The 287504-nt window shown below is 36.7% G+C and overlaps 3 protein-coding genes and 1 pseudogene across 6 annotated transcripts; all 4 read right to left on the minus strand.

Moving 5' to 3' along the window:
- Positions 1 to 32883: 32883 nt before the first annotated feature.
- Positions 32884 to 36157, minus strand: LOC150110232 (ATP-dependent RNA helicase DDX19A-like). Its single transcript, XM_090392256.1, has one exon. It carries the CDS (start codon positions 36038 to 36040, stop codon positions 34574 to 34576), a length of 1467 nt encoding a protein of 488 aa, XP_090248382.1. The 5' UTR covers positions 36041 to 36157; the 3' UTR covers positions 32884 to 34573.
- Positions 36158 to 66478: 30321 nt separating this feature from the next.
- LOC150110233 (purine nucleoside phosphorylase-like) lies at positions 66479 to 191902 on the minus strand. 3 transcript variants are annotated; one of them, XM_090398479.1, is made up of 7 exons: positions 191688 to 191902; positions 156800 to 156823; positions 142468 to 142637; positions 121093 to 121196; positions 101319 to 101494; positions 77311 to 77501; positions 66479 to 72302 (listed from the first exon to the last, which is right to left on the minus strand). In XM_090398479.1, exons 1-7 carry the CDS (start codon positions 191732 to 191734, stop codon positions 72106 to 72108), a joined length of 909 nt encoding a protein of 302 aa, XP_090254605.1. In that variant the 5' UTR covers positions 191735 to 191902; the 3' UTR covers positions 66479 to 72105. The 3 variants fall into 3 exon arrangements, with proteins under 3 accessions (XP_090254605.1, XP_090254612.1, XP_090254619.1); XM_090398486.1 differs by lacking the exon at positions 191688 to 191902 and adding an exon at positions 165868 to 165935; XM_090398493.1 differs by lacking the exons at positions 156800 to 156823; positions 191688 to 191902 and adding an exon at positions 165868 to 165930.
- A 46191-nt stretch (positions 191903 to 238093) lies between these two features.
- Positions 238094 to 272938, minus strand: LOC150110234 (aminoacyl tRNA synthase complex-interacting multifunctional protein 1 pseudogene; annotated as a pseudogene). The gene is made up of 2 exons (XR_016548295.1): positions 272884 to 272938; positions 238094 to 239159 (listed from the first exon to the last, which is right to left on the minus strand). The product of XR_016548295.1 is annotated as an aminoacyl tRNA synthase complex-interacting multifunctional protein 1 pseudogene (transcript).
- Positions 254484 to 272989, minus strand: AIMP1 (aaRS-interacting multifunctional protein 1). The gene is made up of 2 exons (XM_090392267.1): positions 272884 to 272989; positions 254484 to 255519 (listed from the first exon to the last, which is right to left on the minus strand). The coding sequence occupies exon 2, from the start codon at positions 255475 to 255477 to the stop codon at positions 254557 to 254559; it is 921 nt and encodes a 306-aa protein (XP_090248393.1). The 5' UTR covers positions 255478 to 255519; positions 272884 to 272989; the 3' UTR covers positions 254484 to 254556.
- Positions 272990 to 287504: the final 14515 nt, after the last annotated feature.

The following is a 287504-nucleotide window of genomic DNA, read 5'->3' on the forward strand; positions in this document are numbered from 1 at the left end:
ACATTATTGCAGTGTTGGGTTGGCTTTTTTGAATGGTGGGGCCAGTGTCCTTGGTGAATGTGGCAGTCTTGTTTAGTTAGGCTAGAAAATGTGTTTTTAAATTTAAATATAGTGTGGCTTTTTGTCTCAAATTGTGCTGCAGTTGTGCATTGGTTAGATACAAGTGTCCTTCGGTGGTGTTATTGTTTGGAACTGTGTTGTATATATTGTGTTTTCGCTGCCATTTGTTTCACTACTTCAACGTGTAAAGATGGCGCCCAACAAGAAATGTACGTCAGCAGTGCGCAGGACGTCTACTTCTACACGAAAGGCTGGCTCAGCGTTAGATTTTTCGCAGTGGATGCATTGCGGAAACTGCTACATGTATGCGCCGAAGAATGTGAAGGATCTGTGGTCGGTCTGACTAAATGAGAAGAACAAAAATGTCAACGTGTGTGAGAAGTGTCGGGATAGGCTGGAGCGTTTAGGAATGGAAGCTGACATTGGGATTGTAGCGGAAGAACTTCGGCGGGAGTTCATGAAAATGAAAAATGACCTTCTTCTGCATGAGGAATTGGAAGTGCTCAGTAAGGAGATACTGGAAGTTAAAACTGAGTTTAATGTGTTAAACAGAGAAATTAGGACTATAGAGATTACTTTAGCTGAAGTAACTAGAACAGGATTACATATGGGTGAGTTAGTGAATGATGCAGTAATAAATAGTATGGGAGTGATTGGGTGTCAACAAAATAAAATCACAAGAGACTAGAAGAAACGAGATGTCGTGAGAGTGGGGGGAAAGTAAAAGAGCGTTGAGTAATGAAACTGGGATAGTCATGCTGAATAGCATTGAAAATGAGTCCATGAGTGACGCTTGTGTGGACTTGAATGAAGTTAAGAGTGGTAAGATATATGGTGATTCTATGATTATGGGTATGGAGAGTGGTATGCATAAGGAGTGCTTGGCTGGTGGGACAATAGAAAGAGTAGCTTTAGCAATAAAGAGAGGGCATGAAGCAGACAAGATGATAGTTATGGTGGGTACAAATGACCTGAGTGGTGGTATAAATCGGGTAGGAAAAGATTTAAGAACATTGTTAGATATTGTGAAGAGGAAAAGTGTCAATGGGAGGATAGTGTGTGTTTGTGTGTGTGTGTGCTGCCTCGTTTTGACAATTATGAGTTACGTAGACAAGCGATGATAATGAATGATATGATTGCAAGAATGTGCAAAAAAAGAGGTCTGGAATTTGTTGATGTTTGGAGTGTGTTTGAAGGAAAAGACAGTTGTATGCTAGAGATGGGCTGCATCTGAACATGGAAGGACATAAGCGATTGAAGAAGTTACTGTTTTCTGAACAAGTTGAAGTAATTGGGCAGGGAAACTAATATTGAAAAGGTTGAGTGTAAGAGAGAGAAACTTTAGCACTGATTGTATATTTATTGATCCTTATTCGCAGAATAAATTGCAGAAGAGAGGTGATAAAAATCAGCATGGGACTACTGAAATTAGTGACTTATATATTAGTTCTAAAGCCGGTACAAGATCTAGAGGGAATCTGCAATTTTTGTATGCCAATGCAAGAAGCATTCGAAATAAGAGAGAATTTTTGGCATTAGTGCAATCTCACCAAAAGTTGTAGGCATTAGTGAAACTTTGCTGTCAGTAGAAGATGTGGTCACTGGAATTGAATGTGATGAGTACAGTATTTTCATATAGATGAGTACAAAGCTCAAGCTAGGAAGGTTACCAGCATATGAAGAAAAGCTAAATCAGATTATGAGAAGACCTTAGCCAAAGAGATCAAGGGTAATCCCAAAGAGTTCTTCCACTATGTGGCAAGTAAAAGGAAATGACTTCGGAAGGATAACTTTAGTGGGTGCTGATGGTATTGAGGTGACAAAATCAGATGTAATAGTCGAGTTACTGAGTGATCACTTTTCAAAAGTCTATCACCCAAGCGAGGATATCTCTGTACCTGTAGCAATAACTAATGTGAGAATTGAAGCTAAGAAATCAGAGGTATTGAATATATTGCAAAATTTAAATGCAAACACTGCTGTAGGCTTAGATGGAATATCAGCCCGGGTGTTGCGTGAATGTGCAAATGAATTGTCAAACCCTCTTACTTGGATATTTAATTTAAGTTTGAACTCTGGTATGGTGCCTAGGGAATGGAAGTTAGACAAAGTGGTTCCTTTGCATAAGGGTGGATCTAAAACTGTGGTAGTTAATTACAGACCAATCGCCATCTCAGGAGTAGTGGTAAAAGTATTGGAAAAGTTGGTTAAAGACAAAATTCAAGAATGGGTGGATCAAGATGGTGATCAAGGAGGTTGCTAAAGGGAGGTCGCTAAAGGGAGGTCGTGTTTTAGTAATCTACTTACTTATTACAATAAAGTGACTGCTTCCTTGGACAGAGGAGAAGGATACACAGTAATATACTTGGATTTCGCAAAAGCTTTTGATAGAGTGCCTCATGATAAGTTGACAGTCAAACTAGAGCAGATGGGGTTGGATATTAGATTAGTGCATTGGATTGGAGACTGGCTATCTGATAGGTATCAACAAGTTGTGTATGGGGGTGCAATATCCAGGAAAAGGAAAGTCACTAGTGGAGTGCCTCAGGGATCTGTTTTAGGGCCATTACTATTTAACTTGTATATTAATGATATTGGCGAAGATTTGGATGGAGATATTCAGTTGTTTGCAGATGATGCAAAGTTGGGACGAACCATAAAGAGTAGTGAAGATGTTGTGGCCTTGCAAGAAGACTTGAATAAATTGATTGATTGGGCAAGCAAATGGGGATGTGAGTTCAATGTTGCAAAATGTAAGGTTTTAAAATTTGGAAAACAAAGATGGGATGCAGAATTTATGCTTGGTAAGAATATATTGTTGGAAGTAGAGGAAATAAGAGATCTGGGAGTGATAGTGGATAAGGATCTAAAATTTAGGGGTCACATCGCCAAAATTGTGAAGACAACACAAAGACTTCTGGGAATGATGAGGAGGACACTGACGTGTAGAAGTAGGGAGATTCTTGTTCCATTGTATAAGGCTTTGATTAGGCCACACATGGACTATTGTGCCCAGATTTGGTCACCTGGTTTTCAGAAGGATGAAGAGATGTTGGAAAGGGTCCAAAGGCGACTGACTAAGGTAGTTTCTGACCTCTGGAATGTCGAGTATGAGGAAAGATTGAAAAGATGTAATTTGCAGAGACTAGTGGAGAGAAGGAAGAGGGGAGATATGATAGAGACCTACAAGTTGGTAAGGGGTTGCTATAGGATCAATGGTGGAGAAGTTCTACAGCGAATAGTGGGAGATCAGGGGAGAACCAGAGGTCATCCCTGGAAACTGTATAAAGAGGGTGTGAGTAGGGGAGTGAGAGGCAGGTTTTTTTTGTGCAGAGTTGTGAATGATTGGAATGCCTTGCCTGAGAGTGTGGTGTCTGCAAGGAGTTTGAATGTGTTTAAGACCCGGTATGATGAGATGTGTGTGAGATAAAAGGACCTCCTAGATGAGTCTTTGACTCCATGAGGTCTTGTTTAATAATAATAATAATAATAAGATATGATACTCTATAGAGGCCAACATGGTTTTGTTCAAGGTAGATCCTGCCTTAGCAATCTATTAACTTTTCATAATAGAATGACATCTGAGTTGGACAAAGGAACTGGCTACACAGCGGTACTTCTGGATTTTGCTAAGGCTTTTGACAGGATACCCCATGGAACATTGTTACGCAGATGGGAATGGATACTAAATTGGTGATATGGATAGGAGAATGGCTCAGGGAGAGATACCAGAAGGTAGTGTATGGAGGAGCTGAGTCCAGGATGAGGAAGGTGACCAGTGGTATGCCTCAGGGCTCTGTGATTGGGCCATTGTTGTTTAATTTGTATATAAATGATATAGAAAATGGCTTACGGGGAGATATTCAGTTGTTTGCTAATGATGCAAAGTTGGGTAGCACAATAAAAAATCAAGCTGATGTTGAAAGTTTGCAGGATCACTTAAATAAGCTGGTAGAATGGGCAAAAGGTAATGGATGTCAATTCAATGTGGAAAAGTGTAAAGGCATGCATTTTAAGATTAAAAGATTACCAGCTGTGTACTACATTGATGGAACAGTACTCCAAGAGATATGAAGCTAGGGACTTAGGGTTATTGGTAGATAGGGAGATGAAGTTCAGAGGACACATTGCTAAGGTGTCCAAGATTGCACATGGGATTACTTGGTTGTTGAGGAACACGCTGACATCCAGAGATAAAGAGGTTATTATTCCCCTTTATAAAGCATTGATACTTCCACATTTGGATTACTGTGCTCAGGTCTGGTCACCTGGATTCCTTGTAGATGAGGTGGCTGTGGAGAGGGTTCAGAGAAGAGTGACTAAGTTGGTGATGTAAAAAATGCTCCCTACATTGATAGATTGAGAGCTTGTGGATTGCAGAGGTTGGTTGATAGGCGGAGAAGAGGGGATATGATAGAAACATTTAAATTACTGAAAGGTTTTTATAGGATTGATGCAGGGGGAATGTTTCAGCTGTGTGATAGTAATGGAAGAACAAGAGGTCATCCCCTGGAAATTAAAGAAGAGTGTGGTTAACAAGGGTGTCAGAACAAGGTTTTTCGCCTGGAGGGTGGTGAATGAGTGGAATTCATTGCCTGACTTAGTTGTGAACTCTTCGTCTGTAAATGAATTCAAGAAGAGATATGACAGATATTGTTTTGCTAGTTTGGGTCTCCCGCGATGATCTACTCTCCATGGAGATACCCGTAATAATAATAAAAAAAAGTCATTGGCTTCTATATACGAGTTGCCCAGTCGTGACGTTACTTCATACACAAACTTTCCTTGCTGCTTACCCTGGATAATAGATTAAATCAAGAATATAATTTCTTGGCATCTAATTTATAATAAAATATAATTTATAGTATAACCAAGTGGAAGAATTTTCAACATCCATCACTAATCCAGAGTATTTTAGCAACATGTTGACACCTTTTGGCTACTTATGTATGGAAATATGACTTCTGCATTGAAAGTTTTTCCTCTTAATCATATTATAATTAAGAGAAGTAATACCTTGGTATTACTTCTGGGTCTGGCTTCCACTGATGCAGCTTTGTGCAGAAGTGGCTCTGAGATAGCAGTGGCTCCGCTCAGGGGTGGATTTCTGCCTGTCTCTGAGTGGGACCACTGCTGAGATTATGGCTCTGCTTGATGGTGGGGGTGAGCCTACCATTGGGCAGAGCCACTGCTGAGAGTTCCTCTCTATGGCAGGATGGGCCTGTCACTGAGTGGAACCACTGCTGAGTAACATTATCCTTCAGGTTGCTTGCACTTGCTGAGTTTAGAGTGATGGGGGGGGGGGGGGGGGGAACTGCCTGAGTGTTTGGAGATTTCCCTTCACTTATATAATGAAACCAGTCTGGGTAGTGACCCTTCCCATAATGCATAGTATTAAGGGAAGTATCATTCAGTGAAGAAATGAAGGCCATGGTTGCAGCTAATTAAATGGTATGTCATTTTTTTCAAGGGACACATGGTTAACATATGTGAACAGTATTGTTAAGGTAATTCCGATTTATGAAGTCATGTACAGATGGGGGGGGGGTTGTAAGTGCATATGAGATGTTGTTACTGACATCAGGATTGCTTGCATTAATAACTCATATTTGAGGATTGCATTCTGTTTCAAATTCTTAATGCTATCAATAGTTTTCCACCAAATTAATCTTTTTTTTTTTATCAGATCTTACGTTTTGATCTTTTAAGACATTACAAACTATTCATTTTGGTTAAAATTACTATATGTTAGAGTAAAATATAAATAGTGGTATAATCTTATACCCAAGCATAGGTATACTAAGGCAGTTGATGTGAAGTCAACAAACTATATTCAAGTAGACTAGTGGTGAAGTTACTTATAGTTATACCTGGGTATAGAATTAAAACAAGCACATAATTTCTTTAAGTTAAAGATACCAAGAAATTATATACTTCGTTTAATCCTTTATCCTATAATGCAAAGCACACCTCCATTGCGGACATGTATAACGCTGTGCATTATGGGAAAGGTCACTATCCAGACCGGTTTCTGTTTAAGTGCAGAATTACCTCTCCAAAAACTTGTACAATCACTCAGATCACCCAACAATGAGCGACCTGATTGATCATTTAACTCAGCGTTTCTGGCAGGCTCACCCCACCATCGAACAGAGCCATGATCTCAGCAGCGGCCCCACTCAGAGACAGGCAAAACCCTATTCCCAAGCAGAGCCGCTCATGTCCAGGGAAAGTACCGCCCCTTCTGTGCAAAAGCACATCCGTGAGAGTCAGACCCGGAAAAGCAATAGCCGAGCCTCAGTTAAGACTTCATTGGCTACAGCCTTGCCACAGTCAGTTCTACACAAAAGCACATCAGTGGGAGACAGACCCAGAGGTGATACCAAGGTTGAAGTAATGTAGTCAAATTTTTCTGAGTTGCCAAAAGGTGTCACACCTTATTATAATACTTTGGATTAGAGATAGATAGTTGTTGAAAGTTTTTCACTTTGTTATACTATAAATTAAAGATACCAAGAAATTACGTACTTGGTTTAATACTTTAGCCAAGTGTAAGCAAACAAAATTTGCACCTGAAGTATGTTCAGGATTGGGGCAACTTGTGATAAAGGTGGTATGACTTCACATCACTTGTCTTAGTATCTCATAATGCAAAGCACACCTCCATTGTGGACATGTATAATGCTATGTATTATGGGAAGGGTCACTATCCAGATAGGTTTCAACCTCTGACTTCCACTGAAGAGACCTCAATAAGGGGCGAAACCAGTCTGGGTAGTGACCCTTCCCATAATGCATAGCATTATACATGTCTGCAGTGGAGGTGTGCTTTGCATTATGGGATACTAAGGCAAATGATCTGAAGTCATACCACCTTTACCACGAGTTGTCCCAGTCCTGAAAATACTTCTGGAGCAAACTTTGTTTGCTTACACTTGGATAAAGGTTTAAACCAACTATATAATTTCTTGGTATCTTTAATTTATAGTATAACCAAGTGAAAAACTTTCAACAAAATTTCTTGTCAGATAATACATTTTAGCCAAGCAAAAAAATAAAAATAAAAATTTCCATAACTATCTCTGTCATCCAGAGTATTTAATAATGAGGTGATCTACTTTTTTTTTTCTACTTGAATGTGTATATATATGGAAAATATATTTCTTCTGCATTTATTTAATTCAGATATTGGTATCTTCCTAGGTCTGGCTCTTGATGACATTTTTATAAAGTTTATAGGGAAAGCTATCCTGGGGGGGGGAGTCTCTCCTGTTCTTTGGACAGAGCTGTAGGCCTTTGTGCACTGGCAGCTTTGTTTGGTGGTTGTGTATGTTCTGGGTTTCTGTTTGCTGCTGCATAGAGCTAAAGTTTGTGGCTGTACAGGACTGATGTTGAGCACGGTGTTTTGGATAGAGCTGAGATCAATTACATCTGATTTATACCCTTTTTTGTTGTTGTTGTTTGGATTAGGCATTTAGAAATCTGACTCCATGGAGTCAGAAGACTCTTTGCAGGTGGATCTGTTATTCACAAAATATCTATAACACCTCTCCTTAAACTCATTCACTGATGAAGTATTCTATCCATTACCACCTTCCAAGCAAAAAATATAATCTTAACACCTGAATGTAACATGCAATTAATCCCATATTGTTTTGCAAGAGGATATGGGTAGGAATTCAGAAGCAGTATGCAATTAAAAAATATGCATTTAACTCTAAATGCCTATACCTATCCCCCTTGTAAAAAAAAAAAATAATTAAAAAAAATGGAACTAATCACATGCTCCACATTACCTTTACCTACTCCTTTTTAACTGAATAAAAAACTTCAAGAAATTTGTGGTTTTTCTCTCCATTTAGAGGAAGCTGGAATTGTAAAGTTATATCCATGTTGTTTTTTTCTTGAAACTTTTGTTTCAGATTTAGTGTGTGCACGCGTGCATATACACAGTCTTGTCATACTGTTATAACTCCTGCTCATCCATGTTCTGTCCACAGAATTGCACGAGTCCATTTCTGTTAGTGGCACTGTGTGCAGCCAACATTTGCATGTTTAATTGTCGAGAGTTGTCTAACTGTAATAGCACTTCACAAAGCTGGAATGCAGATACCTGTTATTTTCAGCACACCAAAAACACTTCAGATCAGTAAAATGTTTGTGTATCAGACTATTAACCATTATAACGATACAGAAGATGTATCTGACCACCACAGAACAGGTCAACCATGCTGTGTTAGGATGCAACAGCTTGTGAGGGCTGTGAAAGCACTTCTTCACTATAATCTTGTGAGAATGCAGAAAGTGATGTCTTGAGAGGTGAACATTTTGCAGAGAATGATGACACATGTACTAACTGATCTCCTGGGGATGGGAGCCTATCGTCATTCTACTGGACACTGCCTAATACCACAACTCATGCAGCAGAAGATGATAAAATCAAAGGCACTTCTCTAGTGGTATGCGAACATATCTAGAAATATACCACAACTCATGCAGCAGAGGATGATAAAATCAAAGGCACTTCTCTAGTGGTATGCGAACATATCTAGAAATATCCTCTTTCCAGATGAGATTTTTACCATTGAAGAGTCATTTAACTGCCAAAGCAATCGAGTATATTCCCACACTCAGAGAGATCACCACCTCAGGTCAGTGATGGTTTGGTGGGAGTGATGTATCGAGGTATCCAAATAGCATTTCCTGCAGGAAAGAGGTCAAAACCTCTGCCAAAGTGTATCAAGATACCATGCTGGAACCTGTGGTATGGTCCCTGAACAATACATCGTTCCACTGTAGGCAGTGGCCCCACCAACAGGCTCAGTCCCTACCCACAAGGTGAGGAATATGCACAACCACATATCACCATTTGATTGGCTGTCTGAAAGTTCTGATTTGAATCGGACTTCAAAAGTGGAATGGAGTAGAGTGCCCTCCTGTGATGAGTCCTTGGAGGTGTTATGTAATAGTAAATTGTAGTTAGAGCTTTAAAGAGTAGCCTGCACAAAATGACACCCTACTATTGCCAGCCTGAAGGTGGATTTGGAGCAAGTAGTGGCAGTGTTTCCATTGGATGTGCATGCCACCATCAGTATGGGACTTTAGAGACTTAGGGCACCAGTGAAGGCAAAAAGGGGGGGACGTATCGAACATTGAATGCTGCTTATGCACATTACATTATACATGGGATTCGTATGTGCTAGAAAGCTGTTAATGATTTACTGATAGATTAAAGGTTTATGTGCCATTCAAGTTAAAGTTATAACAGTATTTATGGTTAGACTAGGTACACACACACACACACACTGATTTTATCTAGGTAGCTTTCACTAAGGAAATTTCCATTAAAAAAATCAATATGTGGTCTGGTTAGTGACCATTTCCTTAATGCAATGTACATGTCGAGAGAAGTATGCTTTGCATTATGGAATACTAAGGAAATTGATGTGAAACCAACAGCATCTATATATAAGTAAACTATTCACAGAGATACTTCACTTGCAAGCTTGGATTGCTTGCACTTAGTATAAGGTTAAAATAAAAATATAATTTAATGGCTGTTATTTCACATTCTGTTTTTTTATTATTATTATTATTATTACATGACACCTCCAGGGAGTCCAAAGACTCATCAAGGGAGGGCATCTACTCTACAACTGTTTCTCCACCACCCACTCAATCCACGAACTACAATGAACTGCAACTACACCAATGCCATCCACCGCCAACCACCACCACTAGTATTTTCCCAGACAATCACTAACATCCATGCCCATGGTGAGGTTCAAACCCACAGCCTTTTGGCTGGAGAGCGGATACACTAACCACTCAGCCAACCAGGTCGGCATTTCTTAACTAAAACTTTCAAATGCAGTAATTTTTCAGGATTTATAAATATTTCAGAAATACTACCTCCTAACTTGCTATTGAACTTGAGGGAAATGGACATTTAAGAACAGAAAGCTATAGAAATGGTTAGCTGATACCAATGAGTTGTATGTATTACAAAGAGGTTATGTATTACAAGGAGGTTATATCGTAGTGTGTAGTGTTCGTACAAGCTTCTGATAAGATAAGTATTATTTTCAGTTATTGTTGATAAAATTACTTAATATTGCGTAGTTTTGTTTGCCTTGCGTATTTTAGTGCGTCTGTTTGTGTGTTTTTGGTGTGTTATAACTTATAATTTGATAAAACACGTTGCAAATAAGTATGGCATCTGTACGAAGGAAAATGGCGGCCAGTAATGATGGTTCGCCATCTTTATCAAAGAACGGTAGTATACAAGAAATGAGTCAATGTACTAGCTGTGAAATGTACGCTTTGCGGAGTGCGGTCGGAGTGTGGATAGATGATAATAAAGGATTGAATGTGTGTAGAAAATGTAGGGAGAATGAGGAATTGAAGTGTATTTCGGATCATGAGTGTGATATTTTTGTCAAACTTCAGAATGAAGAAAATAGGGATATGACAAGAAACGGCAAGGTTGTACATGAGAATTGTGAGAGTGTGAATGTAGAAAGTGTGAATGATAGTATTAATGGTTTCTCAGAGAATAAAAAAGATGAGATAGATGCTTTGAGTGAGATCGCATTGTTGAATGGCACGATAGAAAGGGCAAAACAGCAGCTAGAGTGCATGAACAAAAGTCGACTGAATGAACCAACCAATAATAAAAGGTATGACAGGAAAAATAGACGTATGAATGTGAACATGAACAAAATGAAGGATAGAGTGCTGTATGGAGACTCGTTAGTACGAGGTGTGTTAGTAGAGGATTTGACAAAATCGTACCAACCTGGTGCGACCATAAAGGATGTAACTGAGTCTATTAGAGAGCAAAAGGAAAGGGTGAAAGAAATGATTGTTGTGGCAGGTACGAATGATTTGAAAGGAGATAAAATGATAATAAAATAATAGACCTGAATGAATTGTTTGAGGTAGCAAAAGAAAAGAGTGAGAGAGTTAGAATGATTAGTCTTTTGCCATGGTATGACAGTGAAATGTTTAAAAGGAGGGCCATAATTGCGAATGACTATGCGTGGGTTATGTATGACGAGTGGTGTGGAATTTGTGGACGTGTGGAGTGAGTTTGATGGGCGAAAGGATCTATATAAGATGGATGGCTTGCATTTGAATGGTTACGGTGTAAGAAGACTTGAGAAAGTGTTGCTGAATGTAGTGGATGTGCAAATTCAGGGAAACTAGATTTGTTAAGGGGGGGGGGGAGTAGATATACAGTCCTTAGGGAGGCAGTTGAATGTAAGAATGAATATAATATGCCAAAGCAAATAAGGACAACAAATCAGAGTGGGATAGTTAATATAAGGCATCAAGGTAGGGTTGGGGCTAATGGGGATCTTAAATTCATGTACACTAATACTAGGAGTATTAGGAACAAGAAGGAAGAGTTTTTGGCCATGGTTGGCACTTCCAGACCACAGGTTATTGGTATTAGTGAAACATGGCTGACTGTAGATGATATAGCTAGTGGGATTGAATGTGATGGGTATAGTGTGTTCAGGAATGACAGAGAGAATAAAATAGGGGGGAGGAGTATTGTTGATGATAGCTGATGAGCTACAGCCAAGGAGAATAGAAGTTGAATTGCAGGATAGAGAAAAGAGCACATTTGAGGCCATTTGGTGTGAGATTGTGGCTAGCAAAACTAAATATACAATTGGGTGCTGCTATAGACCAGGTGATGGAAAAGATGGTGGTGACAGTATGCACAAGCAAATAGAAGAAATGAGTGGAAGAAGGGTGATTATTATGGGAGATTTCAACTATGGTCGCATTGATTGGAGTGAGGAGAGGACACAAAGGAGGAAGGAATTGGATTTTATATGGTTATTAAGGGATAACTATCTGCGACAGCATGTAATGGAAAATACTAGGGGTCAGAGAGTGCTTGACCTAGTAATTACATCTGAGGATTTGGCTGTAACAAATATGACCACATTGCCACCAGTCGGTGAGAGTGATCATAGGGTTTTGACTTGGGAGGTAGCTAAAGGTGTAGAATTTTCAATTAAGACAGGGTACATGTGGAATTATCGGGCTGGAAAGTATGACAAGCTTAGGAGTTTGATTGGTTCAGTGCCATGGCATGTACAACTGCAAGGACTAGAAGTTGATAGTGCATGGGAGGTAGTTAAGAAGTGCTTGCATGAAGCAATGGCTGACTGTATACCTAGAGTCCGAATAATAAATCATGTAGGGGTTAAATGGATGAATAACACCATTAAGCTTGAGCTGCAAAAAAAGAAACAACTATGGAGGGAATTTAAGGAGAAAGGTGACTGGCAGGCACATGAACGGTATAAAGCGCAGGCCAGAAGGGTGACGAGTGTGGTAAGAAAAGCAAAAAAGGATTACGAAAGAACATTGGCCATGCAGGCTAAAGAGAATCCTAAACAGTTTTTTAGATATGTAGCAAGTAAAAGGAAAAATGTACATGGCAGAATGATTTTAAAGAATGCCAATGGTAGGGAAGTAACTGAATCAGTTGAGATAGTTGAGTTACTGAGTGAGCACTTTGCAAGAATATATCATCCAGGTGGTGACATTGCAGAAACGAATAAACCAGTAGATTATATGGGAATTGTGGTGAAAGAAGTGGAGGTGAGTAGTCATAACCTCAATGTCAATACATCTGTGGGATTGGATGGTATACCAGCTCGTGTTGTACGAGAAGCAGCTAAAGAATTGTCAGTACCATTGACCATTTTGTTTAATTTGAGTCTCGGGTCTGGGTTAGTCCCGAGCGGGTGGAAAGAGGGGAAAATAGTTCCACTGCATAAAGGTGGTTCCAAGACTGCTGTTGTAAATTACCGACCGATTAGCATATCAGGAATCATTGTCAAGGTCTTAGAGAAATTAGTCAAGAAAAGAATACAGGATTGGATAGATGAAAATGGGATATTGTATGGGGGACAACATGGTTTTGTGAAGGGTAGATCATGCCTCAGTAACTTGCTCACGTTTTATAACACAGTGATGGCTGAACTTGATAGGGGTAATGGGTTTTCAGTGATACTACTGGACCTTGCCAAGGCCTTTGACAGGATACCACATGGAACTCTAATCAGTAAACTGGAGCAGATGGGGATAGATATAGGGTTGGTGAAATGGATAGGAGGGTGGTTGAAGGAGAGATACCAGAGAGTGGTTTATTCAGGAGTGGAGTCTAAAAGACGTCTTGTGACTAGTGGAGTGCCGCAGGGCTCTGTTCTTGGACCACTGCTTTTCAATTTGTTCATCAATGATATTGGAAAGGATTTGAGAGGAAGTGTTCACTTGTTTGCTGATGATGCAAAGTTGGGTAGAGCAATTGTGAGTGCACAGGATGATTTGGATAGTTTGGAGGACTGGGCTAGGAAAAATGGATGTCAGTTTAATGTGGCAAAGTGTAAGGTTATGCACTTTGGGGTGAAAAGAATAGCAGCAGTATATCGCATTGGTGGAACCGTACTCCAGGAGATTGATGAGGCCAGGGATTTGAGAGTGTTGGTGGATAGGGAGTTGAAGTTTAGGGGGCACATTGCAAAAGTGACTAAAACAGCTCACCAAATCACTTGGCTTCTGAAAAATACTTTAACATGCAGAGACAAACAAGTTGTTGTTCCTCTGTATCGAGCCTTGATAAGACCCCATCTGGACTTCTGTGCCCAGTTATGGGCACCAGGGTTTCTTCGTGATGGGGAGGAAGTGGAGAGGGTCCAGAGACGAGTGAGCAAGATGATAGCAGGTCTGTGGAATGAACCTTATGAGAATAGGTTGAAGATTTGTGAGTTGCAGAAATTGGACGATAGGCAAAGGAGGGGTGATATGATTGAGACATTCAAATTACTGAAGGGTTTTTATAAGATTGATCCAGAAGATATTTTTGAAAATATGACTGGTGGTGGGAGGACTAGGGGCCATGCATGGAAGCTGGGCAAGAGCGTGGTTGACAAGGGTGTTAGAGCTAGGTTTTTTACTTGGAGAGTGGTGAATGAGTGGAATAAGCTTCCAGAGTCTGTTGTGGGTGCTACGACCATGAATGAGTTCAAGGCAAGGTATGATAGATACTGTGTGAATGTTGAATAGTTGTTCTTGACATGATGTTAGGTCCTCCCTCGATGAGTCTGTCGACTCCTTGGAGTTTCCCAGAACAATAATAATAATAATAAAGAATAGGAGAGGGAGGAAACTAAGTAGGGTACTGTATAGTTCTTGGACAACTGTGGAAAAATGTTGCAGGTATGCAGATAATGCAACATTGAGATGTAATAAGCAAAGTGTTCTGCTGTTGACATGAGTGGGATAACAAATCGATGCACTAAGTTTTGCATTCATGCAGAAGGAAATAATTGCATTTTATTATATTAGTGAACCCACACTATAACCTGTTAGGTACCAAGAGATGGAAGCACTTGTTTACCAGTCTCTTCATTGGTTCCTACTTATAATTAGTGATAGTCTTGTGCCCTATCTCTGATTGTAAGTTTCCAAAAGCTAGATAGGGTTAAAATGGCCTCGTCTACTCCCCTATAAGGTAATAAAAGATGTTAGCTGATTATAATACACATCATTGGGCAGTCAAAATTAAAGTATTGCTGTTTAACGCCTTGTGGATAGCCACACCAGTGAACCAATGAAACTGTAGAAATACATTGCATTCAAGAAATTCATGAAGATCGGACAATGAGGCATTCCATATAGCAAACGCATTATCCACATATCTGTATCAAATCGATGGTTTAAGTGTAAAAACGTCCACAACATGTTGTTAGAAATAGTCCATAAAGTTTATTTTATTTATTTCGTATGGTGATTCAATGGCTGTGAGCCCCCTTTACGGGGAGGTACAGCACCACTTCAATTCCCCCCCCCCCCCCATTTTTATCCGGGCTCAGGACTGGCATTTTTCTAAAAAAGTAATTTTAAAAACAAGTAATTCAGTTAGTGCTGTAGCATTCTTGTACATATTCAAATGCAACAATTAAATACTGTACAAACAGTAATGGAACTGGACTACAGAAAATGGATGAATTTCCTGTTTGTCAAAAATATACACCTGTTTGTCAATGTGTTGAAAACACACTTATGTTTTTCAACATTGTTATTTTTCCTCTTTATAAGGATTTAATAAGGCCACATCTGGATTATTGTCACCCTTGGAATGTTCCCTAAGAGGATAGTATAAATCTAATATTATACAACATCTATTCCTTCCCCTCTCTCTCTCTCTCTATATATATATACATATATATACATTCCCCCCCCCCCAAGCTCCTGTTTGATGCTATTCATTCATTTAACACCCACCTGACTTTTCTTCTAGACTCTGGGTATACATCTGATACTGTTTTTTCTCCAAAAAAAAATATATATATATATATATATTTTCTCAAGCTCCTTTTTGATGCTATTCATTCATTTAACACCCACCTAACTTTTCTTCTAGACTCTGGGTACGTATCTGATAGTGTTTTTTCTCAAAATACTTCTTGAGCATCTTCCATTGCTAGTGTCATCCCTTGGATTTTCTGATGCCATGGTACTACTCCAAAGAGATGCTGAAGTTTCTCATAATCACTTGCTCTGTAGTCCCAAGTATACTTTCCAAATAACTATATTATTATTATTATTATTATTATTATTATTATTATTATTATTATTATTATTTCCCAAGAACTCATGGAGTCAAAGACTCATCTGGGAGGTCCTTTTATCACACACACATCTCATCACACCGTGTCTTAAACACACTCAAACTCCTTGCAGACACCACACTCTCAGGCAAGGCATTCCAATCATTCACAACTCTGCATGAAAAAAACCTGCCTCTCACTCATCTACTCACACCCTCTTTATACAGTTTCCAGGGATGACCTCTGGTTCTTCCCTGATCTCCCACTATTCTCTGTAGAACTTCTCCACCATTGATCTTATAACAACTCCTTACCAATTTGTAGGTCTCTATCATATCCCCCCTCTTCCTTCTCTTCACCAGACTCTGCAAATTACATCTTCTCAATCTTTCCTCATACTCAACATTCCAGAGGTCAGAAACTACCTTAGTCAGTCGCCTTTGGACCCTTTCCAACATCTCTTCATCCTTCTGAAAACCCGGTGACCAAATCTGGGCACAATAGTCCATGTGTGGCCTAATCAAAGCCTTATACAATGGAACAAGAATCTCCCTACTTCTACACGTCAGTGTCCTCCGCATCATTCCCAGAAGTCTTTGTGTTGTCTTCACAATTTTGGCGATGTGTCCCCTAAATTTTAGATCCTTATCCACTTATCCACTATATATTTGTGCATTTTCCAAGTCAAGTCTAAATGACTCTTCTTTTCAGTCAGAGGCAAAGTGGCTGTCTCCTGGTTCTGAAGAAATAATCTCATGTTATCACCAGATCCAGCAATGCCAAAATCTGGGTCCCTCATCACAATCTGTTTTGAATAATTATCTTTCAATAGGTGCATAAATTCCATTTCCTGCCTAAACCATATGTTCTTTCCTCCTTTGAGTCCATGTCATTATATTTAATGCAGAAGAAACAGTGGAGTTGTTCAATGAACGCTTCATTGGAGTATTTCAACCTGGAGAAGTAAGTTTTAATGCTGGAGGGATAGAGCAGGTTCGAGGTTTAGAGGTGCTAGAGGAGAGTGCGTTCCAAATACTGAGTACTCTGGATGTCAGTAAAGCTGTCAGATTGGATGGTATTTTACCACAGGTATTGAGAGGATGTGCTAGAGCAGTGCTTCCCAAACTTCTGGATGTCAGGCCCCCCTTTGCAAAAATTAAAATATTTCACGGCCCCCCTCAAAAAAAAATCGTAATAGAGAGATATATTATTATAATATTTATTGTATTTATATTCAATACAAAACATGCACAGCGAATATTGCAAAAATCAAATGCAAATATTACATTTTTTGCCTCTTACCATTTGGTTCTGAAGATGATGCGGGCTGTTCTGGTAAAATATGAAATACTGTCCTTTTTTTTTTTTTTTGAGTCTGTTTCTGCTTCTTCTGATTGTTCATGGGAATTTTTTTTAATTTTTTATCAGCCACTTATCCATCTCAGGGTTAAATTTTTTAACGTAGAATCGATCAAATAATATCACCACTTACCGATACTGGCACACCACAGACTGATAACATGAAATTAGTGAATATTACCTGAACAAGGGAATCACCGGACCAGGAACATTTTTCCCTTTTGTGACTTTTCTCCCTTTACGGTAATTAAGCCTAACGTGAAACAGCAAAGGCAGGTTATTAAAACATGCATATGATTGGTGTGGCATTAACAAAAGATCGTGCAACCGAAAGATAAAAGCATAGCTGACAATTGAGTTGAAATGCTAACTCTCTTCAACCGAATTCCATATGTGAAACTGCCATAACATTCATTATATATATATATATTACTTAGTTTTAACACTTTTAGAAATTTTAACACGTTCGGTTGAATTTTATTGCTGCCTTGGGAAATCGAACTCATGCACATCTAATTAATAACAATAGCTTTTAGTTAGACTGTGTTTGTCCATGCAACATTTGGTTTTGTTTCAGTCTATATAGCATAGTTTCTGTATGAGGGGACATGTGATTCATTAATTAGTGTGTTTTTATCCCAGTTGTCTCTAATTGCACTATTTGTTGAGAAATATATTACACAGACTGCTCATACCTTATTCACTGGCATAATAAAAGTACTTGTTTTTATTGCCTCTGCAGTATAGTGCCTGTTAAGGAGGGTGTGTTGTTTACCACCGCAAGGGAGTTACTATCTCCCAACATGAACTTGTTTAAGCTTTTTTTCATGTGTGAAGTATATGCGAAACTTTTATTGGTAACAGAAAACTAGCTCGGATGACAGTGATAATATAAAACGAGTTTTGATATGTATATAATGTCAATATCAACAGTCCCTGATTACAAACGCGTGATGAAAGGGACAGGAAGATTTGGAGCTTCCTTGGAGAGCATTCGAAGTAAATACAATTAACCACTGCTTTGAAATGAAACATATGAATAAGCAATATTTACTAATATTCATTAAGCACCGAAATACGCAGGAAGCAAAGTTTGTGAACCAACACCAATGTGTGCATTTTTCCATTAAAATATAAAAAATAACAAAAAAGAAATAATAAAAGGTAAATACGTTTCTTTTAAAATAAAAAAATCTACTTAGTCTTAAAACATTTTAAATTTGTTTTCATTATTTCACGGCCCCCCCCTCAACAAAACCTACGGCCCCCAAGGGGGCCACGGCCCACAGTTTGGGAAGCGCTGTGCTAGAGAACTTGCAGCTCCGTTGTCCTGGCTTTTCAATGAAAGTCTGGCTATGGGAAAGGTACCCAAGGAATGGAAGGAAGGTAAGATAGTGCCACTGCATAAGGGCAGTAGCAGACTGGAAGTGTCTAATTACAGGCCAGTTTATGTTTCATCAGTAGCTGTTAAGATCTTGAAGAAATTAGTGAGGGGACCATATACAGCATTGAGCAGATGAGGGTAATGTTATCTGTGAGAGTCAACATGGATTTGTTAAGGGGCACTCTTGCTTTAGTAATATGATTGCCTTTTATAACAAAGTGACAAGAACAGTTGATGAAGGAATGTCATATACTGCTATTTTTTTTGGATTTTGCAAAGGCATTTGACAGGATGCCACATGATAAGCTGATATTTAAGTTGCAGCACATGGGTTTCGATGTCAGGTTACTCAACTGGATTCAGGATTGGCTGTCTGATAGGTATCAGAGAGTTGTGTATGGTGAGGCAATATCAAGGAGGCACAAGGTTACAAGTGGGGTCCCACAGGGTTCAGTACTGGGACCTGTATTGTTTAAACTTTATATCAATGACATTGTCAGTGTATTTCAGGGGGATATTCAGTTGTTTGCAGATGATGAGAAGCTGGGAAGGGCTATTAGTAATAGTACAGATGTGGCATCCTTGCAAGAGGATTTGAATAAACTAGACAGATGGGCAAATGAATGGGGGTATTCAATGCAGCAAAATGTAAAGTCTTGAGGTTTGGGATCCATCGATGGGAGGATGCATACTTGATTGGAGGAGGTAGGGGAGAGAGGAGATCTGGGGATGATGATTTATAGAAAACTGAAATTCAGAGAACACATTGCAAAGGTGGTGAAGGTAACCCAGAGGATTGCTGCAATACTGAGAAGGATGCTGACCTGCAGAGATAAAACAGTTATTGTTCCATTGTATACTAGACTACACTTAGACTATTGTTCTCAAATTTGGTCCCTAGGATTTGAAGGGGATAAATTAACTGTAGAAAGGGTATAGAGGCAGATAACAAAGATGGTTTCAGGACTGTATAATGCTAGTTATGAGGATTGGCTGAGGGAATGTTGACTGCTGAGTTTGGTAGATCTGGGGTGATCCACAGATGCTTATTGACTTGATGCATTTACAGATGTATAGCAGCAACCAATGATATATTTTGTGCTGTTGACCCCCATTTTACCCACTTTTACATTTTACATAACTTTATGCAAGACCATAAATTAGAGGTAAGACCTCATCCACACAAAGTTATGTTTCTATATATTTTTACAGATTGAGACTTTTATAAAAATGTCTGAAGGAATGAAAATGGAGATGTGATAGGGCATAAAATTGGTGAAGTGGTCTTTTGAGACAAGATATAGTATGGAAGATTTTTCAGTACATGTGGGATGGGAGGAGGGGGGGAGAGAGAGAGAGAGAGAGAGAGAGAGCAACAGTTGAGGAAGAGCAGACTGTTGAGAGGTAACTACCTCTCAGCAAACTGTTGAGAGGTAGTTACAGGGTTGACTCTGGGGAGTTCTTTCGCTTGGTGGTACAGCAGGAAGGAGCAATGACAAGGGGGCCATCCCTAGAAGTTATGAAAGGAAGCTGTGAGCAAGAGGGTGAGGAGCGATTTCTTTGCATGGAGGGTGGTTGAACTGTGGAATGCTTTCCCTGATAGAGTGGTGAGAGCAAAAACTGTCAGAGTTCAAGGATATGATAGACTTTGTGTTTCCTAGGAAGGACCACCCATGATGAGTCTTTTGACTCCATGGAGGCCTGCATAATAATAATAATAATTCTAGTCAATCCACAGATGCTTATTGACTTGATGCATTTACAGGCTTATAGCAGAAACCAATGATATATTTTGTCCTATTGACCCCCATTTTACCCACTTTTACATTTTACATCACTTTATGAAAGACCATAAATTGGAAGTAAGACCTCATCCACACAAAGCTGTGTTTCTATATATTTTTACAGATCCTGCTTAATAATGCTACTTATCATTTAAATCAGCTGGAATTTAAAACATCACCTGACCACTTTTCATGCACTGCTAATATCTTTCCCTTGCAGTTTCTGATTCATGAAAGCTCTCCTAACTGTTTATCATGTGAAAAGTGCATGATCACTCTCCTAATCAGAAGCAGAGCTACTACTCTTGCTCCTGTCATCAGATATTTTTATTATTATCATTAAACAAAGTATCTTCATGGAATCAGAAAACTTATCAAGGGGAACCTCTAATTATTCACATAATAGCTATTATACCTCTCCTTAAACTCATTCACTGTCAGGACACTCAAAATTTCCCCAGGCAATCCATTGCACATGTTCAACATTCTCTATACAAAAAATCTAGTCCACACTCCCTTACTAAACATACTCTTACACAACTTCCAGAGGTGATTCCTAGCTCTCTCTCTCTCTCTCTCTCTCTCTACTTGTCATATATTGGAAAATTACTTTTGTGTCAATCAAGAAACCCTTCAAGCATAGTAATATATAAGTTTTTATCATGTCCCTCTTTTCCACCTGTCAACTTGGTGATAATGCTATGGAATGTTTACTCATCTCTGGATCTTCTTTGCCACTTCCTGATCCCTAAGAAACTCTCAGGTGACTAAATCTGTTCACAGTAGCAAGATGCAGACATATGATAACATTTTAAAGAAGGATAATAACTTCTCTATTTTTACTTATCAATGTAATACATAGTGTGTAATCTTTTTGTCCCAAAGTGCAAAAATTCACATTTTGCAATATTATGTTGACAACCACTATCTCCTTTGCCCACAATGCTAATTTATTTAAGTCATTTACCTGCAGGATGTCTACATCACCTTTATCAACTATTTATTGCCCTCCCCACTTTTGCATCATCATCAGCTGACAACTGAATATATCACCTTAAATCATTCCCTATATCATTAATAATTGAACAGTAACGACTCCAGTACAGAGCAAGGCAATCTATTAGTCAGTGTAAGGTTACTTCAGTTGAATTTTCATGTCAGTAGTATTGTGAACAAGTAGAAAGGCACTGGTTTTAGCTATTATTCATATTGTAACTTATTTCATAGCATTAACTCACAATATCATATAAAAATAAAATAAACTAGGTAATTTATTAAGCTGCTGCTATTTTGCCAGATTTCAAACCAACATCATTGGTGCATAAAGGCATTTCTCACATACTATTACCATTTCTCAGGCATATCTGTGGAGTCGAAAGACACAGAAGGCATATAAAATGGTTGTATTCCCTTCCATTAGAGTTTGAATTGGTTTCACAATTACTTACTTGATTGTAGTACCTTGGGATTCTGTGATGTTTTATTATTTTTTATGCTCTGAGGATGTTGGTTTGGAATCCAATAAAATATTAGCAGTTTAATAAGTTACCTAATTTATTTTGTTCTTAATATGTTGTCAGATAATATTGTGAAACAGATTATAGCATGAATATCATGGATGGTTTGATGGAGATATAGTAACATGCTAGTAATGCAGTATAAGAAACAGTAAGAGATGTGAAGCTAGGAAGGGTTATTAGTAATAGTGCAAATGTGGCAGCCCTGCAAGAGGATTTGAATAAACTGGACAAATGGGCAAATGAATTGAGCATCAGTTTAATGCAGCAAAATGTAAAGTCTTGAAGTTTGGGATACATCGATCGGAGGCAGCATAATCTGTTGGAGGAGCTGTATTGAAGGAAATAGGGGAGACAAGAGATCTGGTGGTGATGATTGATAGAAACCTGAAATTCAGGGAACATATTGCAAAGGTGGTGAAGGTAACCCAGAGGATTGCTGCACTACTGAGGAGGATGCTGACTTGCAGAGATAAAAGAGTTGTCATTCCATTGTATAAAGCCCTGATCAAACCACACTTGGACTATTGTTCTCAAATTTGATCCACAGGATTTGAAGGGGCTAAATTAACTGTGGAAAGGGTACAGAGGTGGATAACAAAGATGGTTTCAGGACTATACAATGTTGGTTATGAGGATCAGCTGAGGGAATGTCGACTGCAGAGTTTGGTAGACAGAAGAAGGAGAGGTGATATGATTGAGACTTAAACTGTTGAGAGGTAGTTACAGGGTTGACACTGGGGATTCCTTTCGCTTGATGGAACAAGTGGAAGGAGTGAGGACAAGGGGGGTGCATCCCTGGAAGTTACAAAAGGAAGCTGTGAGCAAGAGGGTGAGGAGTGGTTTCTTTGTATGGAGGGTAGTTGAACTGTGGAATGCATTGCCTGATAGAGTGGTGAGAGCATGAACAGTCAATGAGTGGTATATGATAGACTATGTGTTTTCTGGGAAGGATCTCCCACGATGAGTCTTTTGACTCCATGGAGGCCTGACAAGATATTAAAGGCACTTTAGGAATATTTCCCAAGAGAAGGCAATGGTGGACAGAAAGTTGAGATTTGGGAGGGCTAGCAGGCCATGTTATAAAGCTTTGTTCCAAATCACATCTGAACTATTACACTCATCTAATCATCTGTTTTTATGAATGCATGGTGAGAGGATGACAAACAACTGATATCAGAAGTAGAATTTTAACTATGAGGACAGATTAGAGACGAGTTGCATTTTGTCAAACGTACTGAAAATGGAAATGTGATAGGGCATAAAATTGGTGAAGAGGTCTTTTGGGACAAGATATAGTACGGAAGATTTTTCAGAACATGTGGGATGGGAGGGGGGAGAGAGAGAGAGCAACAGTTGAGGAAGAGCAGATCAGCAAGTTCATGAGCAGTAGGAGTTACTCATGGCTAGTGAATGGAATGCCAGGGGGAGATGGTGAGTGCATCATCAGTGAATGAGTTTAAGGAGAGGTATGTGGATTGGTATTGACCTCCCAGAGTCAATCGGTACTCCAGGGAGTATCCAAATAATAATATTTTATCATTTTCTCACTATTAAAAAGTATTTCTCTCAATAATATATATTAAACAAAACACACATTTTTTCCTATTTATCATCTTTGGCAGAATTCCATAAACCTATTCTCATTCTGTATATTACTTCAATTAGCCATTTTTGGATCATTCTATCTCCTTATGAATCCCAAAATCCATGTAAGCAGATACACTGCTCAGAAGAAGTCAAGGACACCATAGTATAAGGAAGAAACAGCCTTTGTGCCTACCTTAATAAGATGTAAGACCTCCTATCACTGCAGTGACTGAGCAGGAAATGCCACTAAGTAGGAAACATTGCATTGTCAGGAATGTTCAAATACCTCTTGAAGTCCAATGTTCATAGCGCCACAAAAAGAGATCTGAGGCCAAAGTGGAAAAAAACGACTATACCATCACATTGCCACCTCTGAATTTCATAGTTGAGGTTATGCATTCTGTCTGGTAAGAGACGTTCAGAGGGCATCTGCCACACTCACATCCATCCACCTATTTATTAGAAGATGTAGCGTGATTCATTGCTCTATAGCACAGTTTTCCAAGCTTCCATATCCCACTGTACACACTCTTTGCACCACTGAAGATGACTCTACATCAGGGGTCTACAACCTTTCAGACAGTATGGGCCACATTAAAAATTTCAATGAAGCCTGGGGATGCAGTATTCAGAATTGTAAGATGCTTTCCAGATTCACAAGGAACGCTGTGCATTTGATACATTACATAAAATCCTATAAAAATAAACAAGCTCAGCTTTAAGAGTGTAGATAGGAGTCGGGTTCATGATAAGGAAATACAATCAATACTTGATAAATGATAATTTAATGAAGAAAAGATTAATTTTTTACAATGCCAATGGGCAACTTTGCAATGTTTTTCCTTGACCAGCTTGTCGATGTTGGCATCAATATTGGAAGTCGCTACGCACAGAGTATTCTCAAGATGTTGGTCCGTAATCTGAGTTTTTGTCATGAACTTCGCATGCTTCATTCTGGAGAAGAACTGCTCACATAAGTATGTGCTTCCAAACAAAGTGCACATCTTCAAAGTATGTTGGCAAAGATTAGGGAATGCATCATCAGAAATGTAGTCTTTGTAAAATGTAAGCAAGGGCACATTGAATAATTTTTCTCTCAAAGAAGAGTTGTTTTGGAGTTCAAGCAGCTCCATTTCTTCAACCTCACTTCGCAACATGGCTAATTTTGTAGCGTATTCATCAAGTGACAAGCTGTTGGACTCAGCGAGAAGCTGAAAATGAGTTGTCTTTATTTGTGAGTTGTGCCTCCCAAAGTTTGAGCTTGTCCACAAAAGCTTTGATGTGATCAAACAGAGTTTGCACCAGTTGATCTTTGGATTGTAGCCACGTATTTAGGTCATTCATATGCAACAAGATGTCGGTCACAAAGGCAAAGTCTGTCATCCACTTCGGATCGTTAAATTCCGCAATTGGATTCTCCTTGGTTTGCATGAACTGCTGCATTTTGCTCCTTAAGTCAAAGACTCTTTTAAGAACCTTCCCTCTGCTCAACCAACGCACATCACTATAATAAACCACACTGCCGTGATCTGCTTCGCGCTCTTTGGTCAAAAACTCTTGGAATTAATGATGATTCAATCCTCTTGCCCTAATAATGTTGACGACAAACACAATAGCTTTCACGACATTCTCAAATCCAATAGTTTTTGTGCACAAATTCTCCTGGTGAATTAAACAATGGTAATGGACAAAATCTTTTCTTTCTAGTTCCGGTTCTTTCCGTAGCAGCACAACAAACCCTTCGTTATTTCCTACCATAGCAGGGGCACCATCAGTTACCACACCCTCGAGGTTGGATAAGCTGAGGTCAAAACACTGGAGCGTTTTCTTGGCAGCTTCAGGAATATCAGTGCCTTTCATCGTTCCCTTCATAGGTACGAGTGCTAGTAGTTCTTCTGTCACAATGAACTGTTGATCAATGCCACGGACAAAGATAGCCAGTTGTGCTATCTTTGAATATGACATAAATTCGGACGGCCATTTTTTTAAAGTTCCTTCAATGTCATTGGCAAGTTCTTTGACATGTCGTGCTACAGTTACCCAGACAAACTCGGATTTTTAAACACCTTCTTATTATTTGGGCATAGAATATCTCCAGTAGCGATGAGACACTCTTTCACAAAACTCGCCATCCAAGAAGGCTTCTGATTTTTTAGCAATTTTTTCAGCTATTACATAACTTACTTTGACGCATGCTTCGCTCTCTTCCCTCCACCTTTTAAATGTACCCTGCTGGCATTTTAAATCAATTTGGAGACGGTTCCCTTTGTCCACACGAAGGTGCCCTTGAAGATGATCGAAATTGGAAGATGAACCCAAAAAATTATCCAAAATGGCCGTATAAGTTATTATCCATTGAATATGTTTCACACTAATGAAAAAAACCTGGCAATATAAAACCACAATAGGCTATGGCTGACACGACGAACCTGTGTGTGCTTATACACAAATATCACATTGTTCAGGATGAGATCCTCTTTGTATTTATATAAAAATAACGAAGTGTCAAGAACCTCGAGATGTATCTGGAAAGCACTAGACAGTGCACTCGAACGAACTACTGCTTCAGCCATCTACCTGCGACGTTAGTACTAGTACTTAAGTACCGCTTGGCACTGGTACATGACTGAAGAAGAAGCATGTCTATTTAATATTTATTTTTATAGAATTTTATGTAAAGTATCAAATGCACAGCATTCCTTGTGAATCTGGAAAGCATCTTACAATTCTAAATACCACAATATAGCTTAGTGGCCCACGGGCTTCATTGAAATTATTTTTTATTTAATTGCATTTTAATGTTAAGTAGTTATTTTTTCAAAATGGCCGGCAAGCCATGGGAAAGAGCTCTGCGGGCCACAGGTGGTCCATGGGCCATGCGTTGAAGACCCCTGCTCTACATGTTGGTTGAGGTAATGTGGGACTTGCATATTGCAGTATCAGCCTAGACACCCATGTTGTGAGCATCAGTTCTGAATGTTTTGTGCAGATTTGTGTTCCAGTCAATGTCCAGAACTCCACATTCGACGTGTTGGCTAACAAATGGCAGTTTTCACATATTATCCTGAATCACCCTATAGTCATGTTTGGAGAGTATCTTAGGTTGTCCACTGCAGGTAGCACTTGCAGTTGAACTCTATGCACTTCCATCTCAGTAACTGTTGAACTGATATGGCCCCAGGGGTGAATTCTCCGTGCTTGCTGCACAAGCTCATTAATTGTGAAAGAAGTAATATTTATTTGTTAATAAATGCAAACATTTATAAGCATTCAATTTAGGCTTTTATTTTTGTAGACAGAAGACATCTTAAGCTTGCGAGGCAATAATTGAGCTTTGCATTGTGTATCGAAGGCCGATGCTTGCTCGTCTAGTCTAAAGCTACCTTGGCTTGCTGAGTTGTAGGAGCTTTCAGGTTCTCGCAGCAGCACTGTGATTTCATGCGCGTCTCATGCTTAAACACAGGCCATTCACAGTTAACGTAGCTCTAGCCAGCCTTTACAAGTGTGCATGTTGCTTGGGAAAATTAAGTTAGAACCAACTTTTTATGACGATGTTATTGACCAGTTCATAAAGAAGAACCGTACGGTAGAATTTGTATTCAAGTAGCTAAATTGAAAAAGATAGAATATCATTTGTAAAATAAATGTTGTATTTGTATGATTAAATGTATATAAATTTCTAAATATATAGTTTTAAATGGTCAGTAATTCATTATTCTACTAATTGGACTTCAATCACACCTCTCACTCCCTGAATGATAACAAGAGCAAGCGTGAATTTTCAAGACCAGCATTCGCTAGATGGCCCAATGTGTCAACAATTTGCTGAACAGATAGGCCTGCAACATAGCATTCTATCACAACTCATCTTTCAAACTCTGTCAGGTCCATTCAGGGACTAAATATTTTGTGGCCTCCCATGTATGATTCTGTATCATATTCTGTCAATTTATGCAGCTACAAACACGAGACTCGTTACATGATACGATGCACCTTGCTCATGGGGGGGGGGGGGTCTATTGACTTCTTTCCAAGCAGTGTATATGCATAATATGTGTCCAGATGTGGTCCGATCAAGGCCTTATAAAAAAAAAAATACTTCATTATTCTTGTCAGTGTCCTCATTATTACAGTAATCTTCCATGCTGCCTTTACAAATTTGTGATGTGTAACTGAATTCACTAGCTGTTAATTCAGGAGTCAGTAGGTTCTTTTTATGCTTACGCCCTAGCCTATACATGGGGCTAAATGTTTTTTGGCTTCCTGTGTATGATTCTGATATTAACTCCTCTACTGATTTGTCCATGTTCCAGTCTGTTTAAATTTGCTCTCAAAGAGATTGCATAACTTGCCATATTTGTGACCAACCGTATCTCTCACTACAAACTATTTACATATGAGTTAAACAATAGTGGTCCAAAAAAAATATATATGTGTGTGTGTGTGTGCACAGACACTAACACAAAGCAAATGAGGCTGAATAAAGGAAACTGAAGTCAGTCCTAGAGTCCTAAACATGCTCCCCCCCGTGGGCTAAATTGGGTTGTCTTGGCTGTTGGGCTAATGTTCTTACAAATGCAAACTTCCCAAATTTGTTGAAATTTGGGAAGTTTTTCAGAGCTGAGGCTGATTCCTGGAATAATCTTTCATACTCGTACTTGCTGCAGTATAATATAATAAAGTGGCCTTCTTCCAGCATATTCTGTGCTGGCTGTCCACCGGTAAGCATGCAGGTGAACAGTACAAAGCACAGCCAGAAGTATAACCAGTGTAGTAAGAAAGGCAAAAGCAGAATATGAAAGGAAGTTAGCAGTACAGGCCAAAGATAATCCCAGAATTCTTTCAGTATGCTGCAAGCAAAAGGAAGAATGTTTATGGCAGAATGATTTTAATGAATGCCGATGGTAGGGAAGTAACTGAATCAGACGAAATAGTAGAATTACTAAGTGAACACTTTGCAAGAGTATATCATCCAGGTGGAGATATTGCGGTAACGAGAGAGGTAAAGGCTTATGTGAAACTGTGGTAAATGAACTAGAGGTGCACAGCATTATTACAGAACCTTGATATGAATACAGCTATGGGATTAGATGGTATTCCAGCTCAAGCTTTACAATATGCTAAGGAACTGGCAGTTCCTTCGACCACATTGTTTATCTAAGTTTTGGCTTTAGGTTAGTCCCCAAGGGGGTGGAAAGATGGAAAAATAGTTCCATTACATAAAGGAGGCTCCAAGACTGATGCAACAAATTACCAACTGATCAGCATATCAGGAGTCGTAATCAAGGTACTGGAGAAGTTGGTTGAGAGCAAACTACAGAAATGGATAGGCAGAAAGAGGATACTATATGGTGACAACATAGTTTGGTGAAGGGTTGGTCATGTCTCAGTAACTTGCTCACGTTTTTTAATACAGTGATAGCTGAGTTGGATAAAGGTAATGGGTTTACAATGATACTGTTGGACTTTGCAAAGGCATTTGACAGGATACCACATGGAATTTTAATTAATAAATTAAAATTCCATGTGGTATTTTATTTAATTAATTTAGTGAAGTGGATAAGGGGCAGTTGATGGAGAGATATCAGAGAGTGGTTTATTCAGGAGTAGAGTCCAATAGAAAGCCTGTGACTAGTGGTGTGCAAGAGGGCTCTGTTCTTTGGCTGCTACTATTTAATTTGTACATTAATGATATAGGCAAAGATCTGAGAGGAACTATTCAGTTGTTTGCTGATGATGCAAAATTGGGTTGAGTAATAGTTAATAAAGATGGTGTTAAAATTCTGCAGTTAATAAAGATGGTGTTAAAAATATGATGCTGCATGAATATTGGATAGTGTTTGGCATGATGTTTAAGGCCTCCCTTGATGAGTCTTAAGGACCCCATAATAATAATAATAATGTGGCCTGACTAATGCCTTACACAGTAGCAATAACCATCTCCTTATCCCTACTTGTCGGTGCTCCTTACATGGAAAGCTAATCTACAATCCACCTAACCGATCTGTTATCCATTCCCATCCTCTGCAATATGTACACTAACCTATCATGAGGTAATCTTATCAAATGCATTTGCAACATCCAAGTATCACTGTATATATGAATCTCACTTATCCAGTACATTCATTCAAGACCTCACTTTTATCCATGTTGACATTATTGAAGAAGCCTATTTGATTGTTAATACTAATGCTAATAAAACTCAATTGTAAGACACACAATTAACTGCCTATGAAATAAAGATTTAACATAGCTCACTAATATTTTGTGATGAGTATCACATCATCAGAGTGAAACATACAACTAGCTACTGAAGTTACATGAAGCAAGAAAGATATGAACCATGTTTACAAAGTTTTTTGTTCTGCCATTCTCTGGCAAGTCACGTAGGCACTATTAGGACCATGGGACGCAAGTCCATGCTTTATGCTTTTTATCCTCGGGTATTGATATGTATGTATATATATATATACAGGGTGTTCGGGATAAATTTGACAGTTTCGTAAGGAAAAAGAAAATCTTCTTTGTATCTATTAAATTTAATGAATTGACAAAAAAACATTACAGGCAGAGTTAATTACAATACTATCAACAAGATTTACTCAAAATAACCACCATTAGCATCGATCACAGCTTCAATTCTGCTTCGGAACCTCGAACAAGCTGATGCTACAGTCTCCCTGGGAAGGGCCGCAAAAACTGTTTTAATTTTATCCATTAACTGGGCTTTTGTATTACTGGAAGTGCGATTGGTGTCTTTTTCAACTGCGCCCCATACAAAATAATCCATGGGGTTAAGGTCTGGGGAGTTTGGAGGCCAAACATTTGGACTGGTGAAGTCGTAGAAATTTTCAGACAACCATTTTTGACTTTTCCCAGAGGTGTGGCAAGGGGCCGAATCCTGCTGCCATACATACGGCCTACCATTGGCTACCCTTGTTATCCAGGGCTTGACTACAGTTAGCAACTCCACGAACAAAGCCCGAATTCCAATGCCAGGGTTCTTCAACACCTGTTCCTGCAGATTTGCGAGGAATTCTGCTGTACGAACGCAATCAGATCGTCTGCTAGGGATCTTTCTTCTTGCTACATCCTCGTAGTCACCATTGCAAGTCTCTAGTTCATGCCTGATTGTTTTTACTGTATTCAGGGAGCATTGGGCAGCAGTCGTAATATCCTTATTTTGATGGCGGGCACGAATCATCATGATACAAGTTATTCTCTTCCACGATTCAGGTGGGTTCCAGCTATCCATCCTTTCTGACATCTTGTATATGAATGAAGAAGGGTCCAAACTTTTAAATGAAGAGAAGTGTGTGTTAATACATGTAACTTACGGAAAAATATAATTAATTATAAATATGTCAAATTTATCCCGAACACCCTGTATATATATATATGCTTATGCTTTTTATCCTCGAGTATTGATATGTATATATATATATTTATCCTCCAACACACACATTCTTGATTGCATTTCTCTCAAATCTTTCTACTACTATTCTGTCACTGATTACTCATTTGACAATGGTTTAAATTATTCCTGACATGTCGAACCTCTTTATCTTCAGCTTTTAAATTTGCCAACATTGTTGCTCTAATTGAAACTTCATTTCATTCAAGTTTATATCTTATTTAATGTTGAATACTTCATCCTTTCCCTAGCCTAAATATATTGCAGTTTTTCAGAAATATCTACTTTAGTTTTCTTCCTCAGAGTTATACTAACTTATGTTGATATTGTTCTAGTAACTGATCTTTGGTAAGGTTTCTCCTGAAAATAGCAAAAGCTTTAATTGATTTGTCACTTTACCTGCCATGACATTTTATCATGTTGTACTACCACTACACTTTTATCGCTTTAACCAAATTGTCCAGCCAATCCGAAATTGTGCGTGCGTCTTTTAGTATTCATGTTGTTACCTGGTCTCTATTAGTATTACCATTTTTGAAGTAATGTATTAGAAATCCACAGATTTATTAAACTGGAGAGAAGACACAAAAAAATATTCATTACTAATAATTTTCATCTCTCTCTTATTCTGAGCTCCACCAGAGCAAATATGACATAATGACCATTTAGAACAAAAATTACTCTTGCTTGTGCAAAACACCTGTTGTGATCATTAAATATTTCCATTATCTGCTGTGACTACTTTGCCACCATCTACTCAAGCCAATCTTCCATAATCATTTATTCTCTTATTGTCTAATGATCTCATGATGACAGAATTTTCAATTTTTTTTTTTATACCTTTGCTTGTTTTCCAATTTTTCCTTCATTGTCTACCATTCTTTTGGCTCCCTATTCAAAAAATCACTCCTTTTTTTTATCACCATAAAACAATCTCTCTTATACAAGTTTTTCTTCTGTCTGATTAATATATATTCAGTAAGAAAGGATAGAACAGGGAAATTTATTCTGAAATAAAAATTGATTGGTTTTCTGAAAAAACAGTTGCTTTGAGTTTATCCTTAAGGTAATTTTTCTTTTTCACAGTTTATAGTCAAGGTCTGATATTCTGAAATAAAGAGGACTAAGTTTAAAATCTGAAGAACTATACAGAGTTACAGACTAGTATAAAAATAGTGATCAGCAAATCAGTAAGCAATACTCTCTGATAACTTGATCTTGGTGGTGCCACAGATTCTGGTCTCATGCCAGCAGCTGCTGATCATTCATTATAATAGCATAGAAAGAGAAGGAATGCCTTCTGTATGCAATCAAAAAAAAAAAAAAAAAAATCATGCAATATGAAATTTTCAACATTCACTGAAATTTTCTCATGAAAAATCAAAAATTAAATGCTAAATAGAAAAGAGATGGAGATATAAAATGGAATTGGATTATACAAAAGTGGATGAACAAGACATGGCTATCACTGAATTTTATAGGTTTAAGGTACAACATAAGATGTTTGGTCTCCATAAATTCTTCACAATGAATACTGACCACCATGTAACCTTAAAAGAAAAAGTTCTTATTGAGTGATACTGCCCATGATGTCTTATTGATTCATGAAATGTCTTTTAACATGCATTAGAAAGCTCATTTAAATTATTTGAATAGCATATCAGTATTAGGTTATCATTTACCGATTCAGTTTGATTTTTAGTGATTTCACTTATTCATTTCATTTAGTGATAGTGAAATCAATACCATCTTTCATCCTTGATTTCAAAATGTCATTTTGGAGGCATCATATAATAGTAATAATAATATATAATATAATAATCACATGCAACTTTAATCCATGTGTGTGTGTGTCCAAACTGGCTATGTGGTTCAACAGATAATTATTTTATGGATAGCTTTTATTTAATCTCTTGTGGCCCCCCCCGAGTTTTCTCACACTTTTTCCAAAGTTTCATTATTCTGAATTTTTTTTTAAATTACTCTTACCACTTTTAATTTTTAAAATGGCTGTTTAAAAAAAAAATTTTTTTTCTGTTCTTATCTCACATGATCATTCTCCAGAATGATTTTTAGACACCTCCCAAGTTTCTGAATAATGTTTTACAATGCAGTTTCAGATAAAAAGCAAACAAGAGTAATAAAATATCATAATTTATTGGCATCAGATTACAATGAAAGCAATATTAAAACAATATTAAAATCATACCATTTGCAAAAAAAAAAAAAATCTTTAAATCCAAATATTTTTAATAACTGAGTATATGTCTTAAATAATACAAGTTAGATAATTTCAATTATACATAATTAGGCTTTAAATTATAAAATTTATTATATCTATGGAAAATATCACAAAACCGGTTTAATTCTTAATTTCTTCATGGTCTGTGAAAGAATATTTATATGACAAGCCATTAAGACTGATTAACAATGAAATCTCATATTACAAAGGGAATAATTTTATACTTAAAAAAATGCTTCAAGTATTAAAACTTGCATTTAGAATTACCTATCTCTAAACAAAAGAGATTTAATACACTATATATTTTTTGAAAGATAATATTTTAATATTTTATATATATATAATATTTTAATATTTTATATATATATACATATATATGCTGCTGCTGGCATGCCATATATTTCGGTAGCATAGCATCACTGTAGAGCAGTCAGAAGGTGACATGTGCTTTTGGTTGGAATGACAAATTTATATCCTCTGCATCTGAGGGAACCTTTGTATGAGCTTTTCAAATGAAGGCAAATAAACCAGTCTCAAATAGAGACAAAATCCTACAATACAGCTCACAGTACAAACAGCATGTCATTTTATAATAACAGCATGTTATTTAGCATGTCATAACAGCTTCTCAGAATATGAAAAAAAACATTAAGCCAGAAATTCAATGTGGTGAAATCCACATTTCTGTCAGTGAAATAAATAATAAAGTGGAGTTACTGCCTATATACCATTTATTTATTTTTTTGGAATATTATCAAAATATTACACTAAAGATGATACAGCATCAGTAGAATTAGTTTTCAAGATTCTTCTTAACTAATGTAAAAAAAAAAAAAAAATGAAGCTCAGTGTGCAGTACGTACATAACTATTTAACATGATATTCTTGGAATTACCTGTCTCTCTCAAAACTTCAAATCAGTAGCAGTTTTCATATACACATGCTATCACACCACTATGACCATTAGCATGTTTTTCAATTATTTTGCATTAGTGTTTGTAAAGCCTTGAACACTATGTACTGGCTAATAAAAAAAATATAAAACACATACAAATAATTTCTCACAGATTGTTTCCACTGAAAATTTTAAGAGATAAAAATATTAATGCATAGAGAAAACAAGATTATTATTTATTTTTTGAAATTGCAGTCCTGATTTACCATGATGTATGTTTTTTTTTTATCTCTATCAAATACACTTCAGTATTAAAACAGACCAGTTGTCAAATATATAAATTATTACATGTTTTTAATGAAATATTTCACTGTAACTCTATTTTGAACTCCCATAAAATATTTGTCAATGTTCACTTTGGAAATGAATAAAACATCTGGGCAGATCTAAATAGAGGCCATCTCAAAGTATTCAAAGGAATAATAAATGAAAATGATATAGTGGGAAAAGGCTCAAAACCAATGATTGTATTCTTTTAACTCACATTAGTGAGAAATCACTCTTCCCTCCCCCCAAAAAGTTTTTTATTATTATTAATTTCTGTTTTTTTACTAACAGAAACTGAATTGTACATATATTTACACCTAATAAAACTGCCAATTTCAATTTCATTTACAGTAAGAAAACATATTATTCTTGATTTATTTTCTCTATTTCATCAACATCTTCAGCATCTAGTCTATGAATTTTTCTTCCAAAATGGTCTTCAATTTCTTTCAGAATGCCATAGCTTCTGTTATCAACCATGTTGATGGCTATGCCACATTTTCCAAAACGGCCAGTACGACCAATTCGGTGTAAATAAGTTTCACAATCTGCTCGTCCATTTAAGTCTATTGGAAGGTCAAAATTAATTACAAGTGTTACTTGCTCAACATCAATACCTCTAGATAATACATTGGTAGTAATGAGAACCTTTTCTTTCCCATCTCTAAATCTATTTAAAACACAAATTCGTTGTTCTACAGTTAATTCTCCAGACAACATTGCCACAGCATGACCTTCCCTTGTCATCTTATCTGACAACCAAGATGCAGTTTTTCGTGTATGGCAAAAGATTATGGCTTGTCCTATAGATATCACACCATATATATTACACAAAGCACTGAATTTTTCATCCACATTACGGCATATAACATAATACTGTTTAATATTATCTAAACTTTCTTCTTCTCTTTTCAATCGAAAAATTACAGGGTTTGGGACAATTGCTTCTGCAAATTCCATCACCTCAGTGGTGTAGGTAGCAGAAAATAACAGAACAGTACAGCTTTTTGATAGCTGCTTGTGTATACGGATTGACTGATCCCTATGACCCTGAGTTGCAATCATTACGTCTGCTTCATCTAAAACAAACACCTTAATTTTTTTCACATCAAAAAAGCGAAAGCGTACAGCCCAATCGAAAACTTTACCTGGAGTGCCAATTATTACTTGTTCATGAATCCGCTCGCCCCTCGGAATTTCTTCTCCCCTCACGGCAAACTTGAAACCAATTTCAGGGTTGTACTGTGCCATCAGTTTTGCTACGCATCCAGTCTGTTGTGCTAATTCAAAGGTTGGGGATAATATCAAAACTTGTGGAAACTTTTGGGCGGTATCAACTCTACTAAGGCCACCCAAAAGGAAAGCTGCTGTCTTTCCTGTTCCACTCTGTGACTGGGCAATAACATTAGTAGGTGGATCAGCAAGAAGAGATGGTAGCACAGTTTCCTGTATTTTGGATGGAGAGTTAAATCCCATGGCATAAAGGCCTTTCAATAGCTCCGGGGGCAAATTAAGTTCTTCAAATGTTTTGACTGAATACAAGGGTGAATTCGGATCCTTTCTTTGAACCTCCACAGAGTGATTCGTATGGACAAGATTTGACCTCAAAATTTTTCTCATTAAAGATATTTCAGCTGGATTAACATCTGGTTCACTTTCTCCTGTTTCTTCTGAAGGTGATGAAACAACATCATTAGTAGCGCTTTCAGGGACAACTGTAGCATTATCAGGAACTGTAGCATTTTCATTGCTCTCTATTTTTAAGTTTACTACCTTACTTGCAAGAGACTTTTCTTGTTCATCAGCAGAAATTCCCCAATCACCAGACATCGCTGTTATTGTTAATTAAATGTTTTCACGATCAACAAATTTTAACAAAAAGAAATTCACATTTGCCAAACTTATCAACGATGACACAACGTGTGACTTACGCTTGCAGTAAAAAGAAACGCCTGATTGTTCGACTGGAGCGACACCCACCGTGTGAACAAAAATTTTTATTTAACCCGATGGTAAATTAGCGCAGCAAAATATTAATATAAAATTAAATTATTTTTAAAAATAGCGAGTTAACACCAGATTATCAGTTTAAAATGATTTATCAGAGCAGAATTCCAATGGATGATTCCACCATTCACACAATACATACTGGGATTTATAATGGATATATCCGATGTCAGCAGAATTATATGCTCCTGTCTATGAATAAATATTGTAGAGACCTAGATTCGATTTTCGTCGTTACGAGAGGAATTTTTATATGGGCTTTTCATTTGAAGGCGAGTATAGAGACAGTAGGGTTTTTTCCTCCCTGAAACTTGGTTTTTTCATCACGAGCACAAGAAAATCTGCCTTCGGGAACACACGCAATTTAGAGACAAAAAACTAGTTGGATGGTGATGATGGGCAATAGGTGGCGTTGATGATAGTTGTGTGTAAAAGTAGATTTAAGAAGTAGGGGAGACGTGAGATGTGTGGCGGAGTGAAGTCGAGTACCGTCTCGATGAGTCCTTGGACTAGTTGTATCGATTTTTGAACTGTTATAATAGTTAAAGTTTAAGCTTCAGTTCTAGTAAAGTTCCAATAGAGTGGAAAGAGGGGGACATAATTCCACTGCATAAGGGGGACTCCAAGAGAGAATAGCAAAATTATGGAGGCTCATCAGATCTGTTTAAGAAGGAATAATCACCATGTCAATGTACTAATACTTTTGATGAATTACTTTTTACTGAAACTTTTGTAGATGTGACTTTAGTATGAGAAAGTAAAAGACTTAAAGCACATAAAATAGTGTTGTCTGCCTGCAGTTCTTTCTTTTATGGCATATTTCACGAAACTCTTGTAAACATCCAGTTGTTATTCTCAGATATAAAATACATGGATTTAAAAATGATAATAGATTTTATGTACAAGGGTGAAGTGATCATTTCGCAGAACCAACTTTCTATGCTGCTTAGTGCTGCTAAATGTTGAGATCTGTACAGAAGTTGCACAGCAGGATACTTCCAGTATTGATATTTAGGAGAAGAGTGAACATAGCTCAAGTAACCAGGCCTTGTTACTTGCTGAGGTGCAACCAAAAAAACACACCACAGAATTGCCACCGGTAATTAAGAAGAAAAGAGGAAGACCTCGGAGATATCTTCGTGGTTCTGACAGTAAAGACATGAAGACCAATATGCCATCAAAAGTAAATGAATTAGATAAACCAGAAGATACCAACAGGTCAATAAAGTCGTTCACAAGTGAAGGAAGGTTGGAAGTGTCAGGAACTGATTATCCATTAAATGAGATTTCTGTTTCTAAATCAAATATATATCCCGGCTCAACTCAGAACTCATTTCCATCTATACAGAGTTCAGTGTTGGTAAAAGGATCACTACAAAGTGAAGATATAATAATAGAAATTAAAGAATCACAGGCGGTTACAACATCTTTTGAAAGTTTGCTTTAAGATCCAATACTAACCCCAGTAATGAATATGATGCCTGTTATTATTACTGTTGAGTTAATTGAAACTCACTCAAATAACATAGAATCAGGGCCAAGTACAGATAGCCAAGTATTAGTTCAATGTTCTGTATCACCTGAATTATCTACTTCTTCTCAGGTTGCACAAAGTATGATAAAAGATATCGAACCTGGTGTATCACTCCAATTACTTGGAGCTGCAGTTTCACCTTTTGCCAGTTCTTCACATCAAGACAGTAGTTCCATGAGGATGATGATCATGGGCGCACCCAGGGAGGGGGCCAAGGGATCCTGCAACCCCACAAAAAAGAAAAAAAAACTAGAAAATTTTCCAAAAATCTTTTCCGAATTAAATTTTATTATTATTATTTTATTTATGTTGTGCCGTGTCTTTTATTTCTATACTATTTATGAATTAGCGGTCACTTGAGGTGAGAATACCCTCTGGCTCTCGGGAATCATGGCCATTTTGAACGAAAGGCAAACGATACTTCGAATGAAGTATTGCCCGAGCCGGGCCAGAGATCACGGATATCATGTATTGGTGATCACTGCAGATTCTCAGTCTTAGGTCGTATGCACTACGTAGTGTGTATTCTTAAATCATCTACTCCACTCGCCTCCCCTAAGATTAAATCATGAGTGCTCGCTCCCCCAACTCTAAGATTAAATCAAGAGTACTCGACCCCCTCCAAGATTAAATCCTGAGTGCGCCACTGTTGATGATGATGATGTCTTGGGATACATCCAGGCCTACTGCTGTTATGCAAAACATTCATAAAATACATGATCAGTAGCTTCCGCTACAAGATCAGATTATCACTCAGGAGAAGAAAATGAGTCAATTAATTATCCTTGGATATCCTCGTCAGAACATCAGTGTGAGGTCTGCTGTAAGATGCTGCACAACCAAAAATATCCAAAGACATAATATGAAGCTACATGAAAATGTCAGATAGGAATATATATTGAATGCGAATGTGAAAGCAGAGATGATGATGATGATGATGATGAGGCAAGAGATGAACGGCATGCGAAATGAAATGAAAAGAATTACAGACATACATGGAAGAGTAAAAAAGAGTAGAAGGAAAGATGGCCATGCGAGAGATATATCAATTGATTCGAGAGTGGTTCTCTATGGAGATTCCATTATTAGAGGCGGTGAACGAGAAGATGCATAAGGTTTGTTTTCCTGGTGGTAGAATGGAAAGGGTAATTGAAGCGTTGGACATGAGGAATAAAAGAGCACAACAGTTGGTGGTTGTAGCAGGAACAAATGATTTGGATGAGAACAAGGAAAATGCCAGATTGGATATAAGGAAATTATTAAGGAGAGTAAAAGTTAACAGTGTGGTAGGAAAGGTAGTCAGAGTGTTACCAACGTATTCATTGCATAACGTTTTCATGACTATGTTGCATAACGTAGTCATGAATTGAGGAGGCGGGCAAAGATTATGAATCATATGTTAGCGCGGTTATGTGAGGAGAATGGAGTACATTTTGTGAATGTGTGGAAGGAATTTGAGGGATGGATGGAATTGTATAAAGAAGATGGGCTACATATAAATGGTTTTGGTGTGAGTCGGCTGGAAAGATTGTTGCTGGCAGGAGAGGTGACTGTAGTGAATTGATCTGAGGTGGTGCTAGTTGATATGAAAGAGCAAAAAAGCAGGGTAGGGAGAGGTATTTGCTCACTTGCAAATGGGGAGGTGAATATTATGAATGAAGTAAATGAGAGAGTGGAGGTACAACACAAACAGGGAAACAAGGGGGGGGGGGGTCAGGGGACAGGGAGACACTTTATGAAACATGCGGATGCTGAATTCAGAGGTGAATTCATGAGCGGGAAAGCACAAATCGAGATGGCCGGGGATGGGTGGGGAGAGTTTAGGTGTGAAGAAAGTTGTAGAATTAGTGGTAATATAGAGGAAGTGAGGGGAAGGTACTGAAGAGTCACATCGTAGGAGTGACGTTCATAGAACGTTTAGAACCACTAATGATTTCTTATGTTTATTCGCTAATGCTAGAAGTATTTGAAATAAGGGGAACGAAATTGTTGCTTTGCTTGAGTCTATTCGCCCCTAGAATTGTTGATATAAGTTAGACGTGGTTAGATGATGATGACATCCTGACATGAATAGAGATGAACAGATATGATATTTTTCGTGAAGATATACAGAGAAGAAAGGAAGAAGGAGTACTGTTAATGGTAACAGATGAGTTGTGCCCATCTAAGGTGGATTTGCAAGGTGCAAATAGTGGCCACGGTTTTGAGGCACTATGGTGTGAGGTAGAAGTAAACAGGTTGAAATATTTAGTTGGTGTTGCTATAGACCTGGTAATATGAAGAGTAATGAGAAGGAAATGTATTGTCAAATTGGCCTAGCTAGAAAGAAACGAGTGATCATTATGAGTGACTTTAATAATGGTAATATAGATTGGAAGCAAGAGACTGCATCTGGGGTTAAAGAAAATTAATTTTTATTGTTTTTGAAAGACAATTACCTTAGGCAGCACGTAAAGGAGGGTACACGAGGATCAATCACAGGCGGTGACAACATCTTTTGACAGTTTGCTTTAAGATCCAATGTTAACCCCAGTAATGAATATGATGCCTGTTATTATTACTGTTGAGTTAATTGAAACTCATTCAAATGACATAGAATCAGGGCCAAGTACAGATAGCCAAGTATTAGTTCAATGTTCTGTATCACCTGAATTATCTACTTCTTCTCAAGTTGCACAAAGTATGATAAAAGATATCGAACCTGGTGTCTCACTCCAATTACTTGGAGCTGCAGTTTCACCTTTTGCCAGTTCTTCACATCAAGACAGTAGTTCCATGATGATGATGATCATGGGCGCACCCAGGGAGGGGGCCAAGGGATCCTGCAACCCCACAAAAAAGAAAAAAAACTAGAAAATTTTCCAAAAATCTTTTCCGAATTAAATTTTATTATTATTATTTTATTTATATTGTGCTGTGTCTTCTATTTCTATACTACTTATGAATTAGCGGTCACATGAGGTGGGAACACCCTCTAGCTCTCGGGAATCATGGCCATTTTTGAACGAAAGGCAACGATACTTCGAATGAAGTATTGCCCGAGCCGGGCCAGAGATCATGGATATCATGTATTGGTGATCACTGCATATTCTCAGTCTTAGGTCGTATGCACTACGTAGTGTGTATTCTTAAATCGTCTACTCAACTCGCCTACCCTAAGATTAAATCCCCTGAGATTAAATGAGATGATCAAATCCAAGAGTATTGGATTTGATCATCTCATCAGATGATGTTATTAAAAATGAGGTGTCAAATCTTCCATCAGTTGGTGAGAGTGACCACGAGGTGATAACTTGCAGGGTGACCAGTCATTCCAGGACGTCTGTTAGAAAGGGAAAAATATGGAATTATAAGACTGGTAATTCTGAAAATCTCAGGAAACAGCTTGCGATAATAAATTGGAAAGAGAAACTGGATAGAAAGGCTATCAATGCCGCTCGAGCCATACTCAAGAACTATTTGTTGGAGGCAATATCAGAGCGTATTCCAAAGGTTAATAGGGTAAATAAAATAGGTGTAAAATGGATGAATCAAGAAATATGATATGCAATCTGGAAGAAAAAGGTATTATGGAAGAAAAACAAAATAAGTATTTATAACAACCAGTTGCATGAAAGGTACAAAGAGCAGGCAAGAAAGGTGACTAGCTTGATAAGGGTACCAAAAATGCAGTATCAGCAGCAGTTAGCTAAAGAGGCCAAAAAAGTCCTAAGGAGTTTTTTTCGATATGTGGCCAGTAGAAGAAAGAATGGTTATGGTAGGATGGGATGGATTGATGAAAATGGAGGAATGATAACTGCAGTGGAGGATATAGTTGAGATATTTAGTGAGCAATTTCTAAAGGTATTTCATTCTTGTGAATGTGACATCATGGAAAACTTGAAAGCAGTATGAAAGTAGTAGGAGGAGGAACTGTTATTAAATGAACAGGAGGTATATGAGGAACTGAATAGACTTGATGTAAATAAAGCTGTGGGACTTGATGCTATTCCACCACGTTGCTCAGGGAATGTACCAGAGAGTTAACAACAGCTTTTGCATATCTTTTCAACGTGAGTCTCTCACTTTTGGTTCAAGTTCCAAAAGAGTGGAAAGAGGGTAAAATTGTTCCAATTCATAAGGGAAAGTGATAAGAGTAAGGCCTTGAATTATAGACCAGTCTGTGTGTCTAGAGTTCTCGTTAAGGTATTAGAGATGTTAGGACTAAGATTCAGAATTGGGTTTTATTATTATTATTATTATTATTATTATTATTATTTGACACCTCCAGGGAGTCCAAAGACTCATCGAGGGAGAGTGTGCCAACAGCATCGAACGATTGAACCCCTTCTAACTACTATCCGCGCTCAAACTTGCTTACATGAGCCATTAATAGCAGAGGCTCTACCAATCGACCAACCTTTGCTGGCTGACAACAGGAAAATACTCTTCGGCGGTCAGCATGGATTTACTAAAGGAAGATCGTGCTTTAGCAATCTGCTTACTTTTTTATAATAAAGTGACAAGTGCGTTGGATAAGGGTGTTGCATATACAGTGGTATATTCAGATTTTGCAAAGACGTTTGATAAAATGCCACACGACAAGCTTGTAATTTAATTGGAATGGATGGGGCTGAACAATAGATTAGTTTGCTGGATTGGAGATTGGTTGTCTGATAGGTATCAGCGAGTTGTCTATGGAAGAGTGATATCCCAGAAGAGGAAAGTTATTAGTGGTATACTTCAAGGGTCTGTTTTGGGTCCATTGCTGCTTAATTTGTATGCAAATGATATATGAAGAGGTCTGAATGGTGATATGCAGTTGTTTGCAGATGTTGCAAAGTTGGAGAGAGCTATTAGGAGTAGAGCGAATGCTGTAGTTTTCCAAGAGTACTTGAATACACTGGCTGAATGGTGAAATGAGTGGGGATATCAATTCAATGTTTCAAATTGTAAGGTTTTGAAATTTGGGAAGCAGAGATGGGATGTAAAGTACACAATCGATGGAAATATCTCGGAAGAGGTAGAGGAGATGAGAGATCTTGGTGTGATTTTAGACAAGGACCTCAAATTTCAGGGACATGTTATTAAAATTGTGAAGTCCACACAGCGCATAATGGGAATGATGCCGAGGACACTGACTTGTAGAAGTAAGGATGTTATGGTTCTTTTGTATAAGGCTTTGATCAGGCCATATATGGATTACTGTGCACAGATCTGGTCACCTGGTTTTTAAAAAGATGAAGATACGTTGGAAAAAGTTCGAGGCGATTGACTAAGATGGTTTCTGGTCTCTGGAATGTAGAATATGAAGACAGAGTGACAAAATGCAATTTGCAGAAATTGGTGGATAGAAGGAGGAGGGAGGATATGATCGAGACATGTAAGCTGATAAGAGGTTATTACTAGATAAATGTCGAAGAGATTTTGCACAGAATGGGTGAGGAGGGTGTGAGCAAGGGAGTGAGGAGCAGGGTTTTTTTTGCATGGAGAGTGGTGAGTGATTGGAATGCATTGCCCGAGAGTGTCGTGAGCGCAGAGACAGTGAATATATTTATGGCGCAGTATGATAAACTGTGCATATAACAGTGTGGACCTCCCACGATGAGCCGACTCCATGGAGGTTTTTTATAATAATAATAATAATCATAATAATAAATTATAGGACAATCAGTATATCTGGAGTGTTGGTGATTAAGGTTTTGGAGAAATTGATAAAAATTACAATTCATGTCTGGATGGAGAGAAATAATACTCTACAAGGAGCAACATGGTTTTGTGAAGGGTATGTCTTGTCTTAGTAACTTACTCGCTATAATAGGCTTGCCAGATGTCCCGTATATACGGGACTGTCCCGTATTCTACGTCGAATTTTATCCCCATTGGCTTGTATGGACAGCCTAATGTCCCGTATTTTAATGAAAAGATAAAATTATAAATATTATGTTAAGCAATTATAATGTTCAATATTCTTTTGGAGTAATCCAACTTAAATTGATTTGTAACCCATAAAAAGCTGACAATTCGAGGAAATTAATTGTTTACAGTTTATTGCGGCGAGGAACCCTTTCGTCGGTCTCTTTTTATATACAATAAGCATTTTATCTCTCGGGGGACCCTGTAACCCCTAGAGAGCCCGTCCCCTGGGTGGCGGATAGGGGAGTCCACCATGTGTGTGTGTGTGCGCGCGCGTGCGTGCGTGTGTGTATATATGGTGGGATGGTCCGAATATACTGAATGAGGACTCGTGGACCAACAGGGCCATAAAGGACAATCATCTTGACTGTAAGAGAAGCAGCACTCCCATGGACCCCTAGCTGGATCTATCCTCTCCTTCTACTTGAGGAAGATATCCACTTACTTTAATCTTTCCTATAAGGCATTATCAGCAAACTCTTCTTATTTTATGACCCCTATGCTATTAGAGTACTCGAGGGCCATGGGATCTTTTCATTTCTGGCCTTACAACTATGCCCTCTCTATAAATCTTACTATAATTTCTCTATAACCTACTCTTTCCCTCTTCAATATACACTATTCCTCCTATGAGTTTAAATTCGGAAGAAGGCTAGTTCAGAAGCCTTAAGGTAGCAGCCCTACCACTGAACTATTCCATCTTCAGGCTAGTCCCCTGACATGGAGAACATAATTCTACTAGTAAGCTGACAGAAAAAGATAATCGGATTGAATCTATAGGAAACGACCCTGGAATAAAAAAGGTAAAACAAAAATGGAAACGACAAAATATAATACACATAGCAAACTGGAATATAAGAGGAATAGCATATACAGAAATAGAATTAGACCAATTATTAAATGAAAGAAATTTTAAAATAGCAGTAATCACTGAAACAAAAAAGAAATTAAAAAGAACCATGAGAACTGAAAATTTTAATGTGATATACAGTGGAATTGACAGAGACCAAAGAGCACAAGCAGGAGTCATGATTTAGATTCATAACTCCCTTTCAAAACAGATAAAACATTATAAATTATGGAATGAAAGAATAATAGAAGCTAGAATAAAAATAGATAGAGGATATTTAACAATAATTGGTTTATATGCCCCAGAAGAGGGAAGAGAACAAGATAATATTGATTTTTATAATCAGCTACAAAGCATACATAATAAAATAAATAAAAATTATTACATAATTTTAGCAGGAGACTTAAATGCAAGAATTGGAAACACGAAAATTAATAATAATATAGGAATGCATGGAGAACATACTGTGAACAGGAATGGTAAAAAATTGATTGACTTTGTAGTTTATAATACCCTAAAAATAATGAATTCCTTCTATAAACATAAAGACATACATAAATATACTTGGGCAGCAAGAGGATGGAAATCAATATCAGATTACTTTATACTAAATGAAAAGACACATCAAAATTTTCACTAGATGTTAGAGTTCAAAGAGGATATGAAATAAGCAGTGACCACTTCCTTGTTAAAATAAAATTAAGATTACCACCTAAATGACTACTAGTAACAAGAACAGAAAAAAAAATTGAAACATTTGTTTATAAAACTAGACTATTGAATGACACAAATGTACAATGGCTATATGAACAAAGAATTAACCAATATCTAGATAAAATAAAACAAAATGAAGAAATAGAAAGAGAATGGCTTAATATAAAAACGATACTAAATGCTGCAGCAAATGAAAGCTTAGGAAAGACCAAAAAATTCAATAAAAGGAAAAAACGGATGATCTGGGATGATACAATGAAAGAAATAATCAAAAAGAAAAAAGAAGCCTATCACAAATGGTTAAGCAGTAAAAGATTAGAAGATGAAATAGAACATAAAAGAATAAGAGCCATAGCTAAAAGAGAAGTCAGAAAAAGACATACAGAATCATGGAACAAATTTGTTTCTAATTTAGAACATGATTTATATAAAATAAGACCCAATGTATATAAAATTTTAAAACACTTAAAGGCAGATACCAAAGAAAACATAAAATTAAACACTGAATTGAAATTAGAAGAATTTCTAAATTACTACACAGAATTGTGGACAGACAAATATTTTAAAAAAGACAATTGGCAAACAATTAACGAAGATGAAAAGAAAATAAATAAAGAACAATTAGAAATCAGCCTGAAAGAAACAAGAAACGGAAAATCACCTGGAGAAGATAAACTAGGTTCAGAACTATATAAATATGCAGGAACTAGATTCAAAGAAAGACTCTTATTATTTTTAAATAAAATTTATTCAACTGGTACCCCCTCCCATCCTAATAGAATGGAAAAAAGGAATTGTGATTCCTATCTTTAAAAAAGGTAATAGAGATCACCCTAAAAACTATAGAGGTATCAGTATACTAAATTCCCGTTACAAAATATATAGCATAATCTTAAATAACAAACTAATGAAATATTCCGAAAACTTTATTCTAGAAGTACAGAATAGATTTAGAAAAGGACGATCATGTATAGACCCGGCCTTTTGCCTAAAATTAATAATAGAGAAAAGAAGAGAATACAATTTAGAAACACATTGCATTTATTGACTTTGAAAAAGCATTTGACAAAGTTAAAAGAAACATATTATTTAACATATTAAAAGAAAGATAAATACCAAATAATATCCTAAAAGCTATCACAAGTATATATGAAAATAATCAAATACAAATAAGATTAAATCACGAGCTATCATATACGAGAGAAATAAACCAAGGAGTCCAACAGGGATGTCCCCTCTCAGCAACTCTTTTTAATATCTATTTAAATGAAATAATAATAAAATGGAATAAAAATTTACATCAAGGAATTAAACCTTCTCCTACAGTAAACTTAAACACACTCCTCTTTGCCGACGAACGAATAATAATTTTGAAGATAAACTACCTATTTTAGATCTTAATGAGATATCCAAAGATTATCTTATGATAATATCAACAGAAAAATCAAAAACTATGGCCTTTAAAGGACAAGATCCAGCAAGAACAAAAATAGTAATGGATAACAAGATCTTAGAACAGGTGAATTCATTTAACTACCTAGGATGTACGATCACATATAAAAATGAAAAAGATATAAACCTAAAAATTGCAAAATATTTAAAAATAACAGGTGTAATTAACTCTATATTTAAACCAAACCTAGTTCAAAAACAAACCAGACTAAAAGTATACAATAAATTAGCCCTACCAGTCTTATTGTATGAAAGTGAAATCTGGACAATAAAACAAAAAGACAAACAAAGATTAACAACAGCAGAAATGAAGTTTATGAGAAAAACTGCAAAGTATACCCTATTTGATCACAAAAGAAACGAAGAAATTATGAAAGAATTAAACCAAGAACCAGTAATAGAAAAAATTAAAAAATATAAACATAAATGGATGGAACACGTTCAAAGAATGAAAAATGAAAGATTACCAAAACAAGCCTTAAAGTACAAGCCATTAGGAAAAAGAAAACTAGGACGTCCTCTTAAACGAATCAACGATGACTTCTAAGGCCGGAACAGGCCACGCTAGGCCTAAATCCTTGATATGCATAATGATGATAAGCATTTTTTCATAATGATGATTAGCGCCTCCGTAGCGCAATTGGAAGAACGACGGTACATTGCGCCCTTCGATTGGAATAGGCCTAAGTTCGATTCTCGTCGCGACGGGAGGAATCTTTATCTGGTCGATTTCAATCGATGGTGAGTTAGCCGATCTCATACGGAGGTAGCAGGGTTTTTTCTCCCGGAAACTCGGGTTTTTCATCCCGCATACATACAAATTGGCCCTTCAGAACACACGCAATTTACAGACAAAAATTACTAGTTGTGGTGGTGTTGGAGGTGGGCGGTAGATGGCGTTGATTCGTAGTAGAGGTAAGGTGTAGAGACAGTTGAAGATGTCCTCCCGCGATGAGTCTTCGGACTCCTTGGAGGTATCAGGAATAATAATAATAATAATAATAATTTTATTTATAATTCTGTATAGATATGCAGGACGCAGGACATATATGGCGCAGAGGGTGAAGCCTGACGCTTTTCATATTCCCTGTTGTCTGTTTCGGGAGCAGTGATGGGAGAGATTTGTGAGCTATTTTAGCTCGCCCTGAGTGGGCAGAAGTGGTTATTCGTCGTTGGGTGTTAGGATGGCTTTCGGTCTTTTATGTTTCCAGTAGTCATTACCGTCATAGTTTCCGGCTTGTTGTATCAGTTGGTTTGGATGGATAGATGTCTTCATAAAGAATTTTTCTGCTAGGGAGCGTAGTAGTGGAGAGATATAGGGGATATTTATGTCCCAGTGGATCTGGGCGTTCCTGATGAATCATTCGCAGGCATTTGTTCTGTAGTCTTTGTAGCTTGAGGATGTTTGTCTTGGAGGTATGGCTCCAGGCTGGGGAGGCGTATATGACTGTGGGACGGATCACTGTCTTGTACAGTAGTATTTTATTTGTTGAGCTTAGTTTGCTGTGTCTGTTGATCAAGGGGTATAGCTGGGCGATAACTTTTGAAGCTTTGGTGCATATGCTCTTGATGTGGCTGTTGAACCATAATCGCTTATCGAGAAGTATTCCTAGGTATTTTGCTTCAGTTTTCCAGGGAATTTTAGAGTTGAACAGGGTGATGTCTCCTTTGGGGGGTGCTCGTCTTCTTGTGAAGAGTATCGTTGTACTTTTCTGGGGGTTTAATTGTAGTCGCCAGTCTTTAAACCATTTTTCTAGATTCAGGATGGTGTCTTGTAGTTTTTTGGTGACGAGAAGTGGTTGACAAGATCTGGCTAGAATAGCCATGTCATCAGCATAAAGGGCGATGGTGGATGTGAGAGGATTTTGAGGGAGGTCTGCCATATAGATGTTGAACAGGATCGGGGCTAGCAGTGATCCTTGAGGAACTCCAGCGAGGATTTTCCGTTGGGTTGAGACTGATTCATTGATTTTGACTTGCATCCTCCTGTTGGAGAGGTATGATTTGATCAGGTGTATCATGTTTAGTGGAAGGTTAGCAATGATAAGTTTGTAGAGGAGGCCTTGGTGCCAGATCTTATCGAAGGCCTTTGAGATGTCTAGGAAGACAGCTCCAGTGTGTTGATTCCAATTGAATCCTGTGGTGATGTATTCTACCAGTCTATGGATTTGATGGGTGGTGCTGTGATTTTGATGGAAGCCGAATTGTTCTTCTGGAATGCTATTTAATTGGTTGACATGATCTTGGAGTCTGATGAGGATGATTTTCTCAGCTATTTTCCCTAAATTGGATAGCAGGCTGATGGGACGGTAATTTTCAGGTAGGTGTGGTTCTTTGCCTGGTTTGTGAATTGGGATGATATCAGCTATTTTCCATGACTGGGGGAAGTGCTGCCATTTGAGGATGGAGTTTATGATGTTTGCCAGATGTGCTATGGCTTTGCATGGTAGTGCCTTGATGACTTGGTTAGTGATGCCATCCGGACCTGGGGCTTTTTTGATCTTGAGATGGTTGATGATTCCGATTATTTCGGTAGGTGAGGTAGGCATTATAGGACTTGGATTGACATCGGGACGATTTACTGTGAACCTGACTTTACGATGGATCTTGTATACGTGGCTGTTTAGGTTATCATATGCAGTACTGCATTGTTTCTCTAGATTTCTTGCTATGGCTTCGGCTTTGTCAGCATCTGTGTATGCAAGGTGCTGTTCTGCTTGCAGAGGGGGAGGGATTTGCGCTTGATCCTGAGGTTGTTTAGGAATTTCCATATAGAATGATCTGCTGTGGAGATGGAGGTGAGCTTGTTGTCCCATTGTTGGTTCCTGTGGTTCTGAAGAGCTTCTCAGACAGATTTGTTTAATCTGTTGTGGGCTGTTTTGTCCTGGGGAGCATGAGTGTTGTGATATCTTTTTCTTTGTCTGTTTTCTTCCCTTATTAAGTCCATGATTTCTTCCGGGAGACGATTTTGTTTGTGGGTAATCGTGGATACTGTGGCTGCTGTTATGGCTTTATTGATTTGATTGGTGAGGTTCTTTATTGCCGTGTCTATTTCTTCCTTGGCTTTTATATGGGGAACCGGACCAATGTGTTCTGGTAGCACTTTCTTGAGTTTCTCCCAGATAATGGAGGTTTGGGGGGGGAGGTGACTGATCTTTGTTCCCTAAGTGAAGTAGGATTGGGTTGTGGTCTGATGATAATTCGTTCAGTGCTTGAATGCTGTGCTGGTATTTGATGTTGTGTAGAATGGCGATGTCTAGGATGTCGGCTGTGCCAGTTGGGCTGTGGTGGGTTGGTTCACTGGGTCCTGTCACGACAGTGTTGTTTAATCCTGTGTAGCTGAAGAGTATACGGCCATTTTTATTTGTGGTTCTGCTGTTCCAGGAGGGATGTTTGGAGTTTAAGTCCCCAGCGACGATGATGGATTCATTTGTGCCTAGTACAGCATCCAAGTCAGAAAATAGCAGGGTCTTAGCAGGGGAGTTGTAGGCGGCGTAGATTTTAAGTCTTCCAGTTGAATTTGTGTGGACTTTGACACTGGTGAGTTCTAGGTTGAAGGTTGGGGGGGGGTGAGTAATCCCTTGTGCCTGATGCAGTTCCTGATAAATATGGCTGTACCACCACCTCTGTAGTCCAGTCGGTCGTTTCTGTATAGTGTGTAGCCTCTCAGTTTTGGATTGTCTGCAGGTCTTAGATGAGTTTCATTAATTAGGATAACGTCAGGGTTGTATCTGTGAGAGAATTCTTGAAGTTCCAGAGTCTTGTTTTTTAGGCCATTGGCGTTCCAAGCGGCGATCTGTAGTGAGTCTAGCATTAATCTAGTTTTATTCATTAACAAGCATTGGTAATATGGTTTGAGTTTCTTTTAGAAATCTTTTTGTGGAGTTTGGTGAAGGGTTTGACTTACTGAAGTCTTGAAGCATGTTTGCCAATGAGGCTGTGATGACTGTTGTCATGTTTGGAAGAATTTGGTCCTGATGGATATATTTGGATGAGCGGGCTACTTCGGCATATGTCCTTCTTCGACGGTGGCTTTCCAGACTGTTGGTATTTTCCACTTGTGAGAGCTGGTATTTTGTTGTCTTTTGTTGCGTGTCAGGCAACTGGGGAGCAGTCAACTCAGGTGCCTGTGGGCAGGGTTCAGATATCTGTTTCCTTTTGTTGTCTGTTTTATTCTTGGGGTAGTGACAGCAGCCTCTGTAGTTTGTCGGGTGGGGGCCCCCGCAGTTCGCGCATTTGGCTGGTGAGGTCCTGGGTTTTGAGCAGGTTGCTGTGGGGTGGTTTTGCCCACATTTGAGGCATTTGTAGTCTGCTCTGCAGAGTTTCTGTGCGTGTCCGTACTTCTGACATCTGTAGCACTGGCTTGACGAGGCTCTTTTTCTTAGTGGTTCTGTTGTGATTTTCAGGCCACAGATCGTTGTTAAGTTGTATATGTTCTTGTGTGTGTTAGGTATCTCAACGAGTACTAGGGGCATTGGACTCTTGTCAGCCCGTAGCATTCTGCTAACTTTGACAGGTGGGAGATCGTGGAGGCAGAGGTCTTCAGTAATTTCATCTGTGCAGATGTTTTCTGTTACTCCCCTGAGTACAACTTTTAGGTTTTTCTCCGACTTCAGTGAGTAAGTATGATATTTAATATTTGACTCGTCCATAGTTTTTGTGAGGAGTCTGTAGTCGCTTACTGTGGTAGGCTGGATTTTAACTCCGTCGTCTACGTTTTTTGCCCAAGAATAGGCAATTTGGTGGTTTTGCATAATAGGCCTAAGGGCCGTCCAACGTTCTTTTTCCCGTAGAACAATTGGGGGAACTTTTTCGTTGTTGGGCGTGAGGAGGTCAGTGTTGGGGGCATCTTCTTCCATCCCCTCGTTTATCTGAGTCTCCGCTGTTTTACGTTTTTTCCGTGCATTGGTTTCTGTATCATGTTTGGAGTGGGAGCAGAGATTATCAGGTTCGTCTTCCCTTCTTCCCCTGATGTTGAGTTGTCCCCTTCTGTGGAGTCGTCTGTCGCTGAATATAGGTTTAGAAACCGTGTCCACTCTACCTCAAATTTCTTCAACAGTTTTTTGAGGAGGTCGAGCGCTAGCTTCTTATCCAACGATTGGATAAAGTCATCGGGACTTAAACTGGTCATGTTTGAAATATTCAAATATATGCTTATATGCTTACCTGAGCTGGATCTCAAGGATTTCCGTATAGCGTATAAACACAAAATATAACACACTAAAGGACTATCGCGAGACCGCAATCACTAATTAACAACACAATCATCAGCTACTTGATTACCTTCGCTTTCCGCTTATATCAAAAATCTGAATCAACACTCCGAATTATTCATAACAACTATTTAAATCACTGATCACATATATAAACACTTGGCACCAGCGCCCCCAGCCATCTCCTAGCTGATTTCACCTTTTTCTACCAACAATTTGTACTCCTGTAGTCCTTATACTTATAAGGACTGGCTTAAAGGGGCGAAGCAAGAATGCTTTTCATATTCCCCGTTATCTGTAGAGGACAGTGTAGGATAAGGTGTTATTGAGCAATTAAAGCTCTGATCATGGCAGGAGGGTAACAGCAATAGCCGAGCCTCAGTTAGAACTTCATTGGCTACAGCATTGCCATCCATTACCCTCCAAGGGTAATGAATGAATCTCAATCACCGCATCTCACGGTCGATTGATTCCTTCCCTCATTCGTACTCCTGTATATTGCATTTGCTTATTTTTAAACATTTCTTATTTGGGCATTTAGCGGTGCAGTATCGGTACAGTGCGTGGGTATTATTTCAATAATTATTAAAAAATAATATCTTGCCTTTTTCGAATGCGATATTTGGTTAATACATAAATATATAATTAAAGGTAAATTAATTTTTTTTATTAATTATACAAAGGCAAATTAAATTTTGTTTCTTTCCTTAAGCCCTTAACAATGCCAAAACAAAAGTGTCTTTTTAATTATGATTATTCAAAAGAATGGAATTTAATTGCAAAAGGAAAACATAACGATGAAGTTGAATGCAAAACCTGTAGACGAACGTTTAGTATTGCACATGGGGGAACGAATGGATATTACACACACTTAGAAACACAAACTGAGCATTTCGAGTTTTAGTTCCAAAAGTATTTATACTTATTTTGTAAAACCAAATACCAGATTTATATTTTATATTTTTTATAGATCACACGCTGTGTACTATATTAATGGAACTGAATTGCAAGAAGTTGACGAGGCCACGGAACTTAAGAATCATTGTGGACAGAGAAATTAATTTCAGAGAGTATATTGCAAAGGTTGCCAAAACATCATTATCAAATTACATGGATGTTGTTGTTGTTGTTGAAGAACACACTGACAAGAAGAGATAGGGAGTGATTGTTCCACTTTATAAGGCATTAATAAGACCGCATTTGGATTACTGCGCACAGATCTGGTCAGCTGGATTTCTTGGTGATGAAGAAATGGTTGAGAGAATCCAGAGGCAAGTTACAAAGATGGTTGCAGGTCTGTGGAATGTTTCATACAAGGAATGATTGAAGGTATGTTGGCTCCAAAAAATAGCTGATAGACGTAGGAGAGGAGTATGATACAGGCATATAAATTATTAAAGGAATTTTATAGGATTGATAGGGATGACTTGTTTCTGAACAGTGCAGGAAAAGAGATAACGAGGGTCATCCCTGTTGTGTAAGAGTGTGGTTAACAAGGGTGTTAGACCCAGAATTTTTGCATGGAAGGTGGTGACTGTGTGGAATGTGCTATTACCAGAGGTGGTTGTAAATACTTCGTCTGTTAATAAATTTAAAGAGAAGTATGATAGGTATTGTATGAATAATGGTTAGTGTGTCAATATAGGGTCTCCCGTGATGAGTCTTCTGACTCCATGGGGAAAGACACAACAACAACAACAACAACAACAACAACAACAATAATAATAATAATAATAATAATAATAATAATAATTGATAATAATACTGCTAAGCATCATCCAGAGAGCACTTTCTACACTAGTTTGCTCCTCCATCTACACAATACCACTATTTAATATTAATATAAATACCACTATCCAACAGTGCACCTGTGTAGTTCAGTATAAGTCTCATTTGCCGTCCAAGGCACTAGATCGCCCGATGGAAGAGCGTCGCAAGTTCTATTCAAGTCTATCTAGTCTACAAGAACTTTTACTAAGACTTTTTCGATCAGTTCCAGAGTTCGACGATCTCTGACACGAACAAGTGGGTTTTTTCTCCCGGTAACTTGAGTTTTTCGTCTGTAAACACAACAAACTCTATTATAACCCATACTGTTTTCAGACACTAAAACATGGTATTAAAATTAATACTCGGGACCAAGAGATAGGGCTGTTGTCCACGTGATTGGCTACCTGTGGAGATTGAACTGCTCACCCTCTGTCTCCAAAAGTTGGATAAGGCTAAACAGCCTCGCCTACTCTGTATAGAGGAATAAAGACATTAGCTGATTTTTCACCACTATGCAATCCAACATCTACATACTAAGCCATCCACTGTATAATAATAGTATTTTGGTCATTTGTGTGGATGAAAAATCAGAGTTTCAGGGGAAACTTTGATATTTTATCCTCAGAATGACACACTGCTATTCTAGTGCAAGATAGGATTACACACTCTGAATTGAAAAAGCCCATATAATGATTCCTCTCGTTTAGAATAAAAATTATAATTGTTACCATGACATTTAAATTCGAGTTAACATTGTATAATTTACACTGGATATAATATAAGACTATAGATCTTATAATAAATAAATATATAGAAAGAATTATTCGAAAGCATTTAACCACTAAAGTGAGTAGGCAGAGCTATTTTTACCCCTAAGTAATTTTTGGTAATTGTGGGAAAGCTGATCTCCAGTTCTACTCGTTACAAGGAACTAGCCATTATAGTCAATAATATTCAAGACAGAGAGAATATGGTAGCTAATGTTGCAATCTAATGATCTTAAATCATGGTACTTTTTACTATTTCAGATAGTATGAAATCTACTGTTGAATTTTCTAAGCTGATGGATTAAAAACCTGAGTTTTTGGCAAGTAAAAAACTTACCTGAGCTAGAGGTGGTCTAATTAAGAAAAAGCATGATTCATAGCCATATAGTCAATATCAATGATATAGTTTTTGATGGAATTCTTATATCTACTGTAATATAATAATAATAAGCTAATGCCTTTTGTTACCTTAAAGCGAGTAGGTGAAGCCTTTAAACTCTATCCAGCTTTTGGAGACTGAGTTGGTAGTTCAATCTCCACCTGTAGCTAATCAGAGATAGCTGGCTCATGTCTATCACTAATTATAGGCCACTGATGAAGAGACCAATAGATAAGTGCTGCTATCTTTGGAATCTAGCCCTAACAGGATATGTCACTGTCTGAAATAATGCGGATTCAACGGTCGATTTCCTTGAGTTTACAGGACGAAAAACCCAAGTTTCCTGGAGAAAAAAGTCACTTGCCAGTGCCAGAGAACGACTATCTCTGGAACCGGTCGAAGAAATGCTTAGAGAAAGTTCCTCCAGTCGGAAACTAGACTTGAACTACAAGTTTATCTTCGGGCAGCCTAGCTCATAGGATGCAACTTCCACTGAGCTACACAGGCCTGCAAGAAGATATTTATAAGCTTGTTTCAAGTCGCCGACTACAACCAAATTTATATTTATAACGGTCATCATAGCACGGTATTACAAAAGCGTATTTTTTTTTAAATATCACTCACATATGACAGACCATAAGGTCAGTAGAAAATAAATGTCATGTTTGGTTCGAGGAGGAACAGCAAAGTAATTTGTTGATATACTTCTTGAAGAACTGGAGGACATGGTTCATTCTCCATGGAGAAGGCTGTTCCACAGAACTCAGGTAGACGAATAAAAGGCGATTGGGAGTAAAATGTTTGGTGACTCTGCAGATCAACTGTGAAAGGATAATGGTTAGCTGTCCATAACCCTGCAGGTTTGGCAGAAATTGGGAAAATAATGAATGTTATTTGTTAGTTCTGCTGAACGCTGACCCAAAGAAAAAGGTATATGTACAGGTATCTATGAGAGAGACAAAGAGAGAGAGAGAGAGAGAGAGAGAGAGAGAGAGAGAGAGGCGAATAGAATATGTAAAAGATGGGTCATCAATCAACCAAACCGCTCTTCTTCTGGACTGCATCAAGAATTTTTAAAGAGTTAAGAGTAGGCTGACCATACGTATCGTTTTGAACGGAGAATTCCGTTTTTTTTTTCAAATTTCCCAACCGACCCGTCGTTTTAATAAAAATGTCAATTTTGTCCCGTTTTTAATAAAACCTATAAATATACTTTAATATTGGTGAATTATAAATTATTATTCATAACCTATAATCGTATATCGATATCATGGATACCAGTAATTAGTATAACCATGGAGTCGCATTGTTCGATACTAAATATCGTTATCTGCAGTGATTTGTTCAGAGAAAATAATAAAATACATGTTGGCCACACTTGCGCGTCTCAGACGCGGCGTCTGTTCTGCGGTAGCGTTAGTTTTTGTTTTGCCCGTATGCTAACCGGTGGCTTTGTTATTCAATGATGGTGATTTAAATTTCGTACTTTTTAAAGTTTTAAGATTTATTTTTTAAAGCTTTAAGTCTATCCTTGCAATGTCAAAGAGGCGAAACTGTAGTTTTAATTATGATCTCCAGAAAGAATTCAAATTTATTAAACTGGACAAATTGTGTAGTGATGGAACAAAAGTGGTATGCAAACATTGTAATGTTCATTTTTCAGTTGCTCATGGAGACAGAAGCGACATCAACATCTACATAGTCAGAAACATAAGGATGCCGAAAACACTCCGGCTTGAGTTTGAAAAAAAAAAAAAAAACACTAGCTCGTTTGTGGTGAGACGTGATGGTGATAGCGAAAGTGATAAAATTGCGGCAAGTGAAGTACTTGTTGCTTATCATTCTGTGGGTCACGGCCAAACTTTTCGCACAAATGACAGCTTGTCGACATTGATAAATAAAATTTATGAATCAAAATTTTCTTCAGCATGTACCAAATCAGAAGCAATAATAACCAAATTTTTATCACCAAACATATTGGGCAAAGTAAAACTTTTTTTAAAGTCTTACTTTTTCATGAATACCGAATATTACATAACCCCCGTCCCGTTTTTGCCATCCCAATGTCCGGTTGTTGTCTCAAGAAATATGGTGAGCCTAGATAAGAGCAACAATGTTATGTAACTAATAATAATGAGGATGGGCATTATCAAGGAATGATTATAAGAAGAGAACGATTTCGACTGTGTGTTCGTTCAATTTTGGCTATCAAGCATGTACAAAGATGTCTACATAAATAATACACTATATAAGAAAAGTGACCTGCAATTTGTCCAGTTGTGCTACACAGTCTACAGCAAGAGTATACAACAAACATGAAGATACTTTATCATATACCTGTACACAAATATTAGGAATATCAGAAAAAAACAGGTGGAGTTTGCTGCTTTTGTCAATACCTTGGAGCCTCAGATTGGGAAGTCGCTGAGTTTATAAATATTCCATTCAGAAAAGGTTACATTCTGACCTACAAAGCAGGAAATTATATCCAACTAAGGAGTATGTTGATTCTATGCCATAGTAGTATAAGCTCTTGGATGGGAAGGATATAAGGATCAGTCCTTGGTCCACTGTTATTAAATCTGTACAATAATGATATTAGGAAGGATATGACAGGACACATACATCTATTTACTGATAATGCCAAAATAATCAGGATAATCAGAAATGCAGCATATGCATAGGTTGGAATTGTGGGTATGTCAAATTTGCTGTCAGTTCAAAGTAAAGTCATACACTTTGGTGTGATTAGATATCCAATGTCATATTATATTGGTGGGATTATATTAGAAGAAACTGTTTATGCTATGGAGCTTAGAGATTTAGGGGATAGGAAGTTGAGGTTCAAGCAGTGGCGTAGCTAGGGGGATGCGGAAGAGGCAGTCTGCCCCAGCCGGCACTTTGAACCTTTTTGAACTTTTGCGGTTAATTCTAAAATACAGTCTCGAGAACTCATTTCCAAATATTGTAATACTACTGAGAATTTTCCTCACAATTGCTGTAAGTGTTGCTTGTTGTGAGACGATTTTTTATAAATAAAATTGATTAAGAATTACCTACATTACTATGAAACAGACTTCGCCAATGTGATCGACGATTTTGCTAACAGAAAATCAAGAAAAATAACATTTTAGAATGTTGAAATTAAAGTTTTACTTCAAAAAGAAACATAGTGTTTTAATTTATTTCCCTATACGTCGCTTTGACTTTTCGTAGTATTTTTGATGTGTATTGAGGGGGGTGACAAACTCAGGGACCGCCCAGGGCGACAACTGCTCTAGCTACGCCACTGAGTTCAAGGACCATATTGCAAAGACTGCAAATAACTCTTAGTATAATTGCAATGCCAAAACGAAACTTGACATATAAAGATAAAATTTTCATTTTTACCGCTTTATAAAGTCTTGACAAGACCTCACTTGCACTATCATTTACAGGATCTGGTCTCTTGGTGATTTTAAATGGTGAAGAAAGTGCAAATGAGAGCGATAAAATGATATCAGGACTGTGGAATACTGATTATCAAGACAGAATGAAAATTTGTAGACTGCAGACACTACCAAACAGGAGTTAAATGGAGTGATATGATTGACTTAGACACTTATGAAAGGTCATACAGGATTTCAATTGATGGATTTTTTTCATATTATAGAGGGCAAACAAAGGACGAGAGTGCATCTTCGGAAACTGAAATGGATGTAGTCAACTAAGTTTTAAGATCTTGATTTTTCTCTCATAGATTGGTGTGCGATTGGATTGCCATTAGATGTTGCTTACAGTTCGTGTGAATGAATTCAAACATGTATGACACCTAGTGCGTGTAGTATGCGGCCACCTTCGATAAGTTTCTGACACCCTGGAGATCTCTCATAACAATTATTATTTTGCAGAGTACTTAATTCTTTATAAATATAATTATCCATTTTTGACTATATTTATCCATCTTATTTAGATAGGAATTGACATGAATGTGCATACGATTCACTATGCAATGCAGTGATACAACTAACACTTCACCAGTAATAATAATTGCTTAGCTGAGTGATTAGCGTATCCGCTCTCCAGCCAAAAGCTGGGGTTTCGAATTCCGCCATGGGCATGGATGTTTGTGATTGTCTGTGAAAATACATAGTAGTGTAGATAATGGTGGTTGCGGTTCAGTGTAGTTGGTGGATTAAGGGGAGAAGGAGAGTTGTAGAGTAGCTGACCTCCCTCGACGAGTCTTTGGATTCCTTGGAGATGTGACGACGTAATAAAACTTTTTCTGCATTTTGTCTTTTACGTTTTTCTTTCAATATATATATATATATATATATATATATATATATATATTGTTTTTATAGATTCTGTATTTCATACAGATATTTTACTTCTATACAAAAATTCAGTATACAAGTTACTGAGTATAATCTTTTTGAATTACTTCTTTGGGTGGCATTTCTGCTTTCTTCCTCGAAGCTTCTGTTGAGTTCATCTGAGGAAGATAATAGATTACGTGGTTTCGTTTCAGTACCCGTCGTGAGCCAGGTGTAGATTTAACTGTTTATATGTATGTGCTTGGAAATTTATATATATATATATATATATATATATATGTTGAAAGTTTTTTACCATAGGTTAATTATACGTTAAAGATACCAAGAAATGGTTTTAATCATTCCTCGATGAGTCTTTGGACTCCCTGGAGGTGTCTAATAATAATAATAATAATAATCATTTTCTCAAGGAAGCAAAACAATTATCTACTCTATATATTATTATTATGTAACACCTCAGGGAGTCCAAAGACTCGTCGAGGGAGAGTGTGCCAACAGCATCGAACGATTGTTCCCTTCCAACTACTAACCGCGCTCAAACTTGCGTAAGCCATTAGTAGCAGAGGCTCTATCAATCGACCAACTTTTATACAGTATATAAAAAACTAAGCCGAAATTTGAAACGTTTTTATGTCACGTTTTTTGTCTTACCGGCTTACCAGGGGGGGCGTAGGCGCCACATATATATATATTCTAGGGGTTGACCCCCTATTGTTCCTCTGTATCGAGCCTTGAGAAAACCCCATCTAGACTACCGTGCCCAGATATGGGCGCCAGAGTTTCTTCTCGATGGGGAGGAGGTGGAGAAGATCCAGAGATGAGTGACCTAGATAATAGCAGTACTATGGAATGAACCTTATGAGAACAGGTTGAAGATTTGTGGGCTGCAGAAATTGGTTGATAGGCGGAAAAGGGGTGATACGATTCAGACATTCAAATTACTGAAGGGTTTCTATAAGATTAATTCAGAAGATATTTTTGAGAATAGGACTGGTAGTGGGAGGACTAGGGGCCATCCATGAAAGCTTGGTAAGAGTGTAGTTAGCAAGAGTGGTAGAGCTAGGTTTTTTACTTGGAGAGTGGTAAATGAGTGGAATAAGCTGCCAGAGTCTGTTGTGGGTGCCATGCCTGTAAATGAGTTCAAGGTGAAGTATGATAGATACTAGATACTGTGTGAATGTTGAATAGTTGTTCTTGACATGATGTTGGGCCTCCCTCGATCAGTCTAAGGACTCCTTGCAGCTGCCCGTAATAATAATAATATATATGTATATGCATTTTTTCCGGTGTAAGAAATGAGTACAGACGCCCACGGACTACCACTATATGAGCAAGATTTAACTACTTTTTAGAAGCGGAGGGGTTGGATTTGTCTTTGTAATGGTGTTTGAGAGGAATTCGTTATAGATTTGTGTGTAATTTCCATCTAATTTTCAGTCTCGCTATAATAACTGTATAGTACCTGTCAGTACCAGTCATATTGCGGTAGGCGCCATCAGTACGCTAGCAATTCCTGTTATCGTAGCAAGTGCGAAAGATTTTCCAAGCTTAAACTGGTTAAAAATTATTCGCGAACAGCAATGGCCCAAGAAAGATTGCTTGGTCTAGCAATAATATCGACAGAGGCGGACATAGCTTATAATTTAAATGCAGAAGAACTTATAAACAGTTTGATTGTGCGGTATCCCCCGTAGAGCAAACATTTTATTAATATTACTGCATTATGTAATCGCTAACTACTCGGCCGGCCTGACTGGCCGAGTGATTATGCTAATATTTTGTGTATAACAAGTGTGTCGACAAGTGTCCTCAGTGTAGAGGAAAATTGTTCAAGACTTAATAAAGGACTTTGTACAATGGATCTAGCACTTAAGTCTGTTGTGCAAATTGTAGAGTATGACGTTTCAAAACTGTGTAATATAGAGGTGAATATTCAATTTAATTTATTTCCAACCAGTACAGTTTTGGACATTGATGATCACTTACTCCCATTGTTGTACAGTAAAATGCTGTATTCCTAGTCTCCGATATTCTGTGCATGTTAAATTCACAGAGTTGAGAGGAGAGAAAATACATTTTACACAAATGCCGTTTCAGAAAAGTTGTGTATTTAATTTTGTACATTCTAAAATATACGAATGACATTCTAGTTGATATTGTCATGGAGAATGATGCTATCATTGTAATTTTTTTTATATGCTGTATTTATTACAATTTCTCCTGTTCAATATTATTTTACTAGTTTACTTATTCTATTTTATTCCCCAGCCCAAATTGCATTAACTAATTTCCTTTTCATATGTATATATTTATTGGGATATTTCTTTCCATTAATTGTTTAGTGGTGGCTTTCCATTCAAATGTCCTGGACAACAGTTCTTGGATATCTATTACAGGAATAAATATCTAAAGTTTTCAAGAAAAAAAAAAAAAAACTGGCCGAGTGGTCAGCATATTCACTTCCCAGCCAACAGGCTGTGGGTTTGAATCCCATGTAGGCATGGATGTTTATTATGTCCTCTCCCAATATGGACTGGCTCACCATGCGAGTAGTAGACCCAAAACCTCCCATAATGGGAGAGGCCTTCACCCGGTAGTGGGTAGAAAAAATAGGCTAAAATTTATTTTATATAATCGTTTTGCATTAATGTTTCTCTTGTATAATGGTGGTGGGCGGTAGATGGCGTTGATTGGTAGTAGAGGTTCGGTGTAGTGATGGAGACAGTTGTATAGTAGTTGCGTTCCCGCGATGAATTTTCGGACTCCTTGGAGGTGCCACGAATAATAACAACAAAAATAAAATAGCATATTGGAGATTTTCTTATATTTTTGTCTTATCATCCACCAGGGGCGATATTTGTTTGCCTCAGGGGGAGATCTAATCTGTTTCAGCTTAAACTGAAACAGGTATCCGTTTCAGCTCTGTATGTTCCTGGGTTTCTGTCGTTGAATGGCATTTTGTTGATCATGTCAGATATGTAGAAGCTTCGGGTGGTTTTTTTCATTTGGTCTTATCTGATATGTTTTGGTAACTCTGTAGGTTGAACTGAAGTAATGTTTTTAGCATGTCTGCGTAGCAGGATTTAATCTTTGGGAGGGGGGGGGATGAGTTGAGTAGACGATTTGAGAATACACTCTACGCATCGCATACAACCTATGACTGAGCATCTGCAATGATCGCTAATTCATTCATAAGTAGTATAGAAATAGACACGACATAACAAATAAAAAAAAGTGAATTTTAATTAGGAAAATATTTTTGGAAAATTTTCTACTTTTGTAGCCGGTCTGGATGGCCGAGTGGTTAGCGTATCCGCTCTCCAGCCAAAAGGTTGCGGCTTCGAATCCCGCCATAAGGCATGGATGTTTGATTGTCTGTGAAAATACTAGTGGTGGTGGTGGTGGTCGGCGGTAGATGGCGTTGGTGTAGATGAGGGTAGTTGCGGTTGGTGAAGTGGTGAAGACAGAGCTGTAGAGTAGGCATCCTCCCTGGAGGTGTTATGTAATAATAATTTCCCTTCCCCCCTTCCCAGAAAGAAATTTCTGGCAGACCGCCAGGACCACAGGTTGAAGAACACTGCTTTATAAATTAGTATTTTTATGTGTGTTGGGGCAATGTCTTTTAATTGATATGGTTTGCTTGCTATTATCCTGAGTTTGTTGTGTAGATAATTTGTATGGCTATTCTAACTTTAATCAGCATTGAAATGAAGTCCAAGATATGTGTTATTTTCACCTGTGTGATGCTTGTGGTTTTAGGATCTGTGCTTTGTGTATAGGAGAATGGATATTGCATAGTGAGATATTTAGTTTCTGTGGGGTAGAGTTTGGGAGTTTTTGAATATCATTAGTTTTGTTTTTTCAGTGTTTGTGTGTGTATATATATATATATATATATATATATATATATATATATACATATGCTGTTTTCAGTTCGTGATCAGATGATTGATGTCGTGTTACATATTTGGAAGATTTTATTTTTATGATGTGTGTATATGTTAAACAGGATGGGAGATAGAACAGCTCCTCGTGGTACTCCACAGGTTACCGATACCTCTTTGCACTGATCCTGTAACAATAATAATGTATGGGCCTCATAGCTGTAGATACTTCTGTTGTAAATCCAGAACCACCAACCAACTGTAAAATTAGGCTTTAATTTTTCAATGAGAATTAATGAGTATCCTCATTATTTGATGCCTAGTTGGCCAAAAGGTGTACTTTATAGCAAGTTCACAATGATCAAGAGCCCATGATAATACAAACCTTCATTATGAGTTGGCACATGGCTCTACATTTGTTTAAAGACATGAGCTATGCTTAGGGGCCTGTATCTTATTTTTATTAGTGCCGTTTTAGGATTTCACTGGAGAGAGAGAGAGAGAGGGTTATTTCAGATTCCCTTTTCTCTTTAAAAATTCATATAGGATGTGAATCTTTAATAAGTCTTTTCTCATGAAAAGGTGAAAGTTTTCCTCCCACAAAAACAGGAAAACTCGCCAGAGTATACATGCCACCTACACGCATAATGCACTGGTCTCAGAGCCTTAGTTGCCCTAACTTCAAAAATCCAGAATATATATATAGTCTTCTGGATTGAGTTCATATCTTTTAAGTCCCATTCTGGCGTCGCATGAACAAAATAAAATGGATAGAAAAAAAAATCAAACCAACAAGTCCTGAGAGAGATAAACGAAACAAGAACTCTAATAAAATCGATCAAAATTAGAAGGGATAGGTGGTTTGGACATATACTTCGACATGATGGACTTGTAAAAAGAATAACTGAAGGCAAAACAGAGGGAAAAGAAGAAGAGGCAGACCAAGGAAAAGCTTTCTTGACCAGGTCAAAGACCACAGGTTTGGGGAGTTACCAGGAGGTTAAGAAGAAAGCCAATGACAGAGCAGAATGGAGGAAATTGCTGCTGAGCTACCAGTCCCAAGACTGATGCAACTGATGATGAAACCCCATTATATTTATGGATGCTCATACTAGAGATCAGAGGAATTTTTGCAAACTTTCTATCATTTTGAAACTATTATTATTTTTGTTTATTTTTACAAAGAGATGTAACTCTGCATTTGAATCGATAGCACTAGGTTGCTCAAAAAGGACCTTTCTAATTTTGATTCAAATCCCAATTAGAATTTAGACCTTTTTCTAAGCATTTCTTCAACCATTTCCTGAGCTAGTCATCCTCCCCTTGCATAATTAAGTGGATTTTTTTTACCTGAATTTTCTTGAAGTTGCAGGTTATTCATCCCATCAACTCATGAAAATCAACTGTAGAATTCTCACTATTTCATACTATAATATATAGTGTTAGAATTAGGGACTACAAGATGGCAACAGGTGTTTGCCATACTCTTTTCCCCAGAAGAAAATTACTGGACAAACATGGTTGTAATAATAGAATTAGACGATCACAGATTGACTGGAAATGCCAAAGTTTAGAATATGCAATCTAAGGAGAAGCTTTAGACTGAAAGAGAAGCTTTTACTTTGTGATTGAAAACCAAGAAAGAATAAGCAAATTATTATCACTATTGTATGGGCACTGCCATAGAGTCCAATGACTCATTGTGGGAGACCCAAACTATCCACACAATCTATTATACCTCTCTTTGAACCCATTAACAAACAAAACACTCACAGTTGACTTTGGCAACCCATTGCACTCATTCACAACTCTCCAAGCAAAAAATCTAGTCCTCAAACTAGTCCTACCAACTACACCTTTATTCAACTTCCAGGGATGTTCTCTTGTTGTGGTCCCTCTCACCAAGTGCTGAAATATTTCCCCTACATCAATCCTATAAATCCCTTTAAGTAACTTAAATGTTTCTATATATCTCCTCTTTTTCTCCTATCAACAAACTTCTGCACTCTACTCATCTTCAATCTATCCTCATAGGCAACATTCCACAGAACACTTACCATCTTGGTTGCTCACTTCTGAATCTTCTCCAGCAGTTCCTATGCTATCTATATGCTCTCTTAAAACCATTCGAATTCCTTCTCCTCAAGGATCAAAACTGTCTACAATTCAGAGTTAGAAATATCTAGTTTTAAGATTATAGGAGTCAGTTTTTCTAAACTACAGTATACGATTTTATTTAAATGAGCTTCATTTTAAAGAAATGTAAATACTTTTAAATAAGAAGATATTTTTGAATACATATTTTTCAAATGATTATAGAAAAATGTTTCCTCAAACAAAGAATCTTTCAAATGAACAAAGTTAAATTCGATGGCATTACTCTGAGAAACTAACAAATATCACAAAATCATTATAATCTAATTAAGAAGAAACTAGCCAAACAGGCCAAAAGAAAATCAAAAAGAGTTCTTTTGTTAGATAGCAAGTAAGAGGAAGAATAACTTTAAATTAGTGCTGAAGATGACGAGGTGACAGAAGCAGATAAAATAATTGTGTTAATGAGTGACCACTTGGCAAGATTATATCATCCAAGGGAGGTTACTGTTGTAGCATACATAACAGACTAATGTGGGAACAGAGGTGGATGAATTGGAAGTTCTTAGTACATTGCAGAATCTCGAAGTAAATACGGATGTGGGACTGAATGGGATATCAACTTGAGTTTTACGAGAAGGTGCAAGGAACTGGCAGTACCTCTGACTAGGCTCTAAGTCTCAGCTTTGCTATAGTTCCAAGGGAATGGGAGGAGGACAAAATAATCCCTTGCATAAGGAATGTCATCAGATTATAGACCAATCACTATCACAGGAGTAGTGGTAAAAGTGCTGGAAAAATTGATCAAAAAGAGAATTCAAGAATGGATGGATAGGAATATGATGCTAAGGGTAGCATGGCTTTGTCATGAGTCAGTCATTCCTTAGTAATTTACTAACTTTTTATAATAGACCGATGCTACAAAATCTTTTAGGATACTGTGAAAACTGTAATCCTTAAATGGTGGTGAGCCAGGCGATAACTTATCAGTAAACTGACTTACAGCAGCTTATTTTTGCTGCCACCTTGCTCATGTGAACTTTTATATTCAACTAATTATGGGTAATTTAACACACATACTTGAACCCAAACATATTACACAATCTTATTGAAAATAGCCCAACTACTCTGTGAAATTTTTATTTAATGCTGGATTCTGATAGTTAACCTGAAATGCTGAATAAGCAAGTAATCAAGAATATATTGTTGCTATGAAGTTCTGGCTTTGTTAAGATGTAGAACAAAAACTTGATCCATTATTTAACTGTATTTTTTTCTCTTCCAATTTTATTTTACAGAAAGCTTTGCAAAAAAAACTAAATTTTTACAAACATAAGTACACACACACACACACACACACACACACAATCTGATATTAACACATTAGCAGATATGTGATATAGCATTAATATTTTATTAATTCTTGAATAATTATTGCTGAACAATTAACAACAAAAGCAAAATCTCTAACAAATAACAATGTGCTATCTTTTGCATCAATGCCAGCAACAAGAAAATACATTTTTAAAAACTTTTTTTTAACAACATTTGTACTTTTCATTCCACTTTGGTATTTATGAAAATTTAAATAGCATGACCATTACCTTTACTGACTATCACAAAATGGGATAAAGAGTTTCATTATCTTAATTGAGATAGTTCTATGAGACTAAGAGTGGCATCACTTCCTAAGTAGTATATGCAGAGTAGTGTCTAAATGTATACTAAATGCCTTGAACAGCAGCTCTTAGAAAATAAATCCCATGTATTAATAACAAATGCCTCGAATTACATATAAACTGTTAATAAAATTTTATTCATGAATATCTAATAACAACAACTACCTATTTTAAGCAATATCTTTTAGAGCAAGAGATATCAATATGCAATTAATTAAAATAAACTCTTCATTAATTGATAGATTCTGAACATATGATACAATGTAAATCAATGATCAAATTAAAAACCAAACTACAAAGAACATGCCAAGAGAATTACACAGAATATTTTAAACAATATATGCCAAATTTCCAACAAAAGCAGAATTATGTTAAAAATTATAAATACTTTGTAATGAGATTCTTATTTTCGCTTTAACTGATCACTTTTGCTATTTCTTGTCATATAGTAAAATATGCTTTGTTTCATGAATGGTAACCAGTCATGATTAAAACTTTTTTTTTTTTTTTTTTACACATTAATATCTTTTGTTTATTGTTTATGACTATCATTGCAATTTAAAAACTGATAGGCATATTAAATCATATTACATTCAACTACAGGACTGAAAAATTTTACTCTGAGTAGCATGCCTTATCTACTTTATAAAATGTGGAAAAGCATTACTAACTACATTCAGTTTACTGTATGTATGTGTGTATTAATAATCACAAACTTTTAATTAGGATTATTCTTATGAAAAAGAAAGTAAGAAAATTTTTCTAAAATGGTTGAATAGCAATACGAAATGAGTAGGTATTTGGTTGTTATTATAGACATCTGCAGACATGTCTTATGTATAATAAAAGGATAATTAATATTTAATGAAAAACTCATTAAAATATTTATCAAAATGTTCAAACATGTTTTGTTAATCAACAAGGTTGTTTTTAATATGATATGTAAAGGACTTTATAACCAACATGACATGCACTATAAAATCAAATGGAATTAAATGAAACTCAATATTATGCAAAAATATATTCCTTTATCTCTTATATTTATAATTGAGAGACAACATTCTTGTGAATGCAATTACTATGCATAGTCACAAAACATATATTTAGAGTATATGTTCTTTGTATCATATAATCTAAATGCAGCATTACTGTTCATAAACTTTTAAATTTAATTAATTGATTAATTAATTAAGTGATTATTTTTCTGATATTTATTATTTCAGTAGGAATTTTTTACATATTCAGATATGTAAAAAATTCAAACGTCTATGGATAACAAAAAATCACAAAATAGTCCATGAATAATTCAAAGTTACTTCATAGCTTTTGATAATTATTAGAAGTATGTGTTTTTTCACTTAACATATTAATACTATACACAGAAAATATCACATTTTTAGATAACGATCTAAAGATGGCACCGAGGGACAAAGAAGACAATGAAGCACTTGCATGAGTTTTGCATATGCTAGTCCATTAAATAGTTATTTTTGAAATAATTAAGTTATTTAATGCTGCAAAGTTGAGTTTTCGGAACTTAATCAAAATACAGGCGAAAAAATTTCTAGGCGAAATTTTTTATTGCCATTAAATAACGATGACATGCTGCCATTATTATCTAATGATTTGTTAAACATTTAGAAGTTTATGAAGAGATCACTCTTCATAAACTTCTAAATGTTTTTCTCATATAATCTAAATGCATTTAGATAATATGAAACAAAGAACATGTACTCTAAATATATGTTTTTTGACTATGCATAGTAATTGCACTCACAAGAATGTTCTTCCTCAAACTTATAAGAGACAAAGAAGTATATTTTTGCATAAGGAGTGCAATACAGCCATAAAGTAGGTAGTAAATATATCACAGGGTGCCCACTCTATCACAGTATTTGTTTAAACTCATTTTCTGTTAATGTAGTTTGTGACATTATGAAGACCCATTACTAATTTATATTGCTTAAGGTGAAATATTTTTCCTCTATTCAGTTTTCTGTCAGTGCTATTGGTTTATGCTAATGTTTTGAGTGATGCTTTGCTTTAATGTTATTTTTGCATTATAATCAGTGCAAGTCAAAATCTCTAAAAAAATTAGCATAAAATGTACTAGAGGTGATGCTGGAGTGTAGAATGTATAGTAGAGAAGGAACTGATGGTGATTAAGCATGAAGTATATGAGAAATTAAGTAAACTTGATGTTAATAAGGCAGTAGGATTTAACAGTATATCACCATGTGTCTTGAGAGAATGCCTTATGGAATTAATGGCACCTCTGGTGCAACTATTTAACACGAATCTTGCAACAATGCAAGTCCCAAAGGAATGGAAAGTAGGAAAAATTATTCCACTTCACAAGGGGGGGGGCGGATAAGACTAAGGCTACAAATAATAGGCCAATCTTCTGTGGTTGTTAACTTATTAGAGAAGATGGTGGGGACCAGGTTTCAAAAGTGGGTTGATAATAGCAGTATTCTTTATGATGGTCGGTATGGCTCTGTTAAGGGGAAGGTCATGTTTCAGCAATCTGCTTACGTATTACAACAAGGTGACAAATACACTTGATAAAGGAGATGCACATACAATGGTATACTTGAATTTTTCAGAGCTTTAATAGACTGCCACATGACAAGCTGGTAGCTAAACTGAAACAGATGGGATTAGATAAGACTAGTAAGTTGGATAGCTGATTGGCTGTCTGATAGGTATCAGCAGGTTGCATATGGAGGAGTAATATTCCAAAAGAGAAAGGTAATATTCCAAAAGAGAAAAGAACAAATCCCTGTGGCACTCCTAGTGGAGTGCCACAGGGATTTGTTTTGGGACCATTATTGTTTAACTCTTACATTAATGACATTGGGACTGCTTAACTGGAAATGTGCAGCTGTTTTCTGATGATACAAAGTTGGGAAGGGCAACAAGAAGTAGAGCAGACATTGTGACCCTGCAAGAGGATCTGAATAGACTGTGAGTGGGCAAATGATTGTAGCTATCAGTTTGCAAAGGTGCAAGGTCTTGAAATTTAGTAGGCAAGGCTGAGATGCAAAGTATACAATTAATGGAGAAATTTTGAAGGAGATGAGAGATCTAGGAGTGATGGTGAAGAAAGACCTGCAGTTTAAGAAACATTGCTAAAACTATAAGAACATCCCAAGAGATTATGGCGATAATGAAGAGGATATTGACATTCAGAAGCAAGAGGCCATGGTTCCCTTGATAAGGCTTTGATCAGGCCACATATGGACTACTGTATACAGATACCTGGTTTTTAGGGAGATGTATTGGAGAAGGTTTATTAAGTTAGTGTCAGGTATATGGGATGTTGGATATGAGAAGAGATTGATGGAATGCAAATTACAGAGTCTTGTGAATAGAAGAAGAGAGAGGATATAATTGAGACATAAGATGGTGAGGATTGGTATCAAATTAATGTGGAGAAGATATTTCATAGTGTAAAGAGTGCCAGGGTAGAAAGCTAGAGGCTATCCACAGATGCTGTATAAGGAGAGAAACAAGCATGTCTTTACATGGAGACTGATTGATGAGTGGAATGCATTGCCTGAAAGTGTGGTGAGTGCAGAAACTTGTGAATGGGTTCAAGGCATGGTTCAATGATCTTTTAGCATGAGAGAATATAGACCTCCCACAATGAGTCTTCGACTCCATGGAGGTAAGATGATAATAATAATAATGTGTTAAATGCTTCCTAAAATTTAAAAACACCTTCCTTTTGTATTTTCCCCTCTTTTTTAACAGTATGTTTGTGGCCAGCATAAGTAGTAGCATGTGTTACTAATAGAAACCATGATGTTATTGATTGAGCTGTAATTCTGTGATCAAGAATTTCTTCACACGTTGACAAATAACACAATATTTCAACTACAGTTAGAAATTTAATATGCTAAATAATCTGATAAAACTAGAGATTCTGCAGGATAATTTAAATAAACTGGCAGTGTGAACAAAAGATAATGGTGGTCAGTTTAACAGTGCAAAATTATTTGTGCTTTGGCTTGATTATGATAATGCACTAATCAGGCCACATCTGGATTTCCATGCATAGATTTAGTTGCCTGGATATCTAGATATAAGAAAACATTTGAAGAGTGAGTGAGTCAGGACTCCATAATGTCTTATATTGAGATATAAAAGCATTAAGAAAAAGCATATCAGATAGGAGATACTGCATAGAGTAATAGCTGTGGGAGAATGACATGCCATCTTTGGAAACTGTATAAATATCATGTAAATAAGGACATGAAAAGGAGATTTTCACTTCCTTACTCACATGATGAGTGATTAATAAGTGGAATGTGTTGCCAAAGTGGGGAGTGACAGCTATAATATAACGTTTTCAAACTAGGTATGATGCATATTGTGGTTGGTGAAAGTTTGGTCTTTCATGATGAGTTTTCTGACTTCATGGAAACTAAGAAGTAATACTATACATTTAACTCAAAGATTTACTGATTAAAATTTGTTACTGAACAAGGTGAAATCAAATGGATATCCAGCAAGGAGAGAAGGATGTCAGATAGTAGATTAATTATTGCAGATGTTTTAAATGGCAGGTTAAATGGCTTCAAAATTAAAAATGTGGAACAAAATTATATTTAACTGAAAAAACAAACAGTAATGAACGTGATTTTTAATAAAGCACACAACAGATTTAAAGAAGTTTACATTACATAAGACATGATGCTTTATAAAATACACTGTCATTAAATGATTTCCCAAATGTCATGTCCTATAAATTATGAAACACTGCTGCAAACAGGGTGTTTGAGTTTCAATGAACACTAAAAGTCAAAATATATATGTAAAGGTCTTCTTATGAGTATCCCACATGCAGTGTCATTGTTTATTTTTAAAATTCTGAAGTTATAAATGTTTTCATAAAATAAGTTTTAAGTACTTTAGAATGTTTTTAAAATTTCTTTCTTTTTTTTCTTTTAAAAAAAAACTAGACTGATGGCAAAATCTTAAAACTGTCCACTCTGAATAAAATTAACTGCTTTATGCAACTGACTGTATATATAAATCAATCTTCACAATATGCATACATGACTATCAAAATATATCACTGGAATGTTGATTTATGACTTCCAAGTACTAAAATACACCAAGTTCCCTTGCTGTATTTAACAACGAAATTCGATATTATTTTTATAAATATTTTATAACTCAGTGCAATATTCCAACTTATTGATAAATAATTAAATCTTCAAGAATTAAGCTTTGAATAACTGATTTATATTACACACATAACGATTTTCAGATATAAAATACATTTATTGTTTAACTCAAGTAAACATAACTACCAATTTCATCCACACACATGCTAAAAATGCTTCACTAAACATGTAACTAGTTTTTCCATGTCATGTTTTCGCTGCTCACCAACTTTAAGCACTTCTTCATGATTGGCTTCATCTTTACAGTCATATTCCATGATACAGAGATTGGTAATTAAGGAAAGACCAAAGACTTTAAGACCACAGTGTGCAGCAGCAATTACTTCATGAGCAGTACTCATGCCTAAGGGGGGGGGAAGAAAAAAAAAACATTACAGTTGCTGACTATTAGAAAAAAAAAATGATATGAACCACATTAAGTAAATTATAACTAGGCATTTAAATCTAGAAAAAAAATCTCTGTCTTTATACGCACACACATACATACATACGTGTGCATGTGTATGCACATAAAAATTAGGTCTGATTTTTTAGATGATAGAATTTGATATATGTGATGTAATCCTGTTATGAAATCTACAAGTAAATGATATCATTTCCCTTTGCTTGATCATGTCTTGTTAGCTTCTTTGTATTGTAATGGTCATGGATGTAAAGAAAAAAACACTAGAAAATTTTCCGAAAATCTTTTCGAAATTAAAAATCCTTTTTTTATTTATGTTGTGTCTCATGTGTTCTATTTCTATACTTATGAATTAGTGATCATTGCAGTTGCTCAGTCTTAGGTCATATGTGATGCATAGTGTGTATTCTCAAATCGTCTACTCAGCACCCCCCCCCCCCAAGATTAAATCCTGAGTGCGCTACTGGTGGTAGTAGTAGTAGTAATGGAGAGAGGGGAGGGGAGTAGGAAGGAAAAAGGGGTTAACTCCATCTGAATTCTAGATCATTTGAATAACATGCAGGAAATCAAGGGCTGTAGGATTATTTTAAGAAAAGAAGTATGAAAGGTTATGAACAATGGAAAGCAGCTAGATATATACAATACAAAACAAGCAGAGCTCTTAGTAAATTATAATTAACTAGATCTAGTCATAGCATCAAAGAACTTAGCAGTAGCCAAGGCAGTCAAAGCATTTTCCCCAAGCAAAGTCGTACTGACTTTGCTTGGAGAAAATGACCATGTGTGCTCAATCTGGAAAATTTCTAGACAAACAGAATTTTCAGTTAAGGGGAATATGTAGAATTACAAAGCTGATTGTGACAAATTTAGGAGTTAGCTTAGAGAATGCAATGATATATAAGAATCTGGAGACCACAGATGTATACAGGGAATGGGAGATGGTCAAGGGATGTATGAAGAAAGCAGTATGAAGCTGTACATCTCGAGTCAAGAGAATAAATCAGGTAGAAGTTAGATGGATGAGCCACATCATTTTGCAGGAGTTTCAGAATAAGAAAACATTATGGAGGGTATATATAGCTGACTTTAAGCTAGTAATGCTTTAAGCTGACTTGTAATGCTCATGGCATTACCTTGTAATGACATGAGCATTACAAGGTACAGGCTAGAAGAATGAACTGATAGTAAGGAAAACAAATTTTTTTTTTTTTTACATTTAATGTCCGTAGACAACACCATATGGCCACTGCCATACCTCACATGGTTTTGACAATGATGTCTTCTGCTAGAATAATTCTACACAAAGTTTGTAGAACAATCACAAACATCCATGCCCATGGCCTCTTGGCTGGAGAGCGGACACGCTAACCACTTGGCCAACTAGACTGGCGATAGTAAGGAAGGCAAAAAGGTAATTATGAGAGGAAATTAGCTGATGAGGCCAAAAGAAATCCCAGAGTTTTTCAGTGAATGTGAAAATATCCAAATTGTTGCATGTAACACCTGACAAGAGTACGGGAGATGAGTGATTCCACATTTGCCCTTGATTAATGAAACTTTGAGAGTATCGTTCGATTTGCTAGAAAATCACTTCTTAAGATCTAATGTGTTGGGGGAGGGGGAGGATGATGAACAAACTCTCTCTTGGCTTATCAGAAAATTTGAATCTTTAAGAGTATAGTGATGAAATGGTTTTGAAATCTATGGATTTTTTTTTTTTTTTTTTTAAACACAGGAAGGAGAATAGGCAATGAAAATAATAAATAACTATTTAGTATTTTGTATGTGGGGAGGAGAATATCTTGAGGAGAGAACATTCCACAGACCACTCATCATCTTGGTCATGCCTCTGAATTTTCTCCACCACTTTCTCATACTCAAGAAACCTGGGAGATGAGACCTGAGCAAACTTCCTTATCTCTACTTGTTAATGTATTCTTCAATAGCCAAGTAATCTTATGGTCTACCTTAGCAATATGTTCCCTAAACTTTAACTATCTGTCTACCACCATTCCTATATCTCTAGCTTTATCTATTTCCTGGAGTACAGTTCCATCGATGTTATACACAAAATCGATGGTATAAACAAACAGCTTGTTTGTTTATACCATCGCATAACTTTATATTTCTCCACATAGAACTGATACCCATTATCTTTTGCCCACACTGACAGTCTATTTAAATCATCCTGACAGCTCTCCACATTGCCTTGATTAACTATTACTCTACCTAATTTTGTATTTTCAGCAAACAAATGAATATTTCCTTTTGGGTTATCTCCTATATCATTTATGTACAAAAACTTCTGTTGTATAAGGCTTTGATTAGGCCACACATGGACTATTGTGCCCAGATTTGGTCACCTGGTTTTTAGAAGGATGAAGAAATGTTGGAAAGGGCCCAAAGGCGACTGACTAAGGTAGTTTCTGACCTCTGGAATGTCGAGTACGAGGAAAGATTGAGAAGATGTAATTTGCAGAGTCTGGTGGACAGGAGGAAGAGGGGAGATATGATAGAGACCTACAAGTTAGTAAGGGGTTGTTATAGGGATCAATGCTGGAGAAGTTCTAAAGAAAATAGTGGAAGATCAGGAGAGAACCAGAGGTCATCCCTGGAAACTGTATAAAGAGGGTGTGAGAGGCAGGTTTTTTTCGTGCAGAGTTATAAATGATTGGAATGCCTTGCCTGAGAGTGTGGTGTCTGCAAGGAGTTTGAGTGTGTTTAAGACATGGTATGATGAGCTGTGTGTGTGTGATAAAAGGACTTCCCAGATGAGTCTTTGACTCCATGAGGTCTTAGGGTAATAATAATAATAATATTAAACAGTAGTGGTCCTAGCACTGAACCTTGTGGCACACCACTAGTCACCTGTTTTTTCCTTGATTCTGCCTCTCCATATACCACTTTTTGATATCTGTCTAGCAGCCATCCTCTTATCCATATAATGAGGATCATATCCATCTCCACTTATTCTGATTTGCATAGCAGAGTTCCATGTGGTATTCAGTCAAATGTCTTTGCAAAATACAGCAGCATCATCGTGTAACCATTTCATTTATCCAATTCAGTTATTACTCCATTATAAAAAGTTAGTAAATTACTAAGGTATAGTGAGCCTTCACAAAGCCATGTTATCCCTCATACAGTATCATATTTTTATCCATCCATCCATTCTTGAATTCTCTTTTTGACCAATTTTTCCAGTAATTTTACGACCATGCCCGAGATACTGATTGGTCTATAATTTGCTATACTGCACTCTTAGAACCAAAAGCAAAGTAGTCATTCAATAATAAATTTAGTTTAATCCTTTATCCAAGTGTGAGCAAACATTGTTTGCTCACACTTGAATAAAGGATTAAACTAAATTTATTATAGTCTAACCAAGTGAAAAATAAACTTTCAACATCTTTTGGTCATTCAATAACTGAATTATTTTATCTGTCATCTTGTCAGATAAAATAGTTCAATCTTCAATAGTCATTCTTCCTCTTACTTGCCACATAAAAAAAAAAGAACTTTTTGGAATTTCCTTTGGCTGGCTCGACAAGATTCTTCTGGTATTTTGATTTTGCCTTCCTTGTCATGCTGGTCACCTTTCTTGCCTGAGCTTTGTATGAGGCTGGTTACCTTTCTTCTTATATATACCCTCCACAGCATTTTCTTATGCAAGGGAATTATTTTGTCCTCTTTCCACTTCCTTGAAACTCTACCAGAGATGAGACTTAATGAGCCTAGTCAGAGGCATTGCCAGTTCCCTTGTACAAAACCTGTGCTGATATTCCATTTAATTCCATAATATCGTAAGAACCTCATATTCATCCATCTCTGTTCCCACATCTGTCACAACAGTAACCTTTAGGATGATATACCCTTGCATAGTGGCCACTTAATAACTCAACTGCTTTATCTGCTTCTGTCACCTCATCACCATCATCATCACTCATTGAGGTTAATCTTCCATTGTCATTCTTCCTCTTATTTGCCATGTAACAAAAGAACTCTTTGGGATTTCCTTTGGCCTGCTTGACAAGATTCTTCTAGTAATCTGATTTTGCCTTCGTTATCAGGCTGGTCACCTTCTTGCCTGAGCCTTGTACTCTTTATGAGTTTGCTGAGCACCTTTCTCCTTATATACCCTCCACAGCATTTTCTTCTTCTGAAGTTCATACTTAATGATATTACTCATCCATCTAACCCCTACCTGATAACCCTCCTTACCTTTCAGTTTAATATTGCTTCTTCTAGATGACCCTTAATTATCTCCCATGCACTACTAACATCCTTCCCTTGCAGTGTTTTATGACATACCACAAATTTAAGCTTCCTCCTAAGCTTGTCATAATCACTCCAATATATACCCTTTCTTGACAGAATATTCCTCATGTTTTACAATCTCCCAGGTCAAGATTGCATAGTCACTTTTGTCAATCGGACAATGTGGCCACCTTGGTTATGGATACTATTCTGATCCTATGATCAGGTCCAATACTTTCACACTTCCTAGTCCTTCCATCACATGCTGCTGCCTCAAGTAATTATCTCTCAGTAGGTGTATAAATTCCATTTCCTTCCTGCCACGTCAGAGATTAAGCATATCTTTAATATGCTGCACCACAAAAACAGGGGAAAAACGTGGAAACCAAAATAATATATTTTGGCATTCAACTAAATCTTATTTTTGAGGTTCAGGCACATTAACTAGAAAAAGGCATGCCATCACTGATACTGATTTGATTTTTTTTATTAACTTTTATTTATTTTATTATTTGTATTCATTATTTTATATACTTTATTTCTTAGATCTTATAGCACAGTAATACAGCCTAAGAATCCAAATTTTGAAGACATGATTTAAATTTGAGATCTGCAGCTAACAAAATAAATACAGTTATACTACATTACTGCATAACAATATTACAATAATTAACGTTAATGAAATTCTTACCTACAGCATCTGCTCCAAGTATTCTAAGTGCCCTCAACTCTGCAACTGTTTCGTAAGATGGGCCTCCTACCATAACATAAACTCCTTCTTTAACGTATTGGTCAATTCCAATCTTCACAGCCACTTTTTTAGCTATATCACGTAGTTCTACATCATATGCCTTATTTACAGCTGGAAAACGAGGTCCAAACCTGCCAAATAATTTTCCAAGGTAAACTGGAGCATATTTGAGAGTCTTATTTATAAAGTAAGAACTTCAACATGCTAAAAGAAATTAACATAAAGGCCAAAACAAAAATGGAGTTATGATCAAATCATTGCTGGCCTGGTTGGCAGTGGTTAGCATATCTACTCTCCAGCCAGAAGGCCGTGGGTTTGAATCCTGCCATAGGCATGGATGTTTGTGATTTTCTCTGAAAATACTACTGGTAGTGGTGGGCAGTGGATGGCATTGGTGTAGTTGTGGTTTGTAGTAATTGGTGGACTGAGTGGTAGAGACAAAGTTGTAGAGTAGGTGCCCTCCCTCGATGAGTCTTTGGACTCCCTGGAGGTCACGTAATAATAATAATAGTAATAAATCCATCTCCTACTATACATTTGGTTCCAAGAAATGAATTGCTTGTCTTTCTACCTCATGGGAATGAGTTTAAAGTAGAATACACTCAATGTTCATAGAAACTGCATCACCTGCTGTAACCATGTTTTTTTTTTGGAATTAAATTTGAATGCCTATTTTAGAAGGGATAATAACACAATATTTGTCACAAATAATGAAGAAAGTAACATTTTTATTTTTGATTAATATTTGGCTTTTTTTAGCACTAGATGTGACATCATTAGGAAATGACAACAAACTTTACAAATATTTCAATATGCAGTGGACCATGATATTTTCACTGGAAAAACAAATATCAGTATCAAAATTTAATTCAACTACACAGTTTTATTAACATTCAAAGCTAAAAATTCACTTTTTGCTCTTTAGTACTTTGTGGGACCTCCTCCTCCTCTTGCCTTTCTTACAGCTTAGTATTTGAAAGGAATTGACAAAATCAGGGGTGCTTAAGGGTCAAAGCTGTATAACTGAGAGGAGACCTCCACATAGAATTTGAAGGAATGCAGGGAACCGACCAGGGCTTCTGACCTAATGTCCAATCCTCACTTTCTCATGGTGCACCCCAATAGGTATCTACCTGGATACTGAACAAACGAGGATGGGCTGGCAATTTGGAATTTAGCCAACCAAATTGTATTCTTATTGGCTTAACCTCCTTACCGACTGAGGTGGATGAAATAGTGAGACCAAATTGCACTTCTTATGCACGTTATTCAATAGGTGTTACAGAATTGTATCCAGATTTAGCTGGACATCTATAGACATCATGGCCGGTTGGGAGGGGGGGGGGTAAACTACAAATAAAATTATGGTACAACATGACAGAATTTTATGCCAGCTGGGGTGTCACCAGGACGAAGAGAAAAGTCAGCTACTGGAACAAAACCTGAAACACACACTGACTCAACATCACCAGATGTTCGTGATCGGTACCATGAACATAAGAAGCATGAATGGCAAAGAAATGGAGCCAGCTGAGGAACTGGATAAGTACCATATTGACATAACAGGATTGACAAACAAAAAAGAAAAACTGGCGAGATCTTTCTGAGCAATAAATACAAAATGTTATATTCAGGCAATGACAATCAAGGAATAGCTATAGTATTCAACACTAAATACTAGGCTAATCTTCTTGAATGGCAGACAATATCAAGAGTGATGTGGGCAAATATCAGAATGGGGAACTGGACAATGAGACTTATTTGTGCCTATGGTCCCACAGAAGGTTCTACTAAAGTAGAAGTGGGGGATTTTTTTTTTTTTGAGGCTTTAGAGAAAGCAACTGACTCAATGAAAAATGAAAAGTTGGTTCTTGTTGGGATCTAAATAGCAGAGTAGGAAATGACTGTCAGACATACAAAAATATTTTGGAAAAATTTGGAGAAAAGAGCAAAGCAAATAATTGGCAAATACCTGTTGGATTCCAGCTCAGGATATGGACTGGTTATTACTGACACAATGTTCCAACATAAAAATGTGCACAAATTCACATGGAGAGAAGAGGCAAGGAATAAGAAAAGTCTCATTGACTATGTTATTGTTGATAGTGATGTTTTCTCCCTGGTGCAGGACACCAGAGTGTACAGAGGATTTGAAATTGGAAGTGATCACTATTTAGTCTTGAGCAGAATAAAATTGAATGTCATTTTGAAAAGAATAACATGTAAGAAAGTTTTAAAGAGAATAAAAGTTGAGCAGCTCTCAGATGTGAACTGTAGACTAAAATACACAAATATTAATCAAGAAAAAATGAAAGAGTTTCATAACAAGAACCAAACCTTGGAGATTCAGTGGCAAATCCTGAAGAAATCATTGATTGATTCAGCCAGAGAGGCATGTGGTGATGCAAGGATAGAAAAATCAGAACTCCATGGTGGACACAGGAAGTTAAAGAGGCAATGAAGGAAAAGAAAAAAGCATATCAAAAGTTCCTGGCAAATAAGTCAGCTTGTGCTCTTAGAGAATATAGAGACAAATGTAAGAAAGCTAAACACTGCGTAAAACTAGCTAAACAAAAGTCATGGGAAGACTTTAGCAAGAACATAGAAGATAAAATCAAGAAGATGGCAAGATATTTTGGAGGTTGTTTGGAAAAAAGCTCAGAAATAGAGGAAAGAGTGCTGTAAAAGGCATTAGAGTTGATAAAGATGACATGAAAAGTGGTGAAAAAGATAAACTTGATGTATGGAGTAATTACTTCGAAAAATTGCTAAATGAAACAAACAGTGATGACAGCACAGTAGTAAAAAACACTCAACAGACATGCAATTAGGAATAGATATCCATACTTGAAGTAGAAAAAATAATCAAAAGCCTGAAATGTGGAAAGGCAGCAGGAGTAGATGATATTTGATCAGAAATGCTCAAGTATGGAGGTATAAAAGTCTTACAGTGGCTGTACTGCATAGTTCAGAAGGCCTGGACAGAGTGACAAATTCCAGATGATTGGAGTAGAGCTCTCATAGTACCCATATATAAAAAGGAAAATAAAACTGCATGTGAGAATTACAGAGGTATTTCCCTACTGAGTGTTCCTAGTAAGATCTATGCAAGTATACTTGAGAATCAGTTGAGAAGGATTGTGGAAGAGAAGCTTGTTGAAGAACAAGCTGGATTCAGGCCAAATAGAGGCTGTCATGATCAGATTTTCACTTTACGAGAGACAGTTGAGAAATCATGGGAATATAAAAACATCCGTATTTAAGTTTTGTAGATCTGGAAAAGGCATATGACAAGATGCCAAGAAAGAAGCTATTCAAAACGCTAGAGTTGTATGATATAATGCCAATGGGGCATTATATCAAGCAATACTTAGTCTTTATTTGAATTGTAAGGCAGCAGTTAGAATTGAAATATAGGATTATACTTTATAGGTTTAATGTTAAATCTGGTGTCAGCCAAAGATGTTCATTATCTATATGGATCACATTATGAAGGAAAGTGGTATTAAACCTGATATCAAAATTGCAGATGTTAATCTCAGCCTCTTTACTTTATGCAGATGTTATATTTCTAAATAAATCCAATACAAGTCTGCAAGATTCCCTAACCAAATTGAATAACTGTTGTAATAAATTTGGTATGAAAATCAGCAATAACAAGACAAAGACAATGAAAATCAGCAGAAACATTGAAATTATCAACTGCAATGGAGAACCTATAGAACAAGTAAAACATTTCAGCTACTTAGGCACGATTTTTAGTGAAGATGGTAAATTAAATATGGAAATAGACAACAGAATCAACAAAGTTGATACGGTTTGAAGTCAACTGAATAAATTTATATGGAACAAGAGAGAAATTAGTCAAAACACTAAATTAGCTGTATACAAGACAGTGTTCAAGCCAATTTTAACTTATGGATCTGAGAGCTGGATTAGAAATAGACCAAAGACTAGAGACGACAGATATGAGAGTCCTGAGAAAGATTAAAGGGATGAACATATGACATCAATGGCAATATCATATTAAAAATGAGAATATTAGAAAAGAAGTTAACATTCTCGTAGACAGGCTTATACATTGGTTATGCATTACTAAATCACTTAAGGAATTGACAACGTAGATACGAATATAAATTAAATTACACTTTAATAAATATTTCCGATATTTTGGCAACGTCATGTTGCCATTTTCAAAAGGAACTTACAAAAAAGGTACGTGCATGTAGGCACTACAGCACAGTAACTGAGAATGAAGTGATGAAGCTATTGTTCTCCTAAAAGTCCTGATGGTGTCCCCTTAGCGGGCTAAGTAGGTGTTCTTGGCCGTTGGGTTGAAGGTCTGCTGATGTAAGCCTCCCAAATTTGGGGCAGTCTCATACAACCAAATTTGTTGAGGTTTGGAGAGTTTCTTAGGGCTGAGGCTGATTCCATAAACAGTCTTTCGAATTTGTATTTGCTACGGTGTATTATTGTAGCTTTCTTCCACCGTATTCTATGGCATGTATCCAGAGCATGGTCTGCAAGACCAGAATGGCTGTACTTGTGAAAACGGATGTAGTCCTTGTGTTTCGAAATTCTGATATTTGCTGTCCTGCCTGTTTGGCCAAAGTAAGACAGTTTACAGCTGCAAGAGACCTGGTATACACCAGGTAGGACTAGGGGAAGTGGTTAGTCTTTAGTGGAGCGGATAAGGGATGCCAATTTTCTGTATGGTCTGTAACAGGAGGTCGTCATGTTATTTTAAGATTTTGGTAATTTTTTCCGAGGTGCCTCAGATGTAGGGAATGGTGATGGATTTAGAGGTGTTGTGGAGGGGGGGGGGGGGCGGGTTGTAGGTTTCAATATATTTTGGAATTTTTTGGGGGAGTAGCCATTGGCTGAGAAAGTGTTAAGGATGTGATTTAGTTCAGTGTTTAGGGCCATGTCGTTAGAACAGATTGGTTTAGCCCTGTTGTATAGTGTTTTCACCACTCCATATTGTTGTGAGGTGGGGGAAGATTGTTGGTGAATGTACCTGTCTGTATGGGTGGGTTTTCTATAATCTGAGAAAACCAAGGTTCCATCAGGCTGGCTGGTGACTAGCGTGTCTTGGAAAGAGAGGCTGTTGTTTTCCTCTTTTTCCAGAGTGAACTTGATTCTGGGGTGTTGGTTGTTTAAGTGTGTTAAGAAGGAGTGCATCAGAGCCATGTGGCCAAATAGCGAACACATCATCAACGTAGCGAAGCCATATGGTTGGTTTTTGTGGAGCAGAGGCTAAGGCTTTTTCTTCAAAGGTCTCCATAAAGAAATTGGCCAAGGGTGGGGAGAGTGGTGAACCCATGGCTGTCCCCTCTATTTGTTTGTAGAATTTTCCCTGCCAAACGAAATAGCCTGAGTTCATTGTGAACTGAAATAGGGCTGAGATATCGGGAGAAAATTTAGCTTGGATTAGCTCTAAAGTTTCCTTTAGAGCTGTACGGTCTGTAACCTCCTGTTTACAGACCATACAGAAAATTGGCATCCCTTATCCGCTCCACTAAAGACCAACCACTTCCCCTAGACCTACCTGGTGTATACCAGGTCCCTTGCAGCTGTAAACTGTTTTACTTTGGCCAAACAGGCAGGACAGTGAATATCAGAATTTTGGAACACAAGGACTACATCCGTTTTCACAAGTACAGCCATTCTGGTCTTGCAGACCATGCTCTGATACACGCCACAGAATATGGTGGAAGAAAGCTACAGTAATACATGGTAGCAAATACAAATTTGAAAGACTATTTATGGAATCAGCCTCAGCTGATTCCGTAAATAGTTTCTTAGGGTTTCGAATAAGAAACCCTAAGAAACTCTCGAAACCTCAACAAATTTGGTTGTATGAGACCGCCCCAAATTTGGGAGGCTTACATCAGCAGACCTTCAGCCTAACGGCCAAGAACACCTACTTAGCCCGCTAGGGGGCACCATCGGGACTTTTAGGAGATCAATAGCTTCATCACTTCATTCTCAGTTACTGTGCTGTAGTGCCTACGTGCACGTGCCTATTTTGTAAGTTCCTTTTGAAGATGGTAACGTGACGTTGCCGAAATATCGGAAATATTTATTAAAGTGTAATTTAATTTATATTCGTATCTACGTTGTCAATTCCTTAAGTGATTTATTAGAACTTAACATTGTTAGCATCCATGAATGTGTTAGCAGAGCTAATCTCAGGTGGTATGGTTACTTAAACAGAATAGCAGAGGAAAGATTAACAAAACAAGTGTTCTCTGCCAGATTGGCAGGAAAAAGAGCCAGAGGAAGACCAAGATATAGGTAGATTGATACAGTAAGTGCCTTAGAAAACAGAAATATAAGCTATCATATCTTGTACACTCCCTACACCCCCTTGAAGGTACATGTCAAGAATGTGATGATGATAATGATGATTGACAAAATCAATTTCCTGATGGATGCAACTGTCAATTCATGGTTCCATACACTAATAATGCTTTTTTGGAGCTCCTGAAGTGTTTTCAGCTACTTCTTGTTTATTTCAGTCTCCATTTGGTATCGCAAATTCTCAAAGGGATTGAGATCTGGACTATTACCTGGCCATGGTAGTTGCTGAATCGAGTGTTCATTAAGCCACTTATTAACCTGCAACAAAAACTAAAGTTTTTTTTTAAGTACTACACTCAATTTGTATGGTACATTTTTGTGTTATAATAGCATCACTTACACCAATGACAAAAGGCAGAGTCATCTGAAAGATGCAGTTTGTCGTTACAGTACTCTTATAGTAGGCAGCAATTCTTCTTCTAAAATTTTCTGGCACACTTGTGCATTCAAACCTTTTGTGAAATGCAAGCGACCAACACCATGATATGACATGCAGCCCCAAATCATCTGACTGGCTGAGAATTTGACTGTTGACACCAGACAGTCATGGGTGAATTTTTCTCCTGATCGTCTATGAACTGCCTGCCTGTCATCTGCACCCTACAGGTTAAACTTTTTCTCATCAGAAAAAATTACTCTTTTCCACTGATCAGTGGTCAATTTGGCATGTTCTTTACCCATGACTGACAAGTATGGGTAAAGAACATGCCAAATTGGATCATCCATGATGAGACTGCTCATTTCGTGAATATCTGTTAATAATTATAAGAATCTTCAATTCTTATGGCTGTGGACGTGGAATTGTGCTAACTTTTGAACTGGTCAGGTTTTGAGAGTTACTTGCATAACCATCAACCTGATAATTGGATATCATGCATATTCACCAATACCCAGAACTACCAGAGAGAAAGGCAAAGAGTTCTTAGCAGGGATATCTTTACAGGAAGATGTGAAAGTAGGGGAGTATTGCTAATGATTGTAGAGGAATTAAATCCAACCAGAGTAGAAATCAGAAATGAATTTGAGGTCATCTAGTGTGTGTGTGTGTGAGATAAAGATTAACTGGACAAAATATATAGGAATTTACCACTATAAGACAAATACTTCAGTGTTCTGCAATATGTGGTAAAACAAAAAATGACTGATTGATATTAACTACTAAACTGGCCTTGACATGATATACATCAATAATTAATTGATGTAATTACATGCAAAATGTCCATCAGGGTTAATATAACATTTAGATACTATTGTAATAAAAAAGTATACAAACTTATAATTTTGATATATTTTATTGATTTTTTTTTTATCCATGCGGCTGTTTGGTTGGTTAATTATTGGCAATTTATTATAAACTCAAGTGTAAATTTTAGCTGCATTGACTGTGATGTTTTTGCATTTGGAAGTTTTTGAATGAAGTACTTTCCAATATATTGCTTTGTGTACTGTACCCTTTCCTTCTATTATGTTGGCCACCAAATACCAAGTTTGGCATTTAAAGATTATTAAGTATAATAATAGAAGATTTTGTAGCATACTCAGCCTGCAACATGCATCCTTCCCATCATTTAGAAATGTGACATGTAAGAGATGCAGGAGTGTACATTTGCAGGGAATGTAGACAATGAGAGGAGTTGAGTGATTTCAACATCAGTATCTCAGGCTTCAGTGGTAGTGACAGTGATGCTACAGAAATAAGCATTTGCTGAGAGAGTTATGAGTAGCATGATTTAGGAAGGGGAAGATGGCAAGCATGAGTGGCGATGGAGTTGACATTAGGTAGTGGGACTGAAGATATCGAAGACCTAAAGGATGGTGATGACTGTCAGTGAATCTTAAGTGATGGTAGGATACTTGGAGAGATAGAGGTGCTGAAAGAAGAAGTGGAAAGTATGAAAAATAATTTAACTTATGCGAAGAAAGAGAGAGATTCGAAGACTAGAAAGGTTGACTGATATGAGTTGAATAAGAAGTACTAAAGAAACTTATAAGAATGAGAAAAGGAGAGAGATAATACAAATCAGGGAAAGAGGGAATAAGAGAAAGGAGAGAGTACAGGGAAAGAGACAAGAGGAAGGCAATTAAGTGAGAGAAAGGAAGGAATGTTATGCATGTGAGCAAGGAATGAATGGATTTGTGAGGAGAGTAATGAATGGAGATGCAATGATTTGTGGTGCATAGAACAGATTGTTAGAGGAGTGCATGCCTGTAGTATGGACAGAGAATGTGTATGGCAATAAAGAGATGAGAATGTAGATGAGATAATAGTGATGTTTACATTAGGAACAGCAGAAAGTGTGTAAAGGAAGATAATGAGTTTATTGTCCAGATATGATATGAGTAATACAGAACTGAGGACAGCAGCAATAATGGATGGCATGATAGTGACAATATCAAAAAACAGGTCTGGAATATGTGGATGTTTGGAGGGTATTTGAAGAAAGAAGAGAACCAGCTGTATACTAGAGATCATATGCTGAGAGTATTTGGACAGGGAAACCGGTATTGTCAGGGCGGATGGTAGCAGGGGTAATCTCTTCTCGAGATAGTCACTTGTGAAATGGGAGAATGTATGGCAGACTGCAGAGTTAAAAGGAATCTGGAGGAAATAACATTAGGTATTAAAATGAAGACAAAGCACCGATGTTTCTTTATACAAATTCTAGGAGAATCAGAAATAAAGAAAGTGAAATGGTAATACTGATAGCCTCAGCCTGCTCCAAGATTATTGGAATCAGTGAAACATAGTCGACAGAAGGTGATATATGGACAGGAATAAAAGTATAAAGGTATAGCATATTTGAGCAGAAGAGGAAGGGCAAATGCGTAATGTTATGATAAGTCAAGAATTGTGTTCTTTCAGAGTAGAGAATTTGGAAGGAAATGGCATTAATGGTTTTGAAAGTGCATGCTGTGAGGTGAAGGTGGGCAGGAAGGATATTTAGTGGGAATGCTGCTATAGGCTAGGGAACATGGAAGATGATGAGTAGGAATTGGATTTGGTCTTTGCATAAGAGGAATTGATCATAACTGAGATGTCAGGCTTGACCTTTCACTGGTGAAGGTGACCATGAAGTGTTAATTTGGAGGCCATCTCGGATAAGATGATACATGGTGCCTGGGAATAAGTTACTCTAAACTTGTGCTCTCATATTTTATTGTTATTGCAAATGTTTCTCCCCAAGATTATCCAAGAAATGGAAATCACAACAGTGAGTACTGAGGAGACGATTACCTCTGCACAACCCATAAGTATTTGGAGTGCATCAAGTCAATTATTTATTCAACTAAATATCAGCCATGTCAGTGCTCACTATGCCTACCATGCAAAGTAAAGATGGTGGCAACAAAGACCAATGATGGCAGAGCACTTTGGGTCTCACCCCACAGCACTATCGATCACTGTTAAACTGAATGATAATACCAAGTCTGCTGCAGTTGCCAAATTGATATTACTAATAAGGAAAAAAAAAAGGTCTAATGTGTGATCTCTGTTGCCACTGGCTACATACTTCCTCCCAAAAAATAGAGGAATCAGCACACAAATTACTCATTGACCTCAACCATCCTTTCTTCTGTTTGCTATGCTTCTCTTCAGAAAAGCAGCTTCTGTTTAAAAAAAAAAAGGGGGGGGGGCAGTGAAAAGCCTCGAACAGTACCTTAAAAATACGAACAAAACTTTCTCCTCCAAATCTAAATGCTGGAAACCAAGATTAAATTGCTCGATTATCAGCACTGCAATGCAAGTATATCTTCCTCAGACAATGCTAACAAACTCTCCAAACTAATCACATCAATGGTACACAACTTGATCGAGGCTAAAAAAACAGGAAATTCAACACTGTCGTTCTGACCTTTCCAATGGAAACTGGCAAATTGCTAAAAGTTGACATCAGTAAGTCAGCAGGAAAATGCAACTCTGATCCTAGAAATATTGTCACTCGATAAAAATTTGAACTTTAGGAGACATAGAAAGGTCAGTGTGTTTAATGCTTTTGTTGAAATTTTGTTCTTTTGTTGCTTTTGTTCATAAATAGATTTATGAATTTTATTGTTATTTTCTTTCAAAATAATTAGTTTTTATAGCAATATTACGGCTGATTTTTGTGTCATTGCAGTATTTATATATTTCCTAATATTTTGTTAGAATATCGTTAATATTAAAGTAAAAATAAAATATTATTATTAGACACCTCCAGGAAGTCCTAAGACTCATCAAGATTTTATTGTTATTTTCTTTCAAAATAATTAGTTTTTATAGCAATATTATGGCTGATTTTTGTGTCATTGCAGTATTTATATATTTCCTAATATTTTGTTAGAATATCGTTAATATTAAAGTAAAAATAAAATATTATTATTAGACACCTCCAGGAAGTCCTAAGACTCATCAAGGGAGGGCACCTACTCTACAACTCTCTGTCTCCACCACTCAACCCCATCCACAAACTGCCTCATCTACACCAACACCATCTACTGTCCACCATCACCACTATTATTTTCACAGACAATCACAAATATCCATGTCCACGGCGGGATTCGAACCCACAGCCTTTTGGATGGAGAGCAGATACACTAACCACTCAGCCAACCAGGCCAACTAAAATATATGGTGCTAAAACTGCAAAAGAACAATAGAGTAGCAGCAAAGAGTAATGCTAGTGAAATTGTTAATGAGGTGGATTTCCCAGTGAACAGAACTGTGCCATTTCAAACTAGAGAGAACATTGAGTATGAATTAATTTTGGAAATATCTAGACCAGGGGTCGCCAAACTTCTTTGACCATCGACCCCTTCAAGAGTTTGACGTTTTATCGATCCCCTCTATTTTACTATTACGTAATTATAGTAGGATAAGCAAAAAAGACGCTTATGTGAGTTTTTAGACTGTTTATTTTATAGTTACAGAGTTTATTGTATGTATAATATAGTATATATTATTATATTACTATCACTAGTAATATCACTGGTATTACTAGTTTTTCAATTGGTATTACTAGTTATTTCAAGATATTTATATAATTTATTAATATTAATAAACTACTGGTATTACTACCAGCCCTGCTCAACTTTTTAACATAGAGAAGTTTAGTTTGTGAATGAATAACGATTGAATTATAATATGCACGTTGATGAATTTTAGAACATTAATGCTCACTTGTATATTGATGCGCAAAAATGAGACTGGGATTGAATATGTGTAAGTATAAGTAAATAAGCAACCGCACATGTGTTGCCATCTCGCTCCTGCTGCACCAGCCGGGCAGGAACCACAACATCCATTTATTGGTAAATACGTCATTTTGGCCTACTTGATTGGCCTCCGTAACTATTTTCATGACCTTGCTCCATCTTACAGGTCATATTCTTGTCACTGTTCCTGCAATTCACTCTTAATTGCATTGTCATTCAGGATTGAGGTAATCCAAGTTAACCGAATTAAATATTACCCGTACAATGATGTATTATATTTTTCTATCGACCCCTAACAATGTTATATCTACCCCTGGGGATCGATATCGACCACTGATCTAGACCAAAGCAAACAGGTTTCGATGTTAATTGTTAGCAACATATAACTTCAGTGTAATTTTAGCATAATTTTAGTCAGGTTTAGTTGTGACTGAGTATGGTGTGTGTTTGTATTTCATAGTTAATCAATTTGAAGCATTTTTTTCAGAATAACATTAATGGTGGCAAATGTTGAGTGTGTTGAGTAGTGTGGCACAAAAATTGAGTGTGCTGAGTAGTGTGGATTTTACCAAGATAGTTTTTACTGGGAATGTAAGATGTATGCATGGGCAAATGTGGCAGATATGTTTGTTGAGAGATTAAACAAGAGAAGTGAGGCTCTGTAGAAAGTGTGATATGTTAATGGACTGTGGTGATTTGAATGATAGTAGGAAGCTGTAAGTGAAGAATACCAGCAAAAAAGGTGAACGACAATGAAGGATATAAGACTAAGAATGATAGCAAGATGAGAATATGAGTATAGAGAATGTAACTGTGAATAGGGAAATTATTAAAAAAGGAAAAACAAGTGTAATTAAGGAAGCAGAAGTGCGGCTGACTAATGAAGTAAGAGCTGGCATGGAAATGAAAGAAAGTCTGGCTGACAGAGCAAAGTGGGAACAATTTCTGGAATGCAAGAGTTGAAAAAATGATATGATTAAGATGAAGAATGAAATGAGGCATGTGCAAAATGAAATTAAATGTATGGTGGATATGAACTGAAGAGTGCAAAAGAAAAAAAAAAGATAGCAGAGAGAAAGAAGTAGCAAATGATCAAGAATAGCACAATAAGCACTATATTGAGATTCTATCATAAAAGTTGTGGTGGATGAGAGGAGGCACAAGATATATTTTTCAGGAGAGAGAATGAACAGGATGAAAGAGGAACTGGATATGAGAAGTAAGCATGCGAGGGAGTTAGTGATTGTAGTTGGGACAAATGATTTGGTTGGGCATAGGGAGAATGTGAGATTGGATATCAGAAGATTATTGAGGAGAGTGAAAGACAACAGTGTGGTAGGAACAGTGGTTTGCGTGTTGCCAAGGTATGACAATGAGTTGCTGTGGAGAGCAAAGATCTTGAATGGAATTTTAGCAGAAATGTATGAAGAAAAAAGAGTGCAGTTTGTGAACATATGGAATGACTGTATAAGAGTAATGAACTGCATCTGAATGGTTTGGGAGCGAGTTATTTGGAAATGCTGCTACTGCTGCTGGAAAGAAGTGTAGTGAATAATGCAGAAGTCAAAGATGATGTAAATAAGCAGGAGAGTGAATCAGGTGAAACTGGGGTGGTTGTGAATGGAGAAGAGAATATGAGAACAAATGCAAGTTGGACAGGAAAATGGGGTGGGCCAGGGAGATCAGGAAGACACAGAGTAACAAGAGTGGATTCTAAAAGTGGTAATGAATGCACATATGTGGATGGTCAAGCATAGGAATGCAATGGTCAGGAATACATGGGGTGGGGATTGTATCTGAGGGTTATGTGGGAGAGAAGATCAGGAGACACCACAAATGGGGGATAGCATGAGTAGGACTGGTTATAGACCAAGAAATGAATTATGTTTATTTATGAATATGAATGCCAGGAGTATCAGAAATAAAGGAAATTAAACTGTGCATTAATTAAGTGTATGCTTGAAAAAAGTGGGAATAAGTGAAACATGGTTGGATGAGAATGACATCTTGACAGGAATAAGAAAACAAAAAAGGAAAACAGTTAGATTTGAAGAGGGTTCTCGAACAAGTAAGGAGAAAAAGAAACTGCTCAAGGAAAGTATGTAGAAGTCACATCAAAATGCAATAATAAATAAATCAAATCAGCTAAAACCTTTAATTCCCTTATAGGGAGTTGGTGAGGCCTTTATACCCTATCTAGCTTTTGGAGTCTGAGTGGGCAGTTCAGTCTCTGCCAGTAGTCAATCAGAGATAGCTGGCCCATGTCTATCACTAATTATAGGCAGCCACTGACGAAGAGACCAACAAGCAAGTGCTGCGATCTCTTGGTACCTAACCCTAACAGGATATGCAGTGCCAGTGCTAGGGTCTTTGTCGCCCGCATGCAATTTCTATCTAAGCACCCCTGTAACTATCCGGACGTGTGTGGTTCTTTTACAATAATAAAAATTTAAATTATTCGAAATTTCTTAAATAAATTTAGACAGAACAGCCACACGTTGGTTCGCTAAATGTAATGAACAAGGGGGTGTTGACTAGGCAGGATCATCGTTAAAAATCCGATTATTCAAAAAATTCTCAAAATTTAAAGCAAATTTTGATAAAGCCACTTCACTTTAATCGTTGAATATAATGATACAAGGATTATAGCCTTCTCACTGACCCGAATCATTAACAAAATTAAAATGAATTTTAATTAAAGTTAAAATTTATTTGAACTAAAGTTTAAAAAATTTTTGCATTTTACAAGTTACTAAATTCTTAGTAACTTATAAAAATTATTAAAAACTTTTTACAAGTGGAACTATCTTTTAGGAATATAAAAGAAACTCAAGATAGATGAGAAAATAAGAAAAGAATTCAGAAATAATTAGAACATTTAATATAAGTATTCGAAAAATAAAATCTTCACAGAATAACAGAAAATAAATTAAATTACATAAATATACTTGAAATTTTTTAAATTAAAATTTTAGTGTTTTTGATTTCATATTCACAAAATTAGGAATAATGGTCTTAACGTCTAATTCTGCACATGTCATTTTCAATACCTATTAACGCCAAACTAACAAGCCTATTTTTTGACATACTTGTTCTTAAGTAGGTTTTAATTAATTTCAACTTGGAAAAGGAACGTTCTCTGCTCACTACACTAATAGGTAAGGTTAATAGTATTCTTAAAGCAATTGAAAAGTTAGGGAAAGATAAATTATTGGACGCAATAAAATTAAGAATATTGAAAGAGTTTTGAATATTTAAATTATCCTTCCGAAAAATATCCCAGAAAGCACATAACTCGTCATATAGTTCTATCGCATTTACATCTTTATTGTCACCATCCTTCAAGAGAATCTCTGAATCTTCATAATTTTATTATTATTACTCGTGACACCTCCAAGGAGTCCGAAGACTCATCACGGGAGGAACACCTACTGTACAACTCTCCGTCTCCACTACTACACAGAACCTCTACTACCAATCACCTACATCAATGTCATCTACTGCCCACAACCACCAGAGCTAGTATTTTTTTGTCTGTAAATTGCGTGTGTTCTGAAGGGCTGATTTGTCTGTACGCAGGATGAAAAACCAGAGTTTCCAGGAGAAAAAATCCTGCTACCTCCATATGAGATCGGCTAACTCACTTTCGATTGAAAAAGTCCATATAAAGATATCCTTCCATCATGACGAGAATCGAACTTAGGCCTTTTCTAATCGAAGGGTGCAACATACTGTCATTCTTCCAATTGCGCTATGGAGGCACTGATTTTTTCGTAAATCTTCGTTGTTAATTTGTAGTAATCTATACAAGAAATTGAAATTATCATAATCTGTTTTTAGTTGTTCAAAACGTTCTATTAACAAACACGTTGCAACGTCTAGAAGTGTATAAAACACATCCACTCTAATTTATCTTCTGGCAATTGTGGCATTTTGTAATGATACTCGTAGTCAAATTGTCATGTCTTCTTTCATCGTCGAACTTCTGTACCAGTTTTAAATTCTTGTTCTCCATCTACCTCTTCACTCAGTTCTTTTGCCGTTTTTAGAACTTCTTTAAAATTTGTATCTGATCTATACTCTTGTAAGAATATTTTTAAGTTTTAGATAGATTCTAAAGCAAGTGTAATGTTCATATTTTTGTCTTGAAGCATTTTACTCACAGGGTTTATTCTGTTAAATCATGCCAAGTTATAAGAGAGCAAATAAATTTGTAGTTCTTTATTTTAGCACATAATGTTTGTGCTCCATGCTGAGTTTATTAAAATTTTCATTATTTAAAATTTCAAAAAGTGCATCGTAAATTTCTCCTAACTGATATCGTAGAGGGTGGGTTGCATTAATTTTACTTTCCCATCCCATTTCTGATGGCTGTTTCAATGTTAAATTTTTTACGAACTTTAAGATTGCCCAACGTTTGTAAGAGAATGAAAAGAAATTGTATATTTCTTGAATAATTGCAAAGAAACTAATTGTACTGCATTCACTTTGGCTGCATCGTTAATGATTAAATTTAGAGTATGAGCAGCACATGGCACGTAAAGAGCTTGAGAATTTTTGTTCAAAAGCAAATTTTGGATCCCATATCTTTTCCCTTTCATATTTTCCCCATTGTCACACTCTTGACCTCGCCTGTCTTCAATGGGAATGTTCCATTTTTCCATTATTGTTGCACATAAACCACGTCCTGTGGAATCTGATATATCTGCAAAATCTAAAAGTTTTCTCTGATCTTGACAATTCCATTGTCACAGGAAACAAAGCGAATAATAATGGTCATTTGTTTTGTTTTACTTGCATCATATGTGCAGTCTAAAATTATGGAATAATATTTAGATTTTCGAATTGATACTAAAATTGTATCCCTGATTACGTTACTTAAAGTTTCCAATATTTCATTTTGATTGTCTTTACTCAAATAGTGTACTCTATTGTTTCGTTTAAGGGCCCTTTCAACATGATTTTCCATAACAGGATCAAACTTCACAAACAGTTCGACTAATTATAGAATATTGCCATTATTCCTTTCATATAATTTATCAGATGATCCACAAAAAGCTAAATTTTGGCTACCAAGGAATTTTATAATTTCAATCAAGCATTCTAAAACACTCGTCCAATGTTTCTTTTCCATTTCATACATGCTTTCAGTCTGGCAATCAATTGTAGTTTTGTTTTTTAAATTTTTATCAAGTTCCTTCCATTTTAAGAAATTTTTCATGTGAGTTAAACTAGTCTCATGTCTATGCAAAGTTGTACTTACATTTCTCCAATTGTTATAACCTTCTACAAGACTACTTGATTCAGTAGGTGTGAAAAGTTTGCAACAAAAGCAAAAAACAGAATCTAAAGTTTCGGAATAAACGAGCCATGTTCTTGGCACCAGCTACCCGCGTTCCATTGTTCTATTATAATACGTGTCGCCAAATTTACGACCATATGTATCTCTGGGATATATTATATTTTTCTTTTGAACAGGCCCCATTTCAATTAAAACAAATCTTAATTTTTCATCAATATTTCCCCATTCACCTGGATCTTCTAAATTTACAGAGACTAACAATGTGTTAGTTTCGTGGTCAACTACAACTAAATCTTCTCCTAACTGTTTTTCACTTAAATCATGCATCTTATTATCTTTTTCAATAGTAGCAATAGTACTTTCATGAAAACTGGATTATGTGCACGGTTCGTCAACTCTAATTTCTGATGTATAGAGTTGGTTACAATCTGCATCAGAATATTTTAATAAATTTATTAAGAGCCCCAGTTTGTTTCTTAATATCTGCTTCTTTCGCAGCATGACGCTTACGATTTTGTGCATCAGATAACTTTTTTTTAAATTTTTGATTCCATTTCTATTTTATACCCACAAGAAATTATTACACAACACGACACAGAGACGAAATAATAGTCCATATTGCGCTACTGTCAGTAGCCTACTGAGATGCATACCATATGACTGGTTTACCTAGCAACAAATGTTTTGTACGAAAATTCATTTCTGCGCATGTTCACCGTTTCACTTTAGATAGACTGCAGTAGACACAACATTCTGCAGGCAAGCGTCTGCTCTCGCTGCAAAATTGTAAACAGCTGGCTGAAAGAGGTGGCAATATACAATTTTTAAAAATTTTTATTCGGTGTATCTGGCCTTATTTATTTTAATATTGATCATTCTAAGAATTTTTTGTTTTTATGATAAAAATTTTGTTTCTTAAAAATGAACTTATGAACTGTCCCCGGCGGCGGTGCCCCTTCGTAGCAGCACCCGCATGCTCTGCATGCCCGCTTCCACCAGCCCTGAGGATATGTTACTGTCTGAAAATAATGTGAGGTACTATGGTCAATTTTCTTGAGTTTATGGGATGAAAAACCCGAGTTTCCAGGAGAAAAAACCACCTGTTTACCCATGCTAGAGATCGACTAACTCGGGAACCAGTCAAAGATGGGCTTAGAAAAAGTTCCTCCAGTAGGCGACTAGACTTGAACCTGAGTCTAACTTCGAGTGATCAAGTGCAGAGGATGCAAGCGCCACTTCCACTGAGCTACACAGGCCTTCAAATACAATAATAATAGTGGTATCAGTGAAACTTGTTATAAATCCAAGAATGAGTTATGTTTGTATATGATTGCCAGACATATCAGAAACAAGGGAAATGAAATTATTATTATTGTGTGTCTACATTCACAACATGTTCAAGCAATGCATTCCACTCACCATGCAAAGAACCTGCTCCTCACTCCTCTGCTCACACCCTCCTTATACAATTTCCAGAAATGGCCTGTTGTTCTATGCTCTCTCTACCATTCTATTCAAAATCTATTCTATGCCCCCCCTTCCTCCTATTCACAAGGCTTTGCGATTGACATTCCCTCAATCTGTTCTTGTACTCCAAAGACCACTGACCACCTTTGTGAATCTTCTCTGCACCCTTTCTAACATATCCTCTTCATCATGAAACCTAGCAACCAAATCTGTGCACAATAATCAATATAAGAGGCCTGATCAAGGTCTTATATTGGCATCATAACCTCTTTATTTCTGCACGTCAGGATCCTCCACATCATTGCCATTATCCGATAACATCTTCACAACTTGTGCAATTTGGCCCCTGAATTTCAGATCGGCCTCCTCCACCACCACCACCACTCAGAAGTCCCTCATCTCCTCTATCTCGTTTAAAGTTTCCCCACTAAGTGTATACTTTACATCCCATCGTTGCTTACCAAATTTTAAAACCTTACACTCTGCAACATTCAAGTCCTCCTGTAAAGCCATAACATCTGCTTGGCTCTGCTCTGCATTGCTCTCCCCAGTTTTGCATCATCTGCATATTCACTAGTTAAACCAATCCTAATATCGTTAATATGCAAATTGAACAACAATGGTCCCAAAATTGACCCCTGCGGTACACCACTAGTGACCCTCCTCTTTTGGGATACTGCACTCCCATATAGAACTTTCTTATACCTATTTGACAGCCAGTCACTAATCCAACTCAGAAGTCCATTTGGTTTTCAATTATTTAAGAGCTTGTTATGTGACAATCTATCAAAATAAAATATCAAAATGGCTGCATTGATTGAGTTTGTTCACCCAAAAAGTGTTGGAATAAGTGAGACATGGTTGGATGAAGATGACATCCTGACAATTATTTCATGAAGACAGAAAGGGTAAAAAGGGAGGAAAGTGTTACTGATGATAGACAGAGTTATTTACATACAATCTAGAGATGCAAGAGGAAATAGTGATAATGGTTTTGAGGCAGTATGGTGTGAGATAGAGGTGAATAGAATGAAATACATTGTTGAATGTTGCTATTGACCTGGTAATAGTGGAGGGGTAGTGACCAGGAAATGTATAAGCAAATTAGCTAAGCAAGTAGAAAAGAGGGCGATCATTATGGGTGATATTAATATGGCAATATAGATTGGGATGACAAGATAGCAACCAGAAGTAAAGAAAAAGAGTGAGTTTTTGAGGGACAACTACCTAAGAGAGCATGTAACAGAGGGAACACAAGAACTGAGGGTCTTGGATTTGATCATCTCATCAAAGGATGTTATAATAAATAAGGCATCAAAATCTCCTCCATTTGGGTGAGAATGACCATGAAGTGATTACTGGGTGGTTGCCAGCCATGTGAGGAAAGGGTATACATGGAACTATAAGGCTCGTGATTATGAGAAGCTCAGGAGACAGCTTGCAGCTGTAGCATGAAATGAAGAGTTGGGTGGAAAGGAGAGCAGTGCTGCTCGGGTGATATTCAAGAACTATCTAGTAGAAGCAATGTCTAAATGTATTTCAAAGGTCAGAAGATTAAATAAGATAGGTGAGAAATGGATCAATGAAGAGATTAAGCACGCAATAGAGAAAAAAGGCATTATGGAGGCAACATAAGAGGAGTGGTAATAATCAATTCCATGAGGAATACAAAGAACAGGCGAGGAGGGCGACTCAGTAATGGTAGCAAAAGTTCAGTATGAGCAGCAGTTAGCTAATGAAGCAAAAAAAAAAAAATCTCAGGGAGTTCTTTCAATATGTAACCACAGCAAAAATAAGAATGATTATGGTAGGATGGCATTGATTAGACAAATTGATAAAAGGACAACTACCAGAGGATATAGTTGAGATATTTAATGAGCAGTTCATAAAAGGTATTTCATCCTTATGAATGTGACATCATGGAGAGTTTGAGAGCAGTGAATGAGGAGGAGGAGAAGAGATTAACTGTGAGCGAGGAAGAGGTATATGGGGAATTAAGCAAACTTGATATTAATAATGCTGCGAGACTTGATGTTATATCACCATGTATTTTGAAGGAATGTGACAGGGAGTTGACATCTGCCTTGCCATTTGTTTATTATGTCTTACACTGAGTCATGTTCCAAAGAAAGTTGAAGATAAAATGACGGAATTCAAGTATCAAATTATTGGCCAATCTCTGTCAGTTATTGTGGTTTTTAATCACACCTGACAAAGTGTTGGAAAGATTCATGAGAATCAGGATCCAGAATTGGATTGACAATAAGGGTATTATCTTTAATGGACAGCATGGATTTGTAAAAGGGAGGTCATATTTTAGTAATCTACTAACTTATACAACAAGGTGACAGCAGCATTGGATGTGAGAGATGGATATACACAATAGACTTTGCAAAGGCTTTTGGATTACTGTATGATAAACTGATAGTCAAACCAGAGTGGATGGGGTTGGATATTAAACTAGTTAGGTTACAGATTGGCTGCCTGATAGGTATCAACAAGTTATGTATGGGGGAGCAGTATCACAGAAGAGGAAAGTCACTAGTGGTGTGCCTCAGGGGTCTGTTTTAGGACCATTGCTAATGTTTAACCTGTATGTTAATGATATTGGGGAAGATTTGAATGGAATATACAGCTGTTTGCAGATGATGTAAAGTTGGGGTGAATATGATAAGCAGAGCAGATGTTCTGGCATTACAAGAAGATTTGAATAGATTGAATGAATGAATGCAGGAATAGGGATCCAGTTCAATGTTGCAAAATATAAGGTTTTAAATATTTTGAAAAAAAAGATGGGATGTAGAATTTACTCTTGGTCTGGATATATTTTTGAAGGTGGAGAAAATAAGAGATCTCTGACTAATAGTGGATGTGAAATTTAGAGGAGATGTGGCCAAAATTGAGAGGTCAACCCACAAATTCTGGCAATGGAGCAGAGGACACCAACTTGTAGAAGTAAGGAGATTCTGTTCTATTGTATAAGGTCTGATACCACATATCAACTACTGTGCAGAGATTTGGTCACCTGGTTTTCAAGGATGAAGAGGGTCCAGAGGCAATTAACCAAAATAGTTTCTGATCTCTTGAATGTTGAATATGAGGAAAGGTTGTGACGATAAAATTTGCTACTGATAGAGTCTAGTGGATAGGAAGGGGGGGGGGGTGATATGATAGAGATGCACAAGTTAGTAAGGGGTTGTTATAGGCTTCAGATTGAAGACATTTTTTCATAAAATGGTGGGAGAATAAGAGGTCATCACTAGAAGCTATATAAGGAGGTTGTGAGCAAGGAAGTGAGAAGCAAGTTTTTTTTTTACATGGAGAGTTGTGAATGATTGGAATGCATTACCTGAGAGTGTGGTGTTTGCAGAGAATTTAAGGCACAGTATGATGAGCTGTGTGTATGACAAAAGGGGCCTCCTAGATGAGTCTGACTCCACGAGGTCTTAGGATAATAATAATAATAATAATAATAATAGGTGTCATGTGCATAATGGTTAGTGTGAGCCTATAGTGATATTACCTAGGTAATAATAATTCAACAGATAACGGATATGATGCGCAAAATTGGCTTGAGAAATCGAACAGAAACTGAAGCATTGGAGGTGGTAAGTGAAGGACGATAACAGTAGTGTTATTTCAGTGTTTTATATTTGAATCACTGCTGCTGAATTTATATATTATATTTATTAGATAAAAAAAGCCTATGACAAAGTCATTAGGAACAAACTATAGATCATACTCTAAGTTAAATATTCTGACTCAATTGCTCTTACCAACAACTCACATATCAAAATCAGTTGTAAGAATCAGTGAAGATATTACTTAATGGAAACCAATCAGAGGAATCTGTTAAGGATGCACAGTATCACTTATTTAATATCCATGTAGATGAAATAGTAAAGAAATGGAAAAAAATATTTTAAAAAAATCAGTATTTTGATACGCTACTGTTTGTAGATGACTACATAATCATAATTACTAAAAAATTTAGAATAGAAATATTAACAGAATAAGATAATTATTTCTTCTAAACAAGATTTCCAATCTAAAATAAAACCATGACTGAAAATCAAATTTTAGAACAAATTAACTGCTTCAAATCCTTCGATGCTCTACATCACATATAAAATAAGTTGACAGTGATACCAAAATTTCAAACTTCCTAAAGATAACAGGCATGAATCAGTAATATTTTCAAACCTAATCAAAGTAAAAAAAAGAAAAAAAAAAGAATAATAGTTTATGCAGTTCTGGCAAGAAAAACAAGATGTAGGAAATGAAGGCAGAGGATGAGAAGTTGGTTTGATGAGTTTGGAGTTGAACCGTAATTGGGCATTGACCATCAGCTGCTCATGTTTGTATATGAGTAAAGTGGAGAGATGGTAATAGCAGCCAGTTTAGAGGAGAAGTGTTTATGGAAATACATATAGAAGAGAAATAATGCGGCATCAGAATGGCTAATCAAGTATTCGTGTCAAAGTAAAATATGAACCATAAAAACTGCATAAAAAAGGGGAAAAATTAATGGTTCAAACATACTGAAAGGAAGGACAATTTAAGACTATCAAAAAGATATTCATATATATCACTAAGGACACAGAAGTCAAGAACAACCAAGGAAAAGATGGAATAAAATTATAAGACCATTGGCCCATTCTTGCCCCTTAGCCTATAATTTCATTCCATCTTTTTCTTGGGATATGAACCCATGTCTTTCCAACCAAAGTGAATTGTCAAAACTATCTGAGCTACGAGGGCTATATAACACTGTGTACAGAGATTAATAATATTGGACCAGATAGCTGCAAAATGTTTAAAAGAACACTAACTTATAAGAATGATAAAGTTATTTTTTCTTTTACAAAGCTTGATAAAGCCATACCTGAAATATATCATGCAGATATATGGTGACTTAGGCTCTATGGGGGATGGAGAAGCAAGTTGAAAAGATCCAGTAAAGAGTGATCCAAATGATATTTAACCTATGGAATTGTGCATATCAGGCCATAGTGAAGATATGTTTCCAACTTTTAAAAATACACGAATGAGAAGAAATAAGATAGAAACATAGAAGTTTACAACATTTTGCAAATCATGGTAGAGAGTGTGTGTGTAGAGCGAGAGAGAGAGAGAATAAACATGTATGGGAACAAAACAAAATGTAAACAATCTCATTAAACATATGGAAGCTAAACTACATTAGTGGTGAATTTTGTAATACATGTATCAATTCAGTGACAGTGACAATTACTTACTGTTTTGGTTCACTTGCTGTCATTATTATTATTATTATTATTAGTGTTTTGTTTGTTTTTTCCAGCATTGTCAGTGTCAGACTGGGGCTTTGGGGTTAGCTTTTTTTTTCTGGGTGGTCTAGTTTTCTCCTCACAAATATAAAATCAACTTCAAACAGATTTGATAGTAACTATATAAAGATCAAGCATAAACATGAATTTGAGTAATTTGCAGAGTTCATGCTGTTGCTACTCTTGATGAAGACACTTAAAGTTTTCCTTTCCATTTTTCTAAAGATGCACTTTCAACTGATTGTTCAGGTGACAGAACATCTTTGGGAGAGAAAAAAAAAATTATATCAGAGATTAAAAACTACTGAATATACCTCTCATCATTCCTTCCTCTCAAAGGATTGTCACCTGCAAATCCAGGCAAATTAATGTGATCTTTTATAATCATGATATCTCCTATTGAAAACTGAGGATTAAGGCCTCCAGCAGCATTAGTCACAATCAAAGTTTTGACACCCATGAGCTTCATCACTCTTACTGGCATTGAACACTAGAGAATGAAGAAAATAAAGAATCAATGTTGATCAACTCTTAACAAGAGCTTTTTTTAGTTGTCTTTCATTTGTATATCATTAAATTATTTGTTTTATAGTCTGAACTATAGTGTAGGCATTTGTATCATAATGGCAAATGTTTAACTGGATTTTAGCTTGTAAACCAATTCAACAAATAAAAAACTCATTGGCATCATCATATTTAATTTTTTTTTAAAGTTTGTGGAGTTAATTGTAATCTAGTAACTGTTTAATTTGAAACTTGCTGAGGCTTATATGTATAGGGACCCTTGGTTTCAAATGCTTCTATTTACGCCACTTCAAAATGACAGTGGTTTGACTGTAATGGGCAAAAATTTAAGTAATTTTTTTTTAAATAACAAAAGAAATTTTTTTAGGGAAATAAAAATGTAAACTCTGTATGCATTGAGAATTTAAGAAATTATTTCTGCCAGTTGTAATTCACCATGCAATCAATTTGAAGTATGAGAGATAGCATTGTTACAACTATAATTTATTTCTATTATTTTCTCCCTTCTACATGTTAGGCCTACTGGTCTGTTACAGGGCTATTTAGCTATCTACCTATAAGCCCTTCTAGGTCATATCCATTCCAAGGGTAAGGTGACACTAGCCCTATGCCTTCCATTATATCCTATGGCTGTAGCTGCGTGTGTTCACAGGGCCAGTTTGCCTGCTTGTGGGAGGAAGCACCCCCCCAGATAAACTGGAGAGAAAAACCCTGCTATCCACGCCCAAGACCAGCTAACTTGGCTATGTCTGACAAAGATCCTTAAACTCCTCATATTGGCAACAGGAATCAAACCCAGGACACTCACTCATTTTTCAGGCATATGGTTGCAAAGTGCAGAGCCACTAGGCTAACCACGCAAGCTTATTTCTATTATTATATGTGAATTAAACCTTAGCATACAGTTTTGCTATAATTATTAATAAGTAGCCCTTTATGCTCCTTAATGATTATAACAAAAAAATTCAATTTGTGAAATTTATAAAGTAAAACAAGAAAAAACATGGCCAGTATTACTAGTAAACCCAATCAAACAAAATAAAAATTATGAGAAGAATGGAGATTGGTAAAGGAGGTTCTAGTGTTGTGTGTAGAGTTCTGAACTTGTCTGTTTAACTGCTACAACCTAATGAAGAAATCGAGAAAATCAAAAATTCCTTTGAATCATCAGTTCATGTTAGATTTCCAAGATGATGTATTTGCCAATCCATTATGTTATGGGTTGATATGAATCAATGCTATGTCCCTGTGACACAGGCATTACTTATGAATGAGGTCAGGAGTTGTTCAATCATTACTATTACACAAGCATCTCGACAGAGTACAGTGACTTATCAATGGGATGCCCACACAAACCATTTTTGATATAATGAATATCATATCTCTCCTCAGTCATTCACTAACAAAGCACTTAACTGTGTGACAAAGTATTCCTCTTATTTACCACTTTCCATGCAAAAAAAAAAAAATCTATGCCTTATATTCTTGTTAACCACACTCTTATGCAACTTCCACAAGTGACCACTTTCTTTCCCATAGTCATCTACTGGAAAATTCCATTAGCATCTACTAAAAAAAATCTCTTTAATAACTCATGTTTCTATTATCCTCTTCTTTCTGCTTATTAGATAAGCTTTGTAATCCACAAACCAGTCACTATTTTGCACTATGGAGTCTAGATGTGTAATAAACCTCCTTATCCCTGCTTTTCAGTGTGTTCCTTAAAGATCCACACGATCCTTTGAGATATTTTTTCCATATCTGCAATATGTCCTCTGAACTTAATTCCCTGTCCACCCTAATCTGTACATTCAATTTCTTATAGTGAAGTTCCATTTATAAAATAAATATGCAATCTGTAGTTTTTTTTTCATCCCAAAGAGAATAGCTTTACACACCAACACAGTGAACCAGCAGTAATTTTTCTTTGCACAAGCAGCCTCTACTTAGATCATCCTTAATAATAAATCATCTTTATTATTAACTATTGCTCTCCTCAGTTTTTAGCATCAACAAACAAATGATTATTCCACTTCAGTAATTCCTAATATCAAATTGAAAAGAAGCACTCTCAGTACAGTCCTCTGACATGCATGAACTCAGCTGTCACTTTATTGTAGAAGGTGAGTAAATTAAAACAAAGCCCTTCCCATCACAAAGCTATGCTATCCTCTATACATTATTCCTATCCACCCATTCTGCTCCTGAGATATTAATTGGACTAGAATTGAAACCTCAGTCCAGGAGCTGCCTTTGTGTAACTATTATAGTCCAATTAATATCTCAGGAGTAGAATGGGTGGATAGGAATAATGTGCACTTTGAGAGGAAAATATTTAAACAAAAGACTGTTTAATTTACGTTTAACTGGACGGTTTATGTCTCAGCACTGGTAGAGTGCTGAGACATAAATTAAATAATCCAATTAAAGGCACTACAATTTCTGTTGAATTTTCATGTAACACATGGGCTAATATCTCATGCAATCTCATAGGGTTGTATTAATTGAGATTTAATGTCTGAAACACCTCTGTTCACTTCTCAATTCCAGTCACCTTAGTCACTGCATTATCTCTACCTGGATGAAACAAACTTGCAAAATGATCATTCAATGATTCATTAATTTTTCTGCTTCTATCAACTCCTTGTCATCAGCATTTGCAAGAATTAATGCTCAAAACTCTGAAATCAATGCACGATTTTTTCAAGTGTGTATGCATGCGTGCGTGCATGCACGCACACACACACACACAAATAAACTGAAAGAAAAATAATAAAAATTTAATTCCAATTTTGGATTGTGATACAGTTTATGTAAATGCAAGATAACAGTCTACTTATGCTTCCACACAATGTCATTACTTTCATCAATCTAAACATATACATAAGATTTGGTCTGGTATTTTGTTCATAGAGATCATAAGATTATAAGGACAGGAAATATAAACAATGAGAGGCCTCAGAGGAAAGGAGAGGGCATGTTGGAGACTTAATGGAATGTATACAGCACTCAGAAAGGATTAACATAAGTTTAGTACTTCCTATATTTCGTCCTAGTCACTAGGACATCTTCAGGGATTACAAAAACAACTAATGTAACATGAACACAAATAACATACAATACCAAGCCCAACCACTTGGGTGACACTAAAGTCCTATCTAGGTGGAGCGCCCTCTAAGGGCAGTTGTAGGTGGCCTGGAATGTAAGGTGGGACCTCTGGTGATGAGTGTTTCCCAAATCTTTGGAAGCTTAATGCAACTGTATTTATTAAGATTTGGTTGATTTTTGAGAGCTGCTGCTGCTTCTAAGAATAGTCAATAAGAGTTTAAAAATGCCATCACCATACCTTGCATCCGTGGCACATCTGAAAAAATATCCAAGATTCTAAAAAAGTACAACCTACACACACAGCATATAAGCCCCACCACAAACTTGCTACCCTTATCCATTCTACTAAAGATCAGCTCCCTCCTCTCTCTCTCTCTCTGCCTAGAGTTTACAAAGTACCATGTTCCTGTAAGCTGGCATACTTTGGACAGACAGACAGGCAGATCAGCATCCATCTGCCTGGAGGAACACAAGTCTTACATCTGTAAACACAACTATGGTCAGTCAGGCTTGGCTGACCATGTCTTGGACACCACCCACAGGGTCTCTTGGAAGAAAACCACCATGCTCCACCACAGCAACTTCAAGAAAGAGAGACTATTCTTAGAAGCAGCAGCAGCTCTCAAATATCAACCAAATCTTAATAAATACGGTTGCATTAAGCTTCCGAAGATTTGGGAAACATTCATCACCAGAGGTCCCACCTTACATTCCAGGCCACCTACAACCGCCCTTAGAGGGCGCTCCACCTAGATAGGACTTTAGTGTCACCCAAGTGGTTGGGCTTAGTATTGCATGTTATTTGTGATCATGTTACATTAGTTGTTTTTGTAATCCCTGAAGATGTCCTAGTGACTAGGACGAAATATAGGAAGTATTAAACCTATGTTAATCCTTTCTGAGTGCTGTATACATTCCATTAAGCCTCCAACATGATGTCCTCACAGCACTTAAGCCTCTACACACGAGTAAAGGAGAGGAAAGAAAGGAATGGAGAGTATAAGCTGACAGAAGCATCTATTGCTGAAGACAAAAGGGAAGAGTAGAAGATTTAAAAAAAAAATAAAGCAACAGTTTAATAACACAAGAGTAGAAGCAAAAGAGAAGAAATAAAGAACAACTATACAATAGACTACTGCATGAAATGAATGGAGCCACAGTCGAGCAAGACAGATGCAAATAATCAGCAAGTGTCCTTGCACATTCTACAGTATGCAGCTTAGGGTAACTAAGCAGATAATAAAATGCAAAGAAAATAATCCTTAGTAAAATCCTTTAAACAGTTATGCAATTTCTTTTGGCTTATGTCTGATGTCTTCTTAACAGTAGTAAGATCTGAAAGAATGTTCATGTGCAGGAAACTCAAGCCATGAATGATTATTCTCATAATAAACAAAGATAGATGGCATGTTTGAATTGAGAAATTAAACTCGTGTTAACTGGAATATATATAAGATACCGAATGAATTATTAAAATATGAAAGGAAATAATTAGCAAAAGAACTGTGCTATTCTAAATATAGTATTTAAAGAAACAAAAATACAGAATGATTGACAAAAGGAGTAACCATACAGATTTCCAAGAAAGGTGACAGGGTAAATCCAAAGAACTAGAAGTAACTTTCTAAACAATATATATTTGTAACTTTAAGAATATGTGTAATATAAAAGACCATTCTAGTAACAAAATTTAATGCAATCAATTATATTTTTCAAAAAAAAAAAAAAAAAATCTATGTTTTTACTGTTCTTCCTATTCTTATTCTTTAATGGCTTCTTCTTGGAATGGTTCTCACACAAAGGAAATGTTCTTCAACAATACAGCACCACCAATCACTTTATGGAAACTTTTGACTTATTGAGATGTCATTGAAAAATGGAAGTAGCTTGGACAAGTACATTTTTTTCATGGCAAGCAGGATTTTGCATAGTTTACTGAGCCCTGATAATCACCACATTAAAACCTTTCCAACATCATCTTTAGTATAACAAAAGAAATTTCAGAACTAATTAACATATGCTCAGGTAAGTTCTATAATAAATACAGAAAAAGGACAAAATAAAGAAAAGGATTAGGCAAGGTGGCTCTTTAATGTTGGATACAATAAATAAAAGAGGTAAACAAAATGGAAAAGTGTGGAATACAAATTAAGAATAATTGGATATTAGATTCAGCATTATTTCAAAGCCGAATGTAGTAACTATGCAACTTGCAGGAATACATTCCTCTGCATTCACGAGTTGTCTTAGTGCGAAATGTATTTTTTGTAAGTGAACTCTCGGTTCAGTACGTAAAAGTAATTACTTGGTAATTCAAAATAAAGAGCCAAAAAGGCTTCAGTTCAGTGATGCAAAATTATAAGCAAAGTGGATATTAGATGCAGCATTATTTCACTGAGAGTTCACTTATGTAAAATACATTTTAAGTTGCTTAGTACTGAATGAAAGTTTTTGCTCTCTTAAGGTTTCTGCTTGGTCTCTGAAGAGAATCAACTAGTTCGAAACAACTGTCAGGCCAGTGAAACTTTATCAAAATGGACTAATAAAAGGCGAATATACAGACGCTTGGGCATCACCTATGTCTTTTAAGTAGTTCACACTAAGGCAACTCGTGAATGACAAGGAATGTATTCCCGCAAGCTGTCTAGTCAACTTACGAAACGCATAGTTTCTACAATCGGCTTTGAAATAATGCTGCATCTAATATCCACTTTGCTTATGTAATTTTGCATCGCTAAACTAAAGCCTTTTGGCTCTTTATTTTAGTGATAACTGGATATGCTGATATAATATTACTCGCAGAAAATGATCTACAAAGATTACCAAACATATTCAGTAATGTAACAGAAAAAAAATATGAAGGTATTAGAGTAAACCAAAACTGCAACAGTTGCTAGGGAACTCATAAAATGTAGAAATCACAGGGAAAATAATTGAACAAGTAAGTTAGTAAGATGAAATATTTAGGAATTGAAATAATTATGACATCACAAAATGAAGTACAAGGACAAATAAAAAAAAAAAAAAAGGTAGTAGAATATCAGGATATCTCAACAGTCTCATCTGGAAGAAACAGAAGATAAGTGAAAGATCAGAAGAGTAGAATGGGCAAAAAGTGCTGGAAATAGTAGTAGTGTGATAGAGATGAGAGAACAAGAGTGCAAGATGGACAGGGGAAATGGAGAAGTCAGGGCAGACGGGGAGACATAGCATAAGGAGAACGGATGTTTGAACCAGCAATGAATGTTTATATGGAGATGGTCAGCACATGAATGGGACAGCCTGAGATGTTAGGAGTGGTCATAAACAACAGGTGGCATGGCTGGACTGATTAGAAACCTAAAAGGGACTGCTATGTATATTTACAAATACCAGGAGCATCAAAAATAAGAGATTAAATTACTTTACTGAGCGAGTTTATTCATTCAAAAATTGTTAGAATAAGTGAAACATGGATGAGGATGATAATATCCTGATGGGAATAACTGTGGAAGAGTACAATGTTTTTTGTGAGGAGAGAAAAGACAGAAAGGGAGGGATCGGCTGCTGATGATAAGAGGGGAATTGTGTCTGCATAAGGTAGAGAACAAATTAGAGTCAAGTAGATGTTATGACCTTACAGGAGGACTCTAATAGATTGTGTGAATGGGCAGTAAGTGGAACTATCAGTTCAATGTTGCAAAGTGTGAGGTTTTGAGATTTGGTAAGCAATGATAGTATACCCTTGGTGGGGAAACTTTAAAAGGAGGGTATGAGAGATCTAGGAGTGATGGTAGACAAGGACTTGAAATCCAGGGGACCACAATGCACAAGTTTTGAAGACGTCGCATCGAATAGTACCAATGATGCAAAGGACTCTGACTTGCAGAAATAGAGAGGTTATGATGCAGTGTATAAGGCCTCGATCAGGCCACGTATGGATTAATGTGCACAAATTTGGTTGCAGGTTTTCATGGTGATGAAGATATGTTGGAAAGAGCCCAGGAAGATTCACGAAGGTGATCACTGGTCTTTGGAATACGAAGACAGATTGAGAGAATGTAAGTTGCAAAGCCTCATTAATAGGAGGGGGGGGGGGGATATGATTGAGACATATAAGCTAGTCAGGTGTTATCAGGTTGACATGGAAAAGATTTTTCATAGAATGGGAGAGAAGGGGTAGAACAACAGCTATCACTGAAAACTGTATAAGGAGGATGTCAGCAGAGTGAGGAGCAAGTTCTTTGCATGGAGAAGGTTGTGAGTGGAATGCATTGCCTGAGTGTGTGTGTGTGTGTGTTGTTGTGAATGTAGACACATTGAATCAGTTTAAGGCAGAGTTGGATGAGCATTGTGTGCAATAGTGTGTACCTTCCACAATGAGTCTCAGACTCCATGGAGGTAAGATAATAATAATAAATGCGAGAGAGAGAAATGGCAATGGTTTTGAGGTACTATGGCATGAGGCAGTGGTTGACAGGAAAAGAGATTTGGCTGTATGTTGCTATAGGTCAGGGAATGGGGAAGAGATGATGAAGAAATTATATGCAACATAGGTTAGTGAACAAAGGAAGGGCAATTATTACAGGTGATTTTAATTATAGTAATATAGATTTGTATGAAGAGACAGCATCTGGGAATAAGAAAAATGAATTTCTTGAGTTTTTTAAAACTATCTTAGGTAAAAAGTATGTAAAGAAGAGCATGTGAGAATCGAGTCTTAGATCTTATCATTTTAGAAGATGTGATTGTGAGTGGGGGTGTTGCATTTTTCTCCGCATGGTGAGAGTGATTATGAAGTGATGATCTGGTTAGTGGTCAGCCACATGAAACTGCTGTGAGGAAAGGTTGTATGTCGAACTACAAGGAAATTTTTCACGAGATGGAATGGAATAGAATAAGAGGCTATCCCTGGAAAACTGTATAAGGAGATTTCGAGTAAGGGAATGAGGCACAAGTTCTTTGCATGGAGACTGCAGATACATTGAATGAATTTAAAGCACAGCTTGATGAGTTTTGTGTGTGTGAGAGAGACAGTGCATGTATCTTCTGCAATGAGTCTCTTCACTCCATGCAGATCTAATGTTAATAATAATCTGATACTTATTTCAGGAAAAATCTTTGAACATCTTAAAAGACAAGACAAGTTCCTGTGCACCGTTGATCTCTTGCTTACAATTTTTCATTCCAGAGAACTTTTCCAAGCTGATTTCTAAGATTAAGGGAGGTCAGGTTTTAGTAATCTACTTACTTATTACAATAAAGTGACAGCAGCATAGGAAGTGGGAGACGGATACAAAGTAGTCAAATCAAATAATGGTGTCAAATCTCCCTACAGTTAATGAGAGTGACCATGAAGTGATTATGTAGGTGGATGCCAACCATGTGAGGACTTCTGTAAGGAAAGGATATATATGTGTGAAACTACAAGGCTGGTGATTATGAGAAGCTCAGGAGACAGCTTGTGGCTGTAGCATGGAATGAGGAGTTTGATGCAGAGGAGATAAATGCTGCTTGGCTGACATTCAAGAACTATCTAGTAGAAGCAATGTCTAAATGTATTCCAAAGGTCAAAAGGTTAAATAAGGTAGGTGTGAAACAGATGAAGAGATTAAGAGAAATCAATTCCATGAGGAATACAAAGAGCAGGCATGGAAGGTGACTCAGTAAGGATAGCAAAAATGCAGTACGAGCAGCAGTTAGCTTATGAAGGGGGGAAAAAAAAAAAAAAAAAAAAAAAAACCCTACAGAGTTGTTTCAATATATAGCCAGTAAAAAAAAAGTTACGGTAGGATGGTGATGATTGGGGAAAATGGTATAAGGACAACTGCTGCGAAGGATATAGTTGAGATATTTAATTAGCAGTTCATAAAGGTCTTTAATCCTTATGAATATGATATCATGGAGAGTTTGAGGGCAGTGGATGATGAGGAGGACAGACTGACTGCAAGTGAGGAAGAGGTATATGTGGAATTAAGCAAACTTCATATTAATAAGGCTAATAATATTAATAATAATAATAATGATAATAATAATATTAATAAGGTGAGCCGTGGACATTCGGAAAGGGGGGATCCTGGTAGTCTTGCCCTAATTTGGTCCCTGCTTCGGCAAGACTGTGGTCCTGGATGGCCCAGCCAGGATCAATTGGCTAGTGGGCTTGCCTGCAAGGGTCAACGGTGTTGCAGTAAGTCTCTCACCCCATGGTCCGGGGTTGGGATCCACCTGCTGTAGTGCCTGTATAGTGTCTGGGGTAGCCCTGGCGTTCTACTCCTGAGGGCAGTCTTTGCTTGCAGGGTAGTGGGCGTCCATGTGTGGCTCCATGGTGGGTGGGGAGCTCTGGTGCTGAATTAAAAACTCCTTAAGCATGAATCCTTCATCCTCAAATGTTTCAGAGAACCCTAACAAAGTTCCAACCAAGTATTGATACCACAGATTAAAGATCAAGGAGTGGAAACAGAAGCAAGAAACAAAAGATATCGAATACTAACATAAATGTACCAACCTTTTTAATCATCCATGCAACAGGTGAAAAACCAATTGGGAAAATGTCACCCTTCTTTATTCAAAAAAAAGGTTTAGAAGAACTGGCAGGACCTCCCAAAACTGTTAAGAAATTGCGTTCTGGTGATATCCTTGTGGAAACACTGTGTCAGCAACATTCCGAGAAACTACTGAGAGCAACAACAACAGGTGGAATACAAATCACATCTCATAGAACACTCAATTCCAGTAGAGGAGTAATATCAGAATGGGATCTCCTTGATGTTCCTGATGAGGAGATATGTTCAGAGCTTAAAGATCAAGGAGTGACGTGTGTGAGGTGCATCCTGATACATAGGGATGGTCACCTGGTTTCAACCAAGAACATCATCCTTACTTTTAATACACCTAGGCCTCCAACATCTGTAAAAGCAGAGTATCTCAGCTGTCCTATTAAAATGTATATCCCTAACCCGTTGAGATGCTTTAAATGTCAGAGATATGGACAGATATGGCCCAAACTGCCTGTCGTGGTTCTACTACCTGTGCCCAATATGGTAGTAAAGAACATGATAACAAATCCTGCTGTACTAAAAAAACTAAATGTGTCAAATGTCAGGGAGATAATTCAGCTTACTCTCGTGCATGTCAGAATTGGAAAGATAAAAAGAGATACAAAACATAACATATCAAGATGCAAAAAGAAAGCTGGCCATCATCACACCTGTTCTGAGATCCTCTTATGCTGAAAAAGTAACAATTAAAAAAAGTGCCAACAGCAAGTCAAACATGTATGTCTGTTCCACCATCTGATAATTTCACCATACCTGAACTTTATGATCGCAAGTGCTTCTCTGTTGAGTGCATTAATCACAAGACCTATGGCCTTACTCCAGAGACAACTTCAAAAATGCCCCCAGTCGATAAAACTCACCTGTCAAAAAAATTATGGTAGAGATATCACTCAAAGATAAACCACCAGACACTCGCACAGAAAAAATGGATACCTCGGTACCGACTGAAAGTAAACTAAACCTACCAACTGACCCTAACACAGTTGATGTTTTGAACACTCTACCAGAGGAAGAGATGGACACTGGCCGTCCATACTTCCCTAAAACAATGGATAAATATAAATCTGACAAAGGTAAGTTCTCAACCTCCTGAAAACCAGACAAGTCAATAAAATCAAGACAATAGGAAAATTTTTACAATGGAACTGTCGTGGGATTTGCCAGAATATTGATGATATCAAGACATTGTTGCAGAAACACAAACCTTTCTGTTTCTGTCTACAGGAAACGTACTTAAGACCCTCCGTCATGAGGACCGTATCTTTAGGAATTTCACTGTTGTACGTAAGGACAGAACTGGAGGTGCTCCTGCTCATGGAGGAGTAGCTATCCTAGTGGGCAGTCATATTCCTTTCCATCCTGTCCAGCTTAATACTACTCTTGAAGCAGTAACGATTCGGCTCTCTGTGGGATTTCTTGTTACAGTATGGTCAATTTATTTAGCACTGAGTGCTGAGTTAAATGAAATTGATCTTGAAAATCTTATCTTGCAACTGCCTGAACCCATACTTTTGATGGGTGACTTTAATGGTCACAATACTCTGTGGGGTACTGCCAACACTAAGAGACAAGATCGAATCATTGAAAGAGTCCTTGATAATAATAACCTCCGCTCCCTTTTAAATAATAAAGTTAATACTTTCTTTCATATGCATACCTGTTTATATTCTGCAATTGATCTTACAATTTGTTCCCCCTCCATTCTTCCATTGCTCACATGGAACGTTGAAGAGAACATATATGGAAGCGATCACTTCCCTGTTCTATGTACAATGTCTTCACAAGAACCACATTTACTCACACGAATACCTATATGGAAAATGGACCAGGCTGACTGGAATAGTTTTTCTCATCTTGCAAAATTTAATGTTGATACTATCAGTCAAACACCTATCAATGAAGAGGTAAAGTATATAACAGAGTGCATTGTCCATGCAGCAGCAGCCTCCATCCTGAAAACATCATCTCGGTTTACATTCCATCCAAGGCTTTGGCGGAAACCAGAATGTCAGACAGCCAAAAAAAGATCAACACAGAGCATGGGGCATATTTCGTAGATACCCCCACCACATCAAACTTAATTGCTTTCAAGCGTGCTCAAGTCAAAGCACGTTATGCGAGATGTCAGAGTCAAAAACAATCATGGATCCAATTTACAACATCAATTAATCAAATGACCAGTCCAAAAATTGTATGGGATAAAATCCGGAAAATGAAAGGCAGATATAGTACACATTGTTTGTCTACCTTAGACCATAATGGAAGTATTATTGCTGATCCCAAAAAAGAGCTCTCCTACAATCTCACCCTAGTGCAGTAGGGACTGATGACATCCATTATGAAATGATAAAACATCTACCATCATCTTCTCTTAATACACAATAGAATACTTGCAGAGAAAGTATTCTATTGTGTAAGTATATTTACCCAATAGAATACTTGCAGAGGAAGAGTTTCCAAATTCTCGGCATAAGTCAATTGTCATTGCTATCCCCAAAACCAGGAAAAGATCCAACACAAGCAAATAATTATCCACCCATTGCTCTGATCAGCTGTCTTTGTAAGATACTAGAGAAAATGGTTAATGCCAGACTATTTAGAAAGCAACAGTCTTCTCTCCAGTACACAGTGTGGTTTCCGTCGACATCGTTCAACTTTAGACCATTTGGTTCATTTAGAAACTTGTATAAGAGATGCATTTCTGAAGCAAGAACATCTCGTTTCAGTTTTCTTTGACATGGAAAAAGCTTATGACACAGCCTGGAAATATGGCATATTAAAAGACTTCTATATGCCTAGGTCTCAAAGGACACCTCCCTGTATTTATTAAAAACTTTCTGTCCAGGTGACCTTTCCAAGTCAGAGTGAGAAGTACGCTATCTCAACCATATCATCAAGAATAGGGTGTTTCCCAAGGCTCTGTCTTAAGTGTGACCCTTTTTGCTATTAAAATTAACTCAATCATTGAACAGCTTCCTCCCACTGTAGACAATGCTCTATATGTTGATGACTTCACAATTTACTGTCACTCACGTAACATGAGGGTAATTGAAAGACAACTTCAGCAAGCAATTGATCATGTCTCTCTGTGGGCTCTTAATAATGGGTTTAGATTTTCAACAGAAAAAAGTGTCTATGTACACTTCTGTCGAAAATGCACTCATCACCCAGATCCTGAATTAAGAATAGGACATACTGTTATTCCATTAGCTACAGAAACCAAGTTCTTGGGACTCGTCTTTGACAGAAAACTTACATTTCTAGTACACATTCGTCAACTAAGAAAAAAGTGCAAAAAAAAAAAAAAACTTGGAACCTCCTTCGCACTCTAACCTCTACTGAGTGGGGTGCTGATCGAGCTTCATTGCTCCATCTTTATCATGCACTTATATGTTCAAAGCTGGAATATGGGTCCCAAGCCTATGGTTCTGCAAGACAGAGTAACCTACGATGGTTGGATTCCATCCATCATCAGGGTATATGGATAGCTACTGGTGCCTTTCGCACATCACCCACTAAAAGTCTTTATGTTGAAGCAAATCAACTGGCTCTATCACTTCAACAGAAACAGTTCTCTTAATTATGCTCTAAAATTAAAATCTCTCCCAGATCATCCTACATGGACTAGTATCTTCTCTCTGCATTGGGAAGCTCAATATCACACACGTCAAACTGTTATACATCCTTTTGGTATGCGTGTTAAAGAAACTGTGCAAGCTGTTGGTATAAATGTTGACAACATCAGCTACACTAAAAATAACAGCATCCTTCCATGGCAGGTTTGCACACCATCCTGCAACCTCTCACTTTGTCAGCTACAGAAATCTTATACTCCATCATCCATCTACCTGCAATTGTTTAATGCACAGAAAGCAGCACACACTGATTTCTTACCCATCTATACTGATGGTTCAAGAACTAATACCTCTGTTGGCTATGGTGCTGTGTTTCCTGACATTATTATTATCTCAAATCAGATCCCACCAGACTGCAGTAATTATACAGCAGAGTTACATGCCATTCAGCTTGCACTTGTGCATATAAAAGAAAACTGCTACCAAAAGTGTATAATTTACACAGACTCATTGAGCTCTTTACAGGCTATCACCTCTCCTATGTATAATCCACATCCAGAACTTTGTGAGGTGCTACACCTGTTTCACAAAATGAAAATCCTTAATTTTGATATTCAGTTCTGCTGGATTCCCAGCACATCGTAATTAAGGGAAATGAGGCTGCAGATGCAACTGCTAAATCAGCTCATACCTTCTCCACATACTGTTTGACAGTTCCATATATAGACAGCTTATAAGATCAAAACTAATTGCTCAGTGGGAGTCAACATAGCAGGAAACATTGACAAACAAATTATATTATATTAAACTGAAATTAAGCACTGACATTCTAGTCAATGTACAAAGAGAAGGGAGGAGGTTGTTCTTGCTAGGCTCTGCATAGGTCACAGTCACCTTAAGCATTCTTATTTACTGAGAGATGATGACTCTCCCATATGTGAAAAATGCAATACACATCTCACTATTTATCATATTCTGGTAGAGTGTCAACAATTTACACGAGAGAGGAATGAAATTTTCACCTATCTAACCAAGCCATATACACTCAGGGAAATGCTAGCAGACTCAGGTAGATTGAATGATGTTTTTAATTTTTTAGAAAGAATTAATTTGTACAAACACACTTGACTGTAAATTTGTTTACATGTAAATTCTGTATTGCTTAACTTAACTTTTATACATACATATTATTCGTTAGTTTAAATTTTGACCAATTATGTATTACCGTAGGTCTTGTTCTTGTATATTTGTGTCACCCTGTTGCAATTTTGTTAATATGTAAATACCACAATGCTAACTTAATTTTTATGCATATATGCTGTATAATTCCTTTCTGATTCTTTATGTATTAGTATAATAACATTTGTTGTAATCTTACTATATGTAGATACTGCTTTCTTTCACTTGTTTTGTATATGCATATGTTAACCTGTACTGTTATCTATTTATGTACTGCTGAAACCTCTGCAGTAATTTTGTTTATATGTTGATTACTGCATTGTTTAACTTAAAGTTTGTATATGCATTTTATTTACTAGTTTATTTTTCGACTAATCATGTATTGCTGTAGGACACCTTGTCTATTTGTGTACCTTCTATTAATTCTGTTTATACGTATTGCTAAATTCTGTTTATACTGCATTGTTAAATTTAATTTTCATCCATGCATATTGTATAATAATCCCTGTTTGTCTATTTTCCTACTACTGTAAAAGCATCTGTTATAATTTTACACATATGGATACCATTCCTTGGCTTGGTGTTGCGTATTTTGTGTATTAACTTATATTGTTAAGTATTTTTGTACTACCGTAATAACCTCTGACCCTGTGTGTTGCTGTGCCCTCTGCAGCAGTTCTGTTTATCTGTAGATGCTGCTTTGTGGAACTAGATTTTTGTACAGACATATTGTTTACAATTTTCTGTAACTGCTTATGTATAGTTGTAACCTTTAGTATGGCACAGTATGATCTGTTTTGTCTTTGTGCCAAATAAACTATAAACCAAACTAAGCAGATTTGCTAAAGGGAGGTCATATTTTAGTAATCTACTTATTACAATAAGGTGACAGCACATTGTACATGAGAGATGCACACAGAGTAGTATACATAGACTTTGCAAAGGCTTTTGATAGATTACCTCATGATAAATTGATAGTCAAACTAGATCAGATGAAGCTGAATATTAGACTAGTCATTGTATTGGAGACTGGCTGTCTGATAGGTATCAATAAGTTGTGTAATGGGGAGCAGTATCTTCGAAGAGGAAAGTCACTAGATGTGCCTCAGGGATCTGTTTTAAGGCCATTGCTGTTTAACCTGTATGTTAATGATATTGGAGAAAATTTGAATGGGAATATACAGCTGGTTGAAGATGATGCAAAGTTGGGATGAACTACTACTACAGTAGATGTTGTGGCTTTACAAGACTTACAAGACTTGAATAGACCGAGTGAATGGCCACAGGAGTGGGGATGCCTGTTCAATGTTCGAAATGTAAAGTTTTAAAATTTCAAAAACAAAGATGGGATGTAGAATTTACTCTTTGTGGGGATATATTGTTGGAAGGTGAAGGAAATAAGAGATCTTGGGGTGATGATGGAGAAGAATCTAAAATTTAGAGGACATATTGCAAAAACTGAGGACAACACACCAATTCTTGAAAAGATGCAGAGGATACTGACTTGTAGACGTAAGGAGGTTCTGGTTCCATTATATAAGATTCTGTTAGGCCACATATGAGCTACTGTGCACACATTTGGTCACCTTGTATTCCAAAGGACAAAGAGATGTTGGGGGGAGGGGGGGTTCTGATTTCTGGAATGTTGAATATGAAGAAAGGTCAAGATGATGCAATTTGCATAATCTAGTAGACAGGAGAAAGAGGAGTGATATGTTAGAGCCATAAAAGTTGGTAAGGAGTTATTATAGGATTAATGTTAAAGAGGTTTCTTCATAAAATGGTGGGGGGGGGGATTGGGAGAAAACAAGAGGTCATCTATGGAAGCAGTAAGCAATATAAGGGAGCGAGAGGCACGTTTTTGCATGGAGAATTGTGAATGATTAGAATGCATTGCTTGAGAGCATGGCATCTGCAGAATTTGAATGTGTTTAAGACGTGGTATGATGATTTGTGTGTGTGTGTATATCTGTGTATCACAGACTCATCTAGGGCCCAAAGATGAGTCTGTGACTCCATGGGGTCTTAAAATAATAATGATTATCATAATCACCTGCTGTATAATTCCTTTCTCAATGATACTTTTGCATGTCCATTCACTCTCTCTCTCTTCAATCCAACTGGAGGCACATGTGATATCTTGAATTAGATCCTATGATACTATGACTAATGGACATGATGTGCTATATCCATTCAAAACTCTTGAACCTTGTGGTCCTTCGACAAAATGATCACTCATTTGGCACTTGCTAAACTCAGCTGCCTGAACATTGCCTACTTTTCACCCACTCTGTTCCCTAGCTTATAGCAACATCCCAGTAAACATTCTATCCTACTCACCTCCACCTAATAGCATATGCTATCAAAATATTAGTGTAATTTCCATCCAAATCCTCAACTGTGAGAGGATACAACTCATTGTTTATAATAAGTAAAACTCCACCACTGCATTTGCCCTTCCTATCCTGCAGAAATATAATATACTCTTCTTCTTCTATTCCTGTCAATATATCATCTTTGGCAACGACGTTTCACTGGTTCCAAGCTGAGGCTACTTCTATACATATATTATTCCTTCCAGATTTGCTCCCCCAATCTCCCAAGTGACTATTTCCTCAAGCAACTATCCCTGCTACCATCCACCATGGCAACACTAGTTTCCCTGCTTTAACACTCTCAATTGTCTAAAAAACAACAATCCCCTAGATGCATATTCCTTCCTTGGTCAAATTCCAATGTAGTCCATCTCTCTCTCTCTCACACATAACTCTCTTCTAATCTCAAATGCACTCCACGCATCCATATAATCCAAGCCTCTCTTTTGACACATTCTCACTCATGTTCTCATCATTCATTATTGATGCACCTCATTTCTGTATTATCATATCTGGATAACATACTCGCTATTTTTTCTCTCACACTTTTCCCATGTACAACCTCAAGCATTAACCTCAGATCTCTCCCTACGGTACCTCTTAGGTCATTTTGTACACCATCACTATTGTCTCATCTGAACTTCCACCTTGGTTAATTGCCATAGTCACATTATCATTCCTACAGGCAAGCACTCCTCTAGAATTCTATTTTGCACTCCATGACTCCTTATACACTGCTCCATTCATTCCCCTATTCCTTGCTCATCTGCATCCCTCACTTTCTCCCTTACTTCTGCGCTATCTCACCTTCCTCTCATTCCCTCTCTTCCTCTAGTTCTTTTATTCTCTTTCCTTCTATCTCTCCCCCCACAATAATTCTCGCTCTCATTCCTACTCTTGTTTGCTTCATGTTAGTTAGCCATCCCAGTCCCATCATTTTTCTTCCTTCCTGCTTCTGAACTAATTTTTAATATATTCCTCTTTTCTCTCACACTGAACATTGACCCTCCAAATTTACTATAGTCCCTAATGTTATATCCATCTCCTTATCATGCTCTTCTTCACCTCCATCACATTATTCATCTGTCAGCATTCATTTGTTTCTGACACACTAATACTGCAGCTACTGAAATTGGTCATATTGATATTTAAGTTGCCAAGCCCTTCCCATTTCTACATTTTATGCACACACTCTGATCGCTTACATTTTTAACTGTGACATGCATTTCTGTTCTGCATTTATCCTGATTTCACTTTTCATTCATAAAATCTTGTAGTACTCAAATGATTAAAGCTTAACAAGATCTATAACCAACAATCTCCTTGCCAATCTCAAGGGTGTTCAGATAATCTAGTGAATTTCAATGCTATCAACAAAATACAGTCCTCTCTTGTTTCTCAGAAGAAAAAGCTTTCTTCATTCTCCATCACTTTTGACAATATTCTGATTACCAACAGAGATCAATTTCCTCTTCTTGAGTTGACTCTTTCATATGTAGCCTTTTCTGGCAGGCTACATATGAAAGAGTCAACTCAAGTCAACTGTTTATCTGTAGATGCTGCTTTGTGGAACTAGATTTTTGTACAGATATATTGGGTTTTTTTTTTGGTATTTTTTTTTTTTTTTTTTTTAGAAAATTCCAAATGCTACTTCTCTTCTGTACAAATCCTAATTACTTTTAAATCCCAAATCCATCTGACCTCAGAATACTGTTCTCACATTTGGGTTGGTACACTGAAAACCTCTTTCAGAATTCTTGATCATATTCAAAAGAATCATATTTAAACCCACTTAACAGGTTTTTCAATGACTCTCTCCAAATGTTTTCTTGCAGACACCCTTTCTGAATTTCTTTTTTTTTTTTTTTTATAGGTATTTCAACAGTCACTATTTCACAAACCTGGCTACCATCATTCCTCTAATCATGGAATGGTATGGAGAAGACCATGGAGCATAGTCTTCTCCATACCATTTCCCCGTCATAAATATAATCCCGAATTCAAGAAACACATTTAAGTCTTTCTTTCTCTCTAACTATTTGTCTTCACTTGTTGTATTTTAGGTCTAGTGGCCTCTTTTGTGTGCAGCTGACAGAAAAACATATCATAGGTACCTGAAAAATCTGTAAAAATAATACTGTCAACATTGTCTTCAAAGAATCCTCAAGATTCAATGGAAAGCCAGATACTCTAATATTAGTGTTTTGACTGAAGCCAATTGCATGAGTATTGAGGCACTGATTTTCCTTCATCAACTTCAGTTGATCACTCTTGTCATCCATATGCAAAACACTCACCTTACAAAACATATCTCAGAACTTCAGGAAGTCAAAAAAACAACAACAAAAAAAAAGCACTTCAAGGATAACCCCAATGCAAATATGAAGAAACAAATGGCCCTTTATTAATTTGAACCTAAAAAGACTGAGAAGAATAAAAAAAAGGAAGGAGTATCAGAATGCACAGGCAAATGATTTTTGCTCATCAGTGCCTTCTTAAATACAATCATGTAGTGGCCTAATCAGCCATCTTTGAACTCACTGTAGTTTTTTTGGAAGGCAGTCACTCATATGTGAATGACTGCCAATACTATCAAATCAAGAGAAAAATCTTCGTTGGCCCATGTGGCCTAATGACAGCTTATTTGTTATACTGCTTGGGATGATGCCCAGGAAAAATTTCCCCTGTTATATTATATGCATGTTATTAAAATAATTGTGATGTTCATCATAATGAAAGGGTGAGAAATCTGAAGGTGCCCAGCCAAAAGATACTGAAAGAGAGACATACCTTCCACAATGAATAACCTTCATAGACATGAAATCTGCCCTGCATGCAGACTATAGACACTCCTTCCAGTGTTCCAAAAATAAGTCTTCCTTTGTGACCAGCCACTATGAAAAAAATAAACAAAATAAATAAATAAAACTAAATAAAAAAATAATAAAAGTACAAAAATTATAGCCATATCCACACATGATCAAGAAGAAGAATACTGGAGTAAAAAAAGTGGCAATGAGGTCTTTCTTCCCTCCACATACTTACACAGCTTGTATTCTTTCAACATACAGTCAATTAAGTATAACAAACCATTAAAACAAATTTGCTAATTCTAACAAACCATCAAAAAGTCCCATAAGCATAATGTTATTCTAAAAGGAGATTTACCATGGCAACTATCCACTATAAAAAAACTATTTCTGTGGTCCTATAAGTTTGCTACATAGTTAGCTGATTGCAATCACTAGCTATCTGTATAATCTTTTTCCACATGTGTGATGATCATAAAATTTCATATGAAAAACAGTATATCAATCTCTGTGAAGGGAGAAGGATAATTACTTTTCATTCCATGTATGCCTGTCAATTATTTAAAATGACTTTTGCCTAACATGCAATGATTTCACTATGACAATGCTTCCACTCTGCAGGCTTCACATACATGAAACAGACATCCAACAGCATTTTGACCCTGTAGGATCAAGTCTTGATGTATGGACTCCTTGTGAACTGTTCTTGACTAATGAATAGCAACTGTCTTCACTTAAACATAGACTCTATCAGTCATAAATGTTGCTATGCAACATGCTGATGCAAACATTATCACTGCTACTATCTATACATCACAATCTTAAATATTCAGCACTAATGATCTATGTTGGTATGGTATGGCCTCTGATTTTTCCTTCAACCATTACAGAGGTTATCTTTAAACAGAGAAAAACTAAATTACAAACTTCAAATGTTTGCTATGAGCAATAATACAAGGTTACACTTAAGAGTTTTTTTGTGGATAATATGAAACTAGTACAGGTACAAAATTCAAAATTAAAAATCTTAAGTCATCTACTATCAGATTTTCTGATAATGGATGACTCCTTAAATATGAACAGATTCAGATATGTTTGTTACTTGCAATGTTATATTATACAGTCAACTTTTACTATAGCAAACTTGTAGGGATCTCCATGGATACAGTTTGTTATAGTGATTAGTTACCTATAGTGAATTTCTTTTAGAATAGCATTATACCTACAGACTTTTCTGTAGTTTGCAATACCAGTATTTGTTATAATGAGGTTCAACTACTATGACTATGAATGTGTTGAGAGAAACTCTTATACTAGACAAATTATTCTGTGTGTGTGTGTGTGTGTGTGTGTGTGCGTGCGCGCGTGCACATGTGTTTTATTTATTTCTTTTTTTAATTTTTTTATAGGCTAACAATTGCTATATTCTCAGAGATGCTGGCTACAACAGATTATATCATCCTGAAAACAGAGGGGTTACATTCTTTTTAGTGGTTCCTTAAGCTTCTGCCAAAATATAAAATTAACTCCTGAAGGATATAATCAGATTTAACTATCCTACTGACTATGAGTTAACACATCAATAAAACATTGATGCAAAGTGTTTATTTAAATTATATTCAGATACCAATGAAATAATATGGCTATGGAAGCATAAAATGGTTGATATATTTCATTCATAAGGATGGATTGGTGCTTAATGAAATAATGTGTTAATCTGGGACTATCTTCTGAGAATATAGCAACTGATGAACTACTGTTACAAATAAAACTTTACAGAGATCATAAATAACAAATTAAATTCTATTAAAACTAAGCAGGTTGTTGATTAAAACTACCATCCTCGATTTCCTGATACAGGTTATAATGACAGTACCACATGATTAAGTTGACATTATTACTAATCTCCTATCCACAATTTTCCACCAAATTAGGGTATTACTTGTCAGCACTACAATACTGTTGTAGCAAACATTTTGTTCTTCTAAGAGGCACTGCTAAATGAATCAATCAACTTAGACCTTGGTCTTCCCATGGGTCTTTTCCCTGCCATCTTGGCATCAAATACCTGTTTTGCTCACTTTTCCTCTCCCATTCTGTTTAAGTGACCATACTGCCTTAGATGAGCCCTGGTCACACATTATTGAATGCTAACAATGCAAATTCCTTCCTAATATCTTCAATTTTAATATGATTCTACCACTGATGTCATCTGTTCAGGGCCCCTATTTTTTCTTAGGACTATCACATCTATGGTCTCTAATCTTTGATCATGTGTTTATTTCTAACCCACCTCTCAAATGCACAACTTGAAACTGGTTTGAACACTGTCTTGTATTCTGTAATTTAGTGTTTTGGCTAATTTCTCTCTTATTCCATATAAATTTATTCAACTGGCTCTTGACCATACCAGCTTTGCTTATTTCATTGCCATCATCATCATCAGATTCCTGACATGAACCTTCAGGGGGGTATACAGGATATGATAGTACTAGATGAAAATTTACATCATTACTAATTTCCTATCTACAATTTTCCTCAAAATCAAATCAGTTACTTGTCAAGACTCCAACATTATCAGATCTTATATTTCTATCTTCTAAGGCACTTTTCACTGTATCAATCCACCTATATATCTTGGTCTTCCTCTGGGTCTTTTTCCTGCCAACCTGGCAGAGAACACTTGTTTTACTAATCTTTCCTTTCCCATTCTGATTAAGTGACCATACCACCTGAGATTAGCTCTGCTAACACATTCCTGGATGATAACAATGGCTTATTATTTCATTGTATTTCCATATTTAGTTTTGCCATCTTCACTCAAAACTATGCCTAAATAGCTGAAATATTTTACATATTCAAATTGTTCTTCATTGAGAATGCAGCCAAAATTTTCTTCCTGCCTATTTTTGTAGTATTGGTCTTTGTTGCCGATTTTCATGCCAAAATTTCTAAATTTCAATTCTAAAATCTTATTCTATAATGAATAAGAGTAGAAATAGTGTGTACCCTTGACTTATACCTGATTTTACATCAAACCATCTTCCTGGAGGTGCTTAAGGGTCAAAGCTGTATAACTGAGAGGAGATCTCCATAGCCTTTAAAGCAATGTGGAGAACCGACCAGGGCTTCTGATGTAATGTCCATTCCTCTCTTTCTCGTGGTGCACCCTGTTGGGTATCTACCTGGATACAGAACGAATGAGGATGAGCTAGCAATTTGGGATTTAGACAACCAAATTGTATTCTTATTGGCTTAAACCAATATACAAAATGATGGTACAACGTCACAAAATTTCATGCTGGCTGGGGCGTCGCCCAGTTAAACAAGGCCCCCCATTGTTTTCGCCAGGGAACCAGGGCAAACAGCGAAAAGTCAGCTACTGGAACAAATCTGAAAGCACATCCCAACTCAACATCACCAGAGTTAAAGATCGGTACTATCAACACAAGAAGCCTGAATGGCAAAGAAATGGAGCTAGGTGAGGAATTAGATAAGTACCAGATCGACATACATAATAGGAGTGACTGAAACAAAAAAGACAAAAACTGGAGAGATCTTTTTGAGCAATAAATACAAAATGTTATATTCAGGCAATGACAATCAAGGAAAAGAAGGAGTAGCCATGGTATTCAACACAAAATACAAGGCTAATCTTCTTGAATGGCAGGCAGTGTCAAGTAGAGTGATGTGGGCAAATATGAGAATGGGGAACTGGATAATGAGACTTATTTGTGCCTATGATCCCACAGAAGGCTCTACTAAGTAGAAGTGGAGGAATTTTTTGAGGCTTTAGAGAAAACTACTGACACAATGAAAAAAAAGAAAAGTTGGGCCTTGTTGGGGATTTAAATAGCAGAGTAGGAAGTGATTGTCAGACATACAAAAATGTTTTGGGAAAATTCGGAGAAAAGAGCAAAGCTAATAATAATGGCAAATATCTGTTGGATTTCTGCTCAGGACATGAACTGGTTATTACTAACACCATGTTCCAACATAATGTGCACAAATTCACATGGAGAAAAGAGGCAAGGAATAAGAGAAGTCTCATTGACTATGTTATTGTTGATGCTGTTTTCTCCCTGGTGCAGGACATCAGAATGTGCAGAGGATTTGAAATTGGAAGTGATCACTATTTAGTCTTGAGCAGGATAAAATTGAATTTCATATTGAAAAGAATGACATGTAAGAAAGTTTTAAAGCAAATAAAAGTTGAGCAGCTCTCAGATGGGAACTGTAGACTAAAATACACAAAGATTATTCAAGAAAAAATGAAAGAGTTTGAGAACAGGAATGAAACCTTGGGGATTCAGTGGCAAGCTCTGAAGTAAACATTGATTGATTCAGTCAGAGAGGCATGTGGTGATGCAAGGATAAAAAAATCAGAACTCCAAAGGTGGACACAGGAAGTTAAAGAGGCAGTGAAGGAAAAGAAAAAAAGCATATCAAAAGTTCCTGGCAAATAAGTCAGCTTGTGCTCTTAGAGAATACAGAGACGAATGTAAGAAAGCTAAATGCTGTGTAAAATTAGCTAAACAAAAGTCATGGGAGGACTTTGGCAAGAATATAGAAAATAAATATCAAGAAGGTGGTAAGATATTCTGGAAGTTGTTGAAGAAGCTTAGAAATGGAGGAAAAAGTGCTGTAAAAGGAGTTAGAGATGATAAAGGTGACATGAAAATGGGAGAAAAAGATATCCTTGAAGTATGGAGTAATTACTTCGAAAAATTGCTAAATGAAACAAAAAGTGATAGCACAGTGGTAAAAAACATTCAACAAGCATACAGTCAGGAATACATATCCATACTTGAAGTAGAAAAAAGCCATCAAAGGCTTGAAATGTGGAAAGGCAGCAGGAGCTGATGATATTCAACCAGAAATGCTGAAGTATGGTGGTATAAAAGTCTTACAGTGGCTGCACTGCATAATTCAGAAAGCCTGGACAGAGGGATGCATTCCTGATGATTGGAGTAGAGCTCTAATAGTACCCATATATAAAAAGGAAAATAAAACTGAATGTGAGAATTACAGAGGTATTTCCCTACTGAGTGTTCCTGGCAAGATCTATGCAAGTATACTTGAGAAACAGCTGAGAAGAATTCTGGAAGAAAAGCTTGGTGAAGAACAAGCTGGATTCAGGCCAAATAGAGGCTGTCAGGACAGATCTTAACTTTACGACAAATAGTTGAGAAAGAATGGGAATATAACAAAGATCTATATTTAAGTTTTGTCGATCTGGAAAAGGCATATGACAAGGTGCCAAGAGAGAAGTTATTCAATACGCTACAGTTATATGGTGTCAATGGGGTATTATATCAAGCAATACTTAGTCTTTATTTTTGTTGTAAGTCAGCAATTAGAATTGAAGGAAGTACAGGAAGATGGTTTAATGTTAAATCTGTTATTCATTATCTATATGAATCACATTATGAAGGAAAGTGGTATTAAACATGATATTAAAATTGGAGATGTTAATGTCAGCTCTTTGCTTTATGCAGATGATGTTATACTTCTAAATAAATCCACTATAAGTCTGCAAGATTCCTTGACTAAATTGAATAACTGTTGTAATAGATATGGTATGAAAGTCAGCAATAAAAAGACAAAGACAATGAAAATATGCAGAATCATTGAAAATGTCAACTGTGTTGTGAACGGAGGACCTGTGGAACAAGTAAAACATTTCAGCTACTTAGGCACGAATTTTAGTGAAGATGGTAAATTAAATATGGAAATAGACAATAGAATCAACAAAGATGGTATGGTAGGAAGTCAGTTCAATAAATTCATATGGAATAAGAGAGAAATTAGTCAGAACACTAAATTAGCTGTATACAAGACAGTATTCAAACCAATTTTAACTTATGGATCTGAGAGCTGTGTCAGAAGTAAAACACTTGACCAAAGATTAGAGACTGCAGATATGAGAGTACTAAGGAAGATTAGAGGTGTGAACAGATGGTATCAATGGGAATATCATATTAAAAATTAGGATATTAGGAAAGCACTTGACATTGTCAGCATCCAGGAATGTGTTAGCAGAGGTAATCTAAGGAGGTATGGTCACTTAAACAGAATGGGTGAGGAAAGATTAACAAAACAAGTGTTCTCTGCCAGGTTGGCAGGAAAACGACTCAGAGGAAGAACAAGATATATAGGTGGATTGATACTGTACAAAGTTACTTAGATGATAGAAATATAAGATCTGATAATGTGAAAGTCTTGACAAGTAACAGACTAATTTGGAGGAATATTGTAGATAGGAAGCTAGTAATGATGTAAATTTTTCATGTAGTACTATCATATCCTCTACACCCCCCCCCCCCTTGAGGGTACATGGCAGGAATTTTATGATGATGGATGACAAAAGGAATAACAGGGGAATTGCAGAACAAAAAGAGATTATCAAAGGTATATAAAGAGAGGTAGAGAACAGTTGCATGAGAAATGCAAGGTTCAGGCTGAGAAAGTGACTAGTATTGTAAGGTGAGAAAAATTTAGAATATGATACTGCAATCCAAGGAGTTTTTTCGCTATGTGGTGAGTAGGAGGTAAAATGATAGTGGATGGATTATCTTGCTTAATGGAGATGGGAATCGGGTGACCAAGGCAGATGACAAAGTTGAGCTATTTTAATGATCACTCTATTAGAGGGTTCCATCCTAGTACTATAGGCTTTATTCCTAGAAGGATAATGAGTGGTGAAGTGTTAAAAGTGAATGAAGAGGATATATTCCAAATACAGACTAGCTAAATGTCAATAAGGCAAGGGACTAGATGGAATTTCCCAACATATTAAGGATATGTGCTATGGAACTGGCTTCACCATTGACTTGGCTGTTTAATGAAAATCATGCAATGGGACAGGTCCCTAGAGAGTGGAAGAAGGATAAGATGGTACAGTGCATAAGGGTGGTATAGAATGGAGGTATCAAACTATAGGCCTGTTTGAATTTCTTCTATAGTTGTTAAGATTTTGGAGAAATTTGTAAGAACTCATAATACAGAATTGGGCAGCGAGGGTAATATTATTTATGCAGGCCAGTACAGATTTGTTGAAGGGTGCTCTTGTTTTAGTAATCTGGTTACCTTATACAGTAGAGTAAAAAGAGCAGTAGATAAAGATAAGGCAAACATTCATTTTTTTGGATTTTTCTAACACATTTGAACAGGGCACCACATGACAAGTTGATTTTTAAGTTGCATCATATGGGTTTGAATATCAGCTTAGTGGATTGAATTGGTTACTGCTCTCTGGTATATATATATATATATATATATATATATATATATATATATATATATATATATATATCAGAGAGTTGTATATGGGGAAGCAGTATCAGGGAGTAGGAAGGTTACAAGTGGAGTTCCACATGGTTCAGTCCTGGGACCACTGTTGTTATGTCAATGATAATGTCACAGGACTACAAGGAGATGTTCAGTTGTTTTGCAGATGATGTGAAGCATGGGAGAGTCATTAGAACAGTTTATTAAAATTAATAGACCCGGTTATTAATAGCACTGATGTTTTGGCTCTTCAAGAGGATTTGAAGGGTGGAAGGGTGGGCAAACTGGAAGAAATGGGGAAAGCTAAGGATCATAAGGTGATTGTTAATAGAGATTTAAAGTTTCAGGTATACATTGCAAAGGTTATGAAGACATCTCAGAGAACTGCTGCAATGTTGAGGAGAACACTGACCACAAAAGATAAAAGTGTGCTGGTCCCATTGTATAAAGCTTTGATCAGGACCACATCAGGATTTCTGTGCTCAGATCTGGTCACCAGGGTTTGGAGGGGATGACGTAACCTTGAGAAGGTGCAGAGACAGATACCAAAAATCATGTCAGGACTGTACAACATCAATTATGAAGACAGAATGAAGGCATGCAGACTGCAGAGTTTGGTGAATAGAAAGCAAAGGAAGGATATGACTGAGACATTTAAGCTGTTGAAAGGTTATCATATTAACACTGAGGAGATTTCTCATGTTAGTACAAGGGAAAGAAACAAGGATAAGAGTCCATCCCTGGAAGATGCAAAAGGAGGTGGTGAGCAAAAAAAAAAGGAAAATGCAAGTTTTTTTTGCACGTAGAGTGGTAGCATGGAATGCATTACCTGAAAGGGTGGTGAACATGCAGATTGTGGATGATTAAGGAGTTGTATGATAGACTGTTCACTAGTGTTGACCTCCCACAATGACTCATGTGACTTCGTGGGGGGGGGGAATAATAATTCTTATCAAGTCTTCCCATGATGCTTGTTTAGTTACTTTTACACATAGCTTAGTTCTTTTATATTTTTCTCTGTAGTCTTTCAGGGCATCTGCTGACTTATTTGCTAGGAACTTTTGTTTCTTCTTTTCCATGACTGCTTCCATAACTTCTTGTGCTCACAATGGTGTTCTTATTTTTCTCTCCTTGCAAACAACTTCACCACAGGCCTTCCTGGCTCACTCAACCAGTGTTTTCTTCAGAGTTTGCCACTGAGCCTCCAATGTTTGATTCTTCTTTTCAAACCAGTTTAATTTTTTCCAGAATAATGTTTGTATAGTTGAGTTCTATAGGTAATAAAAGTTGCTCAAATCTACTTTTTTTAAAAGCTTTTTTACATATGGATGTCACTAGTATTGAAAGTGAAAGTAGCTCTGTGTTTGTGAACTGTACTAAGGAAAGTGTTTTTAAATAGTGTGACTGTTTATTGTATAAAATTGTGCTTCATTTTTTCATGCTGGATACAACTGTCCTCCAGTAGTGTTTGTTGTTGGAATTTTGTTTAACTGTATTTTCTACTTGTTTGTTCCTACTGCTTTAGCTTTCTGAAAATGGTGTCCATAAAAAAAGCACATGTTGGCAGCATGGAAAGCTCCAGCATGAAGAACAAGTTCTGCTCTAGATTTTTCCCAGTAGATGTTGTGTGAAAATTGCTTCATGTATGTGCCAAAAAATGTGACAATTTCTGGACTGTTAGAGCGAACGAAAAGAAGGAAAGCATTAATGTATGCAAAAAGTGTATTGATAAGTTAAAGCATTTAGAAATGGGAGCTGGAGTTGGAGCCATAATAAGAGCTTAGGTGAGAGTTGGTAAAAATGAAAAGTGAAATCAGGCATTTGGAAGATGAAATTAAATAACTAAAGAAGAGATAGGTTGATGTAAATAAGGAGGAGAAAGTTAATATTACTAAAGAAGAGTCAAAGGGATAATGTATATCATTGTATAGGGACTCAATCATTAGAGGTGTGATGATAAAGTACACAAAACATGATTTCCTGGTGGAACAATGAAACAAATATAATTGATGCTTTGCAGAGAAGCAAAGGAGACAGGCATCAGAATTATTGTTATTAACATTTGACCTCCATGGAGTCAGAGACTCATCATGGGAGGTACACACAATGCTCATTCAACTGTACTTTAAACTGATTCAATGTGTCTACACCCCACAACACACTCCGGCAATGCATTCCACTCACCAACCACTCTCCGTGCAAAGAGCTTACTCCTCACTCCTTTGCTCACACCCTCCTTATACAGTTTCCAGTGATGGTCTTTTGTTCTACTCCCTCCCCTCCTCCCATTCTATGAAAAATCTCTTCCATGTCAACTCAATAACAACCCCTGACTAGCTTATGTCTCATGTCTCAAATCATATCATCCCCACTTCCTCATCACATGAAAACCAGGTGATCAAATCTGTGCAGAATAATCCATATGAGGCCTGATCAAGGCCTTATATGGCATCATAATTCAGGGTCCTCCACATCATTGCCATTATCTGATGTGACATCTTCACAACTTGTGCAATGTGTCCCCTGAATTTTGGGTCCTTCTCCACCACCACCACCACTCCGATTTCTCATCTCCTCTACCTCCTTTAAAGTTTTCCTGCCAAGTGTATACTTTGCATCCCATCACTGCTTACCAAATCTCAAACTTTACACTTTTGTAACATTGAACTGATGATTCCACTTACCTGCCAATTCATGCAATCTATTCAAGTCCTGTTGTAAGGACCTAACATCTGCTTGACTCTGCATTGCTCTCCCCAGTTTTGCATCATCTGCAAACAGCTGTATATCACTAGTTAAACCCATCCCAATATCATAACACAAAAATTGGCCATCACTAGATGACTGTATAAGGAGGGCATGAGCAACAAGAATGGCCCCAAAACTGACCTCTGTAGTATACCACTAGTGACTTTTCTCTTTCAGGATATCGCATCCCACATATACAACTTTCTGATACCTATCCGACAGCCAGTCACTGATCCAACTGAAAAGTCTGTTATCCAATCCCATACGTTTTAATTTATTTAAGAGCTTGTCATGTGGCAATCTATCAAAAGCCTTTGCAAAATCTAAGTACAATCATTGGTAGTGTGGTAGGTTGTGATTTTTTAATTAGTGGTAGTTGTTTCACCAACTTATTTGGTGAAAAAAAAAAAAAAAGGAATGTTGATAAAGACTTCACAGAGCTGTTGGAGCAAGTAAAGGATAATAGTGTGGTTGGAAAAGTTGTAATGTGTTGCCCAGATATGGGAATAGTGAATTGAGAAGGAGAGCAGGATTAATGAATAGCAAGATGGCCGAGTTGTGTAAAGCAAAGGAAGTTCTGTTTACGAATCTGTGAATTAAAGTTGATGGATTGCATTTGAATGGATTTGGTGTTGGGCATTTATAAAGGCAATTGTCTGCTGAGAAGGCACAGAATCAAGAAGTTAATGTAATTAATGATCAAAGGGTACTTATGAAATAGGATAGCACAGCTAAATGGGTTGTACGACAGGAGGAAAATGGATATGAGGTTAAAGATGTAAGATGTGGTTGTACAACGTGATAGAAAGCATGAGATAGGTATGAATAGTAATCAGTTAGGATCAGGGAAACAGGAGTAGTTAAACTAAAGAGAGAGGGGGGGGGAGTGTAGTATAGCAGCTAGAATAGAGAATGCTGGTGCTGGTAGAATGGCCTCAAAAACACAGGGACTGTTATGTTTGTATGCAAATGTAAGGAGAATTTGGAATAAGATAGGTGAGTTTGTTGCACTGATTAAATCAGCATGCACAAAGATAATTAGTATAAGTGAAACTTGATTGTCTGAGGATAATGTGACGTTGGGAATAGAAATGGAAGGATATATACAGGTTTCTGAAAGGATAGGAAGGTAAAAAGAGGAGAGGGAGGGGGTTGTTAATGATTGCAGAGGAAATGTGTCCACAAAGTATGGAAGTTGATAGTACATGTGCAGATTTTGAATGCATAGTATGAAGTTGAAATTAAATGATTAGGACAGGAAATGTAGAGAACACTGATTGTGAAATTTTTAGGCAAATTGGTTGTGTATATAAAAAGAAGATTGTCCTGATGTGAGACTTTAATTACAGGAACATAGAATGGAATGAGAAGATAGTATATGGGAGCAGAGAGAGCGAGTTTCTTGAATGTCTGAGAAATAAATAGGTCTGAAACTATGAAAGTGACTAGTATTGTAAAGAGAGGAAAATTAGAATATGAGAGGAGACTACTGCTGCAATCCAAGAATTCCAAGGAGTTTTTTTTGCTATGTGGCAAGTAGGAGAAAAAATTATAGTGAACAGTTATCTTGCTAGGTAGAGAAGAGAATCAGATGACCAAAGCAGATGACAAAGTTGAGCTATTTAATGATCACTTTATTGTGTACCATCGTGGTACTATAGGCTTTACTCCTAGAAGGATAATGGGTGGTGAAATATTAGAAGTGAATGAAGAGGATGTATTCCGAATAATACTGAGTACACTAAATGTGAATAAGGAGTGGAATGCAATTTCACCATGTATTTTATGGGAATGTGCTATGGAACTGACTGTGCCATTAGCTTAGCTGTTAAATGAAAGTCTTGCAATGGGACAGGTCCCTGGAGAGTGGAAGAAGGATAAGATGGTACATTGCATGAGAGTAGCAAAAGAATGGAGACAAATTATAGACCTGTTTGTATTTCTTATGTAGTTGTTAAGATTTTGGAAAAATTGGTAAGAGCTTGTATACAGAATTGAGAAAATGAGGGCAAGATTTATGCAGGTCGGCATGGATTTGTTAAAGGGTGCTTTTGTGTTAGTAATTTCATAACCTTTCACAAACACAATAAATTAAGAGCAATAGATGAGGCTAAGGCATACTTTTTTTTTGTGCAAAAGACACTAGACGGTTTCGTTTTTAAGTTGCAACAGATAGGTTTTTGGATATCATCCTAGTGGATTGAATTGGTGACCAGCTCTCTAGTAGATATCAGAGAGTTGTATATGGGGAAGCAGTATCAGGGAGTAGCAAGTTACAAGTGGAGTTCCACGGAGTTTAGTACTGAGACCACTGCTGCTGCTCAATCTTCAGGTCAGTGATATTATCACAGGACTATAGGAAGATATTCAGTTATTTCCAGATGATGTAAAGCTTGGGAGGATTATTAGTAATAGTTTTGATGTTATGGCTCTTCGAGAGGATTTGAATAGGTTGGAAAGGTAGCCAAATGAACGATATCAGTTTAATGAAACTAAATCAACTGAGTACACTAAATGACAAGAGGAAGAATGAGTATGGTAGATTGGCATTGGTGGATAGTCATGGCATCAGAGTAACTGTTGCAAAGGATATAGTGGAATTATTGAATGTGCACATTATCAGTATAAATGATACCATACTCACTTGGTGGGGATTATACTGGAAGAAGTGGAGGAAGCAAGGTATCTCGGATGCTTGAGGATAAAGATTTAAGGTTCAGAGGACAGACTGAAAAGGTTGAAGAAATCTTAGAATTAATGCAATGTTCAGGAGGGCATTGACCGAGAGATAATCTGGTCACCAGAATTTGAAGGGAAATGAAGTAACCTTCGAGAGGGTGCAGAGACGGATAACAAAAAAATGACATCAGGACTATACAACATCAATTATGATGTTGTACAGTCAGATAGAATGTCTGCAATCAGCATAGAATAGGTCATGGTGATTGCAGTTTAGTGAATAGAAGGCAAAGAGGGGGGTATGATCGAGATATTTAAGTTGTTGAAAGGTTGTTATCATGTTAACACCGAGGAGATTTTTTATATGGTAGAACAAAAGGAAAAGATCAAACAATGGCCATCCCTCCATGTTGCAAAATGGAGTTGTGAGCAAAAAAAAAGGAAAGTTTTTTTTTTTTTTGCATGGAGAGTAGTAGGAGCATGAAATGCATTGCCTGAGAGAGAGTTGTGAATGTGCAGACAGTGGATGAGTTTAAGGAGTGGTGTGATAGACTGTGCTGACCTACAATGAGTCTTATGACTCCATGGAGGCCAGGAAAACAATAAAAATAAATATCTTAAGTAGCATGTGACTAAAGCAACTAGAGGCTTCAGTGTTTTTGGATTTGGTGATAACTTAACAAGATGTAGCTGTTAATGAGGTATTGACACTGCTGCCAGTTGGTGATCATGATGTACTTTGGGAAGTGGTGAAACAAGAAAAGGTTACTATCATAAAGGGATATTATGTGGAATTATAAGGTGGGTGATTATGGGAAAATACATTGGGTAGATTAGCTGTGCAGAAAAGATGTTGACAGTACATGGAAATTCATAAGGCAGTATCTGACATATACAATGCTTAACTGCATACCAAGGTTAAGCAAGTAAATAGAGTAAGAGTGAAATGGATGAACAGTGAAACCAAGCATGCTGTGATGGAAAAGAAAATGCTATAGAGGAAGTACAAGACAGTTGGTGGCGATTGGATTTATGAAGAGTATAAAGTGCGGGCTAGGAAGAGGATAAGCATGGTAAAGAAAGAAAAGGTGCAGTATGAGAAGAGATTGCTGGTCAGGCCAAGTTTAATTCAAGTTTACTTTCACTATATGGCAAGCAAGAGGAAGAATGACTATGGTAGATTGTCATTGGTGGATAGTCATGGCACCAGAGTAACTGTTGCAAAGGATACAGTGGAATTATTGAATGACCACTTCATCAGCATATATCACACTGGTGTAAACGATACCATGCAATATATAGAAGGGAGAAAAGTATTAGGAGAATTGGAAGTGAAAGAATCAGAAGGATTCTCAGGTGTTGATTGAGTTAGTCAATAAGGCTGTGGGAAATGGATGGCATATCACCATGTATTCTTAAGGAATATGGAAAACAGTTAGCTATGTCCTTAACCTAGTTATTTAATGACAGTCTTGAAGTAGGTAAGCAGTGGAAAGAAGGACAAAATAGTACCACTCTACAAGAATGGATCTAGGACATAAGTTTCCAATTATAGACCAGTCTGTATAACTGCAGTTATAGTCAAGGTGTTGGAGAGATTGGTTAGGAATTGAATACAAGAATGGGTTGATGGACCGTATTCTTCATGATGATCAGCTTGTTTTAGGTTGTGCCACTGCATAAAGCATGGTGAGACTACACTTTGACTACTGTGCTCAGATTTGTTTACCTGGTTTTTAGTGTGATGTGGAAACATTGGAACTTTGTCACTCATCTCTGGATGAATGACTAAAGGCAATATCAGGATTCTGGAATGCTGACTATGGAGAAAAGTTGAAGAAATAATAATAATAATAATATTTTTAATGTGATATTCAGTTTTATACTACTTAAAACTAAGTGATGATCATTTCCAGTTTCAAATCCACTGTATACTCTTGAATCCTAACAACAATGAGAATACCACTATTAATGATAGCATAATGATGCTTTAAGGGGATAAGAAATCCCTCATTATTTCAAAGCCGAATACGAAACTTGAAGATCAAAATCTAAGAGCTTCATGCCGAAGAACTTCCGGCGAGTCCAAGTGTATGTCAACACCTGGTAGTATAACACTAGGGCAACTCAAAGCAAAGGTGGGGCAAGTTTCGATCACTGTTCCTTAATATTTTCTCATAATGTAAAACGCAGCTCCTAGGAGATGTATTACTGTTTTACATTATGAGGGAAGATCACTACCCAGATCAGTTTCGACCTTTATTGAGGTCTCATCAGTGAGTAGGTAGACCTGGATAATACCAAGGTTTAAGTGAACCGAACTTACATACTTTACTATACGAATTGCCAGAAAGGTGTACCCATATATTATTACTATAATAAAGAGCCAAGAGGCTATTTTTTTTGGCAACATAAACCTCAATAAAGATCGAAACCGGTCTGGGTAGTGATCTTCCCTCATAATGTAAAACAGTAATACATCTCCTAAGAGCTGCATTTTACATTATGAGAAAATATTAAGGACAGTGATCAAAACTTGCTCCACCTTTGCTTCGAGTTGCCCTAGTGTTGTTATTGCCTGAATATAAAATCCTATACTTAATATTTAGTAGGATCTCACACACTTGTTTTAGTCTTTTTTTTGTCTTCAGTAATAATGCTAATTATGTCCACATGATATGTTTCCAGTTCTCCTGCATGTTCAATTTCCTTTCCATTGATATTCCTTATGTTGATGGTTTCTATTTTCAATTCTTCTAACATTGGATTTGTTCTCCTTCTAGATGTCAAGCTGGAGTATGTTCCAGTAGCTGACTTTGCACTGTTCACCTTGGTTCCCCTGACAAGAACAGCATGAGCTTTGTTTAACCAGGTGATATCTTAGCCTGCATGAAATCTCATCATGTTTATTTTTGGTTTAAGACAATAGAGAGAGTATAATTTGGTTGGCTGAGTCCCAATTGCCAGCCCATTCCTCATTCGTTCAGTACCCATACCCAGTGGATACCTATTAATGGGATGCAGCATGTGAAAGTGAGGATTAGACATTATGTCAGAAGCTCCATTTGGTTCTCGGCATTCCTTAAAGGCAATGTGGAGGCCTACTCCTGGTTATCTGGCTTAGACCCTTAAGCGACCTCAACTCCAAAAACTACTCATTTCAAAAAATGTTTTTTTCTTTAAGACTGCACAAGTATTTGAATTATTTTAAATATAAATAAGCATGCTAAATTGTTATTATAAATCATCATCATTATTATGTTGTAATTAATACCTCACATTATTCCATATTAATTAAAATGTTATACCAGATGAGAACTGGTGTTCTCATCTGGTATAACAAACCAAACTGATCTGGAATACAGTTGACAGATGTAATAAATTAGATAAGATTAACAACCCCAATTGTATTGTACTATTAATTAGGTTTACTTTAATTAGGTTTCTACAAGGCCAAGTTACTTCAGCTGTGAACAGCATTGAGTTTAACATGCCAGAGGAAGGTGAGATAAGATGTTACTCATTGTGGGCTTTTAGTTTTAAGAATTTTAAAATTTCAACACCATTTCAATCATAATAATCTTAGAAATCAGCTTGTGGATGTTTCATCATGGATGGAAGAATTATTGGTTAGACAGATTACACCAGTGCATGAGAGCTAATTATTATGTGACACCTCCAGGGAGTCCAAAGACTCATCGAGGGAGAGTGCGCTAACAGCATTGAATGATTGATCCCTTCCAACTACTAACCATGCTCGAACTTGCTTAACTTTTTGCATGAGCCATTAGTAGCAGAGGTTCTAAAAATCGACCAACCTTCAGCAAGAATGGAAATTTGATTACCTCAAGTGAAAAAAGACAACATATTCTGGCATAAAGTGGATGACTAATGAAATCAAACAGGAGCTGCAGTTGAAAAAAATGTTATGGAAAAAGTGGGGGGGAGAGAAAGTTGCATGAAGAAATATGGGACTCCAGAAGGAAAGTGACTAGTGTAGGAAATAAGATAAATCTGGAATAAGAAGAGATTAGCCTTGCGATCTAAGGAAAATCATAAGGACTTCTTTGTCATATGACTGGGGAAGAATGGTGATTACCTTGATGGACCAGTGTTTCGCTCAGAATTTCTCCATGAGTGCAGGTCACAAAGATGCCTCCAACGATCTCAATCTTGAGCCTCTCTCTTCCATGTTATACCAATAGATTTCAATAGCGGATCTTCTCATCTTGTAGGTGGTCTTCCTGGTTTTCTCTTTATTCTTGGTTGCCAGTTGAGTATTCTATATGTCCATCTGTTATCGTTGAGTCTGGCTATGTGACCTGCCCATCTCATCTTGCTTTCATATACTGCAGTTACCACATCTTTTATGCCTGATCTCTTTCTTAGTTGCGTGTTTCTAACATGTTCCATTCTGCTGATTTACAAATCCTGTGTTCTATTGCACGCTGAGTTATTCCGAGAGTCTCTTCTTTTCTTGTTGTTTTCCATGGTTCTGATCCATATGTGAGTGATGGTAGAATATCACTATTAAATAGTTTTGCCTTCAGAGAGATGTCAAGATTTGGATTAGTAAGTGTTTCTTTTAGTCTGTTGAATGATAGCCATGCAGCTTTCTTTTTGCTAGTTCTTCAGATAGGTCGTTATTCATTTTTATTGTTTGTCCTAAGTACTTGTATGAGTCAACTTGTTCTATAGGAATGTCAACATAGGTGACTGTCACTTGTGTAGATGTTTTTAATCCATTTTGTTTTTTCTGGATTCATTTCTAAGCCTATCTTACTGCTGTTTGTGTATACTTTTTCATCCATTTCTTCTAAGTCTTTTGGGTTGTGTGATATCAGTACTAGATCATCAGTAAACATAAGAATTTGTAGCTTTTCACCATCTATGCTTATTCTTCTGTTTAGGTCTTTTTTTTCAGAATATATTCTAAAGTGCTAGTAAATAGATTTGGGGAGATCACATCACCTTGGTGGACCCTCTCTTTATATCTATAGGTTGATCAAATAGGGTTATTTGTGTGGTCTGATTTTTGTTAATTTCTTTTATCATGTGGATATAAATAGGGTCCACATTTATTTCCAGTAAGGCACTGATGACTGCATTGTGTTCTATGGTATCAAATGCTTTTTTAAAATCAATAAAGAGGAGATATAGAGGGATTCGGTATTCTCTGCATTTTTCTGTTAGTTGTGAAATGACCTGGATATGATCTATTGTGGAGAAGCCTCTTCTAAATCCTGCCTGCTCTCTGCTGGAGTTGTCTTCTAGAGTGTTTTGGATTATGTTCAGTATTACTCTGTTCATGATCTTATATATGTGAGAGTAGACAGATTGGATGATAGTTTTTTTGTCTTCCTTGTTCCCATTTTTTGAATAGAAGTATGGTTTTTGAGGTTTTCCATTCCTCTGGAATCTTTCTTTCTTTGAAGTACCATGTGAATCTGGCAGCCAAGGCTTTGAAAATAATTGGTCCACCTTGTTGGATTTCTTCAGCCTTAACATGATCAAGTCCTGAGACTTTACCTTTACTCATTTTCTTAAGGGCATATTCTATTTCTTCTGGAAGTAGATCTGGTATATTGCTTGGTTTGGAAGGATAGGTTCTGAAATTTGGCACTTAGTTGCATAGAGATCATTATAAAAATTCTGCACACTTTCTTCTATCCTTTTTCTATTAGTATGTTTTTCTCCATTTTGATCTTGTAAAGTAGATGGAATTGACTGTTTAAAATTTAAGTCTTTCTCTATTTTTTTCAGGCTGGGTTTCTGTCTGCACTGCTTCTCTTAATTTTGTATCCTGAAAGCTTTGTAGTCTTCTGGAATTCTTTTCCTTAGTAACTTACAGATAATTTTGTATTCTAGAAAATTTCCATCAGATTTTTTCAGTTCTTTTCTCTTTTTCAGTAGTTTCATAGTTTGAGGTGAGAGTCGTTCTCCTTTCTTTTGTTTCACAGGAATTTCTGATTTTTTCTTGCACTCGTTGAATTTATTAATAAAGTCAATATAGTCATCATTTATGTAACAGTTTTTAATAGTCCATTCGGTCTCTTCTATGTACTTCCTGAACTTGGGGTAGTCTATTTGTTTGGGTTGTCTTTTATGGTTTGATGTTGCCCTGATATGTTGTTCTTTATTGTGGTCTATTCTTATAATGGACCTGAGGAGTCTGTGGTCAGGATCTATGTTGAAGCATGTTTCGCCTATTGTACCAGTCTTTACAGTCTGTTAAAATGTAGTCAATTTCATTTTTTGTGTCTCCATTCGGTCATTGCCAAGTCAATCTTCTTCCTAGGCATTTGTTGAAAAAAGTGTTCATGATAAAGAGTTGTTCAGCTGCAGCAAATTCAGCTAATCTCTCTCCTCTTCTATTTCTTTCTCTTAAGCCATGTGGTCCTATAAACTTTTCATCTTTTTTTCCACATCCTATTTTGGCATTAAAGTCAACACCAATGAATGTGTATGTTGACTTGTAATTTAATGCCCGTTCAAGATTCATGTAAAAATTTTCTCTTTCTTGATTATCAGCTACAGACATTGGAGCATAGCAGGATATTAATTTTATTGTTATATTGTTCTCTATTCCAATTACGAGTATACCTATTCTTTCAGATATGATGTTACAAGAAAGGATCAACTTGGTGAGCTTAGATTTAACAATGAAGCCCACTCCGCCTTGTTTGCCATTGTTTGAGGATGCTCCAAGGAGTATCTGTGAACCACTGTACCATCTTGCTGTCAGTTCTTTCAATCTTTTTGTTTCATTCACTAGCATGATATCCAAGTTGATATTGGTTAGTTCTTTGATTAATAAATCTATTCTGTAGTCTCTTGCCAAAGTTTGAGTACTGAGGGTACCAATTGCCATGTTAATAGATTTAAAAGGTGGCCTGTTTTCATCTGTGGGACTCTTAGCACCCCTGGCCACACTCGGTGCCTTACTGCCGCTGTAGAAAGGCGAGTGTGGGCCATGCAGGACTCGGGACCATTTCTGTTGTTGTTGTTGTAGTGACATCTTTGCTGTAGTCACATATACACTTCTCCTGACCAGGGTTCTGAAGTGTTTGCCCGAGCTCTGTTAGTGATATTGGGTCGAGGTCCGATAGTGGTTAGGATTCCCAACACCCCAGGGAGGGAGGGGGGGGGAGTTGGACTTTGCACCCCTTTAGATGAAAATGGATCAAGTGATCAATGCAGATGACATAGTTGAGTTGTATAATGATATTTCATTGGGTATTTCATTCTGAAGAAGCAGGTTGTAGAGGGATAGGAAGTATTCAAGGTTTAAAAGTATGAGAAGAATGTGTTTTGAATATAAAGTACTGTGTAAGTCAATACAGCAGCAGCAGGACTGGATAGGATTTCACCATGTGTTTTTAGACAATATGCCAAGGAACTGAAAGTTTCATTAACTTGGCTGTTCAATGAATCTAGTGGAAATGATGGTTCAAGGAGTGTAAGATAGTGACATTACATAAGAGTGATGGTGGTAGAGGAACTGAACTATAGACAAAAGCAGATATACGAATGAAAGGGATATCAGTTTAATGCAACTAAATTTGAGATCTTGAATAAGTCTTGAAATCTGGGATCTACTGAGGGAAGGTGGATCTACTGCAATGGGTCATGTGACTGGAGCTCCAGAATAGTAATGATAAGCGACATATCAGCCAAAAGACCAGCTTACTAATGTCTAAGCTAAGGATATCATTATTACTGATGTCAATTGGTTGGAACTGGGTTCAAATCCTGTCTAGAAAGCACAGAACCTTTATAAGTGCTTTTCAATTGATGGCGAATTTCCTGATCTGATTTTCCTTTTTAGTAGTTTCCAACCATAGGTGATAGGCGTTGCCCACAAAGTATTCCTGGTGAAATTTTTACAGGGTAGTTCACCATTGCTTTCCCCAACCCCCCCAATTTTATCTGGGCTCAGGACCAACATATGGCTGGGACGTATTCATGACTGTAATCCATGTGTGTTCACGGGGCTGGTTTGTCTGTTCTTGGGGGACGAAAAAAACAAGTTTCCGGATAACCCCCCCACCTCCATACGAGACTGGCTAACTCACCTTTAATCGAAAGAGACCAGATAAAGGTTCCTCACATCGCTGACAGGAATCTAACCCAGGTCTTTCCGACCAAAAGGCTTCGTCTATACAGACTGAGCTACAGAGGCTCTGATGGTGAGTTAGCTAGCCTCCTATGGTTTGGCCAGTTTTTGATTTTTTTTTTTTTTTTAAATCTTGAGTTTATCACACGAAAACATGGAAATAGACCAGGACAACACAATGCATTAGCAGACATAACGCACTGGCTTTACAGCCTTAGTTATTTAGCCAAAATTCAAAACAATCCAATCCACCCCCAAAAGGCTATGGCTGAGTGAGAGAGAACCTCCTGACATGAGTCTCTTGATTCTATGGAGGTCTGATGATAATAATAACAAACTTCTCCTGAATTGGTATGTATCATTGTGGTAGGCAGGAGCAGAGAAAATCACTTGACAATTCTCATGTGGCCTGCAGATTGTCTTTTCCTGTGTAATAGCTTCTTAAAATTTATCAAAATATGGCATATGGTAGTATCATTTCATTTCAATAAAATTAAAAAAATGAATTGTTATATCACTTACCTGTGCTAACAGGAAAATTAGGAATATCTGTGTAAGGAAATGACTCCTTTTCATGCAATATATCTCCAAGACCACCCATTCCAGTTCCACATATAATTCCAATATGTGGCCTGTGCTTTGTTCTCTCCAAAAGGAACTTGGAGATACTTTCAATAGATTCATAAGAATATCTACAAGAATGAAAGAAGAATTTTATCCGCTCAAAAAACTGCAAAGAAATATAGTCAACAAGTACCTTCAAAAATAGCATGTTACACTGTTTTAAAACAACACCATTCGCTATTAGTAACTAACAATGTATACTGCATTATTAACTCCAGTAGATCTGAGCACTGCTTAGAAAACTGTTTCTTCCTTATGTTTATAAATCAATGTAAAATATCTATCAGGGTCAGCAGCTGATCAGATTGCTAAGCAGTAATCTCATAACATTAATATTATTACTTGTTTTTCTGTATTTGTGAGGGATGATAAACCAGAGTTATAAAAACATTCTACCTCTGTATGAGATCAACTAATTCACCTTTAATTGAAAATATCCATATAAAAATTACTTCCATCAAGATCAGAATCAAAATGTCTTTTCTGATCAAGAGACACAATGTTTCATTGTTCTTCCAACTGCATTATTCATTAATATTATTATTATGGGTATCTCTACAGAGTCTGTAGACTCATCATGGGAGACCCATACTGACTTATACACACAAACCTTATCACACCTCTGCTTCAACTCATTCACTGTCAGGGCACTCACAACTAATTCTAAAACTCTATTGTATTCATTCATCACTGCACACAAAAATTAGCCCCCCCCACACACACACATCCTTAACTAATCACGCTCTTACACAACTTCCACAGATAACAGCTAGTTCTCTCATTATTTGTTATGTATTGAAAAATTTCCTTTGGTCAGTTTTATAAAACCCTTTCAATATCTTATGTTCTACCACGTCTCCTCTTTTCTGCCTATCAAAGAAACTATGCAACCTACACAGCTTCAACTTATCCTCATAGAGAGCATTCCACAATATTCATGTTCATTCATCCTTGTTCATCCCGAGTCCGAAACACAACGTTTTCAACCCGAAATGCATAACCTTACATTTTGCAACATTAAATTGATAATCATTATCCTTTGCCAGCAATGCCAATTTATTTAAATCATTCTGCAGGATATCTACATCACCTTTATCAACTATTTACCTCCAACCATTTTGCATCAAACAAACAACTGAACATCTCCCTTAAATCTTTTCCTATATTATTAATATGCAACTTAAACAGTAGTTGCCCTAGTATAGAACCCTAAGATACTCCACTAGTCACCAATATTCTTCTAGATTCCATTGAACCATATACTGCATTTACTTGAATATAACTCATCTTCACGTATAACCCGCACCCCTGATTTTACTTTATGAAAAAGAAATCAAAAAGTTTCGCATATACCTCGCACACACAAAAAAAAGTTTAAACACATTCATATCAAGGTGATAGTAACTCGCTTCCCCCCCCACAGTAAACAACATGCCCTTCTCAGCAGCCACTATACTGCAGATGCAATAAAAACAAGTAGTTCTATTGTATCACTGAATAAGGTACAGAGACAATTTGTAGTCTGTGTAATATATTTCTCAATAAATAGTGAAATTAGAGACAACTTTGATAAAAACGGCACAAAATAATGAATCATATGTCCCCTCCCACAGAAACTATACTGTACAGACTCAAAAAAAAAAACCATATGTTGTGCTGGCAAACACGGTATCTAACTAAAAACTATTGTTCAATTTTTCAATTACATGAAATAAGTCTTTGTTTGATTGCATTTGAAATTTTTGATGTCATTAAGACAGATCAAAAAGGCTAACTTCAAATAAAATTCTACCATGAATTGAAACATGTCATATAATGTGTGTGTGTGTGAGATTCCACCCACCAGCTCAACGAGGAAGCAGCAAGCGAAAGCAGCAATAAAATTCAACTGAAATGTTGAAACTTTGTACAAGTTGAGCCTGCCCGCCCATGCAATGTAGAGTGGCACAAATGATAATGAAAAGTTCCACTGGAATGATAAACAGGCAAAATAGCACCCCATCATGAACATGTTAAAACTAAGAAATATATAGTGAATGTTTATGGCAGTTTCATATATTATATAATTCAGTTGCAGAGAATTAGCATTTCAAGTCAAAAATTGTTGGCTTGCTTTAATCGTTGGGTCGCACGATGTTTTGTTAATACTGCACCAATCATATGCCTGTCTTCATAGTTGCTCTATCTCTACTGGCCTATCAATGCTGCCTGTTTCGTGCTCTGCTTTCACTTCTCATTAGTCATTCATGAAGGATTGTTCATTAGGTATCTCAAGTCTTGTAAATTACTGGTAATTTTTGCTTGAAAGAATGAGAAAGAAGATGCTATTTGGATAGATGACTTTGATGATGCACACAAGGAAACCACTCTCGAGGCAGGAAGTAGCAATAGTGAATAGGAGATTCACTATTGTTTGGGAAAGAAGATGCTATTTGGATAGATGACTTTGATGATGCACACAAGGAAACCACTCTCGAGGCAGGAAGTAGCAATAGTGAATAGGAGATTCTTGGTAAGTCATACCCATTTTCAGTTTTTTCCTGAAAACTTTAGTTTCCGAAAATCCCTGCATATATTATTATTATTATTATTATTCAGGCCTCCATGGAGTCAAAAGACTCATCGTGGGAGGTCCTTCCTAAGAACATAAAGTCTGTCAAGCCTTATTGAGGGGAGGTCCCCCCTAAGAAACAAATCTTGCACCACAATTTTTTAGCTTTCATTTCGGGGGAAAAAAGTGCGAGTTACATTTGAGTAAATACAGTACCACACTCTGGTGTCTGTCAGCCACCTGCTTATTCATGTTAGTACCAATTTCACATCCATTCCCCATTTGCTCCAACTTTCGTAATAGTTTTCTATGTGGTATGCTGTCAAATGCCTTTGCAAAGTCCAGCAGTATCGTGGCATAACCATTTTCCACTATAAAATTCTGCTGACACTATTATAAAAAAATAAATAAATTACTAAGACAGGACCTACCTTTTACAAAACTGTGCTGCCCACTATAGAATATTGTATCTCTACCCACTCACTGTTGAATTTTGCCTTTAACCAACTTTTCCAATACTTAACAACCATTACTGAGATATTATTGTTAATTTTGATATTGTATTATTATAGATATTATTATTGAGATATTATTGCCAGCTTGTTTGGCCGAGTGATTAGCAAATCCACTCTCCAGCCAAAATGCTACGGGTTTGAATCCTGCCATGGGCATGGATGTTTGTGATTGTCTGTGAAAATATTAATGGTGGTGGGCAGTACATGGCATTGGTGTAGATCAGGTGTGGGCAAGTTTTTCGGTAATAAGAGTCATATATAATACATTTGAATGTTCAAGAGCCGCAGAAAATATTTCAGATTCAGTTCTGATTCAGATGCAAACTTTTTATGATTACATTCATGGTGACACTTTACATTACTGGCTTTAAAGTGGCTGATGTTGTATGACATAAGACACAGAGCCCCTTCACCCTTAACAGTAAAAACAAAATCGTCCTCCCATTTTTGGTTAAACACTCATTTCTTGTTCGTATTTCTGTTTTATACTCTTCTGTTGCTCGGTCATTTTAAACAAGGGTTTTATAACTTTCACTAAAATCAATCTTAATTATTTATTAATCAGAAAAGTACTTATCTACACAAAAATTCACTAGTTATGTTCTGCTACTACCACAAGCATGTAACTTGTGTGAACTGCATGAAGAATGATGACACAGAGTCCAGGCAACAGAGGCAGTGGGTAATGCAGCGATCATAGTAGTCACTTTTGGAAATAATTTTGGTGGGAGCGACACAGGCCATAAAATGTCGAAATACTTTTTACCAACCAAATACAATAATAAAAACCATGTTAACAACCCTTTTGGCCAGTACCATTTAAAAGCTAAATATGTAAAGTTTCAAATTATATGTTTATGAAATAAAATATTCTAATATTGGTACACACTATACTACTATAGATTATTAATATAAAAAAGTTTAGAAAAAATGGCAATGAAAGCCAATATTGTCTTGGCAGCTGCACAGAGTAGCTTTGGAAGTGAGCCGCCGTTTGCCCACTCCTGGTGTAGAGGATACAATTTGCTGTAGTTGGTGGATTGAGTGGTGAAGACAGTTGTAGAGTAGGTATCCTCCCTCGATGAGTTTTTGGACTCCTTGGAGGTGTCGCGTAATAATAATAATAATATTAACCGGATTGTCTGGAACTATCTTCTCCTCTTGATCTATACTACTATAGATTATTAATATAAAAAAGTTTAGAAAAAATGGCAATGAAAGCCAATATTGTCTTGGCAGCTGCACAGAGTAGCTTTGGAAGTGAGCCGCCGTTTGCCCACTCCTGGTGTAGAGGATACAATTTGCTGTAGTTGGTGGATTGAGTGGTGAAGACAGTTGTAGAGTAGGTGTCCTCCCTCGATGAGTTTTTGGACTCCTTGGAGGTGTCGCGTAATAATAATAATAATATTAACCGGATTGTCTGGAACTATCTTCTCCTCTTGCCACTCCCTTGGAACCATGACAGAGCTAAGACTTAGACTGAACAACTTCAGAGGTGATGCCAATTCTCTTGCACATTCACGTAGTACATGGACTGACATGTCATCCAGTCCCACAGTTGTATTCACATTGATATATTTTACAATATGCTGAGCACATCCTGTTTATCTACCTCAGTTTTGACATGCATCTCTATCACATCAGCAACTGCAAAATATCCACCTGGATAATACAAATTTGCAAAATGATCACTCAGCAATGCAACTATTTTTGCCTCTGTCATCTTCCTACCATCAAAATTGATTCAAGTCATCCTTCCATAGTCAATTTTCCTCTTACTCCATATATAATGAAAAAACTCTTTTGGATTTACTTTGGCCTGCTTAGCTAATTTTCTTCCATAATCAGATTTGGCCTTTCTTACCATACTATTCATTTTTTTTTACTTGCACTTTGTCTTCCTGCTTATGAATATGCTAATCATGTATTTCTTCATATTCCCTCTACAATGTTTTTTTTTGTAGATCTTGCTCTCTATCTCTACTTATCCACTTAATCCCCACTTCGTTTGTTTTCTGACCATGGGTATTCAGTCTGATGCTGCTGTTTCACTCAAACAATCCCCGACTACTTTCTATACACTACTCGCATTCTTTTCTTGTAGCTTCTCAAGCCATGGCACTGCTCCAAGATAACTCCTAAGTTTCTTGATAAAGAATTCTGCATGTTTAGCTACTTCTCAGCACAAGACTGCATGGTCATGCTCCCCAGTTAGAGACTGTGTGTGTGTGTATGGATATATCTTCTGATGCCATTACCAGATCCAGAATCTCTAAGCAACTGTATAAATTCTATTTCCATCTTACTATATCCCCTTTCCTCCCTCCAATCCATGCCCTGCATTCACTGTGCTAATATGCCGATGCATGGCATACGCTGACCATATACCACTTTGAACGAAACTGTACCGTTTTGTTTTTCATATTTCCCGGCCGTCCAGTTGTTTTAATAAAAATGTCAATTTTGGTCCGTTTTTACTAAAAACTATAAATATACTTTAATATTGTTCATAAATTATTATTCATAACCTATAATCGTATATCAATATCATGGATACCAGTAATTTGTATGCCCATGGAATCACATTGTTTGATACTAAATATCAATATCTGCAGTGATTCATTCAGAGAAAATAAAAAATACATGTTGGCAACACTTGCGCATCTCAGACACGGTGTATGTTCTGCTGCACAGTGCTTTTGCTTTTGATTTGCCTGTGTGCTAACCAGGAGCTTTGTTATTCAATGACGGTGGTTTCAATTTCATATTTTTTAAAGTTTTAAGTCTTAATTTTTAAAGCTTTAAGTCTATCCTTGCAATGTCAAAGAGGCAAAACTGCAGTTTAAATGACGATTTCCAGAAAGAATTCAAATTTATTAAAATGGACAAGCTGTGTGGTGATGAAACAAAAGTGGTATGCCAACATTGTAATGTCCATTTTTCTGTTGCTCATGGAGCAACAGAAGTGACATCAACCAACATCTACATGGCCAGAAACATAAGGATGTTCAGAAAACTCTGGCTTTAGTTATAAACATCAGCTCGTTTATGGTGAGGAGTGGTGATAGTGAAAGCTATAAAATTGCAGCAAGTGAAGCTCTTGTTGCTTATCATCCTGTGCATCATGGACAAAGTTTTCGCGCACATGACTGCTTGTCGACATTAAAAAAGAAAAAATCAGCTAATGCCTTTTTGTTCCCATATAGGGAATAGGCGAGACCGTTTAAGCCCTATCTAAGTTTTGGAGACTGAGTATGGCGTTCAATCTCCACTGGTAGTCAGTCAGAGATAGTTGGCTCAAGGCTATCACTAATATTAATCGGCACGCAGTGAAGAAGATGGCTAATAAGTGTCACCATCTCGTGGTCCCTAACCCTAACACAATATTTTTAATATCTGAAAATAGTGTGGGTTCGACGGCAGATTTTTTTGAGTTTACGGGACAAAACCCCCACTTGCCTATACCAGAGATTGACCAACTTGGGAACTGGTTGGAAAAAGGGCTTAGAAAATGTTCCTGCAGCCAGCAACTAGACTCGATCTTATAAGTGTTTTTTCGTGCAGTCAAGTGCTGTAGAGTGGAAAAGCCACTTATGAGCTACACAGGCTCCTTGCTTGCCAACAATGATAAATAAAATTTATGAATGAAAATTTTCTTCATCACGTACCAAATCAGAAGGCAAGAATTACTAACATTTTGTCACCATACATATTGGGCGAAGTAACAGAGGATTTGAATAAAACAAAAAGCATTACATTCAATTTAGATGCATAAAACAAAAAAGACATCAAACTTTTTCCAATCATTTTGCAGTACTTTTTGCCAAATTGTGGTGTTCAAGACTATTTCCTTACCTGGTGAAACATCCGACCTACACTGTGCTATGTTGAAGGAAGGAAGTGACAAATTTTCCTTACAAAACAAAATTGTTGCGTTGTGTGCAGATAACACAAACACTAATTTTGATGGTTGCAAAAGACTTGGCAAAAATAATGTGTTAATATAATAAAACTTTTTTTTTATCTCTTACTTTTTCATGAATACAGAATACTCATGAAAATATTTTCATAGGAAAGAAAACAAGGAAATATTGTCAGCCTACATCTTCCTGTGGAGCACTCTACAGCAGCAATGAACATATATATTTTGTCTTATTGGCCTATCTCACAAAGAGCCTCAAATTCTCTCTTCTAATTTTGCTGGTTATAGTTCTTCAGCTAACATCAACAAAAAACAGAAGACCCTTTGTATTCTATCCCTGCAACTAAAATCATTTTCTGTCAACCAGGTCTCACTGACACCTATTAATTTTTGGCTAAATTAAGGTGCCAAGAACTCATCTCCCTTATTTCTGATACTTCTAGCATTCGTGTACATACATTTCAATATCCCATTGAACCCACAGTTACTCTTACATATTGTAATTACAACCCATTCGAATCTGAAACCTGTGAAATTGCATCTATAAACTGCATAGCATTCCTTCTGCACAATCTTTTCATTGGCTCATTAGCAATGATGGCCCTTCTCAATTCTCTCCTGTCATACAGAGGCAGCAGATTCACAATATTTACCATATTTACTCGAATATAACTCGCACCTCTGATTTTACTTTATGAAACTCCATGGAGGCCTGGATAATAATAATAATAATAAAAGTTTTGCATATACCTCGCACACAAAAAAAAGTTAAAAACTTTAAGAAATAGATGGTGAATGTTGTTATGGCAGTTTCAGATATTTTGGAATTTGGCTGAAGAGAATCAGCATTTCAACTCAACAATCGTAGGCTTGCCTTTTTCTTTGAGTCGTGTGATCTTTTGTTATACCGCACCAATCATATACACAGAGATGGAAGCAACCAGTAGAGGATAGGAGTGAGAGCATTAACTTCTACTCGATCTTGGATTGCACAGAGGTGGAGCAGTTAATGAGGCGAGGTTTAGGTTTTACATGGAGTGGATGGCAGCCGGCAGCTTCCACCAGATTCTAGCATGGAAGATTAAGAGACCATCATTAGAACTGTTGTGCAACTGAATTTTTTAACTGGAAGATTCAAATATATTGCGTGATGAAAAGGGTCATGGGTGCTTAAGGGTCAAAGCTGTATAACTGAGAGGAGACCTCCACATAGCCTTTAAAGGAATGCGGAGAACCAACCAGGGCTTCTGACCTAATGTCCATTCCTCACCTTCTCGTGGTGCACCCTGTTGGGTATCTACTTTGATACTGAACGAACGAGGATGGGCTGGCAATTTGGGATTTAGCCGACCAAATTGTATTCTTATTGGTTAAACCAAAATAAAAAATGATGGTACAACATGACAAAATTTCATGCCGGCTGGGGCATCGCCTGGTTAAACAAGGCCCCCGTTGTTTTCGCCAGGGAACCAGGGCGAACAGCGAAAAGTCAGCTACTGGAACAAATCTGAAAACAAACCCCAACTCAACATCACCAGAGTTAAAGATTGGTACTATCAAAGTAAGAAGCCTGAATGGCAAAGAAATGGAGCTAGCTGACGAATTAGATAAGTACCAGATCGACATAATAGGGGTGACTGAAACAAAAAAAGGCCAAAACTGGTGAGATCTTTCTGAGCAATAAATACAAAATGTTATATTCAGGCAATGACAATCAAGGAAAAGAAGGAGTAGCCATAGAATTCAACACAAAATACGAGGCTAATCTTCTAGAATGGCAGTCAGTCTCAAGTAGAGTAATGTGGGCAAATATGAGAATGGGGAACTGGACAATGAGACTTATTTGTGCCTATGGTCCCACAGAAGGTTCTACTAAGGTAGAAGTGGAGGAATTTTTTGACGCTTTAGAAAAAGCAACTGACACAATGAAAAAGGAAAAGTTGGTCCTTGTTGGGGATTTAAATAGCAGAGTAGGAAATGATTGCGAGACATACAAAAATATTTTGGGAAAATTTGGAGAAAAGAGCAAAGCTAATAATAATGGCAAATATCTGTTGGATTTCTGCTCAGGACATGGACTGGTTATTACTAACACCATGTTCCAACATAAAAATGTGCACAAATTCACATGGAGAGAAGAGGCAAGGAATAAGAAAAGTCTCATTGACTATGTTATTGTTGATAGTGATGTTTTCTCCCTGGTGCAGGACACCAGAGTGTACAGAGGATTTGAAATTGGAAGTGATCACTATTTAGTCTTGAGCAGGATAAAATTGAATTTCATATTGAAAAGAATAACATGTAAGAAAGTTTTAAAGCGAATAAAAGTTGAGCAGCTCTCAGATGGGAACTGTAGACTAAAATACAGAAAGATTATTGAAAAGAAAATGAAATAGTTTGGGAACAGGAATCAAACCTTGGAGATTCAGTGGCAAACTCTGAAGAAAACATTGATTCTGCCAGAGAGGCATGTGGTGAGGTAGTGTGCAAGGATAAAAAAATCAGAACTCCCTGGTGGACACAGGAAGTTAAAGAGGCAGTGAAGGAAAAGAAGAAAGCATATCAAAAGTTCCTGGCAAATAAGTTAGCTTTTACTCTTACAGAATACAGAGACAAATGTAAGAATGCTAAACACTGTGTAAAACTAGCTAAACAAAAGTCATGGGAGGACTTTGGCAAGAATATAGAAAATAAATATCAAGAAGGTGGCAAAATATTCTGGAGGTGGTTGAAGAAGCTTAGGAATGGAGGAAAGAGTGCTGTAAAAGGAGTTAGAGATGATAAAGGTGACATGAAAACGGTAGAAAAAGATATCCTTGAAGTATGGAGTAATTACTTTGAAAAACTGCTAAATGAAACAAGCAGTGATGACAGCACACTGATAAAAAACACTGACCAGGCATGCAGTCAGGAATACATATCCATACTTGAAGTAGAAAAAGCCATCAAAGGCTTGAAATGTGGAAAGGCAGCAGGAGTAGATGATATTCGACCAGAAATGCTGAAGTATGGTGGTATAAAAGTCTTACAGTGGCTGCACTGCATAGTTCAGAAAGCCTGGACAGAGGGACGAATTCCCAATGATTGGAGTAGAGCTCTCATAGTACCCATATATAAAAAGGGAAATAAAACTGAATGTGAGAATTACAGAGGTATTTCCCTACTGAGTGTTCCTGGCAAGATCTATGCAAGTATACTTGAGAAACGGTTGAGAAGAATTGTGGAAGAAAAGCTTGGTGAAGAACAAGCTGGATTCAGGCCAAATAGAGGCTGTCAGGATCAGATCTTCACTTTACGACAAATAGTCGAGAAAGCATGGGAATATAAAAAAGATCTGTATTTAAGTTTTGTCGATTTGGAAAAGGCATATGACAAGGTGCCAAGAGAGAAGCTATTCAATACGCTGCAGTTATATGGTGTCAATGGGGTATTATATCAAGCAATACTTAGTCTTTATTTGAGTTGTAAGTCAGCAGTTAGAATTGAAGGAAGTAGAGGAAGATGGTTTAATGTTAAATCTGGTGTGAGACAAGGATGTACATTATCCCCTCTGTTATTCATTATCTATATGGATCACATTATGAAGGAAAGTAGTATTAAACATGATATCAGAATTGGAGATGTTAATGTCAGCTCTTTGCTTTATGCGGATGATGTTATACTTCTAAATCCGCTACAAGTCTGCAAGATTCTCTGACTAAATTCAATTGCTGTTGTAATAGATATGGTATGAAGGTCAGCAATAAAAAGACAAAGACAATGAAAATAGGCAGAATCATTGAAAATGTCAACTGTGTTGTGAATGGAGAACCTGTGGAACAAGTAAAACATTTCAGCTATTTAGGCACGATTTTTACTGAAGATGGTAAATTAAATATAGAAATAGACAACAGAATCAGCAAAGCTGGTATGGTGGGAAGTCAATTGAATAAATTCATATGGAATAAGAGAGAAATTAGTCGGAACACTAAATTAGCTGTATACAAGACAGTGTTCAAACCAGTTTTAACTTATGGATCTGAGAGCTGGGTCAGAAGTAAAACGCTTGACCAAAGACTAGAGACCGCAGATATGAGAGTCCTGAGAAAGATTAGAGGCATGAACAGATGGCATCAATGGCAATATCATATTAAAAATGAGGATATTAGGAAAGAACTTGATATTGTCAGCATCCAGGAATGCATTAGCAGAGCTAATCTCAGGTGGTATGGTTACTTAAATAGAATGGGAGAGGAAAGATTAGCAAAACAAGTGTTCTCTGCCAGGTTGGCAGGAAAACGACCCAGAGGAAGACCAAGATATAGGTGGATTGATACGGTACAAAGTGCCTTAGACGATAGAAATATAAGATCTGATAATGTTGGAGTCTTGACAAGTAACAGACTGATTTGGAGGAAAATTGTAGATAGGAAGTTAGTAATGATGTAATTTTTTCATGTAGTACTGTCATATCCTGTACACCCCTTGAGGGTACATGGCAGGAATTTGATGATGATGATGCTTGATGAAGGTGAGTCGTTGCTTAAATAATGTTAATAATTAAAATTTAAATTCATTCATTTTATAAATGTGAGTAATTACAAATTATAATGAATATTGAGGATTTAATTATAAACGTCTATTTAGTTTTTTCCTGAAAAACTTTAGTTTCTGAAAATCCCCTCATGTATCTCGCACCACGATTTTTTTTTTAAGTTTAATTTTTGGGAAAAAAGTGCAAGTTATATTTGAGTAAATATGGTACTTTCATACTCTTCATTTTCACATATTTCAACAACTCTCCCATATCCTCTCTCATTGCATATTTCTCACCTTTCAAAATCATTTGTTTCTGCCAAAACAATCAACTCTTTTACTTCTTTCTTCTGCAAACTGACATCCTCGATCTTCACAACTGGGAAAAATGCTTTCATCACTTTCTCATTAAGTATATTTTATCACTGAACCTCCATCAATTTCTTCTTATTCACATTTTCTCACACTTTCATACTTTTCCCATTCAGTTTTTCTTTCATTCTTCCTCCTGCTGTACCCCACAACCATCTTTTCTCACGTTGCTCTAGCTCCTGCTTCTTTCAATGCTCTCATTCATATTTCGTCACTATCATTCATTTCTTCCACATTCTCCAAAACACTTTTGTTATCTTTCCCCACATCATTAATATTAGTCACTTCATTCTTCTGCTTTCCCATACAACTGTGCGCACACAAAACATTTAGGATGCTCTCTCTCTCTCTCTCTGTGTGTGTATATATATATATATATATATATATTAGGATAACCAAGCAATTTTATATGCTTGGTTATTTTAGCTCCTAATCCCAAGTGTGCAAACAATTAAGTTTGCGCCTGAAACAAAGTTCAAGTCTAAAGATGGACTTTGTTTCAGGCGCAAACTTAATTGTTTGCACACTTGGGATTAGGAGCTAAAATAACCAAGCATATAAAATTGCTTGGTTATCCTAATATACAATATACCCAAGTTAAAATTTATTCCCATATATATATATATATATATATATATATATATATATACACACTCTTGCTTTTGTACCATAAATTATTCACTCTTGGTAATGAATACATAGAACATACATTACATCATGCAAAATCCCTCATGCTAAACTCAGTAAACAAGGATGCTTTGGCTACCATTTTCCTTGCACATATTGTTGCCATGAAAAACAAACACTTTTTAAACAATATTACGTATTAATTATCACACACACACAACTTTGCAGTCTAAAGTAAGATATTACCAAAAATAATTATTAAAATAATTAATATTCATTAAAATAAAAAACATCTGTGGGCCACTTGCAGCACCACTTCTAATATGTGCTATGGCTATTACACATCCTCCTCCTAGGAAGTACTATAATAGACATTGTCTCTCTTCATGTATGCTTACACTACTCTTGCTATTGATTGTATAGACAAAGCATGTTTCTTACAACTGTTTTTTCTGATAAAGAAGCAGCGGTATACCAATTACTTCAGTAGTCTGAATACTGTTTGAAATTTGGGTATAGATGGGATGCTTCATACCCACTTAGTGGAGTTATGCTGGAAGAAGTGGAGGAAGCAAAGGATCTTGGGGTAATTGTAGACAGAAATTTAAAGTTTTGAGAGCATATCGCAAAGAACTGTTATGAAAATATCTCAGAGAATTGTTGGAATTGAGGAAGACATTGACCACACAAGATAAAAGGGTGGTGGTCCCACTGTATAAAAGATCAGACCAATTGCAGATTTCTGTGCTCAGGTCTGGTCACTGGGATTTGAAAGGGATGAAGTAACTTTGGATAGGGTGCAGATTTTTCATATGGTAACATGATGAGAAGGAACAAGAACAATGGGGCATTCCTGGAAGTTACAAAAGTAGTGAGTACAATAGTAAAAAGTTTTTTTTCCCATGGAGAATGGTAGAAGCATGGAATGCATGAGAGGGTGGTGAAAGTGCAAACAGTGGATGAGTTTAATTAAGGAATGGTACAACAGACTTTCTATTGGCTAGTGTTAATCTCCATGATGAATGACTCCATGGAAATCAAGAAAATATGATTCAAAGCATTATGTGAGATAGCATTATGAGAAGGCTCACTACTTAGCCTGCTTTCAACCATTATTAAGGTCATCACTGGGTGCTAGACTAAGGAAGATACTTGTAGAAAAAGTTTTTCCATGGTTATCAAGTAAATTATAATGCAAAGTGGCGAGTTTCGGGAAGACTAGTGTAAGAATGCTGAGAATTTAGATAATTTTTTTTTATTCTTAACTAATTAACTGCAACTATATGTGTGCATCTCACAATGCACACATACAGATAGCTTACTACAACCATTTTAAACATTTAAAATCTGGTAGTAATTTAAAAATATAACCACCACCAAGTAAACAAAATACTCACATGATGTAAATGACAGAACAGCAGACTTAAAAAAAAGATTGGTATCACAGAGGTAAAAGGTGTACAACTGATATGGCATGATTTGGTTGCAATAAGCTATCTGTTATAAAACAGCAAAGTATGACTTATGTATCAGAAGAACTAGACATGCTAGCAATAATGAAACTATGTTTCATTTTCAACAATCAGTTTTGTAACAGGAATGTAAATAATTTAAGAAATTATTGTAACTATATTGTAATTATAAAATCTTAGGGATTCTATAATAAAAACCTGTACATATAAGAACTACCCATGCACTGGAATAGACAATAATATAAGTATTACTCACTTGCTTCCATCTTCTCGAACGGTCCTAATTGAAGACAAAATTGAACAGTATTTTATTAGTATAACCTACTATATATTCACTAATTAAAAAAACAGGCATTACATTTCATAAAAGCTAATGCTAATGAAAAAAAAAAAAAAAGAAAAGAAACTTAATGCAAAAATTCCTTCAAAATGGTTATCCCAAAAGTTTTATTTCTTCCTCTTAAGAAACCTTCACATACTGCCAATGAAATCATATAAAGGTTCCATTGCAGTGTCATACACTAGAGGAATCTCCAAATAGCTCATTTAAAAAAAAAAAAAAAAGTTAATACCAGAATTGTTAGGATTATTTGCAGTTTTTAAAACAAATGTTCCTTTTCTAAAACACTCTGGTGTATGTTACATCTCTTGCTCAAATGGCAAAGCATTCGATATTTCCAAGGCATGTGATCAGTTTTAGAATATGCTTTCTAAGCAAAATACCATCCCATGATCATACATCCATCCTCTATAAATTGGGTGGCCAATTTTCTCTGGATGCTAATTACATGTCATGGTGGATGGTTTCCATCTCAACCCTTTTTTTTTTTTTTTTTTTTTTTTTTTAAAGAATAACATGAAACTTGAGTCTCTGTAGCTCAGTCAGTATAGACGAAACCCTTTGGTTCAAATTATTCCCGTTTTTAACATGAGGAACCTTTATCTGGTCTCTTTCAACTAAAGGTGAGTTAGCCGGTCTCATATGGAGGTAGAGGGTTTTCACCCGGAAACTCTGGTTTTTCGTCCCTCAAAACAGGCAAACTGGCCCCGTGAACATACACTGATCACAGTCATGAATACTTATGACAATATGTGGAAGAGATAGGGTCCTCACCACATGTCGTTACACCCGTAGTTAACCATGAGTCACATCATGGTAGTCAACCTCCTAGATAGGAGACAACACATGAATGGGAATATGCAATTTATGTCTGCTTTGAGAGAAAAATTTACACTTCAGTATGAAATTGTGTTCCTGCCAGGATTCAAAACTACGTTTCCATTCAAAGGGCAAATGTCACATTGCCCTCATGATGCAATATACTATGGAAGCACTCTCTATCCCTTGGAACAGATTTTCCTCATTATCAAAGATCAACAAATTATACAAATCTCTACTCTCCATGAGAAAAATTGGGACATAGTATGAAAAAAGTATTTTCATACTATGTCCCAATTAAATTAATAGGAGTTCAAGGAAATTATTATTAGTGTGGTACCATGGTTAGAGAAGTTATTTATTTTATTATTAAATAAAAAATATTCCATTTTGTTCATTTGGCAGCTGGCAAAATCTACTTGCCCATAGGCAAGTGGTTGAGAGTATTTGTCAAGCTCTGCTCATGATTATTAGTAACACCCGACCTCCATGGAGTGCTAAGACTCAACGGGAGATCAACCATTACACTCAGTTTAAAGCACAGTCTATCAAACTGTGCTTTAAACTTATTCAACGTCAGGCAATGCATTCCACTCTCCATGCCAGGAACTTGATCCTTATGTCCCTGTTTACACCCTACTTATACAGCTTCCAGCAATCTTCTTGTTCTATTTCCTCCCCCCCCCCCCAAGTCTGAAAAATTTCTTCCACATTAACCCAGTAACGATCCTTTACCAACTTAAATGTCTCAATCATATCCCCTCTCTTCCTCTTATTCACAAGGCTTGGAAAACTGAATTCAATCCGTCTTCATATCGCACATCCCAAGGACAAGTTACTTACCACTTTAGTCAGTCTTCTCTCAACCCATTCTAATATATCTCATCATCATGACAACCAGAGGACTAAACATCTGTGCACAATAATCCATACGAGGCCTGACTGATGTGTTATACATGGAACTAGAACCTCATTATTCCTACATGTTTAGGTCCTCTGGATCACTGCCATAATCTGATGCGATGACCTCACAACATGTTCGATGTGACCCTGAACTTCAGATCCTTGTTCACCTCCAAAGTCTATATGATTATGATGCCGTAGCACAACTGGAAGAACAGCAGAACATTGTGCCCTTCAATTGGAAAAGACCTAAGTTCGATTCTCGTCATAATGAGGGGAATCCTTATATGGGCTTTTTCAGTTGAAGGTGAGTTAGCCGATCTCACACGGTGGTAGCAGGGTTTTTTCTCCCGGAAACTCGAGTTTTTCATCTCATATGCAGACAAATCAGCCTTCAGAACACATGCAATTTACAGACAAAAAAATATGCTGTTGGTGAAGGTGAGCGATAGATGCCGTTGATGGAGTAGTGGAGAGGATTTAGCTGAGTAAAATAGTGTGCCTTCCCACAATGAATCCTTGGGACTCCCTGGAGATGTCACATAATAATAATAATAATAATAATAGTGTATACTTTGCATCCCATAGTTGCCTAACAAATTTCAGAACCTTACACTTTGCAGCATTTAACTGACAGTTCCATGTTGTTGCCCACTCACACCTGAAATTCTCCTTTAAGGCCACATTTACTCGATTCCTCACTCTCCCCAGTTTTGCATCATCTGCAAGGAACTGTATATCACCAGTTAAACACATCCCAATATCGCTAATATACAATTAAATAACAATGATCCCAAAACACACCCCTGTAGCACACCATTCATTACTAACTTTTCTCTTCTGGGAAAATTTCTTCTCACATATGTATCTTGCAGATACCTATATATCTGCAAGATACATAGAGAGCTAGTTGCCTATTCATCTCACTAATCTATCATCTATCATCCAATCCTATCTGCTTCAGTTTAGTTACCAACTTGTGGTGTAGCAATCTATCAAAACTTTTGCAAAATTTAAGAGTTGTACTGTATATCACCAGTTAAACCCATCCCAATATCATTAATATTAATATAATTAAAAGATAACTAATCAAGGGATTAGTTATACTTATGTCATCTTTGTATATGCATCTCCTTTATCAAATACATTTGCCATGTTGTTATAGTACATTAGCAAGCCTTTAACAAACCCATGCTGACAAGCACAAAGAATACTACTGTAATCAACTCACTTTTGTATCCCATCTCTCACCAACTTCTCCAATATCTTAACTGCAACTCCAGACATAGAGATCTGGCCTATAATTTGTAGCCTTAGCAGTATCACCATGTTTGTGAAATGGAACAACTTGTGCTGTTACCAGACTCTTGTTAACATGTTGACTCATTTAAGACAGAATATCCCCAGGCCATTCAGAATGACCTTGCAGCAGTTCTTACACATCCACACAATTTCATTGTCCACATAAAACTAAGTCATGCAATACAGAAACAAGTAAGTCTTACTCACTTGTTTCTATGTTCACTCAATGATGCTTTAACCACCTTACCGCCCATTATGGATCCAAAAAGCATCCTCATACGCTTCGTATCCATCATATATTTCAATGTAATGTCAATGGTATTACAATTTTAATATGTACTTTGCATCCATGATAACCTTGATATCTATAGATGTCTTGGCTGGTAGTGTAGTTAAAGCAGCAGTGGCACTTTATGATAATGTGGTAAGCAGGTAGGCCAAGGTTAATGATAGCTCCCTGGGACATTCCTTTAAGACATGTACTCTGCTTGGAAAGAGGTCAATGGACACCATAGTATAAGGAACAAACAGTAATAACACGCTCTTTAAGATTTAAGACCTCCTTTTGCTGTGTTGACTGCAGCAAAAGACATACTTTCCACAAGCATGCAATAGTGATCAATGAGAATTTTGAACGATTTTTGGACAATTGGAACAGTGTTTGGAACAAACATTGATATATAAAAAAATAAATAAATAAAAATTCCTCAAAGTCATATAGGCACAATGATATTTTAAAGAAACTTTACTATAGCAAACTGTCCCCTAAAACAAATTGCTCCTCTGGTCCTCCCTATAAGTTTCTAACAGTAAGTGGTCTACTGCACAACAACAACAAAAAATGCAGTTAAAATAAATGGGCATAAAAATACAGATTGCCAAAAAAAACTGTAACCACACCGACACTGCTTGGAAAGAAGTTAAACACCATAGCATGAGGAACAAACAGCCATGACATCGAGCTTAAAAAAGATGTAGGATCTCCCTTTGCTGTGATGACTGCAATAATCCTACAGGGTATACTTTCCACAAATGGACAACAGTCATGGGAATTTTGAACCATGATTCTTGTAGGAATGTAATGAAGTCCTGGACTGTTGTAGGGAAAACATCCCTTGACCTCACCTGACACTCCAGTTCATCCCACAGATGTTCAATAGGGTTGAATTCAGGACTCTGTGGAGGCCAGTCAAGTGTGGTTCATGTCCACAAACCATGTAGTTTACCACAGCAGCTTTATAACATGGTCCATTGTACTCCCTGAAAGAGACAATGGACAGTTCCATAAAAACACAACAAAGTAGGAAGAACTGCATTGTATAGAATGTTCAGATACCTCTGAGTTCATTGTTCACGGCACCACCACAAACAGAGGTCCAAGACCAAACCAGGAAATACAGGACTATGAATTTCATAGTTGGGATCACGCAGTCTGGTAAGAGATGTTCATCAGGCATCTGTCACACTCACACCCATCCATTTGCTCTGTAGAGAGGTAGTGTGATTCATCATGCTCCATAAGATGGCTTTCCAAGCTTCCACATCCCACTTTACATGCTCTTTGCACCACTGAAGACTACTGTATGTTGGTTCGGCTAATGAAGGGCTTGCACATGTTATGGCTCCACTATGGAAACCAATGTTGTGAGCTTCAGTTCTGAATGTTTATTTGTGCATATCTATTTTCTAATCTATGCCCAGAACTCCACGTTCAACATGTCAGCCAACAAATGATGGTTTTATGCATTATCCTTCATAGCACTTTACAGTCATCCACTGCAGGTAGCACTTGCAGTTGACTCTCTGCACTTTCATTTCAGTACTGAATATGCTGAATGGATGGTGCAATTTGTTAACAATTTGCTGAATAGATAGGCTGTAACATGGTATCCTATCACAACACCTGTTTCAAACTCCATCAGTTTCTTTCTCATAGCCATTTCATCCTGGACACAGCTGTACTGATTTGGGAGCATCATATTACTCCAATTTATACTGGCTATAAATGCATGACTTGTTACATGGCACGATGCACCTTGCCCATGGGGGGTGGAGGTGTCCATTTACTTCTTTCCAAGCTGTGGACTTAGCTATAAGGCAATAAGGTAGCATTTCCTTAAAAAGGTATATGGATAAAAAGTTTTTTTGCTAATTTGCAAAAAAAAAACAAAAACACTACCAACTTTTTTTTTTTAAGAGTGTGGGAATCATGAAGTCGTTTTCTGCTTGTGCAAGTCATTATTTCAATATTTCCATTCTTCAAGTAGAGGGGGATCAACTGAATTTCCTTTCACCCTAACTAAACAAAAATTGAAACTATTACAAGCATACACCTGTCATATAATGCATTAGGTTCCAGATATATGTCTGTGCATGCAGTGTCATATAAATGAGCTCTTCTTCCTTGCATTATGTCACCCAGTGCAGGATGATGCGACTTTAAATGATCCCAACTAGCCTGTCACCGAGCCTGACGATGGGGGGGGGATGTATTTATGTCTGCAGATCTGTGTGCGTCCACAGGGTTGGTTTGAGTGGTCTGAGGGACCAAAATCTAGAGTTTCCAGGTTTTACAAACCTTCTACCTGCATAGGAGACGGCTAACTCACATTTATTCAAATAAGACCAGATAAAGGTTCCTGAAGTCATAGACGAGAATTGAACCCAGGTTTTTCAAACCAAAGGGTCGGTCTATACCGACTGAGCTATGGTGGCTGTTAGTATCGTATAAATGAGCACCAGTAATATCTCAAAATTATCATATTTGCAGATCATCGCAAGGCAGACCTTACTGTATATATTTACATTCTTTGAGATTAAAATAAATGTTATAAGTGTTATATTTATAAAATAAATGTTATCGATTAAAATTAACGATATATTGATATAAAGATATTTATGTCAATCTCCACATCCTCTTCAAGTGAAGGTGAGCTAGCTGGTGTCATGCAACCGTGAAAGGGATTTTCATTCAGCAAAACAGACAAAATCGGTCCTAATTACACTGACCAATAGTCGTAAATCCAAAATAAATAAATAACCTAACAACATCCCTCTTTCTCTCCTCACCCCTTCCAAAAGAAAAACATCTAATGTCTGCAACTACCCTCCCCATCTTCAAGCAGATCCATTTTGTGGTGTTCCTTTCTCAGCTACAGACTCCCCCCCGTTTGTTTTATGGAAGAAGCAACAACTAAGGCTATGATGTCAGTGTATTATATCTGTTAACCGGAGAATTTTTCTGGCCGGTTTGCTTGCCTGTTCCTACAGATGAAAAATGCTGGCACTTGAGTCCGCCCAACTCGACTTCAAATGACAACCCAACCCTTATGTTCTTCGCATCGTGGACTATTTTCAAATCACATCATTCCAACCAAAGGACATCATTCATCGATAACAACTGGGCTGGGGAGGCTCTCATAATTACCGACCTTATACAAGGGCAGCTCCTGCACAGTCATATATAGGGACAATCATATACAGGAGTAGCTTGTGCACAAGCACTGCAGAACCCCCAATTTTTCTTGATATATAAATATATTTATTCATTTATTTATATTTGCTTGTAATATTTAATTTTATCATCAACAATCGTATACAATTTTCTTATTTTGTATAAAAAATAATAAAAATCCATCTCGTAGCACTTAGGAGGGCGAAGGACGCTAGCAGCACTGTTTACCACAGTGTCATATTGCTAGTACAGTAATATCTCGCTAATTCGAACTAATATAAACCGTGATCGTTCGGATTAGCGAATTTTTCCCCAAGAGACAACAATAACTAGCGTTTAAGACAAAAATAATCAGATTCTAATGGTACATCAATTAAATTCTGTAAATAAACGAAGAAACTGATAGAAAAAAAGCTACTGTACTATAATGTAAAACTTAAAAAATAATACAAGTTTATTTTAATAAAAAATTTAGTTTGTATATATCTGTATTGTTGAGGATTCTGATTTAATAAAATTGCATTGTTCAGTACATAACTTAATTTGCGTAAAAAATATCACTTTTTTGTACACAACACACAAAAAAGTTTGTGTGTTATATAGCGAATCTCGGAGCTGCATTAGCAATAAAATATTATGGAATGGCGTATCATTCTGCTTAGCCCATTCTATACACATATTAAAACTGTCAACTGCCTCTTTATGTTTTACTTTTTTTTTCTTCGAGTTCTTTATCGTCATCTAATTCATTCTGTATCGTCATATTTATAATTTCAGCATCTGATTTGATTTCGAATTCACTTTCGGTTCTACCTGTAATCCATTCCGTAACATCTGTTTGTGAAATTTCAACATCTGGATTTATATTTTAAAACTAAATTATGCACGTTTTTAATTTCCTCTTTATGTTTTACTTTTTTTTTCTTCGAGTTCTTTATCGTCATCTAATTCATTCTGTATCGTCATATTTATAATTTCAGCATCTGATTTGATTTCGAATTCACTTTCGGTTCTACCTGTAATCCATTCCGTAACATCTGTTTGTGAAATTTCAACATCTGGATTTATATTTTAAACTAAATTATGCACGTTTTTAATTTCCTCTTTTTGTATATCACCGTAGTTATCTTGGTAAATTCTAGAAGGCCACAGTTTTTTCCATGACGCTCGAATTGTTTCGGGTTCGAGGCTTCCCAAGCAGCAGCTGAGAATGCTGCATCCTTTAAATTTATATTTTTTATTGATGTGTTAACGTCATAATTTTGGGAAATTACATTTAAAAGCAGTTCTGATTATGTTCTGATTCATTGCGTACAACAACAATGTAGTACAGTTTGGAGGCAAAATAATAGTACACAAAATAATAATACGTAATAAATAAAACTTTTTTTTTCTTTCAAACCGCGTTCGGATTACTGGAGGGTTCGGATTAGCGAGATACCACTGTATTTGCTACGCACGCAAGCAAATGCACGTCATAGTGAGATGCGAGCTATTAGCGTAATGCGGCACTGTCCGTCGCGTAGTTCCACTGTTGTTTATATGCAGTTTGTACCAGTAGTAGGGTGTTCGTAGTCTTATCGTGTTTACTCCGTCTCTTTAAATATTTGGACATTACAATTAAAGACATAACATTTGTTATAGTTTTTATTTTAGAACATTATTGGGATTATGATAATGGATTTTATTTTTAAGTAATTTTGAATTATACCAAACTGTATAATTTTATCGATAATAAACAATATTTTTTCAGGTTTAATTTTTTACCGTAATTTTGATATTTCATCCAAATACGTATACACTGTAAGTACAGTGTATATGTATATTTCGAAAGTTGCATCCCCACCATTTCAAGCCACGAGCCGCCACTGATCATATAATAAAACCATCAACTCTGAAGAGTTCGCATATCTGCCTTTTATGATCCCACTGACCAGATCGCCGCTGTAAATTTGGTTTCTTTCAGTGGTGGGTGAACTACATGACAATGTCACCTACCACTGAAAGAAACTCTTTCGTTGCTCTGTCAGGCAGAGCAACAAAAAAGTTTTTCAGCAATATATATAGCCGTTAGATCTTAGAAGGTAAGAGGCCAGCCCATTATATTGTTGACCTGATTTGCCGAGAGATTAGCCACATCTGCCCTCCAACCAAAAAGATATGAGATGTAATCTCATCGTTAAATGGGCGTTTTAGTGAATGAATTTCACTAAAAGTGAAATTCATTCACTAGTATGAGACTTCCACCCTGATCATTGGAAGCCTGAAGTGAATCTCAAGTTCCGAATTAGCTGATTCTTAGCCCATTCACGTACTAATGCAAATATGTGAAAGACCAAGAGGTTTTCGTGGGTGAAAGTCACATAAACACACACGTCCAAAAAACGTTACTTTTTTTTTTTTGAAAAAAGCTATATTTACTGCACACGGAATTTACGTGGTATATTCCCATACCAAGGCAAACTTCAAAGCTCGTGGGCAGAAAATGAATCTAAAATAAACTTACTGTTCTTCAGAACTCATTGCCGATCTTTATATTATCTTGTATTTTCTACCCTTGACTATTTTCACTATACTACACAGAACATGCAAGTAAGTAATGAGATTTATATATCTGTAGCAGTCATGGGGAGATAAGTTATCACATCCTCTTAAAGTGCTATCGACGAGATTTCAACACTTGTTTTGGAAAACTGAAAGATAATGATGCATATTGTTTCAGTCTTTCTTATGTTGTTCCCAGATTCATACAGAAGGTCAACTTTAAAAAATGAATGTCAAAGCGAATTTTTAGTGAATTATATTATTTTTTTAATGAAATGTTATAGATAGCAACTCATCTAATTACAATATGCATAGTTATTAGGCAAGCTATATTTTAACTGCAATCATTACCTAATCCGAAACGAAGTGTTTTATACAGTTTCCATAACAATATAAGTTCAATCGATCAACTGGTATTTCTGATCTGATCAGCTCTTTCAGGATTAGGTAATAACTGCATCATATCCCATCCTAATTTATGCTCACGCGTAGACCTACACTTTTTACCGTGTAGGCATTCGGAGCCGAAATCCAACGGAATAGGTTGGTTACTCCTTATTCCTAGAGGTATCCTATGTCTGTAGAGGCGTGTGTTAACGGGGCCGGTTTGACTGCTTGCGGGAGGGGAAAACCCCAGATAAACAGGGGAGAAAAATCCTGCGATCCACGCCCAAGACCGGCTTACTTGGCTAAGTCTGAGAAAGAGCCTAAGGTCCTCACGTCGGCGACGGGAATCGAACCCAGGACTCCTTTCCCAGACATATGTTGCGAAGAGCATAGCCACTCGGCTAACCGAGCGGACAATAACTGCATTTAAAATATTATATATTGCATTCATACAATAAGTATACAGTTTCCATTATACTGTCGACTAGGGGAGGATTAAGCCGGCTGGAGGGGGGGGGGAAGCAAAAATTTCTACATTTGGAAAAGTTGACATTTCTCTTCCAGGCTGGTATACTTGTGTGGCGGTATTGAATTTATCTTCTTTTTAAAATAGTAGAAACTGTTCCAATTCATCATTACATTGCGTAATATCTGTATAGTTCTTATAGATCTCTTAATTTTTCCACATAGCTCGGGGTCTCTGGCGGCCTCCAGGTCAGACACCCGGTTGATCCGGCTCTGTTGCCGACACACACACACACACACACACACACACACACACACACACACACACACACACACACACACACACACACACACACACACACACACCGAGACTTTAACGAAAAGCTCAACGATTCTGTATGGATTTGGTTGTATAGATTCTCTCTATGTTCACTGGGCATCTACAGATGCAGTATGGTCACTCCGATGCTCGGTGATGTGCCACACCAGGCCTCGCCATATCCTCTTGTTTGCTTTTCTGGTAGCCTCAACTCTCTGAAGATAAGCAACTACACACACACCATCCATCCATCTCATTAATGGTCTACCCTTTCCTCTTTTCCCAGGAACTTTACCTTCTATTACTGTTCTGAGAAGTCCCCCTTCCATCCTTTCTATGTGTCCAAAATATTTTAACTTTCTTCTGTCAATATCCTTAAGGAGCCTTAAAGTTCTACTGATCTTTTCTAACGCCCATGCATTTGTACGCCTTTCAGTATATGATATCCTCAACAGCCTTCTGGAACACTACATCTCAAAAGCAGATATCAGTTTCTTATCTGACTTCTTTAGGTTCCAAATCTCACATCCATAAGTCGCTGTTGGAAAAACAACTGCATCCAAAATCCTCAACTTTGTTCCCATTGGAGATAGATCTATCTTTCCAGATTTTAGACAGGTCTCTGACTGTTGTTTTAATAATTCCTAACCTTTTCTGACGTCTTCTGAACAGCAATTGTTCACATTAATAATGGATCCCAGGTCTACTCCCTATAAGGGAATAAAAAAAAATTAAAAATAAATAAATAAAAATAAGCTAACGCATTTTTTTTTTTTTTTTTTTTTTAAGGTACTCGCTGACTTCCTCAATTCTCTCTCCATCAAGGTACACTTGTTTCTCAAGAGCTTCTCTGTTTGTATTTCCTTTGAGAACCATAATCTGTGTCTGTTAGGAATGAGTTGAAGTCCTCTGTTCTGTTATTACTGATCTTGTTAACTTTGTCAAGAATTAGTCCTAGTTCTTCCATGTTATTACAAAGGAGTACTGTGTCATCAGTACTCCTTTGGATGACTGGGCTCATCCAATGCTTCACGCATGATGTCCTTCGTACATATACTAACGAGTGAGGAGAAAGTAAACATCCTTGCCTCACTCCATTTCCAACTTGAAGCCAGTCAGTCAATACCTGTTCCTACCATGGCTTCTTGCTCCCTATACAAGTTGGCTATCAACCTGATAGTGTATTGAGGAAAACCCATTCTTTTCATTACTTCTCAGAGTTTCACATGTTCAACACAGTCAAAAGTTTTAGAGTAGTCTAAGAAACACATTACCAGAGGGAGTCTGAATTCTTTATATTTTTCTATGATCTGTCTAAGGCAAAGGATCTTATCTCTGGTGCGCTTCCTAAAACCTGCTTGTTCCTCGGGTATCTCTGCCTCAACTTTGGCCTCAATCCTATTTATCATGATCTTCAATAAAATTTTGCTTGCATGAGATATTAAAGTAATAGTTCTATAATTCTTGCATGCCTTCATATCACCTTTCTTACGTACTGGTATGAAAACCGACTTCTTCCAGTCTCTAGGTCATGATCCTGTCTCCCATATCATTGTAATCAATCTATAAAACACTCTTATCCCTCCGTTCCCTGTGGCCCTTAATTAACTCTGCTGGGATTTCATCTGCACCTAGGGCCTTATTGCTGTTAAGCTGCTTAACTGCTCTTTCAACTTCATGCTTAAGTGGAGGAGGTTCTAAATCAAAATTTTCCTGGTGTGAGGGTTCCACATTTTCTTTATCCACTCTGCTGTACAGTTCCTCACAGTATTCTTTCTATCTGTTTTTGATTTCCAACTCTTCTGTTTTGGAGATAAATGGGTTTCGAATTGCATCATAGATGCGAGGGATCTTTTATAAGTTTTTCAACTGAAAGTAAGTTAGTCGTCCTAATAGGAAAATGGCAGTGTTTTACCTTCAAGATGCTCTGGATGCTCATTCCAGAGCATCCAGAGTATCTTCGCCTTAGGAACATGCGCAGTTAAGCGACTAAAATTATGAAACCAGTTGTATTAAGTCAGTTAATCCATACAACCAAATCCATACAGAATCGTTGAACTTTTCGTTGCAGTCTCGGTATCTTGATACTTCCTGATTAGAATGGAATGAACAAATGTGCATGTCAACTGTAAATAGATGAATAATTTGGTTTGAAAAATCTTTGCACTTAAAATGCTGTGTGTGTGTGTGTGTGTGTGTGTGTGTGTGTGTGTGTGTGTGTGTGTGTGTGTGTGTGTGTGTGTGTGTGTGTGTGTGTGTGTGTGTGTTCGCCTTAGGAACATGCGCAGTTAAGCGACTAAAACTATGAGACCAGTTGTATTAAGTCAGTTAATCCAGGTTCAGGCACATCCCACTAGATTGGATGTTAGAGTAATTCCTAGTGGATTCACAGAAGAAACATCAACTCGGTTGGATGATTTTTTGGAGACCATGACATCGACCTTATAACCTTAATTATAACCTCAGTCAAATAGTTTGGTTTTCCCAGCCAAACCGAATAAATCCAAAGTAAAAACTTTGGACATTCACTAATTTGGTTATTTGTGTATGAGGAGGAGAAATTAGTTTTAATATTCTGAAATGACGGAGCAGTGGTAGAAATATTCAAGAGGAATGTAATCAGGATCCTTAGAAAAAGCCATCGAAAACTTTAAACATGGAGTAAACGATTGTAAAAATATTTCAGTAAACGATATTCGACCTGAAAATTTCAAATATGGAGGTATAAAAGTTTTACAGTCCGTGTACTGAATAATTCGGAAGGTTAAATTTCAGATGGTCGGAGTCTCTCATAGCACCCATTTATAAAAAGGGAAATAAAAGAATGCAAATTCCACAGGAATTTCCATATTGTTCCATATAAAACAAAGATCCCAAAGTTTTGTAAATCTGGTAAAGGCATATGACAAGGTGCCAAGAGAAAAGCTGTTCAAAACGCTATCACGTAAACAGAACATTCGAGTAATACAATGTCTATTTGAGTGGTAAGTCAGCAGTTAGGAGGTACAGGAAGATAGCTTGATGTAAAATTTGAAAGGAGAGTGCGTACTATCTTCCATAACTATTCATCTAAGTGGATGCTATTTTAACTTATGGATATGAAAGTTGGGTTAGAAACAAAACAGTAAATGAAAGAATTGAAATCACATATGTGAGAGTGCTGAGAAAACTTATAGGAGCGAACAGATGGCATATATGCCAGAATCATTAAAAATGAAGGTATTAATTAATGAACTTGATATTTTTTTAGCAAAGATCTCTGAAGGTATGGTCACTAATTCATTTCTTTTGGATCTCTTCGCTACATCTGACAATGCCATAAAACCCTTCTCACGTCGTACAACATTCAAGAATAGATGGGAACAATTGCAAAAATTTTACTACCACATTGCCTATCAGAGAAAAAAAATGCAACCCATAAAGAAAATTCAATTGAATCGACTTGGCTGATACTGACAGTTTAACGAAAATTGACAGTTTATCTATCAATCAATATTGACCTTTATTTTCCCTTTACTAGTTAGACTCGATAGCTTGTAGTTTGAAGAATCAATACCTACCAACCGAAGGCTTAGAAAGTACAGTGGGTAACTGTACTCCTGTGTGGGTAATCTTTATGTAAAGATCAGTCGTATCTGTGATATGGATAATAGCGTGCTGAATAGTGTGTGTGGGGGGGGGGGGACACAAGTGAAACGAAATTCTCATTCTCCCATCTCGTTAATCTAGCTTCTGCTTATTTCCGCTTTTCTCTTTATTTTCATTTTTTGTTTAAATATTTTCTCTCTTCAGCATCAGAGAATTATTTTGCTGAGCATATCAGAGAGTTCTTTGATATGCTGAACAAAACATCAGCATGTTCGAAGGCGCTAAACTATATATCGATCATGTAATAACTCTTTCTCTCTCTTTAATGTGAATCTACTCACGAAAGGTTGTCAAGTACAGTACATAAGTACTGTGGATGGACTAAAGTTTAGATAACTTATTCAAACCAATCCAGGCTTCAAATTCACATCGCAAGATGAAATTCATATACTACCTCAAAACAATCACCTCCAGTAACCTACAGACTATAAACCGTTTGGTTTGTAGAGCGATACAAGTTATCTACTCTAAAATGACTGGCCAAATGTCAATCAATTTTATTTTCCTCTTACGTGTTAGGCTTAATGGCCTATTATGGCCACTGAGGCTAACACATAAATTAAGTATAAAATCAAGTTATGCTTCGGGAAAGGGGAGGGTCGGACTGTTTTGCGTGGTGAAAAACCACAAGTTTCAGAGAGAGAGAGGAAACTGAGACCTCCATGAGACTGGTTAACTTACTTTATCTCCCTCTTCCCACAAAAACCTTTTATACGGATTCTTGCGTCCTAGATGGGATTCGAATACAGGTCATTGAAGGGCATGGTTACTGTCTAAGTCAATGGTTCTTAACCTTTTCAAAGTCACGGAACACTTTTGATTATAAGAAAAATTTGGGGAACACCAAAAGCATTAGGGTCATAAAATTAACAATAAACATATATGCATGGACTTGCCTTTTATAAAAATGGAACTTATTTTAATGCGATACTTGAGCTTGTCGGCTTTAGCAGATTTCAGCAATATCAGGTCTAATATATGATATAGCTACCCTCATATCTTTGTCTATATTAGTAAGTCTTTGACGCTTTTTTTTAGTTTTTATAGGGGTTAATATTGAGAAACAGAGCTCACACAAATATGATGTTGAAAACTGTAACAAAATTTTCAGTGCTCTTGTGGAGAGAGCTGGGTCGGCTTGGACAAAAATACAAAATTCCTCAAGAGTTATTTCAGACGTGCCTCCCTCATTAATTCGAAAAATCCTTTCGAATGAAAAAGAACAATTTCTGATCTCTTAAATAAGGAGATTCATTATTCTGTATCGGACAAGACATACTCGAGGAATGTAAACATTATCAAGAAATTCAAGTCTGTAAACGAGATCAGAATCAGATTTCAATGAATCACTCATTCATCGTTGTCACGTTCAACACATTTGCAGAAAAGACCATTGTAGAGACAGAAAACAAAGGAGACTTACTTGCATGTGACTGAAACAGCACCGACCATAGTTATACCCTTAATTTATGATAGCAAATATGATCTTTTCAAACATGTCATCCTTAAGACATTACAGAATCTTAAATCGTAATAATGGCTATTTCTTAATCAGTATTTGGATGCGTACATTAGGTCTAATTACAAACTGATTTGGCTTCACGCTGCGGTAATTGCGTAAACTATAGCAACTTAAAAATGTGACGCTACATCAGACACCAGACGATGGACTCAGACAATTGTTTAACAACTATGGTCTAAAGTTTAATCCATCGAGTTCGGCAGCGATTATTCTTATCTCTGTGTAGATTTTTATATACAAACTTGGATGCTCAACGTCACTTAGAGATAGTTGGATACATAAGCAACCAAAACGTCAAGAATCGCTGCATATTAAACAAAAGTTATGCAATTCGTAAAGTGCGGAAATGTTCAGATTTCCTGATTTCACTGTCTGACTCGGGGAAACATTTTCCCTACTATTATTACGTGGCACCTCCAAGGACTCATCGCAGGCGGGCACTCCACTCTACTCTGCTACACACATATATCTCTCCGTCTCCCGTACTACTTAATACTCCATCAACCCACAACGGCACTACTACTACCATCAATAAACATTTTTTGACTGTAAATTACATGAGTTCTGATGAGCCGTTTTGCTTGTACGCGGGATGAAAAACCAGAGTTTCCATCTCACCTTCAATTGAAAAATTCATATAAAGATTCCTCTCCTCACAGCTAGAATATCACCGCACTATTTCTCGATTATGAATAAGAATGACCATTTACTTTTATCTTTCTACAATAATACAGAATTTAATGACTGACATTGTTCGTTTTCATTTCTTCCAATGAATGTAGACCCGTTAAGTTATCAAAATAAAATATTTAATCCCTTCTCATTCAAGCTTATACCTGAAATTTTGAAATTAATGCAAACATGAAAAAATAATAGTATTTAAAATTATTTATATAGTAAGCCACGTAAACTTCAGTTCTGGTATGCAAGTTACTGTCTATATTCTGAATAAATGTTACAGATTTGCTCTGTAATCGCTTGAATATTCAAGCTGGAAATACCGAGGAAATAGTATGCATTCTCTATCTCAACTCCACATAATATGATAAATTGAATGGGAAGGCCTGAAAGATATTTTATTTTGTACGCCTTTATTTTTTTATAGCGAGAATATAAAGAATGCGCACATCAACTTGCAGTTCGGGCTACTTATTTACAATTATTCTATTTATTTCATGATCTTAAGTGATACTACCCTGTAGTGACCCATATCGTGAAGTTAGCGAAGAAACCAAGCAAGCATGAAGGTCATTTATTTAACCAGCACTACAGAGGTTTATAATTGCTAAGCATCAATGAGAAATGTGTTATATATATAAAATTAACCAAAATTAATTAAAAAGTAAGAGATTTAAAACCAAACACGAAAAAATCTAAGCATTTATCACATTTGAGAATTACAGTAATATGAACATTCTTTTCTGTTCCGCTGTCACGATATAAAGAAATTTAATTAAAACGTACACTAAATGATATTAGCTATCCTTAATCACTACATATAATACTAATTATGAATGTTGAAATTCTATCGGAAGTGATAAAAAATTTGTCACAGATCCCGAGTTTCCATGAATTAACTTAGGATGGTGTGGTAAAAAATTTCAGTTCCAAAACATTTTTTCTTATTTTTCGATGCAAGAATATTTAATTCATTTGAATATTATGATTAGTCCAAATTTCACAAAGATGTTAAAAATTCATACACAATGAGATTACTAATGCAAATACTTTAGTTCTGGCTGCCAGTACATAGAGATTATTATTGTATATTAAATGACATGCACAATAGATTCTTTATCAAGTATAAGCGCTGTTATTTTTGTTAAGCGGAAATGGCCTTCAGCGCTTGCTTGATTTTGACGCTAATATTCACAGTCACGATGTGGGCGACTAAATGAGATTGCGGCAGATGTGACTGACTCTGGGGGCGGGGAGTATGCAATAATAATAATAAAACTGCATATATAAAAGAATTACATTGTGTAATTTGCTTTCAAATCTACTCTGCACTTTCGATGTTTAGTGAGTCAACTTCTTTTACTGGCAATTGGTTGTGCATTGAAGGCAATCATTATACGCTGGTTTAATTCTGCATGCTGTTGAATAATCAAGTAAGATTTTCGTGAGAATCAGAGGTTACATATTATGATTGATTACAAGCACAGGGTCGGAGGGTCTTCTGCTCGGAACCAGTCACCCATTCACCGCTGCGCTGCATCTTTCTCCAATTCGGGTTCAGAGTTTTCTTTACCGCTGCTGGTGCTCCGTGACACAACTTGTGCGCTGACCATCGAACCTATAGATTTTTATTATACAGAATTGTTCTGGGTATTTAGAAAAACTGATGCAAGCTGCAAAAAATTTAATTGATTCTGAACGTTTTGGGCCAAACTTAAAAGTAATTAAATTAATGTTTACATTGATTTTAATCTGATAATGATTATTCAGCCTGCGGAGCTCAGTTGGTGTAAGCAAACCCTTCGGTTGGAAAGATCTGGATTCGAATCAAGCCGATGACGTGAGAAACCTTTATCAGGTGTTTTCAATCAAATGGTGAGTTAGTCGATAGTATACGGCGGTGGAGGCTTTCCACCTCTGGAAAATCATGTATCCTCTCGTCCCTCAAAGGAATGCAGTGGAATGGCAAGCCGGCTACATTTAAGTAGCTAAAATCCTTTGATCAAGGGATTCAACCCGTCTTGGATGGAGAAGAATGGGGGACTGATAATTCATCATTTTTAAGTGGTCTCCTATGTTTTTTTTTTTCACGAGCTGTCACAATTTGACTGCATTGGAAATTGGGGTTCTGTACTGATGTCTAATTTTCCTACTGCAAAATTAGTGTTGGAAAAGGCCAATCACTGTAAATGGATACAGGATCACTTGATATACTAACAATAGTTAAGTAAGGTAGAAACAGCATCTATGAACTGATAGTGTATAATTATCATCACTGCAAAACTTTTTCCCACTTTCAAAATTCATCCGTGCTTATTTATAATAAAATTCCACTTTTCTTTCCACATATATTCATCATCTTTTATATTTATTCACCGGCTTCTCGTTTACCTACTTAGTCAACATATTCTGTTTCCCGCCAATGTTCAAGGTATATAAAAACTTCTCAGTTCCTTTATTTAGCCATATATTCATAGCTTTTAGGAATGACATCATGCAATCTTTCCTTCCCTTCTACAATACAAAGATCAACAAATCAATTCGATGAGGCTCCACTCACTCAACTTATGTCTCGATTCTTATGCCTCATCTCCTCTATGCAAGAGGAGAAGGGAGCCCTCCGAACTGTTAGCATCCCGTAAGTACGCGAACGTTTTCTAGGAAAATAAGGGATTAGCCGAGCTTGCAGAAGCTCCACCGGAAACGGGACTACCGTGTAAAATAGACATGCTGGCTGGTGAATACACACGCAAATGAGAGACAGTACACTCGCTTCATGGCTTGTACCGACTTGTGAATGTTAAATAATCTCACGTTCCCATATTCTATCCCAGTAGTTGACATTCGTGACCCCCCCCCCCACATACACACACACTTTTTCACATGACTCCTGTACACGAAAGGAAGATAATACACATATAGTACGTCAGGTTGTGGGTGAGCAGTTGTTTTTATTATACTTTATTTTATATATAGTTTTTTTATTATTATATATTTATTTTATATTTTAGGTAGTCCGAAAACTGTATTCTAGAGGAAAAAAAAGGACCTTTTTAAAGCCACTTTGGACCTCCTATAAGTGGAGTAATGGTCTCACATCTGACAATGGACGATGAAATTCATCTCCTCCCTGAATAGGTGTACTACAATTCAAATTTATTCAAATCCTTTTACAAAGACACCACTTTCGCATTATTAACCTCCCTACATTTTAAGCATTAGGAAAATAATCATGCGGAGATTAATTATAAAGTCACTATTACATAATATTTATCTCTTCAGAAAATTGCCAGAGACTATCATCTAAGCAGTAAAAGTGCATATCCTCTCCGTTGGCTAAGAACCTTGAACGTTCAAGGTTCTTAGACGCAAGCGCGGTTTCTCTGTGCTTTCCTACTTTACACTGTGTCTAATCCGTATTATCTTTTCAAAATTATCTTTTCATCGTCTACGAAAGGATTTTCTTGGTCATATTAAGATGGCCTTACCAGTTAGTTTCATGAAGTAGATATAACTTTGCATTCAATATGTTCGCCCATTTTAACAGAGAAACTTTAATTTCTTTCATTAATGAATCGATTTAAAAAAAAAAACAACATTTTCTTTTCAAAACATTGCAGTGTTACTTCATCTTGGTCTGCTGAACGCTATATTTCTACTCCCCAATGGTCTGGTCTTGGTTTCCGAATTTATATTTTAGGTCTATGAAAGACTTTGAAGCAAAACAGATGTTGCAAAGCACATCAACATCTGTTCCTAACTCGCATTCTGGCTTGTATTTCTGTGCTGCCTTTGAGTGTCATTTATAATGTTGCAAGATATTTAAAGGTAGTTGCTTGAAACTCATGGTCCACTGTTAAATGATTTACATTTACAGAACAATTCCGTGATATCTTTAATCCGTCACAGCCTGTCATCTCAGCAGACTACTCCAATCAAGTATCTCATACGTGATACAGTATCAGCTGTAAGTATTTCAATGCCATTATTTGTATAGCTGCTAAATATATAAATTGATGCGCATTAAATAGAACGGGGAAAATCCATGCGATCGAACTCTGAAGATTAAAATCAGCGAAGTGCCACTTGATGTATTTTGGATCTCAATAAGAAGAGAATATCCTTTGATTTCAGTAAAGGCACTGACTATATTACTCCAGTTTTCCAGGTCTTATCCCTGCGATTTTTCATGTCTGATAAATATTAAGATTAAAGCAAGAAATCGTTTATCTGCTGAAGTGTGCTTATCAACAGTTAGGCTAATATTCAACAATTGTGCAAGGAGAAACAGGCATCTCCTTCTGAAGAGAATCTTTAAATTGATTTTTGTAATGAATACTCCTTTATTTTGGATTTTGAATTTTTTTTTTGTCATCTTTTTTTTGGAATAAATATTATTAACATTATTTGGATTGACATTTACAGTTGGCTTAGAATTAGACTAAAATCTGCATGAACATAACTGTATATGTTTAAATAAAATTAAATAAAATGAGGTTCATCGGTAAATGAAAATATATTTTAGGGGTTTAACAATAGTAAAAAGTCTGGGAATCGCTATTAATGTTTTGGCTCATGAGCTAAAACATTATGCCACACAGTCTGCTTCCTGCCAACCAGGTTACATAGGAAACAGACCGGTGGTGACGGTATCCTAGTATAGGGATTGTTCTCATGGACATCGCTGGAGTATTCCTATCCACACTGAATACACCGCTAATTCTTAGCTGAGATTATTTCCATGTGGAGCAAGCATTGCTCCACATGGCGAAAATGAGGCCCGGTGGATCTGGAATCTTCCAGCAACACAACGGCGCGAGTCACGAGACCTGCATTGTGCTCGAATATGTTGGAAAAGCATATCCAACTATTCCATGTGCTCTTCTGGCAGCCTAATTCTGATTTGAATCCCAAGGAACATTTGTGTGATTATTTGGATTGTAGCATCCACCGGCGAAGTCACTGCTGACCTTGGGACGTTATTCTCTCTAGATCATAGGTTCCCAAATGGAAATATCTCCACATGGAAATAATCTCAGCTAATTCTTAGCTGAGATTATTTCCATGTGGAGCAAGCATTGCTCCACATGGCGAAAATCAGGCCCGGTGGATCTGGAATCTTCCAGCAAGACAACGTCACGAGGCCTGCATTGTGCTCGAATATGTTGGAAAAGCATTCGCAACTATTCCACTCTTCTGGCACCCTAATTCTGATTTGAATCCCAAGGAACATTTGTGTGATTATTTGAATTGTAGCATCCACCAGCGAAGCCACTGCTGACCTTGGGACGTTATTCTCTCTAGATCATAGGTTCCCAAACTTTTTCGGGCCACCGCCCACTTTTCAAGACATAAATTTTGTACGCCCCCCATTAATATTAATGCCCCTCATAATATTAAATTATATAACATTGGGTTTATTTTTGTACAAATCAATTAGAAAAGTGGTTTTATATATTTTATATATATTTTGAAATGAAATATAACGAATATATTTGCTATTGTAAACATAACCTATTATACACACAATATATACATGCTCTATTTTCTCATTGACATAGAAAATTGACATCTATTTCTTTCTGACATGGTAAATTTTCAAATGATTAAATAATTGAAATAGAAAATTGATAAAAAAAATTGATCGTGTAAGACGGGCATAAGATGAATTAAAATGCAATATTTAAATTTTAAATGATTATCTAATCGCAAAATCACGAAAATAATTAATTTTTAAATATATATTATTAATTTCTTCTATAAAGAGTCACCGAACTCTAGACCGCCTGAATGCCCCCAAATGCTTCTGATCCCACTATATCCCCCCCCCCCCCCTAGAAGGATTCAGCGCCCACTGGGGAGAGGTACCGCCCACTTTGGGAACTTCGTGGTCTAGTGGAGTCAAAGCCATGACGGTGCAAGCGGTTATCTCGGCCTAAGGTTGGCCAGCACATTACTAGGAAAATGTTTTTTTGGTCCATGAGTACTTATTTAGACTGTATTGTATTTTAGAAATGGAATACAGCACAGTACATAACTATTGCTTAAGAAACGTTTTAGGTTTAAACCATTCCTAGACTAACGTTCCAGTTGATGATTGGCTAGAATATTTATTTATACATAAACGAAATAAATTAGGGATTGTTTGTAAGAGGATCCGGCAGTTGACTGCTTCTCGGAAGTTAACTGATTAATCTCGACTCTGTGTATACTGATCACAGTTGTGGCGCTTCTCTGTTCAAAAAAAAAAAGTACTCTCTAATTCTTATGAGAAGTCAGGAGTGAATGGTCCTCAAGTTGAGGGACCCATTACAAGTGAGAAATAACATTTTTTTTTTTCTCATCAGTTTTCGCAAGAAAATTCAAAGTAGGGGTTTTCCTAGTACAATATTTACTGAGCATCTCCACAATAACAAGAATTGCTTCGTCATAATATCGGAGCATGACATATGGATAAATATCTATCGTTAAGGCAGGCTGCTCCTTTTACATACCGGGTGGCTGCTCCGTTTACTATTCCTGTAAATCATTTTAAGCTCACATTATCAGCAGCATCCTAAATGTATTCGTCAAATTCAGTGCAAATTGCATTGCCTGCTTTTAGCCCAAGATGGCGTGCGACACATTCATATCTAATTTCTGACGGAAAATAAGCCCTTGTCTATTTAATATCATTCGACAATTAAAATAAACAGTAAGTGCCTTCAGAATTCAACACGATGCATTTTTTCCGTATCCTTAGGTAATTCTTGAAACCTATCATTTCCATGGTTAAGTAATATCAGACAAGACACGAATAAAATATTTCGAAGTATTCTCACTACTACTACCTAAGTTAAGATGTTTATCTGACATTAACCTTATTGAAGTAGTTCACCAGCCACTTCACACTCCACTAATAACAGTCACAACGAGAAAAGTTGAACCTATAACGCAGGAATATTGTGTTGGAAGGGTTATGAGAGAAGGGCTCTATTAATATTCTTCTTAAAGAGCTGGAGGCAGTGGTGTAGCTAGAGCTTTTGCCGCCCGGGGAGGTCCCCGAGTTTGTCGCTCCTCTTAATACATACCAAAAATACTACAAAAAGTCAAAACGACGTATAGGGAAATAATTAAAACACTATGTTTATTTTTGAAGTAAAACCGTAATTTCAACATTCTAAAAAATGTTATTTTTTTGCTTTTCTGCAAAATCGTCGATGACATTGGTGAAGTCTATTTCATAGTAATGTATGTAATTCTTAAAAAAAAAAAAAAAAATCAGCTAACGCTTTTTATTCCCTTATAGGGAGTAGTCGAGGCCTTTATACCCTATCTAGTTTTTGGAGACTGAGTGGGCAGTTCTATCTCCACCGGTAGCCAGAGATAGCTGGCCCATGTCTATCACTAATTATAGCAGCCACCGATGAAGAGGCTGGCAAACAAGTGCTGCCATCTCTTGGTGCCTAACCCTAACAAGATAGGTCACTGTCTGAAATAATGTGGGTACTACGGTCGATTTTCTTGAGTTTACGGGATGAAAAACCCGCTTGCCCGTGCCAGAGATCGACTAACTTGGGAACTGGTCGAAGAAAAGGCTTAGAAAAAGTTCCTCCAGTCGGCGACTACGCTTGAACTTAAGTCAAACTTCGAGCGACCAAGCGCAGAGGACGCAGGCGCCACTTCCAATGAGCTACACAAGCCTTTAGGTAATTCTTAATCAATTTTATTTAGAAAAACTCCTCTCACAACTAGCAACACTTACAGCAGTTGAGAGGAAAATTAGCAGTAGTATTACAATATTTGGAAATGAGTTCGAGACTGTATTTTAGAATTAACTGCAAAAGTTCAAAGGTTCTAAGTGCCGCCCGGGGCGGAACTCAACTCACTTTGGAAGCTGAAAAAAAGATTAAGGAATAAAAAGTCAAAAAGCGCAATTCTTTTCAAAATTTAGAAATGGAAAGCATATGATTATAGAAGGGGAAAAGGAAACTAAACCAGAAAAGTTAAAAGAAAGAGAGAGAAAACCCGGTTTTCTGGATTCTGGCATGGATCATTAGATTACACAAAAGGCACGTATATGCTACCTTTGTAACGAAAGAAATAAGAGATATAGTTTGGACAGTCGGATGTTCTTGTAACTACTACTTGAGACTGAGTCAAAAGGGTCTCCAGATGATGATGTACATCGTTAATGTTTGTGTCTCGAAAATGTGTAACGTTTTTTGAGGGTGTTTCTTTAACCGTAGGGACAATTACTTCTGTGGTGAGAGACATCAGAAGTACGGTGGTGTTTCACAAGAGATTATTCATCTATAACACGGTATTCATAGAGCGATTCTACTGTTTACTTTTTTTCAATCGTGCCGATGAAATTTTTCCTTTATCAGCCTGAATAATGGGCAAGAAAAAAGTCGCAAGGTATCATATCGGTGGAACAAGGAGGGTATGTCACAGCTGCAGTTTTTAGATTGTTTTCTCCGCATATATTTCTGACAACGATGCGTTTGTCTTTAGACTTTTCCTTCATCCTTGACACCGTTTTCATGTTTTTCTCGCGGGTGGATATCCTAAACTTAAATATCATTAGCAGACTGCCTTCTTATCTATCAGAAAACAGGTTTCTCTAATGTTTGTGGCAGTCTGAAGCAAAACTTTATGAACACGCGGTGTTATTTCAAGTTTGTCCTTTTTTTTTTTTTTTTGAAAAGCCATAAAGAACACAACAAGCAATCACACTTTACAAGGCATTTAGGTTGGGGTGGTTGATATTACAGTCCAAGCAATTAGGCTACGAAAACACATTATATTATGTCTGCCAAGTGTACTCACCAGCCGATTTGCCTGTTTTCGGGATATCAACACGAGTTACAGAAGAAAAAAACTCCTCTACCTCCAGCTCTGTAAAATGACAGAGACTAAGTCTCCTATAGTTGAAAAAGTTCAACTTTTTCACTAAAAAATTAGCATAAAAGAAGACACCTAGTTTATTTACAGATGGAGAAGACTATGGTGGTTAATTATTCCAAGAAGAGATGATATCATGCGGAATTATTATATTAACATAGGTGAAGTGAAAGTGAAGTGTAGTCAAGGTTATCTTCACCCCAGTGAAATATACTGCATAGCAAGCGATTAGTGTTTAAGGCATTGATTATGGAAAATCTTGCAGCTTGGGATAGGAATACTGCAAGGTTTGCCAAATGAAAAAAAAAAAGAAAAAAAAGAGGAATGGCAAGACCCGAGGTGCTCAAGCATATGGAGCGAAGTCTGAAGAAAAGCTATCTACTATGAAAAGTAGTGAATGAGGCCCAAATACAATGACATGGTAAGCTTTTTTTTGCCATACCTTATCAAATGCTATAGAAATGTCCAGAGCAACCACATGGGTTTCACGTAACCTTTCTACGGATTTTATCCATAGATGAACAATGTTGGCAGTGAGATTCGCTGTAGATCGAATGGAGGATCTATATTGCTGGGTACTAAACTGACTGGGTCTTCAATACTGTGAAGGAATCGACTGCTGACTTTCTCCATTATTTTCGATAGAGTTTAAATGAGTACAGTGGGATTATGATTTAATGGCTGAATTATAATCTGCTTGAGGTGGGTTGAATATATGCTTATTTCCATTCTACGGTAGATGCCAGATGAGAATAAAAGATTGTAAAGACATAGGATGGGCATCAATTCTAGAGTCCAAGTTTTTAAGCACAATAGGAGAGATAATCAAGCGTAAATAACCTGGTAATGTCTAAGTGATTTGAGATTCTTTGGATGTCTTTCTCAAGAAAGACTAGAGGCATGCAGTGAGCATTTTTAAAATAAAGTGAGACGGTAATTTTTTTGCCTTGATTCATCATCATTCCAGGAGAAGGAGGCGACGATGAAGTCAAATAGTACCAGCAGACTTGGAAAACATAGATAGGCAAAAGTTGGGCACAATGGCTTTGGAAGATAGAAGGCTGTTTCAATGACAATTTCCTTTCGAAGTCCGATTTGGATTGGTTGATGGTTCTCTCACTGAAGCTATTGTGTGCTGTAGTGTAGACTAAGTGCGATGCTGGCGGTTTGGATTCGAGCTGTTTGCGACTGTGATCTGTTTTACAGCCGAAACTAACGCTATGCGGCCAGTGTATTTTCTGTTAATTACTGTGTTCTTCTAATCAGTTTTTCCTGTTTAACGGATGGAAAACGGCAGTCTTCCATACATGAAACTAAACTCACCTTCAAACGAAGAAACAAAAATACACCAATGCCTTGTATTCCCCCAAGGAAGCGTGGCAATTTAGTTCCAACTTAACTCTTAAGGGGAAGCCAAACTCCACCATTAGCCAACAGATAGCTGGTCCAAAGCTATCAATGCTTTTAATAGGCATTCAGATGAAAAAAAAAAAAAAAACACACAGATGCCGCCATCTAGTTGTGCTTACCACAATATGTTATATGCGAGTTCTATGCTCGTTCTTCTCTAGTTGTGAGATTAAAAACTCGTTTCTAGTGCTAGTAGAAAAAGCGCTTAGGAAACTTTCTCGAGTCGGTGACTAGAATCGAGCTTATGTTCTCTCTTATATTCGCCTAGCATTTTAGGGTGCAAATGCCATTTCCAGGCCTTTAAAAAAATATAGAAACTTCTTCGCATCCTAGACAGATTCAAATAATAATATAATAATCTTTCCAGACAAAGGGAATCATCGATACCGATTGAGTTACGGGGCTCTCAAGCCACTTGCAATATGCTGAAGTCTTTTCTTGGACTGCACACGTGTCGGAAACATTTGGATAGTCATCTGATATTTTTGGTGCAACGGATGAAGGCCTTTATTCTAGTAAGACAGTTATTGGGTAGGAAAAGTAGTTCATCTAAGAAATGGAGGAGTAAAATTCATGCAGGTCATCCCATTTAGCACTACTATAGTGGCAAAGGACACCAAAGAGAGGGGCTCAATGAAGAACGTTCTGCAGTAATACCATCTAGCAGCATCTGGTCAACTGTGCCTTTAGTTTGATGATGGAAGAAAATCATTTGCGTGTCAAGTAAAATTTTGGACAGCCAATGCATGCATAAATGCACAGAACATAAGTCAATACAGACATAAGAAATTAATTAGGAATTTATGTTCGATATTTATAGAGTACGATAGCGTGCATATTAAAAACTTTCCCGTCTTCACAGAGTTTTCTAAAATACAATCTGATGGAGAACAATGTCGCCTCATCCTAGCTAGGACGCATGTTTTCAGGAGCGAGGTGAAGTCTCTCAAGGTTTCTCGGAATCTGTGTGGAAATAACATTCACAATATAATTCTAATACAGTAAAACGAAAAACTATTTTCTTCTTTGGCTGAGTTGTAAAATTGTCCTTCAATTGTCCTGTCATTAAAAAAAAAAGGCATTTCCGTATTATGTATAGCAAACCTACTAGCCACAGATGTGTAGCAAAAAGTAACTTTTTCTGATAATAGCTCATTTATTTTCATTCTATGCGGAAGTAAGTGAATCATTACTTCTATTTGATCTTGTGTAGCAACTCCCGACCTTGTGGGTATGTCACTAATTAACTAAAAAGGTTTCTACCTAATAGCAGTAACTAATAGATTGAAGTGCAGCCTGTGCATTGTCGTTATTACTGCTGGGAGACTGAAATGGATCTTTCGATTCTGTAATAGTAAGTGATACAATTAAGTCAGAAAATAATTCAAATAAATTAACGTGAAAATAATAAGGAAGTAAAAATGCATCTCAGTGACATCTCAACATAGTGAGAACGTCGGATCCAGAGGAAAAAATAATTTTGACTCGCACTCCTAATAAACTGGAGCAAAAATCTGAATTTTCTTTTAATAGCAAAAGAAAAGTTTTTTAAATTTTTTATACAAATTAAGACTGAAGAAATCACTGAAAATGTTAACAAAATAAGAATTATTTTAAAAAAATTATATCTGAATTGTTTTCCCTTTTCTCAAAATAAAGTTTGGATATATATCTGCACAGTATCCATACTTTTGAATCACTTGGTGGTCTTAATTCCTGGCGAGAGAGAGAGATCGGCTTGTTGATACCCAAAAGTGACAATCTACACAAGGATGGTATAGAATTTCAAACCATAACGCACTGTTTTCCAAATTGAGGCTCAAGAGTCTGCGCCAAGTAATGCCTAAATGACTGTAATCGCATAATTTGCAGCGAGCTAGTATATATTCGTATGTTGTTGTCGAAAAGATGTAATTACTTGTAGCATATTTCTGACATGAATGCCATTTAATATTTCTGTTTTCCTGACAAGCAGGGAGAAATTCATAACTTTAATTCGCCAACTACAGGATGGCCCATAAGTCATGCAGCGGTTTAAACATTTAATAACTTTATTAATTTTATTTATTCTTTGTTATAATAGAATATAGAACCTGGAGATTTTTATTGGTTATGAAAAGCCACTTCGCATAAATGCCTTCAATTTTCGCCTTCATAAATACGGGTCCTTTCTACAGCATTTTTCCATGACAGATAGAGTATTAATGTTTCTGCAGCGCCCTAATTTCTGTACGAATGTTCCCATTCAGCTGTTGAATTGTCTAGGGGGGGGGTGTTCATATACACCTTTTTTTCTTCAAGAAACCCCCCATAGGAAGAAGTCGGGATCAGTCAGATCTGTAAATCAGATCATATATGGATCAGATCACAATTCAACCTACATTTATAAGTGTACAAAATATATGATACAAACTGAGTTTTAAGCATATTATTGCATATGTATATTTTATACTACAAAACTAGAGAAGTTTCTTATGAATGATTTCATAGAAGAAATTTTGAGTAACCTGCATTACTTTGCCACTTTATCGACACTTAACCTTCTATTGTTGAGGAGCGGCAGGCTTTTCTAATGTCCTCATTAATCGTTGATGTTGAAGGATGCATTAATGGTTCTTCGTCAGTGAGGTTGTTCGATAGTTTTCTTTGAACATGTGAATTCACTTACATGAAAAAAACGCGTTCGCTGTGATAATTCAGCAATACTAAGGTCAAAGAAGTTCGCTTAAATAACTGAAATTTCATGTCCGCAGATGGGCGCGAATTTAGCATAGGAACAACTGGAAAATAAACAACACTGAGGATACTCTTTCTGAGCGTGCTGTTATATAGTTTAAGATATAATGCTTTGGTCGTTAACAGTTTGGGTTTCGAGTATTCCTTCGTCATGATTTTAATTAGTATTACAGGATCGCGTAATTTTAAACACTCTTGCTGAAATTGAAGAAACAGCAAAGATAATGATACAGAGTACAGGTAAATTCAATAATAAGCAATGAGAAGAATCTAAAAAGTAACCAATACCTCAATGAATGATTTCATTCAATGAGTATTATAATATTCTGGTTAAATATACAGTGGGCATTATAACCAGATTACTTTAGCCGAAAATTAGTGGGGGAGTGACAGTCATGCTGTAAGGGATCATGCAGTTGTACCATGACTTAAAGAGGAATGGAAAGTATGACATAGTATAACATATCTATGTTGATATAACATAGAAATGCTAAAGATATAGTCTGTTAACTATTAAGCTGCAGTCTGGGTGTTTTTGATTACACCAAAGCAAATAAAGCCATGACACAAGTGCAAGTAAACTGCATGTGATCTCCAACCGGTTTGCATGTTATGCAAGATGAAAAAACTATGCGAACTCCGTATGATTCTATCTTCCAGAACCTTAGCAAAAGTTCTTATAAATGTTCCTCTTAAACTACAACAGAAGTATTGAAATCGAATTGAAGTCCAACCAAAGATCATCCTATCCCATAGACATAAAGATGCATTATGCTAGAAAGCAAATGTTTGAACGTAGCATTAGCTTAATTCCTGGAAAGCAGTGACGTACACATTGCTATATCGTGAAACCTTGCAACGCTGGGAAAAATAAAAGGAAATCGATCAAAAGATGGATATCGTAGCAGCTTCATTCCACAGAAAGATCACCTACTTCGTTCGTAATTTACCACATGGTTAACGGAGTCGAATGAGAAACAGATAAATATTTTTCATTCGCTTCCTGTCCTTTTATAGCAGGAATATAGAAAATACAGAAATTAAAAATTAAAACGATCTGAAAAGAAAACTAGAAAATTATTTACACATGCTGTTACTTTATAGTATGATAATGTTTTTGAATAAGAGCGATAAATTATGTATATAGGTAAAGTTTAAAAGATTACTAAATATTATAATTTCTAAATTGCACCGCATTCATATGTCAAGTCAATAAAAGTGCCAGTACGCCGTTCCATTGCGTACTATCATAATAAAATTTCATTGCTCGGTGTGAGACCACCGCTCCGCTTACTGAAGGCCGGAAGTGAAGTGAAATATTCCATGCTTAGATTCTAGAATAGGGTCCAGACTGCAAAACTATAAATAAAACAGTAACGTTATCAAACCTTACTATAGGTTTACACCCTTTTGTGGGTGGGAGTCACATAAAAAAAAAAACGTTTGATAAAAAAAAATAAAAAGACGGAAAAGATCCAAAACAAAGATGCTTTCACAAAAGCAATGCAGTATATTAATTGGAGTAACATAGTTTGTTTACTAAGTACAGAAAGTGGATAAATTACATAACACAAAAATACCTTTCTCACAGGCTGTCATCCTAAATACTGATGCGAAAAAAACTGGCAACTCCAAGCAACACTTGATTTATTTTGAACCTTTTTACATTTCTACTGTTTCCGTTGAATATACAGCTGTTTATGTCGAAATGCAAAACTCACTTGGCCAAAAATGTTGGGCGCCATTTAGAAAATACTATTTGGCTCACAGTGTAAATTTTCAGTAATGAAATTTCAGCAGCAATAATACCAATAATCGGCTGTATTCTCGGTACCTTCATTATTTTTGGTGTATTTCGCAGATATTTAAACACTTTCTTACTAAAGTAGGGAAAACATTTTCCAACTGCAGGAAAACGGATAAGACTACGCAATATGACAATTTCAGCCTATTAAAGAGATCACCGAAACGAATTTCTCCCGGAATTCGTTTCGATTTTTAAATGAATCTTGAACTCCTGGAAAGGCTGGCTGGTTACCTCATCTCACCATCAGAAACTGGAAATTCTGCCTGATGTTGAAAGCTGTTATGAGTAATCCCTAGAAGTGTTTCCGCGACACGCTGAGAGCTTAATGAAGTGGATTTTTCAATGAAGAGCTCCAGTCCACAAGTGTTCGTTAACAACGAACACACTTGTCGATTGCAAATTGACCAGTTAGAACCAAACAGAGAATACGGACCATTCAGAAATGGCTGCGAGTCCTGTGGATAGTGGCGCTACATGTTTTTCCAATGTGACGAAGGATGTCTACAGAACCCTTTTTAACTGTGTGTGTGTGTGTGTGTGCGAGATCTCAACAATGAAATCCAGAATTAGCAATATAATGATCCTAGAGACTGCTTCTAGTGGTATGGATTACATGCATTCAGAGCCTGGGACAGAGATCAGAACTGGTGCTCAAACGACATGGTCCTTTGGACGAGGGCACGCTCATATACCTATTGTACGTTACGGCGGTGTATCCACTGTGGATGGAATCATGACTGGCATATTGTACACTAACGTTTGAGATAACAGTGGATGTTTGTAACTGTGGAAAGTTTCACAAACTATTATAAACACGTCACATTTGAACAGAACAATATCGGAACCTCAATCAACGTCTTAAAAAGCTGAACAGAACAATAGCGGAACCTCAATCAACGCCTTAAAAAGCTAAACAGAACAATATCGGAATATTAGAGCGCCTCCGTAGCACAATTGGAAGAACGACGGTACATTGCGCCCTTCGATTGGAATAGGCCTAAGTTCGATTCTCGTCGCGAAGGGAGGAATCTTTATGTGGACTTTTTTAATCGAAGGTGAGTTAGCCGATCTCATACGGAGGTAGCAGGGTTTTTTCTCCCAGAAACTCGGGTTTTTCATCCCGCATACAGAAAATTGGCCCTTCAGAACACACGCAATTTACAAACAAAAAATACTAGTTGTGGTCGGCGGTAGATTGGTAGACGCTCTGTGTAGTGATGGGAACAGTTGTATAGTAGGTGTCCTCCCGCGATGAGTCTTCGGACTCCTTGGAAGTGTCACGAATAATAATAATTACCGCGGAACCTTGCTTTAAAAAGGTGCAATACAGTACAATACCACACACATATACAGGGTGGTTCAAAATTCCACGTACAAACTTTTAAGGGGAGATAGAGAACATCAAAATCAACCATATTCACATAGGAAAGCATGACCGGAAACGCCACCCGAAAGTGATAAGTGGCGCTGTTCGCCAGCGCTCCAGGTGAGCAATTGGGACTTCAACATTCAAGCTTTCGACGTCGTACAAAGAACATACGCCATTTTACGAACGCTGAGATAGCAGACATGCACCTCGTTTACCATATTATGTATCCAACTGCTATTGAAGTGTTCAGTTACGCCTAATAAAGCTTTTTTACACTACTTACTGCCTTGTGTTATTTCTGTATCTTTGTGTCCCTGTTAGTACCTTCCGTTGGCGTTTCCGGTCATGCTTTCCTATGTGAATATGGTTGATACACACTTTGTGTGTGTATCAAAAGTTAGTAGAAAGTTCTAAGAGGGACTGAAGCATTTAACACGACCAATGGCCAAACAAAAACGTTACTAATTTTTATTAATCAAGTGCTTTTTTTTTTCTTTTTTAACAATCTGTGGAAATTTTCAGCTTCCTAGTCCATCCAAGACGGTGTACCATCGGGATCTGTCAAGTCAATAACTTAGCAACGTAAGCGTGCACACACACACACACACACACACACACACATGCTTGGCGGTAAACCACTTGCTTTCTAACATGCAGTGGAATGAGAGCTCGACTCTGTTGCACTTAGGTTCTTAACTTTCTTGCGTACTTCCATGTTCACCTTACCGCTACTCATGTATTTCTCTGATTGAGAGATTTTGTTTACAGGTTATACAAATTTTTGGTACCTAATATAAAATTATGCATTGAAATTCTCCACTGCGCCCCAAAACACAAATCTATTTATCCAAATGCGACGCTTTTATATTGAAATTTAAAGCAATTCATCAAATAGTATTAAAATTATTTAGTACTTATGTAATTTAATATGACGTGTACGTTTTCCCAATGCAATGAACACGCATATAAGAAAGTATTAGTGATGCGGGCAACGGAGTTTGTTTTGGGAAGCGAGCACAGATAGTTCTGCCAAACGTGTATAACTGAAAATGTTTATATTTGAATATTTTTGAAAAATGAATACTTCTAGAGATACCACCCCGATTCACAAAAGAATTTTAATACTGGTATGTGGCTACTAATCCAATTTCTCAGAATTATTTTAGAAATATGTTTTCATAGTTTGCTATATTTACAAATCAAAATGCTACAAAGCAATTTTGTGGCCAAGGAAAGCAATGACCTTTATTAGACTATCTTACACATCATACAAAGTACATTACCATAATTTCTGCTAAAAATGTAATTAATACATTCGTTAATTGTAGTGTAATAAAGTAACGGAGGGAATTAACTGGTAGATTTAATGTGCAACTTGGATTACATTTGTTTAATATTTTCATAAAAATGAAATAATTTTTATGACGGGCAAATTCAGTGTCGTGTGCACGAAACCGGTGAAATTATCTTAAAACAAGGTTGAATATTTCAAATCACAGTGAATTATTTTCTCTGTCTCCATTTTGAGATGTGGTTCTTTCTTAAGAATTAACCGAACGAACAACGAATTTCAAATTCCTTTCGTTCAGTTTAACAGAACAGCCAACTGTAGTTTTAATCAATTGCGCTTAGGTTCTTTACTTGAAATGGCATTTCATATAAAACACCAATTTATTATTATTATAACGCGATACCTGCAAGGACGTCATCGGGGGAGGGAGGGAAGGCATAATAATTTACAATGAGTTGTGTACTATTCAAAGAAATGGTCAGAAGCGAACGGACATACCGCCAACACTTCTTTCGCATTTTGAGTCGATCACAAGTTTTTAGAATGATGCCAAGTTCACTTTAAAAAACGGATTATTTAGAAACAGCTTTAAAAGCTGTTTCTAAACAATCCATTCTTCATATTTCTGATTACAGAGTTCAACTCATATAAAAAAAAAAAAATACTTTTATCACGGACTGTTTATCTCAAATGAAACACAAAGGTTTAAGACAATATTTTTATTTCAACAAATCAGCCAAAACACCTCAAGCAAGAATGCTTATTTAATTACCAATCACATAATTAAGAAGAAACTTAATATGGAAACGTTTTCAGTAATGTTATTTTATTCAATTTACTTACTCTAAGTAACAATTTCGAATATGTTAATATATAGACCCCTATACCCAGGTGAACGACATCCTCTCTCACCTCTCGTTAAAGAAAAATGAGGATAACAAAAAAAAAATATTGTTTTTTTTTTGTTATAAAATTTATATAAAATTTTCGCATAAACTATAATTCTATAATCATAAATTTATTACAGTTTAAAATAACGTACTTAGAACGTAATGCTTTATGAATACAATATTACGAACAGCGCTACAGACATTTTTAATTATAAACATAGCAAAATATTTTAAAACATTAACTGATAATAATTTCAGAAAATGCTATAGAATATTAACTAATAATAATTTCAGCAACCATAGTTTATAGGTAATATTAATACAAAATATCAAAGACTATAAATTTAGAATAGCTGTAATATTATTGATCTTACCCGTCTGGCAATGCTTCGATGGACATCCCTCGTGTGATTTCTATCATAGTGAAACCGGGTAAATTTTGCTTAAATAAAGATCTTTTATGATAGCGAAGCGCTTAAATAATAAATACAAGGAAAACTTAATTTTGTTATGTCAAGACTACAAATATTATATTTGGCTTTCAAACAGTTATATTAAAATGCACATAACACATTCTTCGTTAGATACCTGCCAGACGCACACACACCTATTATTATGAGTAAATATACAAAACAGCGCTCCTCCTGGCGTCGATGACGTAACATCACTCTACGGAAAGCTACATGTGAGCGCGCAATGTAAACGAAAAAAGAAATCAAGATTATCATGTTGTCTACTTCAATTTCTTAATTTTACTGGAGTTTCAATGTACTTATTTTATAATAAATAAATATAGTTTCTAATTATTTAGTGGTTTAACATAGAGCATTTCAGGAAAAGACAAAAAATAAAAATAGAATAGAATACAATGCGGAAGACTCCATGGGGTAATAATAATAATAATAATAATAATAATAAGAAGAAGAAGAAGAAGAAGAAGAAGAAGAAATAATAATAAATGCTCATTATTAATTCACTGTTTAATTAATCAGCATCCTAAAAAAAGTATTTAGCAGTTATCCCCAAAATGGAAACCGGAGTCACACTTCGAGCTTAAAACAATAATATAAGAATTTAATGCGCGCTTTCATAGCCGAAGAATTCATATAAACTTCCATATAAAGTAATACAAAGAGTGTATTCTTGTATTGTGTTACAAATTTTAAGGCATTTTGAATCCTCTCGTCGACGCGAAATTACCCGGAATTCAGTTCCTTTCCTCCTGTCACGTAACATTTCTTAAAATTCAGAAATATAGTTTAGTTGTTTGATTTTGAAACTGTATTTCTGTACAGATACAAAGAGGTGTACAAATAGATTTGTAACTTCCACGATTTCATATAAACTTCCATATAAAGTAATATAAAGAGTGTATTCTTGTATTGTGTTACAAATTTTAAGGCATTTTGATAGGGCACGCGCCTATCATATTTTGAACACATCTGTCACTAACTGGATTCTGTGGGTATTTAGTTGTCTGACCAGTATGAAAAAAAAAAAAAATAATAATAATAATAATATAATAAAATAAAATAAAAGGGGGGAGGAAGAAAAAGATTTAAAAAATCTTTTAAAATGCTTTCTAAGATTTTTAAAAATGTCAAGTGGCTCTGTTTCTTACATACAACATTCTTCTAAGAAAATGGAAATGGCTCGAATACTTTTTTAAAAAAAAAGTAACATTTCTTTTTTTTTTTTTTCTTTTCTTCCATTGAATCTGTCCTTCCACAAAATGTTTATAATGTGGTAAATTCAGAATTCTCGAAAATGTCTCGAACTTTCTTAGTAAAAGTGTATTAATATTATTTTTTCTTTAAAACTGAATCCTCCCCTTCACAAGATATGACAAATTACGGATATCATCTGGGGTCGGGAAAAAATAAAAAAGAAAACAGAATAATTTCCCATTATTCATACTGAATTAGAAGATATCTCTAAGAATTCTGTCCTAATGAAAGTAAATTATATGTTCAATGTCAGGGTTAAACCGTTGCTATCACATGGTGATAACAATCATTTTATTCCCTAGCATGGAAATTAAAATAAAGGGAGAAAGGGATGCTAATGAAGCAATAAGACTTAAATTATTTTAAGATAATTGATTTTGAGAATTAGAATTCGTTACCATAAGGAGAATCCAATACGTGTCTTCGGCATCGGACTCGAACTCTGTCCAGGAAATCCATATGATCGCCTTTTTTATTAGTGTTTAAAGTTAGGTTTCACCGGCCTGACAATCGTCTCGAATTGTTGGTTCTTATCAGAGACCACTCAATAGGTTTGTTTAAATTGTCCAAGTTCCAAAAACTTGTGAGTGACTTAAAACAAGATCACTCTCTGAAGTAGCTCCAAAGCTGAATTTCTTACTAATCTCTGAGATCTGTCCAGTCACACAGAATCTCAGCTGACACAGTCACAAGAAAAGTCTGCCGCCTCACCAAGCGTCAGTTCAAGGGAGAGTCACTCAACCTCCCCCCAACACACACACACACACACACACACACACACACACACACACACACACACACACACACACACACACACACACACACACACACACACACACACACACACACACACACACACACACACACACACACAGAAAGAAAAAACACGTGCCAAATATCAGCTGAGAAGACGGACTGACAGAACCCACCAGCGTGCGCAGGCCTACTCATCTTATCTGAGACTAGCCGGAAATCAAGAGCGCAAAAGCCCTCTGTATAACTCTTTCGAACCGTTGGTTCTCATCGAAGGCTAGGCAATTCAGTTTCTTCAAAAGAACATTATAGGTCTATAACCGAGCACTCAAGTATCAAGTATCAGTTATAATTTAATTCCAACCTCTTGTTATCTGAATTGCCACGGTCTGCAGTGCTGCTCCCGAAACCTGAATGAAAGAGGAAAGGGATGAGGAGTCCATATCTAGGGTGGGAGCCCCATCTCGAGGCTTGCCCACTTTCAGTTGGCTTTTCTGCCCAAGGTTTCATAGGACTTTCTTGTTATACGGACATTACATTATTCATTGAATTATTTGCCGTTTTTAAAAGTTACTAATGATAAACAAATGTAAGCGTCAGACAAATTTGAATTCTATCGTTTCTTAGCCAGAATAGTATTGGTTTCGGGCGTAATATTTTATTAACCGAGAATTCCCCCCCATGATGGATTGTTTTAAAGGCAGAAATTTCGAGATAGAGTTGTAGAAAGCTCTGATTATCGTAGAGTATTACTTACTTACTGGGTTTTGTGCATCCCGTTTCTGGTTTCTCAATAAATGTTACTTGAATTCTGCAATTAGAAAGATTATGATTTTGATTTTGCTAGTGATTGGCTGAGGAAACTGCAGAAATAAGACTTTCTCTATTGTCAACATGGCAACACTCAGGGCCATACTAATACGAAACCAGATGCATCTTATTAGAGGGCAGTAAGAAAGTTGGAATGTGTGTCTGAAATTTCACTGGAAAATTCCTTTGTCTTGCCTGGAAGGGTAGCAAAGAAATTTGTAGAGTCAACTTGAAAAAATTCCTATATCCACATTCAAGTTCAGTGCTAGGTGGTTATGAAATTATGAAACTGTGGGTTCTCATAGGAGACAAGGCAATTTAATTTGTTCAAATTGACAAGGTCAAAAAAATCGTGATTAGCCTTTTTAGGTCACTCTCTCTCTCTCTCTCTCGAGTATCTCCAAAACTGGATCTCTTATGAATCTTCTACGCTCCGTCTGATCAGTGGCTCGGACTTCAGTCCGGCAGAGCGAGAAGCAAGTACCTCCACGTCAAATCTTCGCTCGGTGAAGGAGCAGAGAAACCGACTTGAATGGGCGGGCTTACCATTCTTTTCGACAACCAGGTAGAAAGCTTATGAGAGCAAAAACTCTCATTCCAGTTGGTTCACATCGGAGACCAGGCAATTCAAGTTGTTCAAACTGCTAAATTCCAAAAACTCGTGAGTGACCTAAAAGTTCAACTCTCTCAAGTAGCTCCAAAACTGAATCTCTTATGAATGAATTTCAACACTTCGCTTGATCACCTTGTCGAACTTCAGCCCAGCACAACCAGAAACTTCAGATACAAATATCAGTCATAGGTTGATCCGAACTTCTTGATATTTGAATTGCCATAGCCTGCAGTGCTGCTTTCGAAAACCTGAAAGAAAGATGGCAGAGATTGTGTGCGTGAAATCCATTCTTCGATGGGAGTCCCCTCTAGGCTAAGCTGCTTGTGTTGGCCCTCTCTGCCAAGGTTTCATAGTACTTTTCTCCTTTACGGACATTACATTATTCATTGAATAATGTAACTTGCTGATTCTGAAACTTATTCACTTACGAAGCCTTTGCAACCACCACTGGCAACCCATTCCTCCCATTCACTACTCTTCAAACAAAAAATATAGTCCTAACACTCTTGCTAACCACACGCTTACACAATTCCAAGTGTTATCCTCTCGTTCTCTCCCTCCTGCCATCCACTGAAAAAATTCTTCAGCGTCGATCCTATAAAATCCTTTAATAATTTATGTTTTTTATATCTCCTCTTTTTCGTCTATCAGCTAGTTTTGAAGCCCACAGAGTATATTCTCATAGGGAGCATTCCATACACTTGCCATAATTTTTGTCACTCGCTGGATCCTTTCAGCCACTTCTTCATACCACACACTTGGCCACGTTAAACTGGCAGCATTAACCTTGCTCATACTGCTAGTCTATTTAAAACATCCTACAGAATATCTACATCACCTTCATTTACTATCACTCTTAGCAGTTTTGTATAATCAACAAAAAACTGAATATTTCACGTAAAATCATTTCCTGTATCATTGGTGTACAAATTAAACAACAGAAGGCCAAGTACTATGCTCTGTGGAGCTCCTAGTCATTTGTTCTCCTGGACTCAACTCATCCATAAATTATTCTTTGATAGCTGTCCATCTAATCCATCTCACCAGTTGCATATCTATTCCCACTGCTTCAGTTTATTCAATAGAGTTCTTCATATCCTGCCAAATGCCTTTTCAATGTCCAGCAGTATCACTAAACAGCCTTTATGCAACTCCATTGTTACACTATTATAAAAAGTAATCCGATCACTAAGGCAAGACTTATTCTTTACAAAAGCATGCTACCTCTTACAAAGTAACATACTCCTTTCCAGTCAGTTCTGGATGCTGACTTTCACCAATTTCCCCAATATCCGAATCACCACTCTGAGATATTCATTGACCTATAATTTGCAACTTCTGTTCACACAAGTTAAAAATTAACTTTAAGATATCTGACTCGTTCTTTGGTAACATATAATTCTGCTTTGCAACTTATACGCACATATAAGAATTCTTGGCAGTTATTCGAATTGAGATTTCATCTTCGGCGGCCAATCTAGATGCAATCTCACTTAATTTTCTTATTTAAAAAAAAAAAATTAAAACTTACTGATCAGACTTCATTCTTTTTTGAGCTAGTGGAAGGTTTAGTATTTCTCTCAGCACTTCTTTTACAATATGATTCTTGCATATTCTTTATCTTTCATCAGTCCGCTAGTGTTAGATCCCTTACATGAAATTTGGTTTAAACAATAATGGCACTGAGTTGCTTCTTAAATTTTACAGTTTTTAAAGTGGTTTTAAACTTCGGATTGATTTACTTTCATTTTGAAACGAAACTGAAAAAATAAAAATTATAACATTTAAAAAAAAAATTTACTTATACCGACTTTGAACTGCGAAGTATAATAAAAATATCTTTATGTGTAGTCGTATGTTACTGTATTATATCTGAAAGTCTGAAAGATACGCATGTAGATGCATGATAAAACAAATAACATTATATTCATGGTGGTCGATAAATATTTTAATTCTTAATAAATAATTTTAACCAGAAGAAAGCATTTTCCTTCTGGTTCTGGGTCTTTATCCCTACGCGACAGAATAGAGTTTACAAAAGCTCTACTAATATAGATTAAAGAAATCATTTGACTACCTCAGCACTGTTCCATCAAAGAATGATTACAAAGAACATTGGTCAATAAAATTCTACTTAAACCTCCAAAACAGTTGTTAACATGAAAAACAAAACTTCAGAGTAACAGTGATTCTACACTATATACAGTCTGTCACAGAAAAGATATCAAGAATACTACGTCAACAAAATATACTGGTTGCCTTCTATCTCTTAAAAACATAATCTCTAATTTTCTACAACTACAAAACTTGAAGAACCTCTCAAAAAACGTGGTGTCTACAAGATCAACTATACCTATGGTTTGGGCAACGTAAGACAGACGGGCAAGTCGGGAGAGGTACACCAGACTGAACACATCAAGGACGTAGGGCAACAACAACAACAAACAAGGGATGATCTTACAAGTCTAGACTTATGCTTCGCAGCAGACCACGAACCAGCAGCAACTTCATAGCAAATGCGCGCTTTCCACTCTTATTCCTGTTTTCAAATATTTCATTGTGTACGTTACCTGTTATTATCGGTTTTTAGTTTATTCACTTATTTCTCCTATATCCGAACCACAAGAATTGTCACGAAACTAGTTGAGTAGTCAGTAAATTATTTCTATATCCCTTTATTTATTTATTTATTTATTTATGAAAGAATATAGGCAAACACATTTCTAGTATGTTTTCGTTCCACAGAAGCCTTGCAATGATATTCGATCTGACGATGAATCTGTGCTCTTAAACGTGAATAAAGTTTGAAAAATTACGAATCAAACAAAAAATTTATCGTATCAGGTTAACTTTTCTGATAAGATGCAGGCCAAAGGTTTTGTGTTTTCCCTGATTTTGGCGGAAGCTACAGTTTACAAAGATACGCACAAAGGATCTCGTTACTCTATTAGTTGAAAGGTTCAGTGAGCATAATAATGAGAACTGATGCTTTCCACCAACAGCCATCCTTTCTGGCTCAGTAGGAGTTAGTCAAAGGCCTTAAAATGCTGAGGACTATGGAAAATACAATAGCCCTGCCCTATTTACAGCAACGGACAAATGTCACTAGCTTCTCTTCCTTATGAAGAAAATATAGTTACAAATAACTCCGCCCGAAGTACTTCCACCAAGGCTATTACTGCACTCACTGTCTAGCAATGGAGGGGGAAAAAAAAATTCATTTCCAGAGACAGAGGAATTGTTATTTCTCAAATGAGAAATACACTGGAGCAATATCTAGAAAATAGTGCAACACATTCCGTGGGAAAACACTATTCACGCCTCAAGATTTGTGTAGTCACCATTCAAATGTACTTTAAAACACCTGATAGTTCCTAGAAATTAAAAGTAAAAACGCATTATATTGACATACATATTAATGTTTCACCAATCAGCTTGACCTCTACAAAAGTAAAATTATAAAATGGTCCCCACAAAGATAACTACAAAATGATTAAGCAATTTTAATTCAAATACAGCACAGCAACCGACAAAATCAGAATATTACACTACTTTGCAAGCAGCCCTGACTTTTTAGGAGACAGACATTTAGCAACAACATGAATGATTCCAAACCAAAAATAATGAACACGGAAATGGAAGGAATAGCCAGAGCGTATTACATTACTATACTCCCATTATTCATATGCCCACAAATAGGCCCATATCAAAAAAGCATCTCCATATATTCTCAAAAACGAGAAAACAGCTGCCATTGCAACCAACACTAATCTACCAGAAAATGAATCAACAAAAACAAACAAAGGGAACAATCTCAGCAAACGACAAACTTCTGAAATGCAAAACATTATACCAATACTGCATTTTCAAAATAAGTTTACACTGGTGAAATCTCATCTTTAGAGAACCCTGCACCATCTAAAAGCATCCCTAGAGAAGTGAAAAAGAACAGAAAAACAACGACAAAAATAGCCTAGAAAAGTAACAAAGAAGGAGAATAAACGAAAATGGCAACCAGCGCTAAATAAATAGTCATCCAAAGAGCCAAAAATGAACCATCGCTGTTACACGGGAGAATCTGTGCCCATCTTAGCATTCCCAACAGCCTAGGAAGGAATGAAAATCTCGAGCTGCAAGAATCATTACATGACGAGAAAGAAGCAGAAAATAGGTCCCCTCCAACAGATGAAGAGAGAGAGAGAAAGAGAGAGAGAGAGGGGGAGGGGAGAAAGCGGTCACCAGTAGTTGAGCAGATTCATAGTTTCCACAAGAAATGAGGCGGCACCTTCTAGCCTCAAAAAACGAAGGATGAACGCCATCATTCTCCGAAAAAAAAAAAAAAACTCTATTACCTGATGGCTTGAATCCCAGTGGGACCATAACCATCCATAAACCAAAACAAGTGCTGTAGTCACCCAAAATAACCAAGAAATCATCACTCTATTAAAAATTTTAATATTACAAGTGAGAGAATATGCGGCGACACTAAGAACCAGGCCATCCGTACAGCACATCCTTCAGCACTGCTTACAAACAGGGAATACTGAAAGAAACTTACAACCACTAAGAAAACCATCCAAACATTGGAAGTACTGGCCATAGATCATGTACTCTTGTCCTACCATATAACTGCATTGTTATATGATAGGACATTTCATTCAAATTCATGCATACATGCATGCATGAATCTCATAATAGTCGCTGATTTGTGACTGCTTCTCAGGACCAAACTTAAGATGTTCACAGAAGTACAGCCACCTGCTGAAAGTGAGGAGACCGTGAACATTTCTTCAACTGAAGTTATAGTGGCAAGCACATCGACCGCTTCAGAGGACCATCACTCATTGGAAAATACATTTAATCGGGGTTCTTCACTTCTGACATTCTAAAAGAACCTCTCTTCCACAATACCATGATAAGAAGCCACGCCACATAAAAGTAGCTCTTGTTTTCTGCATGGAATTGGCGCAATGTGAGAAGCCTAGAGGACAGCCTATCCTCAAGTTTCACACTACCCTTCTCCAATCTATAAGAAGCCATGGACATTATTAAATCTACTCCTCATCAGCCTTGCCAAAAATCACACCTAACACAGGCCGTCGTCGACAAACACATTAGCATTAAGTTTCTAACTTAATGCTAATATATATATATGTTGTAACCGATAATATTGATTGCGTTCAACTTTAACATCCGTAAAGAATAATTACATGAGTGTGTAATTATTAATCCAACAGTCACTCCAATTACTGTAGCTTCACCATCTCAGTAAAAATCACCTAAATGGGATCTGAATTGCCAGAGTAAAACCATTAAACCTTACTCTGACAGCAAATGGAGACCGTGGCACAATGTCCTCCTCACCCTTCCATAATACACAAATGTAATCTGGACTTCCTTCCTGATTTACGCTAACTCATGGACTCACAGTTCCGTGTAGGTGTTCGAAACCGAAATCCGGACTTACCGGAGAATTTTTTTCTCTTCTGGAAATGTTCAGCATATCTACTTGGAGTATCTCGTTAATAACAAATTGATCTGTTCGTCTCTGAAAATTGCAACTCTGCTCTAATCTGCGAAGTCTGTTCACAGAAGAAGAAGAAGAAGAAGAAGAAGAAGACCTCAACCTTGTTCATGCACAAACAACAAATCATCTTTTCTGATTTGGATGTTCATTGCTGTTAAAGCAGCAATATACAACTTTTACTTACGACACACACATACACACACCATACATCACTACATCTCCACTAAGAGAGAGTCAAATGATCATCTACTCGGAATCTTCAAATAGAAGGTGAGAAGCTGTCTTCTCCATGAACATCATCAAAACAGTGAAATCATTGAGCTCTTTCATCAGCAATGCACATCAATTCCTGACTGAGCATGGCAATAGGATCGTAACCCACTTTGTAATCTGGCAGCAACAATATACCAATATTAGAGGGGGGGGAAGAAAAGATTTTTCTGCATATTAAACAGATTATAATCACGTAATAAATAAACGAACAATGAATCCAAAATCGATTTTCAGTTTTCTTCAACCTCGTAACTATAATGGACAGCAATTAATATCTATGTAAACTCCTCGCTGTGTGAATGCAGAAAAATCTCTCTTGATCCTAATATACTGCATAAGATTGTAATTTTCATAGGAATGACCAAAAAATTTCTAGCGGTGTGTGTGTGTTTGTTATGAATACCTCGGAAGAAAGGAATTCCAAATGAGAAAAATATGTGTTAACTTATTGCAAGCATATTACTGTAATGAATTTCTTTCCACTTTTATATTTGTATGTTTCATATATTCGCATTCCACGAAGAAAATCCCCTAGGTTAAAAATACAGGAATAACTGGAAGCGAATAGGAATTCTTGTAAGGTATCTAATAACACGTGCTCATTTAAGTTTAAAAATTTCTTGATTTTAAAATCGTCAATTTCTATAAACTAATGTAAGGCAGCGTCTCTTCTTGATTTCTTAACTATGAATATTCGTAAACGAATCCATTTCGAAATAACCTAGATTTAGTAATAAACATTGTTCATTAGAACGATTTCACTATAATTATTTGGTATTTTTCATAGTATAAACGTGAAAATGCTGTAAATTATTAACATAAAATTAAACATAAAATTCTATACTTGTAGGAATCCCGGGATACACGGAAATTCCTGTTCCAGGAATTTTTCGACACGATCCTGTGCACGATTACGATTATCAGTCTTGTACATTGAAATTAAAACTTAAAACCATCAGTATATACAGCATTCGGTTTGAGATTACTAAAGATTCATTCACCAAGTCCTGAAAACTTGTCAGATGTAGTTGAATATTATTGGGGAAGGAAGAAGAGAAAGATAGAAAGTCAAAGAAGAGAGTGAAGAATGAAGTAAACATATAAAAAAAGTTGTTTTAATAGGGATACAATATTTCCTGTCTTTATAATGAAATTCTAACGTCTAGTTTATGATTATTATTATTGTTGTTAACAGGTATGATAATAACAAAAATATCTATTTTATTTTATAGACAACAGTCCAATAATGTTTCAAAACTAATCGAGGGCATATGAAAGTAAAAATCTTTGATATGAGGTGCCTTGATATTGCACTTCTAAAAAAAAAAAAAAAGGATACTTTTAAATTTTCACCATTTAGTGTGATCTTAAAAAAAAAAAAAAAACCAGCAAACACCTCTTTATTCCCGTGTAGGGAATAGGCGAGGCCGTTTTAGCGCTATCTAACTTTTGGAAACTGAGGGCGTAGTTCAATCTCCACTGGTATCCAATTAAAGATAGCAAGCCCAAGGCTATCACTAGTTACTCATAATAGTGGTCTACTCTAGTAGACCATTATATTGTATAGACCACAGATCAGCGATTTAACAGGTAAAGCACTCCATACTCCTACATTGATGAAGCACAAATAAAAACTTAATGTCACCGATGCCAAAAGTTTAGTCACGCACAGCGCTGCTGCTGTAAAGCTAAATACCGATGAGTAAAATGTGAAGGAAAACACCCAACAGCAGAATGTCAGAAACTACGCACCCAACCAGCAAAGTTTGACATCTGCGGGGGCTTCACACCCGGCCTTTTGAACTACAGAGGCTGCACAGCATTTTTACAAAACCAAAAAACTCAACTCCAGATCAACAAACCTCCACAAGAACGCAGGACCACCCAACAAGCTTCGGTCTCCACAACGAACGGAAGGACGTAGGTCGAAGTCCAGCGTACGTCCTTCCGTCAAGACCAACCCACAAGACCTCAAGTCAAGAACAAACCACCCACAGCAAACCAACAAACCCAACCTCCAAAACCTGACACGCTGCATCGGAGAAATGCTAGCAGAACTCCGACAAACCAATCCAACACAAGAATCCAAGGACATAATCTCCTAAGGCACACTCAGTTATTGTTATCTGCAATCCTTAATGGATAAGCTTATTAGAAACCCACTTCGCTAGAGATCATCAGCTGGAACGCCAATGGACCGCCCAACAAAACGCTACAACTACAGGAATTCGCAGCAGTAACCCAAGCAGACATTATCATCAATAAAACACACCTACGCCCAAGTGACAAGCCAAGAATCAACAACTATACTACATACCGCACGGACAGATCTTAAGCGAGAGGAGGAGGCACAGCCACTTTTATCAAAAGAAATATAAACCACAACGAAATAGCCCCCCCCCCCAAACAAAACACATGGAAACAACAGGAACAGCAGTATACAGTACACGGAAAACGCAAGCAGCATCATAAACTTCACAGCCTACAACCCCCTAAATAAATAAAAAAACTTCTAGAAACAGACCTGGAAGAAGTAGTACTGAACACAGGAAGAGCAGTAATCACAGCCGGAGAACTCAACGTCAAACAGCCGACCTGGAACAGTAGAAACGCCGATAACAACGGCAAAATACTCATCACATATGCTGACACAAGAGATATGGCAATCATAGGATCCACAGAGCCCACGCGCTACAGAGCCACCTGCTGACCAGATGTGCTAGACATAGCAATACTAAAGAACATAGCATATAATTTCTAAAGAAAGTCAATAAACGAGCTGAGCTCAGACCATAACCCCCTCATACTGCAACTAGGCACCATACAGAATCTAGAGGAAGACAACACCATCATCAACTGGAACCAAATACCTACAACCCTCCTAGAAAATCTAGGCCCAGTACCGCACATAACAACTTCCGAAGAAATAAAAGTAGTTGTTATGTTTTTATGTAATGTTATGTATATATTTTATGTTATATTATGTATGCATGGTTATGTTATGTATTTATTTCTTCAGAGGTTGACACCCCCAAACACACTCCAGAAGAAATAAAACAACTTTTCAAAGAAAAGAACAGACTACGAAGACAATATCACAGAACTATGGACCCCACAGATAAGCAAGCAATGAACAGAGCAACAAACCAAGTGAAATATGCACTAAAGGACCACCCTAACCAATTATGAAATAACGAAATTCAATACCCAAACACATAACACCAACAAATATGGAAAGTCATGAAGACGCTTCTCTCAAAGTGCAACACATATCCCCCCCCCCCAATCAAAGGCAAAAATAGAATTGCACAGAAGAGCATTTGAAGACATGTTGGAAAGACAATGCAGCTCCAATTATAACAAAGCAGACTTAAACTTCATCAAGAAAATCCACAGCCAAGTACGAAAGATAATCCTGAACGCCAAGTCACAAAATAACCCCAAACCCATATCACCAGCAGAGATATACCAGATCATCAAGAAACTAAAGGCCAAGAAATCCCGAGCCCAGACAGAATCACGAACAAAGCACTCAGCCTACTCCGCTGCAAAGGCATCATACACCTCGTAACCGTCACCAACGCCATGCTACGAATGCAACTCCCCAGAAGCTGGAAAATCGCAGATGTCTTCTAACATCTGCGATTTTCCAGCATCCCCAAACCAGTAAAAGACACGAAATTTCTACAAAACTATACACTCATTTAACCTACTATCATGTATAGCCAAGATCGCTGAATGCTCATTTCTAGCACGAATTCAAGAGGCAGAGAAAACAACAACATAATAGAAAACGAACAATTCGGCTTCAGAAAAGTGACTCAACTACTCAACAAATATACAGAGCCATCGACAAAGGGACATCGCCCAAACATGCAACAAGATCTAGCACTACGGCTAATGTACAAGCTACACTAGGCCGGAATTCCAACACCTCGACCAGCTCATCAAATCATGCCTGAACAACAGGATAATAAAAATAGATGGAATTAGATCCACAGAAAGAAGAATAACGGCTTTGGTCCCCCAAGGCTCTCTCTCTACTATCTAGTCTCTCCATATATACATGGCAGATCTCCCCAAGCTATCACCAACTATCACCGCACTCTACACCGATGACACAGTCATCATATCCAGATCCCTCGGATTACAAGTAGCCGCCAACAAACTTCAAATAGCAATCAACAAGCTAGAAAACTGGTACAGAAAATGGCATATCTCAGTCAATCCAGGAAAAAGTACCGCAGTAGTAGTATTATACACCAGATGAAAAGCAGAACAGGAAACCAACATACAGATGTTTGGGAAAACAAACGCCTGACAGAAATCAGCAAAATATCTAGAAGTCCAACTAGACAGGAAACTAAACTTCAAGATGCACACTGACAGTGTCACCACCAAAGCCAAAAAGATCATAGCAAGCTATACCCACTCCTAAATAGGAAAAGCTTTCTAAACAAAAATAACAAATTTTCCTCTACAAAACAGTGATACCCGGGGTAACAATCCAAAAAAAAAAAAAAAAAAAAATCCGAAAACTGCAAACAACCTGGAACAAATGCCTAAGAATGGTACTAAACGCATCCTTCCTTCATCAGAAACCTCCAACTACATTGAGAAACTAAATCCACATGAAAATCATCGAAGAAAAATTCTTCACATCAACAGATAACAACCAAAACCAGCTAATAAGACAAGCATCTGACTACAAAACTATAGGCCACTTCAAACACAGAAGACCAAAAGCAGTCGTAACAAAGTAACCACAACCAACGCAAAAAATGCTCACAAAGAGCAGGCAAAGCACCCACACAATATCCCCACCTCAAGCAAGAACATAGATAAAGGGTTGGAGTAAGGACTCAATCCATCTACCATAGAAGTTAACAATTAACAGACCACTATTGGAAACTCATCAAAATTAAGACTAAAACGATAATCCGATACCGTTTAATTCTTTCTTCTTTTTCTTCACGTAGCTTGCAAAGCGAAAGGGTGCAGCACCATGTCCTTCTGGTTCTCTCTGTTGGTGGCTTTCCTTTTTGTTTCTGGATAGAAATGTGACCTGTACATGATCTTATATCTTCAAGCCATGACTAAACAAACACACGTAATAACCACAGTAAAAGTTTTAATAAGTAAATATTTCATCCTAAGTATCGTAAGACATTGTCAGAACAGTTAATTCAAATAATACTAGGAATAACATACAGTTAGGGCGCATGAATACAATGGAATCCCAATGTGCGTGCAGTAGCGTGTTATAGAATTCAATTAAAATATATCTGTAGGGAAAAAAACAGATTACATTAAAATAAGATAACATATACAAAAATTATTTTACACAATTTTGTATGACAATTTCCGATACTTTATAAATAGCAAGAATCTCATTACGGTATAGATTTGGTCTGTGAAGTAGGGCTTCAGCATTTTTTTATATAAACATTCATGTTTACATAAAGAACTATGTAGAAGTTTGGTCTTTTCCCAATGGATCCTATGGTTAGGGTTTTCAACTCCCTGTTGTGCAAGGCCAGATTTCTGCGGTTTGATAAGACTGATATGGTCTTAATATTCCGAAATGCGTTTATGAACAGATCTGCCTGTTTGTCCATAGTGAGACAATTTACAGGAGAATGGAACGTCGTACACGCCAGGTAGCATCAGAGGTGAGAGTTTGTATTTAGGAGAAGGTAAAAAGTTATAGATCGGGTTGATTGGTTTGTAGTAGGTAGCAGCAAGTTTGTATTTCTTCATAATTTTTGAAAGACGTTCGGAGATGCCTTTGACATAAGGTATGAGAATCCTATAGACTTGTTCTTGTCTAGGTTGATGTGTGGGGAAGTGACTGATGATTTTTTGAGTTGTTTTAAGATTGTATTCATTTAGTATGGCTGTATTTTTTATTATTCTTCACAGGAGCAGAATCTGTGTGTTCTGGTTACTAATGATTTAATTATACCAAATTTTAAGATGGATGATGAGCAGAAGAATTGTAAATGTAGCGACCTAAAAATGTCGGCTTGCGATAGACAGAAGTGGAGATGAAACCATCTTCTTTTCTTTGGATGTGTAAATCCAGAAAGGAAATACCCCATGGAGATTCTTTTTCTAGCATAAATTCGCGCGAGGATGAAGAAGAAGGATTATTTTATCTAGAAACAGGTGTAGTTCTTGTTCGGAATGACCCCAAACAGCAAAGATGTCATCGACATAATGTAGCCAAATTTTTGATTTGGGTTTAAACGTGAAAAAGTTTTCTTCAAGGTATTCTAGAAACAGGCTTGCTACGTTTGGTGATAAGGGAAACTCATTGCTGTTTCTTCCTCTTGCTTGTAAATTTTTTCTTTCCAAGTGAAGGAAAAGAACGTAATAACAAATTTGAATAATTCAACGATATCAGATGGAAACTTTTGAGTTAACAAGCCATACGTTTCCTTGTGGGGAATATTAGTGAAGAGGGAGACAATGTCGAAGCTAATTAGCATGTCACTTTCCAACAGCTGAATGTCTTTTATTTTTTTTGTGAAACTCTGTGGAATTTTTAACTGATGAGGCTGAGTGGCCTATGTGAGGACAGAGAAGGTTAGATAAAAATCTTGATAACTTGTAAATCGGGCTACTAATAGATTCCACGACGGGTCTGAATGCAACGTTATTCTTGTGAAGCTTAGGTAAACCGTATATTTTAGGAGGCGTAGCATGGTATGTCCTGAGTTTTTTTATTGTTTCTTCATCTAAGGAAGTGGTTTCATCAAGTAACTTGTTCAGTTTCTGGAGCCTCTTTTGTAGGATCATAATCAAGTTTGGCGTAAGTATTTCGATCTCGGAGTAGTAAATTCATTTTTCGGTCATATGAATTGGTATCTAGAACAACATGGTATTTCCCTTGTCGGCTATGGTGATTCTCATGATTATGTTTTTATTACGTTTTAAGGAGGTAAGAGCTTTCAATTCTGATGGTGGGAATTTAAGTCCGAAGGTATTTCGAAACGAAGTCTGTTGGCTATTTCGAAACGAAGTCTGTTGGCTTCAATACTGGAAAGATGGCCGATGTTTCTTTCAATGCTGTGTATAAAATCTAAATATGGAAAGCATTTAGGTGAAATGGCAAATTATGACCTCTTGCTAGAACATTTAATTCATCTTCTGCTAGTGGACTGCTAGATAAGTTGACAACCCATTTTACGGTCGGTAATTTGTTGGTATTTCTTAGATTGATTTAACAAATTAAGGTATTTTTTATGTAGATTAATATTACTTTTATCATATGCTTTGATCTCCGAATTTTTTGAAACACTAATAATCACTTGTAGCAATTCTTGGTTTAACCTATTTGATAATTCTGCTTCTAATTCTGTAATTTTTAAATTATTTGTTGCCAATTCATGTTTAGAAACTCGTAACTGATTAAGCAGTAAGGCTTGCTTTCTGATAGATTTTATGAGCACCTGGTGATTTGATAACTTCCTTTCGTTTAGCAAACATCGGAATGGGTTTATCGCGTCTGTACTTTTTTAAAAGAGATTCGGGCACGTAGCTTACCCTGTTTCAATTGAAGTTTGCCTAGTAAGTGCGTCTTCTGTGCTGTCAGTTCCCCGTGAAGGAATATGACTTTATTGTACAATGAAACCTGTGGAGAATTCATGACTAAACAAACACACGTAATAACCACAGTAATAAATTTTAATAAGTAAGTATTTCACCCTAAGTATTTAGGACATCGTCAGTACAGTTAATTCAAACAATACTAGGAATAACATACAGTTAGGGCGCATGATTACATGGAATCCCAATGTCCGTCAGTAGCGTGTTATAGAATTAAATTAAATTACTTAAATTGAATTAAATAAATTAAAATTGCTGTCTGGGATTATTCCGAACAAGGACTACATCTGTTTCTAGATAAAATAAACCTTCTTCATCCTCGCGTGAAATTTACGCTAGAAAAAGAATCTCCACAGGGTATCTCCTTTCTGGATTCACACATCGATGGTTCCATCTCCACTTCTGTCTATCGCAAGCCGACATTTTCAGGTTGCTACATTCACAATTCTTCTGCTCATCATCCATCTCAAAAATTTGGCATCATTAAATCATTAGTAACCAGAGCACACAGATTCCGCTTCTCTGAAGTATAATAAAAAATACAACCATACTAAAAGGATACAATCTTAAAACAACTCAAAAAATTATCAGTCACTTCCCCACACATCAACCTAGAAAATAACAAGCCCATAGAATTCCCATACTTTATGTCAAAGGCATATCAGGAAAATTATGAAAAAATACAAACTTGCTACTACCTACAAACCAACCAGATCTATAACTTTTTACTTTCACCTAAAGACAAACTCTCACCTCTCATGCTACCCGGCATGTACGAGGTTCCATGATCCTGTAAATTGTCTTACTATCGACAGACAAACAGATCTGTTCATAAACTCATTTCGGAACATCAAGACTATATCCGTCATCAAACCGCAGAAATCTGGCCTTGCAGAACACGGAGTTGAAAACCATAACCATAGGACCCATTAGAAAAAGACCAAACTTCTACATAGTAAACATAAACGTTTATATAAAGAAAGTGCTGAAACTCTACTTCACAGACCAAATCTAAAGTAATGACGTTCTTGCTATTCCTAAAGTATGGGAAATTGTCATACAAAATTGTGTAAAATAATTTTTGTATATGTTATCTTATTTTAATGTAATCTGTTTTTTTTCCTACAGATATATTTTAATTGAATTCTATAACACGCTACTGCACGCACATTGGGATTCCATTGTATTCATGCGCCCTAACTGTATGTTATTCCTAGTATTGTTTGAATTAACTGTTCTGACAATGTCTTACGATACTTAGGATGAAATATTTACTTATTAAAACTTTTACTGTGGTTATTACGTGTGTTTGTTTAGTCATGGCTTGAAGATATAAGATCATGTACAGGTCACATTTCTATCCAGAAACAAAAAGGAAAGCCACCAACAAAGAGAACCAGAAGAACATGGTGCTGCACCCTTTCGCTTTGCAAGCTACGTGAAGAAAAAGAAGAAAGAATTAAACGGTATCGGATTATCGTTTTAGTCTTAATTTTGATGAGTTTCCAATAGCGGTCTGTTAATTGTTAACTTCTATGGTAGATGGATTGAGTCCTTACTCCAACCCTTTATCTATGTTCTTGCTTGAGGTGGGGATATTGTGTGGGTGCTTTGCCTGCTCTTTGTGAGCATTTTTTGCGTTGGTTATGGTTACTTTGTTACGACTGCTTTTGGTCTTCTGTGTTTGAAGTGGCCTGTAGTTTTATAGTCAGATGCTTGTCTTATTAGCTGGTTTTGGTTGTTATCTGTTGATGTGAAGAATTTTTCTTCGATGATTTTCATGTGGATTTAGTTTCTCAATGTAGTTGGAGGTTTCTGATGAAGGAAGGATGCGTTTAGTACCATTCTTAGGCATTTGTTCCGGGTTGTTTGCAGTTTTCGGATTTTTTTTTTTTTTTTTGGATTGTTACCCCGGGTATCACTGTTTTGTAGAGGAAAATTTGTTATTTTTGTTTAGAAAGCTTTTCCTATTTAGGAGTGGGTATAGCTTGCTATGATCTTTTTGGCTTTGGTGGTGACACTGTCAGTGTGCATCTTGAAGTTTAGTTTCCTGTCTAGTTGGACTTCTAGATATTTTGCTGATTTCTGTCAGGCGTTTGTTTTCCCAAACAAACTTTGTATTCATGCTCCCTAACTGTATGTTATTCCTGGTATTGTTTGAATTAACTGTACTGACGATGTCCTGAGATACTTGGGATGAAATATTTTCTTATTAAAACGTATTACTGTGGTTATTACGTGTGTCTGTTTAGTCATGAATTCTCCACAGGTTTCATTGTACAATAAAATCTTCAAGCCATGTCCTTAGCTTTTTACCTCTTGATCCTTTTTTTTCCCCCCTTCTAAAACTGTTAGTATCCTCTGTCCTGTTGAACCTCTCAGTACATGTCCTACAATCTCATTTTCTCTGGATCATTTCGTGTAATAAAAATCTCTGTGTTTTCTTTTTCTGTAGGACATCTGTATTTGTCGCGTAATCTGTCCATGAGATTTTCTTTCTTCTTGAATACCCAGATCTCACTTCCATATGAGAAAACTGGCAGCACTAATGTTCTTATCATTCTTTTCTTTGTCTCGATAGCCACAGAACTTCTGGGCGTATCTTTATTTTTCCAGAAGAAATCTTTAGCTGTGGCTGTGCTTATTTTTATTTCTTCATCTTGCTTTCCATCTACAGTAAAGTAGGTTTGAATCAAATTAAATATTTGATTTAATTTGATTCAAATTGAGATTCCATCTTCAGCGGCCAATCTAGATATAATCTCTCTTCATTTTTTTGTTTTACAAAATAAATATATAATTGGTGTTGGTAGTGATTTAATTATTTTTTAAATTATTGTTAAACTAATGATTATACCTGATAACAGTGGTTATTCTAAGAACGAACTGAAACGAAGCGGCTAAGTGTAATAAAAATGTCTGCTTGTAGCTGTTTCGTTGCACTTGACTTATAGTCATATTAATCAAATGATATTATTATATTATATGATATTATTATATTTAAGAGAAACACTGATCAATGTACAAATAACGAATAACATATATTTATTAATGAAACTCATTAATTTTTAATAAAAATTTAATGATTGTCTATAATCTATATCACATGAGTCATTTTGTTAAAATAAAAATTATAATAAATTAGACGCTTTTTTATTTAATTTTATTTATTTATTATTATTTTTTTTTTTCAGATTTGTAACTTAAAAATTATGAAAGGTCCTGAACTGTTTTTCCCGAGACAAGAAAGATTTGAAAAATTCCGGGACAGAAACTCTGATTGCAACTGAATACAAGGAGACATATCACCGATTTCTGAGAATTTGAGCTTCACGACTTCAAGTTGTGAGAATAGGCGTCACTTCACTGCATTCTTTTAATTCCCAGTAAAAACAACTGGCGCGTGGCAGGGTGAGTATAAGGTCCTGATAACCGAACAATATTACGCAATATATTTCAATTATCACCTCAGTAATTAAAAATTGTCTCTTATTCATTAGTATCGCAAAGCCCTCACGGGTGTGTCTCCAAATCATTATTAAGCAATATAAAGGCAAAGCAAATAATAATAATAAAATAAAACGCACTTATTTATTATTAAATATATTACCCGAAAGCAACTGACGAATAAATACAGCAAAAGATACCCAGGACATTTTCAAAGAGTTGAAGGAGGAAAGGGGGATAGAAACAAGAGGTCAATCTTGGAAGTTGTATAAAGGACTGGTGCATAAGAGAGAGCGGCATGACTTTTTTTACATGGAGAGTGGTTGGTGAGTGGAATGTATTGCCAAATGAAGATGAGTTCACAAACATTGAACCAATTTAAGATGAGATATGATAAATATTATCTCTGTCAGAATGCATCTTACTATTGCCTCCGTCGATGAGACTTTTTTGACTTGTATGATAATAATAATAAAAAACTTTCTTTGCTAGCTATTCTTAATTAAGATTATTTTTTTATATGTAATCTTATAATCTAATGAATTTTAAAACCATCAGAAATAAATTCAAATTTTGATTTAAAAAAATTAATTCTTGTCGGTTCCTTCGCTCTGAGAATATAAAACCATTTCAATATTACAATTATTCTTAATGATGTTATAATTTTCTTTTTAAAGCTTTAACACTCCTGTAACTTTAAAATTATGAAAGGACCTGAGATGCTTTTCCCGAGACAAGAAAGATTTGAAAACTTCCGGGAAACCCTGATTTCAACTCAATACAAGGAGACATATCACCGAAATCTGAGAATTTGAGCTTCACGACTTCAAGTTGTGAGAATGAAGTACTACAGATTTCCAAATATCCTTAATATACTAAACGAGCGAATGACATTACTTTATAAGAGGAGTTCAGTCATTCACAACTTCTGTAATTTCACGTTTCACCAAACGTCTTTAGTAACTCAATGTTGTAGGAAGTGTCGCCTCGTGAGTAATTTAGGTAGTAAATTACTCACGATTAAATTTAGAGTCATTAAAAATGAAGTTTTAATGACTTTAACTGATTTTTTTCCCGTTGTTGTTGTTGTTGTTAAGATTAGCCAACTGAAAGTATGGCTGATTTCATACGGAGGTAGCAGGGACTTTTCTCCCGGAAACTTGAATTTTTCATCCGTCATATAGACAAATCTGCCATGAGAACATGACGATTTACAGACAAAAATACGAGGGTGTGCTGAAAAGTTGTGTTAATCACCACGAGGGAATTGAGGTAGACCCATCTAACTTACATTATTCTACATATTCCCCACGAAGTGTTATACACTTTTTTACAACACCGCTGCATCATTTGCAATCCTCTGAGGAAAAAAGTACCCTTGTTGCACAAATTCGTCTATTTTTGTTCTAGGTGTTTATAACTTTTCAACCCCCCCCCCCTTCGTATTGTTGTTGGTTGTGATGGACGATAGATGGTGATGATGGTGGTAGTCTCGTCGTGTGTAGTTGGAGGACTGAGTAGTGAAGGTGGCGATTGTGTGTAGTTGGAGGATTATATAGTAGATGTGTTGTGTTGTATATAGTACAGGTATGTTGTTGCGAAATAAACTGAATAAAATCAATTTATCCATTTCATTTAGTAAAAATAAAAAACAAAATCGTGTACCTTTATGTAGTCCTAGGATCACTTAGGACCTATTCTTTCTTTCTTTCTCACACAATGTTTATTATATGTGATCTTTAAAGTCATTCACCACCTACAGTATAGAGCATCTAAAAAATCCACTCCTCACTCTTTGCTAACTATACTCTTATTCAACCTGCATTTAATTTAATTTGTATTTATTTCTCTCTATAAGTATCCTTCTTAGCAACTGTTTGCGTTATCTATATATATTTATAATATGTCTCCTGAAATTCAGTCGCTTCGCCTTCCCCCTCCCCCACCCCACCCCATTTCAACTATTACGTCTAATCCTAGACTTCTCAATCTCTTAAAGCGTAATCCCCACTATATGATATTTATAAATTTTCAATCCAAAATATATTATCCTTTTTCCGTTACACACACACACACACACACACACACACACACACACACACACACACACACACACACACACACACACACACACACACACACACTGTAGTAAGCTAGTCAGATCATCATAGAGTGATATAATAATAATCCGGGTACATGTCCTTAATGCATGATCTGTCAAATATCCTTGGATTGCGAGACCATAATTTTACCACGAGGTGGTTAGTCTTATGTCTAAATATATTCTTACGAGTAAATTAGGTGTGTGTGTGTGTGTGTGTGTGTGTTCTCCTGTCCAGTTTGCCTGGCTACTGGAGACGAAAAACCAAGTTCTCAGAAGAAGAAACTGTCATCAATGGAGATGGACTTATTTACCTTCAAATGAAAAGCTGTGACAAAAGTTATTCGCATGTATACCGGATTCGAACCCAGGTTCGAATCCGGTCAAACTGCTTTCGAAACCGACTGAATTACGGATGCTATCATTATAAAGTGTCTATCCCAATGGCTTTAACAGGCCTTTAAGGCCCACAACCTTCCAAGCATGCTTAGATTTCGTAACCGAAATACGAGGATAGAATGGTCACTCCTATGCCTCAAGGTATTCTTGGCTGTATCCCTGTGTGTTCACGGGGCCGGTTTGCCTGCTTGCGGGATGAAAAACACCAGATAAACTGGCGGAAAAAACCCTACTGCCCGCGCCCAAGACCGGCTAACTTGGCTATGGCTGAGGAAGATCCTTAAGCTCCTCACGTCTCCGACGGGAATCGAACCTAGGACACTTCTTCCCCAGGCATATGGTTGCGAAGCGCAAAGCCACTAGGCTAACCGCGCGGACATTTATAAAGTGTGCAATGTCCAAATTATTTCTTGTCATTCTTTCTAATTTTCATCATCATCAGTAAATTTATTTGTGTCGTATCAAACACAAGTGGTACAGTAGTAAGTAAGTGGTACAACATTCTTTACAACAAATCAGGATACATTAGAAACGAGAACAGCTTAAATTTGATGAATTACACTGGGACTAATAAGTAACATATGAGGAAAAAAGAAACTATACATAAGTTATATACAATAAATATGGTTAGATGTTCCCCCAGTATCTTGCTCAATCAACTGCTCTTTCTGTGCAGGTTATAAGGTCCTCTTTGGTACAAGGTGATTGAAGACGGGGACAAGAAAGAAGGTGTTCCATGGACTCATCCATCATCCATCAATCATCAGTAAATAACTGTACATTATATTCCTAACATCAAACCAATCACAGTATCAATACCGTACATATTTAGCGTATATAAATTACTAAAAGAAAGAGATTAAAAAGCTTCCATCTGACAAAAGTAAATTATTGATGCAAGGGAGATTATATATAAGCTCTCAGGAAAAGTTTAATTCTGGCCATAAAATTTAAATGGATATATAATATCCTTTACAACTTTGTAAGTTAACATTTGCATGCAATTTAATTGTATATTTAGTTTGTATAACAAAATATAAATAATACACCCTGATTTGTTTTGCAAATTTATATGATTTTAAAATGCTTTGTTTCTAATCTAAAAACTGGAAATAGTCTAAGGAAAACCTTTCACTTTCCCTAAAATGTAATATCATTCACAAAGGGATCATATTTCTCTTCTGAACCCACCCTATTGTAATATATTTAAAAATGATCCCATATTCAGAAAATACGCTGATTCATTGTGCTCTGTTTACGAATGGATACGTGAAAATAGAATATCTTTAAATGTAATCACTGAAACGTGACTGCAGCATAATGTTACCTTATTTTACTACATTAAGAAGGATAAATTTCACAGTAGTGTAAACAAAGAAGCCTGAAATGTAACGGATGAGCAAGGTACAACAGTTTTTGGTACAAAAGGGTGACCCACCAACGTATTTCCTTACTTCTCCGTTATAAAAGGATATAAAGTTACAAAAAAAAAAAAAAAAAGAAGGAAGTACGCAGTACTATTTAAAAATGCTGTTAAATTTTCGACTTTATCACTCAAAATGGCTGCTTATGTTAAAATCTTAAATTACGTTTAATTACTTATTTCGCTTTTGCGATGTTAAATAATTGACCATAAATTCCTCTTGCTAAAATTTACATTTTAAAATTATTTTTAAATAATTTAAAAAATTTATTTTTAAAATAAAATAATTTTTTAAAAATTTTAAAATTCGAAATTATAAATTTGCAGTTATGAGGTACTTGTAATTGCTGCTGCATTAGAAACATTTGTGCAGATGTACGTGAACGTTACTTAAGCAGCAGCTTATATGCAAAATATACTTGGTCACGTGCGTTACCACGTGTTCTAGCCAACTATTTTAAGAATGCTGCTGGTCAGTAATCTTCAATAGTGTTGATCACAATGGATAAAACAAAGGATCTTTCAGAGTTCGATAAAGGGCTTATTGGGAATAACACCCGTCTGACTGAATGGTTTTTCTCAAAAGGTTCGATATCCGGGGTGTTTAATCAGTGGAAAAATAAACTAAATTGCTTGCCCAAGAGGCGTAATTGGTTCTAAGACAAGAACAGTCTGTCAAGAACAGTGGTGTCACGTGCCCATTTCAGTTGGGTGTGTTGTCATGTGGATTATGCAACCACACGACAAATTTCACATCAATTTAATCGTATGCATGGGTCTCCACAGAAAATTTTTAGGGGAGGGGAAAAGCTTGGAGACAAATAATTACATGAAGAAATTTTTATTATTATCGATGTCATTAAATAATTTCATTAATAAACATCTTTTAGCATTTTTGATGTAATTATTTGTCGATGTAAACTATAAACACATTATTTTCATTTTACTTCGATTTTAATTATCTTTAATTCTTGGAAAAAATCATTCGGGATTAATACAGTTTTTAGCACAATTTCATATATAAAGAAAATTGACTGGCACATTTTGTTAAAAATCAACTAATTAATTAATTCCAAAATCCTAAAATAAATTATTTCAGTTTAAAAGCAAAAAAAAAAAATCATAAAACTAACAGGTAAAATAATATTAAATTACATATACTTACCTTTTAAAAACGTATTTTTCTGTTTAAATTTGTTTCACTATAAATTTACAATTCACACTTCACTCAGTGACTCACTAGACACAGAGGGCAAACGAACTGGTCACTGTTCACAACAGTAATGAACATTTTTTTCACAAATCAGAAAAAGATAAACCAAAAACAGGAACACATGCTTTATTGCTGCAATAAAATGCATGTTCTATGGCTAACCCAGCATGGAACGAAACAGGCCAACCCATAATAAAATTTTAAGACAGAAAAAGCATCCCATAGTCGAGAGTGTAAGGTTACATATCCCAATCACTTTTACGATTATAATCTGTGAAATTTTTTACTCGATCCCAGGAGGAGTGCCCCGTTTACCCCCCCCCCCTCTGAGGATGCACATGCCTTATGATTTAATTTTTATTGATGTATGAAAGTTTTGAGAGGGCATAGCTTGTCTGCACTCATCTTAATTGGTCCAATGCAATTAATTGCAGGACAACTTTGAATACTTCTGCTTAGAGTGGGGGAACAATCTGTTTGTTTTAGGATTTATTAGAAAATAACAATGAAAGAGAATGCTATATTTGTTTGGTATATTTGAAATACTCAAATATGAAAATATGTGAACCATCATTTATAAGATGTGCGAATAGGAAATGAAAGGAAAGAATAAGTATGAGTAGAAATGCTTTCATTAATGGGAAACGAATTATTAATAATTAAAATTTGTGATATGTGTGTCCTATAAGTTGCTATAAGTATGGTAGAGTGAATAGCATGATCCTATAAAGGCTAGACATGGTGAATGAATGATTGCATAATTAAAAAAAAACTTACGAGGAGATGGAGAGTACGGAAGAAATAAATATGATTTGATGGAGCAGCAAATCATTTCGTAAAATTTGGTGTATTTCTCTGGTTTGTGTATATTTTGCTCTGTTGTCTAGACCCAGTGTACATAACATCCGATCATTATTGGAATTATCCACACTTTCGGGAATCCTACATTAATTAGTTTATTTATTAATTATTTTTTATCAGCGGTTCGCCTGTCTAATCAATCACACACATATGCTGGTATTTTTTTGTAGACTAACAACATCTTATAATACATAAAATATTCATTTTTATTCAGGAAGAGATTTTTTACTCTCTGTTGTTTCTGAAGACTTTATCACTCTGGCCTGCAATTTAACAGTATAGATACAATAAAAATGTATCTATACTTTTAAAAAACACTTTGCAACCTCAACAGATGCTATACTGCACAAGCAAGAGAAACATTTAGGATTTTTTTCTCCTAACATCCACTTTCAAATTTTCAGTTCCAGAAAACACGTGTAACAGCTATTTGTAACGGCATCCGATGAAGAGATGGATGACAAGTGCCGCCATCCATCTTGATCCCTAATCCTTGCACTATATTTATTGTCTGAAATTGTGAGGGTGTCTATTGTCGATTCTCTTGCGTTTATGGAACGAAAAACTTCAGTTTCCGAGAGAAACAAACTCGCTTGCCCTTGGCAGATATTAACAAATTACGGAACTGATCGAAAAAAGACTTAAAAAAAGTTCCTCCAGTCGGCGAAAAGAATCGAACTTCGAACGGTCTTCTTCAGACAGTCTAGATCTTTGGGTGCACATGTCACTTCCACTGAGGTTCACAGGCTCTATAGAACCAATATTGGTCGTACAGAGCATGCTGTCATCAGTGCCGTAACGTGGGTGTGGCGAAAGAGGCGTCCGCCACAAGTGCAACTAGGTTTGGGGAGCAAAACGCAAAAAATGTAAAAAATTAAAATAAATAAATAGATATAAAAGTCCACTATTTTTATTGTATTTTTAAATTTCGGCAATATGCCGCTTTAGACACACAAATTCTGCAACACACTGCAACTCATGATACATGAACTTGACCTCTATGATCTGGTGTAATAATACCATGGGATAATTTTAAAAAATTATCAAAATTTTTGTCATTTTTGGGTTAGGGAGCACAAGTTCGACACTTGCCACAGGCGCTTCATATCCTCGTTACTGTACTTTCTGTCATTGCGGCATGTATAGTGTTACATCATTTTGTTCTTGAAAATTAGTTTTGCTTTTATATTTGTTTCAATTTGTATTCGACACAAAGCGATTGTGCTGTTATTATCCTATTGAGATGTTTTCACATAATGCTTTCTACAGTAATGTATTTATATGTGTTAGTGCTTTTAACAAGTCTTTTAATCTATATAATGTGTTTGCTATTATTCTGATTTGTTTGTGTGTGTAAATAGTTTACTTGACTGTTGAAGACTGAGGTGTTCACCTGCATGATCTTGTTTTTCAGAGTTTTTATATACAGTATATGGCGTTATCAGTTATCCAACATGATCAACGCTGTGCTTCCTGTTTGTATTATTATGGATAGACACAATGTTATATTGCCATATTTGAAGATCATGCCGATGGAAATTTCCACTGGAATTCCACAGAGTACTTGTACCTGTACCTCTTTGCTGCTGCTAGATTATCCTGCACGTGAAGTGAGTGTTCTCCTTTCCAGGTACATTTTATTTCACAAGAATAGAGGCCCACCTATTTCAATTATTCAAGAGCGCGTCCAAAAACGTTGTCCGTTTCAGTGTGTCGAATGTTTTAATTAGTCAATAAAAATAATTATTACTTTATATTTGAAGTTAGACCGAGGTTCTAGTCTAGTCTAGTCGTTGACTGGAGGAACTTTTTCTAAGTCTATCTTCGACCGGTTCCCGAGTTAGTCGATCTCTGACACAGGCAAGCGGGTTTTTCCTCCCGGAAACTCGGGTTTTTCGTCCAGTAAACTCAAGAAAATCGACCGTAGTACCCACATTATTTCAGACAGTGACATATCTTGTTAGGGTTAGGTACCAAGAGATGGCAGCACTTGATTGCCAGCCTCTTCATCGGTGGCTGCTATAATTAGTGATAGACATGGGTCAGCTATCTCTGATTGGCTACCGGTGAAGATTGATCTGCCCACTCAGTCTCCAAAAGCTAGATAAGGTATAAAGGCCTCGCCTACTCCCTATTAGGGAATCAAAGGCGTTAGCTGATTTTTTTTTGATTTTTTATATAATAAATATAATTAAAAAATAAGTGAAAGCTCATCAAACATATTTCTTATGTAAACACAGTCAGGAACCGGGAAAATAGGAAGTAGACTGCAATTTAGAAGCAGCTACTCGACTAAAAGTATTTTTATTGTAGAAATAAAATGTCCGAAATTCTGTCAATACATCAGTAGCATAAAAAACACTACAAATGAAAACAAAAACAGTAAGAACAATTTGACTCAGATTTTTATATATTAGATAAAAATTATTTTGTGGAATTTTTTTTTGCGGGGGGGGGGAATATATTCTATATTTGAAATATTGGACGCTTGAGTCTATACCAAGAGGAAGAGCTTCAGATAATCATGCTCAGCCACCATACTACACATGTGGGAAGAACGTCTTATGCACTTTAAGCTTAAGACATTTCCTAAATATCCGCGCATCACCACATACTCGCTGATCCGATCGGAAAAGGGCGTAGCGCGATTTCTCACACCATATCACAGATTCCAACGTTCTACCAACAACTTATGATATCGGTTACATTAATGAAGCCTACTCCATTGATCGCCTCGTCGATGAATTTGGTTTATATGCAGCTGCTCTTCCGTAGAAATGTAGATGTGTTGTACTAATCTGAACTCCCAGACTCTGTAAACACCTGATTGATCCTTGCAAAACTTGACTATTGAGAGTTTTGTATCACCCTTCTGAGCATCCTTTGGTTCTCGGTATTTGTTTCCTGCCTTTTTTTTTCTCCTCTCTTTTTGTTGCTGTTGTTGATAATCTTGCCTGCAAGTTAATTTTAAGTAATGCAATTTTTTACCAATGTCCAGAATGGACAGACAACTGATATGGCATCTTATGATAAGTCCGCTCTTCTCCAAGTGGCATTGACGATTACAGAGGTCGGATTAACATGGCCCACGGAGCTCTTTGCCGTGACCCGCCGGCAATTTTGAAAAAATAACTACTTAACATTAAAACGCGATTAAATAAAAAATAATTTCAATGAAACTGTAGTATTTAGAATTGTAAGATGCTTTCCAGATTCACAAGGAACGCTGTGCATTTGATACTTTACATACAATCCTATAAAAATAAATATTAAATAGACACGCTTCTTCAGCCATGTACCTTAAATACTAGTACTAACGTCGCAGATAGATGGCTGAAGCAATAGTTCGTTCGAGTGCTCTGTCTAGTGCCTTCCAAATACGTCTCGAAGGTTCTCGTTACTTCGTTATTTTCATATAAATACAAGGCGGATCTCATCCACAGTCAGTCAGTCGTGAATAGTGTGATATTCGTGTACAAGCGCACACGCAGGTTCGTCGTATCAGCCTATTGTGGTTTTATATTGCCAGACTTTTTTTCATTAGTATGAGATATATTCAGTGGATAATAACCGTTACACGGCCATTTTGGATCATTTTTTGGGTTCACCTTCCATCATTATGACGTCCACGAGTAAAAAGAGTAAATCAAGTGATTCTTTTCGAATTTTTAATGAAAAGTGGACCAATTTGTACTTTGTATGTGTGTGTGTGTGTGTGTGTGTGTGCCGATAGACGAGAAGCCAGTGTGTTTAATTTGTCGTGAGTCAATGTCAGTATCAAAAGAATACAATATAAATCGACACTATGAGACAAAGCATGCGGCCAATTTAGATCACCTTCAAGGACAGCTTCGTGTGGGCAAAGTGAACCTCTCCAAATTTATTTAAGATGCCAGCAGGGTACGTTTAAAAGGCAGAGAGAAGAGAGCGAAGCGTGAGTCAAAGTAAGTTATGTAATAGCTGAAAAAATTGCTAAAAAATCAAAAGCCTTCTTGGACAGCGAGTTTGTGAAAGAGTGTCTCATCACTGCTGGGGAAATTCTGTGCCCAAATAATAAGGAAGTGTTTAAAAAACCGAGTTTGTCTGGGGTAACTATAACACGACTTGTCGAAGAACTTGCCAATGACATTGAAGGAACTTTAAAAAAATGGTCGTCCGAATTTACGTCATATTCACTTGCTTTAGATGAGAGCACAAATGTGAAGGATACAGCACAACTGGCTATCTTTGTCCGTGCTTTTCATGCAAACCAAGGGGAAGCCGATTGCGGAATTCAACGATCCGAAATGGATGACAGACTTTGCATTTGTGACCATCTCGTTGCATATGAATGACCTAAATACGCGGCTATAATCCAAAGATCAACTAGTGCACACTCTGTTTGATCACATCAAACCTTTTGTGGCCAAGCTCAAACGTTGGGAGCCACAACTCGAAAAAAAAAGCCAACTCATTTTCAGCTTCTCGCTGAGTCCAACTGTTCGTCTCTTGATGAATACGCTACAAAATTAGCCATGTTGCGAAGTGAGTTCGAAGAGAGATTTAGTGAATTTCGTAACCAACAGTCTACTTTAGATTTATTTTCAATGCCATTCAGTGTCAGTGCTGCCGAAATGCCAGGCTCAGTACAAATGGAGCTGCTTGAACTCCAAAACAACTCTTCTTTGAGAGAAAATTTATTCAATGCGCCCTTGCTTACATTTTACAAAGACTACATTTCTGAGGACGCATTCCCTAATCTTTGCCGGCATGCTTTGAAGATGTGCGTTTTGTTAGGAAGTACATTCTTATGTGAGCAGTTCTTCTCCAGAATGAAGCATGTGAAGTCCAAGCCAAGAACTCAAATTACGGATCAACATCTCGAGAATACTCTGCACATAGCGACTTCCAACAGTGATGCCAACATTGACAAGCTGGTCAAGGAAAAGCATTGCCAAGTTTCCCATTGATATTGTAAAAAATTTATGTTTTCTTCATTAAATTTTCTTTTTTCAAGTATTGATTGTATTTCCTTATCATGAACCCGATCCTACCTACGTTCTTAAAGGCTGAGTTTGTTTATTTTTATAGGATTTTATGTAAAGTGTCAAATGCACAGCTTTCCTTGTGAATCTGAAAAGCATCTTTATTATTATTATTATTATTATTATTTTGACACCTCCAGGGAGTCCAAAGACTCATCGAGGGAGAGTGTGCCGACAGCATCGAACGATTGGCCCCTTCCAACTACTAACCGCGCTCAAACTTACTTAACTGAGCCATTAGTAGCAGAGGCTCTACCAATCGACCAACCTTCGCCGGCAATCTTACAATTCTAAATACCGTAGTATACCTTAGTGGCCAGCGGGCTTCATTGAAATTTTTAATGCGGCTTGCACTGTCTGAAAGGTTGAAGACCCCTGCTCTAGGGAATACATATGTTTGTCTTATTTAGTAGTATAAGCTGTGTGTATGTGGCGGCAGAAGTACGATAAAAATCATTCAGGGTTTTCACAATTAAAATTTTATAAATTATATGCACATTTTAAATTTAATTTGAGTTATTTTTAATCGGCACTTTGTTGACTTGGTACACACACACACACACACACACACACACACACACACACACACACACACACACACACACACACACACACACACACACACACACACACACACACACACGTTCAATGTAACTCAGTAGTATAGGTCTTAGTGAACTCTGCAGTGGTGTCTTGGATTCTGTAAACTCTGAAAATTATATACAGTATAAATAATGAATATTTTAATTATAATTTGAAATATTTTGATATACATCACTGTTGTCATACATCTACTCTGCTTCCACAAACGGGAACACCTGATCTGTACTATTAAAAGGAAGAGAAAGAAAGAAAGAGAGAGAGAGGGAGAGAGAGAGGAGAGAGAGAGAGAGAGAGAGAGAGAGAGAGAGAGAGAGAGAGAGAGAAAGAGATTTTTTGAAGTCATTCAACTAGAGTAACGAAATCCCAAAGAGGTAATGTAACACTACGGTTGGTTGATCATAGGATATCAAATTACTCGCTCGGACCTCACCTTTAACATAAGAACCTGACAAATTATTTCAGTTTCATTATTTTCCATCTACCGTTATCCAACCTGGCTATAGATACCAGATTGCCTTCCGCTTCTATCATTTCATCCCTTATAATTTTTAAAAGCACTGAAAACCGCAGTGCTTTTAAAAATAAACTCAAATGATTTAAAAATAATTCTCAGAACTGAAAGCTCGGTTCTGATAAATGAGCGCACTTAAATTCTAAGTGCTTCTGAATTATAAGAAATATTTAGAGATTTTAGAAGCACTAGCTTTGAATTCCGAGTTTTTTTTTCCTTTTTTTTTCTCTACTCCACTCCCTAGCAAAGGATCATCAATAATGTATTTTTTACCCCCGTTCGCAACATAATTCGAAACAGCTCTTACTGCACCCTTGGAAAATGAAAAATAATTAGAATTTAGTAGCTTTTAAAGTAGCTTTACAGCTTGGATAGTTAATAATACAGGGTGTTCGGGATAAATTTGACAGTTTCGTAAGGAAAAAGAAAATCTTCTTTGTATCTATTAAATTTAATGAATTGACAAAAAACATTACAGGCAGAGTTAATTACAATACTATCAACAAGATTTACTCAAAATAACTACCATTAGCATCGATCACAGCTTCAATTCTGCTTCGGAACCTCGAACAAGCTGATGCTACAGTCTCCCTGGGAAGGGCCGCAAAAACTGTTTTAATTTTATCCATTAACTGGGCTTTTGTATTACTGGAAGTGCGATTGGTGTCTTTTTCAACTGCGCCCCATACAAAATAATCCATGGGGTTAAGGTCTGGGGAGTTTGGAGGCCAAACATTTGGACTGGTGAAGTCGTAGAAATTTTCAGACAACCATTTTTGACTTTTCCCAGAGGTGTGGCAAGGGGCCGAATCCTGCTGCCATACATACGGCCTACCATTGGCTACCCTTGTTATCCAGGGCTTGACTACAGTTAGCAACTCCACGAACAAAGCCCGAATTCCAATGCCAGGGTTCTTCAACACCTGTTCCTGCAGATTTGCGAGGAATTCTGCTGTACGAACGCAATCAGATCGTCTGCTAGGGATCTTTCTTCTTGCTACATCCTCGTAGTCACCATTGCAAGTCTCTAGTTCATGCCTGATTGTTTTTACTGTATTCAGGGAGCATTGGGCAGCAGTCGTAATATCCTTATTTTGATGGCGGGCACGAATCATCATGATACAAGTTATTCTCTCCCATGATTCAGGTGGGTTCCAGCTATCCATCCTTTCTGACATCTTGTATATGAATGAAGAAGGGTCCAAACTTTTAAATGAAGAGAAGTCTGCGTTAATACATGTAACTTACGGAAAAATATAATTAATTATAAATATGTCAAATTTATCCCGAACACCCTGTATTATTAACCTATGCAGGCGTACAAAGTATGCATAATTTGGTTTGGTTGGATACTGGAAAGTAGTGATCCCTCTCCGATCTGGCAATCCCTATTACAGAGAAGGGAGCACAGTTTATGCAAAACATATATAGCTTTAAGAGGAAATAAATGAAACAATAACTTATAAAGTCCTGAATTGTTCAGTGTGCAGTAATATGGATATTGTCTTTTGCAATTTTCTAAGGTTGAACTAAATAAAAAAAAAATAAAAAAATCGACTCCAAATGATCCAAAAACCAAAACGATTTAGGTTTCAGATTGTCTGTACATGGATAATTTTCATAGCCCTATTGGCTTTGTATTTTTTTTTTTTTCTTCCTGTCGAACACTTGATCTTTAAACCTGCTACCCAAAAAATTTCAAACCATTTTAGAAACACAATATATATATATATATATATATATATATATACATATAGATATAGATATACCTTTTAGGCCACCAGGTAGCCGTAGTTGTCTGTTGCACTTTCTCCATGGAAAGCCTTAATGAACTGATAGCCTTGAACTCAATTATCACTAAAGGTTGAAGGATGGAGAAACCTTGTCCATTGATCTTCAAAAAGTTATGGCTAAATGATCTTCGCTATTACAATTCGGAATAAAAGACATTTGAGGAGTTATTTATTTCTCTTAAGGACATCGCTTCAGATTCCAGACAAGCTAGATTGGATACATTTGCAATTTTTACAATATTTAAAGTTGCTACGAGATAAAGTAACCCTGTATCACTAGAAAAATATACTTTTTTATTTGCTCAACAGTAAGCACATGTGATATGTTTATTTCAAGAAATACTAGTAGTTAAAGTTATTATAAGGAGGTAAAAAAAAAAAAAAAAACTTATTTTAGCCAGAGATTTGGATATTATTAGAAGTATAAGTGAACAGAGTCAACTTTCGGTTTTGCTAACATTCTTGATATCCTAGAACTTTGATTCATTTCTGTATGACAAGTTTTGTCAAAGAAGAAAGAGTAGCGAAATATATTTTATCAGAAAAATGGATTTACAGTCAATTGTAGAAGGTTATCTAGTAGAGGAAGATAAAAAGAAAAACTAGAAAGAATGAAGCACTGTTTTATCGCATTATTAGTTGTCTATCACATTATTTTTTTTAGTGATTCGAAGCCCACTTGCTGTTTGTAAGAGAAGAATGACAATGTTCATTCAACGAGGTTTAAGAAATGTGCGACCAAAAGGAGAGAGGAACTAACAACTTTAGGGAAAAACGTACAAGACGACAATAAAATAGGGAGTTAAGATAATTATAATTTAAGATGACGTTATGCAAAATATGGGCGCATTCCCAAAAGTAGTAGTGTTCGTTTTCAGACAGTGGTGCTGCTATCTCAGCAACATTTTCACCGCATCCCTTTTTCTTTCAATTGAATAACTTTTGCAAATAATTATTGCATGAACTATTTCATTTACTTCCAGAAGAAAGATCATTATTGATTTGATTCAATTCTAGTTGTTCCATCTCCACCTCCATATTTTATCCGAATTTGGTATTAATCAACAAGTTAGTAATAACTGCTTTTAAACTGCATAATGCAATAGTCCAGGAATACGTACTTTGTTACAAATGGTCATAACTTAGTATTCTTTACTTAGCTTTCTCTAAACAATCATGTTAGAAGTTAAACGCATGCAGCTATTTAGCAGTACCCTTTGCAAACGATAAAGCCATGCGTAAAGTTTTTGATAGTAAAGATTCTATTATCTGAATAACCCTGTTATCCGAATAACACTGACAATGCCCATTTATAGGTTGAAGGAAAAATCCATATCTTCATTTGAAAGTCGGTTTACGATAAATACTACATAGTGAGAACCTTTTCAGAAATAATTGGAGTGTGCATGTTCAGCAATTATCTCAACTGGAAGATGATTCTTTCAACTGAAATGACTGTTGAACATTAATTGTTTGGAATTATTTTTATTTATTTTTCCAAGTTCGTGGAATATTATCTGGATCTTTCGGGGATGACGTTTTGTTATTAATGCGATATAGTAAGTATTATCATGTCGCTGCTCCATTATACTGTTTCTCTGCATACAATTAAATACCTAATTATCTGGAGTTAAATATTCCAAACCGTCAGATTGGGACAATATCGTTCCAAGAATAAAGGCTAGTTAGTTCACCCTACTTAATTCTTCAAGTTGCGATATCTGGAATCACGTGATAGCCTTATGGACTGTCAGAATGCTGATTGGGGATGCACTGCATCTGAAAATTTTGGTACAATAGACTACATTCAAAATTACCAACTGAGGATAGAGAGAGAGGGAGAGAGAAGCTGCATGAATCTGGCAGAAACAAATCTTGTGACTCACAGACTTTTTGAGAAAGTTTTATGAGCTTCATTATAATGAACTATTATAACTCATGCCTTTTATTCCCTTATAGGGAGTAGGCATAGTCTTTTAACTCTATCTTTCTTTTTTGGAGTCTGAGTGGGTAGTTTAATCTCCACCGGTAGCCAATCAGAGATAGCTGGCTCATAACTATCGCTAATTATAAGTGGCAATTAATGAAGAGACACGCTGCCATCTCTTGGTACCTAACCTTACTGATGCCTTTTATTTTTTGAAAGAGGGAGCATCATGTCCAAACTGTAGTTTCTTCTGAAGTAATGGGGAAAATCATGAACATTTTAGCAAGGAACATTAAGCTATTGAAAAAAGACCTATTGGTTAATTAATATGTTACTGATTTCACTAGTCTCAATCAACTACAAATTTTTGCTTGTATTGCTCTTCTTTGACAAATTTCCTGGAAGAAAAAATGGTTTGATTCTTGATATCTTTAAGGCATTTCATCGAGTTTTGGTACAAATAACTATTAAGTAAACTACCATTTTACAGCTTACTTTTGTTTTGCAACTAATTTTCCAACTTTCTCTCTGAAAGTTGGAAAATCACTGAAATCACATTCTCCACTCTCTTGTTCACTTTTATTCCTTCTATTTTTCCCCTGAGCAAAAACATGATGGCCATCTACCTAATAGCGTGTTGGGTCTCCTCAGTCGAAATAACTGCTTGCTGACTCAACTAGACTGGTAGATGTCTCCAAAGGTATTCTGGATCAACTGTAAAGAATGACATACCAGGAGTCATCGACCAAGTGAAGCACTAGCGCAACCTGTGGACACTGACAGTGTTCCACGTGATTCCATAATTGTTCAGTGTGCATTAAATCAAGAGAGTTTGGTGGCTAGGGGAACAAACGGAATATTTAGATGTGCTCTTCGAACTATGCTTGAACAATATCAGCTTTCTGACAAGCAGTGTTGTCTTAACTGAAAGAGTCCAGATCCATTAGGCCATTTTGTTACAATGTAGGGCAATATAACTTCTGTAACATCTCTCAGGTAAGAATAAGCTGTCAAGGTGGATTCAGTAATGATGGGTGAACCCAGTGGCATCTATGAGAGTATGCTGAAAAGATGTGATAATCACCAAGAAGGAATTGAGGTAAAACCATGTAACTTACATATTATTCTACATATATTCCCCACGAAGTGTCATACACTTGTTACAACGCTCCTGCATCATTTGCAATCCTCTGAGAAAAATGTCTTTCCATCATTGCAAAAATTGATCTATTTTTATTTTAGGTGTTTATCCGAAATTTTGACTCTCTCTCGTATGAGAACTTCCATACCATACCATTCCAGGATACCACCTGTTTCAGGCTACCCTTCTAGTCCGTTTGCCAGAAACAAGTTGGGTGGTCATAATGTTTGACTAATGAGTTTATTTCAACTAGTTGTTGATTGCAACATTAGATATTCTGTAGTGTACAACCGCTTGAAGATACTTGCACTATGCAAAGCACCAAACTCCACATCAGCTTTAACCTTTATAATTATTATTATTTTATCTCCAAACTGATTTACAGCAGATATGCCGATAAATTCAATTTCAATGCTAGCAAACAATTGTTTATTCAAAAAATTTCCATTCATTTTTATTAATATCCAAATCTTTAGACAAGTGATGAAATTTATTTTTTAACGTTAACTATAATCTTGTCTTGTTTAGAATAAATATTTCGCATGAATCACTCTTCAACCATCAAGAAATCATGTTTTCTGTTTTGCTTAAAGTTTCATTTTTGCATTAACTCTGAAGCACTAACTTTGTGTTAATCACAGATTTGTCAATTGTTTTGACATTTAGACGAGAACCGTTGCATTCACCTTTGTATGACAGTTGGCTAGCTCAGTAGAAGTGGCGTTTGCACTCTACGGCACTTGACCACATGAAGAATCCAGAGCGGATTCAGAAAAACTTTGAGTTCAAATCTAGTCGCCAACTAGAGGAACGTTTTCTAAGCCTTTTCTCGACCAGTTCGCGAGTTAGTCGATCTTGGCAAGGGAAAAGCGTGTTTTTCTCCTGGAAACTTGGGTTTTTAGTCCCACAAACTCAAGAAAATTGGCTGTGGAACCCACACTATTTTCAGACATTAAAAATATTGTTAGGGTTAGAGACGAGATAGCTGCCTTCTTCACTGTTTACTGATTAATTAGTGATAGCCTTTGGCCAGCTATCTCTGATTGATTACCAGTGGAGATTGAACTGCCCACTCAGTCTTCAAGTTAGATGGGGCTAAAACGGCCTTTGCCTACTCCCTATATGGGAACAAAAAAGTGTTAGATTTTTTTTTTTTTGACATTTACGGATTTTAGAAAGCTCATAGGTGCTCCCTAAAATCCCTATGGCATAGACATGTAGTACTTTCTCTTGCAAAATTTGATTTTTAATTCCGCATTTCCAGAAAATTGATCGTAGAACTCGCATCGTTTCAGACAATAATATATGGTAGTGATGTCGAACCATTTTTATCTTATTCACTACAATAGTTTTTGCATATAGCCAAATATCAAATTAGTTCTTTTTTGTAAGAGAGAAAGATGTAATTTATATATGGGTGAATATCAAAGCCAGTAATTGTTGCAATGAAAGTTAAATTATATTCAGCATTTAATATTAAACAGAAGAAATCTGGAGTCTTGTGAAACAATGGATGCAACAAAATCTAATATTTTGGCTAAACAAGAAAAAGTTAAGCAGGAAACAAACAATCATGATTATTATATAACTATGTATACTATTGAGACAGACAAGTGTGACCATATATGAAAGAACAGGCAATGAAAATATCCAAACAACGTTCCATAATTATATTGGCAAAGTGTAAGGTGAAATTTTGGGGATGAAAATATTAGCAGCAGCATACCAGATTGGTGGAGCTGTATTCCAGGAGATTGATGAGGCCAGAGATTTGGGAGTATTGGTGGATAGGGAGTTGAAGTTTAGGGGGGATACATTGCAAAAGTGGCTAAATCAGCTCAACAAATCACTTGGCTACTTTGACAAGCAGTGAAAAGCAAGTTTTTGTTCCTCTGTATCGAGCCTTGATAAGACCCCATCTTAACTACTGTGCCCAGATCTGGGCACCAGGGTTTCTTCTTGATAGGGAAGAGGTGGAGAGGATCTAGAAGTGAGTGACCAAGATGATAGCAGGTCTATGGAATGAACCTTATGAAAACAGGTTGAAAATTAGGCAGAAAAGGGGTGATATGATTGAGACATTCAAATTACTGAAGGGTTTCTATAAGTTTAATTCAGAGGATATTATTCAGAATGGTGGTGGGACTAGGGCCCATGCATGGAAACTGGGCAAAAGTGTAGTTAGCAAGGATGTTAAAACTAGGTTTTTTACTTGGAGAGAGAGTGTGTGCGTGTGTGTGTGTGTGTGTATGTATGCATGTATATATATATATATATATATATATATATATATATTGATATATATATATATATATTGTGTGTGAGAGAGAGAGCATCAGTTAAGAAGACAATTTCTGGAATGCTAAGTCAACTTTAAGAAATTAAAATGTTATCAAATAACGGTGTATCAAAATAGCTAACAATTAAATAACGTATTTTTTTGCCTTATAAGATGAGTATTTTTGTACCTAAAATTTATCTGAAAATTAGGATGCGTCCCTATAAGCTGAATGAGTATTATACACTGAAATGTTTTTGTATGCCCAGTGATAGTGCGCCATCGCTTGTCGGTAATGAGGGATCACTTTGAATAGTTTCACGGTCGTTAACAGTCACACATTTAAACTAGTAATTAATACATTTACATTTTTTATAACCCATGGATTATAAAAATATGGATTCTACGAAGAATAGCTATACGATTGCGTTTAAGTGTAATGTGATTGAATATGCAAAAAAGAATGGCAACAGAGCGACATTTTGGGCTACACATACAGAAAAAATGGTACGCACATCAAGGAAACAAGAGCAGCAGTTAATAGACGCAAAGTCTTAAAAAACACAATCTCTGCAGAAAACGGTCAAAATGATTAGAAATCAAAATGAAATAAAAACTTGGATAATGGATTAAAGGTCAGGTTGCTGCGCATCTATAAAAATGATTATTCAACGAGCAAATTTATTGACAACAGAAAGAAATATAATTTTTACAGGGTCGCCATCATGGTGCTTTAGATTTATGAAGAGAAATGATTTATACATCTGTGCAAAAACGAAAATATCACAAAAAAATGCCAGACGAATTCGAAAATAAAATTACTGACTTTCACAGATTCATCATAAATGCTAGAAAACAATATAATTTGAACTTTCACAGATAGCTAATATGGATGAAGTGTCTAACTTTTGATGTGCCTTCAAACAAGACTGTTGGCTCCAAACGTAAAAAAAAAAAAAAAAAAAAAAAAAAAAAAAATTACTAAAACTTCTGGTTAGGGAAAAATTCATATATACTGTTGTTTCGTCGTGCTGGGCAGATGGAACAAATGTGCGATCTTTTTTAATTTTTAAAAGAAAAACAATGCCCAAAGAAAAACTTCCCAAAGGAGTTTACATTTGTATTCATCCAAAAGGAAGGATGGATGAGGAGATGAAGTTATGGATAAAGGTGTGGTCCAGATGTCCTGGCAGTTTACATCAGAAACTTGCTTTGTTACTATGGGATCAGTTTAGATGTCATAAAACAGAAGCTGTTAAGAATGAACACAAAAATAGCTGTAATCCCAGGACTCAGTTCAACGCTTCAACCTTTAGATATATCAATAAACAAACCATTCTGAGAGAAAAATGGATCAATTGGATGCAACCTCCAAATTTTTAGGAAACATCTACAGGTAGGAAAAAGAAGACCCAATTTTGCAGGTGTGCAAATGCATAAAAAGCTTATGGAATGAAGTGAAACCTGAAATCTTTTCAAAAGTGTGGCATTACTAATTCTCTTAACGGTACGCAGGACGACTTATTTCAAGACAGCGATGACTCGATTTTAATCGAGTCATCGAGAAGTATGACGTCATCATGGTTGGATGTCAATACGTGACTATATGGAACTTTTAAGAGAGGAGCACATGCGTACAACGGAAGTGCAGTTTTACTTTCTCTTAACTGGTTCGCTGTCACGTGAGGTCAGCTATCAGAAGTCGAAAGGAAAGAGCTGCACAATGTAGTCACGTTAAGGGTCCACTAAAGGGCATGGAATAACTCGGACGAGGAAGAAATTTAGCGGAAAATCAAAAACGAGCCAGCAGAAGGAAATATAGCTAAGAAGGAGCACTTACGTATGAACAAGATTCATCTAAAAGACAGTGCTGAACGAGAATTGGAAGTAGTTATACATGTGATAATTCCAAACAGCGTACATCAAGTGTCTGTTTATGGGTACATGATAATGTAAATAGATATTAATTTAAGGTTACTCATGGTATACCTTATTGTCAGTTAATGTGACATATGACCAGCAGCATATTATATTTTGAATTAGCTTTAAAGGAAGGAAATTAGAAAAAAAAATCAGCTAGTGCCTTTTTATTCCCGTATATAGGGAGTAGGCTAGGAGAGGGCGTTTTAGACCTATCTAACTTTTGGAGACTGAGTGGGCAGTTCAATCTCCACTGGTAGCCAACCAGAGATAGCTGGCCCAAGGCTATCACTAATTAAGCAGCACACAGTGAAGAGAGATGGCTCAACAAGTGCCACCATCTCATGGTCCCTAACATTCGTATTTTATGTTTGAAATAGTGGGTTCTACGGTCGATTTTCTTGAGTTTACGGGACGAAAAAAATACGAGTTGCCAGGAGAAACAACCCACTTGCCCATGCCAGAGATAGACTAACTCGGGACCCAGTCGAAAAAAGGTTTAGAAAAATTTCCTCTAGTCGCCAACTAGATTTGAAACCAAGAAGTCTTCCTTCATGCGTTAAGCGCTGTGGTGTGCAAATGCCTGTAAGTAAATATTTTATTCTGGCTATATTTAAAGCTTATCAATGACCTACTTCCCAGAAATCAATATTTAAAATGAATTTAGTTTAATCCTTTTTCCAAGTGCGAGCAAACAAAGTTTGTGCCTGAGATTATCTTCAGGACTGGGGTAAGGTGGTACAACCTGGTGTTGTACCACCTTACCCCAGTCCTGAAGAAAATCTCAGGTGCAAACTTTGTTTGCTCACACTTGGAAAAAGGATTAAACTAATTTTATTATACTCTAACCAAGTGAAAAATAAACTTTCAACATTTAAAATGAATAGAAATATAGGAGTTTCTTACTAAACCTTCAGCTAAATGATTGAGGCACTATGCAACAAAGATTGAGGGAATGTGCTTTTGGAAAGAGTGACAGATAGGTGATGTGATTGAAAGTTGGTAAAAGGAAACTGTATACAATTTGCTTCTTTTTTTAAAATTTTTTTTTTTTATATATATATGGCGAAGTAGTTAACAAGTGGAATGCATTTACAGAGAGATGGTGACTGCATCAGTACTAAATGCATCCAAACATTCATGATGTGTTATGCTGTGCAAAGCATGTCCCGAGATTGACTCGTGTGTCTAGATATCATGAATTTCAACTGCTTGACTCTTTATGACATTGATGCAATGAAAGGGCATTACATGAAATAAAAAGTATTCTGATCATGATAAATTTTGATGTAGTTCAGTGACAGAAGAAAAAATCATTCCTCAAAGTTAATATGTATATTGCAAAATGATACGTTAAGAGGAAGAAAGTACTTGACTTTAATATTGTTTTGCACAGAATTACATGAACACCACAAACATGACAGCAGAAAAAAAATTACTATAAGTGTATGATTTTAATGAAACTAAATCCACAACAGCACATCAAAAAATTGCAGCATGCATTTTCAATAAGTATGGGAAAACAGTTCATCCTGAATTTTTTTTTTTATAGAAAGTGTAAATAACATACACATAATGGCTATGAGGAAGCTATTCATTCAGTGAAGAAGCAAAAAATACAATTCACAAAAGAAGAAAAGACTGCACATAGCTAATAGAATGGATATAATTTTTTTGCTGATGAGAAAGAACAAATTCCACTGACAGAGTAATTGTATGGTGCAAAACAAATTAGGAGCTCAAACCAGTTAATTTGCAACTGACTGTTAAAACACAGAGCCAGTGTTTAATCGTGTGGGATATGATCAGCAGACAAAGTTAGTGAAAGCCAGTCCAACTTCATGAAAGGGACATGAACAAACATTATTTGAACAATACAAATGTAAATTTATGAAAAAGTGCCCCAAAACCATAAGATCTTAAGGAAATTTAGCATTTTATCAAGATACCAAACATCAGTTAGCCTAGTGGCTATGCACTTCGCAACCATATGCCTGGGGAAGGAGTGTCCTAGGTTTGATTCCCATCGACATAGCGAGGAGCTGAAAGATCTTCCTCAGCCATAGTCAAGTTAGCCGGTCTTGGGTGTGGACAGCAGGGTTTTTTCCACCAGTTTATCTGGGGTTTTTCATCCCGCAAGCAGGCAAACCGGTCCAATGAACACACACGGATTACAGTCAGGAATACTGACACAGCCATAGGTCTGATTTGGCAGCTATGCCGGTTCCAGATTTTTTTTTTTTTTTTGGGGGGGGGGGGGGGGGAGAGGAACCGAGATGGTGCCATACCTCCCTGTAAAAGGGACTCATGGCCGTGTATCATCATACGATTATTATTACCAAACATCAAACTTGTATTGTTTGCTAATAGTCACTATATATGTCTACTGATTGAAACTCCAGCTCTGTAACCAGACCATTTGTAGGATGAGTTGCACTGTTGCATAATCAATCATCTCCAAACTGAAGATGAAAAATGAGACTTCTGGCGGAATGGCTAAGGTATGATTGTATAATCCTAGAATATAAAAAGGTTGTCTCAAACATGTTGACACAACTCCAGCATATGTTAACTCAAAAAATTTTCTGTATTCATATTTTAAAAACATGAATGCTTGTTTTATAGTCATCTGGCAGAACAGTGTATTTGAAACTTTAAATTTTGCAAGCAATTGAGAGCTGATGAAAATACGACCTTCAGAATCTTATCTGTCTTGCACTGCTTTAACCACCCAAATGGCCTTGATATGTTTACATCAATAATGTAAATGGCCAGTTTGTCAATAACTACATGGATGTGAAGTGTCCATGAAATTAATATAACATTTAGAAAGTATCAAAATATACGAAGCATCAAAATATACATGTATACGAAGCATATATTTTGATATATTTTATCTGTGTGGGTGGTTAAAAATGACAGGAGTGGTGACCTTTTATTAGTATTTTTGATTAAAAGGAGCAATTACAGCTGGTTCTCCTTATAGAATAAGTATAAGTTAAGAGTTTCTTCCTGGCTTTAAACATATGTAAGAAATTAATGGTTTTCCAATACTTAATATAAAAAAAATAGCAATTAAATTATATATCCGATTCATAATCTGTACAAACAAACTTGTGTTCTGCAGTAAAAGATTTTTGTAATGTTTTTAAAGTAACAGTTTCTGCATTGAATCAAGCCTGAAATCAGACTGAAAAAGAAGCAATGGACAAAAATTTAGCCTATGTATAGTTCAATAACTTGTTGATACATACTTCAATGTTTGATGGAATTCAATATTTTGTGTATGGGTATTTCTTTTTCTTCTCTCTCTCTCTCTTTCATTTTAAATGAGTTAAACAGTTTGAGAGGAAAAAAACAGCTAAAGAACGTTCATCTGGTGTCCAAACACAAAAGCTACTGAAAGTTCAGAAAGCCAGATAAATGGTTGATTAATGGTAGGGGTATTAACTAAAACCAACTGTGAAGTCAGATGATTTTAGAGCTGCAGAAAAACTTTTAACAGTTTGATACAAAATACAAATTTTCATAAACAAATTGGAGAAACTATCACATTTATGGGCATATTTTAGTGTGAACTCTTGAAGATATGTTTTTTTTCCTTTTTTTTTTTTTAAGTTTCATTTTTTAGAGCACAGTGAATGTAGCTTTAGTTATCCTAAGCTTAAACAGTTCTATAAATTAAAGATACCAAGAAATTATATACTTGGTTTAATTCTTTATCCAAGTTTGCACTTGGACTATTTCCACTGATGAGACCTCAATAAAGGTCGAAACTGGTCTGGGTAGTGACCCTTCCCATAATGCTTAGCATTATACACACCTTTAAGGATATGTGCTTTGCATTATGGGATACTAAGCAAGTGATGTGAAGTCATACACCTTTACCACGAGTTGTCCCAGTTCTGACAGTAGTTCAGGCACAAACTTGTTTGCTTACACTTGGATAAAGGATTAAACCAATTATATAATTACTTGGTATCTTTAATTTATAGTATAACCAAGTGGAAACACTTTAAACAGTTCTTTATATCTGACAAATATTTATATAAGAGATTTGAAGAAAAAGTAGTGACAACCAAGTTTTTCCTTTCTTACATGCAGGTAGAATTTCCTAACAGGAAATTCTACATACTCAGTAACAAGGAACCCATCTATAATATTATATAATGTGATTTTGTGCTTATGCAGAATCAGAAAATATTTTCTCTGTGATATTGATCCAAATGTGTTGTTATGAATTATTACCACAGCTATTTTTGTTTATTGGTAAAAAGTAAGGGAAGGGGTTCATGCCATCCAGTTAAACACCGAGATAGGGAAACTAGAAAATTGCACTTTCCACTGATTGACTATAAGTAGTCAGCACACTATGAACACTAATGGAATGTTTGATGCACTTTGAATAATTTTCACTCATCAAACGAGTTCCACATGAAATGTCACTATTCACTCCATGTTAATCTGACATTCATTCAGCAGTGTTATGCTCCCAGAACCCTCATCTACAATTGTTCTACTTTGTGAACATTTTACATCATGGAATATCCATTCTCTAGTCCACTCACCAATGTCACTATCACTGCAATATGACTGATACAAATAAACCATACACGTCTATATAGCATAAGCACAATCAGAAACAGGGAGCATGTACTGATGATTTATAAGAGTATTGCCAGCACTTTTTTTCTTCAGCATTCACATACAGAGAAGTAAAATGCATGAACTACCAAAAGGAAGGAGAGAAAGATTTTCTAGAAACTTGGTTTTGATCAATGAAATATCCTGTGTATTTAAAATAACAAGTTAATAATCAAACAAGTGCAATGGTATATCTTTTATTAATGCATGACAAAAAAAAGTCATTCTTTCAAATTTATATTTATTTAAAATATTACTGCTGGAGAAAGAGGATTTCTTGTTTATGTTTTGTTCCTTACTAAAGTTAAGCAAACATGTGCATGGGCTTTCATGCATGTCTTTTTCAAGAATGTCAATTAAAATCTATTTAATTTGAGCATTGGCTAAGGAAGGAACGCTAACCACTCCTTTATTTTTCACTACGAGTGGGTTTCCCTTATACGTAGCAATTAAATCATTATTTGTTTTCAAATCAGGCGCAATTTGCTCGAATATCTTCATCTTGATTTCAGTATCAGGCTCACTTTGATATCCCTCAACAGTTACCCTTTCCCCAGGAACAGCATTAGAGGGTGGAATCAACATTTCTGTCTCTTCTGGGGAGGATGCACACATTAACATTGCCTGTGACAGCACACCACGCAATTTAGATGGCTTCACATTGCAGAGTAATACAACTGAACGATTCTGCATCTGTTCTATAGGAACAAAATTAACAAGTCCTGAGACAACGGTCCTTGAATTTTCTTCACCTATATCTACTTGTTCAACATAAAGTGATTCTGCATTACTGTGTTTTTGTACTGATAATATTTTCCCAATTCGAAAATCCAAACGGCTAACATCAACAGGTTTTGAAATATCTTCTTTAATGTGATTCTTAGATTTTTCTATTTTCTTTTCTTCTTTTATTATTTTTTTGTTCTGTGCAAAAGTTACCACACTACTTGTAAATGAACTACAAGAAGTAGTAGCAAGAGAAGTTTCTTTTCTGTCACTTTGGAACTTAGCTTCATGAGTAGCATTGTTCAAGTTAAGATCCTGCATAGAGATCTTGTTAGTTGTTTTTAATTCCAAGTTCTTAGCTGAAATAACACTCTTCATCCCCTGGACACCAGCTCTGATGAAACTAATCATTTTATGAGCTAGTTCAGCCTTAAGAGAAATATGACCAAATACTTGACTTACAGACATTTTTTATTTCTAAGCAAAAAACTAAATGCTTTTCAGCTTTGAAATGGAATAACCTGAAATAAAATACATAATTATAAGTGAAATATATGCAAGTGAAAAAAAAAAACAACAACAGATACTTATGTACCAACAAACAAAGAAATATAACAGTTCATTAAAATAATATATGTATATTTTGTGTGTATTGTTATATTTAGTAGTATATGGGTTAATCCAAGGAGTCAAGGACTCATCAAGAATTTTTTTCTCTCTTCTTGCATGTTTTCACTTCCTTTCTCACACCTATCCTGTCAAGTGTCATCTCCATCCAACAGATTGGTTATTATGGATCTTGATATAGTTTAGATTAGTTTAGGCCCAGCCAGTCCTTTATTACTCTTTACCACCCTATCTGTTCTTTCCAAATATGGTGTGTATTCATCACATTCTATTCTTGTAAGGATATCTTCATCTCTTAGCTAGGTGTTACTAATGCTAAGAATTTTTTGGTTCCCTTTCATTTAGCACAACTAAAAATTTATTGTTTTTATTCCCAATGCTTTTTGTAATAAGCAACATGCATACACTAGTAACCAAAATTGTGGAAACCTTTTGGAAAAAGTGTATTTTTGAGGTTTGATGGTTCATAACACAACTTTTTTTTTTGGTGTAATGCAACAAAGTTTGTTCAATTATCTGTATTCTATGAAAAGTTATAGCTAAATAACCAGAAAAAAGAAGCACAACTTGCTTAGGTTGATATGAAGTAGCTTTCCTTCATTTGAATGTAGCCAATGAACATGAGTGTTTAGAGAGTCAATCAGGTGTCATCTTGTTTTGGCAATGAGCCAATAAGGCCACAGTAGGATTCAGCTATTGATGTCATGTATTGGAGCTGAGAGGAGGACATTTGTCAGTGTGTTATGTGATTGCTATCAAGTTAGTTGGTTTTTTTTCGTGTTCTTTCATTTAGAGAGCTTGTAAAACGTAATAAAATTAAAGAAATGCCGCAGAGTTGACTGGTCACCCAGAAAGCAATGTAAAATAGTACTATTAAGTTAACAAGGCTACAGTTATGAAGAAATTAGAAGAAAAATTGGTGGAAACTTAACTAAAGGTGGCATTTCTAAATTTTTGAAGAGGTATAAGGAGACTCAGTCACTACAAAACTAGACTGGTAAAGGCAGGAAAAGGTGCACAACAGCAAGTGATGATAGAAGAATTGAGAGACTGTGCCTACATGACAGAAGAAAATCATCTGGGTGATACAAGATGAAATGGCGCAATACAATGAAGTTGAGTGCAAGAACTGTTCGGCGCAGACTGCAGGAATTTGGTCTAAATGCTAGAATTCCACGAAAAAAGCCATTTTTATCTCTCAAACAAAGGTTGAAAAAGATTAGACTGGGCTAAAACCCATGTTAACTGGACAGTGTTATTTGGAGTGATGAGACCAAAATCTCCATGTTTGGTAGTGATGGCATGAAATACGTAAGGAGAAGATTTGCATCCTGATTGCATTACATCTACCATGAAACACCCACTTAGTGTTATGATCTGGGGTTGTATGACATCAAAAGGAGTGGGCAGAATTTGTGTGATTAATGGGAATATAAATGCCCCAAAATACATAAAAAAAATATTTGAGCCCAAACTGAAGCCTTCTGCACGTGATCTTTTCCAAGATAATGAAGCATTCATATTTCAACAGGATTCAGCTCCATGTCAAGTTGCTGCTGTGTGCAAAAAGTGGTTTCAAGAGAATCATATTCCACTGCTGGAATGGCCTGGAACCCAGATCTTAATCCAATCGAAAATCTATGGAGCCGACTAAAGAAACTTGTTAGTCAGAAGCCCCACTAATAAAACCCAATTAATAGAAGCAATAATTCAATCTTGGTTTCACACTATAACAGCTGCAGAACTAAAAAACTTGGTTCACTCCATGGGAAGGTGTTGTAAGGCCATAATTAACGCTAAAGGTTATCCAACTAAGTATTAACTCGCATTCTGAGAATTTTTGTATATTTCATTTTTTCTGTGTTTCACTTTTCTTCTTTATAACTGCTGTTCTAATATAAAATTCTTCATAAAAGTTATTGCATTACATTCTTGATTAAATTATCCTTCCATTGATATATAATTTTATGGTATTACACCAAAAAAAAGTGGTGCCATCAAACCTCAAAAATACACTTTTTCCAAAAGGCTTCCACAATTTTGGCCACTAGTGTAATAACCTTATCCTATCCCAATGGCTTTAACAGCCCTTTAAGGCCACAACCTTCCAAGCATGCTTGGATTTTGTAACCGAAGTACGAGGATAGGATGGTCACCCCTATGCCTGTGAGTATTCCTGACTGTATCCCTGTGTGTTCATGAGGCTGGTTTACCTGTTTGCAGGATGAAAACCCCCAGATAAACTGGGGGAAAAAAGTGTAATAACCAATCCCCAGAATAATGTTTATTCAAGTACCTCTTAAAAACTGGTTCAAATAAGCAGCTTGAGTTGATTCATTGACTGAATTCTCAATGTCTAATAAAAACTGGCCCATTATTGTGGTCATTCCTTCCAGACAATCATTCTCTCTCTCTCTCTCTCTCTCCCCCCTTTCCCCCCTTTTCTCTTGTCATAATCTCTGTTTCTCACCTTAATGCATGCACATGTCCACACTATGAAGCCACTCATCATATCCCGTTTCCCTGTCTATCTACAGTCACTCTGCAGCACTCCATCTCAGCTCCTTGGCAAGAGGCTCATATTGACTATTATTTTTTGTCTTTTTCTACAATTCTTTCATATTTTTCTCATACCCAGGTACTTTCTTTCACGTCACTGTTCCAACCAACAACACAACCATATATTTTACCTGTTCTACTTGCTTGCATATAGCCTCAGTTATGTCAAAATCTTCATTCCAAGACAACATGCTTTCATTGTTTATTTGTCTAGCAAAAAGAAAACGATTCTCATGTCATAAAACCATTGATTTCAGCTTTAAGAAGTTTACCAATGAACCATCCAATTACGCCATGTAGGCCAGCATTTTTAATATATATACAGCACTTTTTTTTTTTTGTAAAACAACAGGTGTCAGTACACATTTCTTTGTTAGAAGGAAAAGTTGAAAATTAAAACCATACTGCATCTGTATGTCACGTGTCACAGTTAATAAAGGTGCTGGTATACTGTACTGTTGCATACTGCCATAAAAAAAGCACTACACACACACACACACACACACACACACAAGAATAATAATTAAATACAATAATTAATAACGGAGTAACATGAGTTTTTTTTTATTTACATAACATTTTTACTCAAGTATCAAAAGGCATCTTCAGTATGAAATTCAAATTAAAGAAGCACAAGTGATAAAATGAAGATGAGAACTTGTGAGCTACATATGAATGACAGGCATGATTTGAAGTAGTTATAGATCCTAATGATCATTTTAAACCAATTATAAAAATGAGTAACTATGGCAGGATGTATTAAGAAAAATAATTTCCCATGGGGGGAAGGGGATAACTTTAGTCTACTGTTTCTATTTAGACTAGGATGATGAGGTAAGGTCTCACGGCTTTCTTTGTACAAACATTCTATGAGAAAATGACTTGTGCAGGACCGTAATCATCTCCTAAAGGATCTGATGTTTAGTGAAGATGGCATGTTCTACAAGCTGAGATTATTCAAGCTCATGTTTTAAGCAACACTTTTCATAGTAATAAATATCTTGATGCTAAGGGATTTTGGCTAGAGCTTTTAACAGTGAAAATGGTATTTAATAAATCAGTCATCTTATTTACATCTCCAAAATGCCTTTCAAAAAACATTAAAACTGTGAATCATGTTGGAGGCTTAATGGATTTTTTACAACACTCAAAAAGAATTAAAATAGAATTTAATACTTCCTATATTTCGTCCTAGTCACTAGGACATCTACGGGGATTACAAAAACAATTAATGTAACATGCACACACAAATCTTACAATACTAAGCCCAACCACGTGGGTGACACTAAAGTCCTATCTAGGTGGAGCGGCCTCTAAGGGCAGTTGTAGGTGGCCTGGAATGTAGGGTGGGACCTCTGGTGATGAGTGTTTCCCAAATCTTCGGAAGCTTAATGCAACCGTATTTATTAAGATTTGGTTGGTTTGAGCTTCTGCTGCTTCTAAGAAAAGTCTCTCTTTCTTGAATTTGCTGTGGTGGAGCATGGTGGTTTTCTTCCATGATACTCTGTGGGTGGTGTCCAAAACATGGTCAGCCAAGCCTGAATGGCTATAGTTGTGCTTACAGATGTAAGACTTGTGTTCCTCCAGGCGAATGGATGCTGATCTGCCTGTCTGTCCAAAGTATGCCAGCTTACAGGAACAGGGTACTTTGTAAACTCCAGGCAGAGAGAGAGAGAGAGAGAGAGAGAGGAGGGAGCTGATCTTTCGTAGAACGGATAAGGGTAGCAAGTTTGCAGTAGGGCTTATATGCTGTGTGTGTAGGTTGTACTTTTTTAGTATCTTGGCTATTTTTTCGGATGTGCCATGGATGTAGGGTATAGTGGTGGCATTTTTAAAATCTTGTTGACGAGAAGGACGGGGAATGGGGTAGGAACTGATTATTTTTTTGATACTGTGTTCGCTGTAGCCATTGGAGAGGAAAGTGCTGTGTATGTGGTGTTAAGCTCAGTAGTAAGGGCGGTTCCACTGGAACAAAGATTGTGGGCTCTCTTGGTAAGAGTTTTAATGATGCCATATTGTTGCGAGGGGTGGTGGTGGGAGAGTTTGTGAATGTATCTGCCTGTGTGTGTGTGGGTTTTCTGTATACAGTGAAGGCAAGTGTATCATTAGGCAGGCGTGTGACTAAGGTGTCTATGAAGGGTAAACATTTGTTCTTTTCCATAGTAAACTGGATTCTTGGATGTAGGCTATTGAGATGATTGAGGAAGGAGTCTAACGTGTCTGCGCCATGAGGTCAAATAGAGAACACATTATCTACATATTTTAGCCAGATAGAAGGTTTGGGTGGGGCTGAGTCTATGGCTCGTTTTTCAAAATCTTCCATATAGAAATTGGCAAGGGGGGGAGGGGTTGAGAGGGGGGGAACCCATGGCTGTTCCCTCTATCTGCTTGTAGATTTTGTTCTTCCAAGAGAAATACCCAGAGTTAATGGCAAAGGAAAAGAGATCTAAGATGTCAGAGGGAAAAACGTTTTCTAAGAGATAAGGTGTCAGTTAAGGAAATATTCGTAAACAAAGAGGAGATATCAAAGCTTACCAATATGTCTGCATTATTCAAGGTTAAATTTTTTGTGAGGGCTTTGAAGTGGGTCGAGTTATTTATATAGGAAGTGGACCTTCCGGTGAGGGGGGGGTCAGAGAGTTGGCCAGCTGTTTAGACAGTCTGTAGCAAGGTGCATTGGTGGCATCTACTATAGTAGATGCCACCAATTACCCTTATCCGTTCTACGAAAGATCAGCTCCCTCCTCTCTCTCTCTTTCTCTGCCTGGAGTTTACAAAGTACCCTGTTCCTGTAAGCTGGCGTACTTTGGACAGACAGGCAGATCAGCATCCATCCGCCTGGAGGAACACAAGTCTTACATCTGTAAACACAACTATGGCCATTCAGGCTTGGCTGACCATGTTTTGGACACCACCCACAGAGTATCATGGAAGAAAACCACCCTGCTCCACCACAGCAAATTCAAGAAAGAGAGACTTTTCTTAGAAGCGGCAGCAGCTCTCAGAAACCAACCAAATCTTAATAAATATGGTTGCATTAAGCTTCCGAAGATTTGGGAAACACTCATCACCAGAGGTCCCACCTTGCATTCCAGGCCACCTACTACCGCCCTTAGAGGGCGCTCCACCTAGATAGGACTTTAGTGTCACCCACGTGGTTGGGCTTAGTATTGTAAGATTTGTGTGTGCATGTTACATTAATTGTTTTTGTAATCCCTGTAGATGTCCTAGTGACTAGGACGAAATATAGGAAGTATTATATTCTATTTTAATTCTTTTAAGCTGGACAACAACCTCAAACCTTCATATATGCCGTGATGAGGTGGAGCGCCGCATAGTCGAGTCTAAGGAAGCCTCCAACATGATGTCCTCACAGCACTTAAGCCTCTACACACTAAAACTGTGAAATTTATGTGAACAGGCTATTTAATTAAACAAATAAGTCACATCTATGGAAGACTATCAAATATTTCAAACTGACCACATCATAACAGGAAGTACTAGTTCATTATGCTAGAAGTCATGAAACCATTTCCATTTAAAATTTCTAAAATAACACTTTGTACAGTACAGCTAGGTCTTATAATTTTCAGTTATAACCTATGCCCATTTATACGATACCACAAATCAAGTTATGCATACATTTTGTGGACTCAGCTTATTTACACATCACCACATCTCTCTCTCTCTCTCTTTGTGTGTTTCAGTGTTTTGCTAAGAATTATAAATGTTTACAACTATTATTTTATTGTTGCCAATAATGGCAGATAAAAATCAAAGGATACTACTGCTTAAGGAAAATCTGTAAACTTATGATGTTAGACAATAAGATTAAAATTATTAAATTTAGTGATGAAGCATATTTTGGACCAATATACATCTCCTATTCAACATTTCTAACTTTTTCTGTTTGCAAAAATTATTCTGAATTTTTGATTTGCATAACTGATGTAATTAAATTCTTTGCTTGCGTCAGTTACACACTTATATATGACTGTTTAAAAACGTTATTAAACCATTACATGTGTCCACAAGTGAAAATAAAGAACAATGATTAGCTTTACAATGTAATTTGCTATACGACAGTAGTCTGGAACCTAATATGTCATATGCCTGACCTACTATTTTTGTTTATGTGAATCCTACAAACGTAAGATTGTAAACCTGTAGTACATTTGGTATTGTGGATGGGAGGTGGACAAATGGTTGCATAATCTGAACCCAGCTCTAGAAACCAAGCATACAGCTTTTTCAAGCCTCCAATAACCAGTGGTGTTCTCACTCAGGGTGATGAATACCGTCTGTCACCAAGCCATTCAACAAATATCCATGCCTCAGTGAGATCTGAACCTGCAACACGTTGGTTTAAAGATGCACTATCCACTCGGCCTGTCAATCAGGATGTCAGCTTATCAGCATCCTGAACTGCCATTCTATGATTCTTTCTATTTAAAAAACAGAGTTTTGCATATATTTTATATGGAATCCCAGCCACAAAAGGGTGTCAATTTTTATTTTCAATTTTCTACATTCATAGTCATCAGTGCTACATACTATGACACTCCAATACATAGTCCCCGAAGAGGCTTAAGCCACAACAATATTCTGTGATATCAATTTTTAAAATGAATATCAGAGAATGACTTCATACTTCACCAGGAGTGAAGTATGAAGTCATTCTCTGGTATTCATTTTAAAAATTTATGGAATTTACAACCGTGTTAAAAAAACTTTTATTATCCCGATGTTTCGATCTTCACATCAAAATCATCATCTTGAGCATACATCGATATACAAGACGAGCTGAGTTACATTATTAACTGTAAGCTAAAGAAACAATGATTTGATCACATGTTATTCTACTGGCATGACTTCTAGTGAAAAAAAAATAAATAAATAAATAAAATAAAAAATTACATCAAGCTAAATTCTATTTACGATGACAGGAATAAAACATTCTTTCAGATGGTTTTCTTTCAGAAACAATGATGTCTTATTTTTTTAGTATTACAATTCTTATTTTTGCTTTTAAGATACTGGATTTTCTACAGTCCTGTTTATAGTTGTTCTAAGTGAGGAACATTCTGTGGATCGAATATATACCTTCCATTCTAAATTAATATCATTCTCTAGTAAGTTCCCCACCCTGCCATTGTGAACTGCACGGCATGCAAAGATGGTTACATCTCGAAATCAGCCTCAGTTGTATTATCTATATAACTTTGTCAACACCATATATTCTAAAGGATACAGTTACAGATGTAAATTGTGGTATGATGTATTGGCATTCTTGAAGTATTGTCTTGGTTTTCAGCACAGTAGGCAACTTTTTCACAATGGTGAATAGTGAATGGTTGCCTAGCACCCTACTGGAGGCAACAAATCCTAGAGGCTAAGGCTTAATTTGGGTTGTAGAGCCATAGGAAAAAGTTTTTCCCCTCAATCCTATGTAGTCTGATAGTGGGGTTCCACTGCTGTTATCCAACCTTTGTTCTTTAACGTATTCTCTCTAACCTTCACTACCATCATGTCTTTTGATATTGTTATTATTACATCCTCCATGGAGTCAGCAGAATCATAGTGGGAGGTTCATTCAACTGACAACATATTTATCATACTGAATCTTAACATCCCCTGCATTAACAATATATTCCGGGAATGCATTCCATTCACTCGATTCTCCTTGTAAAAAAATCTACTCCTTACAACCCTCTTCGCCACACTCTTACATAACTTCCAAGGATGACCTTTAGTTCTTCCCCTTTCATCTTCTGCTCTTTTTATAATCCCCTCTGGATTAAGCCCTCTCACTAACTTAAATGTTTCTATCATATCACCTCTTTTTCTCCTATCCACCAAACTCTGCAATCTACATTTCTTCAACCTCTCTCTCTCTTTCTCTCTCTCCATAGCCAGCATTTCAAATCTTGATATTATCTTAGTCACATATTTCTGGATCCTCTCCAATGTTTCCAGATCACATTGAAAACCAGGTCACCAAATCTGGGCATAACAGTTAAAGTGTGATCTGCTAGTGCTTTATACAGTGGCACAACCACCTCCTTATCCCTACATGTTAGAGTTAGTTATCCCTACATCTTACCCATAGCACATCATAGTGCTATGGGTAAGAAGATAGCATAGATAAGAAGTCTTTACAACACTTGCAATATGCTGTCAACTATCACTTTCAAATCTTGAATCTCACTTCCTGCCATACAGCAACCATCAATATAGTACACAGCCTTATATTTCTGTACTCTGCAATGCAACACATTGCACTTATTAATATTAAAACTATAACTCCACTCCTTTGTCCAAGTCAAAAGTCTAGACAATTCTTCATGAAGGGAATTAATATCAGCAGTACTATTTATAATTCTCCCCAAACTTTGCATCTCCACAAAGTCCACATCATATATCATTTGTAAATAAGGTAAACAGCATGAGGCTCAAGAACAGAACTTTGGAGCATGCCACTAGTTAGTCTCTCTTTTTTTTTTTTTTTTGAGACATTTATACAAAACTTGCTAATATCATTCAATCTCCAATCCATCTAACCAATATACTATCTATTTCTATTCTCTGCAACTTGTACACCAATCATGTTATAGTTTTTTTTTTCCAAGTCCAAAAATATCACTATATGATTCTCCCCTATCTAACATACACATCACTTTATCATAAAATGCTAGTAAATTGCTAAAATTGCTCAAAATCCATGTTGACCATCCTAAAGAATATTATGTTCATCAAACCAGTCTTATATTCTAATCCTAACCAATCTCTTCAGCATCTTGACTACAACTGAAGTTATACAGACTGGTATATAATTGGAAACTTCTGTCCAAGAACCATACTTGTGTAGTGCTACTATTTTGCCTTTTTTTTTACATCTTAGGAACTTTATCCATTGCAGGACTTTCAGTAAATAGCTAGGTCAGGGGCATTGCCAGCCTGGTTGGACGAGTGGTTAGCATATCTGCTCTCCAGCCAAAAGGCTGCGGGGTTCAAATCCCGCTCTGGGCATGGATGTTTGTGATTGTGAAAATACTAGTGGTGGCAGTGGACGGTAGATGCCGTTGGTGTAGATGATGATGGTAGTTGCAGTTTGTTGTAGTTGATGGATTGAGTAGTCGAGACAGAGAATTGTAGAGTAGGTGCCCTTCCTCGATAGGCCTTTGGACTCCCTGGAGGTGTCATGTAATAATAATAATGACAACTGTTGTACACAGTCCTCAAAAATACATGGTGATATCGGGTTATATGTTAATGACCGATTAACAGCTGATATACCTCTGATTCTTTCACTTCCAATTCTCCTGATACTTGACTATCTTCTACATCTTGCACAACATCATTTAAACCAGTATGATATATGCTGATAAAGTGCTCATTGAAGGATATGCACTTCAAAGTATTTATACTTTGACAGACTGCTCTGCAGTTCTTGTCATCACGTTTTCCCAAAGTTGTATGAGCTTGAGCTGGTGGAGCACTGATTCTGATCTTGATTAAATTATGTATTCAAATCCAGGTGGGAAGCAAGTCACATCCACTAATTTTGGGAGGACACATGCTTAGATTCTTATAATGTGCTCCGATGACTGAATGGTGCAGCATTCAAGTCCATCTCCTTTGGTCATCTGAGTCAGTAGTAAACAGTGTCCTTCCATCATGCATCCATCCAGAGATATGCTGATAATCATCCTTAATACAAAGGTCCTAAGAGTTAGCAAGATATAATTCTCAGTTTTGAGGAAAAATTTCTTTAATCTGTACAGAAGTAAGCTAAGCACTAAACATCACAATGAGGGAATCTCAAGATTTACATAATTTACAAGGGCATGGAAAGATGCTAATGGCACATCATGAGGAAAATGAAGCTAAGAAAAGACTGCTAAGCCAACAGCTACATCCAATTGGGACAGTACTGAGTGACGTCACCTACAAGAAGTCTAGGAAGAGGGAAGTATTTAAGAATGAATAGCTACTGTTGATGTTAAAGTGGAGCAGCTTGTCAGAAAACAAAAAGACCTTTTTCTGCGATGACTGCAGCAATCCTATGGGGAATACTTTCCACAAGCATATGTTAGCAATCAATGGGAATTTTAGGCCATTCTTACTGTAGGCATATAATGAGGTCCTGGACTGTTGGGCAGACATCCCTTGACCCTCACCTGACACTCCAATTCATCCCACAGGTGTTCAAATACAGTTGAGATCAGAGCTCTGTGAAGGCAAGCGAAGTGTGGTGACATTCATGTTCATAAACCACACAGTTACAGCAACAACCTTATGACACAGTGCATTGTCTTGCTGAAACAATGGTCAGTTCCATAGAAACATCACAAAGTAGAAAGCATTGCATCTGTGTTTTCATCTCGGTATAGTATCACTGATTGTTGACCTGGGATGGTCCAATTCATCAACAATTTACCAAACAGATAGGGCTTGCACATGGCATCCTATCACAATGCTTCTTTCAAACTCCATCAGTTCCCTTCTTACAGCCATTTTACCCACAGGTTCACTAACTTGGGAGCATCATATTCCTGCAATTTATATGGGCTACAAACACATGGCACAATGCTCCTTACCCATTATGGTATCCATGGACCTCTTTCCAAGCAGTGTATATATCCACTAACTTTTTTTTTTTTGGGGGGGGGGGCTTATTCAGGTCTACTTGTTTTGCAGAACATTTGGTCTGTGAAAATAGAATAAATTGAAAAGTCAAAATTGAGCTCTAATGACCAAGCATGGTATATTTCCGAGCAACTTTAGATCTCTGATAAACTGGCTGGTTTCACACTGGGCAATGAAAATTATTTACCCCATGAAACATGACAGTTTGCTTATCAAAAATTCTCTTTCGAAATGGTCACTTATCTGTTAGAACTTTGATATGATCAGCTCTTATTTTTCTGTCCTCTAAAATTCCATCTCCAATTTATGTGACTGTGTCAACCTCAGATTAATCTGCATGGTCATATGGACTTGCCATTGATACCACATGTGCTCTCCACCTCCACTCATCACCAAATTCATGCTATGTACCCTCAAATGGTATACAAGATATATGAAAATTTTCATTATTACCAACTTCCTATCAACACGTTTCCTCCAAATAAGTCTTATCCATGGGGACTCCAATATTGTCAGATCTTATACTCTTCCAGCACTTACTTTCTCTTAAGGCACTTCAAACTGCATCATATCATCTACATTTTCATCTTCCTCCAGGTTCTTTATCCTGCCATCTTGGCATCAAATACCTGCTTTGTTAACATCCCCCCCCAACCGGCCATGACGTTTCTAGATGTCCAGTTAAATCTGGATACGATTTGTAACACCCATTGAATAACATGGATAAGAAGTGCAATTTGGTCTCACTATTTCATCCACCTTGACCGGTAGGGAGGTTAATCTTTCTTTTCCCATACTATTGAGGTGACTATACCATCTGAGATGAGTTCTGCACACAATCCAAAATTCTATCAATGTCAAGTTCTTTTCTAATATCTTCATTTCTAATATGATTCTGCAATTGATGCCACTGATCACTCAATTAATTTTTCTCTAAACTCATATCAATGATTTCCAGTCTTTGATCAACTGTTCTGCTTCTACCTCAGCTCTCAGATCCATAAATCAAACTGGCTTGAATTATGTCTTGTATACTGCTAGGTTAGTGCTTTAATTAATTTCTCTTTTATGCCATATAAATTTATTCTGTCGACTTTCTACAGTACTAGCTTTGCTAATTCTATTCTCTATTTCCATATATAATTTGCTATCTTCATTAAAGATGGTGCTTACATAGGTGAAATATTTTGCTTGTTCTACAGGTTCTCACTACGACTGCAGTTCAGAGTTTTGTTTTTTTTATTATTGATTTTTATGCCATATTTCTTACTGCAGTTATTCAATTTAGTTAAAGAATCAGGCAAACTTGTTATACTCTTAAATAAATCTAGTACATCATCTGCATAAAGTAACAATCTGAGATTAACATCTCCAATTTTTATATCAGATTTAATGCAATCTAAATAGGTGATGAAATAACTGGAGATAGTATACATCCTAGTTGCCCAACAGCTGACTTACAACTTAAATACAGACTGTCAATGTAAAGTCCCAGTAAACTAATATAATTGTAATTTTTTGAAACACTTTTCTCTTGTAACCTTGTCATATATGCCTTTTCCAGATCTATGAAAAAATTAAATACAAATCCTTGTTATATTCCCCATAATTCCTTAACTATCTGTTTTAAAGTGAAAATCTGATTATCACTCATTTGGTCTGAATCCAGCCTGTTTTTATCCAAGTTTCTCTTCGACAATTTTTCTTAGCCTCTTTGCAAGTGCTCACATAAATCTTAACCTGGAACATTCAGTAGGCAACTTCCCCCCCCCCCCTCTTTTTACAAATGGGTATGAAAACTCTACTCCAATCACTTGGAATACGTCCTGGAATACCTTCTGTCCATGCTTTCTGAACTGTGCAGTACTGCCATTAAAACTTTTATACTACCATACTTGAGCATTTCTGGTATCATCTCCAGCTGCTTTCCACATTTCAGGTTTTTGATAGCTTTTTTTTTTACCTCACATGATATGCACTTCTTATTTCCTTCTGAATATTTCCTACTACTGTTCTGTCACTTCATATTTCAGAACAGTATTTCAGAATAATTACTCTAAACATCTAGGATTTTTTAAGGTGATTCAGCTTTTGTATCACCTTAATTGTCCTTGGATTCCTTTTACAGTACTTTTTCCTCCATTTCTTTTTTTTTCCAATTGTCTCCAGAATATTTTCCCACCTTCCTTCCTGATAATTTTTTTCTATATATTCTTATTCTTTCCAAAATCTTCCCAAGACTTTTGTTTAGCTAATTTTACGCACTTCTTTGCTTTCTTACATTTTTCTCTGTATTCTAGGACATCAGCTAGGAACTTTCAATATGATTCTTTTTGCCAGAACTGTCTCTTTCAGTTCTTGAGTCTCCCATATAGTTTCTGATTTTTTCTATCCTTGCAGACAACTTCACCACATGCTGTTCAGTCTGCCGCCAAGTTTCAGGTTTGATAATTGTTTTCAAACTCCTTCATTTTTTATCCAACAATATTTGTATACTTATAGTTCATCTCTGAAAGCTGCTAAAGTTTGATTCTTTTTCAAACTCTCATCACCATTCCATTCCTTAAAACTCTTATCTCTAATAGTTTATTTCTGAATATTTACTTTATATATATATTAATGGTTCAAACACTGTTATTTATACTGCTAATTTGATGTTTTGGCTAATTTCTCTTTCTTATATTACATGTAATTTTATTAATGTCGTGGAGCAGTCATTAGTATCTTATCAGTTTTTTTGACTGTGACATGAAACCAATAATGGGAAAATCTACTGGTGATTGACGATTAATTTTAATAAAAATACATTTTCAAATATATATCAAAATGGGGTTACTGTCAAAAAACATACCTGTGATAAGGCTAGCATGGCATATGCAATACAGTATAGCAGTATAGAGATTTTAACTACTTGTTGCTTCCTTCCAATATATTTATTAAAGAATAAAAAATTAAAAAAAAATTATGTAGCATACACATATCAGTCAGATATGTGTGTTACAAGATATGAGTCATACACCTCTCATATATAAGAAACACTGTATATAAACTAGCTATTAAAATTCCTGTCTTACCGATGACCCACTATTCAGTGATATCTCAAGTGCATGCTATCCAGAAGACTAGAATGAAATAGACATGTCATCTACAGATTCAAATATAAATTCCTGGTTGGCCAAGTGGTTAATGTATCTGCTCTCCAGCCAAATGGCTGCAGGTTCGAATCTCGCAGTGGGCACAGATGTTTGTGATTGTCTGTGGAAATACTAGTGGGAGTTGGCAGTAGATGGCATTGTTGGTTGCGGTGGATTGAGACACAGTTGTAGAGTTGGTGCCCTCCCTCGATGAGTCTTTGGACTCCTTGGAGGTGTCAAATAATAATTCAAAAGGCTGTTTTAAAGAATCAGTTGAAGCCATTTAGACCATTCTGAATTTAGATCATCATTCCAATATAAATTAGACTGATGATTTTTATTTGGCATAGCATGCCTTCCATTCGCTTAGGTATTTCACTTGTTAGATGATTTCAGTGATATGCTAATAAAACATGCACAGGCTCTAAATTAAAATTTATTTCTTTTATGTTTTGTCTAATTCTAAAATGCATTAAAGGCAAACCTGTAGCATTCCAAATGTTTAAAAGTAGGTAGGTCATGTCAACTTCCAGATAATATAATTTCCATAACAGCAAAATAATTTTCCTGACCTACTTCTAAATTCCTGATTCCAACTGTTTTTTTTTTTTTTTCTTTTTTTTCCTAACTTTTGCTGTTCAGATATTAAAAATTAGAATGATGGCAGAAGTGATGTTCAGTCTTAAAAATTTGTTTTGCATATGATATTTATATAGCAGATAATTTTTTGGAAAACAAATGAATGTAATGGCACAGAATGTTGCTAAAAACTCTGAAAGTTGAACACATCCAAACAATATATATGAATAAGAATAAATCAAATATTTGAATTATCTATAATTTCCTAACAATATATATAACAATAAAAAATCTAAATGCAAAACAAACAATTTTAATAAAGGTCATGCTTATACAAAGTTTACATGCTTCCGTATGAAGTAATACAGATCTACTTAATATGTGCATTTGCCATGGAAGTAGCTTTAATCACACCTTTACCACCTACTACAAAGGGATTTCCTTTATATGTAGCAATACAATCATCATTTGTTTTCAGATCAGGTGCAACCTGTTCAAATATCTTCTTCTTTGGATTGAGTTGGGCATCTGGTTCTCCTTCATATCCTTCAACTATAACCTTTTCTCCAGGAACACAGCCAGAGGGTGGAATCAAAATCTCAACCTTTTCTGGAGATGATGCACACATCACCATTGCTTGTGACAATATACCACGCATTTTGACAGGCTTTAAATTACAAAGTAATACAACTAAACGGTTCTGCATTTCTTCTACAGGAACAAATTTAACAAGTCCTGAAACAACAGTTCTAGGAGTTTCTTCCCCAGCATCTACTTGTTCAACATAAAGAGAATCTGCATCAGCATGCTTTTCAGCTGATAATATTTTCCCAATTCGAAAATCTAAACGACTAACATCAACTGGTTTTGAATCATCATCTTTGACAGACATATTTGGCTGGGCAGACTTAGCTAATTTCTTGTCCTTTTTCTCCTTTTTTACACTTTCCTTGCTTTTTGCAGACTCCATTATTTCAATTATAGGTGTATTTACAGAAATAGTAGAAGGCTGGTCATCTACCACACCAGCTACAAATTTAGAATTTGTAGCTGGAAGTGAAACCTGTTGCTTGCCATTCTGAATTTCAGCTTCAATAAGTTTATTCTTCCACATTTCTACTTCTTTTCTAAGATGTTCATTCTCAGCTACTAATCTTTCAGTTTCTTCTTCAAAGTTCCTTTTTAAAACAATATCTTTTATTTCTTGTATACTAGCTTTAATGGAGGCAATCATTTCATCAGCCATTTTAGCTCTCTGAGCAAACCGAGCAAAATCTTCTCCTGAAGGCATTTTCTTATTATAAAAATATCCTTAAAATTTTAACCAAACAATCTGAAAATAAAAACTCTTGTTCAGAGATTATAAACATGACATACATACATGCAATTTTTTTATATACACATATACATACATACATATACAGTAATCTACCATATAACTGAAGTACAATTACCTGGTACAGCATCAGATAATTGTACTTCAATTATACAGTATGTGAACTTGCTGTGCTTAATGAAGGAATGGTTAAACAGATTACTTTGTATATACACCCTCTGTCCAAAAAGAAACCAAACTTTTCAAAAATAGAAGAAACTAGTGGTGCCATCTGTTGTATCTTTTTGTTGTCAAAAGCAGCAACCTTCATTATTGTTGTGTCAACTGTTTATGACATTTGTTTCATTAGAAGCCGAGTTATAGTGCCTCGAGTGACAGTGTATCTTCTGACGAATGTTAGGAAAACGAGTTTCGAACAGAGAGCTAAGATTGACTTTTGTGTTAAACTTCATAAAAGTTTTACCAAAACACATCAAATGATTCAAAAAGCATACGGTGATGAATGCTTATCCCATACTCAAGTTCCGAGTGGTTTAAGAGATTTCAAAGTGGTCGTGAGATGCTTAAGGACGATGAAAAGCCTGGCCGTCCAAAAACTAGACTGAGCGAAGTTAACATTCAGAAAGTGCGTGATTTCATCAAAGAAAATCTGAAATCGTCTATGAAATTGATTGAAGATGAATTGGGGATTCCAAAACCAACTGTGCACAACATTTTGACTGAGAGTTGGGCCTTCGTAAACTGAATTCGCAATTTGTTTCCCCACAAATTGACTGACGACCAAAAAATATATGAAATTGAACACTGCAAGGACCTCATTAAAACTGCTCGTAAGGACTCAAACTTCCTTGAAATGATCTTTACTGGTGACGAAACGTGGTGTTTTGAGTATGAGCCTGAAACAAAGCACCAGAGTGCTGAGTGGAGACTGCCAGAAGAGAGGCATCCGAAAAAAAAAAAGTCGCTTGGAGAAGTCAAAAGTAAAGACAATGCTGATTTGTTTCTGATTCCAAGGAGATTATCCACAAAGAATTCGTTCCACCTAGCCAAATGGTCAATGGTGAGTTTTATCTCAAAGTTTTGAAGTGATCAATAGGAAGAATTCGTCGCGTACGGCATGAATATTGTGATGCAGGCAGCTGGTCACTTTTGCACATTGTTCGAACATTGTGAGAGAGTTTTTGAGCAACAACCAAGTTTGTGTGTTGGATCACTCACCGTATTCACCTGATTTAGCACTCCGTGACTTCTTTCTCTTCCTCTGACTTCATTTGCCGATGAAAGGAAAGTGATGCGACACCATTGAAAATGTTCAAGCAGCAGTAACACTCATAAACCTAAGTACGGGATAAGCATTAATCACCGTATGCTTTTTGAAGCATTTGATGCGTTTCGGTGAAACTTTTACCAAGTTTAACACAAAAGTCAATTGCAGCTCTCTGTTTGAAACTCATTTTCCAACCGTTCGTCAACACACACTGTCACTCTTGGCACTAAAACTGATATAAAAAACTCATTTAATGGATTAATTGTATCGAAATGTACCAAATGCTGTATCGAAGCTGAGGGAGAGTATATTGATTGAAATAAGTGATTTGAATAATTATAATTGGCCTGTGTTTTATTTTCTATCAAAAGTTCAGTTTCTTTTTGGACAGAAGGTGTACATCACATATTTAATGAACAAAAATATTATATCATTATAGCAATAAAAAATGCTTATGTTCAGTGGTTGATAGGTTTTTATGCTTCAATTATGAATGACACTATGAAATAAGTATGCTATATATCTTAAGTACATCTAGTGGCAACCTTGTTGCTTTGCAAGGAGGGGGATGCTGAGTTTTTGGAAGGAAAAAATCTTGCCATGACCACATCAAATTACCTCCCACTATACCTAGAACACACTGCACACCTTCTCTGGTCTTTTGGCAGAAAGAAAAAAGAATCATGAATAGTGCACTCAATATGTGGGTTCCACTAGAATTAATGCTCACACTATATCACCATTACACTTTTTCATACTCATCCTGCAAACATGCATGCAAGATGAGTATGAAAATGCCATGTCGGCAAGGCTATATTCAGCCTATCTGAAAAAAGGATGATAAAAAAAAAGTCAACTAACAAACTGTCATTCCTACTGCTTTAACTTCATTTTCTCTCAAAAATAACGGATGCCATCAAAAGCAACATGTGGAGGATCAATAACTGATTAGTGACACTGATATGAATTCTGCCACTCAATCCATATCAAATCTCCTATCCAACATGCCTATCTTTCCATAAAAGATGGAGAAGTTCACAAAAGCTTGTGTGGATCATCCTTGATATATCCAGAGTACTGAATAAGTGTGACATAGAAGCTTGTTTACCAAATTACCATCTTATGGTCTGCCTTCCACTGTTTTTTTTCCCTAACTTTTTTAAAAATTAATCCTACCTATCAAAGTAAAAATATCATATACAGTAACACCCCGAGTTACGTAACATGCGACTAATGTAAATTCGCAGTTACTTAATAAATCTACTAGCACATATGAACACATTTGTGGCTTTGCACAGGTGCATCTTTGATAGCCTTGTTGCAGTACAGTAGTAGATACCTCGCGCAGTTAGCTCAGTCACTTGTTATCACTGCTAGTTTTGTTATTTTTTTTACCCTTAAAATGGAATGCAAATGCAAAACTAAATGCGCTGGTAATAAATCTAAAAAACAGAAGTCTGCAATTACTTTAGAAGAAAAGTTGAAAATAATTCATATGTATGAAGGTGGGAAAATTCTATCAACAATAGCTTGGGAAATAAATCGACCTATTTCGACAGTGAATACAATAGTGAAGGATCATTAGAATCGATGAATCAAACACTGAGTGGTTCGAAAATGTTAGCTGCTGTGTCTATTCCGATATGGCTTGCTATAAGGCCATCTACGAGAACAAGAAGCGTGTGACCACACAATCTACTCTAGACATGTTTGTGAGATGCCATCACAACAAAGTCAAGATGACAACTCAGACGACCCCGACTACCCTCAGCCTTCAACATCGGAAGGAGTAAAACTTCCTGCAGAACAGCATTCCTTAGAACAGCCAACTTAGCCGTCACTAGACATTTTTTTATTTGAAAAGTGAATATTTCAGTTTGTTTTTATATTCTTTTGTATTATGTATTGTTCATACTTTCATATTTACAGTATGTATATTATTCAAATACAATTGATAAATTTTTTTATAATCACCCCAAAAATGAAAAATATCTGATTAATGGCAAAAAAAAATTAACGTAAGAGAGCGGTATGAGTAGTCACTGCACATTTTATTGTATGTATGTAATTTACAAATTCAACTTACATCAAATAAAGCTTTTCCATATGTTCAACAATATAATTTCTTGGCATGTTTATTTTAGGATAGCACTGTGTTGTTGCTTAGTGAAGGTTAAGAAAGACCTCCAGGGAGTCAGGGACCCACGAGGGAGGGCACATACTACACACACCAGCCATAATACTTATTCTTGAATTCATTCACACTGCTTGCACATACCACATCTAATGGCAATCCATTCCAATCATGAACCACCCTATGGGAGAAAAATCTAGCCCTGAACTCCCTTCTTAGCAGAATTCATTCTCAGCTTCCAAGGATGACCTCTTGTCTTTTCCCCACCTTTCATAAAATGAAAAATTGCATCAACAGAAATCCTTTCAGAAGTTTGTACATCTCAATCATATAACCCCTCTTTCTCCAGTTTGCTAGTGTCTGCAGTCTACAAATTCTCAATGTCTTCATAATTGTATTCCACAATCCTGATATCATTTATAACTCTCCTTTGCACTTACTCCACTGTATCAGAATCACAATGGAAACCAGGAGACTAGACCTATGCACAATAGTTCAAGTGAGGTCTTATCAAGCATTGTAAAGAGGCAAAATGACATCCTTATCTTTATATGTGAAAGTTTGTTTCAGCACTGCAATTATCTTTTGAGTTGTATTTGCAATCTTTGCTATATGTCCCCCCCCCCCGAACTTCAACTTGCTAATCTACTAACACTCCAAGATCCTTAGCCTGATCAGTTTTTTCTAGCATAATCCTACCAATATAATATGATACTGAATATCTAATCACACCAAAGTTTGCAAGCTAAAACTACTAGAAGAAGAAAGAATCGCACCAAAGTGCATGACTTTGCCTTAACTGACATCCAATTTCCCATGCCCACAATTCCAGCCTATTCAAATCATTCTGCAAGTAATGCATATCAGCCACATTCCTGATTATCCTACATATCTTTGCATCATTGGCAAAAAGCTGTATGTCGCCCATCAAATCCTTCCCAATATCATTAATGTACAGAGTGAATAACAGTGGACCAAGAACTGATTCTTATGGTACATCACTAGTTACCATAAATGTTGCAGACTAACATCCCCAATATACCACTTTTTGATATCTGTCAGTCAGCCATCCTCTTAACCTGGCACTGGTGAGGTGGGGTCCCACAGACCCACCCAAATAATGTAGTGTATTATAGAAATCCATATCTTTTTAATCAATATTAGATTATGTATTGTTTAAGTGTCCTGTAATTTTATAGAATAAAAATGCAGATCCACAAAATAAAACTTTTATTACCTGAAAATAAACTGACGATTATAAGCTGATGTAACCTCTATTCTTCCTGCACGTAACTTATCTGGTAAAAAAAAAGATATTCTCAAAATACCCTCTAAATATTTATGTCTTCTATATTTTTACATACCAACTATAAGCAAATATGTAAAAATATAGAAGACACAGCAGTAACGTTAATATTTTAGTAGAATATACATGAAAACAACTCGTGTTTCGGAAGTAAATATAGTCACACTTTTTGGTAAGGTGGGGTCTGGTGCACCCAGCACACTATACACTTCTGCACATTAAACTTGCTTGAGTGCAACAGCCTGTCGTCTATGGCGTCGAGTAGTGGGTTACAGGAGAGGAAGCTATACTGAGGCATGATTCACTGGCACACATTGTTAAAAAGTTATAGTCAATTTAAAATCTTTGGGATCTGTGCCACCCCACCTTACTAATGCCGGGTTAACTATGGTAATATTTTATAATCCAAACCCATATTCTCCAATTTATGCAACAGTCTTAAAGCCTTAGCAAAATCCAAAAGTATCATGGTGTATCCATTCCAATTGTCTAGTTCATTTTATGCAATGTATGCAAGCTACTAAAATATGACCTTCCCTTAGTAAACCCATGCTGTTCATTGCAAAGTAGAGATTCTCTGTCAACCCATTCTGAATGCGAGCCCTAACCAAATTTTCCAAATTCTTCACCACCACTCCTGAGATACTGATTGATCAATAGGTGGATACACTGGTCTTTGCACCACCCTTTTGCAATAGGATTACCATTCATTCTTTACATTCCTGCAAAATCTTCCCTGTTCTGAGACTGAAATTATATGGCCTAGCCTGGTCAAAAGAACAGCCAGTTCAGCTGAACACTCTTTTAACAACCGTGCTGATATCCCATCAGTTCCTATTGCTGAATTCTTCTTCAGTTTGTGCAACAGCTCTAATACCTCCTCTTCACACACCTGAGTCTCTTCATTCGGTGAAGAGGTAGCAGTGAACTCAATGTTGCATACACCAGGTTGAAAGCTATTAGCAAAACGGGCACTTATTAGTTGAACAACCTCTTCTGCATCTGTCACCCTCACTCCATCTGCATTCAAAAGTTATTCTTTCATATTCATTTCTTTTACCTACAGCATATCGATAGAATTCTCGTGGGTTGTCTTTAGCTTGCAGAGCCAGTTTCTTTTCATATTGAGACTTAGCTTTCCATACAACAGTTGTGACTCTTCTGGCCTGATACTTATAATTTTCATAACAGACACCATCCTTATGCAGACAGTATTCCTTCCCCGTCATCCATTTCTCACGAATCTCTTGCTTTGCACATCCATTTGACTCCTATCCTATTTATTCTTCGAACTCTTGGAACACATTCTCCCATTCAGCAACGATACCATTCCGCTGAACTCGGTAGAAAGGATAAGTAGATAATTATTCTTGATGTGATTAGAGTATGTTTTTAATTCACAGCTTTGTGTAGTTTTTATTAATTACATTAATACTGACAATTAAATGACAAAAAAAAAATGACTCGTGTGACCAATTCTAAGATGGCAGTTGATCATGCAATATCTGTTCGGGACTGGCTGAAGTATGAAAAGTTTTACAGGTAGCTAAGATAAGATATAAACGTGTTAATTTCTTAAATGGGATGGAAGATCAACAGACAAGCACATGAACATGAGCGAGAGTGCAGTACAGCAAAAGGTAGTCATACTCTAGTACATTAGTATTAGCATGATGTTAGCACCACCTGACCAAGTGTCAAATATCAGAAATCCTGCTCTAGAGATCAAACCTGAATCGTTTATCACTTCAGGCTTCCAAAATGCAGTGGCTAGAATGTATACAGAAGGCTGGAATTTGTAGATGTCAAAGACAGATTTAAGGGAAGAAGGGATCCACATGATATAGGAGAAATGATCTGCGTGAGAGGGGTGTGAAAGTTTGGAGAACTGAGACATTGGAACAGGACAGTTTGTAAATAACATCAATGACAGTAACAAACAATTTCAAGGGGAAATGAAGGGTGAGCTGCTGTGGAATGATAAAAATGACTGCAATGACAAACTCAAATGTATCAAAATCAGTGTCTTGGGTATATACAGAGTTAGGAGATATGAGAATAATAGTGGTAGTGATGGGAAGGGGATGACATAGCTTGGCTCAGGCAAGTGAAGCTGATAAGATAATGGCAAAAAAAAAAAAAAAATCTAGAGGTAAATGTTTATGAATACCAAAAATAGAGATATTTCTTATCTGAATTTAAATCAGAATTTATACTTTGTTTTACAAACTATTAATAAAGGGTCAATGGGTTGCTGATTTTACTCTCAGGAATAGTGGGTGATAGACTTAAATTTAGGAAAGAGGAAATATCCTTGGTAAATGAGTAAATAAAAATCTTTTAACATTTTTTTCATGCCATAAAGAGAGAAAAAAAGCACCCTTAAGATGAATATTTTTAGAAATTGAGAGGCGGCTAGTGTACACCTCACACTAATGCTGAGAATGAATATATTCTTGAAGCATGATGAAAAGTAATGTGCTTAATCATAACTAGTATTTAGTGTATGTACTTATACATGTTGTACTGATACGGTACAAAGTGCCTTAGACGATAGAAATATAAGATCTGATAATGTTGGAGTCTTGACAAGTAACAGACTGATTTGGAGGAAAATTGTAGATATGAAGGTAGTAATTATGAATTTTTTTCATGTAGTACTATCATATCCTGTACACCCCTTGAGGGTACATGGCAGGAATTTGATGATGACTTATACGTTTTCGTAAATTTTGCTGAGCTGTGAAATTAAAATTGAAGTCCCTAGAGTGAAACTTAAAACAGCAATATTATGAGGACATGCTGCATATCTTTTTTTTAATCATAATATGAAGATTATACTCATTATTTCTCATCTCCAATGAAAAATTATCCATAGCTGAATCAGTAGTGTTACTTCATATGAAAAAGTCAACTAGTGGCTAGCTATAGTTACATTTCCACAAAAACTTCAGGAAGGAGAACTGATTGCTGACTTGGATAGGTGAGAACTACCTAGTCTAACCATAAATACTGTTACAATTTGAACAGTGCATAAATCTTTAATCTATCAGTAAATCATTTACAGCTTTCAGCACATACCAACCACATGTATGTGCATATAGCAGCATCAATGTTTGAAATTCCCATTTTGCATTCACGTATACTCGAAGTCTGTGAGGCTACATATCAGTGGCGGCACACATAGCATCCAATGGAAACACTGCCACTGCTTGTGCAAATCCACCTTCAGGCCAGTGATGCTGGGGTGTCATTTCTTGCAGGTCTGACCACAATTTGAAGTCCAATGGATTCAGATCAGGATTCCAGATGGCCAATCAGATGGTGATACGTGGTCGGGGCACATTCACCTCTTCAACCACTGTTGTGTTCTTCTCACCTTGTGTGCACAGGCCGAGTCCTATTGGAAGGTCCATTGCCTACTGTGAAACAAGGTATTGCTCAGGGGCCATACCACAGGTTCAGTACGGTGTCTTGATACACTATGGTGAAGGTTTGACCGCTTTCTTGGAAATGAAACTCGAATACCCCCGATATATTCCCCCCATCTCTGAATCCTGGATGCTGTGGTATGTGCTATGCAACCATCCTGACTATATACTTGATCGTTGGCAGTTAAACGACTCTTCTCTGGTTGAAATCTTCTCATCTGTCAAGAGAATATCTCTGTCTGTTGTTCGTGTACCTCTGGAGAAGTGCCTTTGATTTTATCACCCCCCCCCCCTTTTGCCACACGAGTTGTGGTGTTAGGAAGTGTCCAGTAGAACGATGATAGGCTCTCATTTCCAGGTCATCGGTTAGTACCCACAACATTGTTCTCTGAAAAACGTTCATATCTCATGACATCATTTTCTATGTTCTCACAGGATTACGGCAGTGGTGTGCCTTCACAGCCCTTACAAGCTGTTACATCCTAAGGCAGCGTGGTCGACCTGTTCTTTGGCAGTCAGATATGTCTTCTATATTGTTATAACAGTTAACAGTCCGATACACAAACATCCTACTGATCCTGAGTGTTTACAGTATGTTGAAAAATAACAGGTGGCTGCATTCCAACCTTGTGAAGTGCTATTACAGCTACATAGTTCTCATATTCTCCCCACTGCATGTTAATTCATACATAGTGGCTAGCTATAGTTACATACAACTCACTTTCTACAGGTAAGCACGTGAATGTTGGCTGAGCACTGCATCACTAATGGAACTGGGCTTGTGCAATTCTGTGGACAGCACGGGGATGTGTGAAATTTGTAACAGTATTTATGGTACATTTTTGAAAATTATGGAGACAACTACCGTGTTTGAATAAAAACTTCATTTTAATATAACTAAAATCTACATTCGACGTTTAGACCTTTATGTATGTCAAGGTCATCTTCTGGAGCATACACAATATACACAGAAAACAAACTACACTACAATCACACTGGTTTGTTAAAGTTACTGACCAACCGCTACAACAATTGTTGGCCTGACCTCTGGTGGAAAAAAAAAAAAATTATACATCAATGCTAGAGTCCTATTATTAGTGTTATCTATTGGTTGTAGAAATACATTGGGCGCAACAACAAGTCTATGTATCTATCGATATACATATATTAACATCATGATTATACATGTACATTCCAGCCAGTTGGTATGGAATGGTTTCTAACATTAGCTGAAGATTGGCTAGAGTCCTGACTTATGCTGGATCTTGTATATTAGGTAGGTTGAATATGTGCCATCCAGATCCTTGGAATTTTCATGCCATCTTTGTTGTTGATATTTGGGTGGTTTACCAGGATTTCGCAGGCTTCCTTAAATTTCCTTTCATACCAAGTTTTTGTATGGTGTAAAGAGCGGGTGCTTTTCCAGTTGATTTGGTGTAAGGTGTTGAGCGTGTGATCTGAGAGGCCTGCTTCACCATAATGATTATATTTAATGTGTTCTTTCTTACGTTTTTTTCTTACAGGGATTGTCCATCCTGTTTCACCAACGTACAGTACAAACTACAGCGGATGCAATAGACTCCAGGATGTGCCAATGGGAGGAGAGGATCCTTAGAGGAGCTGAATATGGTTTTAAGTTTAGTGGGTGGCATTGAGGTTATGTTGTAGGATTCTGTTGATTTTTTCTGATAACCCTTTAATGTATGAGATGGCTATGGTTTTACTGTAAGCTAGATTCGTTTTTGTTGTTGTTTTATGGAGTATTTTATTAATAGTATTTTTGTTATAGCCATTATTTATGAATGTGTTGCTGATGATTTTTAGTTTTGTTTCAGGGCTTGCTGGTTAGAGCAAATTGTTGTAGCTCTGTTTTTAAGGGTGTTAATGACTCCATATTTTTGTGATGGGTGGTCGTATGAATTAGCATGTATGTATTGGCCCATGTATGTGTTTTTGGTAGACCATGAAGGATAGACTGCCTGAAGGAAGATGTGTGACTAGTGTATCTAGGAATGGGAGTGAGTTTTGATTTTCGATTTCGATGGTAAATTGTATGCGTTCGTGTTGTTTGTTCAGGTGGCTAAGGAATGTGTTTAGCGTTTGTCGCCAGTGCGACCAGATTGCGAACACATCGTCAACATATCTAAGCCAGACTGTCGGTCATAGCGTGGTGGAATCAAGAGCCCCTTGCTCAAAAGTTTCCATGTAGAAGTTAGCGATTGGGAGGGATAGTGGTGAGTCCATGGCTGTACCTTCTTTTTGTAGGTAAAATTTGTTTTGCCATACAAAGTAACCGGACTGTAGTACGTGGGCAAAGAGGGCCGTAATGTCGGGCTGAAATTTGTTCTGTAGTAGGAGAATTGTGTCATTGATGGGGACATTTGTGAAAAGGGCAGAAACGTCGAAACTGACTAATAAATCGTCTTTGTTGAGTGTTATGTTTTTAATTTTGTTTATAAAGTGTTTATAAATTAGACAACATTACCACCAGTGATATTAACATCAAAAGAGGAGTGAGACAAGGATGTGTGCTCTCACCACTCCTGTTCAACATATACGATGAGGTAATCTTTAAAAAAGCATTGGAAGAATGTCCAGAGGGAATCACAATAAATGGAAAGATTGTTAACAATCTACGATATGCAGATGACACCGTGCTAATTGCAGATAACATTATGGATCTCCAAAAACTCATTGACAGAGTATACATAGAAAGCCAAAGAATGGGAATAAATATAAACATCAACAAGACAAAATACATGATCATCAGCAATGAAACTGACACTCAATGGGAAAAATATTGATCAAGTGTCAAGATATAAATATCTTGGTTGTTGGCTTAATGAACGGTGGGATCCAGAAATAGATATAAAGACAAGAATTGAAGTTGCATGGCAGTCCTTCATGAAAATGAGAACACTATTCTGCAATAAAGACCTAAACATGGAAGTCAGATGCCGAATGCTGAAATGTTATGTGTGGTCTATTCTGCTCTATGGAGTAGAAACATGGACATTGAAGGTGACAACCATCAAGAAAATCGAAGCCTTTGAGATGTGGCTATATATTCTGTATATATTCCTGTATATTTTAACATTCTTCTGTATATATACAGAAGAATGTTAAAATATATATATATACAGAATATATACAGGAATATATACAGAAGGAATATATACAGAGGAATATATACAGAAGAATGCTAAAGATATCATGGACAGAAAAAATTACCAATGAAGAGGTCTTAAAATCCATTGGCAAAGCTAAACATCTTGCAAATAATCAAGAAACGAAAAACATCATATCTTGGCCACATCATGAGAAACAGCAAATACCAACTTCTACAAACTATTTTGGTAGGAAGAATTGATGGCAAAGGAACTAGAGGAAGAAAAAGAATATCATGGTTTGACAACATCAAGACGTGGACAGGAAAGAGCAGTGCACAACTGCTCAGATTAGCACAAGACCGCAGTTTGTTCGCCAAGATGGTTGCTGACCTTCGATAGAAGATAGCACAATAAGAAGAGAAAGTGTTGTGTGTTCTTTATTTATGGTAAGGCTGTGTATATAAATAAACAAGATCTGGGAATGTTGTTGGTGGTGGACAGGGATTAAATTTCAGGGATCACACTGCACAAGTTGTGAATATCACATTGGATTATGGCAATGATGTGGAGGATCTTAACATGCAGAAACAGAGGTTATGGTTCTACTGTATAAGGCCATGATCAAACCTCGTTTGGAATACTGGTTTTGGAGATTTGGTCACCTTATTTTCATGGTGATAAGGATATATTAGGAAGGGTCCAGAGAAGATTGATAAGGTGATAATAACTGGTCTAAAAACTGTATAAGGCGGACGTGAGAAAGGAGCAAGTTCTTTGCAATGAAAAGTGGAACGCACTGCCTGACAGTGTGGTGAATGTGGAATATATTGAACGAAAAGCACATTTTGATAAGCTTGATGTGTGACAGCGTGTACCTAACGTGATGAATCCTTGGACTCCATCGGATCTATTGTTAATAAACCAGAATAGAGAAAGAGCACATTTATGCCAGTTTTCAATTTACATCAGCTTTAGCAGTTTGCATAAATTTCTGATATTGTTAACAAATTCTAAAATAATTAGACGATGAACACTACTACTACTTCTTTCATGAGAGAAACAGTAGAATCATTTACTAGAAGAGGTGATTCTGTTTAAAATAGAACAATCAATCTGTTAGCTGTTTATTTTCTAATGAAGCCCTGGTAGATAATGTATTATTTTATGAGGGCTTGAGCTTAAAGGTCCACAAAATAGTGCTATCTGCATATAGCACTTCCTTTTACAACTTATTTTTTGATAATCCTTATAAACATCTCATTGTGAAACTCAAATATACGGCATATGCAGACCTGAAAGTGGTTGTAGACTTCATGTATAGTGAAGTTTTTTATGTGACTCAAACCAATGAAAGGTAGCAAACCTATAATACATTATTAGTATCACGGATGGTAAAAGTTGTTTTTTCTACTTTATACGTTTTTTTTTCTTGTATTTTTTTTTGAATAATTCACTGGAACTTTTTCAGCAGGACACTGGTTGCACACAGGGTGATGAAATTCATTTCTCACCTGAAGACAATCACAAACATCCATGATCATGACTGGATTCATATACAGTCAGAGGGACAGAGAGCAGATATGCTAACCACTTACCATCATTGCTAACAAAGTCAGCAATGACTATTTATACCCTCACTACATACTACTTAATTCTCTAGCTACACACAATGCCCTCTACCACTCACCACCACCAACAATAGTGCTTTTATTTGTCTGTAAATTGCATATATTTGCATGGCTGATTTGCCTATATGCAGGATGAAAAACCCTGCTATCTCTGTATGAGATCAACTAATTTACCTTCAATTGAAAAAGCCCATTGAAAAATTACTGTCATCATGAAATTATCAGCTTTTTACTTTTTTAACACCATTTCTTTTGCCTTAAGAATATATGAATACTTCAAAATGCCATGAGAAAGCATATTAATTGAACCTGAACAGCAGATACTCGAGAATGATCCCTGATAAATCATTGCAAAACCATTATCCTGATGTGAATGACCAGCAACAGATGCCAGTGCACTAGATTTGGTGTCCTGGTATCACCTGTTGCTGGTCCTGCACATTCGTACCGCATCAGAACTTCAAAATCAGATTTTGTTTTCACTCCATTAAACAGACTGAAGAGGAGGAATGCACCAGCCATTCATTCTTGATAGTGCTGATATAATGAATTCAAAATCTTTATTTAAAGCAACATAATTACACAATAACTACAGTAATAAACTTTAACAAAAGCACAAATATCTCAATACTGAAAATAACAGTACAGCATCAGTGTGTAGAAACAACAAGCAAATCAAAAAATAAGGAAAATATGGTACATACAACAATCATTTACCAATTAAAAATGTTGCTGCACATGCTAGAAATTAGACACTAGTAAGATTAACATGTACTGCTTTCTGCAATCCATCTGTAAGATAAAAGGTAAACAAGGAAACATATAAAGTCAGTTTCTATTAGAGGCCTGGAGCTGCAAAAGCAGATATAGATATGTACTGACAGTTCAGTTCTATGAGCACAGGAAGATATCTTGAGCGATAATGCTTGTCAAAACAGTAGAAATATTTTAAGAAATTTTAAAGGGAAGAGAAAGAAAGTTGAATTTTTGCTCAGACTAGTTATTACTGATGCTGTGTTTTGACAAACTCACAAATATTACATGCTTCCATAGCTTAATTGGAAGAATAGCAGAACATTGCACCTTTGACTGGAAAAAACCTGCATGTGATTCTCATTGTGAAGAGAAATTTTTATATAGGCTTTTTCAATTGAGAAGGTGAGTTAGCTGATCTCATACAGAGATAGCAGTGGTTTGTTCTCCCAGAAACTTGAGTTTTTCATCCTGCATACAGACAAATCAGCCATGAGAATACATGCAATTTACAGACAAAAAATACTGTTGTTGGTTTGATGGATAGTAGAGGGCATTGATTGTACTAGTGTCATTGCATGTATTTGGAGAATTAAGTACAAGGGGAGATGGTGAGATGTAGCAGAGTTGAGCGGAGTGCCCTCCCATGATGAGTCTTTGGAGGCATCACATAATACTAATAATTATAGGAATGTAGACTGGAAGAGGAAAGAACATGTGGAGGGAGGGATGGAATTTATATACCTAGTGAAAGAATTACCTGAAACAGTATGTGATGAAGAGAACTTGGGTTTTGGGTATGTTGGATTTGATATTAATATCAGAGGATTTGTCCATATCCAAAGTAGCTATTTTACCCCCAAATAGAGAGAATGATCAGTGTTATCCTGGAATGTAGCAAGCATGTTGAATTTTCAAATAAAAAGGGGTTTATATGAAATGACAGAGCTGGAGATTGATAAACTTAGGGATCATATATGTGTAGTGCCATGGCATGAAAACTGCAAAGGGAAGGATGTTACCAATGCATGGGAAATAATCAAGGGAAATTAAAGCAAAATCAAATTGCGAGAGAAAATTACCTGAGCAGGACAAAGGAGATCCAAAAGAATTCTTTTGACAGGCTGAGGTAAAGCACTGATCAACATGGCAGACAGATGTGACAATTGGGATAGATGAATGAAAGTGCTCAAGATATTACAAAATCTCAATATGAATACTGCTATGATATATACTGGTGTGTGCTGCAGGAATGTGCAAGAGAAGTGACTGTCTCCGACCAAGCTGTTTAAGTCTAAGCTGCCATCTCAAGAAGGAGAGTAAGATAGTTTCATTACTCACTATTAGATTTAATAAAATGAATATGGAACAGAGAAACAAAATACAAGTTTGTTGGTTCCTGTTTTTCATCTGCCAAGAGAGACATCACTTGTATTTTTTAATGTCTTAAACTTTTATTTTATGTCGTGTTTTTGCTGTATTCATTCTGCTAAACCTAATAATAATAATAATGAGTTTAAACCAGCATATAAGCCAAAATACTAAAATAGCTTCATTACATAAGCACGGATCCAAATGAGGTAGTAAATTACAGACCCTTTACTATCTTATAAATGGTAGTTAAGATTTTGGAAAAAATTGTGAAAGCTAGAATTAGGAATGGGTGGACAAGAATATGATACTGTAGAAAGGACAACTCAGATTTATTAAGTTTTTTGTCTTAGCAATTTACTTGTGTTAGAGTGAAGCAGAATAATGGCTATACTATGATGTTGGAATCTCCTAAAGCATTTGACAGAATATGCATGGTAATAGATTAAGTAAATGGAATAAGCAGAAATGGATAAAGATGCATGTGATGGAGTACAATCAAAGTGTAGGGCTAGAAAGCTCTATACATGATCTACTGCTGTTTAATTTGCAATTAATGATACTGGAGATGATTTCATGGATGATATCCAGTTCTTTTCTGATGATGCTAAGATAGAAAGGGCAACAGTACAAAAAATCAATATGATAATTTATTTTTTCAACCACTGACTTTAATGCAATAATAAAATTAGACTGGGATATACTGGCCAAAGATTTTAATAACAAATTAAGCCAATTAGTTTCACCAACTTGACTGTTGGCTTCATCTGGGCATACATAAGGTGATAAAAAACAGCTTAAAACAAGTCAAGAAATAAACATAAACGAATACAAAACGTCATACATTTTCAAAAAAGCAATGGATAATTTGAATGTGTCTTTTGAATTTGAATAACGTTTAGTATTCATTTGTGTTTATTTCTTGACCTGTTTTAAGCTGTTTTTTAACACCTTATGTATGCCCAGATGAAGCCAACAGTGAAGTTGGTGAAACTAGTCAGCTTAATTTGTTATTAAAATCTTCAGCCAATATATCCCAGTCTAATTTTATTATTGAATTTAAAAAATCAATATATATCCTACATGATGATGAATAAGCTGACATTATGACAAGAATAATGGTTGCTGTTTCAATGCAGAAAGTGTAAAGTTATGTGCTTTGGATTGAAAAAGTTCTGATTTGCATAGTGACAAGCCACTGCTAGAAATTGATAAGACTGATTTATTGGTCACAACAAGAAAATGAAGTTCAGAGGACAAAGTGCAAAAGCACACAAAACAGCAGTGGATAATTTGAATGTTGAAAACCACACCAGCTAGTAAAGCCATAGAAGGCTTTGATAAATCCATATCTGGATACTATTATAACATAGCAATCCACTAAAATGAGTTATGAGTAATGATGGTCAGCACAGGCCTCCCACAGTGATTTTTGAACTCCATGGAAATATCCATATATAATAATGGCAATGGAAAAAAAGAAAGTGGAAATCCTTGCTGGGTTATAAATAAGAAAAAAAAATCTAACTGAATATCAGTGCTACCTATTATTGCTTCCATTTGGATAAACACTCCAACAAAATGTTCTTAGGATTAAGGTTGAGAGGCTGTGGCTGAGAAAATTTAAGAGTTGAAATTATAATATTAATGCAAAAAAACACTAGATGAGCACCAATTCATTCATTCAAGAAAGTACATACTCCACGCTTCTCCCTCTAGAAAAACAGCAAATTTCAGATCACCTCTGCTTTTTACGAAACATTATTACACTAAAGAAAACACAACTTTTGTATTAAGGGTGAAAAAGACATATGAATACTTGGCTTTACAAACCCTAAAGAATGTGTATTTCTATAAGTACATTGGTAGATGCAATTCAATTTTGAGAAAGGCTATTGACTTCTGTGGATGTCGGTAAAGGGGGGGGGGGGAAACAGATATTTTCCCCAACATATTTGTTTAGTTTACCTAATAGCATTTCATATTATTTATAATTTTAAAATATTTTAAATGATATTTGCACGATTTCTCTCATCATATTTTTAAACTTTCTGGAGAAACCACTGCAAGCATCATTCCCTCCTCTGAATTTGCCACTGTAATCCACAAAATATACCATATTATATATGTTAAAAATACCAAGCAATTTTAAACCTGGTTTTGCATTTATTCTTTATTCATGTATTTTTAACATTTATTCTACCCAAGGTAAAATACCTTCTACATATTATATATATATATATATATATATATATATATATATATATATATATATATATATATATATATATATATATATATATATATATATATATATATATCGATAATGAAATCCACATTTAAAATACACACTACACTGACCTTTTCAGGTCTACAGAATGAGAAGGTATTTTTCAGATCTCGTTCTCATTTCTCAACGGTCTAAAATAATCGTATTAACTTTGAACTACTGTAACGCCGCCTTTCTTTCTTCCGCAGACAAGCATAAAGTGCAACTAATATGTAATATAGCCATTAAAATAGACTCATACGTGCTTTGAATGTGAACGGAATTATGCAAACACTGATTAAAAAAAAAAAAAAAATCAGCTAACGCCTTTTTATTCCCGTATACGGGAGTAGACGAGGCCGTTTAGACCTATACTGTATATATATATATATATATATGTAGAAAGTATTTTTACCTTGGGTATAAATATGTTAAAGATACCAAGCAATTTTAAACCTGGTTTAACTCCATTTCCCAAGTAGCAAACAGACTAAAAGTCAAGTTTGCGCCTGCAATTGATGCAAGTCTACCTGATCCCACAGGTAGTGCAGGACCAGGGCAACTCGTGGCAAAGGTGGAACAAGCTCCGATCACTAATCTTAATATTTACCCTTAATGCCAAAACACATCTCCAAGAAGGGGATGTATGATGTTTTGTATTAAAGGCAAGGGGCCACTACCCAGACCGGTTTCGACCTTTATTGAGGTCTCGTCAGTGGGAGCTAGGCTAGAAATAGAAATACCAAGATTTAGCAATACAGAGCTTGTATTTCGCCAAAACAAGTTACCATAAGGTGTTTTAACCTTATTAAATAAAAATCTCTGGAGGAGATATAAATGTAGAAAGTATTTTTACCTTGGGTATAAATATGTTAAAGATACCTTTGCCACGAGTTGCCCTGGTCCTGCACTACCTGTGGGATCAGGTAGACTTGCATCAATTGCAGGCGCAAACTTGACTTTTAGTCTGTTTGCTACTTGGGAAATGGAGTTAAACCAGGTTTAAAATTGCTTGGTATCTTTAACATATTTATACCCAAGGTAAAAATACTTTCTACATTTATATCTCCTCCAGAGATTTTTATTTAATAAGGTTAAAACACCTTATGGTAACTTGTTTTGGCGAAATACAAGCTCTGTATTGCTAAATCTTGGTATTTCTATTTCTAGCCTAGCTCCCACTGACGAGACCTCAATAAAGGTCGAAACCGGTCTGGGTAGTGGCCCCTTGCCTTTAATACAAAACATCATACATCCCCTTCTTGGAGATGTGTTTTGGCATTAAGGGTAAATATTAAGATTAGTGATCGGAGCTTGTTCCACCATTGCCACGAGTTGCCCTGGTCCTGCACTACCTGTGGGATCAGGTAGACTTGCATCAATTGCAGGCGCAAACTTGACTTTTAGTCTGTTTGCTACTTGGGAAATGAAGTTAAACCAGGTTTAAAATTTCTTGGTATCTTTAACATATATATATATATATAATCATTATTTAAATTAAGGGGATATTAAATCCCACATTGTTTTAAAACCGAATAAGAATATAGTAACTATAAACGTATCGGCGACTACTAGCGTAAGTTAAAGCACGTAATTCAAGTACGTAGTACAAACTAGGGCAACTCGTTGCAAAGGTGGAGAGAGTTCTGATCGCTATTCTTAGTATTTACCATAATAAAAACCCATCTCCTAGGAGATGTATGATGTTATACATTATGGTGGGAGGTCACAACCCAGCCCGGGTTCGATCTTTATTGAGATCTCATCAGTGAGTAGCTAGACCAAAGTATGATACTAAGGGTATAGCAAAAAGAACTTATATACTCTGCTATACGAGTTGTCAAAAAGGTACACCCATAAACTACATGCTTCAGCTTATGCTAGTAGTTGCCGATACGTTTATAGTTACTATATTCGGCATGAAACTCTTTGATTCCGATCTTTGAGTTTCTTATTCGGTTTTAAAACAAACAATGTGGGATTTAATATCCCCTTAATTTAAATAATGTTTTCCATCGCCGAAATGAAGCCTATTGGCTCTTTATTTTAAATCATATATAATCATTTTAATATAATAAATATGAATTATTATTATTATTATTATTATTATTATTATTATTAAAAAAAAATCAGCTAACGCCTTTTTATTCCCGTAAACGGGAGTAGGCGAGGCCATTTAGCCTTATCTAACTTTTGGAGACTGAGTGGGCAGTTCAATCTCCACTGGTACCCAATCAGAGACAGATGGCCCAAGGCTATCACTAATTAAGCGGTACGCAGTGAAGAGAGACGGCTCAAATGTGCCGCCATCTCGTGGTCCCTGACCCTAACACAATATATTTAATGTCTGAAATAATGTGGGTTCTACGGTCGATTTTCTTGAGTTTACAGGACGAAAAACCCGAGTTTCCGGGAGGAAAAACCTGCTTGCCCGTGCCAGAGATCGACTAACTCGGGAACCGGTCGAAAAAAAGCTTAGAAAAATTTCCTCTAGTCGCCGACTAGACTCGAAACCAACCCTTCCTTCGTGCGGCCAAGCGCGGGGGTGTGCAAACGCCACATCCACTGAGCTACACTATCCCAAAATCCCCAATGAGTCAAAGACAATATTGCTGGAGGTTCCTTTGTCACACACACGTTCATTATTATTATTATTATTATTATTTTACACCTCCAGAGAGTCCATAGACTCATCGAGGGAGGGCATTTGCTCTACAGCTGTCTCCACCAACTGACCGCAACTACACCAACGCCATCTACCGCCGACCACCACTAGTATTTCCACAGACAATCACAAACATCCATGCCCACGGCGGAATTCGACCCCTCAGCCTTTTGGCTGGAGAGCGGATACGCTAACCACTCAGCCAGCCAGGCTGGCAATCATACAGCATCTTAAATACACTATCTGATCAAAAGTATCCGGACACTTACTCGAAACTGTAATCAGACTTTCCACTGCGACACACTTTCTAGTAGTGGACATTAATGCAGGGTTCGTCCACCCTTTGCTTCTATGACTCTAACCTTGCCAGGGAGACTTTCTACCAGGTGTCGGAAAGTCTCTGGAGGAATGGCAGCCCATTTTTCCTGAAGAGCTGTAGCCAGAGCAGATCGTGATGTGGGTCGTTGAGGTCTGGAACAAAGTTGACTTTCTAATTCATCCCAGAGGTGTTATATGGGATTCAGGTCAGGGCTCTGGGCCAGCCAGTCCATTTCTGGAACGTTATTGTCCACAAACAATTCTCTCACAGACCTTGCTTTATGGCAGGTGGCATTGTCATGTTTATACAGACAATAGTCATCACCAAATTGGTCTTCTACCATAGACAATACCATAGACAATAAGCTCGCACAGTCATGGTACTGGCTGGCCAGTTAGTAGCTGCAGAACTCCCGGGTGATTGTTTCACTCGATGTCTGATTTCCACGAACCACCTTTTTCAACGCTCGACGGTCCCTGTCTGTCATTAAACGCGGACGAACTGACCTTGGTTTTGTTGTGGTTTTGCCTTCACGTTTCCACTTCATAATCACGTCACGAACTGTTGACTTGGGCAACTTGAGTAGGATTGAAATGTCTCTGACAGATTTCCTGATCTGGCAGCCAATAACTACTCCACATTCAAAGTCACTGAGCTCCCTTGTCCTACTCATTCTGTTCATACTTCTTATCACCGAACAACGCAATTGACAATTGACATTAATATCTTTAAGGGTGAAGCAAGATGCTTTTCATATTCCCCGCTATCTGTTGCGGTTACAGTGAGGGTAGAATTTATGAGCAGTTTGCTCGCCCTGGTTGGTCATGGAGATTATACATCGCTACAGGAAGTTAAAATGCTTTTGGCCTTTTATATTTGAATATATCAGTTGCCTTTTGTGCTACAACTTGATGAACCAGATCATTGGGGTGTATGGACATCTTTAGGAACTTAGTTGCTAAAGATTGTAGGAAAGAGAAGATGAAAGGAATATTTGTATCTCGATGAAGTTGATTGTTTCTAACATACCATGGGGCGTTCAGAATCATTCTCAAGCACTTGTTTTGTACTCGTTGTAGTTTGAGAATGTTGGTATCAGAGGTGTGGCTCCAGGCAGGAGAGGCATAGGTGATTATGAAGACGAATCGTCATCTGGTATAACTGCAATTTGATTCTGTTGCTTAGTTTGCTGTTTCTATTAATAATCAGATAGATCTGGGCAATGGCTTTAGATGCCTTTGAGCACATAGACTTGATATGCTGGTTAAAAGTTAGTTTTTTGTCGAGCATCACACCTAGGTATTTTGTTTCTGTCTGCCTGGGAATTTTAGTATTGAATAGTAATACGTCTCCTGCAGGAGATATTGGCCTTTTCCTATAGAGAATGGCTGAACGTTTTTGGGGATTTACTTCCAATCTCCATTTGGAGATCCATCCCTCCAGCTTTAGAATGTTTCCTTGAAGTTTTCTGGTAATGAAGTGTGGTCGGAGAGATCTGGTTAATATTGCTGTATCATCTGTATATAGGGCCATGATGGATGACATTGGATTGTGCGGGATATTTGACATGTATATAGAAAATAGCAAAGGAGCCAGTAGGGATCCCTGCGGCACTCCGGCCAAGATATGGCGCTGAGATGAGTAGAACCATTGATCTTGACTTGGATAGATCTATTCTATAAATATAATCTGACTAGATGTACCATTTTTAGTGAGGCTGAGATAAGTTTATGTAGCAGTCCGAAGTGCCATATTTTGTCAAATGTTTTTGATAGATCTAGAAAAAGCAGCTCCTGTTCACTGGCGCCAGTTATAGCTGGTGGTAATGTATTCCACAATTCTGTGGATATGTAGGGTAGTACTATGGCGCTGCCGAAAGCCAAACTGCTCATTGGAGAGGATGTTTAGTTCATTTATTGAAGCTTGAAGTCGTGACCTTCTCTGTTTAACCTAAGTTAGAGATGAGGCTGATTGGACGATAGTTGTGGGGGAGGTGTGGGTCCTTACCTGGTTTATGAATTGGAATTACATTAGCCTGTTTCCAGATGGAAGGAAAATAGCAAAACCTTAAGATGGCATTAATGATTATAGTCAGGTGCACTGCAGCTCTATGGGGCAACAGGTTGATCATCCTATTTGAGATACCGTCTGGCCCAGGAGCTTTTTTGTTCTTTAATTTTTTAATAATAGCATATATTTCTGCAGGTGATATGGGTGCAGTATGGTCAGCACTGGTATCAGGGAGTTTTAATGAGTATCTGACCTGTCTGTGGATTTTATATAAGTGATTGAAATCTATCACTTATATAAAATCCTTATATAAAATCCACATATCCGGATTCTTTGCTATGGCTTCTGCCTTGTGCACATCCGTGTGAACAAGACCCTGGTCAAAGAATATGGGTGGGAAGGATCTGTTTTTTTTATTTTCTGATGTTTCTCAATAGTCTCCAGATAGAGTGACCATTAGGTGAGATAGAGGCTAACTTTTCATCTTGGTCTCTATGAGTTTTGAGTACATCTCTTACTGCCCCCATTCAATCTATTAAGAACTGTTTTGTCCTAAGGTGGGCGAGTGTTGCGAAATATCCTCCAGCTCTATTTTTTTTTTTTTCTGATTAGGTCCATAATACAGTATCTTCAGATAAACGACAAGGCTTGGGAACAAATTTGTAGGAGGTGGCTACCGTTATAGCTGACTTAATTTGTTGGGTGAGACTTGTAACTGCAGATTCCACATCTTCTTCTGTACATATGTGAGGAACAGGTCAAAAATACTTTTGGCAATCTATCCCACGATATGCATGAATGAGAAGGTGAAGACAGGTATTCTTGTTCTCCCAGTTGTAGTAGAATTGGGTTGTGATCTGATGACAGCTCATTCAGTGATTTTAGGCTGTACTGAAGTTTAATATCGTGCAGGATAGCTATATCCAGGATGTCAGCAGTGCCAGACATACTGAGATGAGTTGGTTCGGTAGGACCTGCTACAACAGCATAGTTTGATCCTATGTAATTGGAAAGGATGCAGCCATTCTTGTTGGTGGTTCTACAATCCCAGGCAGGGTGTTTGGAGTTTAAATCCCCAGCAATAATGATGGATTCTCTGACTCCTAAAATGGCATTTAGATCTGAGCGCAGTAGAGTTTTTAAGGGCGGTTGTAAGCTGAGTAGATTTTCAATCTGCCAGCGGAGCTAGTGAATACTTCCACGCCTGTGATCTCAAGGTTAGTGGGTGATGGGTTGTTTACAGAATGGTGTTTGATATAATTTTTAATAAAGATGGCAATGCCACCACCTCTGGAGTTCTGAATAGGAGATAACCCCCGTATTTTTTGACATGTCTGAGGGTCTAAGATGTGTCTCACTGATCAGTATAATATCTGGTTGATATCTGTAGGTGAAACCTTGGAGCTCCAGAATTTTGTTTCTAAATGCATTTGCATTCCATGCAATGATCTGAAGAGAGGCTGGAATTTGTTTTTATTTATTTATGATTATCATGAGGATGGCCTGTATTTCGCATAGGAAGTGGAGGTTGCTGAAGTGGAGGTTGCTGAAGGTTTAGACAGGCTGAAGTCTTGTAGCATGTTTGCTAAAGAGGCCGTAATAACAGTTGTCAGATTTGTAGGTGCTGTTGCCTGATTTTGTTCTAATGTTAATTTGCTTGTGAGGGCCACATCAGCATAACTTCTTGTTTGCCTTCAGCCTCCACTCTCTTTGAAGGTCACTGATTGTTGTTGCCAAGTCTCCGGCTGTGGAGCGGGGGCCTCTGGTGCTCTTTGACTAGAAGAAGAGGACGGTTTAGCTGTCTCCATCCGTCTGTTCTTTGGGTGCTGAATACATGTCTTGTAGTTAGCAGGATGAGGGCCACCGCAGTTGGCACATTTAGCCGAGGTGGTTTTCGGCTTTGTGCAGGTCTTAGTGGGGTGGTTCTTAGCACATTTCAGGCATTTGTACTCTGCCTTGTAGAGTCTGAGCACGGTCGAATTTCTGGCACCTGTGGCATTGACCTTTTCCGGAGTAGTTCTGGGGTGATCTGGAGTCCACAGACTGATGTTAAATCATAAATATTTTAATAGGCTTTAAGAATTTCCACTCAAACCAGAGGCATTGGGGTTTTGTCTGTTCTAGTCATTCTGCTGATCTTAGTAGGTGGCAGGTCCTGGTGGTGGAGGACAGCCTCTGTGGTTATGTCATCTGTGACACCCCGGAGAATCACCTTCAGATTCTTCTCCGAGACGAGAGAGAAGGTGTGGTATTGAGTATTGCTCGAGTCCAATTCTTTTGTCAGTTTCCTGTAGTATGTTACAGTAGCCGGCTGGATTTTGATACCATCTTTCATGTTTTTGGCCCAGAGATACTGTATTTGTGTGTTCGTCATGGTGGACCTTGAGTGTGTCCATCTTCTCTTCTCCCGGAGGAAGATCGGTGGCATCCTCTCTTTCGGGGAGGCCGAGGGATTGGAATTGGGAGTATCTTCTTCCATCCCAAAATCAATGGAAGGTTCTGCATCATCGGTTTTGCGCTTCTTGCGCGCATGGACCTCATCAAAGTCTGGGGGAGACCAATATCGTCCGGAGGGTGAGAAAGTGTCAAAAAACTTAACTTTTCCCATACCTCAGCAGTTTTCCCAGTCTGAGGAATTCATTATAAATCTCTTCGAAAATGGTCTCGTTCAGAGGTTTTGCCATGGTAAAGATACGTTCGAGCAAATTACAATAATCATGTGGACTTTGGAAGATTCACTACAAATCTTGTAGACACACACACACACACACACACACACACACACACACACACACACACACACACACACACACACACACACACACACACACACACACATACTGGTGTCTACCAGCAGAAGGAAAGGTATGACTTAGTATGCCCCATAAATAGGCATAGAAGATGATTTCCGATCGAACTAAAGATTTTGAAAGTAAAGTATTTATTATTATTATTATTATTATTATTATTATTATTATTATTATTATTATTATTATTATTCCTGACACCTCCAAGGAGTCCGAGGGCTCATCGCGGGAGGACACTTACAACTGTCTCAACCACTACACCGATACTCTACAACGAATCATCTCCATCAACGCCATCTATCCCCCACCACAACAAGTGTCTTTTGTCTATAAATTGCGTGTGTTCTGAAGGGCCGATTTGTCTTTATGCGGGATGAAAAACCCCGAGTTTCCGGGAGAAAACCCTGCTACCCCCGCATGAGATCGGCTAACTCACCTCATTTACTCACCTAAAACTTACAAAAATTTTGCGAAGTCAAAATGCTTTATCAACACATGTTAACTTAATCCTCATCACTAAGCATATATCGTTAAAAACATTATCAACGAAATTCCCAATTTACTATCAAAAATACACGAAACTAACACGTGAGCCGTCATCTTGAAATCCCTGAACAACACGCAGAATGCAGAACGCAGAACGTTACTGTCTGCAAGGGTGAAGCATAATGCTTTTAATCCCTGCTATCTGATAGGTTACTGTGTAGGGAGAAATTTTTAAGCAACATGCTCAACCCAAGTTAGGCAAGTTATAGATCCTGAAAGGGAACTAGAATGGCCTTAGGTCGTCTATATTTGCATAATTCCGATTCATCATAATTTGCTGCTTGTTGGACTAATTCATTTGGATGTGAGGACGATTTTGAGAAGTACTTTACTGCGAGAGATTGCAGGAAAGAGTAGATATAAGGGATATTTGTGTATCGATGAAGTTGAACATTTCTAATGTACCATGGTGCATTTAAGATCATGCATAAGCATTTGTTTTGCAATCTTTGCAATTTATGGATATTAGAGCTTGAAGTATGGCTCCAGGCGGGGGATGCATAAGTGATAATGGGACGAATCATCAACTGATAGAAGAGCAATTTGATATTAATATATAGTTTGCTGTTTCTATTGATAAGTGGATAGAGCTGAGCAATAAATTTTGATGCCTTTGCACATAAGGATTTTGTATGCAGGCTGAAGGTTAGTTTTCTATCTAGGAGTATACCGAGGTATTTGGCTTCTGTTTTCCAGGGAATGTTGATGTTAAATAGAAAGATGTCTTCTTTGGTAGATATTCAATTTTTTGTGAACAACAGAGCACTGCTTTTTTGAGGGTTTACTTTCAGTCTCCGAGCCTGTGTAGCTCAGTGGATGTGGCGTTTGCACACCACGGCGCTTGACCGCACGAAGGAAGACTTGGTTTCGAGTCTAGTCGACGACTAGAGGAAATTTTTCTAAGCCTTTTTTCGACTGGTTCCCGAGTTAGTCGATCTCTGGCACGGGCAAGCGGGTTTTTCCTCTCGGAAACTAGGGTTTTTCGTCCCGTAAACTCAAGAAAATCGACCGTAGAACTCACATTATTTCAGACATTAAATATATTGTGTTAGGGTTAGGGACCACGAGATGGCGGCACATTTGAGCCGTCTCTCTTCACTGCGTACCGCTTAATTAGCGATAGCCTTGGGCCATCTATCTCTGATTGGGTACCAGTGGAGATTGAACTGCCCACTCAGTCTCCAAAAGTTAGATAGGGCTAAATGGCCTCGCCTACTCACGTATACGGGAATAAAAAGACGTTAGCTGATTTTTTTTTCTTTCAGTCTCCAGGTGGAGAACCAGTGTTCCAGTTTCAGAAGTTTATCTTGTAGTTTCTTTGTAACAAGATGCGGTTTAAAAGATCTGGCCAGTATTGCTGTATCGTCGGCATAGAGGGCAATGATAGATTACATCTGATTATGCGGGATGTCTGTCATGTAAAGTGAGAAAAGTATCGGCGCCAAGAGGGATCCTTGAGGCACTCTAGCCAAGATCCGTCGCTGGGTAGACACCGCTCCATTTAGTTTAACTTGCATGCTTCTTCCAGAAAGAAAGGACTTTATGAGGTGGATCAGATCCAATGGAATTCCGGCTAAAATCAGCTTGTATAGGAGTCCAAAATGCCATAATTTGTCGAAGGCCTTCTCTAAATCAAGAAAGACTTCTCCGGTGTATTGATGCCAGTTGAAGCTGGTGGTAATGTATTCAACTAGTCTATGGATTTGTTGAGTAGTGCTGTGGAGTTTGCGGAAACCAAACTGCTCTATAGGAAGGATATTTAGCTTGTTTACTGAAACTTGAATTTTGGAGATAATGACTTTTTCAGCGATTTTGTCCTAATTGGAAATCAGACTGATAGGGCAATAACTTTGTGGTTATCCTTGTGGGTCCTTACCAGGCTTTTAAATCGGGACCACATCTGCCAACTTCCAAGTATAGGGAAAGTATTTAAATATAAGCATGGGAAGTATTATTGTTGTAAGATGTACGATGGCGCCTTTCTGGGTAGCAGTTTAATAACTTTATTAGGAATGCCGTCAAGTACAGGAGCCTTTTTATTCTTTAAATTCTGTATGATGTCGTTGATTTCGGCTGGAGAAGTTGGTGAGAGTTGGCTGGCACAGGTATCATACCGTTTTAGCAATTGACGTGGGGGTGGATTTTATAAATATTATTGAAGTTCAGGTTATCATATGAAGGGCGGCACTGCTTTTCTAAGTTTTTAACTATAGTTTCGGGTTTCTCAGCATCTGAGTGAACTATGCCTAAATCCGATTTGAGATGAGAAAGAGTTTTGTTTTTATTTTTGATATTTCGTAACAGTTTCCAAACGGTTTGATCGCCGAGTGAAATGGAAGATAATTTATCTTCCCATAGTTTGTTTCTGTGATTTATCAGCGCATCTCTAACTGCACTGTTCAACCCGTTAAGTAACTTTTTATCTTGGGGAGCGCTGGTATTAATGTATCTCTTTCTTGCCTTATTTTTTTTCACTGATTAAGTTCATAATCTCTTCTGGAAGTCTTTCAGGCTTAAACAGGCGTATTTGAGTTGATAGATGATAAGGCTGCATTGATTTGTTGAGTAAATTAATTGACTGCAGCATCGATTTGTTCCTTAGAGTTAATATGAGGAACAGGACTAAAGTAGTTTTGGAGCATATTGGATAATTTTCCCCAAGGTATGAATGTATGAGGCAAGGGGAACAATCGCTTCTGATTGCCTAATTGGAGCAGAATAGGGTTGTGGTAAGAGGTGAATTCGTCAAATGAGTCCAAGTTGTACTGCAATTTGACATTTTGGAGGACAACTATGTCTAGGACGTCGGAGGAGCCAATTGGACTGAGATGAGTTAGTATTGAAGGACCAGCCACAGCTATGCAATTGGAACTTGAATAGTTAAACAGAATGCGGCCATTTTATTGGTAGATTTGCTGCTCCAGGCAGGATGTTTTGCATTGAAGTCTCCAGCGATGATGACCAGTCCTTTTACGCCAAGGATGGCATCCAGATCTGAGGTCAACAATGTTTTTGTTGGAGGGTTGTAAGCAGCAAAAATTTTAGGTTTCCAACTGTGTTTGTGAGGAATTAATGCCTGTGATTTTGAGGTTGGTGGTTGCAGGATTGGTTATTGAATGATGGTTTATATAGTTTTTGATTAAGGTGGCTGTACCTCCACGTCTATACGAAAGTCCGTCGTTTCTGTAAACCTGATACACTCTGATTTTTAGGTTGTCAGCAGGCCTCAGGTGAGTTTCATTGATTAAAAGTACTGGATGATTATAAAATCACGTCAAGTTATTTTATAATCAGAGCCCTCTAGCGGGTAATGTGTTAGCCGAAACATACCAATATTCGGTAGACATACACAGCGGAACACGCGGATTCAATTTAACAACAACAAAAAAAGTATCAAAAGTCGCCAACAGGGGAAATTTTCGCGCTGCCAAATTAATTTTAGTAGGTGTGACTAACGAATGACTAAATGGCAAATGAGAGACAGCAAACATCAATTTCATGATGTTTATTGTTAATTACAAATGAGGTTCAATGTGACCACCATTCTGATGTTCCAGAAACTGCATACGGTGCACAACATTTTCCACAGCGGCTTGCAACATATCGAAATTGATTTGTCTCACGTGTAACGTTATTCGATCTTTCAAAGTTGGAATATCGGGTAAATGTCCTTGATACACAATGCTTTTAAGAAATATCTACAGCCAAAAGTCACAACGATTGAGATCAGGCGATCTCGGTGGCCATGGCGTGGGAAATGCACGACTAATGATTCTTCTGTAAGAGAAATGTTGTCGCAAAACACTCTGTACCTGAAGTCCGATGTGGAGTGGTGCACCATTCTGCATGAAGATGGTCGAATCGAGACATCCTCTTTGCTGCAGTTGTGGGAATCACAAAGTTCTGTAGCATATTGGCATACTTGTTAGCATTGATGGAACAGGTCACTTGTCCATTTTGGCGATTTTCCTCGTAAAAGTATGGACCGATGATAAAAGATGCCGTATATCCACACCACACTGTGACTTTGGGCGAGTGGATAGGCATCTACAGACACACGTGCTGATTATTTGCAACCCAAATGCGACAGTTGCGTGTGTTAATATTGCCGTTGAAATAAAAGTGCGCTTCGTCACTCCATAAAATCTGCCACGATCATGCATCATCCACTTCCATGCGCGCTAAGAATCTCAAAGATAACTTGATTCGTGTGGTCGCATCACCAGGGTGCAATTCTTGAACATGACTGATTTTATAGGGGTAAAACTTCAACATCTGATGTAGGATTTTTCACACCGTTGTGTATGCGATATCCGTTTGTCAGGATATTGCTCGTGCACTGCTGGTACCCTGCACATTCGTCATCTCCTGTTCCGCAATAGCAGTTGCAACTTGTTCAACTTGTTGGTGATTAATTGGTTTGTGTCCTCTGCCTACCTGCACTGCTAGAGTTCCAATAGTTTCAAATCGCCGAATCAGTTTTCGTAAGTTTGTTACGCTAATCGGTCATTTTCGTAAATTTTTTATATGCCGAAAATAACGAAGACAAGCACTGGCATTATTGTTCCACTGATAATAGAGTTTACTAACAAAGCCAGCTCACGTAAGGTAAGAGGCATCGAAAAGCAGTTCGTCTACGAATGATAAGAAATATCACAGCCTTTCCTTTTATTGCATGATCGCTCACAAGAAACGCGATAATGCAAATTATTACATTTTACTCGGTAAAGAGCGCCAAAATTTCCCCTGTTTCGAATTTTGGTACTATTTTTTTTTACCGTTAAATCGAATCCCCATGTTCCACTGTATACGTCTACCGAATATTGGCGTGTTTCGTCCAATACATTACTCGCTAGAGGGCTCTGAACACTTGACGTTCTTTTATAATCATGGTATATCTAGATTATATCTATTATTGAATTCCTGGATTTTCAACACTTTGTTTTTGATACCGTTGGCGTTCCAAGCGATAATCCTAAGTGAATCTGGTGTGATTTTTTTCCTATACATCAGAGAGTGCAGTAATATGGATTGAGTTTGCTGTGAAAATCTTTTTGTAACACTTAGTGATGGGTTTGTGTTGCTGAAATCTTGCAGCATATTTGCAAGAGAATAGGTGATAATAGCTGATAAATTTGAATGTGGATTAGCCAGGTTCTGGTTTTGTACTATCTGTTTGGAGCAGGCCATATCGGCATATGTTCTAGTTTAATGTTGAAGATCCATTTTATTACGGGGCTCAGTTAATGATGAGCGAGCATCTGTTGTCATGTTCTCACTTTTGGAGTACTGAGGAGCTTGAAGTTAAGGAACTCTCGCACTAGATGACGAGGTAGGTTGACTATTTGGATCGTTCCATCTGTTTTTGGGATGATGAATACACCCTCTATAATTAGTGGGGGTGAGGACCGCCACAATTAGCGCAATTAGTCGAGGTGGATTTTGGCTTGGTGAGTGTTTGTGGGGTGATTCTCGCCACATTTTAAGCATCTGTACTGAGCTTTGCACAACGTTTGGGCATGGCCAAACCTCTGGCATCTGTCGCACTGCCCATAAGATGTTCTTTCCCTCAATGGTTCTGGGGTGATTTTAAGTCCACAGATTGACTTTAGATTGTAAATATCCTTGTAAATGTTATGAATCTCTACTAAAACTAGAGGCATAGGTGCCTTATTTGATCTAAACATTCTACTGACCTTTACGGAAGGTAGATCCTGTAAGTTGAGGTCAGTGACTATTTCATCCGTGTCAATATCCTCGGAGGACCACTTTCAGATTTTTTTCGGAAGTAAGTGAAAATGTATGGTATTGTATTCCTCTTGCGTCCAGCTCCTTTGTAAGATTTCTATAATCGGTTACCATGGCAGGCTGAATGTTTATGCCCTCATCTACATTTTTGACAAATCTATAATTTATTTGTAGGTTAGCCATGGTGGTTCTTAGGGTTGTCCATCTCTGCTTCTCTCTTAAAATAATCGGTGGAACCTTCTTATTGGGAGAGGCGGAGGAGTCTGAATTGGGAGAGTCTTCGTCCATACCAACTTCATTTGTTGGTTCAGAAGCGAGAGTTTTTTCGCTTTTTACGAGCGTGAGTTCTTCTTGATCAGAGGGATTAGAGGCAGACACCAGTAAATTGAGCTTTTCTTCCATTTGAGGAGAGCTTCATTTTCTTCATTATCAACCTCGGGTAAAGAATATAAGGTTAATTAGCCGGGCCATAAAAAAAATCAGCTAACGCCTTTTTATTCCCGTATACGGGGAGTAGGCGAGGCCATTTAGCCCTATCTAACTTTTGGAGACTGAGCGGGCAGTTCAATCTCCACTGGTACCAATCAGAGATAGATGGCTTAAGGCTATCACTAATTA

The sequence above is a fragment of the Typopeltis vanoorti genome, chromosome 1, assembly GCF_054136105.1.
Source record: "Typopeltis vanoorti isolate ZY-2024b chromosome 1, IOZ_Tvanoo_1.0, whole genome shotgun sequence".
NCBI lineage: Eukaryota > Metazoa > Arthropoda > Arachnida > Uropygi > Thelyphonidae > Typopeltis > Typopeltis vanoorti.

Coding starts and splice junctions, on each gene's coding strand:
- LOC150110232 (XM_090392256.1), bottom strand. CDS start 36,040: ATGTCTGGTGATTGGGGAATTTCTGCTGATGAACAAGAAAAGTCTCTT.
- LOC150110233 (XM_090398479.1), bottom strand. CDS start 191,734: ATGATAGAAATCACACGAGGGATGTCCATCGAAGCATTGCCAGACGG. Junction 101,495..121,092: donor AAGGTTATTCATTGTGGAAG/GTATGTCTCTCT, acceptor TTCATTCTCTAG/TGTTCAATGCCAGTAAGAGT. Junction 72,303..77,310: donor ACTTGGAGCAGATGCTGTAG/GTAAGAATTTCA, acceptor CCCCCCCCTTAG/GCATGAGTACTGCTCATGAA.
- AIMP1 (XM_090392267.1), bottom strand. CDS start 255,477: ATGCCTTCAGGAGAAGATTTTGCTCGGTTTGCTCAGAGAGCTAAAATG.